Genomic DNA, 225936 nt, shown 5'->3' with positions numbered 1-225936 from the left:
AATACTTTTAAATTTACAGAAAAGTTGTGAAGATTGTCCAGAAATCTTCTAAATACCCATGACCGAGCTTCTCTTAATGGTAACACCTTACATACATGGTACATTCGTCAAAGCTAAGAAATTAACTTTGGTACAGTACTGTTGACTAAACTGTAGACTTCATGTGGTTTTCAACAGTTTTTCTGCTATTATCCTTTTTCTATTCTAGGGTCCAGTCCAGGAGACCACATGACATGTAGTCATCAGTGTCTCCTGAGTTTTCTCCAGTCTGTGACAGTTGCTGAGTCTTTCATGACCTTGATACTTTTGGAGAGAACTAGTCAGTTATTTTGTAGGGCGTCCTTCAGTGTAGGTTTTTCTGATGTTTTCTTGTGATTAGATTGAGGTTCTACTTTACCAGGAAGAACACCACGGTGGGTATGTGCCCTTCTCAGTGGACCTTTGCGGGGTACGTGATGGCAGTATGTCGTACTGGGGGTGGTCCTTCAGTGGTTTAGGTGGTGTCTGCTAGGTTTCTCCACTCTCTTCTCTGGAAGTGAGTCATGAAGCCCACACTTAAGGGGGGAAATTAAGCTCCAGCTCCTGGAGAGGCAGAGTAGCTACATATATTACTTAGAATTCTTTACAGGAAATTCGTCCCTTTCTCCTGTTTATACGGCCATTTATTCGTATTAGTACAGTCATGCGTTGCTTAACATCTGTGATACGTTCTGTGAAATAGGACGTCATGTGATTTGCACATGGTGCGAGCACCATGCTATATACAGGCAGTCTCCGGGTTATGAACGTCTGACTTACGGACAACTCGTACTCAAGAACAGACTGCCATAAAATTTATTATGTTAAAAATTTGAGTTAAGTACTTAAATTGGTTTATAATAATGAACGCACGCACTACTTTGTGATGCTCACGTAAACACTGCACGGTTTGGAATTGTTTCTTAAATGTTACATCTGCTATGTCCCATTCTCTGATCAGGATTTCTGAACTGTTACAACCTTATGGGACCACGGGCATATATGGACGTATACCTGAACGGACGTTATGCAGGGCCAGCCTGTATAGGTGTGTGGCTATTTATTTTAGTCTTTGGGTTACAATCTGACACTGTTGTTATTAATCTTGTACAAATTGTTCCAGCTTTGACTTTTGGGAGCTTTTTCAGGTTGTCTCCTTAGTCCTTTTGACATGCCCCATCTTTTTTTCGGCAGTTTCTTCTGGTACTGCAAGTATTTTTCCAGCCCCAGCCCTAGAAGCAGCCATTTTATCCAAGGAGCCCTGTTTCCTTTTACTGGAGAATAGTATTTCAAAATCAAGATCTGGGTGTTGGGTGTGCTCCTTGCTAGTGGAATGTTACTGCTTGTAGGCCAAACTTTTCAGTGACCTGAGCTAGGAAATACAAATATGTGTACTAATGTATGTGTACATATGTAATTATTTCTGTACCTATGTGTGTGTGTATATATATATAAAATTAGAGTTTTTACTGACTAGTCCAGCACCACAAGGTTCATTCTGGCCCTTCCTCCTTCTTTATTTTTAACTTTTGACAGTGAAAAACCTGGCTCCATTTATAAACAATTTATTATGTGTTCAAAGTGGTTTCAGAATAGCTAAGTCATACCCTGTGAGAAACCCACTGACCAGGTGGAGTACAGTGCTTAAGTTTTTTTTGTCATTAGCCTTACAGTGTCCTGTCAAAATATAAACATTTTCCAGAGTACCTTAGGTCAGCTCCCTCTTCCCTGTCCTTCACTGAGGTTGTGACATACATTTGTAATACAGTTAGATTCATTTGTCACACTGTGTTTCATCTGGCCGATGGACATCCCGCTTGATTTTGTTGTTGATGTTCAGTAAAGATGGCTCAATATGGGTTTTGACAAATGCATAGTTACGTATCCACCAGCCTAGTGCTGTACAGAACATTCTATCACCCCACAGTTTCCCTGTGTGTGGCCCCTTTGTACTCAACCACTTCCCCCTCCCCCAACCCCTGACAACCACATACTGGTTTTCCATCTCTATAGTTTTGCCTTTCCACGATGTCATATAAATGATGGAATTACACAGTTTTTTCAGCATATTCTGTCTTGCTTCTTCACCTACCAAAACTCGTGCATGTTGCTTGATTCAATAGCCTGTTCCTTTTTATAGCTGAGTATTCCGTTACATGGAGCCCTGGTGGCACCATGGTTAAGAGCTATGGCTGCTAACCAAAAGGCTGGCAGTTGGAACCCACCAGCCGTTCCTTGGAAACCCTATGGGGCAGTTCTACACTGTCCCGTAGAGTCACTATGAGTTGGAATCAACTTGATGGCAATGAGTTAATGGGTTATTCCATTACATGAATGTATCAAAGTTTGTTGATGAGTTCACCTGTTAAAGGACATCTTAGTAGTGCGCGTTGCTTGGCGATTATGAATAAAGCTCCTGTAAACATTCACGTACAAGTTTTTAATGTAAACACATTTTCACTTTGCTTGGGTAAATAGGAGTGAGATTCCTGGGTCATTTGGTAAGTATATGTATAAGAAATTGTCAAACTGCCTTCCGATGTGACTGCCATTGTGCATACTCACCAGCAATTAATGAGCGTTCCTGTTTGACCACACCCTTGCCAGCATTTGGTAGCATCAGGGGTTTTGTTGTAATTGTAGCAATTCTTACTGGTTTGAAGTAATATCTCATTGTGTTTGAAAATCTTATTTGCCTAATGACAAATGGTGTTATCACCTTTTTATGTGCTTATTTGCCATTCATATATCTTCTTTGGTGAAATGCTCGTTGAGATCTCTTGCCCATTTTTTAAAAACTGTTTTTTATTGTTCAGTTCATTACATGTCCTAGATGCAACTCCTTTATCAGGTATATGTTTTGCAAATATTTTCTGCCAATCTGCAGCTTGTCTCTTCACAGTATATTGGAGAACAAAAATTTTTCATTTTCACAAAATCCAGCTTATTTTTTGGATTTGGCTTTTGATGCTATATCTAAAATCTCATTACCAAACCCAGGATCATGCAGATTTTTCCTGTGTTTTCATCCGAAAGTTTGTTTTCATCCGAAAGTTTTATAGTGTTCTGTTTTACAATTAATCTTCGATCCATTTTGAGTTAATTTTTGGGTAAGGTGTCAGGTATGTGTCAGGGGTTATTTTTTGCATATGGGTAGCCCAGTTGTTAAGACACCATTTCTTGAAAAGACTGTCGTTTCTCAATTGAATTGCCTTTCAGTTTTATAAAAAATCAGTTGACAGATCTATAGATTAGTGGTTGTCTGGGTGTGGGAATGGCAGAGGGGATCTTTTCTGGAGTGAGGAAAATGTTCATAAATTAGAAGTGGTGATGGTTGCACAACTCTAAATTTACCAAAAAAATCATTGAATTGTACACGTAAAACAAGTGCATATTACAATATGTAAATTATACTTCAATAAAATTGTTTTAAAAAGATGAGTTGACAGTATTTGTGTGGGTGTATTTCTGGGCTCTCTGTTCTGTTTCATTGGTCAGCGTGTCTGTCCTTTTCTTCAGTACCATACTGATACTGTGCCGTGTGAAAGTCCTCCAACTTTGTTCTTTCTTCGGGATTAATTTGGTCTATTCTAGTTCCTTTGCTTTTCCATATAAATTTTAGAATCAGATTGTCATTACACAAAATCTTGATAAGGTTTTAGTCATGGTTGTAATGAAGCTATACATCAGACCGGGGAGAGTTCACGTCCTAACAAATCTCCATGTATTTAGAACTTCTAAATAAATAAATAACTTCTTTGGTTTCTTTCATCAGTGTTTTGTAGGTTTCAGCATACATATCCTGTACATACTTTGTTAGATTTATAGATAAGAACTTCATTTTTTGTGTTACTGGAATTTTTTAAAATTTCAGATTGGAATTGTTCATTGTTGGTATATAGAAATACAATTGAATTTTGTATATTGACCTGTTTAAGAGCAAGTATCCCGCAGTGGTTAAAGAGCTTGGCTGGTAGCCAAAAGGTCAGCAGTGTGAATCCACCAGCTGCTCCTTGGAAACCCTATGGGGCAGTTCTACTCTGTCCTATAGGGTCGCTATGAGTCAGAATGAACTCGATGGCAATGGGTAACTGGATCCCCTCCCAAAAAATTATCGGGAGATGTTGTGTTCATGAATGGGGCTTGTTGAAGTGTGGAAATCCCTGAAGGGGGAAGCCACTTTTTTGTTAGGCCGCTCCTAATTGTGAAGATCTATAGCTGTTTTCTCTGGGTTCAAACAATGCTGAATATGAGTAATAGTGATATGGTGGGGATACTTGGGTTTCTCGTTTAGGAAGAGGCTTTAAAGAAGGAGCCTTCAGTTTCCATTGTAAGCATGTCTCCCAAATTCTGGGAGCTGGGAAGGCTTGATGTCTCACAGTCTGGTCCTAAAATATCACATAGGCGTTCATTCAGTCCTGTGTCTCACTCCACCTCATCCTCTATACGATTCTCAGTGTCCTAGCTGGAGGAGGGAGAGGTGGGATTTGGGGCATTAAATTATAATAAGCTATTTTCAACTAAATTCCCCTTCCTCTCCTCTGCAAACTCATCTGTCACTCCTGTGTATCTGCTTTCCATCTTCATGTACTGTGGTTTGTATTACAAACCTCACTTCGTCCTAGTGGTGATTGTTTTTGTTTCTAACTCTTCTTGTGGTTTTAACGAGTCATTGTCAAGAGGAAAAGGGTAGAAAGGTCTTAAGCATTGTAAAATCTGAAGTCCTACCAATGGTCATTAAGAGTTTTTTAAATTTGTTTAAATGTTTCATTAGGGAACAATTCCAACATATACCAAAGTAGGGAGAAAAGCAGAGTGAAGCTTCATCCGCCCAACCTGGCTTCAACACTTGGCTAAGAGTGGCCATCTTGTTCTTTTGGATGTTCTTTTACCTGCTCAGTCATTGGCTGGGATTTCTTTGAGAAGAGTGTGGCCTCTGCTGAAAAGCCGAGGCAGACCCTGAAGGAACTAACAGCTGGAGACTATGGACAATTCACTCTCTGTGACTGGCTAGTGAGTCCGGGGGCAACCTCAGGTTGCATCCCTGTGCCTTTCCCACTTAACTATATGAAAACCTCTTAGAAGGAAAAGACAACCTAGACTGTAGAAAAATGGGCAAAAATATGTGAATAGGCAGTTAATAGAAAAATATAACAGCCATCAAAAAATAAAATCATAATTAAAGAAATACAAATTAAAAGTACTGTGAGGTTGTATTTCCCAATAACAGATTGGCAAAAGTGAAAAAGAGAATAATACCCAGTGCTGGTCAAGGTTTAGGGAAGCATGGATTTGTATATTGTTATGATCTGGAGGATAAATTGTTAAGTTTTCTGGCGGGAAAGTTGGCATTATCTGTCAGAACTTAAATTACAGGGACTCTGATGGTGCAGTGGTTAAGAGCTCTGCTGCCAACCAAAAGGTTGGCAGTTTGAATCCACCTGTAGGGTCACTATGAGTTGGGATCGACTGCAACAGTTTTGGGTTGTTACGAGTTGGAATTAACTCGATGGCAATGGGTTTTGTTTTTTTTTTTAATACCCATTTCCAAGAATTAAGTATAGGCAAGAACAGATATCTACAATATATTAGGTGAAAAAAAAACTTGCAGAAGAGCAGTTGGACCCGTTTGAGTGAAAGATTGCAAAGAAGCTGAATTGTTACCTTTGGGAACGGGGTTTGATTTAGCTAAAAGAGCAAAGGGTATGGGGAGATGGCTTTCATTTTTACTATTTTATTTCTTTGGATATTTTTTTACAATTAATATCTATAATTACTAAAATTCATTTGAAATGCTGTCATTAGGGCTGTTTGCCAACTATTTCCCCGCCTGGGCCCACAGTAGGATTACAGGGTCATGTCTCAGGTGGTTAGACGGGGCCCCGTGGCCTATCTGGCCAAGGAGTTGTGAGTGGAAGTGAATCGAGGCACTTGAGGGCAGAAGATTCAGTTGCCAGCACAAGATCTTCTAGAACTCTCCTTTCCCTCTGGCGAGGTGACTGACAACGGTTAAGATGGTGGGTGTTTCATCAGCCTGGGTCCCCTAGTGACTGAACAATATATGAAGCTTGGTCTTTGGCATTTCCCACCTAATGTAACAGAGATTTTTTCACATATCAAATATTCTCTGAAAACAATGTTGGTGAAAAATTTCCTTGTCCATATTCTGTCTTAAAAGATCTTGAAGATCAAACACTTGAGTGGTTCACTAATCAAAGTTTATTTGTTCAAAGTGAACCATGGACGAGTGGCTCGTTTTCTGAACCCAAAAATCTCCAGAGGAAAGAATAATGCATTTTTGTCCCGAGTGAACCTTAAGAGGTTCATTCTCAGGCCCAAATCGACAAGTGTGTGATTTTTCTCTTTGTGTGTGAGAAAAGAGACAGAGCTTTGAAAACTTCCAAGTCGTCTTTAAAATGTTTTGTTGTTTTTTGTATGTTTTGCCCATGAAAGAAACAATGAACAACTGTCATTTTCCACGTCTTCCATCTTCTTAATCTCAAGCAGAATTGTCAAGTAGAAATTTATTTTTATGGCATTCCTGCTTCTGTCCTTTAAACAACACCACTGTAAATCCAAAATACCAAAGGGACCGGTTGCCCAATTAAACTTTTAACTTTATCTCTTAAATGTTTGTATTGCTGGCCTTAAAAAAGTAATTGTCCAAATTCAAGAGTGTTGGCCTTAGGACTGAGATACAGCGCTAATGTTTATATTTAAAGCCTAGGGCTTGAGCAGCTGGGTGAGCCAACATCTTAGTTTTCCATTGCAGGTCTTTCTCTTTCCGGTGGGTGGCAGTATTTCACTTTTTAACCCTCCTTTCTATTAGGTCTTAATTTACATGAGGATAAAACCAAAACAAAAAAAAAGTTGCTGTTGAGTCCATTCTAATTCATAGCGACCCTATGGGACAGAGTAAAACTGCTCCCTAGAGTTTCCAAGGAGCGCCTGGTGGAGTCGACCTGCCGATCTTTTGGTTAGTGGCAGCAGCACTTAACCACTATGCTACCAGGATAGTGCAGATTTTCTTCTCAAAAAGTAAGCCCAACTCATGTCTTCCCCAACCTTGTTAACCTGTTGCTGGAGCCCATTTGGAAAGCCGCTTTGAGAACATTAAACCAGTTGCCATGGAGTTTACTCTGACACAGAGTAGAACTGTGCTCTCTAAGTTTTTTTCTTTTTATTGTGCTTTAGGTGAAAGTTTACAACTCAAGTTAATTTCTAATATAAAGATTTATACACATATTGTTATGTGACCCTAGTTGCAATCCTTGTGTAACCGCACACTCCCCCTTTCCACCCTGGGTTTCCCGTGCCCATTCAACCAGCTCCTGTCCCTTTGTGCCTTCTTATCCTGCCTTCGGACAGGAGCTGCCTATTTAGTCTCGTGTATCTTCTTGAACTAAGAAGCACACTGTTCACGAGTGTTATTTTATGTTTTATAGTCCTGTCTGAAGAATTGGCTTTGGGAATGGTTTTAGTTCTGGGTTAAAAGAGAGTCTGGGGGACATGTTTTCTGGGATTCCTCTAGTCTCAGTCAGACCATTAAGTCTGGTCTTTTTATGTGCATTTGAGTTCTGCACTCCACTTTTCTCCTCCTGCTCTGTCAGGGACTCTGTTGTGTTCCCTGTCAGGGTGGTCATTGGTGGCAGCTGGGCACCATCTAGTTCTTCTGGTCTCAGGCTGATGGAGACTCTGGTTTATGTGGCCCTTTTGTCTCTTGGGCTAACATTTTCCTTGTGTCTTTGGTGTTCATTCTCCTTTGCTCCAGGTGGTTTGATGCATCTTAGATGGTCACTAGCTAGATTTTAAGACCCCAGAGGCCACTCACCAACGTGGGATGTGCAACATTTTCTTAATAAACTTTGTTATGCCAATTGACCTAGATGTCCCCTGAAACCATGGTCCCCAGACCCCCGTCCCCGCTACTCTATACCTCAGAATGTTTGGTTGTGTTCAGGAAACTTCTTAGCTTTTGGTTTAGTCCAGTTGTGTTGACTTCCCATGTATTGTGTGTTGTCCTTCCCTTCACCTAAGATAATTCTTGTCTACTATCTGGTTAGTGAATTCCCCTCTCCTTCCTTCCTTCCCTACCCTCGTAACCATCAAGGAATGTTTTCTTCTGTGTTTAAACCTTTTCTTAAGCTCTTATGATAGTGGTCTCATATAGTATTTGTGCTTTTTGTGACTAATTTCACTCAGCATAATGCCTTCCAAATTTATCCATGTCGTGAGATGTTTTGCGGATTCATCGTTCTTTACCGTTGCATAGTATACCATTGTATGAATATACCATAATTTGTTTATCCATTCATCTGTTGATGGGCACCCTAGGTTGTTTCCATCTTTTTGCTATTGTGAACAGTGCTGCAATGAACATGGGTGTGCATATATCTATTCGTGTGATGGCTCTTATTTCTCTAGGATATATACCAACGAGTGGGATTGGTGGATCGTATGGGACTTCTATTTCTAGCTTTTTAAGCAAATGCCAAATCAATTTCCAAAGTGGTTATACAGCAGTGTATAAGTGTTCCAGTCTCTCCACAGCCTCTCTAACATTTATTATTTTATGTTTTGGGATTAATGCTAGCCTTGTTGGGTGATGTGGTATCTCACTGTAGTTTCGATCTGCATTTCTCTAATGCCTAATGGTGGTGAGCATTTCCTCATGTATCTGTTAGCTTCCTGAATGTCTTCTTTGGTGAAGTGCCTGTTCATATCCTATTTTTTAAATTGGGTTATTTGTCTTTTTGTTGTTGCAGTTTTGCAGTATCTTATAGATTTTAGAGATTAGACCCTGATTGGTATGTCGTAGCCAAAAACTTTTTGTAGCCAAAAATTTTTAGTCTGTAGGTTGTCTCTTTACTCTTTTGGTGAAATCTTTCGATGAGCGTAAGTGTGTGATTTTTAGGAGCTCCCAGATATCTAGTTTCTCTTCTGGTGTTTGTGCATTGTTATGTGTTGTATTCTGTTTATGCCATGTATTAGGGCTGCTAACATTGTCTATATTTTTTCTTTCAACTATAAGGCTTTCAATGGCTGATTTTTTTTTTTTGAAGTAGATTGTCAGGCCTTTCTTCTGAGGCACCTGTGGGTGGACTTGAACCTCCAACCTGTTAGCAGCCGCGTGTGTTAACCATTTACAACACCCAGGGACTCTATACACATAGCCTAGCAGTGGGGTATTGGCAACTTTCAGCTGCAAGTCATAGAATCCAGCCCTTTCTCTCTCCTCTGCTTCATTCTTTGTGTCAGTCATCTTCTCTTCTCCCAAAGGAAAAATCCATTTTTTTCTCATAGTGCAAACATGAGGGGGAAAGTGCTTGGCTTCATTTGGGACACTGAACCAATCACTGTGGCGGGAGGAATGGGGTCATCTGATTGGCTATCCTGTGTCATGTGCCACTACAATTGACAGCCTCCCCAGAAACAATGGAATCAGTGAGGGGTGGTTATGGGTAAAATGTATGTCCACTACAATTTCAATTTGTATAGAGCTTTAAAACATATGAAGTGTCTTTATAGGGGACCTGTGAGATCCTGTGATATCTGATGAGGAAACCAAGACTCAGGGCAGCTCAGCAGAGGTCAAGCCGACTCTGGTGCTGGAGTAAGTTTACGATAGTGAGACCAGTGATGTAAAGAGGTTGTGGGGAGTTATGAAGCAGAACGTTCTTCTCTAGATGTGGTATTCTAGCTCATTCCTGTGGCTAGCCTGCAGAAATAGTCCCCTGTAGTCACATATGGGGTCACTGTGAGTCAGAATCCACTTGACAGCAACAGGTGCTGTAGCCTAGCCAGAGATGGCAGGAGTCTCCATGCCCCCGTGGACCTGGGTCAAGGCAACAAAGCCTGCATTGTGCAGAAGGTTGGTGTCTTAGTTACCCAGTGCTGCTATAAGAGAAATATCACAAGTAGATGGCTTTAAAAAAGAGAAATTTATTCTCTCACAGCCTAGGAGGCTAAAAGTCTGAATTCAGGGTACTGGCTCCAGGGAAAGGCTTTCTCTCTCTTTTGGCTCTGGGGGAAGGTCTTGGTCATCAATCTTCCCCTGGTCTAGGAGTTTCTAAGTGCAGGGACCCTGGGTCCAAAGGATGCACCCTGCTTCCAGCACTTCTTTCTTGATGGCATGAGATCCTTCTCCTTTCTGCTTGCTTCTCTCTTTTATATCTCAAAAGAGATTGACTCAAGACACAACCTGACCTTGTAGATTGAGCCCTGCCTCATGAACATAACTGCTTCCAACCCTGCCTCATTAACATCATAGAGGCAGGATTTACAGCACATCACATCAGATGACAGAATGGTGGACAATCACACAGTACTGCGAATCATGGCCCAGCCAAGTTGACACACATTTTGGGGGGACACAATTCAGTCCATAACAGTTGGCTCTCCAGGGAAGTAGAGGGACTGCTCCTCTTAAGGCCTGACTAGCTCCCAACTGTGGAGTCCCTGAGTGGTGCAAATGGTTAACATGCTCAGGTGCTAACCAAGAGGTTGGAGGTTGAGTTACCCAGAGGTGCCTTAGAAGAAAGGCCTGGTGATCTACTTCTGAAAAACAGCCATTGAAAACCCTATGGAGCACAGTTCTACTCTAACACACATGGGGTCACCACGAGTTGGAATCAACTGACAGCAACTGGAACTGGAATGTACAATTGCAGATCCTCTTCTGCCCTGAGGTGCTGCCGTTTCCGAGCCCTGGTGATAGCAGTGATTCAAGGAGGCAGAGATGGAGAAAGAGGCAGCTTCCTCAATGGTGCTAAACGTGCCTGCATATGAAATAGGAAAGAAACAGGGACTGAGCCCCTAGGCAAGGAGTCCTGCAACACCTGCAACTTGCAACTTACAATACTATGTGTTTGACTAATGCAAAACCCCATCCTGGAATGTGTGATTAGGAAAGAACAATGTACTCCCTTGTAAAATGTTTTTCAGAAGGACCAACCCAATCTGGTCCCTGGAGCATGCGCAGACATCTGCAAGGTGACGGATGGGTGACTTCTGCCTGATGCAAGTACCCCCCACAGGAATCAAACCATTGCCACAGGAAGGACTGTGCAGGCATGACACCCCATAATAAGTCCTGCTATGAATCCCAGAGGCCCCTGGGGCAGGAGCCATTTTAGAAAGCTGCTGTGCACACACCACAGTTAACAAATCCCAGCCCAGATGGGCCACTTCCTGGAAAATCCCGCCTATGTCATGAATAAACATAAATCCTTTCCTGCTCAAAAACCTTTAAAAACACATGCAAGTTCTTTGTTCTGGGAGACTGGTGTAAGCACTGCCTAGGCCCTTGTTGTCTCTGCTTGCATGTCTATTTGATAAAACTTTGCTCATGTGGAAAATTTTCCGTGCCTCACCTGTTCATTCTTGATCAGTGAAAGGCAAGAACCTCTTTCAATTAAAGGTGTAGAGGTGCCAGTAACACATATAAACCCAAACCCAGTGCCGTCAAGTCGATTCCGACTCATAGCGACCCTATAGGACAGAGTAGAACTGCCCCATAGAGTATCCAAGGAGTGCATGGTGGGTCCAAACTGCCCACCCTTTGGTTAGCAGCCGGAGCACTTAACCACTACACCACCAGGGTTTCCGGTAACACATATAGCCACCCCAAACCCTTCCGTGGTGGTGGGGCTGCCTGGTTTACCTTCCTCCCAATATTACCACTTTTCTTTTTTCCCCACTCAAGGCTGCCCTCAGTGATGGGATTAACTTGATGTCTTCTGGATAATCACAAGAGCAATAAAAAACACCTGCCATCATTTGCTGAGCTCTTACAATGGGCGAGGTACTACTTTAATCACCTAAGAAATATTATTAATGAGAGTTGGGGTGTATCTAGGAGACTGGGAGGGGCCCACAGTGTGACCTCCCCCCAGGATGGGTGCTTCTGCAAGGAGCTACTCTGCAGCAGGCTGGAGAAACAAAAGTCCCTGTTAGGCTCAAAGAGATTCATTCTCCATGCAGACAATTCAGTGCAATCTTCCACATGTGATTGCTGAGATAAACAGAAGGCCATTTCCAAATGCCGATGGAGCTCTTAGGAGAAGAGAGAGGGCTGTGCTGTTGCAGATGAGGTGACTCAGGATGAGCCCATAGTGCAGAAGGCTTTGGAGATGGAGACTAAACAGCTCTCGAATGTCATCCCTGCCTAGGTTGTGCCCCCCAGGCAGCCGAGTCGCTGTCAACACTGGGTGCAGCCTGCAGATTACCACATTTAGTAAGCACTCAGCTGCTTACTAAAAGGTTGGCAGTTCAAACCTACCCCGTGATGCCACGGAAGGAAGTCCTGGTGATCTGCTTCAGTAAAGATTACAGCCAAGAAAACCCTGTGGAGCTCAGTCCTACTCTGTAACACGTGGCATTGCCGTGAGTCAGAATCGGCAACACATGGCATTGCCGTGAGTCAGAATCGGCAAGAGGTTTGGTTTTATGGGTTTGGATCTTAGGCAGCTGACTTGCCCTCTTTGAGCCTCAGTTTCCACATCTACAAAGGAGAAAATATTACTGATCTTACACGTGAATGTGAAAGTATAAAGTACAAGAAACTTGTCGAGGACTTTTAATAGCATTTTAAGAAATGAAGCCAATTCCCCACTTTCTTATCCTTCCAGGCCTGGAATGCTGACCCTGGAGCATCAAGACTGCTCAAGGGCAGACCAAGACTGGCTCAAACTCCCCTTTTTCTGGGTCACAGAGAGGGTGTCTACATGGGTTAATTTTTCTCTCAATATATTGGCGTCTCAATATCGTGTCTTTATGTTTTAAATGGGATTATGTCCCCAAAGTCCGTGAGGGTGCCAGAGCTATAGCCTGTCCCTGGAGATCCAGACTGCTCCCGGGTCTCGGGGCTGCAGGGAATTCTGTTTCTTGTGTCTCCTTCAGAGAAACGGGGGTGACTGCACATGTTGGAGATGCTGGTACGCCCTCCAATTACAGAGGCATGGTTCCTTCCCTCAAGGAGTCAGCAGTCTTCGGAGGAAACTCCGGTAGGCTGGAATAAGAAGGGTGAAGGGTTAGCAAGTGCCGTGTCTGTAACAGTAATAGCTACGGCTTATTGAGCACCAACTGTGGAGGAACTTCTTTGCATACACAACCTTAGCTAAGATGTGAGGCATGATTTGGAGATGGCATTATCTCCAGCGTCAGGATACTCAAATTCCACCTGGGCTCCACCAACCTGTGGGAGGTGTCTCCAATATGCCGCAACAGCAAAATAAGAAACAAGGTACCACTCTATTATTAGCTGTGAAGGCCAGGGAGTGCCTCATCTTCCCTGCCTCCCCACACCAGCACAGTGCTACCCAGCTGGGCTGGAGGATGGAGCTCAGGCATGGGTCTATCAGGGGTCCCTGCCTCTCTCTGTACCTAAAGCCAAATCTTTCTGTAAGGACCAAGATGATGCAGAGAGGAGAATAAAGAAAAAGAACGACGGCTATGTCAACGCTCGTGATGCACGCCATTGAAGGCACAGCGGTCTACAAGTACGGCGGCCGGAAGGGGAGGAGTTCCAGAGAGAGAAGTAAGCATGTGACTCATTGACATTGGGCATCAGTGCGTTTCTGGTGCAACTTCACGCACGACTTGGAATGGGACCGTCAGATGACCAACGCGTTCTCCCAGCAGGGCGGAGGATGAGGCAGAATGCCGGGCAATGGCGTAGAGATCTTGTCTCCCTAGCTCTTCTAATCCCACACAAACTCTGCGAGGTGGAGGCTCACTGTTCCCCTCCATCCCAGAGGCGTTTCTATTAGCGTCCTTTGCGTTTCTCCCCCACAGAGGCCTTGCACTGGCTGTTTTCTCTGCCTGGAACACTCCCCTCAGCTGAGCCCGTGCTTTTTCCCTCACTTCCGGTCTCTACTGAGTAAAATGTAGCCCTGTCACCTAACCTTCCCTTACAGTCAAATTGTGACTTCCCTGACATCTCGTCCTAGCACTACTCATCACAGGCTAGCACAGCAGGTGTCTTGCTTCTTTATCTTGTTTATTGTCCCTTCTGTGCCATTGGAACATAAGTGTCCTGAAGGTCAGAGTTTTCTCTCCATTTTGTTCACTCTGCATCTCCAGCTTCTCCAACAGTATGTGGGAGAAAGAAGTACCCCATAAATACTGGTGGATGAATGAATGATGTTAGTATCTGATTTATTCCCTCTCCTCCTGATTATGTGGAATCGCTTGTTCTTTTTATGGGATCACTGGAAGCAAAAGAAACAATCCCAAATCCCTGTGACTCATACTGGAATAGTTTAAACTAAGAAAGATGCTTGTTAAAACAGGGCTGTAATACATAGCAGGAGAGATTACCCTTGTTTTTTGGTGGCCTTTACTGCCAAGGTCTTACTCCTTCTTGCCATACCATAGCTGCACGGTGTTTGAGGATCATCTCCAAAATGCAGCCAGGAAAGGAAATTTAGAGGCTAGTTCTTTAGGGGTGGACGGATAGGCCCTGACCACTTGACTTCTGTCAACCTCTTAAGTTGCTATTATGCCTTCAGGGAGGCCTGGTGGTGCAGTGGTTAAGAGCTCTGCTGCTAACTAAAAGGTCAGTAGTTGGAATCCATCAACCAGTCCTTGGGAACTCTATGGGGCAGTTCTACTCCGTCCTATAGGGTCTCTACGAGTCAAAATCGACTTGACGGCAATGGGTTTTGTTTTGTTTATGCCTTCAGGAGTCCCTGGATTGTATAAATGATTAAGTGCTTGACTAGTAAACAAAAGGTTGGTGGTTCAAACCCATCCAGAGGCACCTTGGAAGAAAGGCTTGGCGATCTGCTTCCACAACCTGCTTGAAAACCCTGTAGAGTGGTTCTACCATGCACACGTGGCATCTTCATGAGCTGGAATAGACTTGATGGCAACTGGTTTGGTGTTTTAGTTTTATTATGCCTTCTGCAGAACTGGATGGCGGTAACCAAAAATGGCCCTTGTCACTTATTCACCGGGGAAGCACACGATGCACAACTGCCCCATAAATGCAGGCACTCCAGGAAGGGCAGTCATGGCAGCTATTGGCTGAGCTGCAGGCAGCAGCAAGTGCCTGGGCTTAGCAGTTGGCATTGGAACAGTAACTGGCATCACAAACAGGCATGGAGGACGAAAGCGATGGTTGGTACTAGAGGAGAGAGGTCTGTACTAGCCACCACTTAGAAGAGGCTAGATTGCCACCAGTGATAACGAGGACAATCCCATCAGTATATGGCTGCAACATACTCCAGAGGCCAGCCACGTGGAGCAGCCAGGAGGCTGCGCTGCCGTGAATTACTCAGTGTGGCCCTTCTAGCCATAGCCTTTGTGACTCCTACACAATGTTTGGGTGGGACTATGCAGGTAAAGTGCTTGCGACCCACCAAGGGGATTGGACAGCTTGCTGATAATGCAAATAAGATGCATGAAACCCTTGTGGGGGAGGGGCCATGCAGATAAGGTGTATGGAACCCTAAAAAATGGATCGGTCAGTTTTGCCATCCTACTAGGCTTAAAGAGAGACACGGAAAGAGAGAAGGAGGAGCTGTAACACTGAAGACGGTGAGGGGAGATGGTGCAGCAGTAGCAGGAGTGATAGCAGTGCAAGATGCCAGGAACCAGGAGACCAGCGCGAGGTGGCTGCGGTGGAGCTTCCCCGCCCATGAAGCTAAGAGCTGTAACACTTGCCCAACAAGGTCCCCAGCAAGGCTCAGCAGCAGAGTGCAAGAAGAAGCTGTCCTGATCAAGAACTGCATCTTGAGTTGTTCCTGTTGTTTCTGACTCGTTCCTGGTCCCGAGTTGTACCGTGTTACTTCCACTTAACTGTAAGTGTGGTTCATGAGTTTGGTGAAAGGTGGTGGTGAATTACAGAACCCAAAGATGGGAGGGACAGTACTCAGGGAAGGGGGAGTAGTTGATGGTAGAGATGATGGAGTGGGACAGCAGTTTGGAGAATTGGGACATTTGGGACATCTTTAACCTCTGCTTCATAGGAAACAGCTTTGTGCTGATCCTTATAAAAGAAATTATTCATTTAGGGCTGTATGACAGGTGGGGGGATTGGTGAGAGAACTCATGCTGACATGGAGGGATGTTGGGTGTCCTGGGACCAGGCGAGAGAAAGGACCATTGACTTGGCCCATCCCTCACAACTTTCAGGTGAGGAGCCTGGGGCAGAGAGGGAGTATGGAGCCAGAGACAGAGATAGGAAATGGAGAGAGGAAAAGGAGATTGCGGGAGCATCCTGGCATCATCCTGACAATGATTTTTGGGTCACTGGGTTTACCTCCTGTTCCTGCAGCTCTTCTTCAATTCTCTGTGATACTCCAGCATCCTTCCAATGAGGACCCATTTAGGCTTACACTTTTGAACTGGGTCTCAGTCTCTTGCAACCAGGGCTTTGAACTGGTTCGTTCTGGTTCAAACCCCTGCTGAAAATTTGCATTTCCACCCCAGATATGCTGAATCAGAATCTACAATTTAAAAAGATCCCCCAGGTGATTCTTACGTATAATGAAATTTTGAGAACCACTGCTATACTAGTGGTTCTCAGAATTCTTCCCTAACCCGCAGCATTAGCATTGCTTGGGGACTTGTTAGAAATGCAAATTCTCAGCAGGGGTTCCAACTAGAACTAACTGGTTCCAAGCCCTGCTTGTAACTGATAAGAGTCCAGAGTCTCCTGGGTCTTCAGCCCCCAGCTCCTACCACCACCCTAATTCAGCATATATTCTTTTTGAACCAGGGCTTCAAACTGGTTTGTTCCAGTTGAACCCCCTGCTGAGAATTTGCCTTTCCACCCCAGATATACTGGGGTGGAAATCTACATTTTAACAAGATCCCCAGGTGATTAGTATGTGTAACCTCCGGGGAACTTGCTAGAAATGTAAACCCTAGCAGGGGTTTGAACTGGAAGAACGAACGTGTTGTCATCAGAATCCTTCTCAACACAGTGAGTGCTCCGGACAACTGGAGTCGGCAACAACTGAAACGTATTTGCCATCCTTAGGGTCTTAGGGTATCAAGTGTAATACAATAACCCTATGAAGGAGGCATCCTCACCCCACAAAGGAGAAAACTGAGCAGCATAAGGTGACATAGCTGGTATGTGTCCACCTTAATCTGTGGGATCGTCAAACCCAGGCGTCTCTCCCAATGCTCCACTGAAGCTATGTGGAGTGTTACGGAGCCAGGGCTTCAACCATAACCATGGTGGAACTCCATTTCCCTCTCAGTGAAAGCAGCTATCTTGAGGGCAGTAGCTCTGGAAACACAACTGTTGTGTGTCCATCTGGAAGACAACTGAGAGCAGATATTGCTTCTCAGACAGGCCTCTCTCTTTTCTTTCTACTAGCTTTGCTCTTCCAGCTAGATTGATACATTAGGCCAAAACATCTTCTGCATACTTAGCTACCTCTATCTTTGCAGACATAAAGAAGTCGTATAAGGAACATAGGTATTGTCTTAGTTATCCAGTGCTGCTATAACAGAAATACCACAATGGATGACTTCAACAAACAGAAATTTATTCTCTCACAGTTTAGGAGGGTAGAAGTCCAAATTCAGGGCACCAGCTCTAGGGGAAGGCTTTCTCTCTGCTGGCTCTGGGGGAAGGTCCTTCTCTCCTTTTGACATCTGTGGGCCCTGCATTCATTGGAGATCTCCATGTATCTTGGCATCACCTTCCCCTGGGTCTAGAAGGTTCTCAGTGCAAGGACACTGGGTCCAAAGGACACACTCCACTCCCGGCTCGTATTTCTTGGTGGTAGTGAGGTCCTTCCTCTCTCTGTTTGCTTCTGTCTCCTTTTATCTGGTGTGACTCATGCAAAGGTGTGACTTGAGTAAGGGTGTGACTTGAGTCACACGCTCGTATAAGGCTGCTACTCAAGATACTCTCCACACTGATCCTGCCTCATTAACATATAAGCCAAAAAACCCACTGCCTTCGAGTCGGTTCTGACTCATAGCGACTCTGTAGGATAGAGTACAGCTGCCCCGTAGAGTTTCCAAGGAGCGTCTGGCGTATTTGAACTGCCAGCCTCTTGGTTAGCAGCCGTAGCATTTAACCACTACACCACCAGGGTTACCAATTAACATATTGAGGTTAGTATTTATAACATCACAAAATGGAGGAGAATTACATCAGATCACAAAATGGAGGACAACCACACACTACTGGGAGTCATGGCCTAGCCAAGTTGACACATATTTTGGGGGGATATAATTCAATTCATGACAGGTGTCATAGAAACTTTAGTCACAAATGCAATCAATCTGTCTGCAAATATCTTTGGAGAAGAGTGTTATAAAGAATTCTTGATTTTCCATATGAACTTTGTGAGATATATATGTCTCTGAAGTTGTTTACCTCTTATACATCTTTAACTACATTTGGCTATTTTTGTTGTTAAAATTAAGGTGTTCTTTTTCCAAAATAAAGCTCCCTGTTAAGGATTTAAACAGATGATTGCTTTTTGTTTGGGAACAAATATGCCAAACAAATGTATTCTGAGCATTCATGGCTTCTTTTGAAAATCCAAACTGATAAATATCTTCAGAGCACAAATGACCCAAGACAACTTTATGTTTTGGTGGATTTTTTTGTATCATTTATAATATCTTACGTGACATATAATTGAGGCATTGGTTTTGTAAAATAGACAGGCTGCATTAAGAGAGAGAACGTGACAGTCTGATATTTGAGGCAATATATTAATGATCCTCACATCAGTCTAAGAACAAATTTACAAGTCATTTAATTGGGTTAATTTGCATGTAGTCTGGAATGTTGTTGTTGGGTGCTGTGCAGTCTATTCTGACTCATAGTGACCCCATGTGATAGAGTAGAACTGCCCCATAGGGCTTACTTGGCTGTGATCTTTTTTTTTTTTAATTAACTTTTATTGAGCTTCAAGTGAACGTTTACAAATCAAGTCAGACTGTCACTTATAAGTTTATATACACCTTACTCCATACTCCCACTTGCTCTCCCCCTAATGAGTCAGCCCTTCCAGTCTCTCCTTTCGTGACAATTTTGCCAGCTTCCAACTCTCTCCATCCTCCCATCCCCCCTCCAGACAGGAGATGCCAACACAGTCTCAAGTGACCACTTGATATAATTAGCTCACTCTTCATCAGCATCTCTCACCTACCCACTGTCCAGTCCCTTTCATGTCTGATGAGTTGTCTTCGGGGATGGCTTCTGTCCTGTGCCAACAGAAGGTTTGGGGACCATGACCGCCGGGATTCCTCTAGTCTCAGTCAGACCATTAAGTCTGGTCTTTTTATGCAAATTTGAGGTCTGCATCCCACTGATCTCCTGTTACCTCAGGGGTTCTCTGTTGTGCTCCCTGTCAGGGCAGTCATCGATTGTGGCCGGGCACTAACTAGTTCTTCTGGTCTCAGGATGATGTAGATCTCTGGTTCATGTGGCCCTTTCTGTCTCTTGGGCTCTTAGTTGTCGTGTGACCTTGGTGTTCTTCCTTCTCCTTTGATCCAGGTGGGTTGAGACCAATTGATGCATCTTAGATGGCCGCGTGTTAGCATTTAAGACCCCAGACGCCACATTTTACAGTGGGATGCAGAATGTTTTCATAATAGAATTATTTTGCCAATTGACTTAGAAGTCCCCTTAAACCATGGTCCCAAAACCCCCGCCCTTGCTCCGCTGACCTTTGAAGCGTTCATTTTATCCCAGAAACTTCTTTGCTTTTGGTCCAGTCCAGTTGAGCTGACCTTCGTGTATTGAGTGTTGTCTTGGCTGTGATCTTTAGGAGAGCAGATCACCAGGTCTTTCTCCTGTGGAGCTGCTGGGCTGGGTGGGTTTGAAACGCAAATTTCTCGGTTAGCAGCCGCGCACTTAAACATCACAGCACCAGGGCTCCTGCCAGTGTGGAATGGAAGACCCAAATAATAGAATCTTCTTCGTTCAGTATCTTTGTTGTCTCCAAAAGAGTCAACTGACAAAGTTTAGGAGTGAGTGAGAGAAAAACGGCAGAAAATGCGTGTGGAGTCAGCCTGCTTGGGTTCAGATGACTCCACCAAAGCAGGAGCCATTAGAGCTGCCCACCAATGTCCCAGTTTTCCTGCTCCTACCATGTGGTAGGACTGTAAAACTCACCAAAACCCATTGCCATTGAGTGGATTTTGATACATAGTGACCCTACAGGACATAGCAGAATTGCTCCATAGGGTTTCCAAGGCTGTAATCTTTACAGAAACAGACTGCCACATCGTTCTCTGCGTAGGACTGTACCCGTTGCTGTCGAGTCGATTTTGACTCATAGTGACCCTATAGGACAGAATAGAAGTGCCCCATAGGGTTTCCAAGGAGCAGCTGGTGATTTGAACTGCTGATCTTTTGGTTAGCAGCCATAGCTCGTAACCACTGTGCCATCAGGACTCCAGAGACGACTATACTTCCCTTCCTTTGGCCAATGAAGTGTGAGCAGAGGTGGTGCAAGTCATTTCTGGTGAGAAGACTTAAAAAGCCAGTGTACAACCTGCCCATTCCATTCTTCCCACCACTGTGACAGATGGTGCCGCGGTGCTAGAGAATCCAGCAGCCTGGGTCCCTGGTGAGAACCCTGTGATGGAATGTAGCATGAGTGAGAAATAAACCTTTGTCGTTTTAACCACTGAGACTTTGGAAATGCTTGTTACCAGTGCATACCCTGGCCCACCCTAACTGACTCACTCTGTAACCTCAGGCAAAGTACTAGGTCTGTTTCTCCTTTTGGCAAATGGAAATCTTCATACTTCTGGATTGTTTTCAGGATTAAATGGGATAATACTCAGAAGAGAGTGCCTGACACGCGTCATGTGCTCCATAAATATTAGTTATGACCATCTTACATGTGAACAGGTAGAAAGAATGCTTCTCTATGTGTAAAAGCACTTTTTTCCCCCCTAAAATTGTGTAGGTATTGGTGCTTCTGTATTAATCTGTCCCTAGCCTGAGTCATGACTGAAGTTGGTAAGGGTATGGGGAGGGGGGATCTCACTTCTCACTGGTTTTCTTGAGGTGGCTGCTTGGCAAAGGTGGGCACAGAATATAGCACAGTCCATGCCCAGTTTGTGAACACCTGACTCCAAAACGTGCTTGCATACAAATGGTCAGCTTGCTCCACTGTCATCCTCCTCTCCTGGAGCCTTCTGTAGCCGTTGCCATGGAAACTTACTGGGGTTGAGGCTATGTATCTCTCTGCGTTTTTACCTCTAAGGAGCAGAAACCAGGTGTTATGGATTGAATTAAGTCCCTCCCCAAAATATGTGCTGTAAATCCTAATCTGTATGCCTGTGGTTGTAATCTCATTTGGGAATGGATTGTCTTTGTTATGTTAATGAGGCAGGATTAGTGTATTTTGAGTCAATCTCTTTTGAGATATAAAAGAGATTAAACAAGGGAGCAGAGGAGAGATGGAGGAAAGATTGATGCCAAGCCACTTGGAAATCTCCAAGGAACCAGGAAGCAGAAGCTGAAGGGACAAGGACCTTCCTCCAGGGCTGACACAGAGAGAAAGCCTTCCCCTAGAATGGGCACCCTGAATTCAGACTTCAAAACCTCCTAAATTGTGAGGAGCCCTAGTGGCACAGTGGTTAAGAGCTCAGCTGCTAACCAAAAGGTCAGCAGTTTGAATCTACTAGCCACTGCTTGGAAACCCTATGGGGCAGTTCTACTTTGTCCTGTAGGGTCACTATAAGGCAGAATTAGCTCAAGAGCAAAGGGGGTTAAACTTTGAGAAAATACATTTCTGTTCATTAAAGCCACCCACTTGTGGTATTTCTGTTACAGCAGCACTGGATAACTAAGACACCAAGCCTAACTAAATTAAGCAACAAAGGGACCTAGAAAACAAAGCAAAACAATAAAACATTGCAAAGCTCACTGAATCTCCAGGAGGGCCAGAGAGCCAGGCTGGAATGCCACAAGGTCAGAGTTGTTGTTTTGTTAGTTGCCGTCAAGTTGGCCCCTGACTTGTGGCGACTGCATGCGCAACAGATTTGGACCATTGTGATCCATAGGGTGTTCACTGGCTGATTTTTGGAGGTAGATTGCCAGGCCTTTCTTCCTAGTCTGCCTTAAGCACCCCACCCTAAATCATGGTGTAGACCTCCTCCAGAGAAAATACCTGGCTGGGTGCGGACACCGCAGTGACCCACAAATGCTGTGGCTGCTGGTAGAACCACTGCTGCAGTCGCTGGGAATTCAGATGCAGGTCCAGTCGGTACCACTACCCTCATGGGAACAGAGTCCGTGTGGGCCCTGTTTTATCCTGTCACCTACTTCTGCAAAGGGAGGGAGCTCTGTCTCATCAGGTGACAACTTCTCTAAATAGAGGAGGGGGTTTCAGGTTCTGGTCAAAAAGAATGACACATGTCCCTTACTGGGAAGAACTAAAGGCTGGCAACTTTAACCAGATTTATGGACCCAGATATGAAGTGCTCGTCAAACAGCAAGACGTCAGGGGAGCTGATGCTGGTACAGCGTCCTCCAGAGGGTGCGTCTCTCTGCTCAGATGTCTTCCGCGAGATAGATGTCTGAGTCATTTCTCTTTACATTGTTACAGTGCCTTGGGGCCTTCCATTTGGGTTAACAAGAGTCTGCTTTGCTTTTGCCAGTGGCCTTCGTAAGGATGAGGGTCTGACCCTTGAACTCCAGCCAGAATCTCCGGTTTTGAGCCCAGCCTGGGGCTGGCTGCCCATCTGCTTGCTGAGTGGATAAGTTGCCTGCTCCTGGGTTTTCCTTGTCTGCCAGTCAGGGCCCCTAATGTGATGGTGGACCTTCACTGATTCCCATTTTCACCTTGTCCTCTTCATTTACCAGCATCCCTAAAGGGAGGAGGAGTTGCCAGAATGACTGGTCAGAGCAGGGAGCACTGATTGAAGCATGTTTACCAGAGGGCAATGTCATTGTGCCTTAAAGTTCAGCACCTGCATGGGGGTCCCTCTCCTGCTTCCGGTGTCCAGACGAAAAACTACCGAAAGCAGTCACTGGTCCCCAGAGAAGTGTCCCTCTTTTCTTTCTCACCTTTGTGCTTGTAACTGGATAGATAAATTAGGCCCAAAGTGAGCTCAGAAGTCAGGCAAGTGGATGTGAAAATATCACCAATATTGCCTACTGATCAAAGGTAGAGAATGCGGCCTAGTGTGCAGCGTGGAGGATTCCTAGCGCCCCCCCAACCCCGCCCTTGAACTATGCAGACCTCCTTGCACAGTCAAGGGCAACTCTGAACGACCACCGCCCATGAGGAACAACTCCAGCCTCCGAGAGCCGGGCTCAGCGGCACGTGGGCGGGGCTCACTAGCACATGCGCAGTTCCCCTCTCCAACTCTCCATCAGGTAAATCCACGGGGAGGATTAAGGGTGGAACAGAACGTTGAGGGGAAAATTCCCCAAGAGGCCTGGGGAAGAAGTGTTCCTGACAGCAGGTGTAGCATCTGGACTGAGACTTGAAGGCTAAAGTACAGTGTTTCTCAGTGTGGGGGTCTGCTGACTTGTCAGGATCATGGGCATTTTATTTGGGATTTGAGAGAAATTTAAAATTTTAGGTTTTTCTATCAATGATAGTCTATATATATATATATATATATATATATATATATATATATATACAGACAACTCCCTTATAATCAAGTATCGTCACTTAATTTCAGTGCCTGAATTTGTATTTACTATCCTGCCGATATCAATTGGCACTTCTTTAATTTTTCTGGGCGGATGAGAAAAGAACAGAAGCCAGCTAAGCACAGAAATCATGTGTGTACTCCAGGAGGGGCCAGGTAATTTCGGGGTCCATTCTGTGGATGAAGGTAGTGTAGGAGTTGGAATAGAGAAAAGGGAGTTATGCAAAACTCAAAAGATTGCCCACAAAATGAGGAGTTGTCAGTTTTCTACACCACGGCATCGTCTATCACATTAAATTAATGTTGACTTGAGTGTTTTTTTTTTTTTTTTTTGAGTGTTACTGGTTTTATAGATTAGCTTGTATAGGCAGTTCCTGGGTCACTAATGTCAGAACCGTTAGTTATGAACCAACCCTCGTAAAGCCTATTATATTAAAAATTCAAGGTACATACAGTGGTTCATAGTAACAAGAAGCTGCTACTTTGTCAAGCACATCAAAATATTATGATTATTACTGTATTATTATGTTAAAGATGTTGGAAGTGTTTCTTTAATGTTTTTAATACGTAGAACGCACATTATATACTATATACTAAGAAAGACATTTGGCTAAGTGACGTTAGATACAAATGGTACCTAACCATTCTGCCCACATATGAATTCTACATAAAGACAGATTTAGAAACAGAACTGCTTCGTAATCCAGGGACTGCCTGTATTTAATTTGTAAATGTGTTGGGTTTAAAGCTGTATGAGATTTAGAAGCATAAGAATTTTATGCCCAGCTTTATGTTTGTACATATTTAAGTAACATAAAAATAATTATAGTTAACACTAAGGAACTGAGAGACTTTTTCCACTTTCTCCAGCTACGTACTCTACTATAGCTTTTACTGTGAAAGATCCTCGTTCACAGTGGTTCTCAAATTGTGGTCTCTAGTCCAGCAGCATCAGCATCACTGGCAGCTTGTTAGAAATGAAAGCTCTAGGCCTTACCCCAGATCTATGGAATCAGAAATTCTGAGTGTTAAAAACCTCAGTGTGCAGACAAACAGCAGAAATTAGTGTAACAGAATATATTTATTGTGAGTAGATGCAATTTGAGTTGGGCAGAGTCAACCCGAAGGTACCGGGAAGGTGCTCTGAAGAGGGGATAGTGAAAACAGGTTATATACGTGGGTCCAGGCAGGGTGGTCTCCTGCAGGTCATTGTAATTCTCCAAAAGAACCCAATGCCAAAGGCAAAATGGTCTCTGCTAAGCTGCTTACTAAGGTATTATCTGACTTGAAGGTGATCCCAGAAAAACCAGTTTCTTAAAGGCTCAAGGTTTAAAAGGACACCTAAGGGCAAATGGCCTGGGTGGGTCACCCCAACTCCATGGACCCAGAAATCAGGATTCCAGAGGAATTAAAATGGTTTGTCATGGGGTCGGGGCCAGCAATCTGCGTTTTAGCAAGCCCTCCAGGTGATTCTGAGACCACTTTCCTGAGCGAGCAAGGACCAATCCCATTGTGCCTCATTTCACCCAGGTCACCATCTGAAGTCCGAGCCTGTCAAATCATTCAGCGTCTTGGAGACACTTGTCTTCATCCTGCCCTGGGATCCCCTAATCTGACCTGATTCTCATCCCTCCTGACCTTCTTAAACTCTTGCACCGTGCTCTCTTTCTGTCATCAGCACTTGTTGGCATATCTTCATCTTCTTTCCTTAACGTTCATCTATACTTCCTGACCATTAGTGCCTGCTTGTTCCCTGAGGACACTACTGTGGCAGTTTTCCTCATTGAAGGATAGCATTGCAGATACTCTGCTAATCAGCTGGACACGCAGAACTTCATGAGAGGGGACTGACAACAACAACAACAATAAAGTTAGAAAACCAGGCCCACACCCTCGGGCCCCTCCCAAGGACTGGCGCCACCGGGTTAAGAGTGAGTTTTTGGAGCCTGAGTCAAGCCCATTCGTCCCTAAGCATCAGTTTCCTCCTCTTTAAAATGAAAGTAAAAGCCCTCACTCAGTTCAAGGCTTATCTTGAACCTGGTACAGGTGATGCTTTGAAGTCTGAGCCTAAGACAATGGATACTTTGGATTCTTTTAAAAATGGCCTCATCTTTACTCTTAACACTGCTCTCAAAGCCAGAGCAGATGGAAAGGAGGCCAAGGTCAAGCCTGATGGTGTGAATGCATCAGATACTCCTGGGACAATTGTTTTTCGTCCATTCAATTTCATGGGGTATCTAATTAAATGGTAGTTTGTACACTTGTTAATGAAGTATATACCACCTACTCGTTCACATAAAAAAGATGGCTTAAAAAAAAAAAAGAAAAATGAGAGTTTTTTAAAAAATGTAAATATGAATATTCTGAAATCTTAAATTACATCTATTCTCTAGGAGAAATTAATAACCTCAATCAAGCAATCAGCCAGCTTGCCAACTAATCACTTGGGCTCTCTTAAAGAGGAGGCTTTTTTTTTGTTTTCTTTTCTTTTCTTAAGTAAGATTTGGTTAGTGATTTTGAATGAGGAGTAAGTAGGACTGTACTTTCTGGTGGGATCCCCCTACTTATTCACCCTTCCCCTAACCCCCATCATCAACTTGAGGCTCAGGAAACCTGGCAGAGTTTGAGAAGGCACATTTATCCCATGTCCAATATTCTTCCATTTATTTAGCACCTACGTGAGAAAATGTTCAACGTCATTAGCCACTGGGGAAATGCAGATTAAAACTACAATATCACTACATATCTATTGTTATTGTTGTTGTGTGCCATAGAATCAGTTCCAACTCATAGTGATCCTGTAAAACAGGGTAGAACTGCCCATAGGGTTTCCTGTGCTGAAATCTTTAAGGGAGCAGATTGCCAGGTCTTTTCTCCTGGAGAACTGCTGGGTGGGTTTCAGCTGGTAACCTTTCGGTTACCAGCTGAGTGCTTAACCATTGTGCCACCAGGGCTCCTTTAGAATGGCTAAATTCAAAATAGTGTGGTGAGGAAGCAAATCACTGAGTCACTCATACATTTTTAGTGGGAATGTAAAATGGTACAGCCACTCAGCAAAAGAGTATGGCAGTGTTTTACAAAACTAAACAACCCTATGGGGCGGTTCTACTCTGTCCTATAGGGTCACTATGAGTTGGAATTGACAACAATGGGTTTGGTTTGGTTTTGTTTGGTGGCAGTTTTATCATGATTACTTCTTTTTAGAAACAGCCAAGATCCTTCTGCAGCCAAGTTAATGAAAGTCACAACAGAGAAAGAATGTCCTACAGAAAACTGCGTAAGTGATCTACATGTCCGCTTCCTGCTGGCCTGGACGAAGAACCCAAGAAATCAATCTCCTTGACATTTCTCCCTCCCTTTTCCAAATGAATCGTTCTTTCACTTCTTCTTGCACAGGAAATAATAATAATAACAGCAGCAGCAGCAGCCATAATGAGAGCGCAGAACAGTAATAATAATACCTACAATCTGTTGAAAGTTACAATGAACAAAAATCTCTATTTCATTGAATCTTCATAATAGTTCCATGAGATATTATCTCTTTTTTATGGTAGATGCAGAGAGCCTAGTGATGTGGCTGTCACAGAGTTACAAAGTTGACAGGGCTGGAATTTGAACCCAGGATGACTTGACTTCAAAGCCTGATCTCTTTCCACAATGTTATACTGCTTTGCTGATTATAAGGCAAGAGGTCCCCAGGCTGTGGAAAATTCTGCTGTCTCAAGCAGCTTGCTTGGCATGCCCTGTAGCTTTACATTAGAATCCTGGTTCCTCTCTCCTTAACTACTGCCCCCAAACTAGAGAAAATTGGTGGAGACTTGTTTAGACACCATGTCGACATTCAGGATAATATTTTAGACCTCATACATAGTAACTTTCCTGCCTCTGTGTGGACTTTAACTGCCATTTTCTGAATACGCGATACCCAAAACCCAATGCCGTCAAGTCAATTCCGACTCATAATGACCCTATAGGACAGGGTAGAACTGCCCCATAGAGTTTCCAAGGAGCGCCTGGCAGATTCGAACTGCCGACCCTTTGATTAGCAGCCATAGCATTTAACTGCGACACCATCAGGGTTTCTGAATACATGATGCATGAAGTTTTATGTAAACTCCACTGTGGTTGCATAGTATGATTAAGAATGTTGCTGATGTAACTTGTGTGAACTTCCTACTTGTAAACCCCTTAAAAGTGACCTTCCCCTCGCCCTTGCTGAGGAGTCTTGGCAGCAATAGACCTGTCTCCTTTCCTTGCACAATGAAATAAAGGCACCTTTCTACTCTTCTACCTCTGTCTTTTGTTTATTGGCTGAGACAAACCTGAGGTCTCCACCCTGCAACAGTTGCTATGGTATATTGTTATAATTTATTAATATGAAATTATTAATAACTTATTATCAATTCATTGAGTGTTAGAGGCACTGGGCACCTTAGAGATCCATGGCTCAAAGTGCCAATGTTAAAGGAAAGCCAGAGAGGCAAGGTGACATGCTCAAGATCACTCAGTGGCAAAGGCAGGAGTTGAACCCAGGACTCCTGAATTTTGAGCTTGTATTCTATTCTCCTATCGTACACTCAAGATGTATTTATTGCACTGGCCAAATCTGCTACAAAAGATCTCTTTAAAGTGTTAAAAAGCAGAGATGTCGCTTCGAGGACTAAAGTGCACCTGACTCAAGCCATGGTATTTTCAATTGCCTCATATGCATGTGAAAGCTAGACAATGAATAAGGAAGATCGAAGAAGAATTGATGCCTTTGAATTATAGTGTTGGCAAAGAAAAAACCAATCTGTCTTGGAAGAGGTACAGCCAGAATGCTCCTTAGAAGTGAGGATGGCGAGACTTTGTCTCATGTACTTTGGACATGTTATCAGGAAGGACCAGTTCCTGGAGAAGAACATCATGCTTGGTAAAGTAGAGGGTCATTGAAAGAGAGGAAGTTCCTCAATGAGATGGTTTGACACAGTGGCTGCAACAATGGGCTCAAACATAGGAATGATTGTGAGGATGGTGCAGGACCAGGCAGTGTTTCATTCAGTTGTACATAGGTTCACTATGAGTTGGAACCAAACTCGACGGCACCTAACAACACACTCGAGCTAGACTTCATTTGATTTAAAAGAAATTTTTTTCTGGCAAGGAATCCTATCCACTTGGAGAAGGGGTTATTTAGTGAAGCCAGATCAGAATCATTTGGGGTGAGTTAAAAACTCCCATGCCAAGGCCCCACTCCAAAACAATTGAATTAGAATCTCTGATTTTAAAGCCCAGGTTTCTGTACTCTTAAAAAATGTCCCCAGGTGATTCACATGAGCAGCCAGAGTTGAAACCAACCAAGTTAAGCTTTTTGGCCGGGGAAATCCTGGTGGTGTAGTGGTTAGGTGCTATGGCTGCTAACCAAGAGATCAGCAGTTCAAATCTGCCAGGTGGCCCTTAGAAACTCTACGGGGCAGTTCTATTCTTACAAGGTCGCTATGAGTCGGAATTGACTCATGGCAGTGGGTTTGTTTTTTGGTTTTTATTCAAATATTTATTGCTATTTCCTTGGGTTGCCTTTGTTCAAGACAAAGGGAAAAATAGAAAGTTCATGTAGCGCTATTTCCTAGAACTGTGCAGTACTTCCCCACCTTCTCTGACTTACAAGCCACTTTCACAATAACATATAATCTCAAGAATTATCATATGAGTTTAAAAATCATTGTACTTCTGTGCTTTTAACATGTGAAGAGTATGGATTTATTCCCAATGAATGCAAAGCTAAGTTAAATACTATGACCATTGTGTTTTCTCTTTTTTAACATTGGTTCTTGAAGCCCCGGAGACTGTTCAGTTTACCAAATAAAAGTTCTGATGAGACAATTACGAATTACAGCTTTTGTGTGGATCATTTTGAGGGTAATATGCGGAATTATTATCCCTTTGTGCTCCTCATTAACTTCTTGTATTCCAACACCGGTGTTCCTTATGATTCCTGTCTGTAATCAACAATCCATAAATGAAACAATATATGACTAAGAATAAAAACAAATTAAAATCATATGATGCTGAAAACCACATGGAGGCTAGCAGTAGTCAGCTGAGTAATAAACTGAGTCATGAGCAACTCATCTAATCTCTGCTTACTGTGTTAGCTGCTCACTTGATTCACTTTCAGAAGCATACCAGTATTGCCTGTATTAATGGGAGAGGTGTTTTGATAATTGTTTTATTGATTAAAAAACAGAGAAAAAAAAGTGATATTATTGTTTTCAACAACCCCCTGGAAAAACTTTGTGGATTTTGGGGGACCCATAAACTACTAGTTGGAAAACCCAAATACAGTAGGCAGAAAAAGCTTGGACATTTAATTCAAACAGACCTGCCATCAGATTGTGAGCATTTACTATGTGCTTGGAAATATGCATATGTTTTCTCACTGAATCCCCACAAAAACCAGATCCACTGCCATTGAGTGGATTCCGACTCACAGCGACTCTATAGGACAGAGTAGAACTGCCCCATAGGATTTCCAAGGCTGTAATTCTTTACGGAAGCAGACTGTCACATCTTTCTCCCATGAATCCCCATAAACACTTGCAAAATAGGAACCACTGTATCCATTTTACAGAGGCAAAAGCTGAGAGAGGCTAAGTGATTTCTCTAATTTTGAAACCAGGCCTGTCTGGCTCCAAAGTGTGTGCTTTAATTTGTGTGTTCGTGTGTGTGCGTGTGCGTATGCGTGTGTGTAATTTTATTTCTGGTGTTCTTTGTTCTTTCGTGATGATCTGAGTTTCTATCTGGTACCACTTCCTTTCAGGCTGAAGAACGTCTTTTAGCGTTTCTTGAATACAAACCCACTGGTGATGAATTATATCAGTTTTCATTTACCTGAAAATGTATTTATTTTTTCTTCATTCTTGAAGGTTATTTTTGCTAAATACAGAATTCTGGGTTGACAGTTTTTCCCTTCAGCACTTTAAAAATGTTGCTCTACTGTCTTCTGGCCTCCATTGTTTCTGATAAGAAGTTAGTGGTAAAATTGTTTCTCCCCTGTATGTATACTCTGGCCTGTAGTGTCCCTATCAGTTGAAATCGACGGCGATGGGTTTGGCTTTTTTGTATGTAATGTTTATCTCTGACTGCTCATAAGTTTTTCCCCTTAGCTTTAGTTTCCAGCACTTTGACTAGAGTGTGTCTAGGTGGAATTTTCTTTGTATTTTTGCTGTTTGTTGTTTGCTGAGCTTCTTGAATCTGTAAATTTATGTCTTTCACCAAATTTTGAAAAATTTTAGCCATTATTTCTTCAACTATTTTTTTCTTCCCCATTGTCTCCTCTCCTTTCCCCTCATGGGATTCTAATTATATGTATATTATACCTTTTGATACTATACATAAGTCTCTGAGGTTCTGTTCTTTTTTGCATACTTTTGTTTTTCACGTTAAATAATTTTTTTAGATATCTAAGTCCTTGACTTTTTCCTCTGTCATTGCCAATTTTCTATTAAGCCCACTCAGTGAACTTTTATTTCAGATATATTACAGTTCTAGAATTTCCATTTTTGTTATTTTATGTCATTTCTGTTTATTATAGTTACATTCATTCATATTTAGGCATATGTTCCTTTACACCTTTGAGAACAGTTATAATTGTTTTAAGATCTTCGACTGGGTCACCTCAAGTTTGGTCTCCATTGATTGTCTTTTCTCTTGATTTGCATAACTTTTTCCTGTTTCTTCAATACTGAGAGATTTTGGGTAGCACCCTGGGCATTATAAAAGATATGTTGTAGAGGTTGTCAACTCTATTACCTTTATCTTAAGAGTATTGATTTTATTTGTTTATTTTAGTAGGTGATTCATTTTCTAAACCCTAACTGTGGTGGTGGAGAGCCGCTGAAACCTCTGATGAAATAGTTTAGCTTTGGCTAAGCATACATTGGCTAGGAGTCAGCCAGAAATTTGGGCAGTATTTATGCACAGACTTTTTGACATACCACAAGTGGAGCTTTTGATCTACCTCTATAGGAAGAAGGAGAAGGAGAAGCAGAAAGAGAAGGAGAGGAGGAAGAGGAAGAAGAAGAATCTCTTAAATATTTTGAGGGTCAGTACTACTTTTGTTATACTTGTGTTTGCTTCATCTCCACGAGTAGGTGGCTAGCTCTGCAAGGGTGAGACTATGTCTTATACATTTTTAAATCCCCACAGGCTAGCAAGAAACAGCGTGGACCTGTGGACATATTGTTCTTTGATCTCTCTGGCAGTGGTTCATACCTCTCTTCTGGATCCAGAGCCTGTCTTGTCAAAGGGTTATGTGTTATCTATAACATTTTACTCTTTAAGATAGTGAGAGTAAGGGTGGTTTTTACTCACTCTAATGTTGCACAGTCTCACGGAGGGTCTGACCCACGATTAGTGGTCAAAATATACTTGTTGAATTGATTTGAAAATTATGAAATTTTGTGAAAGTAAAAACAAAAAAACATAAGCCCTATCTTTGTAAAGGGAAATTATAAAATTATAAATATGAGTGTTTTGGAGAAGGGAATTGCCTTTAATTACAGGGAAAACTGAAGCAAATCACTTGGACCTGAGAGTGCTTTGATCCTTGAGGTTCTGTGTTGTATATCCTTTCTCTAAGCTCTCAGGTAGCTGAAGAATCAGAAGAATTAGGACCGTGGGAACTACACAAAGAGCCTGTTGATAATCAGGTCAAGGCAACGGTCTTGTGATTAAATCCAACCATGGGCTGTTTTTAAAAATAATTTTCTTTTTTGTGTTTCTTGACATTTTATATAAAGAAATAAGGATTATTTGGAGATCTAATTGTTTTCCTTCAGAACCTCTCTGTTACCCCTCTGAAATGTAACCTTCTGTACTTGATGGTATGCCAATGTTAGTGGCGAAGAATTCAGATGTTAAAAGTCACAAAACATGGCTCATGTATGCTATAGCAATAGTGAATAATTCCTACGCATTGTTAATCACTTCAGTTGCATCTAAACAGTAAATTTTTTTTAACTTTTTTTTTTTTCTGGTTAGACTTAGTTCCTTTGTTTTAGATGCTTAATACAACCTCTGGCGTTTGAGAGAGACACTTGGAATTGTTGCTCCATACTGCAGAGCTTTTCCACAAGTTTAAATTGTATAAAAGTGTTTTGGACAGTTTCTGAATTTAAACATATTGCCAAATGTCGTTCATCTATATTGTTGTTGTTAGGTGCCGTTGAGTTGGCTCCTACTCACAGCTACCCTGTGTACAACAGAACAAGACACTGCCCAGTCCTGCACTATCCACACAATCATTGATATGTTTGAACTCATTGTTGCAGCCAGTTTGTCAGTCTATCTCTTTGAGGGTCTTTCTCTTTCTTGCTGACCCTCTACTTTACCAAGCATGATATTGTTCTCCAGGAACTGATCCCTCCTGATAACGTGTCCAAAGTATGTGAGACAAACTCTCACCATCTTTACTTCTAAGGAGCATTCTAGCTGTAGTTCTTTCAAGACAGATTTGGAAGTTCTTCTGGCAGTCCATGGCATATTCAATATTCTTTGCCAACACCATAATTCAAAGGCATCGATTCTTCTTCAGTCTTCCTTATTCATTATCCAGCTTTCCACATGCATATAAGGTGATTGAAAACACCATGGCTTGGATCAGGCACTCCTTAATCCTCAGAGTGACACCTTTGGCTCCTTTACATTCATCTGCAGAACTCAAAAATTTCTTGCTTATTTTTTATTTGTGACAAGGCAGACCAAGGATCTGATATTTGTGCTTCAATCATAGAAGGTGATGAGCTGGCAAATATAATATAAAGAAGCCAATGAGAAGGAAAGTCAGCCATTCTGTGTTTTCCTAAGGCTAAGGTTTTCTCAAAAGGAAAACAAAGCAGCAATATCAGTACTAACTCTGGTTGTCATAGGGTATGACTTTGACAATCTTTTCAAAACAGAAACACAAGAAATACTTAACCAGACAGATGATGCAGGCACTCCAGCTTCTCGGAGACAGTAAGATTCAACGGTTAAGAATGTTGGTCAGGTGTCGGGAAAGTTTTGTTTCTGGTCCATGCCCTGCCCTGACACCTGTGAGGTCTTGGGCTTGTTACTATATGAGCCTTAGTGGTGTGTTTGTAAAATGGAGGTAATAGTACATATTTTAGCAGTTATTTCAAGGTAATACAAAAAATGAGGTAATACATTCAAAATGCCTAGCTCATGCAAGGCCTATAGTAAGTGCTCAACAAATATTAGCTAGTAGTAGTATTTGATATTTGAAAGTGATACTAAACTTGGAGATAAGTGGGAATTCTTGATTCTCCTGCCAAAGCATTTCCTAGAACAGAAGTTACCTCTCTGAGCCTAAACTGGTACTTAAACATGTCAGTGATGCTTTTAAGCTGGAGGAATTGATATGCATGCGGGCGGAGGGGGTTGCTTTTGGCAGAAGGAGGAGGGAGTAGGTTTTTGAGCTGGCACTGTGGGCAGAGTTGTGGTGTAGAGACTGTCAGCTTGGGTGCTGTGGTGGAGCAGCACCCTAGGCACGGATGTTCTCAGGATGGGCGCAAGAGAAGTGATGATGGGATAGATCCTTGGGCTGAATTCATTGATGAGGGTGCTGGAGAGGAGAAGGAGACCTGTCTAGTTTCCAAGTCCATGCTCTCGCTGTTATACCAGTCCATCCATTTTCTTATAGTGTGACCTTGGGCAAATTATGTCACTTCTCTGAACCTTGACTTCCTTATCTGTAAACTGGGGATGCTAACTCTTCTCTCACTGTGATGTTTTCAAGATTTAAAGAAATAATGTTGTCCTGGATTGAACCGTGTCCCCCCAGAATGTGTGTAAACTTGGCTAGGCCATGATTCCCAGGATTGTGTAATTGCCCTCCATTTTGTCATTTGATATAATTGTCCTCCATTTTGTGGTGTTTTTTAATTATCCTCCATTTATAAATCCTAGACAGGATTAGTGTGGAGTGTATCCTGAGTCACACCTTTATTAAAGGGCATGACTCAAGTCACCACCTTACTCAAGATACACCCTTACTTGAGTCACACCCTTTTATGTTACAAGACATAAAAGGAGAGAGATGCAAGCAGAGAGGGAAGGCACCTCACTACCACCAAGAAAGAAGAGTCAGGAGCGGAGTGAGTCCTTTGAATCTGGGATCCCTGTACTGAGAACCTCCTAGACCCAGGGAAAGATTGATGCCAAGACACATGAAGATACCCAAGGAACACCAGGCCCACAGATTTTGAAAGGAAACAAGGCCCTCCCCCCAGAGCAGACAGAGAGAGAAAGCCTTCCCCTAGAGCTGGCACCCTGAATTTGAACTTTTGGCCTCCTAAACTGTGAAAGAATAAACTTCTGTTTGTTAAAGCCATCCTCTGTGGTATTTCTATTATAGCAGTACTAGATAACTAAGACCAATGTGAACAGAAAGCTCAGCATGAAGATGCTCAGTAAGTCTCCTTCCTTCTTGCTATCCTTGTGAATTTATTCTTAGGAAACTTCATTTGGTTCTTATTGGGAGAGAAGATGAATAGCTCTGTCATTTTAAAATGGCTGGCATTTTATGAGGACTTATAAAAGATGAGTAGATTTTCTTGTTCCTTGGAGTTACTTACACCCTGGAGTGCCTCATAGTTCATCTGACTTAACCCATCCTGTCAACTCAATGAGTTCTTCAGAATATCAGGATCACCCACAATTATATCTGCATGCTGGAGCTTTCTCCTTCATCTTGTGACAGTCCTTCAGTCTGGCCCAGGTCACCCATCTGTGAAAGACAGTCGCAGCTGGAGAACAGCCACCTCCAGCAGGAGAGGTGTGACAGTTCTCAGGGTCAGTGCTTCCTAATGCTGGAGGCATGTTGACCTCGGGCAGGCTGTTCAATCATTCTGAGCTTCAGTTTGCTCACTAGGAAAATGAGAGATAGTAAGACTTATCTCACAGACTGATGCAAGGATGAAGGAAGGTGAAGTTAGTGAGAGTATCTGATATGGAGAAGGTGAACGGAGCAGCATCATTCCCAATAAGTCTAGCCAAAGGTGCACAGCTTAACATTCTGTGCAGTTGCCAGGTTACCTATCAACACGTTCCTTTTTTGATGACAAAAATATGTAGACTCATTAAGAAGGGTTTCAGCCTTTTGGTCATTCATCATTTCTCTTTGGAGGTTGAGCAGTATAATCACATTTGCAGAGCTGGTATGTTCTGCAGGGGAGATGAATTGGCTCCAGCACCATCAGAGCCTCACGCTGACTTCTGGCATCTCCCCAGGGTCTCTGTTTGAACAAGAACAGGGAAACCCATGGGACTCTCAGAAGGCCCATGTTTGGGGTTTGAGAAACTTGAAACTTGGGCAGATAATTACGTTCCTTCTGATAAATTAACTTATGCCAGTTGAGATCACTCGATCCGTTTTAAAGGTTAAGAAAAACAATGAAATTAATGGAGTTGGCCTAGAATCAAGATCAAATATGTTTGCAGAGAGAAGTTACAGAGAAGATAGTATAAGAGGATCCTGGATGGTCACCCAGTACATTTTCTCATCCTTAAATCACTGCTCCAGCCTGGCTGTGTTTATGGAGCAACCTCTCAATCCTTCTCTCTACCAAGAAATTGGAAAACTCAAATATAATATGTGTGTTTGTATGCATGCTTATATATGTATATATCTGAAATAAACATTTCCAACACCCCAGGAGACTCTCTTGTGCTCCTTCCTAGTTAATACCCCTCTCTAGGAGTAACCACTCTTCTGACGTCTATCACCTTAGTTTTGTCTGTCTTTGAACTTCACATAGATAGAATCACCCAGTTCACACTCTTGTATCTGGCTTCTTTTGTTCACCAAGATGTCTATGATATTGATCTAGGTTGCAGCTTATAGCCATAGTTTGTGTTTTTATTGCTGTATAGTATTCCATTGTATGAATATACCACAGTTTATTTATTCTTTCTACTGTTGATGACATTTAGGGTGCTTCCACCCTTTGGCTATTTTGAACAGTAGCTAAGAGTCTAGCTCAGAAACAGTTCAGGATCCAGGACAGTTCCAGGCATTGTGGTAGAAGGAACCTGTGACACTATAATGCATGTGCTTCAATTATTTTTATGTTTTAGGGTGAATCTGATTGAAATAGGTAATAAGCAGTCATAAAACCACAAACAGACACTGTTTCAAGAAGGAGCCCTGGTGGTACAGTGGTGAACACTTGGTTGCAAATCAAAAGTTTGGTGGTTCCAACCCACCAGCCACTCTGCAGGAGAAAGATGTAGCAGTCTGCTTCTGTAAAGATTTACAGCCTTAGAAGCCCTATGAGACTGTTCTACCCTGTCCTATAGGGTCACTATGAGCTGAAATTGACTCTGTGACAACGGGTTATCTTAAAATGGTAAGTTCCTGGGAGGCAGGAACCCAACTCTGACCTCAGAGTAGCCTCAATGTGGGTGATTGTCCTAATTTGAATACGCAGAGGTTGGCGCCATGGTGGCAGGGGTGGAGCAGTGGGTTGGTTTCACCCCAGAATCTGAGTCTGTGTTGAAGCGACTGAGTTCCCATGCCCAGGAATAGCACTGGTCAGTGGAAAGGGAATGGGCTGTGGAGTGAGACATGTAAGTTTATGCCCTGACTCTGCCATGGACTGAAAATACGATCTTGGGCAAGTTATACTCCTGCTGGATCCTGGAAAGCTGTAAGGAGGGCCAACCATGAGAACAGATGTGAGAGAGCTGTTTAAAGTGGAAAACACTATACAGACATGAGGAGCCACAACTCTCTCCAAAACATAAAACTCATAGTCCTTATATCTCCAGAGCTTGCAGCAAGCATACCATCTGGTAGAGAAAGAAGAACTTGGGTACTCTTCCAGGCTCTTCCGTGTCATAGTGTCTGTGTCCCTATGTAAGTTATTTAATCATTGTGAGCCTCGGTTTGCTCAATATCATTTACTTTACAGAGCTACTTGAAGATTAAAAGTCTTAACTGGATATAATGTGCTTAGCAATTTACTTGGTGCATCATAATGTTGGTTGTTATTTACTATTATTATCATCATCATTGTTAGTAATATCCCTGTTGAATCCATTCCATAAGGAAGACTTTCAGAAACACTTCTGGTCTCCCTGACCACCACAGCACATCTGTGGGCGGCTCATCTGCTGCCACCAGCTTGGATGAAGAGTAGTATGTTAACACAACAGGTTATTAATTATTTGCATTCTAACAGATTCTGCCCACAAAATTTGATCGAAAATCACACCCTATTACTATTGGTTTGCTTTTACTCCAGAAAAGCAGAACCATTGCCAGAAGCAAGTGTCCCAGCAGTGTGGGGTGGTGTTTCATGGGGTGAGCTGTCAGATGAACATAGAGGCCTATCAGCCAGCCCTGATGTGCTTCTATTGGTCACCAGTCAGACTAAAAGCTTTGGCAAGAATAGAGAAGATCGGTGGGTTCTACTCTACATTCTAGGTATTGTCCTGGACTTACTATTCCGCCTGGGTTATTGAAAGTCTAAACTCCATGGAGCATACAAGTAGGAAATAAATGGGTTTACTTTGCCCAGCTACTGCCTTTTCCTCCTCTGTTAAGATTTTTCTTCCTTGTCCTCTGATGATATCTCAGAAAGATTTCATAACTCTCTGTAGTTTTAGTTATAAGAACATGTTCCATTTTGGTGATCATGATTTAATGTTCAGGAATTAAAATGTCCAATCCGGCCTAGTCTAAATAAAAACTCTAACATCACATCTCATCCAGGGCTTTTCTCTTCCTCCCAGCTCAGTACTAACTTGTTAGAAGTGGCCTACTTTTTCTTTCTTCCTGTTGCCCCTCCTGTTTCTGGCTCTTTCAGGGTGTCGAGATGGTATATGCTCATTCTGTCCTCTCAGGTAGGTACCAGCAGCAAATGCCCATTGGCTATCTTCCATATCATCCATCAGTCCACAGAAATTCTCAACTTCTTGGAGGCTTTTGCCCTTCCTCTGCCCACTCTTTGAAGGCCCCAACCTTCAGAATTCTCCAGTCAAAAAAGCAGACACCAATTTCCATGTTCGTGTCTGTTCCCAAATTCCTGTGGATTCAAAACAATCTCTCCTAAAACTCTCACCGTATTTACTCCAGAGTGGTCCAGTGAATTTTATTGTTGTTGTTAGCTACCACTGAGTGGGCCCCTGACTCATGGTGACGCCATGCACAACAGAATAAAATGCTGCACCAATAAATAAGCATCCAACCCGTAAGTAAGATACTAACCTCTTCTTCTTGCAGACTTCACTGAATTTCTTTGAGGAGTCTTGAGCCCTTCTCATTTGGCCAGGAACTGGGGGTTATCCCTTCCCTGCCTCCACGGGAATAAGATAGAAATAGCTACCACACTTTTTGCAACAACTCTGATGCATTTCTTGCATTGTTGTTAGGTGCTGTCAAGTTGGTTCCCACTCATAGGGACTCCATGTAAAACAATGAAATACTGCCCGGTCCTGTGCCATCCTCACAATCGTTGCTATGTTTGAACCCATCGTTGCAGCCACTGTGTCAATACATCTCATTGAGGATCTTCCTCTTTACTTGACCCTCTATCTTACCAAGCATGATGTCTTCCTCCAGGGACTGTTCCCTCCTGATGACATGTCCAAAGGACGTGAGATTAAGCCTCGCCATCCTCATTTCTAAGGAACATTCTGGCTGTGCCTCTTTGAAGATAGACTTGTTCATTCTTTTGGCAGTCCATGGTATATTCAATATTCTTCTCCAACACCGTAATTCAAAGGCATCAAATTCTTCTTTGGTCTTCCTTATTTATTGTCCAACTTTCACATGCATATGATGTGACTGAAAATATCAGAGCCTGGATCAGGCACACCTTAGTCCTCAAAGTGATATTTCCTCTTTTTAACAATTTAAAGAGGTCTTTTGCAGCATTTTCCCAATGCAGTATATTGTTTGAGTTCTTGACTGCTGTTTCCACAGGCATTGACTGCAGATCCAAGTAAAATGAAATTCTTTATAACTTCAATATTTTCTCCATTTACCATGATGTTGCTTAATGGTCCATTTGTGAGGATTTTTGTTTTCTTTATGTTGTGGTGTAATCCGTACTGAAGGCCGTAGTCTTTGATTTTCATCAGTAAGTGCTTCAAATCCTCTTCACTTTCAGCAAGCAAGGTTGTGCCATCTGCGTTTCACAAGTTGTTAATGAGCCTTCCTCCAACCCTGATGCTGTGTTCTTCTTCATATAGTCCAGCTTCTCAGATTATTTGCTCAGCATACAGATTGAATTAGTATGACGAAAGGATGCAGTCCTGACACACACCTTTCCTAATTTTATACCACACAGTATCTCCTTCTTATGTTTGAACAACTGCCTTTTGGTCTATGTACATATTCCGCCTGAACACAAATAAGCATTCTAGAATCCCATTCTTCCCAGTGTTACCCATAATTTGTTATGATCCACAGTCAAATGCCTTTGCATAGTCAATAAAACACAGGTAAACATCTTTCTTGTGTTTTCTGCATTCAGCCAGGATCTATCTGACATCAGCAATGATATCCCTCATTCTACATACTCTTCTGAATCTGGCTTGAATTTCTGGCAGCTTCCTGACAATGTACTGGGCTGCACCCATTTTTGAATTATGTCAGCAAAATTTGACTTGCATGTGATGTTAATGGATTGTTTGATAATTTTGACATTCCGTTGGATTACCTTTCTTTGGAATGGGCATGGATATGGATCTTTTCCTATCAGTTGGCCAGGGAGCTGTCTTCCAAATTTCTTGGCGTAGATGAGTGAGTGCTTCCAGCATTGCATCTGTTTGTTGAAACATCTCAGTTGGTATTCTGTCAATTCCTGGACCCTTGTTTTTCACCAATGCCTTCAGTGCAGCATGGACTTCTTCCTTCAATATCTAGGTTCTTGATCGTAAGCTACTTCCTGAAGTGGCTGAATGTAAATCAGTTCTTTTTTGGTACAGTGATTCTAGGTATTCCTTCCACTTTTTGATGCTTCCTATGTTGTTCAATATTTTGCCCACAGAATCCTTCCTTCAGCTGGTATCTGATGGATACTCCTACTTTAACCAGCTTCTTTGAATGACTGTTTTTTTCTTTATATAGCCTTGTAGTGGTGGGTAGTAGTGAGTATCTCAAGGTTAGTTTGGCACCTTCTAGAAACTTCTGGAGGGGGTGTCTGGCACATTCTTGGTGGTCTTTCTCTTTTGAGAATATGGGGATACTTATTACTTATCAGTCCCTGAGTGGCATAAATGTTTAAGTGCTCATCTGCTAACCAAAAATTTGGTGATTCTAATCTACCCAAAGGCAATTTGAAAGATAGGCTTGGAGAACTACTTCTGAGAAGTCACAGCCCTTGAAAATCCTATGTGTGGCTCTACTCTGACACACATGGGGTCACTGTAAATCAGAATCGGCTTGATGCAACTGGTTTGGGTTTTAGTATTACTTACTACCTTGAGCTTTGGGGCTTTAGCTGGAATTCTGAGGCACAGGAAATGTGTCTGTTGAACATACTAATAGCTTGTGAGCCTTCTGGAAGATGCATTAGTTAAAGCAGTGCTAGTTGCTATAATAGATGCAACCTGAAATCTCAGTGACTTAACTTGTCAGATGTGTATTTTTTGCTCACTTACAGCTCAGTCACCAGTGGAGTGATGTTTGGTCTCTGACTGATGGGGACTGAACAGTCTTCATCCCCTTCGGGCAGATCAGGAGAGAGAGAGAAGGAGTGGAGGACCAACCATGAGGTTTGTTGGGTGCAGACCTGGGAGTGGAATACATCGATTCTCTTCATCTACTTTGGCCACAACTCAGTCATGTGGCCACCACTAACTTCAAGGGATGCTGGGAAATATAACCCAGTGTATGTCCAGGAAGGAAGAGAAGTGCGAGAAAGAGCTGATCAGTCTCTGCCATAGATTTCAAGGATAAAACCTTAAGTTAGAATAGAACGCCAGTCTGGAAGGGATTGTAGAGGCTGTTTATCCCAGTGGTTTTCAACCAGGGCAGTACTGCTCCCTTAGGGGTACGGTTTTGATGGTCACAATCACTAGGTTACTACTGGCAGTCATTGGCCAGGGCTAGGAATGCCAAACATCCTGTAATGAGCAGTACAAGCTCTCCCAGAGAACTGGTAGTTCAACCTGCCCGTTTATACAGAGGATTAAAGCTCAACATGGAAAAGATGCTTGTCTACAGTCACACAGTGTGGACCCAGGATTAGAACTCAGGTGTCTAGCATTGACTCCAGCCTTCTTTTCACTTCTCCAACACAGATGCAGTGGCTAAGAGTGTGGGTGCTGGAGCCAGACAACCTGGGCTCAAATCCAGACTCCAGTATGTTCTAGTTCTGTGACTGTGTAAATTACCTGAGTTTCAGTTTCTTCACTTATAAAATGGGAATAACCTATATACTTACCTTGTAGAGTTGTTTTGAGAATGAAGGTGAGTTGATTTTCCTGCAAAGCATTCAGCGCAGCACCTGGTACATGGCGAATTGTGTTAAATGTCGGATGTTGTAATTTTCTGCAATATTTGCATGCCGTTGTTTTCATGAAGATGGATGGTATGTTTATTTTTTTATAAAAAGATTTTATTGAAGCATAATGTACTTAAAAAAAAAAGAAAAAAATTTTTAATTTTTTTTTAATGTACTTACTGAAAAGTGTACATATTATAAATGTACAGGTTGGTGACTTTCCACCAACTGAGCCCACCCTGTAAGCAGCATGCTGACCAAGGTTCAGAACATCACCAGCACCCATAAGCCTCCTTCTGCTCCCTACCAGTCACCATTCTCCCCCAAGAGTAAGCCGTCATCCTAAATTCTAGCAGCATAGATTCATGTCTGCCTGTTTTTGTATCTTATGTACATGGAATCATATAATATGCACTCTTTTGCATCTAGTTTTTTTCACTCAATATTATGTCTGTAAGATTTATCCCTCTTTTTCCTCCTCCTCTTTTCCCCCTTGTTTATTGGAAGGGAATAGAGTGCCAGTATAGGGGGAAAATATCTGGGTGGGTGACTTACTAAGAAAATTCTAGAGGGAAAATATGCTAGATAGATTAATGAAAAGAATTTTGTGAACTTTTTGCTGCCTTATTGAAATCATGATACTTAAGAACCAAAGAGTGGTAAGAAGTTTTGAATTTGTGATTTGAGCTTTGAGGACAGAATCAAAGAAAGAAAGTAACGATAAATAAAAACAGAGTGAGCATCTTTTCTAGGGCAATGACTCAAAGCAGGCTGTTGCTGGATGGCATGTCAGCCCAGCAGTGCCCTTTCGTCTCCTTTGACAATTTTTCCTGATAATTATTTATCATAACTGAGGTTCATTTCTTATATAATGAAAACACTTCCTACAGTACAAGATGTTTTCCATTCCCAGAAAAATGATTTTCTAGCCTGCTGCCTGCACATATTTTGTGAGCTGCCCTCAAGTGACCCCACTGTTTCTTTCTTCAAACAGACCTTCCTACGGACCTGTTGGTATGCTCTTGTGAAAAATAAAGTCTGTTGACTTGAATTGATATTCGTCTTAATTTTTATAGTCCAGTAGGAGCTCTTGTCTGCTCAATTTCAGGGCACATAGGTAATATTTTCTATTTCTTTCACCATAGCAGCAAAACAAATTCTGAGCTAATGGTTCAAGAAGTGGAGTTCAGTGGACTTCAAGGAAGTCACTGAAGTGTTGCCGGACATTTCAAGAAAGGTAACATAAAGAAAATAAATAGCATAACCCCACAGAGAAATTCGTAAATGATCCAACCAACAGTTCAGATCAGAGGGAGAGTTGTGGGCTTCGATTCACCTGTCAGGTCATGCGGATACAACTGGATCCAATTTGTGGCTGAATTATGGGATTGCTGCTGGTGAGACTGAATGGTTGTTCAAGGTGACTATTGTTGGGTGCCCTCAGGTTGATTCCGATTCATAGCCCCCCACGTGGCAGAGTAGAACTGCCCCATAGGGGTTCTTGGCTATAATCTTTTTAGGAGCAGATCACCAGATATTTCTCCTGTTGAGCTGCTAGGTGGTTTGGAACCGCCAACCTTTTGGTTAGCAACTGAGCGCTTAACCATCGCACCACCAGGGCTCCTTCAAGGTGACTAAGGTGTAGTAATAAGCAGGAATATTTTTCTGAAGAATGCAAGGAAGTGGCTGCTGGATCAGGCCTGAACTTACAAAAAGCAAAGTGTTAGACTAGTTTCTTTCTCACCTTTGAAAGAATTAACTCTTTTCTGTAATATCTTGTGGTAGAGTTAGACATTTTTAATACTCTTGATTATCACCCATCTATGATCTCCCTTGTTTCCTTGTATACACCCATATCTTCAATCATCACCTTGCACAGGTGACTCCCAAATCTGTATCTCCAGCACACACCTTCTCCTGTATCTTATATCCAAATGCTGGCTGGTATTTTCATCTGGATGTCCTGCCATCATCTCATAGGTAATATGTTAAAACCTGAACAAGTCATTTCCATCGTTTTCCTGTCAAATCCCTTTCATTCTGTGTTATCTGACTTGATAAATGGCACTATCCACTTGTTCAATCCACGTCTCTGGGAGTCCGTGCCCTCCCCTCTCTTTTTCTTCTCACATTGATCATTCTTGCTAAATCCTACCAATTCTACCTTCTAAATACACCTTAAATCCAATCCTCCTTTCTTTGAATTCTCATTACTACTGGAGAATTTTGATTCCTTTCTATTAATTAAATTATTCCTGTAGTCTCCCAACTGGCCATCTGGTTCCCAGTCTCCTACCTTTCCAGTTCAATCTGAACACTGATACCATGGTGATCAATATCAAAAGTATATCTAAATCCAACAACGTATACAAAGAATTATACACTTTGACCAGGTAATATTTACTCCAGGTATGTAAAACTGGTTCAACATTCAAAAATCAATCAATGTAATCCACCATATCAACAGGCTAAAGAAGAAAAATTGTATGATCATATCAATTGGTGTGAAAAAAAAAAAGCATTTGACAAAATCCAATACTCATTCAACTCAAGGTCATGTTTGGCTCTTGTGGACTTATTCTAATTTTCTTCAGTTTCAACTTGAACTTGCATATGGTCTGATCCACAGTCAGCCCCTGGCCTTGCTCTGACTGATAATATTGAGTTTTTCCATCATCTCTTTCTACAGATGTAGTCGATTTGATTTCTGTGTGTTCCATCTGGTGAGGTCCATGTGTATAGTCGCTGTTTATATTGGTGAAAAAAGGTATCAATGAAGAAGTCACTGGTCTTGCAAAATTCAGTCATGTGATCTCTGGCATCATTTCTATCACCAAGGCCATATTTTCCAACTACCAATCCTTCTTTCTTTCTTTACAACTTTTGCATTCCAATCACCAGTAATTGTCAGTGCATCCTGATTGCATGTTTGATCAATTTCAGACTGCAAAAGTTGATAAAAATCTTCAATTTCTTCATCTCTGGCCTTAGTGTTTGGTGCGCGAATTTGAATAATAGTCGTATTAACTGGTCTTCCTTGTAGGTGTGTGGATATCACTGACAGCGTTGCACTTCAGGATAGATCTTGAAATGTTCGTTTTGATGATGAATGCAACGTCATTCCTCTTCAATTTGTCATTCCCAACATAGTAGACCATATGACTGCCCAATTCAAAATGACCAACACCAGTCCATTTCAGCTCACTAATGCCTGAGATATCGATGTTTATGCATTCCATTTCATTTTTGACTATTTTCAGTTTTCCTAGATTCATACTTCATTCATTCCAGGTTCTGATTATTAATGGATATTTGTAGCTGTCTCTTTTCATTTTGAGTGATGCTGAAGACCAGATGATTTGTGGAATGACATCAAGGATATCATACATGAAGAAGGCAGGAGGTCATTAAAAAGGCAGGAGAGAAAGAAAAGATCTAAATGGATGTCAGAAGAGACTCTGAAACTTGCTCTTGAATGTCGAGTAGCTAAAGCAAAAGGAAAAAATGATGAAGTAAAGGAGCTGAACAGAAGATTTCAAAGGGTGGCTCAAGAAGATAAAGTAAAATATTATGATGACTGTGCAAGGAGCTCGAGATAGAAAACCAAAACGGAAGAACACCGCTAACCATTTCTAAAGCTGAAAGAACTGAAGAAAAAACTCAAGCCTCAAGTTGCAATACAGAAGAACTCTCTGGGGGAAAATATGAAATGACGCAGGAAGCATCAAAAGAAGATGGAAGGAATACACATAGTCACTATATCAAATAAAGAATTGGTTGACATTCAACCATTTCAGGAGGTAAAAATGATCAGGAACTGATGGTACTGAAGAAGAAGTCTAAGGTGCACTGAAGGCATTGGTGAAAAACAAGGCTCCGGGAATTGATGGAATACCAATTGAGCTGTTTCAACAATCAGAGGCAGGGCTGTGTTTACTTGTCTATGCCAAGAAATTTGGAGGACAGCTACCTGGCCACCCAGCTGGAAGAGGTCCATATGTATGCCTATTCCCAAGAAATGTGATCCAACCGAATGCAGAAATTATCGAACAATGTCAATATCATATGCAAGCAAAATTTTGCTGAAAATTTATCGACAGGGAACTGCCAGAAATTCAAGCCGGATTCAGAAGAGGACGTGGAACTTACTGATGTCAGATGGATCCTGGCTGAAAGCAAAGAATATCAGAAAGACATTTACTTGTGTTTTACTGACTACACTAAGGCATTCGACTGTATGGATCATAACAAATTATGGATTACATTGTGGAAAATGGGAATTGGGGAACACTTGATTGTGCTCATGAGGAATCTTACATGATTCCTTTAAAGGGCCTTATCCAATTTCATGACTTTAAATGTCATCTTTATATTGACAGCCTCCAATTTTAAATCTGCAGCCTGGACCTCTTGCCTGAATTCCATATGTGTATATAAAACTGGCCACACATCTCCTCTAGCTATCTAATAGGCACCTCATAGTCATAACAAATTCCAGCTTCCAACCTGTCCCAACAAAATCTGTCCCTCTGTATGTCTTCTGCATATTAAGAAAGGGCACCTTGTTTTCTCAAATTTTTCAGACTAAAACCTTGGCATCAACTTCAGCTTATTTCTTCCTCTCATACTATATGCAATCTAAGAGCAAATACTACAGGCTTTACGCTAGAGAGTATATACAGAAGCTAACCATTTGCACCACCTGTCACTGCCATTCTGGGCCAAGCCACCACCTTCTATTATCTAGATTAACAGGTCTCACTGCTGTCCCCACACATTCCCCTCTATACTCATTTCTCCACTCAGCATCCACAGTGCTCTTTCAAAAATGTAGGTCAAATGCCATTCTCTTCTCAAAGTCCTCCACTGGCTTCCTACTTCATGCAGAGTGAGAACTGCAATTTGTCTAACCTTCTACAAGGCCCTCTATAGTCTAGCCCCTGCCTGCTCTATGGCTCCATCTCTCGCCACTGTTCTTCTCTGTATTCCAGCCACACTCACCTCCTTATTCTTTCCTGAATATGCCAAGCAAACTCCTGCCTCAGGACCTTTGCACCTGCTGGTTTCCCTTCCTGGGATATCCTTATTTCTCCTTCCTGAATACCTATATGACTTGCTTCCTCTGTTCCTTCAGGTCTCTGTCCAAATATCACCTTTCCAAATTGTCCTTCCCTAATCAACTGGGTGGTGCAAAATGGTTACTGTTAACTGGAAGGTTGGTAGTTCGAATTCACCCAGATGCACTTCGAAAGAAAGGCCTGATTGATCCTCAGCCACTGAAAACCCTATGGAGCATAATTCTACTCTGACACACATGGAGTCATCATGAGTTGGAATCGACTTGAGGGCGCCTGGTTAACCACCTTACGGAAAATAGAAATCTGCTGTACACTTTCATCCCTTTGCTCTCTGTTCCCTCTACCCTGATTGCTTTCTCGTAGTGCTTATTACCACTTGACATATGATATAGATATGTGTTTGTGATCTATCTCCCCTGACTAGAATATAAGCTGCATAAGGGCAGGGATTTTATCTGTTTTGTTCCTGAATGTGGCCTTAGCACCAAGAACAATGATAGGTGATCAGTTGATATTTGTATGGATGAAAGTTCTGTGTACCCTTCAAAACTCTGATTCTTTCTGTCACTTTCTGAGGGAAGCCTTACTTGACCCTATGTCTCCAAGGGCCCTGGGCTGGATTGGCCATTTCCTCCTCACTGCCCACCAGGGCCCTGCACTCATAGCTTTGTAATTGCATGTTGGCCTCTCTGTCCCAGCCCCTCCCACCTCCTGCACTGGTCTGTAAGACTTTCCTAGGCATGAAATGCTCTTCTTCCTCCCTGTATCCCTGGTGTCTAGCGCAACACCTCGTTCATAGAAACACTTTCTGATGAAACAAAATGATATCATTTAAATGAAAGTGATTGGCAAACATCCACCCAAGAGCCATTCTTTCATTTGTTTTTTAATTAAAGTCAACTCATTGAATTTGTCTGGGTCTGCTAGCCTTCTTTTTGTTCACTGTCCTGGTTTTACCCAACCCTCACCCATTTAGCACATCTTCCATATTCTATTTCCTCTGTCATCCCAGGATATCAATATAATTTGTTCGGACTTACGCTGTTTCTCTGTATAAAATAACAAAGGTTCTGGGTTCACACTGCTGAGTTCTCTGGGCTCAGGTGGGCTCAAAAGGACACTCGGGGGCTTCAGCAGCACAGCTGGCAGTGCTTGGCATCAAATAAGATGGAGTGGGGAGACTGGGAAACTGTTCCTGTGATGTGCTTTTTCTGGACCTGTTCTGTGATTGCTGTCACTTGTGGTGTCATCTCGTTTGAATCTACATCTCTCAGGATTTGGATTAGCATTTTCATGAGATTGCCTCAATGACAGGACACTTCATATATTGTGCAAAAAAACCCCACTGGAATATGTATGTGAAATAAGCTTCCTCTAATTTTGTTTTTTCCACTTGTGCCTGCAAAGAAAATAAAATTATTTTCTCCAATGAGATTGATTTTTCCTTTCTTAAGAAAAGCTTTTACCATTATGAAGAAGAATTACCAGCCATAGTAGAGGCTGACAAATTATTTTGATTCTTTTCTTAAGCAGGTTTATCATCCTAAGTCTAATAATAAAGATAATTAGACAGATAGAAATTTCTATAGGAATCTTACCAGTATTATAAAGAATCTCATACTGTAATTTGTTTTTAACTATCTTATTATTATTATTTTCAATAAAATGGGGGGTCTTCTTTAAGAAGTCAAACTTTAAATTGTTGAGTCACCGTGTGTCACTTTTCCAGAGATCGCAAGTCTTAGAATTAAAAACAGCTGGAGGAAAGAGAGGGGCAATATAGTGTAGCATTGCGTGTTCTAGTTCCAAGGCCTCCTGGAATGGACACAGAAAAGACGAGAGACAGGAAGAAGCTAGCTGTGCTGGAAGACTTCTGAGAATTAATGGACTCATGAGATATTTTGCTCCCAAATGTGCTGTCTGACTCTTTAATGGCTAAGTATAAGCTGGAGTTGGTAGGGTCAGAGTCCTCTGGTGAGTCTTGAGCAGTCTTTGGCAAGGAGTAAGTTAAATAGAAGGCCATTGATTAAGACCTGAGTTTTATCACTGAAGCCCACCTCTGACCTCCCTCTGCCCTCCACCTCACAGAGCCACCATCCTCCATGTCCATGTTTCCTGATCTCAGTGGCTTGGGCAGTGCCCCTGTGAGAGGCAGCGTGTGTGTCTGTGTTGAGGGGAGGGAGCAATGTTTCAGGGGTCAGCCCCTCAGTGCTCAAATCCAGGCCTTGCCAGGCACTAGCTCTGTGGCCTCGAGTAGGTGAATCTCTCCACGCCTTGGTTACCTCATTCATAGGCTTATCCCAAGGATAAATGATTTAATATTCATGATGCATTTGGAATAGTGCCTGGCACATAGCACAAATTACAGGTATACTTTTTTCCATGTCCAAATACCATTTTTCCTCTTTCTGTAAACTTTAACATTTAAGTGTATTTATTTTAAAAAGAAACTTTATGCCACTACTGAAAATGGAAAACCAGTATTACTTGCTATCAAAAGAAGGCAACTCTAAAAATAAGCACAATGAAAACAAGACAACGTTGTTAAATTCTGTCTACATTCTGTGGTCTGTTTTTAATTTCTGTTTCTGAGCCTGAGATCTCTTCTCTCTGTTATAAAGTGAGAGCATTAAAGGTACAGCAGCACCAAGACGGAACTTTCCCTTTGTTATAGTCACAAGGATCAAGGGAGAAAGAGAGTATATCGTAATAATTTTTTTATTATAGTATTCAATAATATTTAATGTCACATAAAAAAAATCTCAGGACCACCAATATCTTATACACAAGTGTCTCCTGCTTTGGGAAGCACTCGTGTACACTCAAGTACATATATACACTCAAGTGTATGTTGGGAAAATGGGAGTTTAACCACATGTCTCTCTAGAGGATGACAAAGGTCCTGGCAGTGTCTGGTTCTGTCGTACATAGGGTTGCTATGAGTCAGAGCTGACTTGTGGTACCTAACAACAACAACAACAAAACCAACAAAACCAACAACTCACTTGTGTTGGCCACTTGCAAGTTGCTTCTTAGAGTCATGTGCTGTTGTTCACCACTCCCAGTGCTGCCAGGGGGCACACATTAGGCATGATCACTCATAGTAGGCCTTTCCCGAGGGGAAGAGCTTTGGAGTCAAACAACAGGTGTCATGCAATGACATTCGGTTTCCGTGGCCTGGAGTTCTCACTCAGGTGGTTCTAACTCCTGCCTTGATCCTGTTATGTGGATAGTTGGCAATGTTGAGTTTTACTCGAGCCTGGGAGGCAGCAGTGATTAAAGAAATCTCTCCTAGTTCTCCGTATTCTGGCAAATAACTTACTGCAAAGCTTCACTCTCCCGGTGTGACTTAGATAACACCCACAGATGCCCCCTATGACAAGGACAGACACGGGCCCTCCAAACTCCTTTCTTTGCCTCATAAATGATTAGCTGAACTGCTTGTCTCCACTGATCATTTAAAACAAATGGAGACCTACATCCCATATGTCTACAGGTTTAAAATTATAAATCAAGGTATAAACTATTCAGCAAAATAATTCTATCCTCATACCTTGACACATTTACCTTCGTAATGACAACAACAAAATGTATGGATAAAGCGATTATTTTCACAGGATTGGAAGTTAGCCAGCTATCAAAGACAACGAATTTAATTATGATTTTGCATGTCCAGGTGTTCTGTTGACAGGCCAGCCATATCTGGGCAGACGGTCAATGTAAGACATACATAATCCACAGCAGGCTATTCATTTACTTAATAGCAGTTTTCTTGACTTCATTTCGCCAAAATCACTATATTGATATAATCAAGATTTTCACATAATTTGTGTTCTATTGACAGTAACGATCTAAAGCAGGGATTGGCAAGATTTTTAAAGGGCCAGATAGGAGGTAGTTCAGGCTTATGGGCCATTTGTCTCTGTCGTAACTACTAATGCTGTCGAATGAAAGCAGTCATAGGCAAAACACAGCAAATGGGCTGGCTCTGTTCCAATAATACTTTATTTACAATAACAGGCTGTGAGCTGAATTTGGCCTGTGAGTTGCAGCTTGCCGATCCCTGATCTAAAAAAATAAAACATAATTGTATTAAAAATATATAAATTTGAATGCATTTTAATAAAAATCTCATTTAAAATGAATATAAAAATTAAAAAATTCTATTTTCATATATGTTTTCGTATTCTCTGTCCTTGTTTCCTGTTCTCACATTTTAAGTTTCATAATTGAAGGCCGTTCAATGGTTAGTTGAATGATACTATCATTTTTTTCACATCATACATATACCTTAATATGCTTCCTCCAGCTTCAAATGTATTATCCTTATGCACATTTTCATGTTTGTTAACCAAAACCAAAACCAAACAAACAAAAAACGGATTGCCACTGAGTCAATTCAGACTCATAATGACCCTGTAGGACAGAGAAGGACTCTAAGGAGTGGCTGGTGGATATGAACTGCTGACCTTTAGGTTAGCAGCCATAGCTCTTAACCACTGCATCACCAGAGCTCTAACTATTTATACTCTTCCTCCGATGTAGCATTTTGAATAAATCTCATCTGCTTAACAATACATAGTTCCCTGTTGGCTGTTTTATAAAAGTGATGTGTTATTAGCCTGGCTCCCAGAGTTCTGCAAGAATAGTACACCACCCACTGTTCTTTCTTGCCCATTCATTATACTCCAAAATAGAGGTCATACTGGAGTAGCGTGGGTCATGTCCTAATAAAAGAGGAAGACAGTCAGACAGAGGAAAGACAGCCATGTGAAGATGCAGCTACAATCCAGGGAACGCCAGGGGCTACCAGAAACTGGGAGAGACAAGAAAGGATCTTCCCCTAGAGACTTCGGAGGGAACACCACCCTGCCAGAACGTTGACTTAGACTTCTAGCCTCCAGAATTGTGACATAATAAATTTGTGTTGTCATTAAAAAAAAAAGAGCTCCCACTTATTAAATGAAGGAAACCCTGGTGGTGTACTGGCTAAGTGCTACAGCTGCTAACCAAAAGGTCGGCATTTTGAATCCACCAAGGCGCTCCTTGGAAACTCTATAGGGCAGTTCTACTCTGTCCTATAGGGTGCTATGAATCGGCATTGACTCGACGGCAACAGGTTTGGGTGATATAATGAAACTATTCCTCACACATCTGAAAACACTTTAACCTCCTCTTCAAAAAGATACCAACATATCTATTGAGTTAATGTCTTATTCCAAGTCTTGAAGCTCTGATTGATGCTCATTCTTCCTTCAGTATTCAGGCATTCCGATTGATATTCTATAACCTGTGGACTAGATCAGGGGTTGGCATACTTTTCTGGAAAGGACCATATAGTAACTATTTTAGGCTTTGCAGACCACACAATGTGTGTCGAGATGACTCAGTTCTGCCGTTGTTCATGAAAGCAGCCTGAGACATTAAGCAGATGAATGAGTGTGGCTGTGTCTCAATAAAACTTTATTTATAAAAACATGCAGTGGGTTGGATTTGGACTGTTGTCTGTAGTTTTCCAAGGCCTGGTGGCACACTGGTTAAGAGCTCAGCTACTAACCTCCTTTATGACACATGCCACGTCCCCCTTTTTTAAGTCAGTGTTGATTTGTTGTGGCTCCTTATCTGACGGGATGAGCCAAACCTTCATGGCATCTGAGCTTTCTGTGATTCTCTCTGTAATGTGTTTGAAGTGGTCGTCCAGTAACTTTCTCATAGGGCATGATTGTATGAGAGGCATCCCAGGGGAGTCCCCTGGATTTTAACCATATTCTTCCTACCTCAACTGGGGAGCAGCAAACCCAATTTCTCCTTGATACTCAGAGCACAGGAAGGAGGCTCAGCTTACGGGCAGGGAAATAGTCACAAACGTCCACTACATGAGCTGATGGGGGGGGGCAGTAAGCATACGAGAACTGTACCACAGCACACATCATACATGGCAAGTCTGGTGATGAGGATATGCTTTGTTTATGTGTAGCATTTGATAAATGGTACCTAAATGATTTGCTTGTTTCCCCATTAGGCTGTGAACCTCTCAGAAGTTGAGAACAAAACTTCTTTTTGCCATTTCAGAACCCAACACAGCCCCTGGTGAACTGTTAGATGTTCAAAAAATGCATGTTAAATTAAAGGGTAATGTTATAGGAGAAGTCAAAATCCGAAAGAAGGGGGAAATAACTCATAAAAATGTAATTTGCATGAAATAAGAGGACACTAGGTTCTCATGGGCAAATAACATGTGTGAGAAGCATGTACTACTACTGGAGGAAACTGAAGTTTGGGAACAAGCCATGATGCAGGTGAGGGTAATCCTTACCTGCGGTGGTGTGGGTGTTTCTGTCTCTTTTCTTGCAAGGTCCTTGCAAGACACTTGGCAGTTGGAAGTGGTATTGGCTCAGGGCCAAAGCAAATTCATTGATCTTGCTTCTTCTTGTAGAACGATTTATTTAAGAGCCTTAACTTTTAAATTGATAGAACTTTGGAAATAGTCTGTTTCCTCACTAGGAACCTGCCTTTGGTGGGTAGCAGATACTTTTGGCATTAATGGAAGGTCAAGTCTAGATGTAGAATGGAAAAACGTTATTACAGATGAGTCGGTTTTCACTGGCAAGTTTAACTGCTAATTGAATTAAATTAAGTCCAAGTCAACAGATTCTTTTTTGAACATTAACTAGGTTGTGTGGGGGCATAAAGATGAATAAGAATTAGTGCTTGCCCTCAAATTTGATTACAATCTATTGGGAGGAGATAGACTTGGTGAAGCCCTTTAGATGCATCAACTGATATGTATAAAGGAGGTCAGAGGAGGAAGAGATTAATTACAACTCAGGGAGTTGACGAAACCTTCATGGAGGAGGGATTATTTGAGAGATGACTACGATTTCAGTAGGAGTATGTGGAAACCCTGCTGGTGTAGTGGTTAATTGCCACAGCTGCTAACGAAAAAGTTGGCAGTTCAAATCTACCAGGCTCTCCTTGGAAACTCTATGGGGCGGCTCTCTTCTGTCCTGTAGGGTGACTATGAGTGGAATCAACTCAATGGCAACGGGTTTGGTTTTTTTTTTTAAAATAAAGGGGAAGTACATTTCTGGTGGGGAGAACAGAAAGCAAAGTTCGCAAACTCAAATATCTAAGGGGCCAAGCATTCACAAACATGAGTGAAGACCACTCGATGTAATACAATAGGGAAGGGTAGAGTTATGGTCAATTAGAGAGGACATGCCCCATTTAAAGGAATCAGCTACTTCTCAGGTTTAATTGGCTGTTACCATAATCTACAAAAATTTCAAGAGAAGCTGGGAATTTTCTTGAATATTGCCAATGGATTAGATAAAACAACAACTACAACATCATGTGATTCAAATCCATCTATAGGCCAATGCAGCCTGCAGACAGTGACTTACAGAAAGATTCAGAGGAAGAAAAATGCAAGCCATGTTCAGGGAAGTAGCATTGCTGGAGTGTATGTGGACATGAGTTATCCAGAGTGGGAGCAATTAGAAAGAGGGGGACAGAGCTGGATGTTCCAAAGGAGTTTGGACTTTATTCTGTGGGCAGTGAGGAGCCTGTGATCATGGGGATGACTTGTTGAAACCCTGCTTCACAAAGACTTCTCTGGTGCAGACGGTTAAGGTACTCAGCTGCTAACCAAAAGGTTGGAGGTTTGAGCTCACCCAGTGGCACCTCAGAAGAAAGGCCTGGCGATATACTTTCAAAAAATCAGCAAACCCTATGGAACACAGATCTGCTCTGTCACACATGGGGTCGCTGTGAGTCAGAGTCAACTTCCTGGCAACTGGTTTGGTTTGGCTCTCTGGTAGCTTGTGGATGTAGGACTGAAAAAGGTCATTGAGTGAGGATAGAGACATAAGTTAGGAGGCTACTGGGCATTTCAGAGTGAGAACTGGTGAGGGTCTGAACCAAGACTGAAGGAGACAGATGAGGCATATTTAGAGTAAAAAAAAAAAATTCACGATTGGCTAAAAGTACAGGTTGAGGGAAATAAATGTTGCTTTCTGTTTCCTCAGAGGTTGATTTTGGAAACTGAAGTCTAAAGCCCAGACAGACCCCTAACTAGTTTTGTGGCCCAGGGCCAATCATCTCTCTTAAACTTTAGTTTTTCTTCTGTCAAATGGTGACAGCGATAACTGTTCTGTCAACTTTTGGATGCTGTAGCAATTGGAAGAAGCAGAGGGCGTGAAATGGTGGTCACCGCCATAAAGGTTTGCACCCATGGAAGTGATTTTTATTGGTGTTATTGCAGTCAGCTCTGGGGATCTACGTCAGTTAGGACTTTACAAACATATTTAGGAATAAAAAAAATTATTATAAAAGGATAAGTAAAAATTTTTTTTACGTTTATTTGAAACCATAGCAGCATCTGGAAAGGAAAAATTTTTTCTGTCCATGTTAGTGGCAGCAGTCATGGTACCTGCTGTGTCTTTCAGCCCCTTCTAAGTAAAACGAACCCACTATATGCTAGCTTAGGGCTCAGTTTCAGGCAATCATATCTGACATCAGGCCACATTTGAGTCAGTGGCAGCAAACTCATCTGAATTAAATCAATTAATTAGGATATGCCCTCGAGTCAAAAAGCCTCTTCCAAATAGGAATAACAGTAATTAGCTGAGCCAGGGATATTTCCTCTGCAGGGAATTTTAATGGCGGAACTAAAGAGTAAGGCATGAGAAAAATGGGACCAGTGAGTAACATTGTTGGTGGATCACTACGGAGAAAGAGGACCCAGCACAAATCTAGCATGGCTGGGGTTGCTTCAGGTCAAGAACCCTCCTTTAGTTCCATCCTCCATTACACCTAGTCCCATGACACTTTTTTGTTGTTGTCCAACTTATTCTTGAAATAATCTCCACCACTCAATTACTCTTTCTTGCAACCAAAAGACCCTAACTAAAACACTGCCCCATGCCACTTCCTGTCTGTCAGTGGAGGCTTTCATGTTGCTGTGATGCTGAACAGGTTTCATAGATGCTTCCATACTAAGACAGACTAGGAAGAAAGGCTTGGCAATCTATTTCCAAAAATCAGCCAATGAAAACCCTAGGAATACAGTGGTCCAACTGATGCCCAGTCTTGGGGATGGCATAGGACCAGGCAGTGTTTTGCTGTGCATGGGGTCGCTATGAGTCAAGGGCCAACTCAATGGCATCTAACAAGTAACAAACACAACATTCACCTTAAATAAGAAACAATATTTTCCGAGGTGTTAGAATTTAAAAACAAAGGTCATCTAAAATTTGGTATTTGAATTTAAAAACAAAGGTCATCTAAAATTAAGTATCTTCTAGTGAGGAAAAAAATGGTTAAGTGGGCAGTGTTAACCTAATACAACTGGGTAGACTCAGGAGTTAGAGTTAAACATTTAAGAAACGCTGTATTTCAAATTGGACTTATATGGAAGGGCAGTTGCTTTAAAAAAAGAATGTGTTTTAAGATTAGTCAAGGCAATGATCGTGAGGAAAATTAAATTAATTCGTGAAGTTGATGGTTGTTGCTGTAAGGTGCCATCAGGTCGATTCCAACTCATAGCGACCCTGCATAAGACAGAACGAAACAGTGCCTGGTCCTGCGCCATGCTCACAACTGTTATGCTTAAGCGCATTGTTGCAGTCACTGTGTCAATCAATCTCATTGAGGGTCTTCCTCTTTTTTGCTGACCCTCTACTTTACCAAACACGGTGGGTGTCCTTCTCCAAGGACTGATCCCTCCTGACAACATGACCAAAATATGTGAGACATAGTCTCTCCAGCCTTGCTTCTAAGGAGTATTCTGGTTGTACTTCTTCCAAGACAGATTTGTTCATTCTTTTCACAGTCTGTGGTATATTCAATATTCTTCTCCAACACCATAATTCAAAGGCATCAATTCTTCAGTTTTCCTTATTCAGCATCCAGCTTTCACGACTGAAAACACCATGGCTTGGGTCTGGCCCGCCTTTGTCTTCAAGGTGACAAGTCAATGGTGGTGTGGCTTCAGAGTTAGAAGCCTTAACTCGAGGTCCAGGCCGTGTGACTTCCTGGTGGGTAGACGTTGAGGTCTTAGGTAAGTTGCTCAGCCATGCTGAATCCTGAGTGTTGGAAAATAGAGATTTGATAGTGATGATGATGATGATGATGATGATGGTGATGATGGCAGTGGAGGGGCAGGAGTCCATGAGATAATGTATGTGAAATTCTTCTTAAACTGTTCTGTACTGTTTGTAGTTATTAAGGAAGTAAAGTTATAGTGTTAGAAATAAAAATATTTAAGGAGAAAACGTTAAAAAACGGTAACAACTATGCCTAGGAGAAGAAAATAAACTAATTTCAGACAAATCACAAGTGAGGAGTTGGAATTCTTATTGGACTTCACATGGAAGTTATGCAAGACAGTGCTCTGGGGTGTCAAGTTTCTTAGCGGAGGAAGTAACAACAATAATGGCAATGATAACAAAGACAATAATAATATCAGTGGCCATCATTTATTGAGCACCTACGATGGCCCAGGCACAGTGTGGTGCTTCATATACACTGTCCCATATTCTCCACCAGCCATGTTTATTGTCCCTAATTTACCTATGAGAAAACCAAGTCTCACAGAGATTAAGAAGCTTGATCAAAGTCAAACAGCTAGGGGTTCGAACCCAGCTCTTTCTGGCTCTGCATTCCGTGCCCATCTTCCCGTTGGCTTAATCAGCTCATTCTAGGATGCTGCAGCGGAAGAGCTTCAGTGATTGATGGCAATTTCCTACTGTAGGTCCTTTGGATTAGAGGACAGGAGACTGAGGCCTGGAAACAGGAAATGGCCCTTTGACTTGCCCAAGGCACACAGCTAGCTGCTGACGGGATTGAATCCTCAGACTCAGCGCTCCTGACCCTCAGAGCTGTAACCTGTTGTCTACAGGGCTTTGAACTGGTTCATTCTCATTCGATCCCTGCTGAGAATTTGCATTTTAACCCCAGAGATACTGAATCAGAGTCTACATTTTAACAAGATCCCCAGGTGATTCTCACAATTTCTTTTCACCAGTGCATCCAGGAGCCATGGCTTCGGGGGTTCCTCCAGTCTCTGTCAGACCATTAAGTCTGGGTTTATTTTTGGTTTTATTTATTTATTTTTCCTTATTATTATTATTTTTTTTTGGTACTTTAGATGAAGGCTTACAGACCAAACTAGCTTCTCATTAAACAATTAATATACAAATTGTTTTGTGTGTGGTCTTTTTACGTGAATTTGAGTACTGTTCTACATTTTTCTTCTCCCCTGTCCAGGACTCTCTGTTGTGTTCCCTGTCAGGGTGGTCATTGGTGGTAGCTAGGCACCATCTACTTCTTCTGGTCTAAGGTTGGTGGAGTCTTTGGTTCATTTGGTCCTTTAGTCTTTTGGATCAGTATTTTCCTTGTGTATTTGGTTTTCTACATTCTCCTTTGCTCCAAGTGGAATGGGACCAATTGATGTACATTAGATGGCTGCTTGCAAACTTTTAAGGCCCTAGGCTCCACTCACCAAAGTGGGATGTAGAACATTTCCTAATAAACTATGTTATGGCACGGGTTTTTTTTTTTTTTATGCCAATTGATCTAGATGTTCCTTGAAATGATGGTCCCCAGGCCCCAGCCCCAGCTACTCTGACCATCAGAGTGGATGTGTCCCAGAAACATCTTTGCTTTTGCTTTGGTCCAGTTATGCTGACTTCTCCTGCATTGTGTGTTGTTCTTCCCTTCACTTATCTGCTGTTTAGTGATTTCCCATTCCTCTCCCTCCCCACCCTCCTAACCATAAAAGAATGCTTTTTTTCTGTGTTTAAACCTTTTCTTGAGTTCTTATAATAGGGGTCTAATACAATATTTGTCCTTTTGTGACTGACTTATTTCACTTAGCATAATGCCCTCCAGATTCATCCATGTTGTGAGATGTTTTGCAGATTCTTTTTTTTTAATTGTGCTTTAGATGAAGGTTTACAGAGCAAATTAGTTTCTCATTAAACAATTAATATACATATTGTTTTGTGACATTGGTTGCCAACCCCGTGACATGTGAACACTCTCCCCTTCTCAACCATTTCCATTCATCCAGCTTTCCTGTCCCCTCCTGCCTTCTTGTCCTTGCCCCTGGGCTGGTGTGCCCATTTAGTCTTGTATACATGGTTGAGTTATGTGTGTTATTGTTTGTTTTATGGGCCTGTCTAATCTTTGGCTGAAGAGTAAACCTCAGGAGTGACTTTAGTACTGAGTTAAAATGGTGTCCAGGGGCCATATTCTTGGGGTTTCTCCAGTCTCTGTCAGACCAGAAAGTCTGGTCTTTTTTTGTGAGTTTTAATTTTGTTCTACATTTTTCTCCAGCTCTGTCTGGACCCTGTCTTGTGATCTTGGTCAGAGCAGTCGATGGGTGGTTGCCAGGCATCATATAGTTGTTCTGGACTCGGTCTGGTGGAGGCTGTGGTAGTTGTGATCCATTAGTCCCTTTCCCTTGTGCCTTTGGCCTTCTTCACTCTCCCTTGTTCCAGGTGGGTTGGGACCAGTGGATTATCTTAGATGGCCACTCACAAGCTTTTAAGACCCTAGACTCTACTCACCAAAGTAGGATGTAGAACATTTTCTTCATAAACTATGTTATGCCAGTTGAGCTAGATATCTCCTGAGACCGTGGTCTCCAGCCCTCAGCCCAATAATTTAGCCCCTCAGGGAGTATGGATATGTCTATGAAGCTTCCATAACCTTGTTTTGGTCAAGTTGTGCTGACTTCCCCAGTTTTGTGTACTGTCTTATCCTTCACCAAAGTTACCACTTATCTATAGTCTCGTTAGTAGTGTTTTTCCCTCCCCACCCCCTCTCAAAATTTATTATACCTAAGAATCACCTGCAGTGGCTTTTTTTTCTAAGAATCACCTGGGGATCTTGTTAAAAAATGTAGATTCTGATTCAGTATATCTTGGGTGGAAATGCAAAATCTCAGCAGGGGATTGAACCGGGATGAACTGGTTCCAAGCCCTGGTTGTCCACAGCAGGCTCTATCTCCTACATGAAGCTGTTTTGAATTTCCATGTGCTCTAGCCAACAGGCTGCTGGTTTCGTTCCAGAGAATTATGGGCATATTTACCTTTCCGAGGGAACAGCTGGCATGTGTATTATGACGTCTTCTATGGAAGCACACCCTGGGTTTACGGTGGGCCTGCCTTTGGCTTCTGTTGACAGTGGGGAAGCTGTTGGCAGAGTGAGCAAATAAGGGAGTTCCCTGAGAACCCTAGATTCTTGTTTATTAGCAACTCCTCACATGAGCATTACATGATGCCTTACAAGGTGAGAGCTGGAATGTTACATTCAGACACTCATTGTAGCCAGCTTTTATGGAGAGTTCATCACACACCAGGGTCATTTAATTCTCACAATTAAGCTGCAAGTTGATGGATTAACCCATTCAACAGATGAGGAAACAGAGACCCAGGGACATTAAGAAACTTGTCAATATTATTTTAAAAAAAAAAGCTTACTAAATGGTAGAGCCAGGTTACAGCCTTCATCTCCTGGTGTTTGATGCCAAAGCTGATGGTTGTAACCACTACATGCATCTGCATGGCACCTGTAGAATTTCGCACCTACGAGGGTGTGGGGTGCTTGGGAAATGAAGCCAAGTCTTTGCCCTCAAGAAGTTTGCAGTCTAACAAGGGACACACACATACACAAGCAGGATTCATTATAATACTAGCTATTCCAGAGAGAACACTGACTTTTTTTTTTTTTTGCCAGGCACTGTTCTAAGAGATTTATGGGAGTTATCTTTAATTTCTCAGCATGGCTATGATGTGAGGATTTATCTCCATTTTACAGATGAGGAAACTGAGACTGAGTGAGCTGAAGTGAATTACCAAAGTTTCTGTAGTTTGTTAAGTATTGGAGCCTTGATTAAAGCCCCAGTGGTTTAACTTCAGAGTCCAGGGTCATAGTTACTCTGGTCAAGGTTAAAAAAAAAAAAATCACAAGAGCTATGGGAATTCAAAGGCAAGAGCCTTTAAAGTTGAAAGCCTGATAACACTAAATCCTTAGCAATGGGTCCATGTTAATTTTTCTGCCAACCCCAGTGATCTAGACCAATGCAGTGTATGATCCAGAGACAGTGTGATGTAATCAAAATGGAAGAGAACAGGAGTCACACCACTGGGTTTGAGGCCATCTCTTCCTCCAGTGAACTTGGTGGTCGTTATACCTGAGGTGACACCTTGACTCTCTCTTCTGTCTCCTGCTTGCTCTCACTGAAACAAGAACATAAATCTGGTTTATTTCTAAGGGATGATTTTTGTTTTATAGCTTGTCTCTGGGAGGATACCCATAGATACCATCAAACCCACAAAGACTAAGAAAGCTATAAAAGCTTCAGACAAATCTTAAAGTTACTGAATTTCGCTTAAAATACAAATGGAGCTAGTTCTATTTTTCTTACAGCCCCAGTTCACAAATATAACATTCGTAGATATATTTATGTAATTATTTATTCATCAAAGTATTTATTTCTAATATTAAAAAATTATGCTTTTTTTATTCCTCACAGTTCCCAAGAGAGAGAAGAAAAGGGAGGCCTTTTTAAATATAGCCAGCTGCATGCATCTTGCCTGTAGAGTCCCTGGGTGGTGAAAATAGTTAACACCCTCAGCTGCTAACCAAAAGGTTGGAAGTTCAAGCCCACCCAGAGGTGCTTTGGAAGAAAGGCCTGGCAATCTACTTTTGAAAAATTAGCCATTGAAAACCCGTGGAGTACAGTCCTACTCTGATACTAAGAGTCAACTCGATGGCAACTGATTTTATCTCGCTGGTGGGTTTCCCACTCTGTTTCTTTTCATTTGGTTTTGGGGCAGGGCGAGAAGAGCATTGGTCTGGCTGCCAGGCTGACTCCAACGTTTATCACCAATTTCTAAGGCCCTTTTCTTTCTCTCTAAAAGTAGAGGTTGGCCTAAGCCATCGGTTCCACACTGAGTGTTGTCTGTCTGGGAATGGTGGTTGAGGGCTGTGAAGGTAATGAAGAGATCTAAGAACCCCGTTCACTGGACAAGTCTGAGGACTGACTGAATAATAGCTTACTCAAGCCTATTACATATGTGTATGAGGGTGCAATTATAATTGATAAAATGCATTTATTTATTTTTTCAATGACTAATTTTGGTCATTATAAAACCATACCCGTTGCCGTTGAATCAATTCTGACTCATACTTTTCTTGATTAAAATACAACTAAAAGTTATTGAATTTTTGCTAATTTTTGGTCAATATGTTTTTCTTAATTAAAATTCAGTTAAATTGTTGAATGTACACTAATTTTGGTCATTATGGTTTTATTAATCAAAGATACTAAACGTTCTGTAACCAGAAAAGTGTGCATACATCTTTTATGTTAAGAATGGGTCTCGTAGTTGTAAAGTTTGGGAATCACAGGTCCAGATGATTTATATGGTTCTTTCTAAGGCTAATATTTTGGAATTCTAAATTGCAGTGTCTAAAACAGTAGCTACTAGCCACATGTAGCGTTTAAATTAATTAAAATAAAAATTTACTCAATCACACTAACCACATTTCAAATACTCAATAGCCACATGTTGCTAGTGGCTACCATATTGGATAGCGAAGGTATTAGAATATTTCCATCACTGCAGAGAGAGCTGTTAGATAGCCTTGTTCTAGGAGAGCCAGATGATCTTATTAGCGTGCTTTCTTGAAATGAGATGGTCTTATCAGACAATGTTTAGAAGAATATGAGTTTGAAGATTGAAGATATTTAGCCTTTGGCTCTGTCATTGAAAGGGGTGAAGAAACACTGGGCGGGGGTGTTTAAGAAGCCTGAAAGATGAATCCACTCTCTGTGGGGCAGTTTGCTTTTGCACCTTTGATTGTACTGAGTAACTTGAAGCTTGAGAACAGCCAGGCATGCCAATAAGTGTTGATTCAGCCACACCCCCCAAATAACCTCTCCCACCAAATTACTCTGAAACTCAGAAGCCTGTACCTAGGACTTGGATAAAGCCGGACACAAGATTTTGCTGGTTCTTGGCCCAGAGGAGCCACTAAGAAGAGGAAGAATGGAGAAGCCATCCAAAGCCAAGTAACATATTTCCTTCTTCTGGGTGTGGACGGAGCCAAGGGGCTGGGAGCTGGGGGCAAGGGTCTCCCTTCAAAAGACTTCAAGGGTTAACTAAGACTTAAGACTTAGTAGGGGAAGGTCATGGTCCAGGAGGGACAATTAGGTCTGCTCACTCATTTAAAAAGCACAATTTCCCTCCTCTGTGAGAATATAAATAATATTCACTGTAGAAAATTTGGAATGTAGAAGCTATGAGGATTTAATATTACTCATAATATCGCTGAAGACAACCATTACTAATATTTTGAACATTTGGTCGGATTTCTTCTCATTCCTTTAACTAGGCTGTAAAGAGCATTAAGCGTTTTTTGTTTTTTTTTTTTAACAAAAACAAAACCAGGGCCTTTTCTTATTTAATTGCACTAAACTCTGAAGCCAGCTTAAGTTTATGGCTTCTTTTCTATCTCTGACCATCTCCTCCTTCTTCACGGACTCTTCTCTCAGTTTGTCAATGATGGTTGAGCTCTTTCCAGGGCTTTTGCAGGAATGTTATCCCTTAGGATCACTCATAGCTTGCTCAGGGAGCTTTGATAACCTCAGAGCTGCGCCCTCATGACCACGGTGGCTAGTCCTGAGGTCCAGAGCAAATGCTGGCTTTTCATTTTGTTTAGGGTTGGATACACAGAGGCTGGACATATTCATATCTTTTTACCTGCAGAGTGATTTGGTAGAATTACATGTGTACCCCATCAGCTCAGATTGGGGGCAGGACATGGGTTCTAGTACAGGATTGGGCTGCCGACTCATTTTTTTTAAAAATTAATCAATCAGGTATTAAATATTTACTGACTACCTGTTATGAGTAAGGCATTTTACAAGGCACTGGATCCACAAAAGAAGCCCTGGTGGCCCAGTGGTTAAGCTCTCAGCTGCTAATCTAAAAGACAGTGGTTGGAACTCATCATCGACTCTATGGCAGAAAGATGTGGCAGTCTGCTTCCATAAAGATTACAGCCTTGGAACCCTATGGGGCAGTTCTACTGTGTGCTATAGGCAGAGGTGTAGTGGGGGTGGGGGACAAAGGGGGACATTTGCTCCCAGGGATAAGACCATGGAGGGCCAGATGAGGCTGGCCAGGAATTCCCTCCTCCTGCCCCAGGGAGGTACAAATTTAGAGATTGGCCCTGGGAGGTCATTACCCTGGCTAGGCCTCTGCCTATAGGGTCCCTGTGAGTCAGAACCAACTCAGCAATAACAGGTTTTGGTTTGGGTCCCCAAAAGTGAATTAGACTGGACCTGCTCTCAGACAGTTTACAGATTGGTGGTGTTGACCAATAAGGAAATAGATGATGCGTTAGTTATCTAGTGCTGCTGTAACAGAAATACAGCAAGTAGATGGCTTTAACAAAGAGAAAGTTATTCTTTCACAGTTTAGAAGGCTACAAGTTTGAATTCAGGGTGTCAGCTCCAGGGAAAGCCTTTCTCTCTCTGTGCCAGCTCTGGGGGAAGGTCCTTGTCTTCAGCTTCCCTTGGTCTAGGAGCTTCTCAGCTCAGGGACCCCAGGTCCAAAGCACGTATTCCCCTCCTGGTTCTTCATTCTTGGTGGCATGACATCCCCTGTCTCTCTGCTTGCTTCTCACTTTTATATCTCAAAAGAGATTGACTCAAGATACAACCTAATCGTGTAGATTGAGTCCTGACTCATTAACATCATAGAGATAGGATTTATAACACATAGGAAAATCACCTCAGATGACAAAATGGTGGACAATCACACAATACTGGGAATCATGGCCTAGCCAAGTTGACACACATTTTGGGGGACACAATTCAATTCATAACAGATGGTTATGACTTGGGTATTGTCAGTTTATGATAGGGGTATGCTCGAGGTACTTTGGGGGCTCAAAGAAGGCTTCTTAGAGAAAGTACGTCTAAGATGAGGCCTAAGGAGGAATAGGAAATAACACCCTTAAACTGGGGAGTAGAAATGGCGGGGGAGAGGAGAATGCTCTAGCAGAAGGTACAGCAGGGGTAAAAGTCTGCAGCTAAGAAAGCATGATGTGTTTGGGAATGACAAGTAGTTCAGTAAGTATATACTGTGTCCATTTTCACAGGAATTGTTGCTGGTAAATGCTCTGGGCAATAGTGTTTGCCTGAAGGCTGGCTCAGTCCCTGATAGCACATTTTCCTTCCTCCCAAATTGTAAAAGCCACTTCTTTCTAAAGAAAACCCACTTCAAAGCTGCCTTCCTCAGATTTCCTCTGGTGGAAGTAAACTCTCCTTCTTCTAAATTTCTGTGGTGCTGTTGTCCTTTGGAACTTTCTACTTTATACAACGGTTACTTACTGATGTCTCTCCCTCTGCCTTCCTGGACTATGAACAACTTGAGATGAAGACCGGTCTTACTCACTTCTAGAATGTTACATGGAGCCTAGAGCGAAGAGCACTTAAACTGCACGTGTGTGTTCAGGGGATGCTGGGTGCATGACAAAGACTGCTTTTCTGTGCTGCTGGTCTCACCTATTTTTTGAGATTTCAGTGTATTCTCTCCTTTGTTGCAAATTATTCTTTCCCTCCATGTGCCTGCTCTGATCTTCTGCCACAGTGGGCTCAGGAGAATTTTCAGAAGAGGATAATGGCATTTGATTTCATTTGTTATGCAGATTGGATTCATTAGGATGAAGGTCGTAAGTGGCTTTATAAGTAGTTTCTGGATTAAAGGCTCTCTTAGGAGTGGAGAAATAGCAGAACTTCTTACAAGGGTAACAACACTTTTGGTGTCGTGGAGGGGTATGAGCAGGGCTGATCTCCAACCGTTATGTGCTTGTATGGCTGTATTAGTTGTTATAATAGTGACCTACTGTACTTTCATACCAGTAGGTACAGAGCTTCTGCCCTGAGTCCAGAGTGTCCCTCTGACACTCAGCCATTCCCCTAGGACCTGCTTGCATCCAGCAATTAATGGGTTAATGCATGACATACCAAGACAGCTCTAGGATCCTGCACCTGTGTGGCTGGCATTCTGATAGGTCAATATCCACACCACTGAAATTCTGGATACCATCCCTGGTTATCAAGTATATGTCAGTGATATTGATGTATTTTCTCCAGAAGAGGAATTTTGGATGAAAGAAGAGAGCCGATTTGGAAACTATTTAGCGTAGTCCTTCCAATCCACTGATTTTACCAGTTAGTGACTGTACCACCTTTAGCGTGTTGCCTCACCTATGCGTCTCGGTTTTCTTGTCTGTAAAAGATGGATAAGAATTCTTTCCCTTTTCCATCCATCCGTCCGTCCATCCATCTGTCCCTCCCACAAATAATGGTGCCCACCTGGAAGTGTTGTCTGATGGTGACCAGGCAAACATTTAGAGAATTGAATTTGGGGAACTAGCCATGGATCTAGGTTTGAAGGTTGGACAAGACATGGGGAATGACCGCCTTTCGAAACGGTAAATGACTTCACCAATGTTGGGACTGTCATCACATCAATTGCAGCATCAGTTCCTTGGTGTTTACTCAGAGGACAGGCTAAGGCATTTTGTGCAATATAACATTCTGTAAAACCATTCAGCCCTTCATTTATTCATGTCATCTGGATAAATCCTGTATGGAGCCCAAGGGGCTGGGAGGCAGCTGCCGTTTAACTAGTATTTGGTGAGAGCCCCGTGTGGGTCCAGTATTATTCCAAGTGCTTTTATTTTTTCCACAATGAAAACAGTTTTACAGGTTTTTCTGGATACAAAAATAACATGAAACATTTATAAAAACATTAAAAAAATACAGAAAAAGTAGAAAGACAGAAGATGAATCCCACATCCCAGAGATAAATACTCATCTTTTTGATGAAAAATACCTCCAGATACCTTTCTCAGCATATATACACTTTTTTTTAACATAAATTGCATTATAATGCTGTGTTGTAACCTACTTTTTCTCTGAACATTATCAACATATGCTGACAGCTCCATTATCGAGTGGATGATTGAAAAGAAACCATCATACTTGAAAAGGTTCTGAAGGCAAGGGACCCAATGGACTCCATGTTTCCTTCAGCACAGCCTCTAGGTTTCTGGGAGTGTTGATATCATCTTCTTGCATTTCTCCTTGATCTCTTGAGTTTGTTCTTAAGTTTGTGTGCTGGGCATCTTTTCAATTTGGTAAATATACACATGCACCATCATCAAGAAGAACTGCAGGGAATTCCATTGCATTTATTTGATTAGTTCCCAGCTTACGTTATTTCCCATTTGGGGCGGGTATAATAATTGCATAATGAGCATCTTTGTGTATCCAATTCTGCCCACATGTGCAGTTACATCTTTCAGGTACATTCCTAGAAATGGGAAGGCTGAGACAAATTTTTTTTTACATTTTAATTTGTATTTGTGTCAGGGGCTATTAAGGGGCCAGAGAAGTATATGATGGAGCTCAAGGTTTAGCTGGGGTGACGGGACTTAAAACTCATGACACAATCATAGAACGGTGCAGAAAGTGCTGAGGAGAGGGGTCAATGTTGTTGGGTGGGAAGGGTCACCGAATGGTGGAAGCAGTTTCAAAGAAAGGGAGTGAGGAGAGCTTGCTTCAGGGTCCTTAAAAATAGCCTGGACCCAACAGATACTGGAGATGATTGCACACAAATGTTAATGTAATTGGTGTCTCTGAATTATACATGCAAAAAATGATGAATTGCCAAAAAGGAAAAAATCATGGACCCTCAACTGTGAGAATATTTTGGGAGAGCCCTGCCGAAAGAAAAGGGAGGGGCTAGATTCTTTCCAATTCAACAGACATTTAGCAAGTGCCCTTCAGTGCCAGGCATGGGATACAGAGATAACCACACCCGGTCCCTGGCTTCAAGGGGCTTGCAGTCCAGTGGGGTCCACTGAGTGGGGTGGGCTCCCATGGAACCCTGCTCAAGGTGCAGGCAGCACAGATGGCTAGGTGGATGAAGGGGGCGGGCAGGTAGAGAGAACATTTCACACTTGAGCTGGGTGTTGAAAGGTGAGCTGGAAATCCTCAGCAGCTGGGGAGGGGTCCCCAAAGTTGCAGCAGTGCAGAGGCACTGGGATGGGGCATTGCATGGGGATGGGGCAGTGTGAGGTGCTGTGGTCTAGTCTGGCTGGAACCTAATGCAGAGAAGGGGAGGATGGACTTAGAGATGATTTCCCACCCTTGGGGCCATCTGCCTCTTCTCATCCTCTGGGCTTCCTGATCTCCTTTACTGGTCTAGGCTGGACTTGCTTTGTATCTACTCTAGGTAAAGTAGACCTGGCCAGGAGGCATATGCTAACAGTCAAATGTAGAACCTGCACTGCTTCTAGGGCAGCTGAGCAAGATCCCTACTTGCCAAGCTTCCTGCAGGTATAGCCACAGCTGCCCCGTAGATATACAACCCAAAGGTGGCCTGCGACACACAGCAATGGCCGGAGGAGATGACAATGCTGGTGGTCCCAAGCCTTAGGAACAATAAAACCCACATCCTGGGGCAGGCCAGCTAAATAATCTGCAGGGCACAGTGCAACATGAAAATATAGGGTTCATGTTCAAAATGCAGGTAAAAGGCTTTCTCTGTCTTCTGCCATCGCTCTCTTGACCTCTCAGGTGCTTTTTATTTGCTATTTAATGGCATATTCTATCAGGCACAGGGGTACTTATGGGGTGAGTACAGGCCTCGCAGGTACCTGAGGCCTTACCCATGACTCGGTTCATGGGGTGCACGTGCTTGACCTTGACCCCTCAGGTGGCTGAGAACATGTCTTGAGAGGCAAGGAAGCAGTGGGGGGCAGGATCATGCATGAGGTGCGTGCTCCATTGTTCCATCGAACTTCACTTGCAAAACACAAATTCAAAGGTGAAATTATTAAGAATTCCAAGACGGTAACCTCAGACAAATGAACTCCAAGCATGAGAACCCCTTCTGAGCCCAGGGTCTGCGTGACTACACTGGTTGCTTGTCTTGTCCTTGGGGCTCGCGATGTCATTTTCACTCAGCACCAAAGCCCTGAGGCTAACCCCAATTCCACCAGAGTAAGCTGCCGATCATGGAGCTCTGGTGGAGCAGTGGTTAAAGAGCTCAGCTGCTTACTGGAAGGTCAACAGTTCAAACCCACCAGCAGCTCTCTGGGAGAAAGACGTGGCAGTCTGCTTCTGTAAAGATTATAGCAGTTCTCGGTCCTATAGGGTCACTATGAGTCAGAATTAACTCGACGGCAGCGGGTTTGTTTTTTTGGTAAACTCCCCATCAAGGCAAGCAGGGGAGATGAGAAACCAGGCAACAGGGACTGGTTCTGGCACTGACTTGTGTTTGACTCTGGCAAATCCTTGGATTCTCCTGTGACTCTGCTTCTTTCTGCAAAATTATAGCTGCGCCATCTAGCTCCTGGGGATTGTGTTGTTGTTGGATGCCATCACCTAGCACTGACTCCTGGTGACCCTATGTACAACAGAACCCAATGTTGCCTGGTCCTGTGTCATCCTCACGATCACCAGCATTTTCCAGTCCATCCTTGCAGCTGTTGTGGCAATCCATCTCACCAAGCGTCTCCCTCACCCTTGCTAGCCCTCTACTTCACCCAACATGATGTCCTCCTCTAGCAATTGAGCCCTCCCAATGATGTATCCAAAGCAAGCACATTGAACAATATTCTGTTATGGTCCATAAAGTTTTCATTGGCTAATTTTCAGATGTAGATTGCCAGTCCTAGCCTATCTTAGTCTGGAAGCTCCATTGAAACCTGCCCGCCATGGGTGACCCTACTGGTATTTGAAATACCTGTGGCATCCCTTCCAGCATCACAGCAACACACAAGCCCAGACAGTATAACAAACTGACAGATAGTAATAGGGATTGTAGTCCAGATCAAATGAGAAAGTGGAGTATTCTGGGTGTTATGCTGGGCTGCCATGAAGAACTGAGATTACACTGGTTCTGTGGCCCCAAGAAATGGGAGGAAATATCATGGCGGATGCTATGTCTGGGAGTCAGTTTGGCTAGGAGGCTCACGGCCAGCCTGAGTGAGCTTGGACCAGAGCTGCTGTTGTGTAAAGCATATTTGAGTTTTGTATAGGAAGATATACTGACTGTCCTTTGGGGTCTCTTCCTACCCTGGGATTTAGTGATTTTATAGTAAAGTCTTAGGCAAAATCATATGCATTCATTTATTCACTGAGCAAACTCAAATGCCAGATACTCTTGCAGATACTCTTGGGAACAAGGAGGTGGATGAGGCTTGGTGTCTGCCATGAAGGTTTTGTACTCTTGTTGAGGGCCAAGCACAGCAACAAATACAAGCAGTGGGGGGTGTATCTGGAACTGTGGGAGAGGCAGGACAGGGCACCAGGGGCACACAGCAGGGAGGTCAGACCCAGCTGTGGAGGTGACCCCTAGGCTGGCCAGGCAGCAGCTGTGAAACAACCTGGTCAATTAGTTACTTCCCTTTGCCTCAGGATCCCATGACTTTAGGATATGGTTAGGGGTTGTTTCAGACTTAAATCCATCAGATCAGATCCCTCAGCTCCCTGGCACGGAGACCTTTGCACAGACTTCCTAAAATAAGACAGCTCCTTTCTCCCCCATCACATGCACTTGCCCTCTCAGTGACCCTTGCTCCCTGCTGTGGCCACCAGTGCACAGTGGCTGGCTCTCACATTACATCACCTACAGCTGTGGGAAGCTTCGGGTCCTTGGCTCTCAGGCTGGCTGCCAACTAGGGGTGGCCAACATTTGTTTTGCAAAACAAAAGGTACCATCTGGGGCTGGAGGCCATAGTCTGATTCCAGTCTGAGTCACTGAAGGGCAGGTCAGCTTGAAGGGAACAGGAAAAAGAGGAAAATCTCAGACCGAGTAAAAAGCCTCAGGTTGTAGTACTTTCTAAAGTCAGAAAGAATTTTAGGCTCTGTGAATACGGATTGTGCCCAGCCTCTGTGCAGGGAGTTAGCTCCCATGGTGTGGGGGCCTGGAAGGTATGTACCAGGAACCCAGAGGAGACAACTAGCGAGGGGAATGTAGCGCCCCCTACTGGTGCTAAGTGAAAAACAACAGAGCCACAGGCTCCTATAAACACAGATCAAAAAAAAAAAAAAAAAGAGAGAAGAAAGAAAATCCACTGCCATTGAGTTGATGGCAACTCAAAGCGACCCTACAGGACAGGATAGAACTGCCCCATAGGGTTTCCAAGGCTGAAATCTTTATGGAAGCAGGCTGCCACATCTTTCTCCCATGAAACAGCTGGTGGGTTCGAGCCACAGACCTTTTGGTTAGCAGTTGAGTGCTTAACCACGGGGCCAGAGTTCCTTCCTATAAACACAGCCAGTCTAGTAATTCCTCTTCTTAGGCCTTCTCCCACTTCCACTTTCCATTGCAAAGAGAAATCACTGTGTTTCTAGATTCTGAGGCTCACCTTGGTCCATATGGTGAACTTGGGTTGAATGTTATAATCGATGTGTTTAGTTAATGTGGAGTCCCTAGGTGGTACAAACAGTTAACGTACTTGAGTTTATCTGAAAGGGTGATTCGAGTTCACCCAGAGAGGCCTTGTAAGAAAGGCCTGGAGATCTACTTCTGAAAAATCAGCCATTGAAAACCCTGTGGAGCACAGTTCTACTCTGACACACACTGGGTGACCATGAATCAGAATCTACCCAAGGGTCCCTGGTACTGGTATAGTCAACGTGGTAGTGTCCCTCTACCATCTTGCTTCTCTGAGACCTGTTTATAAGTTGATGATCCACCTCAATATTAAGGGACTTCAGTCACACTTACTTACTAAAAAATCTAAGAGACAGCTCAATTTTCATTTGTTAAATTGGATTTTTTATTTATTGCACTTTGAAAGTAATAAATGTATTAAATGTTGAGAATATCCACACTGGCATTTGTGGAAGCACTGTTTGTCTTAGTCAAAATCTTGTATCAATACTTTTCTCAGAAGTTGTCCTCCTGGTTAGTAGCTGGGTGGGCTGGCTGATATTATCTTCCTTTATGGATGCCTGCATAATTCAAGTGAGAATCCCAAACCCTGCCAAAATAAAAAATAGATCACATTTATTGCTTCTTCTGAATGAGCCACATTTGTCTGGCTTAGGGAGCTGAATTAGATTCAGCCTGACAGACTCTGTTCTTTGTGGAGCTTTATGGATTGCCATTCCATACCTACCTATATACGTCACAGTGGTTCTAAAGTTACTGTCTGAGGATTGCTTTTCACTTTTTTTCTGGAAATGAAAGGTAGTGCGTGTCATGAATAATGGATGGTTTTATTTATATAACTGTTACAAATGATTATGAAGGCTAGGCAGGATCATTAATTTTTCTATCAACACTTTAATATGAATCAAGGATTTTCTTGCTTTGTAAATTACCTCTTAATGAAATTTGGGAAAAAAGTTTTCTACTTTCTCTACAAAAATCTTAATAAATGTTTACCTTTGTATACTAGAGTAACGTAGATGAATATTCCCATATTTTCAATTCTCTTAGAGCAAAAATGATACTTAGATTAACTAGTATCACAGCTGCATGGTGGTGACTTATTGATGTTGGTTATTGCTGATAGAATGGGCTTTTTCTTTTTGGCTACTCTGCATCTTTGAACATCTTTTCCAATATGTATATTCTTCCCAAGGTAGAAGCTAGATATTTGCTTTCCCAGCTTCCCTTGCAGCTATGGTGCAGACATGTGACCCAGGTTCCACCAATCAGATGCTCTTATTTGAGAATTTGGATTGAATGTTAGTGCAGCATAGAATCATTCTGGGGGAAGGGCAAATAGGCCTACTTTCTTAGAGAGGGCAGTAGTGGAGGTTCTGGGTGTACCCTCCAGTTTCCAGTGCCATGGATAAGATGAGCATCTGCGTCTAGAACTGGGGCTGACCCAGGAACTAATCTGTGTTGTGATTTGGGTATTGCTTTTGGCTCTGTAGCCTTCAAGCCCGGTTCTCGGGACCTCCTGGAAAATCTGCAACATGTTCATGTCCTCTAACACATTCCTTTTCTACTTAACCTAGCCAGAGAGGGTTTCTGTTCTTGGCAACTAAAAAACAGCTGGGATATGAGGATAATGACAAGGAAATAGGATTCTTTTATACATATCTCCTTTTAGCTGTTGTAGGATATAAATAGAAGATGACTATGTGCCAGGTCATTCTTATAAGAGTCATCATTTACTTAAACTGATTCATTGTTGAGAACAGCAATCTACAAAGAGTGGAGCACACCCAGGTAGGGTGTTTCTAAGGGAAGTGGAGAGTGACTTAATACCAGTGCAATGAATGGTTAAGAGTTTGGAACTCACCAATGGACTCTGGAATGGGGTCTCCTGGGGCTTAAAAGTTAAGCTGTGACAAGGACCTGGATAGAGATCCTCTGGAAACTTCTGGGTATTTTGGCTTGAGAGGTTTTAAGGGCTGGTTGGAACCAAGATTACAGTCTCACTAGAGGCCCATGATATTCTTCCGTCCATTCATTCAACACTTATTTGTTGAGTGCCTACTTTGCCCCACATAAATGCAAGTGAGTGAGAAGACAATGGGGAACTAGGCAGGGGTAGTCACACATTTGTTTGATGCTCTGGGGTTTAAAAGTTCTTTCACATTCATGTGAGGGAAGGATAATAGGTTTTGTAGCTGTTTGTAGCTGAAGAGGGCCTCTGGTGGTACAAATGGTTAAGTGTTCAGCTACTAACTGAAAGGTTGGCAGTTCAAACCCATCCAAAGGTACCTTGGAAGAAAGGCCTGGTGATCTGCTTCCTACACGTCACGGCCATGAAAACTCTATGAGACATAGTTCTACTCTGCAACACATGGGGTTGCCATGAGTTGGAAATGACTTGATGGTAACCGGATTGTTTTTCTTGGTAGCTGAAGACCCTGAAAATAAGAGCAGTTACTTGATTTATCCACAGTCACATAGCCTCTAGGTAGTAGAATTAAGAACCTAATTCAATTCTTCTGGTTCCAGAATCCTATATTCTTTCTAAGGCACCAGCCGCTCTTACCTGCAAGAGCTCATGTCAACCCTGGGGCATAACTATTTTTAAAAATATATGACTATTTCTTCCTTTTCCTAGAAGGGAATCCTGAAGCAAGGACAGGTCATATTTGTAAATATAGAGATGGGTCTCCACTTTGTAGGTATAGTGGTGTTTCTACTATCCTCCCACTCTACTACCCCAGGCTGCTCTTGTCATTGATATCTTAATTGCAAACGTGATGTTGAGAGCTGCCCTTGACAGATGAGATTCAGGGAAGGGAAGACATCAGTGGTACACAGGGTCGAGGGGCAGGTACCATGGGATACAGTCCAAGCTAAGACCATGGGAGAGAGGGAGAATAAGAAAGGAAACCCTCCCTGCTTAGCCATTGTTGCCTTAGGGCCAATGCATTATAAAAGACAGGTCCCCACCCTTTCTGACACCACAATCTAGTGGGCAAGATAGGCACGCACACAACTGAGTCATTCCATCCTTGGGCCTGTGTCTCTTGTGTTATACTTATCCTCCAGATGGCATCGACTTCTTCCTCCCTCCCCCCTCCTTTTTTTTTTTTTTAGGAGCCCTGGTGGCACAGTGGTTAAAGCATTTGATTGCTAATCAAAAGGTCAGCGGTTCAAAACCACCAGCGGCTCTGTGGCAGAAAGATGTGGCAGTCTGCTTCCATAGAGATTTACAGCCTTGGAAACCGTATGGGGTTGCTATGAGTCAGAACTGGCTCTATGGCAAAGGGTTTTGTTTTGTTTTGTTTTTAAGTTGTTTTAGGTTTATAGAGAAATTGGGCAGAAAGTACAGAGAATTCCTATGTACTCCTTCCCCCTTTTCTTTCTTTCTTTTTTTTAATCAAAATTTTTATTGAGGTCTTTGTAATTCACATGCAGTTGTAATAGACAATACAGAGAGGCCCCGGGCATCCTTGACCTGGCTTCCCTCAGTGATAACGTCTTGCAGAACCCTAGTACAGCATCACGACCAGGATTCTGATGTTGGTGCCGTCCACTGATCTTACTCAGGTTTCCCCAGTTTTCCTTGTTCTCATTTGTGTATGTGTGTTTGTGTGTGCATGTGTGTGTTTTGTTCTATACAATTCATCACATGTAATTTTGGGTATCTACCACCACCACAGTCAAGATATAGAATAGTTCCGTCATTACAAAGACCCTTCACGTTGCCCTTTTATACTTTTATTGCCACATCCACCTCCCTCCCTGATTTCTTTTTTATCTCATATGTCCTTGACACCTATAAAGATACTTAACAAATGTGTGCTACAATAATAAATTAACTAACTGTGCCATAAGATATATATATGTATATATCTTATATATTATGATACAGCTAGTTAATTTATATGTATACACACACACACGTATATATACACACACATATATATATACCAACCAAACCAAACCCAGTGCCGTTGAGTCGATTCTGACTCATAGCCACCCTGTAGCAACCCTATAGGACAGAGTAGAACTGCCCTATAGAGTTTCTAAGGAGCGCCTGGTGGATTCGAACTGCCAACCTTTTGGTAGTAGCCGTAGCACTTAACCACTATGCCGCCAGCGTTTCCATAAATATATATATACACACATATATTTTTATATATAGATATACACCCACACATATATATATATCAGTGATTTCATGTACCTCAGGAGGGACTGCCTGGGTTTGAATTCCCTTTCCATCATTTATTATCTGAGTGGTTCCAGGCAAGCAACTAACTCTCTGTAGGCCTCAGTTTTCTTGTCTTTAAAACAGGGGTGATACTAGCGTGTACTTCAGGGGTGCTATGGGATGAACTGAGGTGGTGCCTGCACGTGGTAAGACTTACCTCAGTAAATAAACCAATAGTCTTGGCTTTAATTATTTGAGGAGGGCCTCTAATATTGTAGAAGGTAAAAAAAAAAAAATTCTAGAAGGTAGGTCACGTTAAATCTGTCTTTGTGAGAAGGCTTGGATTGAACCTCTTCCCTGAGGCTAGTGTGAGAGAAGGTCCCTCAGCTAGTGACCCGGCAAGGATGACACCCCAGCCCCATCGGCTCTGTGGTCTGTTGTTCTTGACCCGCCCTTGCCCTTGTGGCTGCTCCCACTGAGGCTGGGGAGGCACTGCCTGCATTTCTCACGTATCTTTCATTACATCTCATGGGGAAAATGTTGTATTAATGGGCAGAAGTAAACCTGTGGATTTATGAGGGTCCTGGGAAGTTGCCCTCCTGAATAACAAGGGTCTAGTCTCACCCAAACTTTGCATGATTTGTGGGTGAGTTTTACCTCTGCCCAAGCTCTTTCCTAAGGAGTTTGCAGGAGACCACTTAGAAGAATCCGTTCTCTTTCTCTCCCACTTGCTTTTCCTGGTATTGAGGAGGGGTATTTACTGCAAGTCTGATCAGGAATTACTGTGTCTGGGGCTCTAGGATCCATTCAGATTCCCTTACGGTGTACACACCTGTTCTAGGAAAGTAAATCTCCTTCGGTTACAAAGCCAGAAGCACCCGGGTTAAGAAACTCTGAGAATCTCCCTGTCAACTGTCACACCGACTGCCATGGGCGCCGCAGGAAAGTCTTGTCCTGCAAGTGCGCCGCGGACAGAATTTTCTTCTTTTCAGAATGAGATTGAACAGAGCCTGGCAAGGTTCCTCCCATCCCAGAATTTCTCTATGAGGGGCACTATCAACAATTCATTGTGGACTATTAAACATTACTGTCTCTCCCCTCTCCTTGGAGCTTCTTAAAAAACTGCAGCGAACCAGGGACATAACACATTAGGTATGGGCAGGGAGGGGTAGGGTTTCCCAACTGCAGGCCACATACTGCTGGTGGGGCAGGCAATGGTTCTAGGGGTACAGTGACATGGCATTAAATAATATCGGGCCACAAAGAAAGCAACCCTCTTTAAAATTGTCTTTTAATTCTTCTGCTTCTCTCAAAGAAAACATCTTGTCTTTAACAGCTCTTTAACAGCTGTCAGGGGCCCCTAGGTGGTACAAACAGTGAACTCGCTGTTAACGGAAAGACTGGAGGTTTGAGTCCACCCAAAACACCACGGAAGAAAGGCCTGGTGATCTACTTCCCAAAAATCAGCCATGAAAACCCTATGGAACACATTTCTGCTCTGACACACGTGGGGTTGCCGTGAGTCAGCGTCAACTCAAGGGCCAATGGTTAAGTAATTTTTTTGCATTAGTTAAAAAAAATTTCTTGCATTCTTTCTATGTACTAAAAGAAATTTCCTTGCTCTTTCATTTCCCCAACCCTCTTTTTCTTAGTATCAGTGTGGACTTATTTATTTAATGTGTATTAATCAATTTCTTTCATTTATTTTGATACTCGAATTGTCCCCTGTTTTGCCAGAGGGAGCCTCTTCAGCTTAGCTTCTACGTCCTTTTGACATGTCCCCTTCAGCTTGGCTCCTATGTCCTTTTGACATGTCCCTTTCAGCTTTTGAGCACCTTCTTATTGCCTGGCATAATTAGATAGTCCAGGTTTGCTTTAAGGGAGGACTTAAACTAATTATCTGACTGCTTACGATTAAAATGTAGGAAAAAACGGGAAGGTGGAAAATCATGGCCAAGTGTAACACTGGTAAACGCCTCCCTGAACTTCGGCAGAAACAGCAGGCTCTGGACTGGACTTATTGATCACTGACACTAACAGAAATGGATCTGGGGGACACTGTCATGTGTGAGAGGCTGCCCACCTCAGTGCTGGTACAGGCCCTGTTGGTGATGGGTGGACTCAACAGGCTCAATCACTTGTAGGCTCACCTCCTGTTAACCTTGAACACCAGAGTCCATGGCACGTGTCAATGGCAATGAGAGATAGAAAGCACATGGAAATTAAAGCCACAAGCAAAATGATTTTATCCAGTGATTTTAACTCTTGCTTCATGAAAAATATGAGAACGGCAAACCAATGACAAAATTATCTGTTTGCTTTATACCAGTTTTAATTTCTTCTGCCCTCGTGTCTGTAGAAACCCTGGTGGCATAGTGGTTAACCGCTACGGCTGCTAACCAAAAGGTTGGCAGTTTGAATCCACCAGGAGCTCCTTGGAAACCCTGAGGGGCAGTTCTACTCTGTCCTACAGGGTCGCTATGAGTCGGAATCGACTCAACGGCAACAGGTTTGGGTTTTTGGTTTTTCTCGTGTCTGTAGAGAGGAAGATGTACAGTAAAGGGGCCAACAAAAGGAAAGCAGAGAAGACGATGAGATCAAAACCCCCCAAACTGGCTGATGCTGAAAACTAGAAAAAAGTGTTCTTGGAAGCAGAGAATCGTAGAATGAGGGACACCTAGATGATTGGTTTTCATTTGGCAAGCGTCGCTCAAACAACTCTGAAATGCCAGTTGTGTGGAAAAGAAGTAACTATATCTGTGTATTGGGATGGGAAGAAAAGTCACCTCTTGGCCCAAGGTGGCCAATGACCAGGTCACCAGGGACCTAATATTTACAGTAAGATGAATACCAACAGGGATGTCTCAAGTGAACTGTCCACATACTTTAAAATTGCTCTTAACCCTCCCTGTTGTTTCTGGCACAGAACGCCAGAAGATAGCCCACACTCTTCGGGGAGCAATCGAACAAGAAGGCCAGACGCTGGGGAGGAGACAAAGAGCAGCCCCTTCCTTAATCAGCCGTGTGGTGCCCTATTTTTTCACCATCAATTTTTAAGCCCTTTAGTGTCTCTACTGAGTCAATTAAGATATCACCCTTTAAGCTTAGAAAGTGCATTGACATTAGATAAGAGATAATTGTAGCCTGATCTTTTAAATAAACATTGGAGTTTTTTTTTTTTTTTTTTTTAAGACAAAATAAGGCAACTGTGACATCTTGTTCACTTGGAACCAACCATCTGACATTTTTCAGCCCTGTGATTGTTAAGGGAAAAACCAAAACGAAGCCAGTTGCTGTTACGTCAGTTCCAACTCATGGTGACCCTGCGTGTGTTAGAGTAGAACTATGCTCTGTAGGGTTTTCAATGCCTGATTTTTTGGAAATAGATTGGCAGGACTTTCTTCTGAGGCACCTCTGTGTGGATTCGAACCACCAACCTTTTGGTTAGTGGTGAGCACATTAACCATCGGCACCACCCAGGGAGTCCTGTTAAATGAAGAAGGTGACTATTAACAAAACGAGACGATCTGTGTATTTAAGCCTAAAAATGTTAACTTTTAGGAGATATTCAGTAGTTGAGTCAGAAAATACACACACCACTCTTCTATACCTTTCCCATGGCAGACATAGCTAATCTATCACCGCTTCAAAACCTTCTGAACAAGTTCTCCGGGGAGCGATTGCCAATGGATAAGAGCTTATAGTTATCAGCTACCCAGATCAGAGATCAGCCCAATCCACTCTCTTACCCCTCCTTGTACCTGCCCACTGTAGGTTAAAACGATGACTCTGATGCAAGAACCTAAGTCATCCTCTTTTCACTGCACAAGAGTTGAAAGAGGACGGACTGCTTCTCCTGGGCCTTTTAGAACATGACTCTCCTTTCTAGAAAGAGACTTGTCCAATAGCCAGGTTTGGTGATGACTTTCTTGTGTTATGCAGTGTGTTATTTCGGTTAATGTTAATAGCAGGCAAGATGCCCCCAATAATGGAAGTTTGTTCTACAGATACATTGAATGGGTATTCACTCAGCTATTCTGTATATGCTTCAATTGCTCTTACTGCCACCAAATAACTCCTTTCTGCTCCTTCTCTACCTTCTGACTTCTCTTGACACTTTGTTCTTGCAGCCCTGTTGCTAGTCCCTCCTTGTGGCCTCAGCAGGTCGCCTTTCCTTGTGTGAGTTTTGGGCTTCTGCCCTTGCTACCGGCTTCTCAGCTCTCTTTGCCTTGAATTTCATTTATTTAGCCAGACACTGTCATCACTGCTGGGCACAACTTTTATGGCAGGCCACCTCCCAGGCTGCTGATGAGCCTGTGGACTAATCAGCTGTGGCCAAGGGACTGAGGTCGCATGGTTCTGAGAAGAGGCCTATGAGCGGCAGGCATTCTGAGCCTTGTTTCTCCAGTCTGTGGGCACAGGAATGAGCAGAGTCTGCCAAACACTGACAGTGCCCTTGATACCCAGGTTGGGGAGAAGATAGTCTATTATCACTATGATTTTTTTAATTGCTCCTAATTTTCCCATCTTGAATATTAGCAGCTTTAGGAAAGGGACTTAGTTATTTCTGGTTCTTTGCATATACTCAGCCTAATATAGATAATTAGTCGGTAATACAAGATTGATATAGCTGCTCTTCAACATACATTTAGTAATAATAAATTTGTCTTACTGCCTTTTCCATTTTAGGAAAATATGGACATTTTTTCTGAAATCAATGTAATTTATGGTCCTCATTGGGAGGGTGCAATACAGAAAAAGAAGAAGCTGTTGCCGCCAAGTTGATTCCAACTCATAGTGACCCTATGGGTCTGAGTACAACTGCCCCATAGGTTTTCAAGGAGGGCCTGGTGGATTTGAACTGCTGACATTTTGGTTAGCAGCTGAGCTGTTAACCACTGTGCCACCAGGGAAGCATAGGAAAGAAAAAAAAGCACCCACAAATAATTCTACAACCAAGAGATAACAGACGACAGAATCAAACACAGGACTGAGAAATGTTAAGAAATGTCACTTGCAGTCTCTGAGATCTTGTGCAGATAACTTTACTGCTCCAGCCTTCCATTTCTGCATCTAAGGAAAAGCAGGGATAATAGGGCTTCTTACCCCCCAGACCGTGAAGGTTAAATGACTCAGGATTTGTAAGGTACCTATTCCCAGGCTTATTACATGTTGGTGTTGTTGTTTGGTGCTGTCGAGTCGGTTCTGACTCATAGCGACCCTATGCACAACAGAACGAACCACTGCCCGGTCCTGCGCCATCCTTATAATCATTGTTATGTTTGAGCTCATTGTTGCAGCCACTGTGTCAATCCACCTCGTTGAGGGTCTTCCTCTTTCCCACTGACCCTGTACTCTGCCAAGCATGATGTCCTTCTCCAGGGACTAAGCCCTCCTGACAACATGTCCAAAGTATGTAAGATGCAGTCTCACCATCCTTGCCTCTAAGGGGCATTCTGGTTGTACTTCTTCCAAAACAGATTTGTTCCTTCTTTTGGCAGTCCATGGCATATTCAATATCCTTCACCAACACCACAATTCAAAGGTGTCACTTCTTCGGTCTTCAGATGCGACTGAAAATACCATGGCTTGGGTCAGGTGCACCTTAGTCTTCAGGGTGACATCTTTGCTCTTCAACACTCTGAAGAGGTCCTTTGCAGCAGATTTGCCCAATGCAATGCGTCTTTTGATTTCTTGACTGCTGCTTCCATGGCTGTTGATTGTGGATCCAAGTAAAATGAAATCCTTGACAACTTCAATCTTATTACATAGTGGGTGATAAAGAGCAATTAGTTCCTCATTCCTCCGTTCTGAGAACATCTTCTTTCCATTACTGTATTTCTCAAGGAGAGAGAAGAAAGAAATCCTGTGGCATTCAAGAAGACTGAATTCTCCAGAGGCTTATTTTAGGTCTCCTGTCCCTAAAATACAGGTCTCTGGGTGGTGCAAATGGTTTGTACTCAGCTACTAACTGAAAGGTTGGTGGTTCAAATCCCCCAGTGGTGCTGCAGAAGAAAGGTCTGGCAATCTACCTCTGTAAGATTACAGCCATTGAAAACCCTATGGAGCACAGTTCTACTCTGAAGCACATGGGGCTGCCATTGGTTGAAATTGACTCCACGGCAGTAGGTTTGGTGTTTTGGTTTGGTCCCTAAAATGACCCTGTTTGCTCAGCTCTGTGTCACAGCAGCTATGTGAGGTAGAAGAGGTGGGTCCCTCCACCCTGGTTTGATAGATTAACTGTTCAGGTTCCAGAAGACTTGAAGGACTTACTCAAGGTTGCATGACTAACAAGGGGCAAAACTGGACATTGTGGCAGCCACAAAAATGTGCCACTCAGATCTCTGGCTGTGAGGAGCACAGCTGACTGACAGCCCCAGCTGCTGCATCCCTTCTGGATCTACCAAGGATCTACTAAGGATCCACAGAGACCACTCTTCCCAGGTGACTCTCACTTAACTGTGTTTACACAAGCAGACCACCTTGGTATATGGAAATGGGTTTTGCCATTCTGTCTCAAACATGCTGATTGAATCTCCAGGAGCTTTTCAGAAACCTGCAGAAATCATGGATTTATTCCCCTTTCATTTAAGTGTTGAATCGTGAACATTGGCTGAGAAACAGTCACTGACTTTCGACAGCCAATGACTGGCCGTAATCTTAATTTGTGGGTAATGCCAGGAATGATCGATCCAGTATTAGAATGCATAGAATCCGCTGCTTGTGTTTAAAGGCTTATTTGGTTTATCTGTCTCTTGAAGATGACACCTCTTTTAAATATTCAAAAGCATCCCATTTACTAAAAATAGCAACATAGCTTTAATGTAAAAGATAATTTCCTGTTCTTCGAGGGAAGATGGTGTTGTTTGAGGGTTGCCTGGGTCATTGGCTTTCTCTGCCTGTTTTTTTTGTCTATTTTATTTCTCAACAGCACATCCTTCTGAGGATAGCAGAAGAGACTATCAAACCATCAGTTTTTTAAAAATATATAATTTTTTAAAATTTCTTTTGTCATTGAAAATATACACCAATTCAACACTTTGTACATGTACAGTTTAGTAACATTGATTATATTCTTTGGGTTGTGCAATCATTCTCACTGTCCTTTTCTGAGCCGTTTCTCCCCCATTGACGTAAACTCACTGCCCCCAAACGTTCCTAGCTAGTCTATCGAGCTGCTGTTAAAAGAGCATAGTGCTTAAGGCAGACATTCTTTACTAGTTAAGCTAAACTATTGCAAACTGGTTTCGAGGCTCCTTAGCAATACCAGCAAAAGGATAGGTGTGCACTTGGGGAAGGGTGTTGCTTAGCAATGTTTCTCAAATTGTGTTCAGTGAAAAACCAGAGTTTTGCAAGATTAGTAGGAGAACTGGATAAAAATTTTATTGACAAATTAATTTGGTAATGACTGTATTCTGTGGATTTTGAATTTTTGAGGAGTCTTATTTCATGTTAACATGTTGGAGAATCTAAGAAGTCTTGCTAAACTGGGTTTATCCAAGCATTTTCCAAATGTAGTTCAGCATAGAACCTTTTTATTCGTGGAAGGCCTCTTCGTGAATCGGAAGGCTTAGCACAGACCTGGTCATCTAATAAGAATTCAGTAAATATTTGTTGACTGATAACAAATGTTGTGAGTTCTCCAAGGAAATGCTCCGTGACCTGGATTTGAGCTTTGTGTTAGGTTGAGTCCTCCTAAAAGCAGGTGTCAAGATGGGATTGGCGTAAGGAGATTTATTGTGGGAAATGCCTGGGAAGGGTAAAGGGGAAGGGCAGGAGCAGGCAGGGAGAACCAGCAGACCATAACGCTGACACCTGTGAAGGAGAAGAGGAAGGAAGGGGCCCTGGGTAGGAAAGTCACACACTATAGTGAAGTTCTAAGAAATTTTAGGTCAGGTTGATGGAAGAAAGTCCCATGTTGCACAGGAAGGGGCTTGAATTAGTTCGCTCACTGGACTTAGTCATTGGCTGGGAGCAGCCCCAGTCACTGGCTGGGAGGTGTGGCCTCAGTGGCTAGGTAATAGATCCACAGGAGATGCAGCAGCTGGGACTGTCAGTCAACTGTGCCCCTCACAGCCAGGGATCTGAGCCACACACTTTCGTGGCTGCCACAATTTCCAGCTTTGCCTGTTGTTAGCCATGCAACCTTGACTAAGTCCTTCAAGTCTTCTGGAACCCATACAATTAATCTATCAATTCTGGGACCCACTCTTTTACCTCACATAGCTGCCGTGACACAGAGCTGCGAATGAAAGCTCTTTGTAATCTATAAGTTATTCTAGAACATAAAAAATACAAAGCTATTTGAGAATATGTGTTTTAGAATATAAATATGATCAATAAAGTTATTATAGAATATATATTATATACATAAAAACTTATATTCTAAATATAAATGTAAATGTAATCTATAAAGTTATTCAAAGAGCCCTGGTGGTGCAAAAGGCTAAGCACTTAGCTGCTAGCTGAAAGGTTGGGAGTTCGAGCTTACCCAGCAGCTCCGTGGGAGAAAGACCTGGCAATCTGCTTCCGTAGAGATTATAGTCAAGGAAACCATATGCGGCAGTTCTGCTCTGTTACATGGGGTCTCTTTGAGTTGGAATCAACTCGACAGCACCTAACAACAAATAAACTTATTCAAGACTACATTCTAGAGTAGAAAGAAAACATAGGGGGCCTGAAGCCTTTTCAACTGTATCAGCTGCTACCATGGCATGGTGCTGCTTGCCCATATCACATTGTCTTATTCATCATTGTCCCAAATTTCCCACAGGCCTGGAACAGAGCTGATCATCCATTAGGTATTCTGTAAATGTTTGTCAAATTATGTTAACAACTGTTGTGAGTTCTCTGAGGAAATGCTCTGTGAGTGCCCATAGGATAATGACTACGGGTACTGAAATGCATTCCCTCTGGCAGGAGGCCACGTGGCAGGAGGCACAGCACAGGAGTGGGGTGGATGATTCCTGGTGATAAGATCTGTACATGTATCTGCGACTACAGTAGCTGCCTCATAGTGAGGATATTACTACGCTCGGAGTAGGGAGGGCTTGGTGGGTTCTACAACCTTCTTGCTTTGCAATATCTCTCTTTTTGAATTTCTGAACTAATTCCAAAGCTAATTGAATTGTAAAGACAATTCCCAAACCTCATTCTAGACAGCATCACCCCGTTGAAGTTCATTTTCCAGAACTGTTTACCAGCTATATGATTGACTGCTTCAAGTTCTACCAACTCTTCCTTTCCCTCCTTTGGGAAAGCACCAAAAAAAAAAAAAAAAAAAAAACCCATTGCTGTGAAGTCAATTCTGACTCATAGTGACCCTATAGGACAGAGTAGAACTGCCCCATAGAGTTTCCAAGGAGCACCTGGTGGATGTGAACTGCCAACCTTTTGGCAGTGGTAGCACTTAACCACTACACCACCAGGGTTTCCAGGGAAGCACCAGTCAGGGCTAAAGTGGCCAAAGGGCAAGCACAGTGAGACAAAGAGGGAAAGTAAAGGAGGGAAGAGACCTTGTAACTGAGTAATTTCCTAAAGAGTTGACTGCAGCTCATCTATCTGGCTGTAACCTCCTGATGGCTGGCAATTCGGTCTGTTCCATCTTTGGGTCTTTCTTTGAACCCAGTTCAGCTTTTGTTCTGAGTTAAATAAATGCTTAATAAGTATTTGTTGAATGGACTAATGAGTGAGTTGCCCGCGTCTATTATGTGATGAAACAAGCCCTGGCGGCGCAGTGGTTGACTGGTTAGCTGTTAACCACAAGTTTGGCAGTTCCAACCCACTAGCTGCTCCGCGGGAGAAACATGTGGCAATCTTCTTCTGTAAAGACTGACAGCCTTGAAAACCCTACAGAGTAGTTCTACTCTGCCCTAAAGGGTCGCTATGAGTCAGCATCAACTCGATGGCAGTGGGCTTTACTACGTGATGGAAGAGCCCTGGTGGTGCTGTGGTTAAGTGCTCAGCTACTAACTGAAAGGTCAGCAGTTGGAACCCACCAGTCACTCCACGGGAGAAAGATGTGATAGTCTGCTTCTGTAAAGATTACAGTCTTGGAAACCCTGTGGGGGCAGTTCTCCTCTGTCCTGAGTTGTAATTGGCTGGATGGTGACAGGTTGGTTTTTTTGCTTTACGCTGTGCTGGAGGGCAGTGGTGGTTCAGTGGAAAAATTCTTGACTTCCAGGTGGGAGATTCAGGTTCCATTCCCAGCAAGGTACCTCGTGCACTGCCATCACCCATCTGTCAGTGGAGGCTTGCATATTGACAGGTTTCAGCACCGCTATCAGACTAAGATGGACTAGGAAGAAAGATCTGGCGTTCTACATCTGAAAATCAGCCAGCAAAAACCCTAAGGATCACAACGGTCTGATTCGCGACTGATCATGGGGATGGTGTAGAACTGGGCCGTGTTTTGTTCCATTGTGCATGGGGTTGCCATGAGTGGGAGGCCTGCCTGGCAGCAGGTAACAACACTGGGGAGACAAAGTGGATCAAATGGACAGAGATCCTGCCCTCACAGAGATTTTTGTCTAATGATGGTGAACACTAATGAAAAAATCATGTAAACATAAAATTACAGACTCTGTATAGTGATGGGAAACCATGGTGGCATAGTGGTTAAGAGTTCAGCTGCTAAACAAAAGGTCGGCAGTTTGAATCCACCAGGCACTCCTTGGAAACTCTATGGGACAGTTCTACTCTGTCCTATAGGGTCTCTATGAGTCAGAATTGACTCGAAAGCAATGGGCGTGTATAGTGATGAAAAGAAAAAGCCCTGGGAACACGGAGAGCATAGAGCTTGGGGTCTGGTGACCCTGGCAGTATAGGTGGTGAGCCTGGGGCACCCGGAAGGCCTTTCTGAGAATGTGATCCTAACTGACTGCTGAAGGTGGGACAGCGTTAGCCAGGCTAGGAGGTGCTTGAGTGCATGTGGATCCCAGGCACTGAGTGAAGCAGGTGCAGAGACCCTGAGGGAGAAGGCTGGGAAGCGTCCAGGCCTCTGACACTGTCTGGAGCTGGGCTCTTTGAATCTTGATCTACCTGTGGCTTCCTGGCCTGGAATAAGAGCACCTTGGTGGCCCCTCCTCTGAGGACCTGCTCAGAGCTGCCGTGTTTGCCGATCAGAGTCTTGGGCCTGGGTGCCGAGCCAAGCCAAGGGTGCTCCATTTCAAACAGAGATAGGCAGGCTCCCACACAGAAAGGGCATTTCCTGGGAGGCGGCACACCCTGCAGGAGGGGGTAGCTGGTGCTCCATACATTCCACGGGCCACTGGACTCTGGAGAGGAGCCTTCCTCCCAGGACAAGTGCTGTTTGCTCCTGCCCTGCTGACCTGCCTTTGGTTTACGAAGTTGGTAAGCGTGAACCATCTGCAGCCAGGGGCCTTGCTGCCTCATTACTGAGGTCTAAGGGTGCCTTCAGCTGTAGGTTGGATGGCTACAAAGCCCTTGGGGGTGCTACCCCTCTGCTGGTCGTTAGAGACCTGGGTCATCACGGGTTTCGTTCTGAACGGAGTGCTAAGAGACTGGGGTTTGGTAACAGACTGCTGTGTGGTTGTGGGCAAGTTCTCTAACCTCTCTAAGCTTCAGTGTTCCCACCTGGGAAGTGAGGACTATGCAGTATCTGACTCTTATTAGGTGCTTGACAAGACTGATATTTGTGAGGTAGCATAGAGCAGAGATATGACAGGTCAGGGTTTGATTCCAGCTCTGCAGCGCACAACTGGGGGACCTTAAACAGGTTACTTAACCTTGTAGACCTCAATTTCTTCAGCTGAAAGAGGGATAGAACACTTCCCTCAGATAGTTGTTGGGAGGATTAAATTAAAAATTGTACAGAGAGCATTTAGCTCAGTGGCTGGCTCACCCCCACATGCTCAGTGAACTGTAGCTATTAAGACTGTGCCAGGGCACTTTGGAGAACAATATTAAGATGGATGAATATATTGAAGAAATAGTACATTGTACAATGGAGAGCTGTTTATTGATTCAATCCCACAGTGGTCTTGAAGGAAAAATATTCAGCCAGCAGTGAGGAGACCTGGTTCTGTTCCCAGATTGGCCAGTTTATAGTTGGGTAACTTCGAGCAAGTTGTCAAATTCTCTGAACCTCAGTTTTCTCGTCTTCGACCAAGAATAATAGCAGCTCTTTTATGTGCTAGGAGCTGCTCTACATATATGATAACCCCCATCATTCTATTAGGTAAGCACTTTTTGATACCCATTTGACAGATGAGGAAACAGAGGCACAGAGAGGTTAAGCAGTTTCCTCCAGGTCATGCAGGTTTTAAGTAGTAGAGTCCACAGTCAGTCCTGAGTATCTTCCCCAGTTACACTATGAAAATTCTACGAGTCTTCTGCCCTCACAGGCTTCTGTGATGGTCCCATGTAATACAAAGCACTCGGGGAAGGGAAACACATCATACAGCTAAAATTTGCTGTCACTGTCAGCTCCTCGGGATCTTGGCTCTTATTCCCACATCCTCTATTAGCCTCACACCCCCTTTGTTCTATGTGTGCGCACGTGTCACGCTGTAAACTGGAGGTTTTAAGAAGGCCTAGAGAGTAATGTATCCTGGCTATATAGAAGTTCAAAATGTTGACTTTCTCCAGTTCCAATGGGGGATTGGGGTCAATGAGGCCTTCCTCATTGTTTGTGAGGTTTGCGAGTTTATTATCATCATCTCCGACAGCAAATCTTTACTGAGAGTCTCCTGAATTCAAGGCTCGGACTAGGCATGACTTTAGACCCCCTTCTCTTTGGCATTTCCAAGTTGAGACTGGGAGGGACAGGACTGGGAAGGCTGTGCACGTTTGGAACTCAGAGTTTGACCTTGAGCTAAGACTGAAACTCCAAGGACAGATACTCCTGGAGAAGCCAGCTGGGCTGAGAGCTGTTTCCTCCTCCTCCTGGAAAGGCTAAACTCCAGCTTTTGCAAAAGTCATTTGAAAGAAAACTGAACAGCCCTTCAGAATGTCTCGGCAGAGTGATGGGGAGAAGGCTTGATGCGATCCTGTTTTATCTGAATCTCACTCAGAAGGCTCACTCGAGACAAGTTGTTTTGTAAGCCTCTCCAAAGTTCCTTCAGGTTCTGCTTGATTGCAAGGGCTTGATAGATGAGTCTTGTTTATTTCCTTGTGTGAAGGACACCCATGAAAACTGAGGCAAGGACTTTCTGGTGGGGATTTTTTTTTTCCTCTAAGATCGTGTCTGGGCTACAGATGACTGGGAGTTGTTTATGAATAATGTCATTGCATTACCTCGTTATATTTCAAATTTTAACTGATTAGAGAGTTCATCCAACTGCACTAATTAAAATTTTTACCCTCGAAACTAATCAGCTTGAGTGAAGTAGATTTTCCCTCCTCTTGCTTGCAAAAGCCATTAATGGAATAAGATCCTTTGCAGAGTGATACTTGAAATACCCTAGTCTTCCCTTTTCAATGCTGAGCTGCTTTTGCTTTTAACACATGAATTTTCTTTCATTTTTCTTTTTTAAGTATGTAGAAAGAAGTAATTAAGCAATCATTTTTAACCCCTTGGAATATTTTATGGGATGCCCAGAAGCTCTGATGTGAGCTCTGTTGAAGGAAAAAGTGATTTTGAATGGACAGGATTTGAGGTGCATCTGTGATCCGAGTTAGGCTGGGATTCATGTTCTTGCTGAGGTCTTAGCATTCCTGGAGGGTAATCACGGGGTAAATGGAGGTTCAGAAGTCCCAGCTCTTTCAATAAACATTCATATGACCTCGAACTGGTTCCTTCTTTTTTCAGGGCCTCGGTTTCTCTATCTGTTGAATGAGTAGTTTGGTCTTGATTGGTGGTTTGCAAATTTAAAAATATATGTTCATTCATACATGACTCAAACTCTCAATTTGTAAAACAGAGAAAAATGGGTCCTTTCAGGTTGAAGCAGTGGGAAGAGAAGTGGTGGGTGGATTGTGTACCCCCTTGTCATCTACTTGGGCTTCCTTCTGTCACTCCCACCCTAAAACCATTGGACAGACATCTGGATTTGAGATCATCAGAAAATCCCTCTAAGTGTGAATATCTAGAATTCATTTTCCAACCCCAGCTTCAGCTCAACCTCTTTAATGTAGTTATTCTGCCCAAAGATAGATGTGGAAATGATTTTATTCTTCATCTCTTCTTGGCCAAAATTGCATAGTACTGTTATGACTTACTCTGAACTGTTTTGTTTTTGTTCTCTTGGAGGAACTAATATGAATTCTCATTTCCCCCTCATTGCATATTTTCAGAGTATCTGTAATCATCTGTTCATTGTGTTGTGAGGTAGTAAGTTCCTCATCATGGGAAGCAAACAAGCACAGGCTGACTTGGCCGTTGAGTAGATTCCAACTCATAGAAGCCCTGGAGGACAGAGTAAAACTGTCCCATAGGGTTTCCAAGAAGCACCCAGTAGATTTGAACTGCTGACCTTTTGTTTAGCAGCTGAGCCCTTAACCAAATAAAACAAGTACGACTTGAATGCCTATTATGCATAAAGTATACCTAACACACTGGCTACAGGCAAGAGTGACATACATGCAGACAATATGTAGGAGAGTGACCTACTTCACTTGCATACAGTGCAAAAAAGTTCTCTTTGTCTATTAATATTTAAAGTAGTTGCTTGAGCCCTCAACTCCCCAATTTTAGCAAAATATTCAGCTTCCCTTTCTTGAAGATATACTTTCCTACTTTTAAATTGGTCTGGAAGCCCAAAGGGCACTTTTGCTTTAAAATACCAAAGAGGGAAGATCAGGTCGTTAGTGGTCACAAATATTGCTCCTGTCATTCCAAATTATATTCCTGTTGAAAAGGAGGTTATCTTAGTTTGCTAGTCCTGCTATAACAAAAAATATCACAGGTGGGTGGCTTTGAAGAACAGAAATTTATTGTCTTATGATTTGGGAGGCTAGAAGTCCAAATCAGAGTATCAGTTCTAAGGGAGGGGCCTTCCTTGTCGGAAGCCCCAGGCATTCCTTGGCATTCCTTGGTGTCTTAGTCATCTAGGGCTGCTGTCACCGAAATACCACAAGTAGATGGCTTTAACAAAGAGTGACTTATTCTCTCACAGGCTAGGAGGCTGGAAGTTCAAATTCAGGATGCTAGCTCCAGGGGAAGGCTTTTTGCCTCTTGGCTTATAGATGGTTCCTTACATGGCCTCTTCCCTCTATGTGTGTGTTTGTGTCTATTCTGCTCTTTTTAGAAAACATTACTCAGAAGGAATTAGGCTAAGGACCCACCCTACTCCTTCATTAACATAACATGGCCTTATTAATACAACAAAAGAAAACCCTTATTTCCAAACAAGGTCACATTCACAGGTACAGGAGTAAGGACTTCAACACAACTTTTGGGGGGACACAATTAAACTCATAACAAAGGTAAGTTGATTCTTTGATAAAGGATGGTTCCAAGACTCCTTAGGCTACAATATCTTGGTCTGAACTTGGATGCCCGCCCAGCCAAGGCGCTGGAGTCAGGAGGGGCTTCCAGTCTCAGCCATACCCTGGAGCAGCACTGGCTTCCCCATAACCGTCTAGTCTTGGTATTGGGCACTGGTCACCAGTTTAGGGCTATTTATCTTCATGGTATATACCCCTTTCTATGCCGGGGTCCTTGGTTTTCTTTCCTGCTAGTGAACTACAGTTGGAGACAACCCCAATTCACCAGAATATTTCTAATAACGTTGGATCTCAAAAGGATCTCCATTCCTTTCCTAGGCCTCTATGCAAATTTGCACATTGCTTCCCAAGAAACCTCTGAAATCATACTACCAGGCAGCATTAAAGCCAGGGCTTTTAATCAAATCTATGCTTTTTTTTAAATTAAAGTTTTTATTGAAGCATCACGTATACACAGAAAAAAATGCACAAACCGTAAGTGCATGACTTGAAAAATTTTCACAAAGTGAATATATCCAATGTCATGGATTGAATTATGTCTCCCCAAAAAGGTGTGTATCAGTTTGGCTGCGCCATGACTCCTGGTATTGTATGATTATCCACCATTTTGTTATCTGATGTGATTCTCCGATATGTTGTAAATCCTGCCTCTATGATGTTAATGACGGGGAATGGGTGGCAGTTGTGTTAGTGAGGCAGGACTCAATGTACAAGACTAGATTGTGTCTTGAGGCAGTCTCTTTTGAGATATAAAAGACAGAACCAAGCAGAGCGACAATGGGACCTCATACCACCAAAAAAGCAGTGCCGGGAGCAGAGTGCGTCCTTCGGACCTGGGGTTTCTGGGCAGAGAAGCTCCTAGTCCGGGGGAAGATTGATGAGAAGGCCCTTGCTCCAGAGCTGACAGAGAGAGAAAGCCTTCCCCTGGAGATGAAGGTCTGAGTTTGGACTTCTAGCCTACTAGACTGTGAGAAAATAAATCTCTCTTTGTTAAAGCTATCCACTTGTGCTTTCTGTTACAGCAGCACTAGATGACTAAGGCATCCATGTAACAACTATCACAATAAAAAATACGTTATGAGAATAATACAAGCCCTCTTTATGCCCTTTCCTAGTTATTACTCCCCAACAAAGAACTGCTCTATGGAATCATGTACTATGTAACCTTTTGTGACTGGCTTCTTTTGCTCAACATGACGTTGATGAGATTTTTTTTTTTCCTTTCATTGCATGTGGCGATAGTTCAACCTTTTGTATTTTTGTAAGGATTCCATTGTATGTGTGTGCCACAATTTATCAATTATTCTGTTAATGGATAGTTGGATTTTTTTCCATTTTTTGGCTCTTAGGAATGTTACTGTGAATGTTCTTATATGCATATTTTGATGCATAAATGTATGCATTTCTATTGGGTATATTCATAGGAGTGCAACACTTGACACATAGTGTGTGTCTATGTTCAGAATTAGTAGATGCTCTCAGTTTTCCAAAGCGACCGTACCCATGTACACACCCACCAATAGTATACGAGAGTTCCTTGCTCTCACATTCTTGCCAACATTTGGTATGGTTAGTCACAAATTTTAGCCAATCTGGTGATATGGAGCCCTCGTGGATCAACGGTGGTTAAGCATTCAGCTTAACCACCGTTGATCCAAAAGGTTGGTAGCTCGAATCCACCAGCCACTCCTTGGAAACCCTATGGGGCAGTTCTACTTTGTCCTATAGGGTCACTATGAGTCAGAATCGACTCGATGCCAACGCATTTGGTTTGGTTTGTTTTTTTTTTGGTGGTGGTAGTGGTTTTTCTTTATGTCCTTCCTTGATGAATAGTGAGGTTGAATACATTTTCATATGTTTTTTGGCTATTCGGATATCCTCAATTGTGAATATTTTTTCAAAGTTTCATGTCTATTAGGTTATCTATGTACAGGTGTTTTTAATATATTCTGAATATGAGTCCTTAATCAGATTATGTATTTTAAGTATTTTCTTTTACTATATAGCTTACATTTTCATTCTCTTAATGATGTCTTCTGGTGAACAAGTTCAATACCTCAACATTTTCCATTACTGTTAATGCATTTTTTGCCCTATTTAAGATCATTTTACCTAATCCAAGGTTATGAATGTATCTCCTATGTTTTCTTCTAAGAGCTCTATTTTTTTTACCTTTAATGTTTTAAATATAAATATATCTGGTATTGATTTTTACATAAGGTATGAGGTAGGGGTCAAAATTTAATTTAAAAAATTTTTTGGATAGTCATCTGGAATTGCCAGTGGATCCAGCAGTTTTTTGTTTGTTTTCGAGGGAGACCCAATTATATGCAAATTAATTCTTTTGATAAAGAGATTTTTATTAAATATGTAATTAATCGTAATTTAGTTCTTAATAGTTTGTAAGAGTTTTCATATAAATAAATTCACTAATCAGACAAGTTTTTTTTTTTTTTTTCCCATACTGGATGTTATGGCTTGGGTTTGGAAGGTAAGGTGCACAACAGGTAAGCTGCACCCTGTGTCTCCTCAGGTGGGGATGAGCAGCAGAGGCCAGTACGCATCACATCATTGGCACAATTAACTTACTGTTTGGCTACTTGGCCTGAGCCGCTTCTATTCTGCACTGAACATAGAAAAGATGATTCCAGAAAGGAAATCTGGAGACACAGTGGGAAACCACATGGTGACTCTAGTTGTGAACCATGGACATGACATTAAATTAGCTACTTGTAGAGTTTACAACAGTTTATAATGATAAAGTTGTACCTATAATACCCCAGTGAAGAAAGCCAAGTTAACCTTATTGCTACTTCCTGTAGAATAGGACCTGAAGCTCAGAGCAGTCACCTGGTCAACCCTAGTGACATAGAAAGTGGTGTAGATGAGACCCAAACTTCGGTTGTCCAGCTCCTTTTTCTCCGTGCCAGGCTGGGTGCCTCACTGGCAGTTCAGGTGCTGGGCTTTAACATGGAGCAACTCCACCTTGAACAGATGTGCCGAAGCAAGCCTAACACGTGCAATACTTAATGTTCTTATTGTTTGAATACAGATATCGGACTCATGGTAGATTTCACCCTGAGGAGAACAGGTTGGTATGGGGGTTTCTGTGTGTCTCAACTAATCCTGGGTGCCCCCGGGAGGAGATTCAGTTGATCCCAAACCAGAGAACTCCATCCTTTGTGTGAAGTGGGAGGGTACCCGGGCTGGAATTCTTAGCAAACTGGAGAGGGGGTGTGTGCCTTGGAGACTTACCGGGTAAGTCTTTCTGATTTACTGGTTGATTCCAATCTATTGACTAGAAACCTCTGACAAGTTCTCATTTGTAAGATGAGGATAATAACAGCATCTACCTTGTGGATATGATGTGGGAATATAAGGCGATCATGCGGGTAAAGTGGTGTTGCTGGCACATAGTAAGTGCTCAATATATTATAAAAAAAAATCAAACTCGGCAATATCGTAGCACGTTTTCTTGTCATCAACATGCTATGTAATATATATCATAACATGCTTTAGACTTTACAAACATTATTTCCTATTTTATACACCCCCCGCTTAGGTCGGCTGCTAACCAAAAGGTCAGCAGCTCCAGTCTACCAGCTGCTCCTTGGAAACCCTATGGGCCAGGTCTACTCTGTCCTGTAGGGTCACTATGAGTCAGAATTGACTCAATGGCAATGAATTTTGGTCCCTAGAATTTGGTAAGAAATTGGGTAATGCCTTGTGTCACATGTGAAGAAGCATGCTTATCTGAGTTAAGTATCCAGCTCCAAATTCTAGATCTAGCTAATGGGTGCAAGCAGGCCCCTGAGTTGGGTCTTGAGTCTCCAAATTGCGATGTTCCAGTGGCACCAGTGCTCTGGGCTGGTGAGCAGTGCCGCCCATCTACTACTGGAGAGCACAGGGCTGCGCGGGAGAAATTAGTTCTCATCAAGAAGCCTTTTCATGCTGGGAGTCATGCTGAGGGTGCCCTTGATGACTGACTCATGGCTTCAGGCAAAAAATTTTGTGTGTTTGCGAAACAACCGTCAACACATCCAAGAGGGCCAAGCTGGTTGGAAGTCCTTTGAGCTTTACTGGAAGGTTTCCTTGGCTTATTCTGAAGGAGGGTCTGAGCTGTGCTTGGGCAAGAGCTTCTCAACACCAGCTCTCCCCCTGATCAGTTAAATCAGAATCTTTGAAGGTGAGGTCCAGATATTGGTATTTTTAAAGCTTCCTTAGCTGACTCTAATGAATAGCCTGAGTCAGTTCTTGGTTTCAGAGGGGCAGGGTGCCTGTCTCTAAGAGGTGGGGTCTCTCTTCTTCTGTCCAAGGCAGCAACATTGGGCATGCCTCAATGCCTCCATCACTGGTTTCCTTATAAGACAATCTAGAATGCTGAGGCCAACCACAGTATGGATGGCCCCTTCTGGTAGATACCATCATTATTAGTAGAAACTTTCTGTTTGCGGATAGAAGGGAATCAGCCTTTTCAAATACTCACTGAGGCATCTGCAGAGCCCACTGGCCAAGTTTCCAGGACATAGTATTCTGCCTCTGTGAAATGACAATGGCAGCGAGCCCTTGGGACCACATGTCAATTCAGGGTTTGGAAGGTACTGGCCTTTTCTCCCTTGGGTCTTCTGCTTGGTAACTACTCTTTGAAAACAGAATAGTGAGAACTATCACTGGAAGTTTTATTTTAGTGGTTTTGGAAAAGGGGAATCTCCCTTGTGTATGTTCTTCAGAGCCTCCCAGGAGAGTTAATGATGTTCTTATCAGAAAGATTGTTGGCAAATCAAGAGGGAAAAAACGCTACTTCTGAGAAGGTCCCTGATCCTTATTCAGCACTTTTATATAGCAGGCACCATCCTATGTGCTTCACTTACTTGATTTGATTCACACAATTCTGTAAAGCAAGTACTTTATTATGATCTCCATTATACACATTAGCAAGCTGAGCTCAGAGAGGGGCTGTGACTTGTCCAAGGAGTTGGGAGTCCCATCCATGTCTGGGTGGTTCCAGAGCCCATTCTTTCTATTCTATTGTGTATCTCAAGGTCTCAAGGGACCTCTGAGGTCCCCCAGGAAAGTCTTCCCCCACCCCCACATTCTGATACTTGTCATCACTACAACATCGTTTACCAGTGGTCCTTGGGCTTCTGTTGGTACACCTCCAGGAACAAGGAACTCACCGCCTCCCAACTCAACCCATCCCACTGTTGAGACAGCACCATCTGTGGAGGCTTCTGGATCAAAAGGCAGGGCTTAAACAGATAAACAGAGTGGACATCTGCTCCTGGTAGATTCCAAGCACTGGTCCTAATCCTATCCCTTAGAATAATAAACAACTAACGTTTTTTGAGCAATTACTATGTACAGGCACTGTGCTAAATGCTTACATTTGTTATCTCAATTTATCTTCCAGCAAGTGCCTAGTATTATCATCCTCATTATACAGATGACGACCCTGAAGTGCAGAGAGGTTAAGTGACATGTTCTAGGTCACAAGGATAGCACCAGGATTAGAATCCGACAATGTGACTGTGTATCCCCAATCTTAATCACTACACCAGCTCATAAGTCCTAATAAAAACTTTATTGTTCTCCTACTTTTCATGCATTGCTCCAGGACTGCATAACGTTCACCTGAGTAAGCTATGAGCCTTTGCTTCTGCCTCCTCCTGTCTTCTCCAAACATACACTTCCTTGTTCCTCCTCCCTCAAATGAGTTGGCTCCATGAGTCTGCCTGAAACAAGGCTGGGAATTGCCTCTGAGCAGTGTCTATCCATCCTTCCATCTGGAGCCACAAGCTCTTCTGTCCCTCAGCTCCAGAAAGGGATTCTCTCAGGAGGCAGGTAGAGGGAGATCCTCGTGTTGTCTGTTAGACACAGTGGACCAGGGCCCTTTCCTGTGAAGCCCAGGATGGCTTCCTGCTCATAGCCAATAACAACAGTAATAAAACAAAACCTGCTGCCATCTCTGTTCTATAGGGTCGCTATGAATATGATGAATAACAGTAATAGTAGTTTACAGTTTGGGTACATACCATGTGTCAGCTCAGCTGTATGCTTGTGATGTGATGTCATTAAGTCCCAGAGCTTCTTGCCCAGCTCTGGTGGGGGCATTCCCTCTGCTCAGGGGAACTGGGAGGCTCAGGACTGCCCATGGTTAGAGCCTGGGCTCTGAAACCAGACAGATCTGAGTTCTGGTGATAACTCTGCTGCTTAGGAGCTGTGCGACTGCAGAAATATTACCTATCTTCTCTGGGCCTTGGTTTCTCACCTGTAAGTTGGGGATTATACGATTGTTGTGATGATCAAATGATGTCATTCCTTTGAGTGCCTAGCACCATGCCTGGCACAGGGTGAGTGAGGAGAAACGCTAGGTATTGTTGCTAATATTTGCACTCTGCCTCATTTAAGTGCGGTTCCAGGTAGGCCTCACAGTTTTGCTCAAGTTAGGTTTTCCTGGTTTCTGCAAAAGTAGAATTCTCTGGAGTGCTCGTTGAGCCCTCCTGGCACTTGTCTTTTGATGCCTGTCCTGGGCAGTTGAGGAGGCTGGTTCACTTCCAGGAGAACCCCGTGTGTCTGTGTTTACTTTCTGCCTATGGAGCGCAGTTCTACTCTGAAGCATATGGGGTTGCCATGAGTTGGAATCAACTCGACAGCAACTGATAACATGACTGAATGACCCAAAGTTACTACTGCTGTGTCATTTAGTTTTTCTTCTTCTTTTCAGAAAGGGGATGTTTGGGCTAAAGCTGAAGAAGAAGAAGAATAAAGCAGAGAAGGGGTTAACCCTAGCTAATAAGGCTGCAAAAGGTGAGGCTTTCTCAGGGGGCTGACTGCTGCCTTGGACCTGATGACTGTATAGAGGGGACCCCTCCTTGGCTGAGCCTGAAATCCCCTCTCCACTCTACACATCACAGAGCGAGGCAGGAAACGTGCTGCCTGCTGAGTCCTGACCCTGGACCAATTACAGGTGTGGGCCCAGTGACCCAGGTCATTGGGTCAACAGGGATAGGGGTGGGTGAAACAGTGGAAGGGCCCCAATGAGGAGGCAGTGACAGGGTTCAAGCTCCAGTTTCTGCTCTAATTTGCTCTGTAGCCCAGGTAAGTCACTCAGTTTCTCCGAGTCTTAGTTTCTCCCTCTGTCAAATGGGCATGACATGGGCTGCTGGGTGGACCTCACACAACTGTGGCGAAGATTACATGACATGTTGAATGTGGAGACACTTTGAAGAGTGGGGAGAGCAGCTACTATGGGAGGGGCCTCTGCTGGAGGCTTTACATGTGTGGTCTCATCCAGGCCCCTCCTCAGTCTTAGCAGGTAGGCATCATTATCTCAGTTTCATGAATGAGGATACAGAGGAGGAGAGATTAAATAAAGTGTGGAAAGGACCAGCTATATAAATTGCAGGGTCCAATGAAAAAGCAGAGCAGTTTGTTAAGATGGTAGTGAGAATTTCAAGATGGCGGCAGCAGAACACTAAGCCAAGCGCGGGGTCCTTCTGAGCGAGTCCTGTGCTGTTGTGCAGACCTCACCCCCATGAAGCCAGCCCTGAGCTGGGAGGAGACAGTGGAGTGGGGATGTAGACCCAGGGTGACTTTCTGGTCAAGGCCCCCTGTGGTGTGTGAACTGTGCTGGTGGAGCCCAGGCCTGGCATAGACCAGTGACCAGCTGCCTGTGAGTTGACTCTAACTCATGGAAACCCCATGTGTGTCAGAGTAGAACTGTATTCCATAGGGTTTTCAGTGGCTGATTTTTCAAAGCAATTCACCAGGCCTTTCTTCTGAGGTGCCTCTGGGTGGACTTGAACAGCCAACTTTTTGGTTAGAGACCAAGCACACTAACCATTGTCACACCCCCATGCACTCCTCAGCATAGACAGTTCATGTGTATTGAATCGAATAGGATCAACCGTTTCCGGGTGATCCTCTGGAGACTTCAGTGGTTGGCCCTGACAAGAGCCTGTTCGGGCCTGCCTGTCGGAACTGTTCACCTTAACCAAAATGGTGAAGTGGATCTGGTTCCTCTTTGTCCCTCTTACCTCCTCAGCAGGGGGACCTTCTTTACCGCCCGCCACTGGAGGTGTCCTGTGGTCCTGTGCCCCACCTTACTCCAATCCATTGCCCTCAGGAAAAACCTATTACAGTAGAAAAGTATGGAAACACATTCATGCTAAAGTGTTAATAACTAATAATGATAAAGAGTTACCCTTGAATGGGAAAGGGAAGAAGCATTACATTTTAAGTGAGGACAAGGCTTAAAGCTAAATGGAAGTAGTTGCCTACTGAATCAAATTGAAGGCTTCAGTGGGTGGGTGGAAAAGGCTTTGGGGGTCTTTCCTGGTGTCCTTGAAATTATAACACTGTAGTAGGTCCTGGAGATACAGAGTTGATTAAGACACATTCCCTTCCCTCAAGGATACTATAAAAAATAATAATATTTATGACATATTTAATAAGATCCTGCTGCATTCTACATGACATACATTATTCACAACTCTGAAATGCCCCCACTTTACAACAGAGGTTCAGAGAGGGCGAGTGACTTGCCCAAAGTCACACAGCTAATATGTGAAGAAGCTGGCTCCTGAGCCCAGGTTGGTCTTACACCAGAGCCTGGACTTCCCTACCCCAAAGGCAACCTCCAGTAAGGAGCCATTACTGACTGCAGGGGAGGAAGGAACAAGCTGGTGGAGATGGAGGGCAGTCAACCACAGGCACTTTCAGAGAGCTTGTAACAAAGCTGGCTCCTGTGTTCATTCTAATTAGTCTTCAGCCCACAAAGCAAACAGGGCAGGGAGGAATCAGGGCCCTCCTGGAAAGTAAATAGCATCTATCCTGCTGGCCCGGTGGCCCTGCAGGAGACTAACAAAACAAAGTCGATAAGACTTTGGTCTTTCCTTCTTCGCTTGACCTGGGAAGTTAGGGCTTTTCTGGGTGAATCGTTAGGAGATTGCCAAAGTCTCTGTCTCTTTTACCTCTGTACTTTGCGGAATAGTGATTGTGTCTTAATGTCTTAAAAGTCCAATTACTTTCAACCCATGCCTTGACTCAGGGGCAGATTATTCAGTAGGCAAGGTAAGCAAGGTGTCTACTTTGCTTACCAGATCATCTATGGTGAACAATTTCACATTTTTTCACCACATCAAAGATTCTCCTTCTAGGTATGGCTGCATCTGTCTCTCTCCCAACCCCACAGCACCTTCCTACAGAAGTAAAGCCTATTTTCAAATTTACAATCCCTGACAGGGATGGATTACCCAGTAAGCAAAGTAAGCATAGGCTTACTTGTGCTTACTTACTCATTGGTAGTGAATAATTTCGCATGTGAAACACTTGCTCACTGGGTAATCCATCCCTGCATTAAATAGCTACCCTACAAATAGTTATCAGATACCTCCCATGATCATTCATTATTTGACAAATATTAATGGGACATCTGCTAGGTGTTGAACTCTGTGCTAGGTTCTGGGTACATGATGGCAGACATTGGTGTCCCCAGCCTTGTGAAGCAGACTGCCCTCTGCAGAACTCTTCTGTTTGCCCCCACCCCCTATCTATTCTCCATCCTTCTCCACCTGCTGTCCTTCCCAGTAGAGACCAAGGAATGGTTCTCAAGTTTTGCTGCACGTTAATATCCCCCGGAGACTTTAAAAATCTTCACATCCAGGCAATATCCAAAATCAATTAAATCAGAACCCCTGGTTATGGGAAGGGGGTCTCAAGAATGCTATCTGTTACAGCTTTCGAAACCCTTGCTGCTCAAAACTGGTCCTCAGTCCAGCGGCGATGGCATCACCTGGGAGGTTCAGGGAGAACAACTTACTTGTCTAATGTTCCATTTCTAGGAAGTGCCAGGGTCATGACTAGAAAGCATGTCTGTAAACTCGTAATCCAATTTCCTTTCCGCAACACCATGCACATAAATCTGCCCCACCTCTTTTTTGCAAATAGATAGAAGATGCATTAGGTTTTAGAAAAATTAAGGTATATATCTGGCATTTCTCTCAATAAGATGTTACTTTTCATGCTATCTTATACTCTCTTGTACCCCTTACGGTGTCTAACACAGTACTGGGCACAGAGTGAGGGCTTAGATTGCCCCATTTTCCTATTTAACAGGGTTTTCTTTCTTTGTTTGCTTCTCTAGATCATCAAGGTGAAGCCGATGCTCCCCAGGAGGGGCCTTCCCATCAGGAAGGACGGAGAGAAGATTTGATCAGTAATAATGCTTCTACCACTCCTGCCCCCTCAGCGCCTCTGAAGAGAAGGTACAGTGCTGGATGCATGCAGTCAACCAACGTTTGCTGAACACCTCCTCTGTGCCAAGTGCCCCTGCAGCCTCGGGGAGAAAAGAGGAGAATAAGACCTAGTCATTGTCTTCAAGGAGCCGAAGTTCTGTGGCAGGAAGAGAGTTCTGTGTCAGCTCAATTTTTTCTATAACAGTGCTGAACTCTTGGTACTGGTCAGTCTTCAGCAGGCCAGGGTCCTGGCTCTACCGCTTCTGGTCTTAAATCTTTCATAAACTGTAGCAGCAAGAGACAGATTAAGGAGCTGCCACTTAACCTGCTGCTCTTTAAAAAGTTCTATCAAGGTGGTAGCTCTCCTAACTTTGTGTTTGTCTCAAAGGAAAAGATGGTTTCTATACTACCCAACAAGAGGTGAAAACAAACTGGCATTCTGCATGCAGTTTGTTGTATCAGTTAGCTATTGATGTGTAACAAAGCTTCCCCTAAATGGGTGGCGTAATATAAGATGTAGAAAGAATATGTGATATTGCTCATGAGCCTGTGGGTCAGTTGGATAGTTTTACTGGTCCCAGCTAATCGCACATTCATCATTTGTGTGTCTATGGTCAGCTATGGGTCAGATTGGCAGCTTTGCTCATTTTGTTTTGAGGGTCTACTGGTCGTAGTCTAGAACTGCTTCAGCTGAGACCACTGGAATCCCCTTCTCATGATCTGAGATCCTCCAGCAGACTAGTCTGAGCTTCTTCCAATGATGGCAATGGCAGGATTCTAAGAGAGAGTATAGAAGTACAAAAGGCCTCTTGAGGTCTAGGCTCGGAACTGGCGAAAGTCGTTTTGCTGCATTCTACTGGCCAACCCAAGTCACAAGGCCAGTTCACATCAGAGTGGGGCCAGAGAGGCCAATAATTGGTGCTATCAGTGCTACCATATTTATGCAATTTCTTACTCACGATAATCCCTCACGCCCGTCCCTTCTTTTCTCCACCCAGGGTTGTTACTATTAATAACGCAAATTAATGCTTCCTTGTGCGGCAGATCCTGAGTTGTTTCTGGGCTATGACAGGTTGGCAGAGGGGATTGGGAAATATTTGGAAATTAAAGAAGATGATAGCTCGGTGGTCAACATTCAGAGAAGACATGAGCCTTGAATGCACATGCTCACCACCATACCTCCTTCCTTTGCGCTGCACCATGATAACTAACCCCGACCCCCAGCCCCAAAGTGGGGATTTAATATTCTTCAACGCATCACTTGCCACTTATTTCACCAGGATAACAGCCTCAGGTGGAGGAAGGCAAGAAGAAGAAAAGTCAGGAATAGTAGCCTTTTCTGTCTCTTTGGTTGGTCCATTCTCTATCAACTGAGATTCTAGCCGCCCATCAATCCTCAGCTCAAAGCCAACCTCCATGGTGAAGTCTTTGTTGATTACTCACTCTGACCCTCAGGAGTTTCTCTCTCCTTTGAACTACTATGACATTTTTTCTATTGCATCCTTTACACTTTCATATTTTGTTCTCTTTCCTCCAGATAGTTAGTTCGCAAGGGTCAAGGCCATTTATCTCTTTTTTTCCCCCTAGCCAAGCCTAGCACAGAGCTCTCAATAGTAAATAACCAATATGAATTTGCTATTTTATTGATGAGTATATTCAATGATAACCTACCTTTTCCTATGTGCATTACCTCCTTTAATCTTCAGAGTAACCCTATGAAGTAGGAATTATCATTTACATTTCAGAAGAGGAAACTAAGGCTAAATAACTTTCCCAAAGTCGTACAACTTAGGAAAACAAATACTCTAACTCAGATCAGTCTGACCCCAAAGCCTTGAGATTTTTACTAGTTTATTCTCTACTGGACTTAATTATAATCAGCAAAAATGGAATAAAGTCAAATGCGAGATGGCTAGAAACCAAGAGAACAAAATCCAGTAAGAACTCGAGCTCAATTCATTTCCACCCATTGCTGCTTCTGCGACAACAGGGATTCTTCATCTCTTTATATTATTATCCAGTCTCAAAATGCCCAGGTTTTGCACATCTGTTTTCAATTACCTGTGACAGTCCAGGTAAATGAAATCCCCTGAAATGTGAAATCACATTGAGATGGCATCTTAGGTTGTTTCTGCCAATTTTCTCCTTTACCAATTCTTTCAAAAGAAATCATGAAACTCAGAATTGAAACGATACAGTGGTCCTGTGGAGAGGATCAGACAGGAGATTGGGACATCCCTATTTAGACACAGCTCTGCCATTGACTTGCTGACCCATCTTTGTTTCTCCATCTATAAAATAAAAAATAAACAACACTTATATTCATACGTATAATAAGAGCTAGGAAACCCTGGTGGCGTAGTGGTTAAGTGCTATGGCTGCTAACCAAAGGGTCGGCAGTCTGAATCCTCCTTGGAAACTCTACGGGCAGTTCTATTCTATCCTATAGGGTCGCTATGAGTCAGCATCGACTCAACAGCACTGGGTTTGGTTTTTAATAAGAGCTAACATTTATTCTTGCCAGGCACTGAGTTAAACCTCTATGTGCATGATGTTATTTAATCTTAGCAATCACTTAATGTGGTAGGTGTATTATTAGCACCATTTTTAGGGGTGGGGAAACTGAGGCATAGAGAGGTTACATCATTCATCCATTTACATTTGTCTCCCTGGAGATGTAGAAACAATATGTGACATGATATATATGAGAGCACTTCGGAATATTCAGGAAAATATTATCATGGTGTATGGACTTAAAGGGGCCCTGGTGGTGCAATGGTTAAGTGCTCAGGTGCTAACCGATAGATTGGTGGTTTGAACCCACCTAGCAGATCTGCAGAAGAAAGACCTGGTGATCTGCTTCTGTAAAGATTGGAGTCAAGAAAACCCTTCGGGGCAGTTTCACTCTGTCACATGGGGTTGCTACGAGTTGGAATCAATCTGATGGCACACGACACCGTATGGACCTAAAGTATATTCTTACTTGATGAAATAAATACACTGAACTTTCTTTTAATAGATCAAAACTGGTGACTAAGATCCATGATGGGGAGGTCAAATCCCAAAATTATCAAGTAAGTGGCTAACCCTTCCTACCCCTGCCTCCCCCAATTTTTGACTGAATGAGCAGTGACTTCCGGGACAGCAAAGACACTGATTTGTGTTACAGATTGCCATCACCATCACTGAGGCCCGCCAACTGGTGGGTGAGAACATTGACCCAATTGTGATCATTGAGATCGGGGATGAGAAGAAGCAAAGCACAGTGAAGGAAGGAACCAACAGCCCATTTTATAATGAAGTAAGTCATGGAGATCACCAACATTCTACTCACTGCCCTTCTGCAGTATTCCTCGGCCAAATAGAAAAGTCGTACCCCTCCTCAGTGTTTCCCAGCCACTATTCCAAGCCTACAGCCAACTGTCTGAATCTCCTTATAAACACAGCCCATGGAGTTTATCAAAAAGATAATGGAAAGGCAAGGCAAGGAATTCTCCAGAGTTTATATTCATTGCTTTGTTTCAATAGATCCATTTTCTGGTTTCTTATAAGACCAAATTCATTCACTGTGGATCTTATCTTAAAAAAAGGGACTGGATTGAATATTGGTTAGTGAGAGGATACATATTCTTCTTTGTGGAAGAGGCACTGGAAAATTAATCATTAATTTCAAAATAAGTAGACTGGGTTTGAAAGTAGAACAGTTGTGTTGGTAATAAACTGTGTAGAAGCTGTCAGAAAAACCATCAAAGAGAGACACGAAGCTTCCAAATATCAAGCACACTAAATTCTGTTTTTTTTAAATCAAAATATTTCACAGTTAAAAAAAATAAAACCTTGGTGAGAGATGCAAAGAGTATAAAAGGATATATAAAGAAAACTATGTCTCCCTCCTATCTCTGATCTCTAATCCCCTTGTCCTCCTCCCCGGAGGCACCCAGCTCACCAGGTGTGTGTATGTCCTTCCAGAAGTATTCCAAGCATGTCCAAGGATACAAGCAAATACTGTACCCAGACGGTAACATTTTATATACATCATTCTGGACTTGGCCCTTTTCACAAAGCGATGTATCCCGGAGATCAACCCCTATTAGGACATACGGTTCAATCTCATTTTTTTCTTCACGGCTGGAGAGCTTTCCACTGTATTGATGTACCCTAATTTACTAAACCAGTCAGTCTCCCATGGATGGATATAAAAGTTTTTCAGTCTTTTGCTACTATATGTAATAATATTTATACGATATAACTAGGGCAAAGGATATATGCATTTGAAAGACTGATAAGTATCACAAAACGCCCCATAAAGAGGTTAAGATTTGCATTCCCCATAGGCACTTCAACACTATGAATTATCAAAAAAAAAAAAAAAAAAGGCAGAAAACTCTTAATTATTTTCCTAATGAGAGCGGTAATTGAAAAAGAAGGCAGGGAGAGCGTGGATAATGACACCAACAGATAGTACCCAAATCCCGTTTGAGCTCTTACCTCTTTCCCTCTTTGCCCTTCCTGCCTCTGAGCCGTTTACTGTGAGTGAAAGTGGCGGGTCTCCATGAGTCAGGATCGACCATACAGCAATTACCAACGACAACAAAATGGCAGGAGTTTTCCCTGCCCATTTCACTCCCTACTTTCCCCTCAAAACGTCTTTTGGCATCGAGAAGGACCAAATGAGATAACGCACAAAAAATACTTTAAAATGGCAAAACCCTACAGATTTGTTAATTATTATAATTAGTGGTTATTTTATGCATACAAGACCTAGATATAAATGAGGTAAAATTGGGCCCAAGTGAAATGAGTAGGAAACCAAGTAAAAAAAAAAAAAAGATAGCAATTGAACTGAAAACCTTTATTACAGCTTTTCTCTCTAATTTTCAAACTCAAAGTCCATCAGATGTTGAAGGCATCAGTTATGAGGGTCTGGAGAATATTTCCCAGCTAGATAAATGTGTGTAGCCCAGAAGTCTAGGGAGCCTGTGGGAGACAGATGGATTTAAAACACACACATCTCAATAAAAACTCAAAACCAAACCCACTACCATCGAGCCGATTCTGACTCATAGTGACCTTAGAGGACAGAGCAGAACTGCCCCACAGGGTTTCCAAGGACTTACTGGCTGGTGGATTCCAACTGCCAATCTTTTCGTGAGCAGCTGAGCTCTTAACCACTGTGCACCAGGGCTCCTCGAACCTCAAATGAAGGCCATAAACACAAAATATTGGGACCAATTTATCAGTTCAAAGGATCCCATAGCATCTCACATATTTAGCCTTATCGGGGAATTAAGAACTTCATGTAAGTGAATTTTCCATAAAAGAATAAAAGACTCTTTGAACACCAAAACTTTAAAAAGTTTGAACAAACAGAAGGAAAAATTTCCAGAAATGTTATACGTATTTTCTGTTTTCTTAAACAGAGGACACTGAACATGATGTACCCTTTCCTTGATGTCTACTCACCCCCATTTTGGAGACCTCCTATTATAGTGTATGATGATATCTTTCTGTTTCCACATTTTGGTTTTTCTGTTTTGCCCTTTGAAAGCAGGCTGTCACTTCTCCCTTTCCTACTGCCATTATGCCCATCTCTAATGTCATGTCATCCCTCTACCTGGCTGTTCAAAAACAAAAGAAACAAGCCAGTAAACAACAGCTTCCAAGTCCTGCCTTCCCCTCACTCCACTTCCATCAGTCCCTGTTATGGACTGAATTGTGACCCCCCCAAATATGTGCTGTAAATCCTAACCTCTGTCTGTGGTTATAATCCTATTTGTGAATGGGTTGTGTTTGTTATGTTAATGAGGTAGGATTAGGCTATGTCAGTGTGGTGTAGGTTATGTTTATTATGTTAAGGAGGCAGGATTAGGGTGTAGTCAATCTCTTTTGAGATATAAAAGAGATTCAACTAGCCAGGGAGAGAAGGAGAGATGGGGGAAGAGAGATGCCAAGCCACATGAAGATGTCCCAGGAGCAGATGCTCAAAGAGACAAGGACCTTCCTCTGAGCCAACAGAAAGGGAAAGCCTTTTCCTAGAGCCAGCGCCCTGAGTTCAGAGTTCTAGCCTCCTAAACTATGAGAAAATAAATTCCTGTTTGTTAAAATCACCCACTTGTGGTATTTCTGTTAGAGCAGCACTAGATGACTAAGACAGTCCCTAAAACACACAACCTATGACAAAACACCACTCTAGTTTTCTGCATCTTAGAATCATACAGCCTCATGTTTGGGAGGCACTAGACTTACAGATCAGGTGGTGTACTATCTAATATTTGAACCCATTGTGTGATAACTTCAGGAGAATGAGGGTTTGGTCCCAGGCCTAGCATTATCTGTTTCATAACCCTCAGCACGTCTTTTAAATTCTTTGGTCTTCTCATCTGTAAAATATGGGGGCCTATTTTTATCTAGGTAATTTCTCGAATTCTAAAATTCAATGACTTTCTTAATCTTAGAAATCTCCTGTGTCCGTAAGTTCTTTTCATTCTCTACCTATTCGATCTTGGCATTTTCACAGGGATGTTTGAAGTGGAAAAATTCTGAGACATTTAGGTCTTTATCAAGTTCTCGCTGAATTAAAACCACACTGAGCACCATTTTCCCCCTTAATTATAGACAAAAAAATTAAAAGAAGTGACAATATCAAGGGTTGGCAAACGTATGGTGAGTTGGCTATTTTTATATGCTGCTAGTAGGAGTGTAAAACGGATTAGCTCCTTTGGAAGGAAATTTCATACTATCTGTTAAAAATTCACATGCACATAACCCATGATCCAACAACTCCATTTCTCAGAAGAATACTTACACATATCCTGTCCAAGGATGTGGATGGTGTCATTTTTTTTTTTTTCTTACGTTAGAAATTGAAAACAATCTAATTCACCTTCACCAGGGATAGTCAATCAACTGATGGTGTATTCATGCCATTGAATACCAGGCAGCAGTAGGTAAGAATGATGCAGATCTAAACTCACTCCAGGAATATGGGGCTTAGAGGTAAGCCTGGAGTTGATGGTTAGAATGAACTCTATGTTTTACAGTACTTTGTCTTCGACTTCGTTGGGCCCCAAGTGCATCTTTTTGACAAGATCATCAAAATCTCTGTAAGTATACCATTGTTGGTGGGTAGGGGGAGGTGGGAGGGAGTCTAGGCATTGGGAATGCTCTAGGACCCTCAGCATGCTTAGGGATGAATAGATTCAGGAGGATGAGTGTGGGTAGGTAAGTCTGAAACCAATAGGACAGATCTTGAAGTAACCAGCATAGAGGAGTTTGGAAAGACAAGTCATTTTAAGAAAAATCTATGTTTCTTGTAATCTGCTGTAAAGCCATTATGAGTTGAATTGTGTAGCTTCCTAATGTGTGGATGTGAACCATAGCTTCAAATGACATCTTAATGGGTTACCATTTTGAGTTCGTTTCCTTCATTTATCAAGTAAATGTTAATGTTTCTCTCTTGGGGTGGTATCCACACTATTGGTAATTAATCACACGCCTTTCCCTCACAGTTGGTAACAAACGGAGAAATAGAAACAAGAATCTAAACGGAACTAAATATCTCAGTTTCATCAATGGTAATCCTGGGTCAGAGACTGATTTGGAGCAAACAGTGACCACTGGGCTTCTTAATAGTTATCTCTGAATGTAGACCTTAGGACCCACCCACAGGCAGTTGGGTCTGCTGGTAGACCCTTTCCTAACCCTACCAGGGAAATGCTACCTCCCACAGATCAAATCTGGATAGTGGAGACAGAGAGAGCTTCCTGGTCTAGCCAGGTGCCTTATCCAGGCGTGCTTACCTCATGGAGGACAGAAATGCCCATGTTGAAGCCATAGTAGCCCAAATGAGAGATAAGGGCAAGTTGAATGGGATCACCACCAACTTAACACCACTCAGTAAAGGTATCTATCAGATGGCATCTATCTCACCAGTCTGCTAAATCATGACTTCTTTCATGGAGAGGAGTCCCAGAATGTGTATGTTTGAGAGCGGCAGGGGTGAGGGTGTGGCCAAAGGGTAAGTGATCTTTTCCAAATAGCTCTGAAAGAACAGAATTCCTACTTTATGTGCCAATGTAAGACACGTAGAGAATTAGAAAACGTTTCAACAGAAACATCAACTCTAATCTGAATTGCAAGCAAATGTGGAAATTATAGAACAATATCATTAATACCACACGCAAGGAAAATTTTGCTGAAGATCATTCAAAAACGGCTGCCTCAATATATCGACAGGAAACTGCCAGAAATTCAGGCTGGTTTCAGAAGAGGACGTGGAACCAGGGGTATCATTGCTGATGTCAGATGGATCCTGGCTGAAAGCAGAGAATACCAGAAGGATGTTTACCTGTGTTATATTGATTGACTATGCAAAGGCATTCAACTCTGTGGATCGTAACAAATTATGGATAACATTGCAAAGAATGGAAATTCCAGAACATTTAATCGTGCTCATGAGGAACCTTTACATAGACCAAGAGACAGTTGTTTGGACAGAACAAGGGGATACTCATTGGTTTAAAGTCAGGAAAGGTGTGCATCAGGGTTGTATCCTTTCACCATACCTATTCAATCTGTATGCTGAGCAAATATTTCGAGAAGCTGGACTATATGAAGAAGAACGGGGCATCAGGATTGGAGGAAGACTCATTAACAACCTGCATTATGCAGATGACATTACCTTGCTTGCTGAAAGTGAAGAGGACTTGAAGCACTTACTAATGAAAATCAAAGACCACAGCCTTCGGTATGGATTACACCTCAACATAAAGAAAAAAAAAAATCTTCACAACTGGACCAATAAGCAACATCATGATAAACGGAGAAAAGATTGAAGTAGTCAAGGATTTCATTTTATTTGGATCCACAATCAACAGCCATGGAAGCAGCAGTCAAGGAATCAAAAGATGCATTGCGTTGGGCAAATCTGCTGCAAAGGACCTCTTGAAAGTGTTAAAGAGCGAAGATGTCACCTTGAAGACTAAGGTGCGTCTGAGCCAAGCCATGGTATTTTCAATTGCATCATATGCATGTGAAAGCTGGACAATGAAAAAGGAAAACTGAAGAAGAGTTGACGCCTTTGAATTGTGGTGTTGGTAAAGAATATTGAATATACCTTGGACTGCCAAAGAATGAACAAATCTGTCTTGGAAGAAGTGCAACCAGAATGCTCCATAGAAGTGAGAATGGCGAGACTGAGTCTTACATACTTTGGACATGTTGTCAGGAGGGATGAGTTCCTGGAGAAGGACATAATGCTTGGCAAAGTACAGGGTCAGCAGAAAAGAGGAAGACCCTCAGCAAGGTGGATTGACACAGTGGCTACACAACAATGAGCTCAAGCATAACAACGATTGTAAGGATGGCGCAGGACCAGGCTGTGTTTCCTTCTGTTGTGTATAGGGCTGCCATGAGTTGGAACCAATTCCACGGCACCTAACATCAACAATCAAAATTAGAAAAAACTGGCTTTGGAGTCTCCCTTCTCTGTCTTTATCTCCCACTCAGTCTCCTTTATATGTGCCCTTTAAGCACAGCTGGCTGTCAGCAAAGTCCTGCAGTAAGGCTTGGGTAATAGTGGACTTAGGGTATTGCCCTTCCTAGGGGCTCTTGAAGAATGAAAAGTCATCAGGAGCCAAACATGCTTAGTGTTTGAATTTCAGACACAATGACAAGTGGCACAGAAGATATTTTGGAACCTGGGTGCTGACCAGGACTCTGTTAAGTTATATCACTCAGGCAACCACCTGTTTGTGAGACTGGCTTTATAATAGGCTCCTAAGGGACTATCTAGATTTCCTGTGAACAGTAAACAACCAGATTTTCATATTGTATCCTAGACAAGCATCACGACTCTCTGTAGGCAGGGGATCAAAACTGGTATTTCCTATATCTGTTCCTCTAAGTCAGGAGAAGATACTACCCTGGTCCCTAAATGATACTTAGGAGCCGAGACCAATGGTTTGAAAGGGAAACTCCTCTGAGAGGGAGGCATTCAATACTATTTTTCTGCTGGCTTGTGAACTCCAAGTCAGCATGCCCAGAATAAATTCATTGTGGGAGAAGAACAGGGAGAGTGCCCTAAGCAGACATTACAGCCAGGCTGTAGCACGCCCTGGTGGTGCCAAAGACCATCTACACCTGGCCGTGGCCTGAGGCATGCAGGACCCCCAGCTCACAGTTGCGAGACATCCCCAGAATCCCTATGGTCCAGTGCTTGACCACACTGGGGTTGCCTGGCACTTGACCTCTGGGTGGATGATTTGAGGAGACCTCTATGTTATTTAAAGATTCATTTGGGGCTTTTCTATCCTGATTTGCCCACAGGGAGCCAGATGCCCTTGACCGGAGAGCAGAGCTTGAGACAAGTTTCTGTTCTTGCTCAGGCTCTGAGAAGCCACGTTAGCAGCTGCAAGCATGAGGGGTTTTAGAGTGAGCATGTGTATTTCAGAGGCCGTAAATGGCTCCTTTACTCAAGCCAGGCTGTTTTGACTTCCCCTTGGCTCTCTAACACCCTTGGAAAGTTTGGGCAAGGGAGAGACGATGGAAAGGGACATGGGAAGGGTTGTTTTTTTTTCTTGAAGCCAATTGAATTTATTGTTTCATATTGTCTCTGTCCAAAGGAGCTGTTTAGAAGCCACAAAAGCCTTCCATTCATCTACCATTCAATCATTTATTAATTCACTGAATGTTTATTGAGCATTCATTATAAACAAGGCCATGTGGTGGGTAGAAGAGAGTAGGAAACTGCCCTTGATTCCAAAAACTCACAGAATTTTATAGTTAGAAGTATGCTCAAAGACCACCTAGTCTAACTGCTCACTGGTGTAAGAATTCTCTTCCACCACTTCCGTGACAAGGGATTCTTGGGACACTACTTGATTAGCTCCAGTGATGGGGAGCTCAGTACCTACAGAAAAGCTCATTCCATTTTGGGGAAGTTTTAATTGTTATAAAAATTGTCCTTATATTGATATGAAATCTGTCTTCCTGTAACTTGGGAATGACACAGGGGAACCTATACCTTCTTCTAGATGACAGCATTTCCCAGATTTGAAAACACTCAAGTTACCATTTCCTTTTCTCCACAGGCCCCAGTTTTCTCTTGTCTGGGTTAAAGGTTAAACTACTCCTGGTTCTTTAGCAGTTTCTCGTATAATATGGCTTCCAGACCTGGCACCAGCTCTGCTGACTGCCTTTAAGCCCTTCTCATCTTGATTGCATTACCATTAAAATGTCCGGCTGTAACTGAGCCCGGCATTCTGCTGACTTCGGATCAGACAGAATATTGAAGATGACCACCTTTCGTCTTCTGGATATTGTACATATCCAGACCTTCCCAGGCTATGTGTGATGAGTTTCCTAAGAAAGTTGTGAGCAAAGTGCTGTAGGGGATCAAGAGAAAGGGATCCTTTCCAGCTATGGAAGTCAGGGAGGGCTGCTTGGAGGAGGTGACATTTGTTCTAGGCATTGAAGGATGGGTAGAGTTTCCACAGGCAGAGGTGGATGTTGAAGGATGAGCTGCACTAGGGTTAATTTGGTGGAAGAAAATTTTCAGGCGGTGAGAGTTATTAGATGTCCTTCAATACTGGGTTAACTGAAAACCTACTAGGTAGAAGAGGTATAGGTAAGATCTTCCTGGAGAATTTTTACAATCCTGAGGTTTGATGATCAAACTTCATTATGCTGCAGAAGAGAGTGAAGGCCAGATAAGGGTCAAAGTCTAGAACACTTTTTGCGGTACCACAAGCCCATTTCGCAGACTTATCCTCAAAGACAAATGTAGAGCTGCTGGGACTCATTGCTCCACCCCTTCTCAGGTCTTTCATCACAAGCTGATAGGAAGCATTCTGATTGGCTCCTTCAAAGTAGACCTGGGGACTGTGTACAACCAACCTGGTAAGAAAGCATCATTTTCTGATCTCTATCTCCTAACCCTGGTGGCGTAGTGGTAAAGTACTACAGCTGCTAGCCAAAAGGCCAGCAGTTCAAATCCTCCAGGTGCTCCTTGGAAACTCTACGGGGCAGTTCTACTCTGCCCTATAGGGTCGCTATGAGTCGGAATCGACTTGACAGCAGTAGGTTTGTTTGGTTTGTACCTCCTAACTCTTCTTCGGTTTACTGCGTCTGGAGATCTCTCATTCATTCATTCATCCATTTGATCATTTATTCAATATCATTGAGTACAAGTTATACAAAGCTGAGTAAGACATGGCTCTTGCCTTCAGAAGTTTACAAAGTAATGATAAAATTATTTCATAAGTCCATAATTCTGAGCAGTTTGTTTTTCTCACAAATTCTTTCTCATTTAGCATTGTGAGACATCAAGGGCAGAATAGGCAATAAAGTATAACAGTTAAGAATACAGACTCTGGAGTCAAATTGCCTGGGTTCAAACTCCACTGTGTAATTTCTTAACTGTGTGACTTTGGGCAAATGACTTAACTTCTCTGCATCTTGGTTTCTTCACCTGTGAAAACGGGAATAATATCACATCTACTTTACAGGGTTGTCAGAGGATTAAGTTAATAAAGTGCTTACACAGCCTAGCACACAATAAAGACTATGGTGCACCATGTAAGTGTTTGCTATAATAATTACTATTATCCCCGATTTATAGGAAACTGAAACTCAGGAGAGAATTTGTCCAAAGTCAAGAGCTAATAAATAACAGAGCCCCTTCTCTTCAACAGTGATTCTCAATACACATGACCATGGGGACCAGGCAGTGATTGTGACTGAGCACAGCGGGCTGGGTGTAATACATTGAGGAGTGGTGGAGCCTGTAGGGAACAGGAAGTCTCAGGACACATAGAAAATGGGCAGTGGACAAGTGAACCCAGCGTTGCCAGATTTTTCCTTTTTTTTTTTCTTTTAGGTAAACTAGAAGTCTAGATTTACTAAGAAACTTTGAAATTTTGAAGCACAGTTTAGGCCAAGAAAAAAATATTCATGAGAGACATTTATGGTCCATGGGCAAATAATATATAACTTCCACACTCCATTTATATTCTCCCATCCCTGAGTTAACATGCTCAGCTACTAATTGAAAGGTTGGTGGTTCGAGTCCACCCAGAAGTGCCTCCGAAGAAAAGCCTGCAAACCTACTTCTGAAAAATCAGCCATTGAAAACCCTATGGAACACAGTTCTATTCTGACACACCTGGGGTCGCCATAAATTGGAGTTGACTCAATGGCCACTGGTATCCAGTCAGAGCTAGACTCCCGCATAGAATGATTTCCACTCAGTTGAAGGCTTCCCAAACACATCAGGTAGGTTGGGGAAAAAGAAAGAGAACAGGGCAGGAGCAAAAGGAAAGGGAGAGAGGGAGGCAGGCACTGAGACGTGGAAATAAGTGGGAAGAGCAACTGCCTGGAAAAACAGAAGGAAAAGAGCAAATGGGGGCCTTGGGCTGGGAGAGAAATGGGTGGAGTTACATAGTCCATCTGGGTGGGATATCCGAGCTGTCAGGGCATTTTCACAGGTCATCAGTTCTGTGACAAGTGGGCGCTGCTCACGGACCCTGGAGACATCAGGACCGGCACCAAGGGGTACCTGAAGTGTGACATCAGCGTGACTGGGAAAGGCGATGTCTTGAAGACCAACCCCAAAACCTTTGATGCCGAGGAGCAAATAGAAAAGTGAGACAGGCCCATCCGGGGCCGTACAAGAGAAACGATGTGCCCCAACTCCAGTATCTCTTTCCCCTCCCTTGACCCCTTTCCTTATGGTTATGTAAGAACTGCCAAGTTCATGGCTCGCCCACCTGGGGTTCTGCTCTATCAGAGCACCAAGACACAACTTGTCAAAGGCATGATTATCCATTGGAAGGCCAGCTTCTAGAATAGGAACAGTCCATCTTCCTACAATAGCCCATTATACATTAGCTGTTCTGGAGCCTTGCTGATTTCTCTTGGAAGGAGTTTTAATTTCAACCTCTGGTTTGTGAAATGGGAAGTCTTAAAGCTACAGAGTGGTAGACAGGGTCTATTCTCGAATGCCAAGACTTGAATAAGTTTGTATTCACTCTCTTCATCCCCATTCACAGTCATTTACACTAAGAAGAAAGGCTCTTTCAGTGAAGAGTCCTAATCTATTCAGATTTTTCTCATACATCAGAATCCTCCTTTCAGCCTCCAATTTTTTTTGTTGTTGTTGTCTATTCTTTCAAAGTGAGAGCTTTTTTATTTTTGTTCCCCTTGAAGGAATCTTTTGATTCCCCAAGGGTTTCCATCAGAGAGACCCTGGGCCAGGTTCTACGTGAGACTCTACAAAGCAGAAGGGTTGCCAAAGATGAACTCCAGCATCATGGCGAATGTCACCAAAGCATTTGTGGGTGACAGTAAGGACCTCGTGGATCCCTTCGTGGAGGTCTCCTTCTCTGGGCAGGTGGTAAGGAATCACTTTTTACCTTTGTCACTGATACTGGCAGACCCATGCCAGAGTCCTACCCTTTACCTAGGACATTATTATTCAAATAAAATTAAGTTATAATTAAAAAAAAAAAAAGCAAGTGCCTTGAAAGAAAAATCATAAAAATTCATAGAAAAGCAATGAGTCGGGTGAGAAGGCAAGTTGGGGAGGGTTACCCACTCTTTATTGGAGACAATGGAGAGGGGTTGGGGGTGGGTCATTGTTTAGGGACCCAGGCAGACAGGCCTCCTCCCTCACTTCTGGCTACTTCTCTGAGCCACTATCCAGTCCTCGGGCCCTGTAGAGCCCAATCCCTCCCAAGCTGCTCCACAACCTACCCAGTGGTCATTGTTCTATATTAACCTAGAAACCTCTTCTCTTTGCAACTTCCTGCTCAAGAGCCGGTGGGAGTATCAGGGCTTGGGTACACAGCAAGAGCTTAACCCTTGCTGGACAGACTTTGAAGCTTCAGCTGATATTCGTGTCGTCTCTGCCCTTAGAATATGTGTCTACCTGGCCTCCTCCCTTTGGCAGAGGTGAACATTGTGGTATTTTTGACTTGGAAGGGCCTTGGAGGTCATATGGGACATCACATTTATTTTATGATGGGGAAACTGGGGTCCAGATTGGGGAGGTGACTCATATGAGGTCATACTTTTCATAAAACACAAACTAAGGGTCTAAGGATATTCTCTGCATTCCTGGAGATGCGTGGAATGGCTCCTGTTCAAAACAAAGGTGTTTGTTTCCCCCCAATCCCTTACCCTGATGAGAATCCTGAGTGCAGGTACGTGTCTTACTCGTCTTTGTCCCACACACCTGGCAGCATGTCCAGCATGAAGTCGTTGTTGTTGTTAGGCACCTTTGAGTCACCTCCGACTCATAGCAACCTGAAGTATAACAGAACAAAATGGTGCCTGGTCCTGCACCTTCCTCACAATCCTTGCTGTGTTTGAGCCCATGATGGCAGCCATTGCGTCAGTCTATCTCATAGTAATGTTTATTGGGTATAACTGATTTTCATGGGTGTCAAGTGAAAGCAGTTTCATTATTTTGGCAGCTGACTTGACATTTCCAACTGGGTGGAGAGTTTTCTTTAGTCAGTCAAGGGCTATTTTTCCACAGCTTCCTTGCACGGCTCACATCCTCCTGACTTTGTGTCTAGGGGCGAACCACAGTGCAGAAGAACTGTGCTGACCCTGTGTGGCATGAACAGGTGATCTTCAAGGAAATGTTCCCTCCCCTGTGTCGGAGGGTGAAAATCCAGGTGTGGGACGAAGGCAGCATGAACGATGTGACGCTGGCCACCCATTTCATTGATCTGAAGAAGATCTCCAATGAACAGGATGGAGATAAAGGTGAAGTCCCGAGTGTCTAACTTGGAAATGATTGATTTTGGGTCGGAGCAGGTGAGGGGTTAGGCACCTCCTGTGTTTATGTGCTCTCAGTGGTTTGGTCGGTGCAGGACAGTGAATGAGCTGAGCTCTGAATCCAGGAGGTTTGGTTCAGGCCCCAGATCTTCCAGCGATATCACTGTGTGACCTGAGGAAGCCACTTCCTCTCCCTAGGCCTCAGGTGTTTTCACTGAAGACGAAGAGTTTAGAGTAGATCAGGGATTGGCAAACTACAGCCCATGAGCCAATTCAGCCTGCCATGTAGTTTTGTATGGCCCACAAGCTAAAAATGATTTTTATAAGTTTAAATAGTCCAAAAAGTGTTGTGCCCCCAACTCACTGATGGGTGTCTCAGAGCATGAGTACAGCAGAGAGGTGCTGCTGAGGGCTGGGGAGCCTCGGGAGGGAATGGAGAGGCCCAGCTCATCCAAGAGGTCAGGTATGGTGGAGGGCATTAATGAATTAATGTTTGTATCTGCTTGGTTCTCCACTGAACTCTGTGTTTAGCATCTAGCATGGTACCTGACACATTGGAGCCAATAAACATTGGGTGAAGGAATGCGCAGAAAAGGATGCACATGGATATTGTAGTATTATTACAGCTGTGAACAAATGCAAACATGCATAGCCAAAGACAAGAAGGAAATATAGCAAAACAGCAACACGCATTGCTATTGAGTCGAGTCTGACTTATAGTGACCTTACAGAACAGAGTAGAACTGGCCCATAGGGTTTTCAAGGCCGTAATCTTTACGGAAGCAGACTGCCACAACTTTCTCCCACAGAGCAGCTGGTGGGTTCGAACTGCTGACCTTTTGGTTAGCAACTGAGCACTTTTAATCACTGTACCGCTGGCTCTCCTAAAGTGGCAATAGTGGCTGTCTTTTGGTGACGGAATATTCCGTAGAATATTTTCTTTCGTATCTTCTGTACAGTCTGCATTTTCCAAAAATGAATGTGTGTAACTTCCATAAAGAAACAAAACAAAATAGAACAAAAAGCTTAAAAACACAACCACATAACAAAAGCTTGGGGTCTTCCTAGGCTTTCTACCTACCTTCGGACCAGCCTGGATTAACCTGTATGGCTCACCCAGGAACCACGGCCTGATGGATGACTATCAGGAACTGAATGAAGGCTTTGGGGAAGGCGTGTCATTCAGGGGCAGAATCCTAGTAGAAATTGTTGTGGAAATCCTCTCAGGAGGGGCACAGGAGTCTAAGTTTTCTAAAGCCCTGAAGGAGCTCAAGTTGCCTACCAAGGACAAAGACTCCAAGTCTTCCAAAGGAATGAGTAAGGACAAAGGTGACAAAACCGATGACGGAAAATCCCAGCAGGCGACAGACAAGACTAACTCAACCGAGGTTGAAGTGGAACCTTTCGACGTACCCCCTGAGGTGAGTCTGAGCCACTGCTCCTCCATACAACCTGTGAGATGAGCCTGGTGCGGAGCCAGCACCCATCATGGGTCTCAAAGATGTTTGTCTAACATGTCTCATTCCCTCTCAAAATTTGTGTTGGCCTGGCCCTGTTTTCCCTCCTCTTGTATGCATCCCAGCCCAACTATCTGCTCATGATAAATTTCTTCAGAGTCCCCCTGAAACACAGGTTCCATGGAAACCAAAGTAAAGAGAAACAAAGCATGCTCTGGGGGCATCGGTGGGAGTGAGTGGCAGAGTGACTGACTAATCTATATCTGGACCATAGTTTTGGTTAGCTTTGCTAGTTTAGGGTCTGCTCGGGATGTGAGATTACATGGGGTGAAGGATTGGGAGGAGGAAGGGTAGGTGGCAGACTGGGACATGAGAAATTGAGAAGCCTATTCCCCTGCTCCAAGCCTGTAGGGATGTCATAACTCAAGGGACCCCTTATTCTTGCTTATTATACCATAGAACCCATGAGCATTTTTCCCCAGCTCAGTTCTGTATTATGGGGAAGAGATCTGGACCTCCAAGATGAATACAAACTCTGAATAACCTCCCTCAATAGGTTAGCTTTTGAACAGTAATTTGTAGTTAATCAAACTGAAGAATGTAATGCTTTGTCAGTAGCAGAGGTGGGTAGGTTCCAGTTCAGCCTCCGGGAGTGTGTTTCTCAGGTCAACCAGACAACAATTTTTGGTGGGGAAGGGAGGTGATGGCTGTTCTCCCAGAGATGTCCATTCCTACGGGAGACTAGACAGACTAAAGGATTAGAGCATGTGACCTTGGGAAGCCCTTGAGTCTCTGGGCTTTAGTTTAATCAGATAAAAGATGCAGGTTGAAGAAGACGAACTCTACAGCCCTTTTCAATGAAAAAGGCAATATCCCACCATGCCTCACCAGATGACTCTGGTGCTCTTTTTCTCTGGTCACTCCTCAGGATTCCACTGTGCATTTCCTCACAGAACATACCTGGCTACACAGTGATTGGCCAGTGCTTACGGGAGTGCCTCTCTCCCCACCTTTTACCTGGCTTGTCTTCTTTCAGGGAATACAATTTCACTTTGGGTTAGTACCAAAGCACTGAGGTAACGCAGAGTTCAAAGAACACTACTGAGTCTTTGGGAAGAACACCTGGGAAAATTACTCAACAACCTGGAGCTTCAGTTTCTTCTGTTTCTTTATCTGTGAAATGTGTATGACCCAACTTTTGACCTCTCAAGCTTCTTAAGAGAGACAAATAGCAGAATGTATGTGAGCACCCTGTATAAGCCACAGAGCCATGATCCAGTGTAAGGGGCTGGCCCTGTGACCCTGTGTGTCTTATCTCCAGTTTCCTGTTTTCTAAATGTCTGATCACCAGAATGGGATCCCAGGCCCTGTTTCACCAAGAGCATCTTAGAAAGATACACACGCCAAGTTTACTCTTGAAAATAAAAGGAGAGTTTAGGTTATTTAAAGGTGGAAGTTCGGAGATTGAGGCTGTAACAGTCTAGACAAATGGTTGAATTTGGATCTGTGATCTGTTGTCCTTGATTCCTGCCTGTCTGATTAGCTGGGGAACATTGTGCCATTTCAGGCTGAAACTGAGACTCAAATCTCTAGAAACTGGTCAGCCTGGTCAGGTTAACATCACTAATTTAGCTTCTCAGTGAGAAAGAAAAAAGCTGGTCCAGTCTAATAATTTTTCACTTTCCATAGATTGTACCAGAAAAATGTGAGGAATTTTTACTCTTTGGAGCATTTTTTGAAGCTACCATGATTGACCGGAAGATTGGAGATAAACCTATTAGCTTTGAAGTTTCCATTGGTAAGTGCAGACCAGCACAGTGCCTGTACATGGAGTGGCCTTGGCAACCGTTTCTTTCCTTTTTTAAAATTTTGTTGTTCTTTAGGTGAAAGTTTACAGTGCAAATTGGTTTCTCATTCAAAAATTTACACACAAATTGTTTTGTGACATTGGTTGCAATCCCCATATTATGTCAGCACTCTCCCCCTTTCTACCCCCAGTTTCCCATGTCCATTTGTCCAGTTTTTCTGTTTTTCTGCCTTCTCGTCTTTGCTTTTAGGCAGGTATTGCCCATTTGATCTTGAAAGCTTGATTGAACTAAGAAGCATGTTCCTCACCTGTTATTGTTTATTTTATAGGCCTGTCTAATCTTTAGCTGAAGGGCGGACTTTGGGAGTGGCTTCAGTTCTGAGTTAGCAGGGTGTCTGAGGGTCATAGTCACAGGGGTTCCTCCAGTCTCTGTCAGACCAGTAAGTCTGGTCTTTTTGTGTGTGTGTGAGTGTGAATTTGAATTTTGTTCTACATTTCTTTCCCACTCTGTCCAGGACTCTCTATTGTGATCCTTGTCAGAGCAGTTGGTGGTGGTAACTGGACGCCATCAGGTCCTTTTGGGCTCAGGCTGGTGGAGGCTGCGGTGCATGTGGTCCATTAGGCCTTTGGACTAATACTTTCTTTGTTTTTTTGGTTTTCTTCATTCTGGACGTGGCAGGACCCATAGCTGTAGCTTAGCTGGCCATTCACAAGCTTTTAAGATCCCAGACACCACTACCAAAGTAGGATTTTCTTCATGGCCTATGTTATGCCAATTGACCTAGATGTCCCTCCATAACTGTTTCTTGAATGAATGAATTAATGTCTCACATGAAGATGATAGCAGTCTGGTGAAGGTTTGCATGTCAGTAAGAAACAAAAAATTCCTTGTCCATCCTAATGTCAGTATAGAAGGAATGGTTGTATTTTCATACTTTTATTTAAAAAAAAATAATAAAGAGTATAGATTTAGAACCAGGTAGGCTTGAATTACTAATCCTGGTTCCATGACTCTGGGCTCACTTCCCCTCTCTGGGTCTCAGTTTCTTGACCTATAACACGGGGATAACAATAACTCCTCTCAGAGTCATTGCAAAGATTAAGGAGCTAATGCAGCAAAGTGCCAGGCATATATACCCATCGCCGTCAAGTCAATTCCGACTCATAGTGACTCTATAGGACAGAGTAGAACTGGCCCAGGTTTCCAAGGGGTGGCTGGTGGTTTCGAACTACCAACATTTTGGTTAGCAGCCATAGCTAGCTCTCAACCGCTACCCTGCCAGGGCTCCACTAGGCATATAGTAGGTGCAATTATGATTTCCCAGTAACTTCCCTGGGCTGGGAAAACCATTCCAAGGAGAAGCATTCCCTCAGAGAAGGTCTTGGTTCACGTTTAGGCAGCCCTCTTTCAACAGCACAGGAGATGGTAATGAAGTCCCACAGTCTTGAACCACATGGCTGGAGGACTGATACAGAATCCCAAATCTACCTGTCCAGAAAAAGGCAGATCACAAAATGACATATCTACAATGATTCCCCTATCAACATCTACATGAAAAAATTTGGGAGGCTATACACCGAAAAATGGTTATGACTAGGTTTTGTGATTTCAATTGACTTTTTCCCTTTTACTTGACTGTATTTTCTAATTTGTAATGTAGGAAGTTTTTACAAAAGGGATAGTAAGATGGTTGTAGGTGACAGCTCATTGTCAATCTTATTTCTTTGGTCTGACCATTGCACTTCCCACCTTCATGTTGAGATCTTACGTTCCTACACTAGGAGGACTTGAACTTGCATCTCTTATGCCAAACAGCCTGATACTGCTTGCTGACACCCCACCCCTCTCCCTTTGCTACTGCCTCTGCAGGTAATTTTGGGAACCTGATTGATGGAGGGACCCATCATGGGAGTAGGGAGAAGTCAACTGAATTGGCTGAAGAGGATGACCTTCCACTATTGCATGAAGGAGAAGGGGAGTCAGCCAATGACGGTGCCATGCCAATGGTCTCCACCACACATCCAGAGAAGCCACTGGTGACAGAAGGAAACAGGTAGGGGACACAGCAGGTGAGGACAGCCAGAGTCCCTGGCAGTGGAATTTTGTCCAATTTCTGCAACTGTGTGATTCTGTTTTCCCCTAAAATTAGAAACATCAGTTTTTATCTCAGTTGTGAGAAAAAGGTGGAACAGGGCAAAATAGTAAGTGCCACGTTGCTGAATGAATCTTTAACAACATGTCAACAACTCTCCAAATGCTCCATCCAGGTAATTTATGAAGGGAAGAGCAATGATCACTGTTATTGTCATACCTGAAGCCTCTTTTCTTCTATAACTTTGAAGCAAAACAAGATAGGAAGGTCAGAATTTAAAATTTTAATCCCAACCCTATTAACAATTATTATATTCCTCTGAGCTCTGGGCTATTATACAAACTCAATTTGGTGAGATTATTGAGTACATCATCTCTTTTCTTATTTTTGCCACATTCATTTGCAGTTTGCAAACGCAAGCTGAAGAATTTAAAAAACGATTGTCAGTCCTTAAGAAAATACCATTTCAGAAAACAGCCAGGACACCTGCCTGCTCCCTCACTGATCTCCTTTAATCCATGGACATTTTCAACCTATAGAAAGAATTAAAATTACAGAATTTGTCTTAAGCAAGCAGTGTCAAGCACAGACCTAGTGATTTATGAGAGGCAGGAAGGACACGTAGCGAGAGCCTTCTATGCGCTAAGCCTTGTGCTGTGAGTTAAAAATCTATGATCTTGTTGGATTCCCATAATAGCACATTGCTCCTCCCATTTTACCTGCAAGGAGACTGAGGTCCAGAGATGTTACATGACCCCTATGAGGTCACGTTGCTAGTGTTCTTTGATCTCTCTGCGCTTCTCCATCTAGATAGTCTCCCTGGAGACTGACCCTTGACCACTGTCGTCATTGACTTGACTCCGACTCATGGCAACCCTGTGTGTGTCAGAGAACTGTGCTCCATAGGGTTTTCAATGACTGATTTTTTGGAAGTAGATTGCCATTCCTTTCCTTTCCTTCAAGGCATCTCTGAGTGAACTCAAACTTCCAACCTTTAGGTTAGTACCTTTGCCTTTGCATCACCTAGGGACTGTACTATAATAATGATAATAGTAACTAAACCCAATACCATAGAGTCAATTCCAACTCATGACAACCCCATGTGTTACAGGGTAGAACAGAGCTCCACAGGGTTTTCTTGAATATAGTCTTTACAAAAGCAGATTTCCAGGCTTTTCTTCAGAGGCACCTCTGGGTGGGTTCAATCTACCAACCTTTATTTAGCAACCAAGTGTAAACCATTTGTGCCAGGGACCTTCTGCTATAATAATGACTTCCAGCTCTATTTTCTTAGCCAGCCCTCTTTCCTGAGTAGCAAATCCAAACACTTCCACATGGGTGTCCTGCAAATTATTCACCAGACTCATTGTCTTCACAGCCAGCTTTACTCCTCTTTATGTCTTTCCTATGTCATAGACAGATCCCATCATTCTCATAGTCTTCCAAGCCACAAGCTGGAAGGTCGTCATTTGTTCTCTTTTTCTTTTTACCCACATTCAGTCAGTGATGTAGTCTATTCGAAGCAATTCTCATATCTTTTGCCACTTTAGTTTTGGCCATCGGCATCCTGAATTATTTTGATAGCCTTCTAACTGGCTTGGATCTTCTTCAAGGCATTCACCAAATTATCTGAGAGTGAGGTTTCCAAAATGGAAATCAGAAGCAGTTCCTCCTCCCGTAAACATCCTTCAGAGTCTCCCTGTGGCTTTCAGGATTAATTCCAGAGGCTGCACCCTGGTTTACAGATGCCCCATGATTCCATCCCAGTCAACTTGTCTACTGTCATCTCCAGTCACTTCCCACACTCCACCTTTCCTCCAGTCAACACTACATCCCAATAGATCCTATGGTTTGGTGTTTCTGGGCCTTTGGACCTCTTCTTCCCTCTGCCTGGCAATAATAAGCTGCCTCTTTAAACCTGTTAGCTCCCCTTTACCCTTTAAGACTAAGCCCAAATTCCCTGAATTTCAAGTCTGATTTGGATTTCTATGTTCACCTCCATCCAAGGACTTATCACACTGCGTTGAGATGTTTTTACTCTTTTGGCTCCTCTATTAGACTGTGTGTACTTTGAGGGCAGGGACTCTGTCTTATTTACCTTTTTATCTTCTCAGCTCTGTGCCTGGCATACGAGACGTGCGTGTAAATGTTTTTGAATGAATTAAGGAGACAGTATAACCAGGTTGGGCAGAGGTTGGGAGCAGAAAGGAGTGGGCCAGTGGATAACGCTGTCTGGGTTGAAGATGAGGAGTTGGGGAAGAGACAGGGTTTGAGACAAAGAAGAGCGGAGTAAATAAGATTAGCTGTAGCTGTTTGTTTTCTTCTTTTAGAGCATTCCCCCAAGGTTTCTAAGCCTGGCCCTCCCATGAACCACCTTCTTTTTTTTTCTGAAACCAAATTTATTAATAATTTCACTTTTCGTCTGGATTTAAAGGACCTATTATCTATTGCTGTTATATAAACTGTATCAAACCACTGGGTGGTTCCCATTGAAACGCATTATCAACATTCACATGATAAACCTTAGCTGGAATTTTAAATCCAGATATTATTTTTTGTCATTTCAATTGCAGTGTGTTTATATCCATATTCATTAGGCGACTTGCCATTACTGGTTTAGATTGGACCACTTTCTTTGGGGCTTTTATTTGGCCCCATTTATTGACTATGCAAAGACATTCGACTGGGTGGATCATAATAAATTATGGATAACATTGCAAAGAATGGGAATTCCAGAACACTTAATTGTGCTCATGAGGAACCTTTACGTAGATCAAGAGGCAGTTGTCTAGGCAGAACAAGGGGATACTGATTGGTTTAAAGCCAGGAAAGGTGTGCATCAGGGTTGTATTCTTTCAGCATACCTATTCAATCTGTATGCTGAGCAAATAATACGAGAAGCTGGACTATATGAAGAAGAGCAGGGCATCAGGATTGGAGGAAGACTCATTAACAACCTGCGTAATGCAGATGACACAAACTTGCTTGCTGAAAGTGAAGAGGACTTGAAGCACTTACTAAAGAAGATCAAAGACCACAGCCTTCAGTATGGATTGCACCTCAACATAAAGAAAACAAAAATCCTCACAACTGGACCAGTGAGCAACATCATGATAAATGGAGAAAAGATTGAGGTTGTCAAGGATTTCATTTTACTTGGATCCACAATCAACAGCCATGGAAGCAGCAGTCAAGAAGTCAAAAGACGCATTGCATTGTGTAAATCTGCTGCAAAGGACCTCTTGAAAGTGTTGAAGAGCAAAGATGTCACCTTGGAGACTAAGGTGTGCTGACCCAAGCCATGGTATTTTCAGTTGCATCGTATGCATGTGAAAGCTGTTCAATGAATAAGGAAAACCAAAGAAGAATTGATGCCTTTGAATTGCGGTGTTGCCGAAGAATATTGAATATGCCATGGACTGCCAGAAGAACGAATAAATCTGTCTTGGAAGAAGTACAACTAGAATGCTCCTTAGAAGCAAGGATGGTGAGACTGCGTCTTACATACTTTGAACATGTTGTCAGGAGGGATCAGTCTCTGGAGAAGGACATCATGCTTGGCAAAGTACAGGGTCAGTGGAAAAGAGGAAGACCCTCAACGAGGTGGATTGACACAGTGGCTGCAACAATGGGCTCAAGCATAACAATGATTGTAAGGATGGCGCAGGCCCGGGCAGTGTTTCGTTCTGTTGTGCATAGGGTCACTATGAGTCAGAACCGACTCGACGGTACCTAAAACAACAACAATTTGACCCCATGGTGCCCATACTTTGTTGTCTGCCCTCCTTCGTATACCAAAAAAGAGTCCTAAATGTCCCTGTCCTTCAGCTCCATTCTCAGAACTAAGGACAGCAATGAGTGAATCCTATAACAGGATTTGGAGCCCTAGGAGACTTCTCTGAAAATATACAGAGGTCTTCAGCAAACTTTCACTGGGACCAAATCAAAAAAACAAACCAAACCCACTGCCATTGAGTCAATTCCAACTCATAGTTAACCCATAAGGTTTTCAAGGCTGTGAATCTCCATGAAAGTAGACTGCCACATGTTTCTCCCTTAGAGCTGCTGGTGGTTTCGAACAGGCAGCCTTTCAGTTAACAGTCAATCATTTTATCACTGGAACGAGGCAGTGAAAATGTTCCACAGATCTTTCTGAGCCCATTGTTGACTGCTGGCAAGGATTTCAGGGGACCTAGTGTGGAAAGAGGAGTCCCTGAGTGGCACAAACAGATAAGTGCTCAGCTAGTAGCTGGAAGGTTGGCAGTTTGAACCCATCCAGAGGCACTTTAGAAGACAGGCCTGGTGATCTGCTTCCAAAACGAGGCAGCCGTGAAAACCCTATGGCATACAGTTCTACTCTGCACACGTGGGGTTGCCATAGTCAGAATCGGCTCTACGGCAACTAACGACAACCGTGTGGGAAGGGTTTTGGAGGAGATGAGAGTCCTCAAGTCATGCTCTTGATGGACCTCATGGTGGTGCTGGCTGGCCGGGTTGAGGAGACCAGAATCAGTCATGCTGCTATTTGTTGGTACAGTTGGGTTTTCTGTATATTTCCGAGTCACCATATTGAGGATCTCTCCATGCAGTGGCAAGCCAAGGAGACAGCAGCTCAATTGGAAGACTCTATGTGTATAATAGACCCCTACACACGCATATGCACACACCCAGAGCACACGCATGCACACACACACAGTTTATTTGTCTTCTGCAGCAGATCTCTTTACCTCCATTAAATACCACCTTGTATTTCTTCTAGCCTTTCCAGTTTATAAGGTGTGAGTATTCACAGACAATGTCTGCATTGTCCTGGCGCTCAGGGATGAGACTGGAGCTGAAGACATCAGATGGGGGGTCATCATTCAAATCTCAGGACTGCAGGCCTTGCTTGCCTGAAGTTTCAAAGCTGGTTCTGTGTCAGAGCAGCTATTCAAGCTGGCAGTCTTCTTGCTCCTCTGGCAGTGTGGCATCCTCCCATTTGCTGTCCTCCATCTGCACTGCGTTTGCCTGAGAAACCACAGTGCCCTGGTCCATGTGGACCCAGTAAGACTACCAAGGCCCTGAGAATCAAAAAGGCAAAGGCCTTGACCATCATTAGCACAAAATAATCCAAACCAAAAGAACCTTGGAACAACTTGCAGTATGGGCTGAGTATTTATTTCGCTGAAGAATTCTCTGTGCAGTCATTTAAAATAGAGATAAAGTAAAGAGAGCAGTTTGATTTCTAACCTTTTTTTGTTCCCCTTCTGCAATAACAGCCTCAGTTCCTGCCAAGAACTTACTTGGCTTCTCTTCTGAATGGACGCCTGCTGGTTTATTTTCTGCAGAACAGGCCATGGGGTATCTTTGCTAATATTGTCTCCTTCAGAATTTGGGTTAGAGAACTAAAAAGAACAGTCACCCACTCTTTCTGGCTGAAGTTTCTTTAGTTTTTTGGAATAGAAACAAAGCTCTCTCTCCTTCTTTCCACAGGCATGTTGCTCCAAACACTGTCTACATTTGTCAGGGCCACCTCTTCTACCACGCCCATTCCAAGAACTTTGCCTTGGCCTTCCTTCCACCATCCGAGGTGTTTGGGGGGTGGGGGTGGGGGTAATTCCAAAGGGCGTGGGACACCCTACTTAAAAAAATAACTGTCATTAGGCAGGGAACTTCTTCAAGTTTTTGCTACACCTTCTCCCACCTTACCGGCTTCCACATTCTTCCCTGCCCTCCTTGGGAACCAAAATTTACAAATGATCTCCTCCTTTTCTGTCTTCAGTCTCACCCTGTTAACTGCCTCTTTCTCATCAGCATTTAAGCATATCCAACTGTCACCCTCAAAGATTCCCTTTGGCTGTATGCCTCCTACTAGCTACAGTGCTATCCATCTTGCCTCTTATTAGCCAAGAAAGTTGCCTACATTGTTAGCACCAATGCCTGGCAACAATAAATATATGATGGATGGATGGATGGATGGATGGATGGATGGATGGATGGATGGATGGATGGATGGATGGATGGATGGATGGATGGATGGATGGATGATGGATGGATGGCAAGCCATGGAACACTAAAGATACGTTTGGTGATGATGGCAGCATTCAGCTCAAGGGCACATGCCTTCACCTTCTTAATAACATTATTACCTTCTTAGATTTCTCTAACACATGGGTTTACAAATACACTCACATCTGTTACCTCAATTGATCCTTACAGAGTGTCTGACTTGCAGACACTTAAGAAAAAAGAAATAGTTTTCCTCCATCTTTATTCTCTCAGTTTAAGTCCTTCCTCGTTGCAGGCTTGCCTGCTAAATCCTGCCCTCTTGTGGTCATTTACAAACTTTGCCCTGGGTCTGACGGTAGCTGTTAGTACCTTCCCTTTGTAGCCAGATGATTGTTCAGTTTCTCTTGTTCACGGAGTATCCAGTTAGAGGCTAAGGCTGGAGCTAATGGTTTAAAAGGTTCTGTCACTACCACCACCGCCCACCTTGCCCACAACATGCAAAACTTGAACATGTGGCTGCATTGACTGAAAACCATTGATTGCCAACTAACTGCCAGTATCAATGTGATTTCTCAGGAACTACAACTATTTGCCATTCGATGCCAGGAAGCCCTGTGTCTACTTCATCAGCTCCTGGGGAGACCAGACCTTCAGGCTCTACTGGTCCAACATGCTGGAGAAAATGGCGGACCTCCTGGTAAATGACTTGGATAGCCAATGGGTTTGAAGATTGGGAAGCTGGAGGCAAAAGGAGTTTTTTGTACACCTAATAAAGGGCCTGGACCTCAGTTTAAATACAAATGAATTAAGGTTGCTACATTTGGAGGACATGTCACGTGGTTTCTACAATGTGGACCCAGGGGAATGGGAATACAGTTTACAAAATCCCTGGACTTTAAATCCTGAAGTCAAATCCCTGCTCTGATTCATACTGTTACAGGACCTATGGATAGGCCAGTTTCCTCATCTCCAAAGGGAATGGGGCTGACAACCTTCTCACAATATTGATAGATACTGCATACACCTAAAATAAAATCCTAAATTCCTAACATGGCTGACAGGCCCCTACAGGATCAGGCCCTACCCGCCTGTCCAGTCCATCTGTTCATACTCTTCCTTCTTTACCTTATTCCAATCACACTGGTCTTCTTTCATTTTCTCAAAGAAACCAAGTCCTTTTAACCATCACAACTACCAACATTCTGTTCCATCTGCCTAAATCATTTCCCCCTGCCATTCTTCTCCTGTATAACGCAGCCAGCCTTTGTATCTTGGCTTCAATGCACTTCTTCAGAGAAGCTTTCTGACCCCTTTTCCTCCTTCATATCCTCTCCCATAATACCCTGTTCTTTTCCTTCAGAACTCTTATCATAGTTTTTAACTTATTTGTGTGTTTATTTATTCAATATCTATTTCCTATCGTTTCTATAGCATCTACCGTAATACCCGGCAGCTGGTGTTGTTGTTAGGTGCCGTCAGGTGAGTTCTGACTCATAGTGACCCTATGTACAACAGAACAAAACACTGCCTGGTCCTTCGCCATCCTCAGAATTGTTGCTATGCTTGAGCCAATTGTTGCAGCCACTGTGTCAGTCCACCTCATTGAGGGTCTTCCCCTTTTTTTCTGACTCTACCAACTATCATGTCCTTCTCCAGAGACCTATCCCTTCTGACATGTCCAAAGTATGTGAGACATAGTCTCGCCATTCTTGCTTCTAAGGAGCATACCTGTTGTACTTCTTCCAAGACAGATTTGTTTGTTTTTTTGGCAGTCCATGGCATATTCAATATTCTTTGCCAACACCACAATTCAGATGTGTCAATTCTTCAGTCTTACTTGCTCATCGTCCAGCTTTCGCATGTATATGAGGTGATTGAAAACACCATGGCTTGTGTCTGGAGGTGATTGAAAACACCATGGCTCGGGTCAGGTGGACCTTAGTCCTCAAGGTGACATCTTTGCTTTTCAACACTTTAAAGAGGTCTTTTGCAGCGGATTTTCCCAATAAAATGAGTCTTTTGATTTCTCGACTGCCATTTGCATGGGTGTTGATTGCCGATCCAAGTAAAGTGAAATCCTTGACAACCTAAATCTTTTCTCCATTTATCATGATGTTGCTTATTGGTCCAGTTATGAGGATTTTTGTTTTCTTTATTTTGAGGTATAATCCATACTGAAGGCTGTGGTCTTAGATCTTCAGCAGTAAGTGCTTCAAGTCCTCTTCACTTTCAGCAAGCAAGGTTGTGTCATCTGCATATCGCAGGTTGTTAATGGCAGCTGGTAGGGAATAAATATTTACTTGTGGAATTGAATATGTGAAAGTATTTACAATAGTGCTGAAACACAATAAATTCTATCTTGGCCCATCAAACCTCCAGGGAGGAAAGAAAATCTAGGAACTTCGTTTCTTTGGCTTTTTCACCTTCCCTTTAAACATCCTTTTCTCCTACTCTCACATTCCTCTTCCATTCCACACATCTTCCTACACTTCTTACATCTCCTTTCTGACCCAGCATGCCTCACCAGACAACCCTGGTCTTCTCCTTCCCAACCCGTTAAAACTTACACTAAGGGAAGAACACACTTCTCTCTCCTGTTTGCTTTACAATCTTTGTCTACTTGTGTAAAGCCACGTGTTGTCTCTGGGCTTGGGAATTCTAGGCAACATCTAGAAAGAATCTGAAAGGGGCTGGGAGCCTGGTTGGCTGTCACACCATGTGGAGGCCACCGATGGTCTTTGTAAGGCTGGCCTTGCCTCTCAGACAGAATAATGTATTTCCGAAAGGCCTGACAAAACAAATCAGCATTTTTCCTAGAGGCCACAGTAACATCTAGCACTCATTTCTTATTCCTTTCTCAGTCACAGGATCCCGTCCATGCTGGCATATTAGTACTTCCTTATGTCTAACATAATGGAACATTCACTAAGTACCAAACACTGTTTAAGGAGCCCTGGTGGCACAATGAAAACCCTGGTGATGTAGTGGTTAAGAGCTATAATGCTCACCGAAAGTTTGGCAGTTCGAATCCACCAGGCAGTCCTTGAAAACTCTATGGGGCAGTTCTCTGCCCTATTGGGTTACTATGAGTCAGAATTGACTCGACAACAACGGGTTTGGTTTTGGTGGCACAATGGTTAAGTACTTAGCTCCTAACCAAAAGGTTGGTGGTTCGAACCCACCAGCCACTCCACAGGAAAAAGATGTGGCAGTCTGCTTCCATGAAGATTACAGCCTTGGAAACCCTATGGGCAGTTCTACTCTGTCCCATAGGGTCACTGTGAGTTGGAATTGACTCTTGAGCAATGGGTTTAAACACTATTTGAGGTAGTTCACAACTCCCTATGGTGTTGTAGGAGGTATATTATTATCCCTTTTTCAGATGAGCAAACTGTGGATAAAGGGGTCAGGTTACTTACAAATGGTAGAACATGGATTTGAATGAACCTAGGCAGCCTGATCCTATGGCTGAAACCATTACCCACTCCACGATGTTGCCTGTTTTTATAGTGAAGTGGACAAGAGGAGAATGTATGTCCCCAAGCACTAGGCTCTGGCATGTGGTAGAGAAAGTAGTTTTTGTAAATTCCAGCAAAGCAGTGGCAGCATGTACATTTTCCTTCAAGCCTTTGAATGGAATCCTAGATTTAGGTCCAAAAGGAAAAGTGCAATTATTCAGGTATACAAGCATACGGCCATTACCATACGCAACCTGCCCCATCCCCCAGCTAAAGAGCCACATAATCAGAAGAATTCCTAGCCCTTAAATTTCAGAGATTAGCCAATATGATTATATTTCTATATAGGAAATTGACTTAACATTGTTTTACAAGTTTTAATGATTAAATCTAATTTACTCTACTAGATATTTCCTGTGGTACTAAGTTTCCCTACAAAAAAACAAAACCAAACCCATTGCTGTCAAGTCAATTATGACTCATAGTAGGACAGAATAGAACTACCCCCTAGGGTTTCCAAGGAGCAGCTAGTGAATTTGAACTACCAACCTTTTGGTTCACAGCTGAGCTCTTAACTACTGTGCCACCAGGGCTTCAAGTTTCTCTACCCATTAAAAAAACCAAACCTGTCACCATCGAGTCTATTCTGATTCATAGCGACCCTATAGAACAGAGTAGAACTGCCCCATATGGTTTCCAAGGAGCACCTGGTGGATTTGAACTGCCGACCTTTTGGTTAGCCACCGTGGCACTTAACCACCACACCAGCAAGGTTTCCAAGTAGACTAAATAAGTGGTGCCCAGTTGGATCTGTGGCTCTGTGACAGAAACAATGAGTTTGGGCAATGCAGGCAGAGACTTGTATCTGGATCAATTTCAGTTAAGAATGGGAAGGTTCAAAGTTCTGGTTCTTTGAATGCTTGGGTGCAGGAGTATCTCCCAGTTCAGGTACAAGAAAATGAAAGAAATCTTCCTCCCCCCTCCCCGAAGCAGAAAATATTAGCCAGATACTACGTCTGGGATGTTATAATCAGTATCTCTACTATAATGTGTGATTCCCACCCCTTGTCCCTCCACTGCTGTGCTTTGTTTTCAGGAAGAAAGCATAGAAGAAGTGAGAGAGCTGATCAAGATTTCGGAAGAGACGCCAGAAGAGAAAATGAAGACGGTGCTCAGTGACTTTATCAGTCAAAGCAGGTAGCAGGAGTGACAGCTGCCATATGGGGAGCCGAGCGTCTATGAAAGCAGCTCTTAATTACCTTGAGAGCATAGTCGATTTTACATGCTCTCAGATGGGCACTTTATAGTGTTGTATCTTTATTTCGTTGGGTAGTTTAGCTGGCACTTGTAGGCTAAATACTAAATTCTGACACTTAACTAAAACATAAGCCAAAGGGGGAGAAAATGAAAAGAAAGAAAGATTTACTACAGAGACTCTTTATGAAACAAGGAAAATGCCAGAAGTGTTAGTGCCCAGCATGGTGCTTTGCATTTGGTAGGCACTCGACAGATATTTGACAATTAGATGGATAAGTTATATCAAATAGTATTTAGTAGAAATTTTCCTATAGCACATTAGTAAGCACCAATAATGACTTATTCCAGGTGGTAAAACCAAAACCAAAACCAAACCCATTGGCGTCAAGTCCATTTTGACTCATGACAACCCTATAGGACAGAGTAGAACTACCCCATAGAGTTTCCAAAGAGCACCTGGTGGATTCAAACTCCCGACCTCCTGGTTAGCAGCCACAGCTTGTAACCACTAGACCACTAGGATTTCCTATTCCAGGTGGTAGACAATAGAATAAAAGACCCAAAATAGGGTATATTAATTACCCGTAACTGTATAACAAATTACCACCAGACTTAGTGGCTTACCTCAGTAGCATTTCTTATCTCACGAGTTCTGTGGGTCAGGGATTCAGGTGTGGCTAAGCTGGGTCCCCTGGCTCAGGATCTCTCACAGGCAACAACCAAGGTGTCTACTGGGGCTGCAGGCATCTCAAGGCACAGCTGGGGGAGGCTCCACTTCCGAGCCCACACCCACAGTTATTTGCAGGATTTAGTTCCTTATGGGCTCTTAGGCCGAGTTCATTGCTGGCTGGTGGCCAGAGGCCACTGTAATCCTTGCCATGTGGACTTCTCCATAGGGCAGCTCACAAGATGGCAGTTGACTTCATCACTGAGAACAAGGAGAGGGAAAGCAAGCATGATGGAAGTCACAGCCTTTTATGAGCTAATCTTAGAAGTGACATCTCACTTTTGACCAATTCTATTAGTTATGAGGAGTCTACTAGGTCCAGCCCACACTCAGGGAGAGGGGATTACACAAGGGCATGAATACCAGGAGGCAGGGACTGCCGGGGGCCATATTAGAGGCTGCCTGTCACATTAGGAAACATTTGAACTACCTCTTGAAATAAATTAGGTCAAGACTTGACCAGAAATGAGAATTTGTCATAACGGAGTTAACAGAAAAGGGGTGGAGATTAATTTGATGTAGAGAAAAAAGCGGTAGACAAAGACTAGCTAAATTCTGGTCTTCTGCTTTATATGTTGTTCTTTTTCGATCTCTCAGTTACCCAACCATTTTTACTTTAAAAAGAAAAAAATGTTTGTTTCTACTTTTATTCTCTTTCGTTTTTCATTATAAGAACAGTATATGTTAGTCCCGCTCCTGCTGTGATATGAAAGTACCACCTGCAATTCCCTTTGAGCATTTTTAAAACCCTTTGTAATTTTTTTTGTAATTACCTCATGTGTTTTAAAATGGTTTGTAGGTAAATTACTAGCTCAAAACCTTTTCTATATTCCAGGGTTACTTGTGGGTGATAGTTATTCATGGCCTTTTCTCCTTCAAGTTTATAACTAACTGAAAAAATATTCCTAAGCATCAGACAGAGATCAAAATGTTCGTTTTTATTTAGTAAACCTGGATTTGAGAAAGCAGTTCAGACATAAGGTCAAAGTGGGCTTCCTGCTCCCTCCCATCCATTCATGGCTGAGCAGTTGGACTTCCCCCCTTGGCTCTCCCCCTCCCCCCACTCCAGAAGGGACAGGACAGGAGGTCAGGAGTTTGCCCACAGGCAGCAGGCAGACTAGGTCTGAAAATGAGAGAATGAATGGAAACATGTATGCTGGCCATTTACTCCAATTTTTTATGATGAAATAAATTATTCCTCCCTCTGTGGGGAATGGGAAACCCTGGTGGCATAGTGGTTAAGAGCTATGGCTGCTAACTACAAGGTCGGCGGTTTGAATTTACCAGGCACTCCTTGGAAACCCTATGGGGCAGTTCTACTCTGTCCTTTACAGTGGCTATGAGTCAGAATAGACTGGATGGCAATGGGTTTGGTTTTTATGGGGAAGGGGGGACCCTGGTGGCATGGTGTTTAAGAGCTCAGCTGCTAACCAGAAAGTTGACAGTTCGAATCCACCAGCCGCTCCTTGAAAACCCTGTGGGGGCAGATCTCTTCTGTCCTATAGGGTCGCTATGAGTTGGGATCGAGTCCTCCGCACTGGGTGTGGTTTTTCGTTTTATGAGGAAGACAGAGAGATCAAAAGCGGACACCTTGTTCCCTGGGCTGATCCCTCCTGGGAGGTGGAGTAGAATTCCTCAGACCTCCGTGAAAGGCAGGAGAGGGGCAACAAGACTCCCTCCTCCTTTTTTAAAATAAAAGTGTCATCCTTTTTATTCCTTCTAAAAACTAAGAGACAACAGTGGGGAAGGAGCTCTTCATTGGGAGGTATGACTCCTTGGACTTCCATTTTTGTTTCCTTTGCAATTGATTTTTTCATTACAAAAGCAATAAATACATGCTCACAATTAAAAAAAAAGGACAAGTGTATCAATTCTCTCTTCAGTCCCTCTCTCCAGCGGGCTCTCCAGAGACAAAAGTTTGATTTATCCTCCTGGACCCTTTTCTGTGCATTTGCAAACACACACATTCCAATACACACACTCATAAAAAATACTGTATTTCTTAAGAAATCATGGTGTACGTTTTGTTGAGCAGGTTTCCTTTTTACTTGATGATATATCACAGGCATCTTTCTACAGCAGGCATTAACGATCATCCTCGAGAGTCAATGGTGTGGATGTGTTATGATGTATTTAACTAGTTACCAATGGAAACCCTGGTGGCATAGTGGCTAAGAGCTCAGCTGCTAACCAAGACTGGCAGTTCGAATCCACCAGGTGCTCCTTGGAAACCCTATGGGGCAGTTCTACTCTGTCCCATAGGATTGCCATGAGTCAGAATCGACTCGACGGCAATGGGTTTGGCTTGGTTTGGAATGGTGTTTAAATTGTTCCCATTTGTTTTGCTGTTATAAACATTACTGTGTAAAGATATTCTTGCAGAATTGGGTTATGTTTGAAGGATAGAATTCTAGTATAACATTTGGGTCATGTTATATGTACATTTAAGTTTTGATAGGTGCTGCAAATAGCCTCTAAAACATTGGGACAAGTTACACTTGCTTGTGATAGAGTAGGGTAGTGAAAATATCCCTGCATCTGCACCAACCTTGAATGTTACCAATTTTTAACCTTTGCCTGACCTATCAAGGTGAAAACAGTATGCATTTTAATTTGCACCTAAGTTATTGCTAATGAGGACGATATCTTATTTCCTCAAGTTTTTTAACCATTTGTATTTCTTCTTAAATTGCATTGATAATCTTTACCATTTTCCTTTTGAATACATTTTTAACTTCATCCTCCCAAATGTTACTACTCAGTCTTTTGTACAGTTTTTAAAATGTGGGAACTTATCTCAGTATTGAGTCTGAAATATTTCCTTTACATACAATTTTTTTCAGGAAACTTTTGGTGTCTATTACATTTATAAGATGAGCAAAACGACATTATTTTGCGTCTGTTATGACAAGTTTTGAAAACCATCATAATGGATACATACTGAAAGAAACTGGAAAAACAAATATCCATTTCCCAAAACTAAAGTGGGGTCTGAGTGTCATTTCCAATCTGCATTTTGTTGTTTAGGAAAGTCAGTGCCTCATTGTATAATCTTAAATTTAAAACCTCAGTTCAGTGGCTTTATCAGCTTTCTCGTTGTATTGCAGAAAGCATATTTGCAAATCCCGGGAATGATATAAATGGAGTTTCACTAAGTAGATTGCAAAACTGTTATTCTTTCCTTATAGTGCCTTTATCTCTGAAGCAGAAAAAACACCCAAGATGTTGAACCAAACTACTTTAGATAAGAAACGACTTACACTCTACTGGCAGGAGCTGGTATGTGAACATCTATTTATACTCTGAACAGAGTTAACACATGTGCTTTAAAAATAAACATCATGGATGAGGCATTAGTCCATAGACCAGATGAGGATAAAGTTCTAAAGGTCATCCATTTGCACAGTGTAGAGACATGAAAAAAAAAATTTTTTTTTTATACAGGGGCAAGTCGGAAATGAACTTGCATTTATTTAATCCTTACAAGAACCCACCCGCCCTACTTCCTATTCTGATGGATTTTCCCCTTGCTTATCTTCTTGACAGTTGTATTTTGCCCAGGGCTGTAGACCTCAGCCAGCTGTTCCACAAGCTGAGAGACCAAAAGAAATGATTATTCTCTTCTTCTTGCTTTCTTGCAATTGAAAATTATGCGAAGAGTTGAAAAGCCAGACTTGTATGTTCTTCTTGAGAACAGGGAAGCATTTGGTGCCTCTCTGTGTGCTGGATCCCTTGCACAGTGCTGGGTGTCTGGTAGAGGCTCAGTCTTTGATGACTGAGTGGTGACTGAGAAATGCTAGACCAAGTCTGACCCTGGATTAGCCTGTCCCGAAACTTCAGCTCCAGCAGTGGCACCAGGAACATCTTATATGAGGCCATGATGATCCTGCAAGAAAAAAATCATGCAGTGCTTGAGTTGTAAGGGGGGATTTTAAAGATCTAAGTGAGGCCCAAAGAGATTAAACTATTTTCTAAAGGTCACAGCTAGTTAATGGTGGTCCAGAGACTAAAATCCACATCTCCTAACTCCTGGCTCCTCATTGTTGCTCCTATGCCAGGATACTTCTCCTCTGTCCTCAAGAACGTTTAGGGCATGTCACATTTCCATTGCATATAAGATCTTTCTCTTACCCTAGTCCTTCTTTATGCAGCTCTGGTGGTGCAATGGTTAAGCACTCAGCTGCTAACTGAAAGGTTGGTGGTCCAAACCCACCAGCTACTCCACAGGATTAAAGACCTGGCAATATGCTCCCATGAAGGTTATAGCCTGGGGAACCCTATGGGGCAGTTCTACTCTGTCACATGAGGTCGCTGTGAGTCAGAATTGACTCAATGACACTCAACGGCAACAATAGTCCTTCTTTAGCAACTCTTACTGCCTTCTCAGTCTCTGCAATGTCCATCTATTACTTATTGTCTGCAGAGGTCTAGTGTCTTCTCATTGTCCAACAGTCCTTGGCCTGAAAAAGTCCATGATTTCAACAACCGTTAGTATCTTTATAGTGACCCAGCTATATCTCCTCACCTCCAAACCTGTTTCCAACCTCCTTGGAGACACCTCACCTGGTCATCTCACAGCCCCTCAAACTCTATATCCTACTGGACCCATCATCTTTTCACCTATGTTAGCACTGCCAGCTATACTTACTGCTCCAGGTAGAAACTTAGGAATCAATTTTTGAATTCTTCCTATCCATCATCTTAAGCAGCCAGTTGGACCTGTCAGGTCTTGTTGATTCTGCTCCTTAAAAATTCTGGAATTTATTCCAGTTCTTCATCCCCAGAATTACTTAGTTCTTTAGGATCTCCGGCCTGGACTATTGCAGAAGCTGTACTCCAATCCATCTTCCAACCCAACCAGCATGGTCCTTCTGAAACACAAACCTGATCAGGTCATTAATTGCTTAAATTTTTGGAGTTGTAGCTTAATGAATTTTAACTGCTATTATTATTGTTGTTGTTGTTAAGTATCAGAAAGCCTGAATTTGGGTCGGGGCTAACAAAGCTGTATGATCTTGGCAAACTCTGACCTTAGCTTCCCATATGTTAACTAAAGGTAAGATGATATCCACTGCCTCCATATTTCTTTGAAATTTCTATGAAACAGGCAGTGTGCCCAGTGGCAGACCCTGAAACAGCCTGTGTGAGTAGCTCAGATGGAGCTCACGAGCACCATCAGGAACTCTCCAGCACAGCACCGTGCTTGCTGTCCAGGTTTTTAGAAAGATCTGCATTGACTCTTTCCTTGTTTTAGGAGGCAATGACCAAGGAGGCAAAAGGGATCATTCAGCAACAGCAGCAGAAGTTATCTCTTGATGAAATGATCTCCAAAGCCCAAGGCTTTGTGGAAAAGATCCGCTTCCTTGTTGATGAGGTAATCAATTCTAAAGGCAAACCTCATTTGCAAAATTAGACCCAATGAACGAAAGATAGAACGCTGTTTTTTCCCCATGACCTGCTGAGCTGAGCTGGCACTATTAGTTTAGGGGTGAGAGAGATTTTTAAATTAAGCCAAAAGCATACAGCTTTATTGATTTCTTACAAATCATGCGGGTTCAGCAGAAATGCAAAGCATGTTCCCTGGTGGATTCAAGAAAAGTCCAAATAAGCACTGTCTCTTGGTAAGTTTTCAACTGTAAGAAGATTTAAATCCATGTCCAGTAAAGTTCAAAACAGCTTGTCATTTTTAAAGTTAGTTGTAAGCGGTGTCTTCTGGTGACTACTAAATGATCTAGAAAGGTCTTCATGTTTGCATCTGTCAGGTACAGGAGCTACTTCTTGAAGCCCGAGAATTTGTAGAAGCTTCTTAAGTTGGGTTTTGTGTAAGGAGGTTTCAGGGAAAGCACAGATTTACCACTTCTGTTATTCCTGAAAGTTGGTTTCTTGTCACGTTATCAATCATTCCCCGGAAGCGTAACAACCAGTGAGACAGGCAGAGAGTTGATGCAGGAATGTTAATACACACTCAAAAGTTCAAACCAGACATTGAAGCTTCAGGTCTGTGACTGAAGACTCTGTGGCCAGGGAAACCTCCATACCAGTGGTCTGTATTCCATACCAAGAGAAGGGATGGCCCTCTTTGGATACCAATTATACCCTAGTGTTACAGGTTAGAAGAAGCATCTGCTTCCAGTCCAGGAAGGACAAAGCCTAGTTTCTGACAACATACCTCCTTTTTGCTTTGGTAGTTATATTGGTTCAGAAATGTGCATTTCAAACACGCACAATGTAATGGACCACTTGGCAGGGAGTTCTGTAATTCCAGCCTTGATTAGCTCACTTTAAAGTCTAGTTTTTCGGTGCAATTTAGTCAAGTTTCTTCTGAATAACCACCTAAAATGGAGCTAAAATACTTGGCAATCACATTTTAGGTATTAAGTCCCTTGTAGAATTGCTTTCCATTCCTTAAAGTGCAAATGGAAAGGCATTCGTGAATTTTCATTTTTGTTATTTTGCTTGAATGTTCTGGAAATGTTACCTGGCTCTGAAGAGGTATGATTCTTTGATTTATTAACCTTTTTTTTTTTTTTTAATTGTGCTTTAGATGAAGGTTTATAGAACAAATTAGTTTCTCATTAAACATTAATACACATATTATTTTGTGACATTGGTTGCCAACCCTGTGATGTATCAACACTCTGCCATTCTCGACCTTGGGTTCCCCATTTCCATTTGTCCAGTTTTCCTGTCCCTCGTTGCCTTCTAGTCTTTGCCCCTGGGCTGGTGTGCCCATTTAGCCTCATATAGATCGTTGAGCTACATGTATTATTGTTTGTTTTATGGGTCTGTCTAATCTTTGGCTGAAGGATAAACCTCAGGAGTGACTTCAGTACTGAGTTAAAAGGGTGTCCAGGGGCCATACTCTTGGGGTTTCTCCAGTCTCTGTCAGACCAGTAAGTTTGGTCTTCTTTTGTGAGTTAGAATTTTGTTCTACTTTTTCTCCAGTTCTGTCCGGGAATCTCTATTGTAATCCCTGTCAGAGTAGTCAGTGGTGGTAGCTGGGCACAATCTAGTTGTGCTGAACTCAGGGTGGTGGAGGCTGTGGTAATTGTGATCCATTAGTCTTTTAGACTAATCTTTCTCTTGTGTCTTTGGTTTTCTTCATTCTCCCATGTTCCAGATGGGCTGCAATTTTTCAGTTTAAATAATTAATTCCAAGAGTTAAAAAAAAAAAGATTGTGGAGAAATGTTTTGTTCTACAGATGGAAAAGAGTAGACCACCTATCCACCAATCATGTCTCCAACTTGTATATCCTCAAAGCACAATGAGTAATTTGGCATATGGGGTTTACATGTACTGCTAATTCGTGACTGAAAGCTTTCTCTTATCCAGGAAGCTACACTTAACTTGCTTGGTGGCAAAGGTGTTTTAAGTAAAAAAATTTGTGTTGCAGGAGAAGAGGGTCTGTTTCAGGATAGAACTCTGGACATGTACTTGTTGAATACCTATCACATCCCATTCTCCTCCATTCCACAGCCACAGCACACCATCCCTGATGTCTTCATTTGGATGCTGAGCAACAACAAGAGAGTGGCATACACCCGCATCACCTCCAGAGACCTGCTCTATTCCCCTGTCAGAGAGCAAATGGGCAAACACTGCGGGAAGATAAAAACTCATTTCCTCAAAGTAAGTCTGCATTAGTTTTGGCTGTGGAGTCTCTGGGTGGTGTAAACGGTTAATGTGCTCAGCTCCTAATCAAAAGGTTGAAGGTTTGAGTCCACCCAGAGGCCCCTCAGGTGGACAGTCTACTTCCGAAAAATCAAGCATTGAAGATCCTATGGCGCACACTTCTACTCTGACACACATGAGGTCAGCACGACTCAGTAGACTTTGACTACAAGACAAGAAACCACTGATTTCCTGGGTGGCCAAGCCTTTCTACTGTGTGTCCACCTCTCTGATTCCTCTCCAGCGCTTTCAAAGACATGACAACAACTGGAAAACTTTGCTCTATCTTGTGTCTGAGTATTTTCCAATTACTACATCACCAGACATATATAAATTTCTTTGTTAATCTAGTGGGTAAACCAAAAGGCCACTTTAATTTTTATTTCTTTGGTTACTAGTAAGAATGAACATTTTTTCTATCCATTTTCTCATTATCTTTTCTTTTGTGTTATTCATCCATGACATCTTTTCAAGGGAGAATATCTACATTTTTTCATGGATTTCAAAGGAAATTACAAGAGGAGAGGAAAATTCCATAGAACTGCTAGCTGAATTAATTAAATTGTGGATATACAATAGTCCTTTTGACCTGGGGTTCCAGCATCCTTCATGCATGCAGGATCCCGAAATCTTTGGTGAATGAGTCCCCATAGAGACTGTCTTTGGTTGAATTATACTGTCTCTAACTCAAGATTGGAGTCGTCCTTACAGATCCTTGGTATTTTACTTCCACTACAAAGTCATTTCTATCATGATAGGTAGACATGAGAAAAATTGGGGGAAAAAAGTGATCCAAAGGTTCAACTCTCACCAGTGACTGGCACCAAGATTATGGTTTGACTGATTAATTTTTTCCACCTCATGGTAGGCTATCCTACCAATTTTAGTTCTGGTTTATGGCTATAGCATAATTATTCTTCTACTACCTCAGAGAGAGAGAGAGAGAGAGAGTGCTCAAAACATGCCATGCCATATAAGGAAGGGATGAAAGGATAGAAGCGCTTAGCTGAGGAGTGATTTGACGGTATGGTAGAGACCTGGAGGCCTGTAAGTGTTTATAGGACTACCACGTGGATGATGGTAGAATGTGTGTGTGTTTCCAGAAGATAGAACCAGGTGCCGTGATAGACATTACAGGGAAATAGTTCCCTAAGTGGAAGTCCATAATGGGTCCCCACCACTTAAGATGTCAACAGAGGCTGGATATCTATTTGATACGAATATGGTGGGGGGCAGTGATTTATATTACATTATATTTGCCATTCAACTGCTAGATTCTACTGTAGGTGTGATTGCTAAGTGTTGCAGATGGACGTGCTCTTACTATTGAGCGTGAAGGGCAGTTTGGGGCAATGGCTTAAAGTATGGACTTTGAAATATGGCAGATCTGGATTGGAATTCCAGGGCCACTATTCGCTAGCTGTATGACTATGGGTAAGTTCCTGCCATCTCTGTGGCTCCCATTCTTCACCTGTCAAATGGAGATGGTTGTGAGAATGAAGTGGATAAAGGCATGTAAAGGACAGAGTTGGATATCACCCACAGTCACCACTCAATAAACACTGACATTAAAAAAGTACATATTTTTACCACAACAAAAGAAATCTATGAGGTCATAATGATACTTAAAAAAACAAACACCTCATTGGTCGCCTTTGCAGGGTGCCAGGGCAACGACTTAACACTATGAAAAATTATAAATTATGGGAAAGAATCAAGTAAAAATAAATAAAAGAACATCCAACTTCCCAGGGGACGTTTTTGGATTGGGGGGGCATTCTTCATATCCATTGAGTTGTTTTTGACTCTGTATATTATTTTTTGTCAGATATCTAAAATGCTTTTTATAAACCCTCTCCTGTAAAACTATAAAAAGAAAATTTTACCCAAGTCATTCACCATAACCATTAGAATTTTTCTTCAACTTTTTCCAGCCAAGGAATGCTGGGGTGGCAAGAAAAATCTGTCTTAAAAATGAATTATTTCAGAAGGCTCTGTGCTAAAAATGCTAGAAAATTGGTAGACTGTTACGCCCTCCTAAATATTTTGGTGTATTCTGCCACTATTTAAAATTAGAACAAAGAGCAGCTGTCAAACAAAGCCAGAGGATAGACATAGCTGAGAATCCAGAACCTTTGCCTGTGGCATTTGTCATCTGTATATTACTCTTTATCAATATGTCTGTAAGGCTTGAATTACTTCTTTATCTGTATTTTCCTTTGGCCATTGGGATTGCTTTGGGCGATAGCTTTCTAGATCTCTGTTGAATTCAATTGTACTGACATGATGAAACATCTTGATAAGCTGATGCAGCAAAATGAATTTCATTCCTGTTTTGATTGTCACCTGTGCTTTGTGACTCTTGCCCACTTCCTCACTTTATCCCTTTTTCTCCTCACTGGATGAAAAGAGCAAGGGCTGTACCAGGGGGACAAAATACACATCTGCCACTCACTTGAGCTTCTGAGCTGGGAATTAGGAAGCGGCGTAAGACAGGGCATAGAAAGTAAATCTCTAAGTTCTCAAAGTATAGTACATGAAACGTCTGTCCTTTGAGTGGCTTCATTAAACATTCCATGCTCACATGCATTTAGGAGGCTGTGGCTGTAGCCTTCTTTTAGAGTTTCATAATACCCGTTAACTAGTCCTCTAATGCTCAGAGAAATCTTGCGGTCAGGAAACATTGTTTTTAAAACCATACCTGCCAAGTTTATTCATCCAGAATAGCTATTTACAAGTATTAAGAAGCCACTGTTCCTAGGGGCCCAGTTTGGGAAATATTAATCTGTTGTAGCTTCTTTGTTTTACAAAGGAGGAAACAGGTGCCTAGTTTGAAGCCATGTGGCTTAGTGATGGAAAATTTGTGACTGCAACCACGGTTTCATGGTACCAAGTTCCTTGGTTTTTTTTTTCTCCCCTAATTTAAATCTATTTATAATGCTACTTAAGATACTGCATGGAATTTTCAAAACTCTTTCCAATTCCACCATCCAAAAACCAAAGTTGTCCCCTTTCAATCTCATCCCACTATACCTCTAATGGCCGGAAAGTGGAAAAGGATATTCGTTACCAAACGGAAAACCTTCCTATGGACTGAGCCAGATACACTAGGAGCCCAGAGGTGGTGCTTAACCTTCCTTTTTCTTCTCCTTTAGTCACCTCTCTGTGCTGAGTCAACCCCAGGTAGAATCCAGAGAGCCCCATTTCATTCTCGTCTCCATCCCTGTCCTATTCTATCTACTGTCCATGCCCTTGAGTCCAGTCTCTTCTTCTCTGGCCTCTAGCTATCCACCAGTTTTCCCTAGCGTACAGCTGGAAGTGGTGGCTGAAAGACATCTTTTTGGGTCATGCCACAAAGTGAAACATCTACAAGACAAAGAAGCCATTCTCTTACTGATGTTGATTGACCAGCTCTAACACAGTTTATGTGAATGGTCATCTTTCTCTCCTCTCTCTGACTTGCAAAGATTTCCTCTTCCTTTAAACTTAGTTGGCATGGACCAGGATCCCCAGGGAGGTGGGTAGGGGGTGGGAGAGGCTAAGAGTTTAGTATCCTGTTGCATGTAATTTTCATACACTGGTGATCATAGTTTTGATGTACTTTTGCATTCTTTCATTATTTTTCTGTAGTGGTTTTTCTCCTACTTTACCATGCTATTCTCAACAGAGAGAACTTTTTGTGGCTGGTCAGGGAGAAGGTGAGGAAGATGCTCATCAGGCTGGAAGTGCATATGAAATTAAAAATGGGATGTTTTTTGAAAGCCCTTAGGGAGGTGTTCGGTAATGGGTGAATTCCAGTTTGAATACTTAGGTGAAAGACTCTACATCATCTTGTAAGCAATTTAAACTTGTGTATTAAAAAAATGTAGGAGCTGCAGACTTGAGGATTGCAGCAGTGGTTCATATGTAACACTTTCACAAGATGTTAGCTGAGTTTTGTTTCTAAACATGAGTTGACACACACACATTTGTTTTTGAGGCAGTAGAAATGGATAATGCTTTTTCCTGTTGTTTCTGTTTTTTACTTTAAGGAGTGAATAATATCTGACTTGCTTGGGGCAATGTCACACAGTAAGTTAAGAGTCTTGTTGCTTAAGTACTTAAAACTGTGGTCTGCAGACCACAGGATCAGCATCAACAGGGAGAAGTGCAGACTCTCAAACTCTATCCCAGACCTGTTGGCATTTTAACCAGATGCCCAGGCGATTCGTACGCAGTGGTGTGTGTGTAAGGAGCACTGGTCAGGAATATGGTCTCTGGAGCAAGGTAGAACTGGGTTTGAGTCTTGGCTCTGTCTCTGCCTTACTCTGTGACCTTGCACAATTGTCTTAACCTCTCCGAGCTTCTGTTTCTTCACCTTAAAAGTGTATATAATGAAAACATCTACGTTTTAGAATTATTGTGAGGATTAATGATAACCTATGACTTGTTATTATTATACAGGAATTAGAAAATTTTGTGTGTACAGATGAACCTTAGGACAGGCCCTGGAACAATGTAAGTGCTCAACACATGTTAAATTTTATTATTATTAGAAAAAAGAAATAAAGGGCTATTCATTCAACAACTATTTATCGAATGCTTCCTGGATGCCAAATACTGAAAATCTCACTGTGAACCCATAGGAGTAAAAAATATCAGACTAGCGCTGTGAATTGATGTCCTAGTGATGTCTACAAATGGCAGAATGATTACTTTGATTACAAGAAAATGAGCGTAGGTTCTCAATAAATATTTGTTTTATTGAACAAGTGTTTGATATATTTTAGCTATTACGATTATCACAGAAATGATAAATTGAGGAGTATCTGTCTTCTTACAATTAAACAATTTTCAGGCTGCAGAATAGTTGCTTTCATCCAAAGAAAATGACTTTAAAGGCTCAGTAATGATTTGTTTTATCGAGCTGAATAACTAATGGCATCTCCTCCCTGAAGAATAAGAATAAAATCCATATTCCTCCACATAGTGAAAGGGCTCTTCAGTCTCATCCATGCCATCTTCTGCCACAGCTCTTATGCTCACTGGTTGCAATTCCTTCTTTTCTGAAAGCTCTCAGCACTGTTCCCGGTGCAATGTAAGTACTCACTAAGTATTAGCTCATATTATTGCTATTAGTTCCTGTCACCATGTCTGTGCCCAAACACTTCCCTCTTCCCAGATGCCTGCTCTACTGGGCCAACTCCAAAGTGTTGTTTGAGGCACAGCTATATACTTGAGTCGTAAAGAAAAGATGGAAATACCTGCTATTTCTTCTCTCCCCCACCCCCCCTTAGCATTTTCTCTGTTACACTTGGCCTTGCATGTGAATAAGTGAATATAAGTCAGTCTCTGCCTTAGTTTCCTAGTGCTGCTCTAGCAGAAATACCATGAGCGGGTGACTTTAAAGGACAGAAATCTATTTTCTCACAGTTCTGGAGAAAAGTCCGAATTCAGGGATGGCTCCAGGGAAGGTTCTTCCTTGTCAGTAACCCCAGAGTGCCTGGAAGTTCCTTGGCATGCCTGGGTGCCTGTCTTCCCTGTGTGTGTGTCTCTGTGTCTCTTCTTTTCTTTTCATAGCTCAGAAGTAGTTTAGGACCCACCCTACTCTGGTATGACCCATTTTCAAACAAGATTGTATTTAACCAAAAAACCAAGCCAAACCCATTGCCACTGAGTCGATTCTAACTCATAGCGACCTATGGAACAGAGTAGAACTGCTCCATAGGGTTTCCAAGGAGGGTTAGTGGATTCAAACTGCTGACCTTTTGGTTAGCAGCCAAGCTTTTAACTACTGAACCACCAGGGCTCCTTTTACAGATATGGAGGTTAGAATTTTTTTTCAGCAAGTATTTGGGGGGAACACAAGTCAATCTATAACAATCTTCTTGTCTGAACATGAGCTCATGGAGGGAGGGCTGGGACTATGTCTTAGCCACTCTGGTGGCCCCTGCTCCCACTCCCTCAGCAATGGTCTATTGGCCTTTGAAGCTGTTGCTGAAATCAGTTGCTAAAATCTATTTATGAATTTTCCAGATAGCAAGCTAAATAGGCTCAATGTTGGATCTAGGGGCTCTCCAGGGCTGCCTTGGAAATTGTTGAAGCAGGTTCTGGTCTCTCTTAACAGGATTCTGTGATTCTCTGTGGAAAAGGGGTGGTGCTGAAGGAAGGGGAAATTACTGGTGGGAAACCCTAAGAAGCACTGTTGTTGTCAGGTGCCGTCGCGTCAGCTCCGACTCCTAGCGACTCTACGCACAACAGAATGAAACACTGCCCAGTCCTGTGCCATCCTACAATCGTTGTTATGCTTGAGCCCATTGTTGCAGCCACTGTGTCAATCCACCTCGTTGAGGGTCTTCCTCTTTTCCGCTGACCCTGTGCTTTATGAAGCATGATGCCCTTCTCCAGGGACATCCTAAAAGAAACACTTATCCTATAAGAAACACTAGGAAGAGGCATTTAGAAGAGTCAATAAAATCTGAAGAGGCGGAGATGTCTCAAGTGCCCCAGACCACTCTCAGAATGATGGCCTTGTCAGCCTCCTGAACACAGCCAAGTCTGGAGCCTAGGCCTCCTTAGATGGCAGCAGGGGGTCCCCTAATCCTGGCTACTGAGAGTTAAAAGGAGCAGCACTATGTGGAGTTGTGTTCTTCAAATCTTGAGAATACATGCACACATATACACACACACATACATGCACATGCACACACATGCCCCTATACACACACTCACACCACACATACCGATACACACATAAATGTAGAAGTTCAAACGTGCATAAATATATATACAAATCAGAGTATATTCAAAGGAGAGAAAGAGGTATAGCAAAGAAATTTGAAACCATGCTGCATGAAGAAGGGCTGAAGGAAGAAGTAGAGGTATTTAGTCAAAGAAGAAAGGACATGGGAGGGAGAGGTAGGTTTCTTCAATGTCTGACGTATAGAAACACTTGAGTCCTTCTGAGCAAACCAGAGATAGGACTGTAACTGGTAGCTGGAAGCTCCAGGGAAGGAGATTTCACCTCAGGGTGAGGAAAAGGCAGGCTATGAGGGTTTAGATTCTAGAGTCTACATTCGGACTCATCTCTCCTGGGTTCGAGTCCTGGCTTTGTCACTTAAAACTGAGTGATCGTAGGCAACTCATTTAGCCTCTCTGAGCCTGAGTTTCCTCATCTATGAAACAGGGGCTATCATAGTACCTGGCAGAAACCCTGGTGGTGTAGTGGTTAAGAGCTACAGCTGCTAACCAAAAGGTTGGCAGTTCAAATCCACCAGGTGCTCCTTGGAAACCCTATGGGGCAGTTCTACTCTGTCCTGTAGGGTCGCTATGAGTTGGGATTGACTCGACAGCAATGGGTTTGGTTGGTTTTTTGGTACCATAGTAACTGGAGCCCCTGGGTGGTGTAAATAGTTAATGTACTTGGCTGCTAACTAAAAGGTTGATTTTGTTGTCCTGGTGATCCACTTCTGAACAATCAGCCATTGAAAACCCTGTGGAGCACAGTTCTACTTTGACGCACAAAGAGTTGCTATGAGTCGGAGTCAGGTTGATAGCAACTGGGTTTTATCAGAGTGTTGATGTTGTTGTTAGATGCCATCAAGTTGGTTCCAACTCCTAGTAGCTACCTATAAAAACCCAAAGGAGCTCTGTTCTACTCTGGAACACGTGGGGTCGCATGAGTTGAGATTGATGACTTTTTTTTTTTTAATTAGCTTTAAGCAATACAATACGTGGAAGTGCTTATCACAGTGCCTATTTAAGCCTCGGGACCAACTAAACCTGGATCCTCCTCTGGAGTTGTGAGTGGCAGTTGGGGTTATTGCTCTTACTTTGGTATAAGAGGAGAACAGCTCTCCAGGTCCCCAGGAAAGACCTCAAAGAGCGAGGCCCATAATCGGTTCCTACTAACAAGGAAGTCTTCCCTGTAACTTTTCCTTAGCTTCCTGGAAAACGGCCAGCTGGTTGGTCAGTGCAAGCGAAAGTGGACGTGTACCTGTGGCTGGGTTCCATCAGACACTCTAGTGCCATTTTGGACAACTTGCCAATAGGCTATGAAGCAGAAACACCTTCCAAAGCGACTTCTGTCAATCACCCCCCTGACAACTTGCTCTACCAAGGTATGCTGTCCACTGGGCAAGAGGGCCGTTAGATGTCACTGGTGGGCTTCTAAGAAATCCAGGATAAGGGGAGCATAGCATGAATTGTTGGCACATTATTTTAGGATCAACTTATCTGCCCTTTTTTAAATATAGTTTCTAAATTTTCTTCCTTACCTTCCAATGTCCCATCAGAAAAGAGTGAACTGAAGTCGTTAAAAACATTTGGCATAAAAATGCATGCTTTTATGTTATATTATGTTATGTTATGTAATGGAGAGAAAGCTATTTGAGCTTCTTTATATACAGACTCTACGAGTTTTCATTTTAAGCGAACGATGTCTTTTAATGAAATGTCAGTAAATTCTTGTGCTGCTGTGACTTGTGAAGAGTTAAAGCAGGTTTTTCTTTTTACATGGCATTGGTTTTATTCTTTTTTAATTGTGGTAAAAATACACAACATAAAATTTGCCATTTTAACCATTTTTTAAAGGTACAGTTCAGTGGCATTAATTATATTCACAATGTTGTGCAAACTTCACTACCATCTATTTCCAAAACCTTTTCGTCACCCCAAACAGAAACCTTGCACCCATTAAGCAATAACTCCCATTTCTACCTCCCTCCAGCTCCTGGTAATTTCTTTCTGTCTCTATGAATTTGCCTTTTCTAGGTATTTTGTATAAGTGGATAATGCAATCTTTGTCCTTTTGCATCTGGCTTATTCCACTTTGCATAATGTTTTCAAAGTTCATCCATGTCCTAACATGTGTTAGAACTTCATTCCTTTTTATGGCTGATTCACATTTCCCAGATGACCCAATGGAAATTGGTAGAAGTGTGGCCACTCATGTTTCTCTAGCTTGGTTCTTGGCTGCTTCTAAAAATTCAGCCTGCTTTATGTAATCCTTTCTTCTGTGTAATTATTTTCTGTGAGTGCCATCATGTTTACATTTCCATGCCATTTGAATTTTATCACAAATATTAATGTCTTACAGTTGCATTTTTCTTTGTTTCCAAATCACCTCCATTTGATCTATTACTGCTGAATCCAGAGAAAACCAGACTGGAAAAAGCAGAACGTTTTACCTTCATTTCTCCTGAGGTTGTGCTTTGAATTGGGTGCCATGTTGGAAACACTGGAGGACTATCTACACACCCAGTTTTCCTGTGCTGCTCAAGGTTCCTCGGATATTCGTGGACCTTGGCTGCCCGTGGAATCGAAGTAGCTCAATAATTAGAGAAGACGAGGTCCTGGAGATATTTATCCAATGATCCAGCTCGTGGTTTCTGCTCCCAATGTCAATGCATAAAAGCAAGGAAGTCTCAGCCTCGTCCCTTTTTGGAAAATGCATGGCACTTACCGTGTGCCAAGCATTGTGCCCTGTGCATTATGCATAAGACCCAATTTAGTTCTTACATCAACCATGGGAGGTTTCTTCATTTTACAGATGAAGAAAGTAAATATCAGATATGCTCAGAAATTGCCCAAGATCATACAGCTAGTAAATGATGGAGCAAACTTATTTCCAAACTCTGCTTCCTTTCCACTACCTTCCACCCTGCCTTTAGAAACAACATTGCATTATCTTTTTATTCCTATAGACACTATCTCTAGAGACCCAAGGGATCCCCCTCCCCAAAAAGGCACAAGAATGAAAAAAAAAGGCACAAAATGCCTGACTTTATTTTACTAATTTAAAGTCAACAAAGTTCATACCCTGACCAGTGGCCCAGGAGGTGCTGGTGACCCCAGTTTAGAGACAAAGATGATGAGTCTGGCTCATGATGTCACAGCTATTGAGAGGAATCCAGGCTCAACCCCCAATACAGCATCTTTCCCCACTACACCAGCTTCCCCACTAAACATGTTTGCTGTCCTAGTGACTAACAATTGAGAGGAGAGGAAAGACTTTTCCCTGTGCTCTGATTTCTCAGCGCTGGCAGGGATGGACCTAATGAACTCTTCTGCTGTGTCCCCCTGGCATGAATGGACTTTGGCTGCTTCCCACGCCTGCTGGAGAATCTTGTTTCTTTAGCCATTTTATGCTTCAAAAATTTCCATTTGGCAAATATTAGTCTTTACCTACTGTCTAGAAAGCATGGTGGGAAACTCATGGGGAATGTAGAGATGAGAAAGAGGTGATCCTGGCTGTCAAGTGGGGCAATCAGACATGTCTGTAATAGCCAAGAAAGCGCCATACACAACAGATGAGCCACCCCAGTATGAGGAGAGCAAAGAGGAGGCTTATTTTATTAGTTCAGGGAACAGACCTGGTAAGGGATTCAACATTTCAGGGGGGGAGAAAAGTCTAGACTAAGTAAGGAGCCCCCTTGGAGTAGTGCCATGTACGGTCTGTGTGGCAGTATCTGGGAGCCCTGGTGGATGTTCTCAGGGGATGAGACATCAGCTGAGGATTATGCCTAACTGTGTAGCATCTCAAGGGATCAGGTGGGCTATCTCTAGACACACTCCTATTGGGGAATTCCTGTGCATCTGCTGAACGTTCCATTATTTGCTGTTGCCATTTTAAGGAGCTTTATTGTCAGCAAGAGCCAGCCTGTTCACCGTAGGATTTATGGGTGTATGTGGAGGTGGAGGGTCAGGGATACTTGGAATTGGGTCCAAAGAGTAGCTTCTCTGGTTCTCCTAAGAGATTTGGCCAGAGCTTGGAGAACCTTGCTTTACAGGTACATGGACTTAATTTGGGAGTGTGCAGACCTCGAGTTTCTAACGCTTTTCAGGATGAGAGTGGGGACTGATATACTACTATACTTCCAGGCTCCATGCTGGTCTTGGGTAGCCAAACAGTACCATGTGGTGGAGGGACAGAAAGCTGTTCAGGCCTCATGCAAATCAAGTGAGGAGTCATCTTTGATGCCCTCTGCCCTCCCTCCCCTCTCCCTGCCAGTCAGGAGCCAAGTCCTGTAGCGGTAATTTCTGCAATGTTTCTCTCACCCTCTTCGTTTCAATCCCCCCAACACTGCATTAGATACGCCCTTAAACTTCCTACCCAGAGGGATAGTGCTTTCTCCTATTGATCTCCCACTGGCACCTCTTCTTCCATCCATTGCTCACCTGGCTCATGGTCTCATCCTGCTTAAGCATTGCTCTGCTATCCACAGCTCCTGCGCAAAGACCTTCAAGAGCTCCCTATGGCTTGCTAAGCTAGGTGCAAACACCTCATTCAGGCCTGGTGGATTTGAATGGCCAACCTTTTGATTAGCAGTCATAGCTCTTACCTACTGCGCAACCAGGGTTTCCTGGTAAAGGGAGGGTAAGTGAAAAAGAGGAAGACCCTCAGCAAGATGAACTGACACAGTGACTGCAACAACGGGCTTAAACCTAGCAACGATTTTGAGGATGGCCCGGGATCGGGCAGTGTTTCTGTTGTGCATAGGGTCATTATCAGTCAGAACCCACTCAATGGCACTTAACAACAGCAACAGAACCACATACACACATACACGCACATTTGCAGTAGTGGAAACAGGAGACAGAGAGACTAATTTATTAGGGAGGAAAATATAATATTTTAGAAAGAGGAGTTGATTCTGGAATTGTACAGAAATGAGTTCAAATCCAGGTTCTGGCATGTATTAATCCTGCAAATCTTTTTGTTCACCATTTTTCTCATCTGAAATTGGGGGTAATCGTATTTACTTTACAGGGTTGTTGTGAGGATTAAAACACAAACCATGGTGCAAGCCCAAAGAGAGTGCCTGGCTCACAGGAAGGACCCCACAATTGTCAGCCATGTCCCCTTTCTTCACTGCTTCCATTTCCATCTAGAGGAGGGAGCTGCTGTGCTCTCCTTGGTTTGTGTCTGGACACACCCGTAGTCACACACACTCACCTGCACACACCATGAAAAGTCTAGTAATGCCGCCCCTTTTCATTATTTGTCCACAGCCCACCATGTCTTTCAGCTGAGAGCTCACATGTACCAGGCCCGGGGCCTCATCGCGGCTGACAGCAATGGACTGTCCGACCCCTTTGCCAAAGTCACCTTCCTTTCCCACTGCCAGACAACAAAGGTAAGGAGGGCAGCCCAGCCTGCCTTCCTCCCGCCACGTGCATGGATCCACAGCAGAGCCAGGGGAGAACATACGGGGGCAGGAGACCAGTACCTGTATCTCGGGTCCTGGAGGTGTGCAAGGAATGACTAAGGTGGGAAGGTTTATTGTTCCCTGGGATCCATTACCCAGTGGCAAAGGGAACAAGAGCCCGAGGCCAAGGAAGGTTGGGAGGAAAAGAGGGGTGAAGAGGAACGAAAGGAACTGGCACTGCTGAGCCCCAGCTGAAGTGCCAGGCACAATGCCAAGTACAGCAGGGAATGAACAAACGAGAAAACACACAGAGATTACACTCATGAGGCTCACGGCCCAATCATCATTGAGGGCTCTGGGTGGGGAGGAAAGTTAGAAAGCCCTAGACTTTTCTATGATAACTTTGCACTTACGAGCTGGTGGACTTTGAGCACTTTTACCACCTCTGTGCTTCAATGTTCCCCTCTTCTGGAAAGTACTACTTTGTATAGTTGTCAGGGATTAAAGGAGCTGGGTCAGATGGCCTACGTTTCCTCTGTGCTTTCTCCCTTTCCTAGGCACCTGGTGCTGAAATGTGAAAGGGTCTCCAATCAGCAAAAGTCCCATGTGATATTTTTCTCTTTCAGTTGTGTTCTCTCAGGATTTACTCTGTTCTCTGAGGATTCTCTGAGAAGGCTGGTCCTACAAATTAGTCCTTTATAAAGTGACTTAACGGTTCAAGATATTTCAAAAAGGGGAATCCAGTTATTCCTGAGGTCACTGAGCACGTGAGACTTAGAAGGATAAAGGGAAAAGGAGAAAGTTCCTAAAGAGAAAGGCTTTAGGGGTAGAAGGGAAGAGGGACAAAGGGGCTAAGAGGAAGCACTAGAGGAGGAGGAGAGGGATCTTAGAGGGTGGGAAGTGGGAACTGGAGATGCCAATCAGATTGATCCTTAGTCCTGAGAATGGCTGTGGTGTCTCGTTAGAAGGGATTATCCCAGTGTACCAGTAAACCAGTAAATGTTTACTCATTTATAAGAGACTGTAGGTAGGGTGGAGTGGGAGGGGCAACAAGCACATATTGAGCATCTACTATGTGCCAGGCACTTAGTACACTTTACCTAAGACAACCATCATAGCAACTCTACAAGGTAGGTGCTATGTGCATTTAAGTGAGGGAAACAAAGTTTGGGAAAGATTAAATCACCTGTCTGAATTGAACATACAGTAGGTGATAAAACCTGGGTTCTACTCAAGGCCAAATTACCCAATAAGCACGGTACACACGGGCCCAATTGTGCCTTCCCACAAACCTGTGGTGCACAATTTCACCTGTCCCCCACCACATCAAAGATGTGGTGAAACACATGTGAAATTGCTCATCACAGATTAGCAAGTGAATACAATTAAGCCTGTGTGTACCTTGTTCAGTGGAAGTGGGTGCGCATCATGCTTACTGGTTAATCTTCCCCTGGTTCCACTTCAGTGGTATCCACCTCTAAAGCCGTGCTCTGTCCATGTTGTCTCACTCCCTCTTAAAGCATTAGCTAAGTGTTCTCATAACCTCCCAAATAATGTCATTTAACCCAGCTACAGTGCACAACTCCTTAAGGGAGTCCTTAAGAAATGAGGTGAACCATTGGCACTTGGCAGAGAAGTGGGAGAATATATATTTGGTTGGATGAGCCTTCAACATTTCTCAAAGGTGGTCCTTCTACTCATGAGACTAACTCTGAGGACAGATCAACACCCACTCATTCATTCATGCAAATATTTGCTGAGTACCTTCTATGCTTGGGATGCTGGGTCAGTGTCTAATACTGTGCTTAGCACATTGTAGGTCTTGAACAAATATGTGAATGTGAATTATAAATACGTTAATGAATGAGTGAATGGATGGATGGATGAATGGATGGATGGATGAATGGATGGGTGGTTGGGTGGATGGGTGGATGGATGGGTGGATGGATGGGTGGATGGATGAATGCTGGCCTCTGGAAACTTATTAAGTGGCATCTTACAGCCAAGAGTGTCAAGGAAGCCATCGAAATAATTCCACAGGAAAGATCCTAGGAGGATCACAAAACTGCTTTGTAATCACATCTGTCAGGTGCATGTTGCTAAAGAGATCACATTTCTGTTTTTAAAAACATCATAAAATATACGTTTTTTTTGTGACGTCAGTCACTGACATGGGGCAACTTTGCACTGCACTCCATAACTTCTGTATTTAGGTCTGTTGGTGTCATTCTCCCCCTGGCAGGAAACTTAGAGATTTTCTCTGAAATGTTAGGTTGAGAGAGTTGAATGAATAAGGGATGATAAATACACTTCATTGTTTCCAAGACTTACAATACTCTAAAGCAAGAAGGAAAGGACAATGTGAAAGTGCACAGTATTTTTATGACTCACATAAGGAAAAGCAATAAAAATATTATGATTTAATGCTGCAAGTTGATATGAAACTTGATGTAAAACTCCTCTGAGATGATGGCAGCTTTAGTCAGGCTTTGGAGTTTGGGGAATTGGTCCAGCCCAGGCTTGCTCTGATGCCTCCTGAAGTGAAGAATGATAGGTCAAAGTACAGGTGGGAGGTGCTGTGGAAGTTTCCTGAGGACCCAGAAGCCTTTGTGGTACGTTGACCTGTGAAAGTTTCCATTTGCTAACACTGCCAGGGAGAGAGGGAAATGTGATTGGCACATGCAGGGCTGATCTTCCTCTCTCCAAGACTGGCCTCACATCCTAAAATGGCAGCTTCTGCTCAGCCACGGAGTCCTCCCACCCTGCAAACCACCTCTGCCTTTGGCTCTGTGAAACTGGCACGGCTGCAAACATCCAATTAAACAGAGGAGAGGACGAAAGCCCAAATGCACCCAAAGGGAGCCCTGGTAGAGCAGTGGTTAAGCACTTGGCTGCTAACTGAAAGGTTGGTGGTTCAAACCCATCAGCCGCCCCAAGGCAGGAAGTTGTGGGAGTCTGCTTCTGTAACGATTACAGCCTTGGGAACGCAATGGGGCAGTTCTATTCTGTCCTATGGGGTCACTAGGAGTTGGAATGCACTTGATGGCAACGGGTTAATATTATCATCACAGCACTATTGTGAGGCTGGAGTAGAAATTGTGCATGTAGGTAGGCTGCTAAACATTGTAGGGGTTTGTTCATGAAACTTATTAAGAACATAAGCTCCTTGCGGAGAGGAAATCTTTGTATCCCTTAGCATCTGGCACATGGTAGTGGCTCAGTGTATGTTGTTGCTTGAATGAATGAGGGATGATGACGATGATGTGTTCTATTTGCCCTTCATGATTCAATGTTGGAAACACCCGGGAGCCCCCTACAACCAATTGAATGATCTTTTGCTTTGCTCTTGGTCTCACCTTCCAGGTCATTTCCCAGACCCTCTCCCCCACCTGGAACCAGATGCTGCTGTTCAATGACCTGGTGCTGCACGGAGACCAGAAGGAGCTGGTGGACTCCCCACCCTTAGTGGTGGTGGAGCTCTATGACAGCGATGCAGTGGTGAGGGTCCCGGGCAGTGCTCACTGTACCACATTAAGAACACCACATTGAACTGACTGACTTACCTGGCCTGTGACTAGTCACAATGCTGGATGTACCTGGGGGCAAATCTGGCCTAGGAAACGATGATGTCCAGAACCAGGAAACTTAGTAATGGTCATTTGTTTTACTAAAGCCGAGATTAGATTTTTCTTTAAATTGCAATTAAAACAGGATCTGATTTACAGAACTTGAGTCAGCACACACTTCTTCAGGGATACGATACTTATATAAAGCAACCTGGAATCCCTAGCTGGTGCAAACAGTTAATGTGTCTGTCTGCTAATGGAAAGGTTGGAAGTTTGAATCGACCCAGAGGCACTTTGGAAGAAAGGCCTGATGCTCTACTTCCAAAACATCAGTCACTGAAAACCCTCTGGAGCTCAGTTCTGCTTCGACACACCAGGGGTCGCCATGAGTCGGAATTGACTTGATGGCAAACTCCCCCTCCCCCAGCTAGTTTCATGATCTATTGCTGTTTCATAAAATGGTCCATGCCCTTTGGAAGCAGGAGGTTTCTACTGATCTTGCCTAGCTGGAAGGATACAGATAGGTGTTGTTAGTGACTCGGCCTTTATAACCAGGTCTTTTTCTTGGTTGTTGCTTCCAAGTTCTGCACCGATACATTAATCTCTACCCCTTTCCTGTTATGAGGGAACCAAGCTCTTCCTCTACAAAATATCTGAAACCTTGGGTAGATTCAATAGCTTACTGGAGGATTTTTTTTTTTTTTTTAATATAATCACATAGACAAATATTCTTTCTTTGATTAAAAAAGACTAAAAGGAACAGCCACTGTTAGTTTATTTTATTTGATATCTCTACCTCTTTAGAAGGTGCAGAAGCACGAATATATTCAGTACAACAACTTCCCAAGAAGCTTTCCTGGCAGCCCAGGCCTCTTCCCAAGGTCAGGAGGGAATTAGGATGCAAGAATCGTAGGTGAGCAGAGACCTTAGAGACATAAAGCCCACCCCTTGCTTCCTGCAAGATGGAACAGAGACCCAGAGAGGTCAAGTGCCTTGTTCAAAGTCACAGCTAGCTAGAGGCAGAGCTAGGACTTGAACCGGGTTTCTTGTGCACACTCTTTCCTGTGTGTGTGGATGTGGCTGGAATAGCTGCGTCTCCTTATAAGGCAGACACCCTGGCTCTCCATGTCACTCCCGCTCTCTGGGCTGTAAATTGGGGCTAGATGTACGTACTTATGGAGTCTGATTTCTATTGCTCTGCATGTAGTATAGATTTTCCGTAGATAAGGCCAGAAAATAAGGCCATTTCAATTTTACTCCTAACAACATGCCTCTAATCCTAAGTATTTGTTACTTGAAAACCAGTAATTGTAATCAAGCATCTTAGCCTCTGCTAAGCCAACCCACTTCTGGATGGACTCCTCTTTGTTGCCTCTTTGCTTTCCAGACCCCCATCTAGATCTCCATTCAGTAATGGCCTTCTTGGGCCCCACCCCAAGCTAAACCCTTCACAGAAAAACCAAGCTACCTTCTCGAATTTAAAGGGAAAACATACAGAGACATGCAAAAGGTCCTGTTCACACCTGTTGGCTGCAGCTACACTGGAACCACACCGTTATGGTGATGATCAGGTTGTTAGAATCTGACTCTGCCAGACCATGCTTCCAGTCTAGAACATTCTTCCATTACGGCCTGCTGGTTCTGTAGGAAATTAGTTTATATTTGGCAAATTAGTTGCTTGGGTTTGTTTACTCTTTTGTGTCCAGAGCTAATTTGACTTTTTTTTATCGTGAGTTGGGATTGTGAACAAGCTAATTGTTAGGCAGATCAGTCATTTTACGTCCAGCTGCCCTAACTCTGTCTATACCCACAACAGATCTGACCCCTCTAGTGGATATGAGCTTTGTTTTCAAGAGTGACTGAACTAAAGCCCCATTTCCACCCAACCAAGCCGCCCTCTATAGCTGAGAACGCGAGTGCTAGTCCATGAAAACCGGTTGCCACTGAGTCGACTCTGACTCATTGTTGACCCCACGTGTGTCAGAGTAGAACTGCGCGCCGTAGGGTTTTCAACCACGGATCATTTAGAAATAGATGACCAGGTTTTTCTTCCAAAGCACCTCTGGGTGGACTCAGACTGCTAGCCTTTCAGTTAACAGTCCAGCATGTTAACCATTTATACCATCCAGAGACGCTGGTGGTTCATGAGTCCAAAGGAAATGATGTAGTGAGATTTCGAAAACCCAACCTCAGCCAGAACAGGATGGGGGCACTGCCCGGGGGCTGTGGCCGTCCCTTATCTAACAGCTTTCACCAATAAATGTAGGAGTGCCTGCTGTGTGCCAGGGGCCATGGCAGTGAATAAAGTAGGCAACTCTGCCTGCACGGAGCTCATATCCCAACAGTCCATGAGATGAATAGCAAAGTAGAGTGATTGTCCCAGCCTCACGCTGCTCCTGGGGAATGTGGACCCAGGTTCCTGGCATCAGGCCTGGGGAAGAGGCAGGTGGTGGCACCTCAAACAATTTTTAAAGAAACTTAGGTATATGTGTATATGTATGGATTTATATACATATACAAAGATATTTTCATATTATCTTTTTCTACCCAATAAAAATTGAGCTAAACAGCCCCTTCACTTAAAGATACTCACCTGCACCATCACTGTTATCACCACCATCATCTCGTCATCATCTTGTCATGTATTGAGCACTTACTGTATATCAGCCATAGTGCAAAACTCAGACATGATTATATTTAATTCTCACAGCCCTATAGGACAGATATTATTTTTATTCCCCTCTTAAGTGTGAGATTCAAAATGTTGAGCAGCTTGCCCAAGGCCATGGAGCTAGAAAGTAGATTTGGGGACTCAGACTCAGTTTTCTTGGACTTGAAAGCTCATGTTCCCAGCCACAATGATGGCTTGCCCTGGAGGTCCTTTGGAATGTTTGGTGCCCTGTTATTTCTCCTTCGAGTCTACCCTGGATGTCATTTTAACTTTATTCCACTGAGCTCAATATGTTGAGGAAAGAGATACCCCTGTCTTAGTTACCTAGTGCTGCTGTAACACAAATAACACAAGTGGGTAGTTTTAAAGAACAGAAACTTATTTTCTCACAGTTCAGGAGGCTTGAAGTCCAAATTCAGGGTGTGGCTTTAGGAAGCGGTCCTTCCTTGTGTATTTTAGCTTCTAGTAACCAGCAATCCTTGCAATTCCTGGGCTTGTGGATTCATCTGCCTCCCTCACCATCAGATAGTGTCTCTCTTTCCCCTGTGTCTGCATGTGTCTCTGTGTCAGTGCTGCTCTTTGTATTACTCAGAAGTGATTAGGTTTAGGATCTACCTACACTGGGATGCTCTCAACTGATTGATTGATCGATTGATTACATTAGATAGATTGCATCATAGAAAGTGATTATATTACATTAAATTCAGATTATACCTGCAGGCATAGAAATTAGGATTCCAACACATGTTTTGAGGGGATATGATTTAAAGCATAACACCCTCTAAGATAACCTTAGGCCGGGAAGCTTCTAGGATGACCCTCTTAGAGTTTTCCCTGGGAGCCTGAAGGATTCCACTGCTCCCCAAGCCCATGGAAAGGGGCAATAAGAGGTTATCAGAGGAAGAGAATGAGACGGTAGGCAAGAGGGAGGCTCTGATGCTGGCGTTGTTGAGAAGATTATTTGCAAAGTTGCACTCGTAGGGGTCAGAATCAGGTAGTAACCATCAGGAGACAAAAATTCATTTCTTTTCTGCCTTAGGGGAAGCCAGAATACTTGGGTGCCACGGTGGCCACTCCTGTTGTAAAGCTGGCTGACCAGGACTATGAGCCACCCCAGCTGAGCTATCACCCCATCTTTTGTGGGAACCTCTCTGGAGGGGATCTCCTTGCAGTATTTGAGCTTCTGCAGGTAAGTGAACCGGAAGTGGCATCTACACTTGATGGCAGTCCAGTATATTTGGTAAGAGATATGGCCTCTCTGGAAGTGCATCTTCAATGAAAGCTGCACCTGGCCCCTCCCTGGTATCCTAGGTCTGGAAGCGTCTTCTTCTGGGGACTTGGGAGGTGCTCAACTCAGGTGATGTGTGCTTTTCACAGAGCCGTGGGCTGTAAGTCAGAGTCCCAGGATGAAAAGCCCTGTGGATTTGGCCAATGATGTCTGAGTAGCCAAATGTGCGTGTCCTTGAGCTCCCTACAGGATGAGAGGACACGAAAGAGGCAGGGAGCAAATATCTGGGGGCAGAGCCATGTTAGCTGCCTCTTCCACAGTCCTGCTGAGGCAGGTATTATCATTCCCATTTTACAGAGAATAACCTGAGGGTTAATGGGATTGACCGTTATACCTCAGCATGCAGCTAGGTGATGCATGAGTTGGGAGTTAAACTTAGGTCTCTAAAGCCCTCTACTCCTTCCACAGAGTCCCTGGGTGGTGCAAATGGTTAATGTGCTTAGCTGCCAGCTGAAAGGTTGGAGGTTCGAGTCCACCCAGAGGCTCCTTCGAAGAAAGCCCTGATTACCTACTTCTGAAAAGTCAGCCACTACAAATCCTATGGAGCACAGTTCTACTCTGTCACGCCTGGGGTCACCATGAGTCAGAATGGACTCAATGGCAACTACTTCCACTGTCTCACAGTTTCCCAAAGACAAAATGCTCTTAGTCCTCCCCTCTATGACCAAGGGGAATTTATGAACACAATGTCTGGAAGGCTATTTCAGAAAGCAGGAGGCAGGATACTTGGGAAGGAAATCTGAGACCTTCAAGTCTGGCTATCCAATAGAGGACCAAATGGGACATGGAGAGAGCCTGGAAAAGAAGTGACCAGGTGGGTCTATATCTGTCTGCCAGGGAGAGGTGCCTCTCCCTGACCATCCATTCACTCATGTGTCAGGAGGGCGGGTGCCACTTGACCTTTGGGGCAGAACCATCCCTCTATAGGTATGCCCAGTTCTCAGAAGTCCCAATTTTTAAACTATCTCACTTGGTAGAGAAATTAGAAGGTGCTAGTGTTGGAACTCATGAGTACGGATCTCAGCTGATTCTTGTTATTTGCAGAAGTTACCTTCTATAAGGTCACGATAACAATGAAATAGTGAGCATTGAACCATTGCTCCAGGGGGAGACACCAGGTGAGGTTCCTGCCAGCCTCTCTGCGCTCACATTTTCATCAACCGATCCCAACACATAGCCTTGTTTTGTGTATGTTTTTGTTTCAAGACACCTTATTTAATACATGTTGTTGATTCATTAATATTGAATCCATGGCCAACAGCAGTATAACTCATGTGTGAACGAAGCTTGTCTAACCCACGGATTTTCTCCATAAGGCACATTGCAGCCCAATTGCCAGGCAGTACTTCAGCGCTATACTTGGGGGCCATTTCAAACAGCAAAACCACCAACAAAGAGCACAAAAATGCAAAAAATGTGACACCAAATAGACCACGAAAAGAACACTTGTTTACACTCTGAGAGCTGAAATGAGAAGGCAGAGTGTTGCCTTTTTCAACCTCAGCTGGGAACATGTGCATTGGGCAACTCAGATATTTCACCACACTGCTCGTTATTGCAGAAACGTAATTAAATACCAAACCTCCTGCCAACCCAGACGCACCCTCCACAAAAGCAGAGGAGAAAGAAAACTGTTTTATCACTGGCTAAGCATTTTTTAAGCATTAAACGGGACTTGATGCACATTACAAGCAAACCGCTAGCAAATTGCAAAGACAGAAAAGAATTTTATCCTTTTATGTAGCCAAGGAGATGCAACTCATTCCTACAGGTTCCTTAAGTTAGAGGACTTCATGGCACCACCTGTCATATGTGGTTCACCCTAAACTACCTGGTAATTGGGAGAGCCATGTGTGCGCTGATGACCTTTATCCAGAGAAAGAAGTTAATTTCTTCTAGCTTTATTACTGGAGGTAGGTTTGCAACTTGGAGCCAAGGGCCAGCTGAAGTTAGGCTCCTTCCCTCCAAGGAAACTGGGACACAGGGACACATTCTTCCTTGATTGATTACGTTCCAAAGACATGGCTCCCAAGTTCTTGAGGAAACATTCCTGGGTTGTAAAATTGGCAAGAAGCTTATTTAGCCTTTTAAAAGATTTACATATATTTCTGAGAAGCAGAGAAAGAACTTGTAATTACAAGCTTTCTAATGTTGATGCGCTAAGAAAAGGGAAGGGAGAGAAGTTTCTTCCCCTTTTTTCAACGGGGAGAATTAAGGCTCTCTCTCTTTTTTCTTTTTTACTTTTAATTCCTATTTGCCCTTATAGCATTTCTGTGAATGACCAGGAAAGTGCCCCAAGTATTGATTTTAGGGCTGCAAGTAAATTTGAATGAGTAGCTGTATTCGCAAATACGGAATCGTGAATAATGAGGACCCACTGTATTAGCCGTGCAACCTAGGGCAAGTTACTTAATTTCTTTGTCTCATCTGTAAAGTGCGGGTGATGGTAACTCTACCTAACAGTGACTAGCATGGGATAAATACTCAACAAGTACTGCTTATTTTATTATTATTATTATTATTATTATTGTGCTAGAGAATGTTAAAGCAAGATGTCTACCCAAAAAAAAAAAAAAAAAAAAAACCCAGTGCCATTGAGTCGATTCCGACTCGTACAGAACCTATAGGACAGAGTAGAACTGCCCCACAGAGTTTCCAAGGAAACTCTAGGCCCACCTATTTATTTTATGTCTAGGCCCACCTATTTATTTTAGGTGAAGAAATTGAGGCCAATAGAAAGGTAATGACATGCTTGATATGGCAGTCCAGAGCCCAGAATCCAGGGCTACCGATCACTATCGTAGCTGGAGAGCCTGGAGAGCTTAATGATGAAGGGAAGAGCTTTGGAGTCAGACACACTCACTGTATTCACATCAAATTCTGCCAGTGCCTGCAGACTGGGATCTGTACATGACGGCCGTGATGAGTTCGTAGCCCATCTTATCAAAGGGTTTGGTCGTGTCTGGTCTTAGTCCCACCTAAGGTAGAACTTCTAAAATCCGGAATGGTTGCCCTGGAAAGACAGCAGACTCTGTGGTGGAACTTAAGTTGGTTGAACATGTAGAGGGATGGTGAAGCAGGGACCCGAGCACTGGCTGGAGGCTAGGACCAGAAAAATCTATGCCTTTAAAAACCTGAGACTTTAAGAGCCCAATGTGTTAAAAGGAATATTCAGCTTGTAATAAAATTTTGGTGATTTTATTTGCTCACACAACGATTCATGAACCAGCAGATCCACACCGAAAGTGGAAAGGAGCTCCAGCAACGGGAAAAAGAGTCAAGGGTTTCTATAGCAAGAACAGGGACATTAAAGATATAGTTAACGTTTAACATTTGTGGAAATAAAGGACGTCCACCTAACACATAAATGCTGGCAGTTGGTGAGCTTATGGGCTCTTATCAGCAAACGAAGGGATTACCTGAGAAATTGTTACTTTAGGCATAGAACACGTTATGGGTCACAGGGGCCAGTAAACCCAAGGTCTGTTAGTTATGTATGAGCAGATTAATTCCTTAAGTGTTTGGGGCAGTTCTGATTTTTCAGTTGTTAGGCTCCAGCAAATCTGGAGGGTATAAATTTTTATTTTTAAATGTATGATAAACCAAGACAAATTCTAATAGAACCAGCTCTGTCCAGACAGTTCTGTGTCACATAGAAATATGGATTTTCCAGGCTAGAAATAACCTTCAAAATCATCTAGTCCAGTCTTAAGTAAAAGTGATAGTCCAGGGGATTTTAGGCTGTAAATGAGTGATTTTAGGTCAAACTGAGGTAGAGCTTTAAATAACATTGAATCAATACAGAGGAAGTTTTAATTACTTCTAGGAGAAAGTCTAGGAGTAAGTTTATGCTTAGCTGTCTACAGCATCTCTCTTCATTGCAACCTCCTTTTTTAAGAAAGAGCACAGCCTTCAGGCTCAGTGTCTCCAGAAAAGATCAACAGCTAGTTAGCTATGAATAACATTGTTTTGCTTTCGCTGCTTTTCTTTTTTGGGTTACTTTCCGTTTGTGGAAAGTGGTACATGTTTTACTTAAAAAACTAAAACCAAACTCGTTGCTGTCAAGTTGATTCCAACTCATTAGCAACATAAAACTTCCTTTTTAAAAACAAACTGTATCTTAAAAAAAAAATTACTGGGCAATAGTACAGTGGTTAAAGCTGGTAGAAGAAACGCTAACTTGGGAAAACTTGATCTAGTCCAACATGTGAGAAAGCTGCTCTTTTGTCTACACTGAGCTTAGTGTCCACACATTGCCTTAGAGGAAAGGGTGGTTCAATGGCAGAATTCTCACCTTCCATGCAGGAAGCCTGGGTTCTATTCCTGGCCAATGCACCTCGGACACAGCCACTACCCAAAGTCCCTCAGTAGAGGCTTGCACGTTGCTACGATGCTGAACAGGTTCCAGGGAAGCTTCCAGACTAAGAAGGACTAGGAAGAAAGGCCAGTGAAAACCCTGTGAATCACAATGCACCCTGTGTACAATCACAGGATGGTGCAGCACTGGGAAACCTTTTATTCTGTTGTGCGTGGGGTGGACATGAGTCAGAGGCCAACTTGATGGCAGGTAGAAACCAAAAGCCTTAGGTACCCTGGGCCTCAGCCACCTCATTTGTCAGTAAGGGGCTGGTGGGTTGGTGGCTACAGGTTCTCTGAGAGTTCAGCTCTCTTGGTTCCATGGTCCCACTTCCTGTCCTCCTTCCCGGAGAGGCTGAGCTGTACCAACGAGAGACCCTGCGCTTCCTGACAGCTGACTTAATAGAGGAAGCATTGTTGGGGGTAAGTGGTCTAAGAGATACAATTCATTAGGGTTTCGTTAGCGCTTCTTCTCATTTGGTTACTTCTTCAAGAAATAATTTGCTCATCAGCGTGACTGCCTTAGCATGTCATGCTGAGAAGACATGGCTGAAAATGCCTTCATTTATCACCAGCTGCTTTCAGTTTTTATCTGTGAATGACTTCCTCCAGACTCCATCACTGAAATGCTTCCCTATCTCAGAAGGAGGATTTAGGACCTCAGTTCTTCTATGTCCCTGACTGAATTCATTATCTACATTTCCCTCCTCTACCCAAGCTAGCTCCTCACCTGTCCTTTCAATCCTAGTTCATAGCCCTACATAGCTTGAAAACTTAGGATCAGTCTCAGTTCTTCACCTTGCATCTATATCCACAGCCAGCCCTTCCTGTTGATTGTTTCTTGGAAGGTTCCCATCTCCCCCATTCCCATGGGCTCTTTGTTTCTCATCTGAAGTTTACATTGGCCTCTTTGCTGGTCTACTAGCCTCCTATCCCTTTACTGTTCACTTCATCCTTCACATTTCAGCCAGAGTGATCTTCCAGAACACATGTTGGACCCTACAATTCTCCTCTTCAGAAATCATCAATGGCTCCCAGTTACTTACCTACATGAACATTGCCCAGTCTGTTTCTTGGAACACCAGCTCGTTGCCATTGAGTCGATTCTGACGCCTGGCGACCCCACATGTTACAGAATAGAACTGCTTCATAGAGTTTTCTTGACTGTAATCTTTATGGGAGGAGCCCTGGTGGCACAATGGTTAAAGTGCTCAGCTGCTAACTAAAAGTTCAGCTGTTTGAACCCACAAGCTGCTTCGTGGGAGTAAGGTGTGGCAGTCTGCTTATGTAAAGATCTACAGCCTTGGCAACTCTATGGGGCAGTTCTATTCTGTCCTGTAGAGTCATTGTGAGTTGGAATCGACTTGACAGCAGTGGGTTTTGGTTTGGTTCTTCCATGGTGCAGCAATGAGGCCAGTGTGGCTGGAGTGAGTAAATGAGGGGGAGAGAGCAGGAGATGAGATCAGAGGTAAAGGATCACATGGTCTCTCAGAATTCCCAACGGACCTGTTTCTTTGGTTTGTTGTTTCTCTCCCTCTCTCTTTTTTTTAATCACATTGTCTTATCTTCATGCAATGCCTGATTATATTTTATTGCATGCTAGATGTAGTATATAAAAAAATGTAGAGAAAATTCGAGGCTAGGCTAACATTTTTTCTCAAAAAAAACCCAAAAAACAAAAAAACCTGTTGCCATTGAGTTGATTCCAACTCATAGCAACCCTATAGGACAGAGCAGAACTGCCCCATAGGGTCACCAAGAAGTGCCTGGTGGATTCCAACTGCTGGACTTCTGGTTAGTAGCCAAACCCTTAAGCACCACGCCACCAGGGTTTCATTTGCTTGTAAGAAGGCACGGAGGGCACTGGCAACTTCAATCATCGGAATCCACCTGGAGCTTGAGATGATTTGATGTTGGGCTTTAATCTTTGCAAGAGTCAGCCCATTTCCAGTTCATCCTTACTCCTAGGGAACTTACTGTGTTCCATGAAGTGTGCCAAGTGCTTTGCATGCCTGGTCCCAACATTTCCTCACAACAACCCCACAAGATGGGTATCATTACCTTCATTTTACAAATAAATGGTGGAACCGAGACTCAGAGATGGGGCTAACTTTTACAAGTCCACAGAGCTAGTAAGTGATGGAGCCCAGGCCCGGTCCCTAACCAATAAGCTGAATGGGTGAAGTATGGATGATGGCTTGAGGGGGGCAGAGAAAGGAGAAAGATGTTAGAGTTTCTTAGTGCTGCTATAACAGAAATAGAGGCAGGGATTTACAGTACACATTGGGGTGGGGGCACAATTCAATCCATAACAGAAGGCCTCTGAGAGTTAGTGATTTTCTAGCTGGGCAGGACTGGAATATGCTTGACCCCAATCTGAGTGCCTCCTTAATTCCATTTTGCACACTAGCTGCCTCACTTACCTCAGCCTCGTCCTGGCCCTGCAGCTGAGCCTCCATTGAGGCCCTGTTATTTTGTCTCCACTGGTAATACTAGAGGAGCCCTAGTGGCACATTGGTTAAAGTGCTCAGCTGCTAACGAAAGGTTGTCGGTTTGAACCCATCATCTGCTCCATGGGGAAAAGATGTGGTGGTCTGGTCCTCCTCTAAAGTTTTACAGCCTTGGAAACCCTCTGGGGGCAGTTCTACTCTGCCCTATAGGGTTGGAATCAACTCGACAGCAGTGGGCTTGGTTTTTGGTATCCTGCCCATCCCTAATTCTTACCTTCGTAACTATCCCTTATTTTCTCCTGGTGTGTGTGCTGAGTAAAGGAGCCCTGGTGGCACAGTGGCTAAGCACTCAGTAGCTAACCGAAAGTTTGGTGGTTCAAACCCACCAGCTGCTCCACAGGAGAAAGATGTGGCGGTCTGCTTCCATAAAGATTACAGCCTTGGAAACCCTATGGAGCAAGTCTGCTCTGTCCCGTAGGGTCGCTATGAGTCAGAATCAACTGGGCCACAACGGGTATGTGCTGGATAGTTGCGCACCATGTAGTTTTATAGGCCAGGAGTTGTCCCATTCCACTGTGAAAAATGCTTAATCTCGGCTGGGAGCGTGGTTGTCCGATCTCCTTTATGCTGCAGGACCTGTCAAGGGCTGCACCGGACTCTTCAGGGCACCTTTCAGGCACTTATGCAGCAAAGGCTCTTCAGGGCGTTTCCCAGGCCGACACTCAGGCAGCCGTAGGATGAGGAAACATATGGTGCTTTTTAAAAAGCACACCCAGAGGCGGCCTCTCCTGTGCCACATCGCAGCTGTTCGTGGCTTTACTTTCGGAGCCAGAGGAGGAATTCGCTTGCTCGGTGAGGCAGGGTTTACAGGCTGAATTGCTCGACTCTGCTTCAGGCAGTGTTGGGCCTGCGCCCTCCTCACATCTCAGCTCCTTTATCTGGTCCGGATCCTTCTGCAGCTTCATTATCTGCTGACGTTTGCAGTGTCTGCTCTTTTCCTTTTCCTGAGCTTTCCTATCATTAGCTTAACCTCATCTGCCATTGCCGACTACGTCTGTGAGAGAGAAGGGGTGATGTTTGTGCTTTGCGGCTTTCGATGAGCAATAGGCTTTTTCTAGCATATGGAGCTAATGTGTCAGTCAGTCGGTAAACGTTTAGCAAGAGCCCACTGTATCTGGAGCGTTGCTTGAGGGGCTTCCAGAATGAAAATGAAGTAAACAAAGCCTTCCTCTTGGCCGAGTCTTTCTGCAAATTGTTCAAACAAACAACCCCAGTGAGGAGAATGGTCTGCTCCAAAGCAATGTTAAATAGAACATCCTACTCCTGAGGGACTTTAGGGGTTAACGTGTCCAATATCAAGACCCCTGGGTGGCACAGTTGGCACTCAACTACTAAGTGAAAGGTTGGTGGTTCGGACCCACACAACAGTGCCATAGAAGAAGGTCCTGGTGACCTGCTTCTGTAAAGGTTACAGCCAAGAAAACACTATGGAGCAGCTCTTATTTTTTTATTTTATTCTATGTGAGATGAAAATCTACAGTGGAAATTAGTTTCTTATTCAAAAATTTATACACAAATTATTTTGTGACATTGGTTGCAATCCCTGAAATGTTTTAGCACTCTCCTCCTTTCTACCCTGGGTCCCCCGAGTCCATTTGTCCAGTTTTCCCGTCCCATCCTACCCTCTCATCTTGCCTTTTGATCTCATATACTTGACTGAACTAAGAAGACCATTCCTTATATGTGTTATTGTTTGTTTTATAGGCCTGTCTAATCTTTCGCTGAGAGACAGACTTCGGAAATAGCTTCAGTTCTGAATTAGCAGGGTGTTGGGGTAGGAAGCAGTTCTACTCTGTAACGCATGGTGTCACCAAGAGTCGGAATCGACTCAGCAGTAGTGGGTTCGATGTTTTGGTGCAGTATCTGAGGCTGAAGGCTCAAAGTCTGGTTTTTGTGCAGAGTCGCACAGTGGAGCCCGGTTTCCTGACTCATCCACTGGCCTCTTTGCTAAGCCTCTACAGAGGGTGCACTGCACTCACAGGACCTTTGGGCAGGGGACTAGCCACGGTGTCCAGGGCCAAATCCAAGATGGCGTCTTGAAAGACAGCTCTCTAGAGCCAGGTCCTGAAGGCTGTGAGGGCTGACATACACAGTGAGAAAGATCCTTTTCTTAGTAGAACGGAATCCTTTGTGTGAGATTTCAGTTAAGCACCATGATTGCCCTCCTGCAGTTTCATTAATCCAAAATGCACAAGAAATGATACTCTTTCGTCTTAGACTTCTGCCTTTAAAAGACTTCATTTTCAGTTTCACTGATTAAGATGTCGTCTCTGCTGTGGTTAAATACGAACCTCTTTTGTAGTCGGCATTATGGCTTTTCGGGGGATCTTGACAAGCTGGAAGTAGGAGAACAGTTAAGGCTCAAAGGTTCAGTATCAACGAGAGCTCTTTCCCCATCCCACTGCTATAGTTCCTATGTAATCTTAGCACGTTTTGAGGGTTTATCCACGTCTTTTTCTCTCCTCTCTGTACTGTGAGCTCACCAAAAGCCATGTCGTATTAACCTCTAGGTGCATAAATGTTCCATAAATGTTGATTATCCATGCAGATGAATGCATTTATCCATTAATGAATAACTGAATGTGGTAAAATGGCTGGTCCTTGTTGCATTCCTGGCTGCAAATGTCACTGTTCTTAACAAAACAGTGAACATCTTACCGGTAAGGAAATTGACAGACTCTGTTAACAGTCTTCATTGCTTCCTCTCTCCATTCTTCTGAGCAGCACTTGTTTGTGTGGTAGGTCCCTCCATCCGGGCTACAAGGGCTCCCTCCTGTTGACCCACCAGACGTCGCCCAGATCTACCCGGTTCCTGCCAACATTCGGCCTGTGCTGAGTAAATACAGAGTGGAGGTACGCGTCAGGGAAGAATCGAGTTGTTCTTTAGGATTAAAGGGCAGTAGGCCTGCCTGCATTGTATGAGGGGCATCAAGGGATGGGCAGGACACCTAGCACTAAACACCACCCAGCTCATTCTTGACCAGACAGAACTGCCCAACTCTTTCCTGGGAGAACTCATGCAGTCTCCAGGGAAGATGTCTGACTTCCACCCCAAGGCCAGGGCATGCATGCTGGCTCTCCTCAGGCCTTTGGGTGATGCCTCTGCTGGTCCTTCCTCAGGTTCTCTTCTGGGGAGTCCGAGAAATGAAGAAGGTGCAGCTCCTGTCAGTGGATCGGCCTCAGGTTCTCATCGAGTGTGGGGGGCGAGGAGTCAAGTCCTGCGTGATCCAGAGCTACAAGAACAACCCCAACTTCAGCGTCCAGGCAGACGCCTTCGAAGTGGTGCGAGCCTCACCCTCTCCCGCCTGCTCTTGACATTCTCCTTCCCCAGCTCAGGCCTACTCTTTCAGAAACTTGGTGTGGGGAGATGTGCATGAGTTTCAGATGTCTGCAAGAAAGAGCAGTCTAATTTAGTGAAAAGTTAGAATTCAGAATGGGATAAGATAGATTTTTGCTTGTTCTTGTTTGGTTTGTTTTTTAAAGATTTCAAGGGCAGATCATATAGTAAATCAAAGCAAGTTGACAAAGTATTGCCTCGACCAGTGAGTGGTTCCAAAGGGTGGTCTCAGCAACAGCATTGCCTGGGAACTTGTTAGAAATGCAAATTCTCAGACCCTATGCCAGTTTTAAAGAGCCCTGATGGCACAATGGTTAAGCACTTGGCTGCTCACCCAAAGGTCAGTGATTCAAACCCAGTAGCTGCTCTGTGGGAGAAAACACCTGGTGATCGGCTTCTGTAAAGATTACAGCCTAGGAAACTCTGTGGGGCAGTTCTACCCTGTCCTATAGGGTCCCTGTGAGTCAGAATAGACTCAACAGCATACAACAATAACATGCCAATCCTACTGAAACTGTTGGGTGTGAGGCCAGGAGTCTCTGTTTGAACAAGTCCTCCAGTGATTCTGATACACGCTGACGTTAAAGAACCACTGGCCAGAAGATACCCTAACAAGGCTTATTTTAATGGATAGATTAAAAAAAAAAATTATTTGTACTAAGCATGTCAGTAGTTTACAGGTGAGCTTATGCTTCTAAAGTGATGTTTTTTGACACCCGCCCTTTTTGTTGATTTCAACATTTCAACACTCCTTTGCAGTACTTTCTGTGCTCTAGTTTGAAACAAACTATGTGGAAGAAGTTTGCTTTCTCCCAACCCAGTAAGCTCCAATGGACACATGATTCTAAATTAACAAAGACTAGAATGAAAGAACGTGCACACTGTTTGCAAACCTTTCATATCAGCTTTCCTTGAACCTCAGGGGCCATAAGGGAGACAAGTGGGCAAGGCCTGGCCGACCCCCAGCTTCATTTTGGCTTTAACTTATGTCTGTTTAACATGTTGGGCTGGTTAAACTTCTGTTGGAGGTAAGAGATCTTGGCTAGTAAATAATGAAGAGATAAGAAGATTAAAAACTACAGCCATACAGAATATGGAGTGTGTGGTTTTTGAAATTTCAACCTGGGATGAATTGTTAGTGAGACATCCCTGATGTTGTTGTTAGTTGCCATCGAGTTGATTCCGACTCATGGCGACCCCACGTGTGCACAATAGAACGGCTCCATAGGCTTTTCAAGGCTTCGACCTTTCCGAAGGAGATAACCAGGCTTTTCTTCTGAAGCACCTCTGGGTGGCTTTGAACTGCCAACCTCTTGGCTATTTGTCAAGCGCTTAACTGTTTGTGCCATCCAGGGACTCCATCTTATTTTATGTAGCTCCTCCCTGGGCCCAGAAGACAACGTAGACAACCTGCAAGTGTGGCCCGGAGGGATAGAATGGCAAGCAGGGACTGAGGAAGGGTGGGTGCTGGCCGACATTGGTCCTGTCCCACGGACAGAGCAGCAGGGCCTCAGCAGCCAGGCCCACCTCAGGCAGGGCCCACACTTCCTCCCCACAACCTTGCTGAGAGCTGCCCTCTCCCCCCAGGAGCTGCCTGAGAACGAGCTTCTTCATCCACCACTGAGCATCTGTGTGGTGGACTGGAGGGCTTTCGGGAGGAGCACCCTGGTGGGCACCTACACCATCAATTGCTTAAAGCAGTTTTTGTGCAAGTCCAGGGAGCCCCCTGCCCTCATCTCACAGGTGAACGGAGCCCAAGTTCAGCAAGGTAGGATGTGCCTTCTATACTCTGGGCTGCAGACTGTAAAGCAGCGATGCCCACACAGTGCCTGCTACGGGACCTGGCACAAAGGAGATGCATGTCCCCCCTCCCCCCCACCCCTCCCATCCGCGACAGTGATCCTTCGGAAGAATTTGCTCCTGCGATTCCTTCTGCCTGCTTTAGCTGCCAGACTCTTACCTTAAGACTCACATCAGGATCAACACCTCCAGGAAGCCGTTCTTGAATCTGTCTTAAGCTCTCCGCTGCCTTGTTACTTTGCTTTGTGCCTGATGGTATTCCCCTTGGGCTCACTTTGGATCTCAGGTGCAGAGCTGAGTTAATGTCATTTCTTAGTTTCTGCCGTACAATCATCGTTGGTCTGTTCAAGGCGTCTTCTCATTAAATTCACCTTCCCCCCATGCCTTCTTCCTCATCTCCACTCTCGGTCCCCTCCCTGCAGTGGGCACCACACCGCCAATCCTTATGAAATGAGTGGGTGTGTCTTTAATTTACGTAAATGGTGTGGTGCTCTAATTTTCATTTAGTTTCTTACTCTTTTTCCTTCAACGCTTATGTCGTGAGCATGTGTACGTTATCCATATTGCTGTGTGTACGTTAGCTCGTTACCACTACCTGCTGTGTCTGCTCTTCATTGTCCCTTTCCCCTAGTTTCTGGCCCTAGGCTGCCTCCAGTTCCCCGCTTCCACAAACAATACTGTGACGAATATCCTTGTGTGTGTTCACTGAAGGAGCATCCTGTGTGGGAATTTCTCTGGAATATACACCCAAGGGTGAAACTGCTGGGTCACAGGGAATCTGTATTAAGTATTGCTAGAGGGTGCTCCAGATGGCTTTATCCGCTTACACCAGTCTGCACGGTACAGTGATTAGGCACTCAGCTGCTAACCAAAAAGTCGGTGGTTGGAACCTATCAGCCACAACACAGGAGAAAGATGTGGCAGTCCGCTTCTGTGAAGAAGATGTACAGGCTTGGAAACCCTGTGGGGCAGTTCTACTCTGTCCTATAGGGTCACTATGAATTGGAATTGACTTGACAGCAATGGCTACACCAGCCTGCACCAGTCTATAACAGTCTGCCCCAGTCTGTACCAGTCTGCCCCAGTCTACACCTGTCTGCACCAGTCTACACTAGTCTGCACCAGTCTACACCAGTCTGCCCTGGTCTGTACCAGTCTGCATCAGTCTGCCCCGCTCTACACCATTCTGTCCTAGTCTACACCAGTCTGTCCCAGTCTACACCAGTCTGCCACAGTCTACACTGGTCTGCCCCAATCTGTCCCAGTCTACACCAGTCTGCCACAGTCTGTACCAGTCTGCCACAGTCTGTACCAGTCTGCACCAGTCTGCCCCAGTCTACACCAGTCTACCTCAATCTGTACTAGTCTGCCCCAGTCTACACCAGTCTACATCAGTCTGCACGAGTCTGCACCAGTCTCCACCAGTCTGCCCCAACCTGCCCCAGTCTGCACCGGTCTACACTCCTACCAGCAATGCATCCACAGCCCTGCCTTCCTCTTCTTCAACAGCACCTCCTGGAATCCAACTTTCTGGGTTTTGTTTTGGTCTGATTTTTGGGTTTTGTCATTCTGGTGGGCATAAAGTAGCATCTTCTTTTTTAATCAGCTTGGATTTCTCAATTGCTAGTAAGTTTTCTCAACTCTTCACATTTGCTGCCAGTCTTAATTTTCCCTTCTGTGATTTGCCTGTTTATATCCTTTGCCTATGTTTTATGTGTTTTCTTGATTTTCTTTTTTATTCATGAGTTCCTTGCATATTCCCAATGTTATCACCATGTAGATTGTAGCTACTGCTCATATATTCTTCTAGTCTGATAACAGCTAACCTTGTTTGTGGTTCCCCCATCTTTGAGCAGAAATCCTCAATTTTGATGGGATTAAATCTATCCGTGTTTTAAACTTCATGGTTCATACTTTCGGGGGTCTTGTTTAAGAAAGCCTTTTTCACCCCCCACAAAGACATGATGTTATATTTTCTTCCATTAGCTTTATAGTTTTACGTTTCACATTTAGATCTTTAATCCATCTGCATTTGCATATGGTTGAAGGTAGGGATCTGGCTGCATTTTTTTTTTTCATATCATTGCTTCTCCCAAAAGTCTACTAACCAGTCATTACTTTCTCCATTGGTTTGAACTACCATTTTTCTCATAAATCATGGTGCTGTACATCTTGGCCTATTCTGAGCTTTCTACTCTGTCCATTGGTCTCTCCATCTCTGTGCCCAGCACAGAATAGAAGCCTGTAAGTGTGTTGGGTTGAATTCACTATTGAGATGTCAGCAATTGGGGGAGAGAAACTCTGGAGGCCACGGCAGCCAGGGTGGCCCCAGATTGGGAATGTTTGTACCTCCTGAATTCCATAGCACAAAATCGAGTGGAGAGGACTCTTGGCAGGAAAGGGCAATGTTATGACTTTTTTATTGGATCAGTAGCCTGGTTAAGAATCTCATGAAATCCCTGCCAAGCACATGGACTCATGCTCAGAGTTCTGCCTCCATATGGGGAGTTCACAAACCTCCGGAGCCTCCAAGGCTCCCTGAGTTAACCCACTGTGGGAAGGCAATTGACATAGAGGACCTGTGCCCTAAACCTTGATTTACATGGTCCTGATGGCCATGGTTGATTAAAATTTTTCTGAGGGATAAATAACAAGTACAACCATTTATTGATCACCTTTTACACATTACATCATGATCTCATTTAATTCCCCAGCGAGCTGGGTATTCTCACTGTCATTTTCTAAATAAGGATAGTGAGTTTTGGAGATGTTAGGAACTTTCCAGATTTGTACTCAGATCTGTGTGATTCTCTGTACTGGGTCCTTAGATGACCACCCTACACTGCAGCCCTGGTTGCCTGACCTGATTGCTATCATTTCAGATGTTTCAGTTTCACTAACAGCCACTGAGCCCCTCCAGCCTCTCAACTCCTCCCAGGAGCCCCCGACAGATCACATCTATGTGGATATTGAGCCGCCTCCCACCGTGGTGCCTGATTCTGCCCAGGTTCAGCAGGCCAGCCTAGTTGACATCCCTGACTCATCCCCAATGCTGGAGCCCGAACTCAAGTCTGCAGCCCCAAAGCCACCCAAAGATGGAAAAGCTAAGGTCAGAATGCAATTCCCTCACCATATTTACAGGGCTCATTAGTGTTTGCACTGGATGTTCTAGACACTAATCTTCCTACCTACTGGCTGTGTGACCTTAGGCAAGCAACTTCACACTTCTGAGTATCAGTTTCCTCATCTGTAAAATGGGGATAATAATACCCACTTCACAGCACTGTTGTTAAGATCAGATACATCAATGTATGTGAAATTAAAGTGTTAGTTGAACGTGAGGACAATATTTAATTAAACAGAAGCTCTTCTGAATGTTTTAGCTTGGAAAGACAATGGTTTCTTCATCTGGGGTTTTCCACAAATATTTAAAACCTACTTTGTGCAAGGTCATGGAGGACCAAAAGGTTGTGTCTTCTAGATTCTGAAGAGGAGTAAGACTCCTTGCCCTCAGCGGAGACTCTGGAAGGGGAGATAGACAAGCACACAAAAAAGCGTAACCATGGATATGATTAAGGTGTCTGCATCATAAATTTGAATACAGAATCCTGGTGAATTAATTAAATTAAAGGAGGAGGAAGCTTTAAGAAAGTCCTAAAGAATTGCTAAAGGCTGAAATAAAAAGTCAAAACAAAAAAAACCCGTTGCCATCAAGTTGATTCCTATTCACAGTGACCCTACAGGACAGGGTAGAGTTGCCCCATAGGGTTCCAAAGCTGTAATCTTTACAGAAGCAGACTGCTACATCTTTCTCCTGCAGAGATGCTCTCTTTAGCAGACGAGCACTTAACTGCTGCACTACCAGAGCTCCTTGAAATAAAAAGCAGAGGAAGATAAAGTAATGATACTTGCTCAGGCTGTTCCCATCTCATCTGTGCTCAACGTGACCCTCTGTGACCCTTTGCCAGGTTCTCTCCATCCCACCAGCATTGCACCTGCCACTTTATTTTGGAATTCTCAGTTTAGGTGTTTATTGACCCCACAAAACCATGAACGCAGCAGGTCAGGGATGACATGTTGACACTTTTGCACCCTTGCACTCAGCTCAGTGCCTGGCATATAGTAGGTACTCGGAGATGTCCCAGAGAGTGAACGGACGGTGGGCACATGATGAATCTTGTCTAGGTAGCCTGTCTTCTCTTACAAATGCCTCCTTTCTGCCCTACATGTATTGCTGCCTCCTACTACCCCATCCCATCATGTATACTATAACCTACCCCATTGCCATTGAGTCCATTCAAACTCACAGTGACCCTATAGGACAGAGTAAAACTGCCCCATAGGGTTTCCAAGGAGCAGCTGGTAGATTCAAACTGCCAACCTTTTGGTTAGCAGCCAAACACTTAGCCACTGTGCCACCAGGGCTGCCATGTATATTATAGGTGCCATTTATTTGTACCTGTTAAAATTGAAAAGAGTACTAACAGGGTTTGCCTACATTATATCACTCAATCCTCACAGCAATGAAGCAGGCAGGTATTCTTGTCTACTAGTTGAGGAAACTGAGAATCGCAGAAGTTATATTGTTTATAGTTAAAATTGTGCTATGATTTATAACCCAGCTCTGTATGAAGCTACCGCCCTTTCTGCTGTGCCACAGTGTTATACAACTGGGTGCTTATCTCTTGCATGCCTGTCTTCTCTACTGAATTGTAAGCTCCTCAGATATGGGGATTGTGTCTAATTCCCCTAGTGTCCTCAATGTAAAGCACAATATCTGACACCTGCTCAATAAAAGTTTGTTGAATGAATGAATGGATTGTTAAACATTGATTTACTGAAATGACAGAGAACTGATGGCACAAAACCCACAGATACCTCCATCTGCTTCAGCGGGCTCCTATATATTCCCTTCCCCAGCAAACCAACTGTCCACCAGCATATAGCTCCATGAGGCCTTAGCCAATAACACATCCCTTTTCTCTTGCCAGGATGCTAGGAAACCTTCCCGGAGGTCCACTAAAAGAAAGAAGAGGACCATAGCCGATGAGTCTGCTGAAAATGTTATTGATTGGTGGTCTAAGTATTATGCCTCCCTGAAGAAAGCACAGAAGGTATAGTGCCCCTGGCTTTGACAGCCAAGAGCCTCAATAAAAAAACACAGCACCCTCTACCTCCCCAAATCTCATATACCCTCCCTGTCTCCACCATCATTGTTAAATTCCCTTCTCCAGAGGCCCTAGTCAGCTGTGGGTCTGTTCATTGCAGAAGGTCAAAAAGCCTGGCAGGACCAGGGACCTCGAATTTTAAAGTCCCCACCCTCTGGCTAGACAAGGACACAGATTTTGTTATAAAGGCTAGAAGGAATTTCAGTCCAGCAGGGCACCTGGAGGATCTTCCACCAGTCTGACTCAGGGAGGTCCCAGAAGGAGAAACAGGCCGTCAGGGCAGGTGGATATCAGTATTGGGGCCTCAGGTACACCTGAAGATAGCCCCAGGCCTCCAGCAGGATTCCAAGTTCATATGGAAAGACAGAGACCTTGGCCTTAGAAAAATAGGATGCCTGACAGGCTGACAAGGCAGGGCCTCATGTACAAGAAAAAGAAAGGAATTGAGCTTTAAAACTGGAGAACCAGTGGGGAGTGGCCTTGGGGGTTAAGGCTAAAGCTCAGTGAATGAATTTGGCAAGACTTTTCATCTCTGAGTGAAAAAGGAAAGGAAAATTAGAGTAATTATATTTAATTTATCATAGAAACTCTTCTGATTCCTTAGTATGGAAGGACTATGGTTTCTTCATCTAGCACTAAAAAAAAAAAAGCACTATTTCACAAGTATTGTGACGTAGTTAAATGAACAAACCAAATATTTGTTCCTCCCCCAACCTCTTTCCCTTTACTGTGGTGATCACTACCAATTCTGGTGAGCTTACCCTTTCTCTGCTGCCCTCCCAGTCCCTGGTACCGACTCAATGACCCAATGTGCCAATAGGTAGAACTCATAATGCTGGCTGGGGTGATGCTTTGGAAAGATGGAAAAAAAAAGTAGGGAATGAAGGTTCTTTCCCAATGGCTGAGATAAGCCTGCACGCAGAAGTCCAGGAAGATTACAGCTTGTGGCAATTTTCCAGGCTGTATGGGTCCTTCTTCTCTAGGGCTAGGCCTCGCTCACAGCATTTAGTTCCAGGTCTTTGCAGTGAGTTTTCATCTGGAGGGTGCTTGGGTTGGGGGGCACCGGGAAGCTGTGTTAAATTCTATTTTAAAATGGCACCTCTGGGAATGCAGAGAACTGGGATAATTGAATAGAACTGTTACCAGTCAAGATGAATAAATTAAGCGTAGTAATCTTATCTCCCTCTTTTCTCAAAAGGCAAAGGAGAGTAATCCCAAGGAGAAAAAGGACAATACGGGTAAGTGGCTGTTCTGAGGTCACTTAGACATAAAAGGGGCCATTTTTGTATAGAATTATAAAATGGAAGGCACGGGTGATCTATCAGAGCTCAACCCTTGTGTTTCCCAATTGAGGAAACACTCTCGGGAAAATGGCAAGATGAAAAAGTTCATACGGCTGGTTTGAGCTGGCCTGGGAGCAGATCTCAGGTCTCCTGAATCCAGTTCAGTGCTGAAATTGACCCCTTGGCTCCTGTCCTTACACTGACAATCTGAGTGTAGAAACAGAGGAATAAAAATAGGAACACACCAAGAGGACAGGCCAAAACCAACACAATAAACTTTAAATGAGGTGTATGCCAAGGCCTGAATTCAGGCTCCAAAACTCAGTTTACAAGGATTGGGTAGATTTGGTTAGGTAGAAGCTTCGATAGAAGAGGCTTGGGATTTGAAATGACCACAAACTCGACTCCAGCCAGCTGTGGGTCTTGGTCTAAAAACAACAGTAAATCAAGCAGCCCGTGCTGCTTCAGGTGACACTGATAGAAGAAGGAAAATGAGAGCCAGGTCAGTTCTTCAGGCCACTAATAATTGCCATTTCAATAGGCATAGGCATAGGCAATGTTATCCTCACTTTGCATATGATGAAACAGAGGTACAAGGAGGTCGAGTAACTTGCCCAAGGTTACACAGCTAGAAAATAATGGAGCTGGAAGCCCATCTTAGGCAGCTTAACTCCAGAGCCTGACAGTAAAAAGTTATTGACTAATCTCACTATAATAATTACAATAATAGACTCAAACGTAGCAATGATCATGAAGATGGAATATTTTGTTCTGTTATATATAAGGTTGCTATGAGTCAGAGAGGAAACCCTGGTGGCGTAGTGGTTAAGTGCCACGGCTGCTAACCAAAGGGTCGTCAGTTTGAATCCGCCAGGTGCTCCTTGGAAACTCTATGGGGCAGTTCTACTCTATCCTATAGGGTCGCTATGAGTCGGAATCGACTGGACAGCACTGGGTTTTTTGTTTTTTTATGAGTCGGAGACTCAATGGCAACTCACAGCAACAAGCTCACATGACTTTGTGTAAGACCTTTAACATTTTTGAGACACATGCTGCTCAGTTGGGGGTATACCTACCAGCCATGTCCCTAAACAAAATATGATCAGAGTGGGATTGTAACTACAAGCTTTGGAGTCACTCCACCCTGGGCGGGTTCTTTGCTATTTGGGTGGCTTTGGGCAAATTGCTTACCCTCTCTGGGCCTACTTTAATGTGCTCTTACATATACTAGGACAGGCTACCACGTTGCCCAGCCTGGGGTATCCTTTACATTACATTTGTACGTGAGTGCCCAGTTTGCAGGACTACACTAGCAACCCTACAGCAAAATGTTACTATTTCTTTTTAAAAGGAAGGCTTATGACACATGCCAGAGTGAAGGGAGAGAGAGCTTGGCTTTGCTTCTTCTAATCTTAACAGCCATGAGACCTCTAACAATTTCCAATGAATATCCACAGAGACAAAAGGAGACCAGGTGGTGGTAGACATAGGAGATGGCCCAAAGAAGAAGAAAGACAAAATGCTCAAGAAGCAACCCAAAGAAGGTGAAATCCCCAACCTGGCCGTTTTGCAGGTATGTGGACAAAGTCATATCTGCCGTCGGTAGGGTGGGCAGCTCAAAAGCTGGGGTTCTGGGAGGGCTTTGGTCAACTCTGTTGTTGGGTGCCGTTGAATGGACTCTGACTCATAGCGACCCCATGTGACAGAGTAGAACTTCTCCATAGGGTTTTCTAGGCTGTAATCTTCACGGGAGCAGATCACCAAGTCTTTCTCCCACAGAGCCACTGGGTGGGTTTGAACCACCAACCTTTTGGTTAGCGGTCTACTCTGGTAATGCCCTTGTTTGAACCAACTTACTTTGTCTTTATTATAATCACTGATGCACAGAAATTCATGTCAATAAAACAAGCAAGTAAGCAAAGACAACAGAGCTTGCTCATTTTCCGTTTTTTACATCCTCATAGTGTGAAGAGACACAACTTATAGTTGTTTAACCTGGCTCCGCTGAGGGAATTTACAGTCTCTGTGTTTCCCTTGGCTCACCTCTTTGAGCTTGACATCATCATGCACGTGCTTATGCACTGAAAATAGCAGGAGTTTTAACTCTGAAAGAAGTCCGGTCTGTCAGACCGATCTTAACATCAGGCAGAGACTATTAGCTAATGGAATATTTATCATATGTAAATTAAGAATATGAAAATTTTTCATCTGGATAAGGAATTTTAGTAGAAAATTGGAATAAGAATTTAATTATACTACCAAACCTAAAACTCAATTTGGTTTTGCATTTCTAAAGTGGATACTACCTCATTTCCCACTTAGAAAATTTATGTCTATATGCATGATAATAAAAACAAATACTCTATCACTTTACATGTTAATAATTAGATGTTTAATGAATGTTTATTAATTTTAATTTCCTAAAAGTATTACAGTCTATAGCTAACAACCAAAGAAGTTAATTAACTATAAAAGGCTAAAAACCCAAAAACACAAAAAACACACACAAAAAATAAAAGGCTAGTCATATTTATATCTATATATTGTATTTTTAAAGTTTGGGTTTAACTATGCTCCTTGGAATTTCAAAGTTCATCAAAAAGTTTTATAAATTTCAGAGTATAGTAGGAATGGTGAACTAATCATGTTTCTTTCTTTACTAAAGATAAATTAACAGTGATCTCTTAGATTTTTTCCCAGGGGTATATATCAAGGCTAGTTTTGGAATATCTCGTTATTTTTCATTAAATTGCTCTTGAGCCTCCTTTCCTCTTAGCATAATCTCTCTCCCCTCTCTCTAAAGATATACGATGGTGATCTCGAGAGTAAATTCAACAATTTTGAAGACTGGGTGAAAACCTTTGAGCTCTTCAGAGGCAAGTCTATGGAGGAGGACCACGGCCTTGATGGAGATCGAGTCATAGGAAAGTTTAAGGTAGGTTCCAAGGCCTGTCTTTTGCTTTGGCTCTCTCTGCCCATAAATATCAGACAGTACTCAACTCTGTCAATGGGATTATGTGGGGGGTAGGTGTAAGGAAAATCCTTCATCTTTACTCAAGACCCTCTCTAGAACCCCACAAGACCAAGCCCCAGTCTTTTGAGATATTTTCTTCTGTGGCCAGTGAAATGGGTTGGCGCTCGGTCTGGTGGAATACAAGGAGACAGGCTCATTACTTGAAAGGACCACTGAATTTTACTTTGCTTTCCCCAGTAGACTGGACCCCACCTCCCATACCTGATATCAAGCGTATAATTTATGCAAACCTATCTATTGGACAATTAAACTAATCATACAACACAAATCCTTCTTCTGGAAGATGTACAGTGTCAGCATTACCAAATAGTAGCTAACATTTACTGTGAACCTGCTTTGTAGTAGTTCAGGGTCCTTATATGAAGTGTGGTGTGTTGGAAACACTGTGGGTGTTACACGTTTGCCAATCTGAATCCTAGTTATAAACTTACTAGCTGCATGATCTTGAACAGTGTACTTAACCTTCCCTGACCTTCCACTGCTGCATCTGGAAGTGGGAACACCGGGGTCAGGATTGAATGAGATAATGAGGGAAAGTACTAGCATAGCACTCATTTGTAGAGGGCTCTCAAAACTTCATCTGACTTTCCTGCAAGGAAGATGCGCGTGTACCTGTCATCAAGGTACCACGAAGAAATTGAGGTGCAAGCAGGTTATATGACTTGCCCAGTGATATCCAGCTGGCAAGTGTAGCGCCAGCTCAGGTCCTGCCGGGACCCAGCCTGTGCTCATTCTCCCAGCACTGTGCCCTGCATGGTTTTTGGTGAGCCTTGTGACCATCCTGTTTGAGTGGGTTGCTCTTTATGGTTCCAGGGCTCCTTCTGCATCTACAAAAGTCCTGAGGATTTCAACACAGAGGACAGTGGACAGCTAAGAATTCAGCAAGGGATCCCGCCCAACTACCCAGTCAAAGTTCTGATCCGGGTGTACATTGTGGCGGTAAGCCATCCTCGTCTGCTCTGAGGGGCATGGAGTCAGCAACATGGACACTTCCTGGCTTTTCACTTAGGCTGGCGGGGAAAATACTTTCCAGGCATCTAGGATTGCTCTGTGTAGCTTTCTTTGTCCTCTGCGGTTGCCTGCTGGCTGGGAAAGAAACCAAATAGGACTGAAGCAGGAAGCTTGCAGGCAAGGCAGCTAGAGGGAAGAGCCAGGGTAGAACAAGGCAGCTGCCACTGTGAAATCCTTTCCTCGTGGCCATACCTCCGCACTGTTGTCAGAAATTTCATTTAGAACATATTTCTGAGAAAAACTTCATCTCCCTAGGTTTTTCCCTTTTTGATAATGAGATTAGAACGTTTAATTATAAACCCTCTTGACTTGGTTGCCAGGAAGCTCAGGGTCAAAGCTGGCGTTCAATCAAAGCAACCGTATGAACCTTTATGGTTCGTGTGTGTGTTTCCATCTCCCAACCTTGAACTTGATTTTCATAATCTTATTTGATTGAAGCAATATTATTGTTATATTAACTCTTTGCTTAAATTGCCTACATCCTGTTTTAAAAACATAAAATAAAGATGAATCATTCTTTAACGAGAAGAGAGAACTAAACGTTCTTCTATCACGCAGTACTCATGGTCCTTTGTCGTTGTCAACATCGCCACCACCTCCTGTCAGTGTGTTCTGTTCACCAGGAATGCTGTGATGAAAAGGACACAGTCCGGACCCTCAAGGATGCCAAGTCTAGTTGAAAGGTTGGAAGTACTTGTCAGGAATCATTGGCAATGCCAGGTAGTCTATTACTGAACATCTGTCCGCAGGATAGTTTAGACTTTTCACGTTTTGTTACGGAGGTCACTTGTGTTCAAGGAGATAATAGGCATTCCTCAGGAAAAAGGCTTTGTGTTCAAATAAGCTCAAGAGCTGTTGCATACGATGTTCATTTCCCTCCCCAGCCTCTGAATTTCACAAAGCTCATTAGCACCTTCAAGGCTTTGAGAAGTCCTGAAGCAAAAAAACCCATTTTAAGTGTTGAATCCTTAACAGCACTTTCTAAACTTATTCGCCCTCACCACTTCTCCCCGTCACAGAAAACCCTTCAGAACGAAGGCTCTTGGGACACAGTTTGGGGAACCCAGAGAGGATGAATAATAGGAAGCAGAGGGAGAAATGTCCTTGGACCAGAGATTAGAGAAGACTTTGTCCCCTTCCTCATTATCCATTCACTAAGAGTCCACTTGCACACCTTTTATGTGTCCAGTACCCTCTAGACCAAGCACAGGGGTGCAGCCAGGCTCCTGTCCACGAGGCAGTGTGGAGGAGAAGGGCTTGGGCAGGAACTTGAGGGCAGGTGGGACTTGACAAATAAAGAATCAGAGCTTGGTGGGCGGGTTACAGGGGAGTAGGATAAATTCACTGCTGTTATGGCAGCACTGCTTTTCAGTGACACTTCTAGAAGTGGTGGTAGTATGTGGTTTGCTCCCTCACACTAAGATGTAATTAATTAAACATGTTAAAAGTCTTTTTTTAATTCAAAAAACACCAAAAAGGTAAAAAAAAAAAAAAAAATCATACTACTTAAAAGTTGTGTAAAGAAAAAAATCCCATCTCCTCACCTTTGCAACCCCATCCCTAGATTACGTGCTTTTGCCATGCATTCTAAGCACGTCAGTGAAAATAAGCCAAGAAACAGATAAATAAATGGACGAATGTCAGAGATAACTGCTATGTAGAGAATTAAAATGGGGTGATGTGTTAAAGACTGAAGTGGGGGCTACTTGGGATTAGTTTCTCCCCAGGTAATTGACATACAGGTTGTTCACAATTTTTGACTATTTAACAAAGTGCTAATGAACATCCTTGAAAATTAAGCTTTATATGCTTATGACATTCTTTAGGAAAGAGTCCTAGAAATGAGAGTTTCCCACTCAGCTTTAGTTTCTGCAGAGTATGTCCATCTTTTTTACACCATTCCTCACCGGCCCCTTGCCCCAGCCTTTCCCCAGAAAGTGTTTTGCTTTTCATGGGTAGTTTAAGGCCCCACTTGTCTGGCATCAAACTCCCACCTCAGAAACAGACCATCACTCAACTGGCCAGTGCTAAATGCAAGATTCATGGGGTCACAGGTTCAGAGTCCATTATTTCTGGGAGAAGCCTTCAAGGCCCACCCCATGATTTCACAGGTAAGTCTGAGAGTAGGACAGACTTGCCCGAGAACACACGACTAGTTAGAAGGAGAGCCAGAACTCAGAGGCATGCCTTCCACCTCCTGGTCCAGCACATTCCATGTTACACTGTGAGAGCAGCTTTTCACTGGAAACGATGCAGGAGAAAGGTGAATTTGGGCAAAGCCGACAACTTTAACAGCAAAACAGAGAGGCTGAAGCAGAGGTTCTTAACCTTGGCCGCACACTAGAATCATCTAGGGAGCTTTGGAAAAGCCCATCGCCCAGGGCCAATTAAGTGAGGCTATCTGGGGACCCAGCTCAGGCATCAGCAGTTTTTAAAGCTCCTAATTGATTCCAGCGTGGGGCCAACACTGACTGACCAAGGTGGACTAAAGGGAATTTCTTTCTCCCCCTCCTGCAGGCGTTTAATCTTAGCCCAGCTGATGCAGATGGGAAAGCAGATCCCTACATTGTGATCAAGCTTGGCAAAACCGAAATCAAAGACCGGGAAAAATACATCCCCAAACAACTGAACCCAGTCTTTGGCAGGTCAGTGGCCACCTGGGCTGCACCATATCGTCTTTTCTGTGTTTACTGCTGCCCTGTTTCTGGGGCTCCCAGGGCAGGTTGGTGTGTGTGTGTGAGCATGTCTGGGTAATGGTGGCTGGAGGCTAAGTGCTGACTTTTCTCTTGATAACAGCCAACCAAATCTGTATTCGTGGAGGAGGGCCAAATTCTCTCCCTGGTCCCCACAGGAATTTGGCGGTACACGATGATCTTTGTGCCCACAATTTTCTAGTAATGATTTCCTAGATCTTAGATTTCAAGAGGCACTTTGAGGGGTCGTTGAATTCAGCCTCTTGCCTTTGGGCAGGTTGAAATTTCCATTTTACAAAGAAAATGGCTGAGGCACGGAAAGATGGAGAAACTTAGTCAAGATCACACTGCTTGTACGTGAGAGAGCAAGGCCAGAAATTTGGTCCTTTGTCTCCTACCAAAGGCTATTTTCTACCATATAGTCCTTTTTTTAGTCCTACACCTCATTTCAGGTGAACCCCGAGGTCAAAAAGTTCAACTCTGTCCCCCAGTTGTATTTTGTTTTCTTGCAGTGTTTTTAAACTCACAGCGTTTGTGTATGCTGAGGTGGGCGAGGCATTCTCCAGTTTATGGCAATCCTGCCACCCTCATTTGTCTTTCAACAAGGTGTCACACATTCGTGTTCCCTGCTTGGCCCTGAAAATGTCTGAGCTTGTGGCCCTGGCTGCCATCAATTTTAGAGTCAAGCAGATCCTGGTTTCCCTTTGTCTCTGCCACCTACAGGCTGTGTAACCTTGTACAGATGGCTTGACCTCTCTGATCCCAAGTTCCTTCATTGGTAAAGTAGCAATAGTGACACCTGACTCTCAGAATCCTCCAGAAAATTAAACATGCAAACCACCTAGCACATTCTCTGTACTAGGACAGAGCGGATACCTGAAAGGCGTTAGCTTCTTCCCCCTTCCCCTTGATAATCATTTTAGCAACGGATACATTTTAAGCCTATTTAATTTTTTTTTCTTCCTGAGCACCTAGCTAGATGCAAGGGAGGAAATCTCCATTAGCCTCGTTTAAATTCATTTACACATTTGTAATCTCTTTGGACCGGCTGACATCTCATCAGCATCGGCCTCTTATATTTTATTGCCCCTGAGGAAATGAGGCAATAAATGATCTCGCCTGTTCAAATTAATGGGAGTGATTAAAATGATAGTGCCGGGAAGCTTAACTCGGGGGTCCCTGCACCCAGAGAGGGACTTTATCATCACCTGCTGTCAGTGTAACGGGCACTTCATTGTGTCAGGCGCCTAGCTATTTTCACCACAGTGCCGTCACTTCCACTGGTTTTACTGCTCCCGGTTTATAGCTGTGGAAAACAAAAGAGGATGACGAAATAGTCCCACCTGCTTCTAGAATTGCAGGTCTTCTTCCAGAAGCCTCCATCTGTGAACATGTTGTTGGATGCGTATTGAATTGTCACTCAGGAATAAAATTGCCTCCTAAATCCCACAGTGCTCCAGTGGGGAGGGGCTCTCAGAGCACTCAGGGTCTAGGGGATCTCTCTTGGCGGACCTCACTGCCTTGATATTCCCCTGAGGACCTCAGAGACTCCACCTCTTATGCCCTGGGTCCTAGCCCTCTTTTACATTTCCTCTTAGCGTCTGACGTGTAATGATGTATCTCTGTGCTTATTGCCTGTTTCTCCTTTCCCCACTGGAATGTAAGCTCCATTAGAACAGGGACCCTCAACAGCAAGGACAAAGCGCAGGTGCTAAATAAGTATTTGTCGAACGAAAGAATGAACGAACAAATAAGTGGATGACTGAGCCTGCAGTCAGTTGTCAGTGGGATGTATGGAACCCTGTCCCTGCGTCGTCCTGAGGTGGTAGACGCATCTCCAAGCCTGGGCAGTTCCTCACATTCTCATGGTTTCCCAGCATGTTTCCTGTTATCTCCTTTGCCTTGAAAATTAACCATAAAGAAAAGTAACAAGGTCCGAGGATGTGGTCTATGAATGGTTAAAGTAGTCCCGCAGCTCACCCTGCTCTTTCACACCTACCAGCCTTTGCCCTCACCGTGCCCCCACTGTGACATGGCCTTCCTTTTCGTGTTCACCTGGAGAACTTTATTCACTCCTCACAATTACTGGGATCCATCATGCGTTGGACACTGTGCTCGGTGCTGGGACATGGTGGCCTATCTCTTTGAGGCTCCTATGAATATTTAGGAGAACGCTGACTAAATGGGCAATGGTGACAATGTGGCAGGTCCCATGAGAACACATGGGACGGCACCTGACCATCTTGGGGGTGTCTGGGGTGGGTTAAGATGGGATTCTGAGAGAATAGCCTGTGCAGAGTCCAGAGGGAAGGGAGGCCATGATGGACCTAGAACTGGGGGTGGTTTGCACGTGCTTGTTTCTTCTAATCTGTCAGTCATTCAGGTACTAGACAGGGTGTGTGGCAGGTACTGTGTCAAGTACAGGTGTCATAGCCCAGCTTTCACTGGAATCTACAGGCTCATGGAGGAGGCAGACATTAACCCAAAATCAAAAACCAAAAAACAAAACAAAGCAAAAACCAGCTGATGTCAAGTTGATTCTGACTCATGGCGACCCCGTGTGTGTCAGAGTAGAACTGTGCTCCGCAGAGTTTCCAACAGCTCATTTATCAAAAGTGGACCGCGAGGCCTTTCTTCCAAGGTACCTCTGAGTAGACTCAAACCTCCAACCTTTTTGGTTACCAGCCAAGTGTGTGAATCATTACCAAAGATTAGACAAACATAAAGCTGCTTGGGAGATGAATGCTATAAAGGTGAGGTGCGTGGTCCTTTGAGCGTGTATAATAGGAGAACTTGACTTGGTTGGGGTCAGATGGCTAAGGCCAGAAGTGCCAAGTATCTGGAACAGAGGGGGCTCCTATCTATGCTTAAGTCCCAGCTAAGGTGTCATCCCTGTGAACTCTTCCTTACTCCTTTGCCCAGACAGGTATATTCACAACACCCAGCCCATAACTCTGCTAAGCCCCTGCTGCCTCCTACTACACCATTTTCTTTTCTTCCTTCCCCATGGATAGGAATACTTGTTAGTCATTTTTTTAACAACCGCAGTGCCTGTCACCTGGTGCATAATAAACGTCAAATGAATAAATGAACGAGGAACAATGGGACAACATCCTTGCTCTGAAGCCTGGAGACACTGAATGCTTTCCCCGAACTCAGTTTTTGCTGCTTTCATGATACATTCTCTTTTCCCAAACTGCCACTATATCTACAGGCCGTATTTCATCAGCACACAGTAGGTATAAGCCCAGTTTTGCCCTGAGTGACTGCAAGTCCAACCATGGTAGGCTGCTTTCAGTATCTCTCTTAATGACAGGCCCAATTAAAATTCAGGAAAGGTTCGTCTGTGAGCACACAGCTTGAAGAGCGGACCAGAGAATTGTGTCCTCTGCCCAGCTGCCAGGGGCAGTTAAGCAGTTAATAAGTCCTTACTGGGTGGCAACCTAGGAGATGGCAGAGCTCAAGATCCGAGGCTGGAGGCCCCCTCGTGAGACGCCTCCAGAATATCAATTATAGTTTGGAGTCCAAACTGTAGGATTGCCCAGCAAAGGCAGTTCTATGCCTCTGGATGGGAAGACACATGGATTTCTTCCCCCATAGCCATATCCCTGCCCATGGAGCTGCTTCAGCCCGTTATAATCACTGGGCTGTCAAGCAAGTGTCTGTTCTCTTCGGGGAGGGCTGATTGGCTCCAGACAATGCAGTGAGTGCCATGCCTGCTGCAGTAGGGACCAAGTGTCAGGACAAAGTGGACCTGACCATAAGGACAGCAACCCAGACAGGCTGGGAAAAGATGAGCCCACTTTCTCCCTCCTTCCTCCTCTCTGTCCCCTGCTCCCAGCCCAGCCCATCTCACCCTGTCCCAGAGCTGCCAGAATCCAGAACTTCTAGAGGTGGCAGCAGGAGAAACACTGGCATGTCCTTGCTTTGTTTTCAGAGAGACACTTCCCTAAAACGCCGGGTTTCTCTCAAAATGGAATTCTCAGGTATCTGTTCAAATGCAGGAACTCATTGGGATGGTCACGGGAAATCCGACCACACTGCTATGCCTTGAGACGCCTTGTGCTGGTGTGGCATGGTGGAAAGAGCACCAAACGAGGAGGCAGGAAACTGGTGCTTGTCCCGGTTCAGCCTGGTTGATGAGCCTGGACCAGGCACGGTTCTCTGGATTGCAACTTCCTTATTTGTAAGATAGGAGCCCTGGTGGCATAGTGGTTAAGTTCTTGGCTGCTAACTGGAAGGTTAGCGGTTCAAACCCACCAGCAGCTCCTTGGGAGAAAGATGTGGCAGTCTGCTTCCACAAAGATTTACAGCTTTGGAAACCCTATGGGGCAGTTGTACTTTATCCTGTAGGGTCACTATGAGTTGGAATTGACTCGGCAGTAATGGGGTTGTTTTTGTTTTAACCTATAAGATGAAGGTATTGAATATGCTGGTTTCTAAGAGCTCTAAGGTTCGAGCAAACCTTTCTTAAGTGATTGCTTTCTACACCTGCAGGGCAGGTTCCAACAATGCAGAGAAGGAAAGGCAGGCCCCTGCTCTCCAGGGCTCAGGGGCTTGTAGAGACAGCACTCAGCCTTCAAGTCTATGTTGCTATGGTTTTCCATCCTCAATAGAGTTTTCACTTAAAATAAACCCGGCTGGCATTCTCCTGGTGAAACGACAATGAAGGGGAAAAGGAATGGCAGCTTACTGATCACCGGTTCCCTCCCTGGCAGTGAAATGGGAGCTTTATATAAACAACACTGCATTGAAGCACCATCCTAGCTTATAGAGAAGGCATATTTATCCCCATTTATGCATAAGGAGGCTGAGAGGAATTAAATAACTGTCCCAAAGTTATACAACCAGGAAACTGAAGATTTGAAACAAACATTGGAAATCTGCCTTTGCAACGCCAAAACCCAAGGCGTCTCCTCTCTGTCACTTTGTCACCTCATTGAAGACAGCAAGACATGGCCCCGGGAGGGGAGATCATTGGCTATTAGAAATTGGCAAAGGAAATGAAAATTGATTCTATCTCAATGAACTAAACCAAATAAAAGTCCAGCAAGTCTTAACTGAGTGGCTGAGCATTTAGCGAGCTCGTATAAACTGCTGTTGTTAGCTGCTGTGGGTCGGCCCCTGACTCGGCCCCTGACTCATGGCCCCTGCGCCCAACAGGATCAGACTGCTGTGATCCAGGGTTTCCACTGGCTGATTTTTCAAAAGTAGACCACCAGGCCTTTATTCCTTGTCTGTATTAGTCTAGAAGCTCCACGGAAACCTGTTCAGCATCATAGTAACACTCAAGCCTCCACTGATAGATGAGCAATGGCTGCACTTGAGGTGCGTTGGCCAGGAATTGAACCCACGCCTCCTGCGTGGAAGGTGAAAATTTTACCACTGAGCCACCACTGCCCTCTGAACTGTGTTGTTATTTGCTGCCATCCAGTTGGCCCCCGACTCCTGGCAACCCCGTACGTTGTAAAGTAGAACTTTGTCATAGGGATTTCTTGGCTATAATCTTTACGGGAGCAGATTGCCAGGCCTTTCTTCTGCAGTGCTGCTGGGTAGGTTCAATCCTCCAACCTTTTGGTTGGTAGCCATGTGCAAACCATTCGCACCACCCAGGGACCTATGAATCATAAAAAACCAAAACCAAACCTGTTGCTGTCGAGTCAATCCTGATTCATAGCAAACCTATAGGACAGAGTAGAACGGCCCCATAGGGTTTCCAAGGAGTGGCTTCAAACTGTTGACCTTTTGATTAGCAGCCGTAGCCTTTAACCACTGCACCACCAGGACTCCCTATGAAGGCTGCTGAAAAGTGAAGTGGGGAAGGGTTCCTGTGCTGACAAATGTGTTTGACTCATGAAGTCTCTGTTTGGATTGCAGGTCATTTGAGATCCAGGCCACATTCCCAAAGGAGTCTCTGCTCTCCGTCCTGATCTATGACCATGACATGATTGGGACGGATGACCTTATTGGTGAGACCAAAATCGACCTAGAAAATCGCTTCTACAGCAAGCACCGAGCCATCTGTGGCTTGCAGAGCCAGTATGAGATGTGAGTTCTTTTTCCCACGGAGACATTGTTGGTGTTCCAAGGTTGGTAGCCACCTTCAGGGCTCTGGATACTATGTCCCAGTTGTCCATGTTCTAGGAGGACCAGGCAAGGCACAGCTTTAATAACTCAAACAGGCTCCGCATCAACAGGGCTGGTTTGAAGAAACTTTGCTCAGTGCACTTCATTGTAAGTTATTAATTTTTAACTAAACAGCTACTATTTTAATGGAAGAGGGCGTTGGAAATACTTATAAGCTCAGTGCCAGAAAAATCACTGATTAGAGATTAAAAAACACATCAAAACTTTCTGCCTGTGACATCAGTCTATGTGAATTTTGGGTGGTTGTAAGGGGAGAGGGAGAAAGAAACTGAGAAAAGGATGAGCTAGGCTTTCCCCTTAGAATAAACAGCAGCCGAATGGCTGTCCTGCTGGGGACCAGAGAAAAACTGACTGCAAAGGATTTAGATGTCAAGCTGCTTAAAAGCCTTGCCTTGCCAGAAAGCTGTGTAAGTGCAGAGGTCCTTAACTAGACTAGATTACTATCCAGAAGAGAGGAAAGGAATTAAAAACAAAAACCCTAGTCCCAACTATTTAGTACCGCAGGTTAAATCTGGTGGACACCACATATCATGCCTGGGAAGCCCTCTCAACAGGGAAATCAGAGTGAGTCTTCTCTAGGTGAGCAGGCAGCCCTGACCATGTCTGTCCTTCCTCCACGTTTCAGAGAAGGATACAACGCCTGGAGAGATACATCCAAGCCCACCGAAATCCTCACCAAGCTCTGCAAAGACAACAAGCTGGATGGACCCTACTTTCGCCCTGGGAAAATACAGATAGGAAACCAGGTCTTTTCTGGAAAAACATCCTTCACAGAAGAGGACACTGGTAACTCCCGCAAAACATCCTGCTGATGTTATTCTTTCTTTGAAAATCTGGCTTCTAGCAGTATCTGTGGCTAGTGGATTATCTCAGTTATCTTGTGCTACTATAATAGAAATGCCACAAGTGGATGGCTTTAACGAACAGAAATTTATTCTTTCACAGTCTAGCAGGCTAGAAGTCTGAATTCAGGGTGCCAGTTCCAGAGCAAGGTTTCTCCCTCTGTTGTCTCTGGGGGAAGGTCCTTGTCATCAATCTTCCCCTGGTCTAGGAGCTTCTTGGCTCAGGGACTCCAGGTCCAAAGGAAGCACTCTGCTCTTGGCTCTTCATTCTTGGTGGTAGGAGGTCCCTCATCTCTCTGCTTGCTCTTCTCTCCTTTTACCTCTTATAGGATAAGAGGTGATATAGGCCACACTCCGGGGAAACTCCCCTTGCGTCAGCTCAGGGTTTAACCTGAGTAAGGATGTTACATCCCACCCTAATCCTCTTTAACATAACCTAACCTTGCCTCATTAACCACAGGCAGACGTTAGGATTTATAACACATAAGAAAATTACATCAGATCACGAAATGGAGGACAACCACATAATACTGGGAATCATGGCCTAGACAAGTTGAGACATATTTTGGGAGGACACTATTCAATCCATAGGAAACCCTGGTGACATAGTGACTAAGTGCTACCACTGCTAACCAAAAGGTCGGCAATTCAAATCTACCAGGTGCTCCTTGGAAACTCTATGGGACAGTTCTACTCTGTCCTATAGGTTTGCTATGAGTTGGAATCAACTCAACGGCAGTGGGTGGTGGGGTGGCGATTCAGTCCATGACAGGGACAGTGGGTCGTCTAATTATAAAAGCAATGCATACCTGCTGTGGAAAAGTAAGGAGAATAATAAAAATCACCCATACCCCCCAAATTCAGAGATAACGACACCGGAATATTTCATTACAGACTTGGGGTGTATATGTGTGTGTAATGTGTCACATTTCTATGTATAAATGTGTCATATGCACTTTTGTACCCTGCTTTTTCTGGATTCTCCTTTGTTCTTTGAAAAGATCATTAATAATATTCCACTTTCTTGATGTGCCATTATTTAACTAATCCCCTATTTTTAGATATTTAAATTGTACCCATTTTTGTAGTGACAGTGCTACTGTGAATTCCTTATATGTATTTTTACACATTTCTGATATTTCTGTAGTATAGATCACAGGAGTAGAATTTTTGTGTCAGAGGTAGGGAATAGCTTTAAAATGAACCCTATATAATATAAATATAATTGGTATAATTGGACATAACCCAAATTACCCCCATAAATGTTATACCAATTTACTCTACTTTCAACACAAAACCAAACCAAACCCATTGCCGTTAAGTCAATTCCGACTCATAGCGACCCTATAAGACAGAGTAGAACTGCCCCATAGAGTTTCCAAGGAGTACCTGGTAGATTTGAACTGCTGACCTTTTGGTTAGCAACCATAGCTCTTAACCACTACACCACCAAGGCTTCTATTTCAACACCAAGAAACAGATTTTTCATACGAGCATCTTGGTTCATGTCAGCAACAAGCCATACAGGGATCTTGGAAAAGCCATAAAGGCTTCCCATAAACTAAAAAAAAAAAAAATTAGGATGAGAAAAAAGCCACCTTTACTTCAGTGGTACAAAACAATTTTTGTAACGCTAACCTCTCAATTTGGTGCTTAAAATTCCCTATACTGTATATGGTGCAGGGTTAATGATGCAGAGATCCCAATAAAGGACAGGGTATAAGATGTTTTGACATTCTTATTTTGATCCCACTACTTTGACATCAAGATTCTTTTTTTCCTTGTCATTTTGACCCCAAGAACCATTTGAAGGTTCTTGCATGCAATTATCAATATCCAGATGGTGGGCTCATGACATACTGATAAATTTCTATTGAGAAAATTTTTTCACCATAAACTCTAAGTCAATTAGCTCCTTGGTCAACATTGCATACCTCATAACTAAACAATTTTCTTTTTTTGCCCATTAAAAATTTGAAATTATCTTCATGAAGATCAATTCTTGACTGATTAAACTTTATGACAAAGTTTTAGTTTGTTTGTTTTGAGTTTTACTCATGGTGATTATTGCTGTTGAGAGATTTCTCTTTTGTCCCACCCTTTTTAGTGAAGTTCAATTTTCCTACGTCAAATTTGGCCATTCTGAATGTTGTCAAGAAGATTTTATTCTTCTACAAGTTTTTGTTTTATTTTGTGTGTCTTGTTTTTACCAGTAAAGTTTATCATGAATTATATATATATTAAAAAAAAAAATCATGGTTTGTCCTTATTTCTTAGCAAATCCATGAGAAAAGTGTGAGAAATTTTATTGGACAGAGACATAGAGATTGAAATAAGGAGCAAGAGAGAGACAGTGAGAGATAGGCAGACAGAGTCAGGGAGGGGAGGAAGGAGTGAAAAAGTGAGAGCGAAAGAGAGACAGCAAGAGTACTAAAGAGGCTGGAGTTTTTCTGGAGAATTAACTGCAAGATAAGGTCAAAATAACCTCTGAAATCAAAATAGCAAGTCAGAATACTCCACTTTGGTAAAATGACAGATCAGAGAACCTTTCCTGAGACCAGGTATTGTAGGGAGGGAGTCCCAAGAAATAATGAGAAGAGATAAGAGACATCCAAAGGGCAGCATAAACATATCTAGTGCCCAGTCCACCAGCTTGCTCAGGGCCACCTCTGATTCCCAGACCCCTTGCACACTATGGCACTAGCAAGCAGTTTAGATCTCCAGGAAACGTCCCATGTCCAATACCTTGAAACCAAGCTTGTGCTTCGCAGACTCTAGGGGGACTCTGCTAGTAGTCGCATCTCACTTCCCTCCCTCTGCACTTTCCATCTCTTTTCCCTTCCCCCCACTCTACTCCTACCTCTATCCATTCTTTTTTCTTTTTCTCTTTTGCTACCTCTTTCCTCTCCTAGCTCTTCAGTATATTTAAAATAACCTTTAAGAGAGTCATTAAAAATGTGTTGACTGCCCATCACTCTCCTTGCAGGACACACACCTGACGAGTCTTCATTTTTCTCTCCTCCATGCAGATGAGATCGTGGAGTCTTATGAGCACTTGGCTCTGAAGGTTCTACACTCTTGGGAGGATATCCCAGAGGTTGGGTGTAGACTGGTTCCTGAACACATTGAAACTCGACCACTGTACCACAAGGATAAGCCAGGAATGGAACAGGTAGTAGCCAAGATGGTCTGGCTCTGACAGCAGTATTCAACCTCAAGGAATGTGATTTTTCTCCTAAAAGTTAATCTTGTGTGCCCCAGAGCAATGCTTCTCAACCAGGAATGATTTTGTCCCAGGGGACATTTGGCAAAGTCTAGAGACATTTTTGGTTGTCACAATTGGGGTGGGGGGGGTTGGGATGGGTGCTACTGGCATCTAGTAAAGGTCAAGTGATGCTGCTAAGTATCCTACAATTCACAGGACAGCCTCCTCATAACAAAAACAATCCAGCCCAAAATGTCAATAATGTTGAGAAACTTTGCCCGGGAGTGAGTGTTGAACACAGTGGTCCCCCCCACCACACCCCTTTTTATGATTTAAGTTATCAAACTCTTTTTGGAATAATCCTGACCTTTGGGAAAATTCAAAACCCATATGATATGCCCAAGACCTTGTCTAAAATTGATGAGTAGCCACATGGCCCGTAGTTTTCCCAGAAAGGCAACAGATGGTGACTTATCTTGAAGAGTTGGCAAGAAGACAGCTCTGATGGAAAAAATGACTAGAAGGCTGGATTAGGAGTCAGAAGGGAAGAGAAGACAAACTTTTTTAAGATCTTTCTGTGTACTCGGTCCTTCACATAAATTATCTCTCCTAATTATGATGACCATATAATTGTTTATCCACACAGGAGCCATTTTTAGAGTGAAAGAGAGTGCTCTTAATAATTCAGCTAACACAAGGGGCATATACCAGTATTCTCCTAGACAAATAAGTCACCGCACTCTTATTCCTTAATACAGCCTTATAGTTTAAGACGAGGAAATTGAGGTTCAGGAAATTTAAGTAACTTGCTCAAGGTTACCCAGCTGGTAAGTAGTACAGCTGGATTTAACCCAGGTATTTTGAGTCCATAGCTCATGGTCTGTCCACACACTCAAGCAAGGTCCCAGCTTTGAACTGTGTAACTTGGGCAAAGTACATGAGCTCTATGTATACGGGGCAGGAACACCAGCCTTGCTATCTCAGCAGTATTGGGTATGTTGTTAGGTGCTGTCAAGTTAATTCTGGCTCATGACGGCCCCATGTGATGGAGTAGAATTGCCCCATAAGGTTTTCTTGGTTGTAATCTTTACAGATTCAGATCGCCAGGTCTTTCTCCCACAGGTCTGCTAGGTAGGTTCAAACCAACAACCTTTCGGTTAGCACCCAAGAATCTTAAGGGTGGCACCAGGGCTCCTTAGGGCTGGGTATAGGCCTAGTGATAACATGTGCCTGGAAGCACCATGAAAGGGTAAATCATTATCAGATGTAAAAGCTTACGATTGCTCTCTGGAGTTCACTACCAGATCTTTGAAATCTTTTGGTTACCGGAATCTTTCATTTTGCTCTGTGAGATATGACTTTTTAATTAGGGTGAATGTTAACCTATCTTTAGAAAATAAATCATCCCACTTTTCTCTTGGACTATAATTCTCCATCGAGTTGCTTATTCTTTTTGCAAATGCTAAACCCTTGTCCACATTGTCCCTTCCACTGGAAAGCCTTCCTTTATAACCACAGCCCGTCCCCCACCCAAATCCAACATTTACTTTGTATTCCTTCATATAAAATCTCCCTGACCATCAAACCCTTATGGATCACTCACTTTCTTGCCTGAACTGACAGTAGGTCTCAGACTATCTACCACACAGCTGAGCGTGGAATTTTCTGGGCTTTCTCTGCAAGTGGGCTCTTTAGTCCCTGGTAGCAGGATAAAATCTGATGTGTGGAGTTCAAGGCAATAGGTGGGAAGCCCTATTCTGCAACTAATTAGCCACAGGACTCAGACTACTTCATTGACCTGTTTGTGCCTCACTTTTCTTTATAAGAAAAACAGAAACAAGGTTGTGGGGAGTGTTGAAGGAGATAATGGATGTTAAGCTACATTGGAAACAATGACACGTGATACTTTTGATAGTATTATTTCTGTAATTCTTGGGAATTTGTAGAAAAAGCAGGGTCAATAGACAAGGATTAAATCCAGACTCTGCTACACACTGGCTGTGTAACCATGGATAAGATGTTTACTCATCTGTCAGATAGGAATAATGACATCTACTCAGTGGGAATATATTGAAAGAATTAATGAGATAATGTGTGTTAAGTGCATAGCATTGCGCCTATCACATACTAGGTACTCAATAAAAGTTTACTCACCCTTCTTCTGCTCTTAGTTTATGCTATAACTCATTCTTAATAAAAATTTAAGTTCAGTCTTTGTCAACAGATATGCTACACATTTATAAAACTACTGAGCTGTACCTAAGATCTATTTATAATAAAGGAATCTTTTAAAACCATGAGTAGTCAATTGTCCATGGTCCCCCAATCGTCTTCCCTCAAAGCTAAAGGAGGTCTTCTTTTCTTAACAAGGGCCGCCTGCAGATGTGGGTGGACATGTTTCCCAAGGATATGCCTCAGCCTGGACCTCCTGTTGACATTTCACCGAGGCAACCCAAAGGGTAAGTCAGTTGGACTCATATTTTTAGAGGAAAACACCATGGTAGCATATTAAAAGATCATGACAGTTGACCCGGTGTCTGATTGGTTACATTAATCATTTGGCACTTGATAATCATACCTCACTTTCCACCTGGCCAGTTAAAGCAGGGGGTGGGCAGTGGCAGCAGTGGTAGTAGTGGTGGTTGAAATGATGGCCCTTGTCTTATGGTAGGTGGTTCTGAGCTTCAAGTTTCTCATCTTAAAAATGTTGGTTGATGGAAGGAGGATCTGTTCAGAGTAATCTGTGTCCTTGGTGATCTGAGGTCTCCAGTTGGGACGCTAGGTTCTGATGGGACCAAGATCTTGAGTGTTGATATTTCTGAACTTGGCAAATTTGGGGAAGCCAAGGCAATACCAGAATCACATAATACCAGTTCATTCCACTTTCAAGTCTTTGACCTAACACTGCCACTCTTTACCCCAGGTATGAATTGAGAGTGACCATCTGGAACACTGAAGATGTTATTTTAGAGGATGAGAATATCTTCACAGGACAAAAATCAAGTGATATTTATGTTAAAGGGTAAGATCATCTCATCGACAACTCCGTCCTTTCTTTCCTTCCTGTCCTCACCTCCTTAATCCTTAACCCAATCTATTCCTCATGGAAGATACTCTACCCCAAACCACACAAAAAGAGACCATCTTACTCACTTTATTAGATAAGGTCACTTTCCTTGTCAAATATTTATCTTATTTGGTTAATTTGCTAGGAATTATTATGTTATAAAAAATACCGTCCATGAGCAAGTCTTAGTTTCTTCCTCCAATTCAATTAAATACTGGTTACTTAAACCTTTTGAATAACATTCAGAACATACCTATCATTTAAATCTGAAAGGAGTAGAGAGATATAGTGTTATCAGTAAAAGTTAAACTTTTGTAATGTAATTAAGTTTTGTTAACGCTAAAGCTAAAATTTAGACTTTTCCATTGGCTGGTGTCATGGATTGAATTGTGTCTCCCCAAAATATTTATCAACTTGGCTAGATCATGATTCCCAGTATTGTGTGGTTGCCCTCCATTTTGTGATCTGATGCATTTATCCTCTGTGTTGTAAATCCTAACCTCTCTGATGTTAATGAGGCAAGATTAGAGGTAGTTATGTTAATGAGGCAAGACACAATCTACAGGATTAGGTGGTATCTTGCCTCCATCTCTTTTGAGATATAAAAGAGAGAGGTGAGCAGAGAGTAAAACCAAAATCAAACTAAACCCATTGCTTCCAGTCGATGCTGGACTCATGGCAGAGGGTAAAGGGACCTCATATCACCAAAAGAGCATGTCCTTTGGACCTGGGGCCCTGTGCTGAGAAGCCCCTAGGCCAGGGAAGGTTGATGACTAGGATCTTCCTCTAAAGCTGACAGAGAAAGAAAGCCTCCCCTTGAAGCTGGCACTCTGAATTTGAACTTCTGGCCTACTAGCCTGTGACAGAATATATTTCTTTTTTTAAAGACATCCACTCGTGACATTTCTGTTATGGAAGCACTAGACGACTAAGACACATAGTTCTGATAAAAAAAGATACCACCTAGGTACCAGGGAACTAAGCATTATATATCACTCTCTTCCATCATGGCTCAGACACAGAATGTTTTTGTAGGCTTCTTCTTAGCCTCTAGTCAGTCAGAAAGATGGCGCAGTAGAAAATCAGAAGCAAAAGTGATTTAAACTTGTACTTTAAGCTAAAACTCATCTTAGAAGTAGTAAACTCACCTTAGCCTTCTGCTGGTATTTCTTGGTTTTCCCCAAACAAGAAACATTCCTTCTTCAGAATTCACATTACCAGCACATTTGGCAGTCAAAGCATGTCCAGTGGCTCAAATCCTCATTTTTTCAGGATAAGAATACCAGAGTGAGTTAAATATTACCAAGGAGGGGCAATGGAAGTAATATGATAGAAAATAAATAGGCTTTTATAAAACAGAATTAAGATCCCCCAAAATTGCTGTCTTATCACCAGTTCTGGAAAGACTACTATGTCCTGTAAAGAGGCATTTACCATGACTCAAGATATAGGAGGATTCCGGAAGGGTTCACGTAGGGACTTTCAAAACTCTGGCTATTAAGTGTATTGAAAGAGATGCTTATATTCACTCTCTCCCTTTCCTGCCCTCCCACTCACTTCTCTTCCAACTCCAATCTGGCTTCTGCCCCCAACATGTTGTCTAAATCAGCCCAACTTTAGAGGACTCCAGTCACTCCCAATGTCATGGGAGGTTTTGCTCTAACACTCAGGGCCGCAGGCAGCACCCTTTATAAAGGCTCCCAGGGTGAGAGGAAACTCCTCGGACTGCACTTCCACTGCACACTGAGAGAAACGGACAGAGTGGAATTGTGTCCTCAGAAGCCCTTGGATACAGATTTCCCTCGCATTTCCTGAATGTTCCCTGTTTATTGCGTGGGGCTTCGGGTCCACTCAAGAACAAGTGGAGACACTTCCCCAACCTGGTTTGGAATGAGAACCTCATTTCTATTGTGGACCCTGTGATTTCCTATTTTCCTTTTACAGATTCAAAGTTTCCATCTGAGCCAACTATATATAACAATTTTTAAACTCTGAGCTGTGACCATATTGAAACTATTTAAGTCAATCTTGGTAATACTGATGCCTGAGTGATGTACTCTGAGGGTTTACTTTTCTCTTATCTTTATTCAGGTGGATAAAGGGCTTGGAAGATGACAGGCAAGAGACAGATGTTCATTACAACTCCCTGACGGGAGAGGGGAACTTCAACTGGCGCTTCCTGTTTCCGTTTCAGTATCTCCCAGCTGAGAAGCAAATGGTCATTACCAAGAGGGAGAATATCTTTTCCTTGGAGAAGATGGAGTGTAAAACTCCAGCTGTGCTAGTGCTCCAGGTTTGGGATTTTGAGAGGCTGTCCTCAGATGACTTCCTGGGTAAGCCATGGGCTCTACCGAGCACACATGAATGACCTGATGGCCCATGATAGTATTTAAGGAGTTGGTCCTGGCTCTTGGAGAGCTTAGTCTGATTTAGCTACGAGGATATTAATTTCAGTGCTATTTATGATAGCAAAAATTTGGAAACAACCCAAATGGCCATTAATAGGGGATTGCCTATTTTAGTTATGGTGTATCCATATGGAGGAACACTGCAGATTCAGGCTGACTTAAGTTGATTTTTGCCCTGCCACTAAGAACCTGTTAAACTTTGAATTAATTACTTGCCCACTCTGTGCCTCAGTTTTCCTCAGCTGAAAAGAGGGATAGTGGTATTACATACCTCAGAGGGCTCCCAGGATATGAGAGGTGTTGGGAGTTGCAAATGTGGTAATACAACCAAAACACTAAGTACAGTGCCTCACACATAGTAAGCAGTTGGTAAGTGACAACCCTGCAGACATTAAAAATATTGGAATATTTAGAGGGTGAGCTTTGCCAGAACATCCATATATATTGGATGCAGGCCACACCCTCAAGGAAGTTCCCTTTTCATCTGGTTGGCTGCTTAAATCAGATCACAAAGTGAAGGATGATTGCATATTTGCCAAACCACTGAGAATCATGGGCTAGCCAATGTGACACATAGTCTTAACCATCACAGTCCACCTCTTGTCACCTTGGCATCTGTACATATCTCCTTAAACCATATGTAATCTCTAAATAAAAAACAGTTATGAAGTCAAAAAATACATGTACTAGAATATTTAATGACTTGAAAAATTATTTAGGATGTATTAAGTGGAAAAAGTAGTATGGACAAAACCCCCTTCTGTAAAATATATGTTTATATATACAGGAGAAAGTCAGAGACAGGCAAAGGAACAGAGAGAGAAAGACCAACGTAGAGCTAAACACCAATATGTTTAGCAGCAGTCAACTTTGTGGACATGGGATTATAGAAAATTTTTCCACTTTTTTTTTTTTTTTTACTTATGTGCATGTTCTAAATTTTCTACAATTAGCAGATTTTACTTCAATAACGTGAAAAATGTATTAAAGAGAGAGACATGTGTAACTCTTTCGTGGCGTGCATCTTACTCTGCCCTGTATCCATTCATTCAAAAGCCATTTTTGGTTTGAGAAAGAACCCACTGAGATTCTCCCTCTGTCCTGGACAGTAGGTACAAAGACAGTAAGATGTAGTTCCTGACCTGCAGGGCTTGACTGGGCTCAAAGTGGGAGGTGAGGTTGGAGAAGGGCTGTCACAGGGGAGAGTGTGAAGGCAGGGAAGTCACAGGGGAGGCCTGGAATCTTGACTGCCTTCAGGGAGCAGAGACAGTGCCCAGCAGTAGTGACCTCTGAACTGAGACTTGAAAATTAAGTATTGTATCGCTGCTCTTGTCTTCTGCCCACTACCACATTATTAATACTTTGAGGGCCCCAAACATGTCTCAGTCATATTTGCATCCACGGTTGTGGTCCAATATGGTGCTGATTGAACCATGCATGAGTGGGTGAGTGAGTGAATGAATGAATGAGTAAATAGGGAAGGTGATCAGTTTTCAAAGTTCTTCCATAACTGTTATGGGCATCTCTTCACAGGCTCCCTGGAAATGAACCTCAATAGTTTCCCTCGAGCAGCCAAGTCTGCCAAAGCCTGCGATCTCAGCAAGTTTGAAAACGCAAGCGAGGAAAGCAAGATCTCCATATTCCAGCAAAAGCGTGTGCGGGGCTGGTGGCCTTTTGCTAAAAGCAAAGAGCTCACAGTAAGTGGCAGGCTGGAGGAGGTGGAGTGGGGACAGTCGGGAGCCACCACGTTCTTTAAATGAGTCATTTTGTGAGTGTCAAGCCAAGAGCCTTGAAGTGACACAGAAGTTTTTGAGGCAAAAGTTCTGCTGAGAAGCAAGTGCTTTGAAAATTTTCTAAATGCATTTAAAGCCTCCCATATTTCAGCATAGTTAATTTAATAGCTCTCTGTGTTGGTTGGGGTGGTTATTTCTCCTCTTGGCTTAAACTTGTGCCCTTGGCGTTCTTTTTTTTCCACATTTCTTGAAATTTTGCATTAAGTCCCTACTGATGTGTAATTTCAATGTAACTACTTCATCCCTTCACCCTCAAACACAAGAAATTTAAAAATTGATCGTCTTTTGAAAGCTTCCTTGAGACAGTGATGGCAGGAAGAGCCGTTTATCCCTTCCCGTCCATTGCCAACTTGGTCCATACATTGTGGCCTCTGTTGTAGGAATTTCTGCCTTTTCACAAACACTGGGAAGAAAGTTTCTTCTGTTTTGTCTTCCACCACGGTCCCCTACCTGCATCACTCTTCTGTAAGGGAGGAGGATGATTCACGTGATTAGTGAGGTTGACAAAAGCGACCGAAACTGCATGGATGTGCTCTTTTCTCTGTTGCTGACCTTCCCGTAGGCAAGTGTGTTCTCCTCTCCACTCCTAGTGCCTTGTGGCAGGTACACCTGGCTCTGGCCGCTGGGGCAGCAGGTCTGGACCCAGTTGCTGTCGAGTCAGTTCTGACTCCTGGCGACCCCGTGTATGTCAGAGTAGAATCGTAACCCATAGGGTTTTCAATGGCCAATTTTTTGAAAGTAGATCACCAGGCCTTTCTTCCGAGGAGCCTCCAAGTGGACGTGAACCTCCAACCTTTCAGTTAGCAGCCAAACGTGTTAATTGTTTCCACCACCCAGGGACCCCAAAAACTAGTTGCCGTCAAGTTGACTCTGACTCATGGCGACCCCATGTGTGTTCAGGGTAAAACTGTTGTTGTGTGCCATTGAGTCAATTCCAACTCACAGTAACCCTACAGGACAGAGTAGAACTGCCCCATAGAGTTTCCTAGGCTGTAATCTTAACAGGAGCAAATTGCTAGGCCTTTTGTCCTTTGGAACAGCTAGTGTATTCGGTTAGCAGCTAAGCACTTAACAGTTGTGCCACCAGGGCTCCTTAGATTAGAACTAGAGACCCACTTATCTCTTTCCCTGCCCTAGGGGCCCCATGGGTGCAAGGCAGGGGATTCTCTGTGTCCCTGGATGGGTAAGTGGCAGCTGCTGCCCTCACTCCAGAGTGTCTAATTTTATTATTTTTTGTGGGACTTTTTCTCTTCCTCTTCATTCTCAATTAAATTCCCTTTGCTTAGTGAGATTGAGTAGAGAGACTGAGGTTCCAGGCAACTCGCTCTTCCCGGTCCTTCCACTTACTTCCTGAGGGTTTGCTACAGGCCAGCCTCTGTGCTAAGTCCTGGGCTTCAGTGCTTAGCACATAATAGATACTCATTGCTGGATGAATGAATGAATTCAGAAATGAGTTAGACACGGCCTCTACCTTTGACAAGCTAGAGTCCAGTGAGAGGGCCAAATGTGTCAAGAATCCAGTCATCCATGAAATAATCCAAGTGTAAGTAATACTTCAAGCTTCCGTAGCTCCCACCATGCTGATTTATAATTATCTGTGGATTTCATGGCTCTTCTGCTATGAGCAACCTGGAATCAAAAGGTCTGTATTCTCTTTCTGTTGCCTTTCTGATTCCCAGTGTCTAACATGGTGCCTGGTACATGTTTTTGTTAGTTACCTTTGAGTCATCTCCAACACATGGTGATCTTATGTATAACAAAATGAAACATTGCCTGGTCCTACACCATTCTCATAATCTTTGGTGTGTTTGAGCCCATTGTTGCAGCCACCGTGTCAGTCCATCTCATGGAGTGTTTCCCTCATTTTCTATTGGTTGGTCTTTTCTGAGGACGTGACCAAAGTAAGCGAGACAAAGTCTCACCATCCTTGCTTCTAAGGAGCTTGTTGGCTACACGTCCTCCAAGGCTGATTTTTTCACTCTTCTGGCACATAGTAAACCCATTGCTGTTGAGTCAATTCTGACTCGTAGCGACTGTATAGGACAGATTAGAGCAGCTGGTGGATTTGACCTGCTGATCTTTTGGTTAGCAGCCAAGCTCTTAACCACTGCGCCACCAAGGCTCTCTGGTAGACACTTAATATTTATTGACTGAATAAGTAAATTCAGGAACAATTAAGATATTGACCATACCGGCAGCGTGCTTATATGGTTTCCTTCTCTGTGTATGCAGTCTACTTAAGACATAGGAGTACTAAGTAAATGTCCATTGAATGAATGAACGCATTAGTACGCATTAATTTATACGACTCTCACCTTGTCCCTGGGTGATGCAAAGAGTTGACACACTCGGCTGCTAACCAAAAGGTTGGAGGTTTGAGTCCACCCGCAGGTGCCTTGGGAGAAAGTCCTGGCAAGCTACTTCTGAAAGATCAGCGACTGAAACCCTTATGGAGCACAGTTATACTCTGACACACTAGGGGGCGTCACAAGTTAGAACTGACTCTAAGGCAACAGTTTTTGTTTTAAGTGTCACTTTAGAGGCCGGAGAGCAAGGTCCTGGAGAAGTAGGACAGAGAACAGGTAGTTTTTGATGGTGGGAGGGCCAAAGAGTGCAGACAGGTTGTCTGGAGACACGGTGGTGAGTGGATCAAGGCCCAGTTAGGCGGTCACAATCTGTTTTCCTAGGCTGGCTTACGACCAGTGGAAGCATTTGGGCTTCTGATCTGATCCCCAGCTGCTAGGTAGCCAGAGCAGGCGTGATTTCCACAGTCTTCTCCTGCTCTCTGCACTGGGAGCACTGTGCCCTGCATTGCCAGAGCCTGGCTATGTCACGTTGTTACAGTGATTGGAACGCACTTATCTAGTCGTATTGTAATGGCTGGGCCTTAAGGGAGACGTTTATGTGGGAAATTTACTTTCCAGTTTGATTGATTCAATGCAGTTTCTCTGCCCTTGGGCTTTGAAGAGTCCATTAGCTTCCAGGCCGTCTTGGGTCCACCAGGCCAGAAGGCCTCTTGCATTCCTGTCGTAAGACAGGAGCCTTCTTCAGGTGTATGTGAACATTTTGAATAATTCATGATCCCACAGAGGGCTTCTGGGCATCAAAAAATGCATGTTTGGGTGAAAAGCTTTCTGGGTCCCCTCTGCAGTCCAAGATGGCCCAGAGCAGGGGGTTTAACGGCGGGTTCAGGTGGACTGGCATTCAAAGCCGGCCCCATTATTGACCAGCTGTGTGGCCTTGGGCAACACATTTTACCTCCCTGGGCCTCAGGTTCCTTACCTGTGAAATAGAGAAAATAAAAGTATGCACCTCATGGAGCTGCTGGGAGCCTTAAATGAGCTAGAATCTGGCTGCCAAGTGGATGGCGCCATAGAGATCTGAAATGGAAAACCTCTGACTTGTTCTGCCACTCGCTGGAGCTCCTCATGTCGCCAAGCCTCAGTCCCCACGTCTGTAAAATCGGTGGATTGGACTGAGGCCTCCAAGATGCCGTTTTTCAGCACAGACATTCTCTAATTCCACCTCTGCCTGGACTCTCCTCCCATTCTTTGAAGCCAGCAGTTGAAACGTTGTTGTCCTCTGGTTCCAGTCACCAGCAGGCCAGAAGGAGTTTGTTTACAGAGCTGCCACCTGTCTGGCTTATTTTTAAAGCTGCTTATCCATATACCCGAGCAGTGTCATTTAGACATTTGGATCACACAGCTTCTAGTGTGGAAGGTGGCTTCCCTCATAGCAAGTGAAAAACAGCTGGGATGCCAAGGACCAAGGAGCCTTGGGGAAGGAGAGGGAGTTTGTATTGAACAGCTCTTCTCAGGGAAGGACATTGCACTACACATTTTACGTGCCTTATCCCAATTAACCAGACAGCTAAGAGCAATCCTCCAGGAAAATCACTCCTCTAGGAGATGGAAATCAGGAAGGCTCTCTTACAGGTTGATCCCTCAGGTTGACAGCTAGCCCAGATAAGCCCCAGGGGCATCAACAACTGAAAGTAAAAGAGAATTTGCTATGCCTCCAGCTTAGCATGAAAAACAGCTGTCAGCATCTGCTGTGGCCACTCACTTAGACGCTAGGCAGTAAGGGTTCAACAATAAATAAGACAAATTCCTGGCATCCAGAAACCCACAGCTTAGTTGAGGAGGCTGGTCGACAGGCAGATAGTTTAAATTCCCTACTAGCAAAGGGAGAAGGTGTTTTCATGTGAAGATTATTTTTAAGATAAAGTATATAATATGCATTTGTAGGAAATCTGCAAGACGAGAATGTAGAGAGGAAGAAATAGCAGCCGTAGGCACACCACCGGAAGAAAATATTGACAATGTTTTGATAATTCCCAGTGTTTTTTTCTGTGTATAGATTTTGGTTAATGTTACGTAGAAAACCCATTGCTGTCAATTCCGACTCGACCTATAGGACAGAATAGAACTGCCCCATAGGGTTTCCAAGGAGCAGCTGGTGGATTCGAACAGCCAACCTTCTGTTTAGCAGCCAAGCTCTTAAACACTGCACCACCAGGGCGCCAATGTTACACAGTAGAGATCATTTTATATTTAAAATATTGTTGCCTTTATTTTGTTTCACTCAATTAGTGGTATAATTAGCTTTTCCCTGCATTATATTATTACTATGAACTCTTCATATTCTCAAAATAAGATGCCAGAGTTTAATCAATGTATTTTTCTGCAACATTTATTTCTTTAAAATATTTAAGCATACGAAAAGCATACACCACTAGGTTCAACACTTGTTCTTATTTTACTGTGTTTCTCTTACCTGTATATTTGAGTCTATGGATGTATGTATGTGTATATGTACGTATGTGTGAATGAATGTTATATATATGTATATGTATGTGTGCATGTATATTATGTATGTATGTGTGTGTGTATATATGTATGTATGTATGTATATACATAGTCTTAGCCATCTACTGCTGTTATAACAGAAATACCAAATGTGGACGGCTTTAACAGAGAGAAATTTGTTCTTTCACAGCCTAGTAGGCTAGAAGTCCAAATTCAGGGTGTCAGCTCCAGGGGAAGGCTTTCTCTCTCTGTTGGCTCTGGAGGAAGGTCCTTGTCCTCAATCTTCCTCTGGTCGAGGAGCTTCTCAGGCACAGGGACCCTGTGTCCAAAGGATGCGCTCTGCTCCCGGTGCTGCTTTCTTGGTGGTATGAGGTCCCCAACCCTCTGCTTGCTTCCCTTACCTTTTATCTCTTGTTACAATCCCACCCTAATTCTCTTTAGCATAAAATTATATTCACAAACTGGAGGACAGCCATTCAATACTGGGAATCATGGCCTAACCAAGTTGACACATATTTTGGGCGGGACGCAATTCAACCCATGACACACACACATATCCCCAGTGCTGTCGAGTCGATTCCAACTCATAGTGACCCTATAGGACAGAGTACAACTGCCCCATAGAGTTTCCAAGGAGTACCTGATGGATTCGAACTGCCAACCCTTTGGCTAGCAGCTATAGCACTTAACCACTACGTCACCAGGGTTTTATATAGCTGAACCATTTAAGATTAAGTTGTAGACATCTCAACACTTCACCCCTAAATACCTGAGTGAGTGTGTATCTCCTAAAAATGTGGACACTCTCCTACCTGACCACAATGCCATCATCACACATAAGAAAGTTAATGATTGCCTAACATAATCCAATATCCAAACCATATTCACTTCTCCATCCATAAAGAGAGACCCTATTACCTCCCAAAATATCTTTTTTATTTTCTTTTTTAAAGAGGATCAAGTCAAAGGTTCACATTAGGTTTTTGATTATTACCTCCCTTTATTTATATTATTTTAGAATATTCCTTCACCTTTTTTTTTTTTTTTTACATGAGACTGACTTTTTGAGACCAGGACCCGTTTTTCTGGTTGTTTTCTCATGACACTGCTTATCTTATACCTCTATGCCCTGCATTTCCTATAGACTGAAAGTTAGGTACAAAATAGCTTTATCAGGTTAAACATTTTACTTAATATGTGATAAGTATTAAATCATGTCAAGGGACACATACTATCAGCTGGTCACACTATCAGTGATGCTGTTCTCTCACTTGATTACGTTGGTGACCACAAGATCTCTTCATTGTAAAAGTGCGCTTTCTCTTTGCAATTAGCAAGTACCCTGTGGGGTGACACTTTGGCACCATGGGAAATTCCTGTTCTGTCTCCTTTCACCAAATGGTTTTAACAACCATTGGTGATCTTGCTTAATTTATTTATTTTATTGGTGTTGTAAATTTATTTTGGAAACCCTTGTGACATAGTGGTTAAGAGCTACAGCTGCTAACCAAAAGGCAGGCAGTTAGAATCCCCCAGGCGCTCCTTGGAAACCCTATGGGGTAGTTCTACTCTGTCTTGTAGGGTCACTATGAGTCAGAATCAACTTGGTTTGGTTTTGGTTTTAAATTTATTTTACTAGTCCTCCCTCTCTCCCTCCCTTCATTCCATCTCTCTATCTAATTCTATCAATCTTTCTCTGTTTATTAGTTGGCATTTTTTGTTATGATCAACCTTCCTTTATCAACTAGAAATAAATAAGCCTCCCCTCAAAAAGACATGGTAAATGCTTAACTCTCTCTCTTAACTACCAACTTTCAGAATAACAATTGGTGTAATAATCATGTCCGATGGTAGCAAATGAGATTTCTCTACTTGTTTTCGTATCACTGTGGGCTCGTGGATTTTTAAAAGTATGTTTCCTTGTTCTGTCCACTGAAAGGACTAGAAGTAAAATCACCCCAGTACAAACAACACCCCTAGCAACTAGACCCTGGTTTCAAAACTTCATTTCTTGCTTAAAGAAACAAAATCCAGAGGTCTTTGGAGAAGTAGCTGACTCCAGGTCTGGGGAGGAAAGTACAAGATAAGCGTGCAATACTGCTCACGGCGACCCTATAGCCCAGAGTAGAACCACCCCATAGAGTTTTCAAGGCTGTAATCTTCATGGAAGCGCACTGCCACATCTTCCTCCTATGGAATGGCTGGTGCGTTCCAACTGTTGACCTTTAGGTTAGCAGCTGGGCGCTTTAACCATTGTGCCGCCAAATTTTGTCTAGTTATCTACTGCTGCTATAACAGAAATACCATAAACAAATGGCTTTAATGAACGGAAATTTATTTTCTCACAGTTTAGGAGGCTAGAAGTCTGAATTCAGGGTGCCAGCTCTAAGTGAAGACTTTCTCTCTCTGTTGGCTCTGGAAGAAGGTCTTTGTCTCTTTGAGCTTCTGCTCCAGGAGGGACCAGTTCCTGGAGAAAACATCATGCTTGGTAAGGTAGAGGGTCAGCAAAAGAGAGGAAGACCATCGATGAGATGGGTTGACACAGTGGCTGCAACAATGGGCTCAAAGATAGCACTGATTGTGAGGATAGTGCAGGGCTAGGCAGTGGTTTGTTCTGTTGTGCATAGGGTTGCTATGAGATGGAACCAACTTGAGGGCACCTAGCAACAACAACAACAGTATCCGAAAAAAGACTGACCCTCAATGAGATAGATTGACACAGTGGCTGCAACAATGGGCTCTAACATATCAGCAATTGTGAAGATGGTGCAGGATCGGGCATTGTTTCATCCTGCTGTACATAGGGTCGCTATGAGTAGGAATCGACTTGAAGGCACCTAACAACAACAACAAGCCTGGGATATCTCATTGTGACAAACAGGACAATTTGAACATCCAGAGAATAATGACTATTTTTGCACAATTCAATCTGTTTTTGAATTATTTCCTTAATTTAGCTACCTAGAAGTAGAATTCCTAGGTGCAGAGTATGACTATATAAGGTCTGCTCATGTATACAAAAATTCCTTTTCTTAGAAGATTTTACCAGTGAGCATTCCCACCGTCAACCCATGAGAATGCCCTGTCTCAGACCAGGGAGGGTTAATCCAAGGGCAGAATTAATTTCATCTGCTTGCAGCCTGTTGCTTCACATTTGCTGCCAACAGAACTCTGGAGCTGTGGGGCTACTTTCTGTCATGTCATACACATGAAGGATAACAACTATTATTTTTTTTCCCAATTATTGCACTGTAATAAGCAGTAATTATTACTGAAGAAGGTGTGTCCATTCTGAGCACATCACTTCCAAGCCTCCTCAAGCATCCGCTAGTGAGGTTGGAAGCACCACGAAACCAGAGTTGGCTTGTGTGTGCGTGTGTGTGGTTAAAAAACTGATATATAACAAAACATTTGCCCATTCAACAATGTTTACTTGTATGATTCAGAGACATTGACTGTGTTCCTCATGTTGTACAACCATTATCCTTTCTCCAATTATTATTGACAGAAGCTCAGTGTCTCCTGAGCAATGACTCTCCCTTTCCCTGTTCCTCCCACCCCTGGTGCCTGCCAGTAAACTTTCATCTCCATACAGTTGCCTATTCCATGTAAGTGGGTTTATTCAGTATTTGTCCTTTCATGATGGACTTATTTCACTCAGCATAATCCATGACCTTTCCTTATCATTTTCTTCATCCCACAGATGGCATTAGGTTAATAGTCTCTGAAACTGTCAACGTTTTTTTCCAGCTTTGATTTAAAACTACCGTTGGAGATTATTAGTTTAAAATCTCTGCTTGGCTAAATACTAATGATTGAAACAAGACAGGGAACGCTGCGTAGGGTGAGATACAGGGTGAGGAGCTGGCATCTATCAGGATGTGTCAGTAATCACATTCCTCCTGCTGCCTCTGTGTCACCGATAAACACTCCTGACCACTCAAGTGGGGCGTGATGCTCAGGCAAGGCACCTTCCTCATGATAATAACCGATGACACCTATCCTGGGGCAGAATTCAATTTCACGTTCTTACCTGCCTTTTCTTTGCATTTTTTTTCCTCTGTGGAACTCTGGATCCGTGGGACTTCTCTGGGTGTTTTCAGTATGGGCAGGAGATGTTTGCCATTAAATTACATGCTTCCATTCATGACATAGTGTTGTTGTTATGTGCCATTGAGTCGGTTCCGACTCACAGCAACCCCACGTGTGATGGAATGAAACACTGCCTGGTCCTGCACCATCCTCACAATTATTGCTATGTTTGAGCCCATTGTTGCAGCCACCATGTCAATCCATCTTGTTGAGGATCTTCCTCCTTTTTGCTGACCCTCTACCTTACCAAGCATGATGTCCTTCTCTAGGGACTGGTCCCTTCTGATAACATGTCCAAAGTACATGAGATGAAGTCTTGCCATCCACACTTCTGAGGAGAATTCTGGCTGTACTTCTTCCAAGACAGATTTGTTTCTTCTTCTGGCAGTCCGTGGTATATTTAATATTCTTTGCCAATATCATAATTCAAAGGCATCAATTCTTCAGTCTTCCTAATTCCTAATTGTCTAGCTTTTGCATGCTTATGAGGCAATTGAAAATACAATGACTTGGGTCAGGCATACCTTAGTCCTTAAAGTGACATCTTTGCTTTTTTAACACTTGAAATAGGTCTTTTGCAGCAGATTTACCCAACGCAATATATCATTCGATTTCTTCACTGCTGCTTCCATGGTCATTGTTTGTGGATCCAAGTAAAATGAAATCCTTGACAGCTTCAATATCTTCTCCTTTTATGACACAGTGTTGAAGGATAAAAATTATAATTTTTCGAGGGCAAACTATCTACCAGGCACCACGCGAAATACTGTATATATGTTATTTATTCTTCAAAGCAACCTTCTGGGGTACCTGTGATTAATATCCCCAGAGAGGGCAGGTAACTAACCCATGGTCGCATGCCTAGTAAATGGGAGAGCCTGGTTTCAAACGTAGATCTGTCTGCACCAAATCCTATTTCCTTAGTCTTGTGCTGTGCTGTGCTGTGCTGTGCTGTGCTGTGCTGTGCTGTGCTGTGCTGTGCTGTGCTGTGCTGTGCTGTGCTGTGCTGTGCTGTGCTATACCCCTCCTTAAGCTACCCAAAGTAGCCCTTTGATGGAGATCAAAAGCACACACTAATACCAGACCCACAGCAACATTACAAAATTCCTCTTAATCATTTCAGAAAAGCGCATTGATTCCTTGCTAAAAAACAGCCTACTTCTTCCACAAAAAGGGGCCATCTGGGCACATAAAGTAGCAGAGGAATGGAATTTGGTGTCTGATGACTTGGATACAAATCCTAGTTTGATGACAAAAGTTAGTAAATGTCACCAAGCCTTGGTTTCCTTAGCTGTAAAATGGGAATAAAAGCTGTAAAATGGGAATAAAAGCTGTTCACTTTGTTGTTAGGTGCTGTCAAATTGATTCCGACTCATAGTGACCCTATAGGACAGAGTAGAACTGTCCCATAGAGTTTCCAAGGAGTGCCTGTGGATTCAAGCTGCCGACCTTTTGGTTAGCAGCTGTAGCACTTAACCACTACGCCACCAGGGTTTCCATCTACTTTGTAGGGTTGTTGAAAGGTTTAAATAGAATAATGTACAGGGTGTCCCCAACTTTTGACAGGCTTCCGTTCCCATGACTCCATTCTGACATAGGTTGAATGTCTCTTTTTTTTTTTTTTTAAGTTTTCGTAGCCTGCTATACAGGAGTATTTTGAACAGTAAATCATAGCATTAAACACCTGTGAGTGAACATCTGAGGAAGATAACATCAGCAAATTACACACTGCAACATTGTATGTAGTACCTACTGTTTGATAAGATACACACACACACACACAAAAACAACAGATGGTTGTGAGTTACAATTTGTTGTAACTTGGATACATTGTAAATCAGAGATTACCTACATGTGAAGGCCGTAAGATTATTTTTCTAGCCCTTCCTTCCTCTCTCTCCCTCTCTCCCTCCCTTCTTTCCATCCTTCTGTCCACCCATCCATCTAGTTCTATCAATAGTTCTCTAGTGATTAATTGGCATTCTTCTGTCAAGATGAGCTTTTCTTCATCAACTGGAAATAAATTACAACCTCCCCCCCAAAAGACACAATAGGTATTTAATTCTCTCCCTTAACTACCAATTTTCAGAAGAAAAAGAATGAACTTTCGGAATAAAAATTGGTATAATAATCACTTCCACTGGTGGCAAATGAGATTTTTTTTCTCCCTTGGTTTTTTTGTTGCCGTTGGTATCACTGTAGACTCTTGGGTATTAAAAAATGTATTTCCTAGTTCTTTCCACTGACAGGACCAGAAATAAAATCACCCCAGTACAAACAATACTCCTAGCACCTAGATCTTGGTTTTGAAACACCATTTCCTGCTGGAAGAATCCAGGGATCTTTGGAGAAGTGGCCGACTCCAGGTCTAGGGCAGAGAGTACAAGGCAAGCCTGGGACATCACGTTGTAACAAACAGGACAATCTGAGCATCCAAAGAATAATGACTGTGCTTTGGTCATAGCCCTTTTCTGAATTTTGAATTACTCCCTTAATTTAGCTCTCCAGAAGTAGAATTCCTAGTTGCACAAAACCAAGAGAGGCAAGAGGAAAGAGGATCTCCTCTGTTAAGAACATGAGCTCCAATAGATCGAGAACTCTGTTTTTCTTGATAATCATTAAATCCCCAGTGCCTAGAACAGACCCTGGCACACAGTGAACCTCAAAAAATAATGAATGCATGAATAAGAATGACTCATCTTTTGTGGAGGGTCTCACTCATGCTTCAATAACTCAAGGCTTACACCATTGCCAATGACTTTGGCACGGTACTCTGAAGCACATTATTCACACTTTTCAAATCAGAAGGGCTGTTTCTTATTGAGGAGAGAAGGGGATGCTAGAATGGAAAATTCTAAAACAATTATTGGAGATAATGAAAAGGAATGAAGGAATGACAGAAAAGCCATTCTGCAAATGAAAGGCTGTGCCAACCAATTTTCTCTTAAGAATCATTGACAGAAAGAAAAAAGCAGACTCAAAAGGGTCCTGCCACTCAAGTACTTAGTCCCCTTTCTAATGACTATTAAGTTTCTTTAATGAATATTATCTCTTCAGATAGTAAACGACTTCAGGCAAAATAGTCCATGTGACTGAGGTATATGCTTATCTATGTGTACCGGTGGGCCCCTGTCCTTTCACAAAACTCGACAGTGCCATCGTTTCAGGAGTCTGATTGTTCATTATACAAATGGCTTCTCCCAGGACTGAAAAGGCAACAATACTTCTCAAAACCAAGCATCAAGATAATCAAAATATTTCCTGGCATTCCTCAACACGTTACCACTTCTCCTAGGTGGTTGGCCTTGCCCCACGAGGTCTTTCTGACTAGAAACTAAAGCTTTCTTCTCTCTCCAGGGCAAGGTTGAAGCTGAGTTTCACCTTGTTACAGAAGAAGAAGCCAAGAAAAATCCTGTGGGAAAAGCCAGAAAGGAGCCAGAACCTCTGGCCAAACCCAAGTGAGTGGAGTCGTGAACGAGAGCCTTGGAAATGGGAAAGGCCATTTGTGGGTCACGTGGGCATTGGCCTAGAGGGTCCCTCTGGGGAAAACTTAGGAGTGAGGTAGTCAATAGAAAAAATAGTGCCACCTAATTTACACAGCTTTTTGTGTCTGTAATTGAAAAACATTTCAGAGTGTTTGGGAAATGGTTGGGGAGCTTGTCTATAACACTACTGCGTCAGCTTTTCTAGAATAATTTCACATATATTCTTTTCTAGCCATTTTTCATGGGAATATTAATTTTACGTGGATATTTCTCGTACTCTCTAATTATGCTAATTAAAATTATCTTAATATTATTCAAGTGTTTACTGCCAAGTTTTGCTTTGCTGCCACAGTTGTCAGAATTAGACTTTTTAATGACTCTGGAATATTTCTTTTTCTGATGTTCCACTATTGACTTGGTCGCCCCCACACACGATTGAACATTTAATCTACTTCTTTCATTGTTATTGTGAACATATTTTCCCTTTTTTAAATAATTACTGTATATTAAATTCCCAGAAGTAGAATTATTGAAAGAAACGATTACCCTATTCAATTCAATCTATGTTATATGTCAGTTAAGAAACAAATTGATAGGTAAGTAGGTAGGTAGATTGTTATTTGTTGTTGTTAGGTGCCATCAAGTTGGTTCCGACTCGTAGTGACCCTATGCACAACAGAACGAAACACTGCCTGGTCCTGTGCCATCCTTACAGTCGTTGTTATGCTTGAGCTCATTGTTGCAGCCACTGTGTCAATCCACCTTGTTGAGGGTCTACCTCTTTTCTGCTCACGCTGTACTCTGCCAAGCATGATGTCCTCCTCCAGGGACCTATCCCTCCTGACATGTCCAAAGTATGTAAGACGCAGTCTCGCCATCCTTTCCTCTAAGGAGCGTTCTGGCTGCACTTCCTCCAAGACAGATTTATTCGTTCTTTTGGCAGTCCTGGTAGGTAGATAGGTATATGTATACAAAATGACTCTTTCAATTGTATCTGTTCTATCCCCTCCCAGACCCCAAATGTCTCGAGATGACAGTTTTGTCTCTGTACCTACATTGCATCTATCATAGTGTCAGGAACATAATGGGTGCTTAATTGTTCATTAATTCATAATTATTTATTAAGCCTCCACCATGTGTACCTAGCACTAAAAAAGACACATTGAAGAACACAAAAAACATATAAGAGGTAAGCTTTGCCTTCTAGGAGCTTTTGATCTGCTTAGGGAGAAATCACACACTCATAAAACAGCTATGAGTCTAGAAGACAAATAAGTTAGGTTCCAAGAGCAGGTAAGTCAAGTGATAGGTGAGGTAGGAATTCAAGGTGAGGGGAATCATTATGAACTGGGTGGTCAGGAGACTTCAGGAAAAAGGTAGGGCTTGAGTTGGTCAGGGTTGGACACATAGAAGGAGGTCAGGCCTCTGGCTGGTTTCTAACTAGGCTCTAACCCTGCTCCAGACCAACCTTGAAAACGATGCAAGAATAGTTATTGTCCAAAATGTGAGATTGTTCTGCTTCAGGCAGCGTGGTCTTCTTCTCCCATTCCCAGGCCTCTCCTGTGGACCCCCACAAAGTGGGGTCAGAGATATTCCCTGAGTCTTGAGACTCCTAAGTGTTGACTTCCCTGACTGATTTTTTCCTGCTTCCCTCTCAGCCGCCCAAACACCTCCTTCTCATGGTTGGTGAACCCCTTCAAGTGCCTATACCACCTCATCTGGAAGAATTACAAAAAGTACATCATCATCGGCTTCATTTTGATCATCCTCATCATCTTCCTGGTCCTCTTCATCTATACCTTGCCCGGAGCCATCAGCCGAAGGATCGTCGTGGGGTCATAAAGGATTGTTTTTGCTGTTGTCAGGTGCTGTCAAGTACCGACTCATAGCGACCCTGTGTACAACAGAATGAAACACCGCCCGATCCTGCACCATCCTCACAATCATTGTTATGCTTTAGCCCATTGTTGCAGCCACTGTGTCAATCCATCTCGTTGAGGATCTTCTTTTTTTTCATTGACGCTCTATTTTACCAAGCATGATGTCCTTCTCCAGGGACTGATCCCTCCTGAAAACATGTCCAAAGAATGTGAGACATAATCTTGCCATCCTTGCTTCTAAGGGACATTCTGGTTGTACTTCTTCCAAGACAGACTTGTTTGTTCTTCTTGTAGCCCATGGTATATTCAACATTCTTCACCAACACCATATTTCAAAGACATCAATTCTTCTTCCGTCTTCCTTATTCATTGTCCAGCTTTTGCATGCATATGAGGTGACTGAAAACACCATGGCTTGGGTCAGGTGCACCTTAGTCCTCAAGGTGACATCTTTGCTTTTCAACACTTTAAAAAAGTCTTTTGCAGCCAATTTGCCCAATGCGATGAGTTGAAGGATTGTAGAGGGACTCAAACCCATTTTTCCCCAAGCCTTTCTTCTTCCTCACCTGCAAACATGGGGAAAAAATGTACTCTGAGTGGGAACTGCACTGGGCACTAAGGAAATAGAATCAAAGGGCCTAGAACCAGTCCCTATGTCAAAAGACAGATCAGCTCTTCCTGGAGGAGATGGAGAAGAAACATTCTCTCCTGACGCCAACCCCTGACACACCTTTCAAACTCGAAAGTCTTAATTCACATTTTTGCCCATAGGCAGCGTGAAATAATAACTCCTTCCCCTCAAGATAATCAATGGTGACCTCCAGTTGACTTGGGTCATAATTTTTTCTTTATGTAATTAACTTTACTCTAAGAAGTCTGAGTCTGAGATTTTGTTAGAAATACTTTTTTTTTAAATAAAATTTTATAGCAAATAGACTGAAAACATTTTAGCAAATCACTAGATATTTACCAAGCCTCATATCTTAATCTTGTTTAATCCTTACTGTTCACAGGACACACTTATTCAGGCTATGAAAGTGCTTGCAGCAAACGTCATATAAATCACCTAAAATACCTCATTGCTGAAAGACCCATCTACAGAAACAATATACTGGTGGTTTTCTACTAAAATCAGTATTTGTAGGGCATGTTTAAATAGTAGTAGTGAATTCTGGAGAAACTTATTTCTATTTAGGCTGTATGGCAATTTCGAAGTGGGAATTTTACAATCTATTGTAAGATATAGGAAATACAATTGTGTGTGTGTGTCTCCATGCTACCAGTAAGACTCCCCTTTAGCCAGACATAGAGGCCCCACCAAGTACGGCATTCCCATAGACCGTGATATGAATGGCCATCCTTGGTGCTATCCGGCACTTAGCCTGCCACCATGTGTAAGTAGGGCAGCCATTTCTTCATCATGAAGGGCCATTCAGTGGTAGAGAGGACACTGGGTTGGAGTTCTCCTCTTGCCCACCAAAAGAACTAGCGTTTCCATTTCCTTGGAAACCCTCGTGGTGTAGTGGTTAAGAGCTACAGCTGCTAACCAAAAGGTCAGCAGTTCGAATCCACCAGGCGCTCCTTAGAAACCGTATTGGGCAGTTCTACTCTGTCCTATAGGGCCACTTTGAGTTGGACTCGACAGGATGGCAACGAGTTTGGTTTTGTTTGTTTGTCTGGTTTTCTATATCTTTAGCTAGCCTTGCACAGATATAAGTCTTCCAAAGTGAGGGATATTTACTTGCACATAGAAATTCCTTGTAGGATTTTTCTGATTCATTATAGAAAGACTGAAACATGTTCTGTATGGTTTTAGACTCAGTGTTGTTCATTAACTTCTGGCCCCAGATGCTCACTCCCTGGTAACTATCATGCCCTCTGTAACCAGATGCCCAGTTTAGAACGGAGTATTTACTGCACTGGCAAGGTTTGCTTGTGGGATTGGCTACATGAACTATGTACGGATCATTCTTATTGTGGACTAATGCACAGCCATCAATACTAATGTTGAAAAATACTTGATAGCATGGAATATATGTATTGAATACATTTTATATAAAAAAGAATGTATAAGTTAGAAAACTGTGTGTGCAGTATGATGTAAAAATAAAAAAATCGATATGTGCATAGAAAAATATCTAGAGGAATACACCAAAATGTTAATGAGTACCTTTAAGTGGTAGTATCATTTCTTTTCCTTCTTGTTTTTCTATTTATCCTAGAACTTCTAAAATAAGTGTATTCTTTTTAATGTAAAAAGTTTAATAAATGAATATAATTTTAAATGTGTTCATTCATTTAAAAATATGTATTGTGTCTCCTTTGTACTGGGCAGAGGAGATATAACAAAAAACAAAAACAAAACCTGTTGCGAACAAGCTGATTCCGACTCATAGTGACCCTATAGGACAGAGTAGAACTACCCCATAGAGTTTCCAAGGAGCACCTGGTGGATTTGAACTGCCCACCTTTTGGTTAGCAGCCGTAGCACTTAACCACTACGCCACCAAGGTTTCCGGAGGAGATGTAGCAGAGATGAACACGGCCCCTGCTGCCATGGATTTTGCATTCTAGTGGTTTCCTAAGATACTGTTTTATCTTCAAATTGTGGGTCATCCAAGAAGGCCACCAGATTAAAAAAAATGTGTTCCATGGATGAGGTTTAAGAATAAGACGGCTGAGGCTCAGAAACATTTCATTTATTAAATGGTGGAGACAGGACTCAAAACCAGACTTAACTCTAAAGCCTAGTATTAGACATAGTTCAATGGTCTCCTTTAATTGGGAAGTCATTCAGCTAAAATAAAGTGGAAAACATGGGAAGAGTCCTGAGAAAATTGATAAGAATAGTTAAAGATTTAAAAATGTAAATCAAGAGAGAAAACTTCAGGTTTAGGGAGGATTTTGGTCTAGATACAGAGATTAGACAGGAGCCCTGGAGGCGCAGTGGTTAAAGCACTCAGCTGCTAACAGAAAGGTTGGCAGTTCGAACCCACCAGCCGCTCTGTGGGAGAAAGATGTGGCAGTCTGTTTCTGTAAAGATTTACAGCCTTGGAAGCCCTATGGGGCAGTTCTCCTCTGTCCTCTAGGGTTGCTGTGACTCAGAACCAGCTCAAAAGCAGTGGGCTTGGTGTTTCGGTTTTATGGAGCTTTGACAATCTATAAGTGTATGAAGTAATCCTAGTATTTGCTGGTAAGTGCTAGACTTTTATTTTCATTAAAGGAAAGAAACTAAAAACAATTAAAAAAAAAAAAAAAGAATAAGCACAGCTTCCATCTGTGGTGTTGTTTAAAAAGGAAAAGAGTAGTATTATCCCAGGATAAATTTGGAATTAAGGTATTATACCCTCTGCTGGATTCCAGACCAAAAAAATAGATATCTAAAGTCTTGAGAAAACAATGCATTGTGCAAATCCACCATAAAAACAACAAAAAATCTAAAAGTCCTCGGAAGTTAAATAGAGCTCACCAACTTTCCTTTGGTGTCGAAAGATGCTGAAATGCTGAAAACCCTTGAGCAGAAGTATCTGAAAGACTTTCACGTCAAATGGCGTCATAAGGCATGGGTGAGAAGAACTGGTAATTTTGGAATCAGCTCTGTCTGGTGTTCTATACATAGGATATCACCTATGGTCTGTCCTGAATGTAAAAAAATAATAATAAATAATGTTCTCGGCCTCATCATGCAGCCCTGGTCCTAAAAATGTTAGAGTTTAAAAATAAAAAGGGCAGAAAGCCCTTTTCCCAAGAAATTGTCATGAGTCCCCTACTTGTGTTCTTAAATAAGATTAATTTGAATTTATTCATTCAAAAGCTTAGAGTTTTTCTTTCAGTTTAAATCTGCTTTAGGGTGGTTTAGCTTATGGTTTTTTCCCCCAAACATTTGAATGCTTTTCCCCAAACAAAACAAAACAAAATTAATACCAGCCCCCCCCCCAAAAAAAAAAAAAACCACTCCACAGGACAGTATATTCAATTGTGTCTCTAGTTGAAACATTCATACCTTCCTTTCTCTTTCCCTTGTAAGACACACAAACGGAAACAGTAGGTTTGGTTTCACAGCTGGGGCCGTTTAATTTTTACTCAATAGGTAATTACTGAGCACTATCCACATCCCAGAGCCCTGGTGATGAAGTGGTTAAGAGCTCAGGCTGCTAACCAAAAAAGTCGGCAGTTCGAATCCGCCAGTCACTCCTTGGAAACCCTATGGGGCAGTTCTACTCCGTCCCTTAGGATTGCTGTGAGTTGGAATCAACTCAATGACACACAACAACATCCACAACCCAGATACTATGATAACAGCTGGGGACATAAAAGTACACAGTCGGCTAAAGCCCCTACTCAAATGCAGCATAGAGTTTAATGGAGAAAAGACATTATTCAAATAATCACAGACATAGATAATTACAAACTGATGAATTGACCAGGGGAAAGTACCAGGAGCAGAGACAGCATTACGGAGATGCTCTGAATTTTGAATTAGCAGCAGTCAGGGAAGGGTTTCTGAGGAAGTGGTGGCCGAACAGAGATGTAGTATAAGAAAAAGAGAGGAAGAGCACCATAGGCAGAGAGAGAAGACAGTACAGGTAGTCCCCGTCGTATGACATACTGGAGCTATGATGAATCACATGACTGTCTGGGTTTTTGTTTGTTTCTGTACATCTTATTGTTAGTAATATGTACTACATACGATGTTGCAGCCTGTAACTTGCCGATGCTGTCATTCCCAGGTGTTCACTTGAAGATGTTCAATTTTATGATTTACTGTTCAAAACACTGCCACATAGATTTCGTTTTCTAAACATCAGGGGCTTCTGTTGCTTGAAAACATGAACCCAAACGCTGATCACTTTGCTAAAGTTGGTAGGGGTAGAACCAACAGGACAAGGAGTCTCCACTGAAAGGGGGTCAGACTCATGTTTTAGAAATGCTCTTGGCGCATGGTCTAAGAAACTTCTCAACCAATAATGCTCATGAATGTATTAGTTTTCTACTGCTGCTGTAACAAATTACCATGAATTTAGTGGATTAACACACAAATTTATTGTAGGTCACAAGTCTAACACGGGTCTCGCTGAGTGAAAATCAAGATGTCCTCAGCAGGCTATGTTCCCTTTGGGGAGTTCTTGGGGAGAATCTGTCTCCGTGCCTTTTCCAGCTCCTAGAGGCCACACGTTCCTTGGCTCATAATCCATCTCCATCTTCAAAGCCAGCAAAGTCACATCTCTCTGTGCCTTTCTTCCACGGTATGTCTCCCTCTAACCACAGCTAGGAAATTTTCTCTGCTTTTAAGGACCCATGTGATTAGATTGGACCCACCAGGATAATCCAGACAATCTCCCATCTCAAAGTTCTTAATCACATCTGCAAAGGTCCTTTTGTCATGTAAGGTAACTAATTCACTGGGCTTGGACTTTTTTTGGGGGGTGAGGGGGTGGTATTATTCTACCTACCACACTGAGCAGCCCCCAGGCATTTTAATTCAGCCCAGTTTGGAAGCCATTTCAGTTGAGCTTTGAAAGTTGGTGGGATGGTTATGGTATGAAAGGGGGGGCTCCACAGACACTTTTCTCTCTGGAGCAAGGTGTTTCCCTTTGCTGTGTAGCCTCTGAAGTGACAACTGCCTCAGAAAATAAAGAAAGGGTCCATTGCATCCTTCCCTGACCTATTAAAATCCTCATTAACACAGCAGATGAGGCAGGTGCTCTCTGAGCTGGAGGCAAGAGGATTCTGCCATTTCCAGGGCTTCAAACCGGTTCTTCCCAGTTCAGTTATGGCCAAGGAATCGAAATGGGAACAGATCTGAATTTTTAAAATTTGGGTGAACCGCATGCTGCGAAGATGTCACACAAAGAAGGATCCCAAGCTTCTGAATATGCGCGAGACATTAATGTCCCTGGACATTTTTCAGGGGAAAGTTTTCGTATCTTTCTCAGATCTTCAAGGGATTCTTTAACTCACTAGAGCTGAAGAGCAACAATTTTACACGCTGAAGTCGTAAAATAAGCCTCCATATGCTGTGAAAAGAATGAATATACAAACAGACCTAATACATAAACTTATGCCAAAAAATGAAGTCCCTTCTCTCTGTCACCAATGTCACAGAGGTAGGCTGTGAGCGTGTTGAACAGAAAGACCCTCTGCCCCCTGTCGATTTTCTGGTCCTGTAGCATCCATCTGGGCTCAAAAGAAGAAAGTGGTTGCCTGAGTCACCTCTAAAGCTTTTGGCTAAACAGGAAGGCCCAGGAAATGATCACTCTCTGGTTTAGCCTTGTCATTTAGTGCCTAGGGCTGCTATAACAAGGTACCCCAAAGTGGGTGACTTGAAACAGCATAAATTAAATCAATGAGTAAGCCAGGTCATAATCCCTCCAGATTCTCTAGGGGAAGAGTCTTTCATATCTCTGTCAGCTTCCAGTAGCCCCAGGCATTTCTTGGCTTTAGATGCGTCATCCATGGCCATCCTTTGTCTGTCTCAGTATCACTTCTGTTTTTGAATCATTGTTGGTTGCCATAAATAAATTAAAAAAAAAAATTGAGGTGAACCGGAATGATAACCAGAATGAGTTAAAGCCCTGCTAGAAACCTAATCTCCCTCTTAGAAGACAACAGCAGCATACGCATTGCATAGTCAGATTTTGAGCAGGGTTGGAAACGGTGGTGCCCCGCTCAAAGATGGCAGCTGACTGCGCTGCTTTACATGCATGTGTCACTCTTCACCGCCCACCAATAATCCAGTCTCCTGAATTAGATTCCTGAAAAGGCTCACTATGCCACTTCTGAGTCTCCCATTCCAGGGCTTTGATCCATAATTTTTTGCCATTCCAGATCACCCAAATTGTGAAAAATTTGGGGTCTGTGGTTTCACTTTATCAGCCATGACTGAACTAGTTTGAACCAGTTCAGAGCCCTGGCTATTTCCTCTCATCTCTGTCTCCAGAGTTTCCAAACAAGTCTCTCAGGTTTCAACCCTCCTTTACATTCAACAGTTGTTGTTGTTGTTGTTGTTGTTAGGTGCCATCAAGTCGGTTCTGACTCATAACGGCCCTATGTACAACAGAATGAAACATCGCCGAGTCCTGTACCATCTTCAAAATCATTGCTATGTTTGAGCCCATCGTTGCAGCCACTGTGTCAGTCTATTTGGTGTAGGGTCTTCCTCTCTTTTGCTGATCCTCTACCAAGCATGATGTCCTTCTCCACGGACTGGTCCCTCCTGATAACATGTCCAAAGCCTATGAGACGAAGTCTTGCCATCCTTACTTCTAAGGAGCATTCTGGCTATACTTCTTCCAAGACGGACTTGTTTGTTCTGCTGGCAGTCTATGGTATATTCAATATTCTTCACCCACACCATATTTCAAAGGTGTCAATTCTTCTTCAGTCTTCCGTATTCTTTGTCTAGCTTTCACATGCATATGAGGCAATTGAAAATACCATGGCTTGGGTCAGGCACATCTTGGCCCTCAAAGTGACACCTTTGCTTTTTAACACTTTAAAAAGATCTTTTGCAGCATTTGCCCAATGCAATACATTGGTTGATGTCTTCAATGCTGCTTCCGTAGGTGTTGACTGTAGATACAAGTAAAGTAATATCCTTTCAATATT

The 225936-nt window shown here is 43.1% G+C and overlaps 1 protein-coding gene and 1 long non-coding RNA gene across 2 annotated transcripts; one reads left to right on the top strand and one right to left on the bottom strand.

Moving 5' to 3' along the window:
• The first annotated feature begins 63190 nt into the window (after positions 1 to 63190).
• FER1L6 (fer-1 like family member 6) lies at positions 63191 to 218359 on the top strand. The gene is made up of 41 exons (XM_049854179.1): positions 63191 to 63278; positions 98004 to 98086; positions 101424 to 101544; positions 104534 to 104588; positions 104684 to 104815; positions 108555 to 108617; positions 113334 to 113412; positions 114999 to 115155; positions 115720 to 115906; positions 117093 to 117285; positions 118366 to 118718; positions 120444 to 120552; positions 122432 to 122615; positions 129219 to 129339; positions 133197 to 133297; positions 137273 to 137363; positions 139339 to 139458; positions 141562 to 141714; positions 149678 to 149855; positions 153748 to 153872; positions 157248 to 157382; positions 161161 to 161310; positions 171018 to 171128; positions 171396 to 171557; positions 173200 to 173380; positions 176295 to 176521; positions 178404 to 178526; positions 179779 to 179818; positions 181321 to 181436; positions 182667 to 182798; positions 183711 to 183836; positions 186426 to 186553; positions 192479 to 192649; positions 193374 to 193534; positions 196620 to 196762; positions 199166 to 199254; positions 199719 to 199817; positions 201954 to 202195; positions 203804 to 203967; positions 216321 to 216421; positions 218107 to 218359. Exons 1-41 carry the CDS (start codon positions 63256 to 63258, stop codon positions 218288 to 218290), a joined length of 5613 nt encoding a protein of 1870 aa, XP_049710136.1. The 5' UTR covers positions 63191 to 63255; the 3' UTR covers positions 218291 to 218359.
• Positions 72076 to 134094, bottom strand: LOC126058853 (uncharacterized). Its single transcript, XR_007513299.1, has 3 exons — positions 133982 to 134094; positions 73981 to 74129; positions 72076 to 72280 (listed from the first exon to the last, which is right to left on the bottom strand). It is a non-coding gene; the product is annotated as an uncharacterized LOC126058853 (long non-coding RNA).
• Positions 218360 to 225936: the final 7577 nt, after the last annotated feature.

Source organism: Elephas maximus, chromosome 15, assembly GCF_024166365.1.
Source record: "Elephas maximus indicus isolate mEleMax1 chromosome 15, mEleMax1 primary haplotype, whole genome shotgun sequence".
NCBI classification, from domain to species: domain Eukaryota; kingdom Metazoa; phylum Chordata; class Mammalia; order Proboscidea; family Elephantidae; genus Elephas; species Elephas maximus.
Note: the sequence above shows the minus strand (reverse complement) of the source record. Positions and strands in the feature narration are given on the sequence as shown.

Bases quoted from the DNA above. Each gene is read 5' to 3' on its own strand.
- FER1L6 (XM_049854179.1), top strand. From the start codon at position 63,256: ATGGAGAAGCCATCCAAAGCCAA. The intron at 157,383-161,160 runs GTGAGGGTCCCG...TTTCTGCCTTAG, and splicing joins TCTATGACAGCGATGCAGTG to GGGAAGCCAGAATACTTGGG. The intron at 196,763-199,165 runs GTAGTAGCCAAG...TTTCTTAACAAG, and splicing joins ATAAGCCAGGAATGGAACAG to GGCCGCCTGCAGATGTGGGT.